The following is a 239,504-nucleotide window of genomic DNA, read 5'->3' on the forward strand; positions in this document are numbered from 1 at the left end:
TTGGGAGATATACCTAATGCTAGATGACGAGTTAGTGGGTGCAGCACACCAGCATGGCACATGTATAATGTATACATATGTAACTAACCAGCACAATGTGCACATGTACCCTAAAACTTAAGTATAATTAAAAAAAAAAAAAAAAGAAAGAAGGGCTTTATTCAGCCAGGAGCTTCGGCAAGACTCACGTCTCCAACAACCAAGCTCCCTGAGTGAGCAATTCTTGTCCCTTTTAAGGGCTCCCAACTCTAAGGGGGTCTGTGTGAGAGGGTCGTGATCAATTGAGCAAGCAGGGGGTACATGACTGCGGGCTGAATGCACTGGTAATTAGAATGGAACAGAACAGGACAGGGATTTTCACAGTGCTTTTCTATACAATGTCTGTAATCTATAGATAACATAACTGATTAGGTCAGGGGTCGATCTTTAACTACCAGGCCCAGGGTGTGGCGCTGGGCTGTCTGCTTCTGGATTTCATTTCTGCCTTTTAGTTTTTACTTCTTTCTTTGGAGGCAGAAATTGGGCATAAGACAGTATGAGGGGTGGTCTCCCTTACTGTAACTTTTGGGAGAGTGATAAAATTAGTGAGACACTAAAAGTCCCTACCCCATCCCTCTACTAGCCTCTGGCTTATGGGGAATGATCTGCTGCTCCTCCGACCATTATGCTGGGGCACAAAGGTGCTCTGCGAAGCTATTTCAGTCTCCCTTTGTAAGTCTAACATACCATATTGCCATCTCTACTATATTGTTCCTGGGCTAGCATAGGGTGAACTCTGGGGGTGAGCTCTAGCATAGGGTGAACATAGGGTGAACTCCAGATTAAATAGAAAAAATGATGGTCCTTCTGTTCTTGAATTCCCCAAAATTATGCAAAGGGAGATGTTCTACTATCCCTTAAACTTGTACCCCACCCCACCCTCAGAATCAATCCAGGAGAAAGCTGGGCACAGGTCCTTTTTCAGGTACCCAGCATCTAGGCTCTTTTCTTTTCCTCTGACTTCTCTCCTTTTCCACAAGTCTAGAGAGTCTTCAGTCTTGGGAACAGGAAAAACTGGCTTTGACCTGTCAGGCATTTTTCTAATTGTTTTGTCTCAAGGCTGAATCTTGGCTTTTAAAATTTTTAAAAATCAAAGATTTGAAAACTCTTCCAAAAGGAATGTCTAGTTCATAGTCTAGCTGCCTCAATGAGTAAAGTCACAGGGAAAAAAATAAACAAACAAAACAACCAAAAATACTGATTAATATCTCAAAATACATGAAAATAAGAAGGCATATCTGTTTTTTCTTTTTATCTAAAACTACATTTTAAATACATATAAGTAAAATACTTTGATTTTCAAAAATAAATAGTCTTCCAAGTAAAATATTTTCTGCTAGTTAAAAACATGAATTTCATCATGTATTATTGAGAAGTGCTGGATTTTATAATTCCTTTCAGCCCAAATTGCAAATATCAACTATACCCATTACATGCATGCAGATGGTTCTAACATCAGCTTGCCAGCGAGGATTTCTTAGTGTTTTCAGTTCCTATCCTTGCCTCTTCATCTCCTTCTACAATCTGCTGGTCAATCTGTTCCTCAGTGACTTCTTGTTACTCTCCAAATTTACTGCATCCTCTTTCTAAAATCTACTATCCAAAAGAATGTGTAGCTTTTCTTTTTGTAAAATTTGACCATGTCTGCATGTTATCTCCTTAAGAATTTTAGACACAATACATCTTCTGTGGAGTCCAGAGAAAACTTGAAAACAGAGACATTTGGTAATATAATTTGATGGTGGTGATATTAATTTTTAAAGCTCTTGATAATTTCAAAGATCCATATATTTGTATTGCATTTTGATCACTGTTACCTAGGTCATCAATGAGCCCCCTTGAAATACAATACAGCCATATTTATCTCTCTAGGACTTCTTCATGATACAATGGGTAACAGATAGCAACTCTTCAATCACCATTAAATGAAAGAACAATAAGATAGTTGGCTGTTTTCAAACAATAATGCATAGCGAGACTGTTCTACTCTGTCACATACCATATACTGTATGTCCACTATATTTCAAAAGTGTAAGTGTAAGTGTAGCAACAATTATGGGTAACAATGTGTTTAGAATTGGATTATTATAAGTCCATAGCAGAAAAGAGTTCCTTAACACATTTAAGGAAGAAGACAGTAAAGTACATTTTACATTTCTGAACAAAAGATAAAAACTTTAAAAAAAGTGAGCATTGAGATATAACCCTCAACATTAGGAATTGAAGTAGGAAAAGCAATAAACCAACCTGGGTTCCAGTTCTCGTTCTACAAATTACTTGCAGAGAAACTACAGGCAAGGCATTTAATATTCTAGGGGGCTGTTTTCCCTTCTATAAGCTGAAATTTTGAACTAGAATCTCTAAGGTTCTTTCATTGTACCATTCAATTATTTCCCTTGTTTAAAAACATGTCAGATAACAGAAAGAATAAAATTACAGAAATTTTAAAAAATGCAGAGTAAATCAGTCATGTAAAAAATTGTGGTAAAACCATTTTAACTTTAAAATTGCTTTTCTAGTTTCTAAATGGTAAAAGGTTTACGTTTCCAAACTGATCAATATAGAAACTTAAAAAAAATACTTTATTATGTATATAATTTCTAAATAATTGAAGCCATCTACTGTCATAAGGAGGTACTTCAGGCAAAATACTGTCAGCTTAATTTTAATTCCTTTTTAAAGTAAAAATGTTATAGCTACAACACACAATACGCAAGTGCAGGTTTATGCACATTTTTCTAAATCTTTCAGAATAGAATATTACCAGGTTTTTTTTTTTTTTTGGTTTGTTTCCATTTTGTTTTGCTAAAGTACGTAGGAATTTTTAAGGTGTATGTTAGTTTATGGAAAGGTTTCCAGACTGAAACAAAGATTGTTCTTTTGAATTATCTGCTTTTATTATGTTAATTAAAACAAAACTTTATAGAGCATCTAAGTGCCTCTCAAGCTACATAAAAAGAATACCCAGTTGATGCATTGGAATTATAAAGATAATTTACACAGTTGGTAAAGGAAACAGCCTATACTGAAAGGCAATTAAACAAGAGCTATATTACATTATATTTAAAATAGGAAATGTATGTGCAGAAAACCAAGTAATCATCATTACTCTTATATTTGTCTCCTGGAATGGATTCTCTTAAAATTCTGATAGTGCCTACTTTCCTTTCCTTTCCACCTTAAACAAGTGCTTCTTACACTTTGGTGTGTACATCATCACCTGGGGATCTTGTTAAAATGCAGATTCTTACTCAGAAAGCCTGGGGTGTGGCCTGAGATGCTGAGCTTCTAACCAGCTCCCAGGGGTTTCCCGTGTTACTAGTCTTCAGATTGAGTGGCAAGGCCCTTAACTATGGGCAGCCAGGAGTTGAAATGACAAAAGATAAGAAGTGCCAGGGTTTTCCTTTTTGTTTTGTTCTACGACCTATTCAAAACCCAGACTGAAATTCTTAGCTTATTTACTTAGCGTAATTCTTAGCTTAGTTACTTTTCCATGCTTTTACTTCCTTCTCACTGGTACCTACTCTATTCCCACAAAAGAAAAGTTCTTAAATATACATACCTGTTATTATCTAGCATGCCATAGGTAATACTATCCATGTGACCCATAGGCTAAGGGTCCTCAAAGAATGGTTCCCTACTGTGCTTGACGAGAATGTTTTCTAGAAATAGGGTCATGGTAAAAAGACTCTGAATGACTCTACTAAGGGGTAAATTGTGCCAAAACTTAAAACAGTGAATAATTCTGCAATCATTTCAATTTGGCTTTAGAATTTATTATAATAGAATTTGCAGGAGATTTATTTATTAATTACATTTTACTTAAGGTAATAAAATATATTTGTATGCCCTGACCATACACCAACTAACAGTGTTGGAGAGGAGGAGATGAAGAGAGGAGGATCTGCCTGAAAGCACGAGGAAGTATATGTAGGAGGGTAGTCTGGGATAAATTCTTTTATGAATAATACACCTGTGGAAAGTCAAGATTTCATCTGTCAAGTTCTAATGCAACCAAAATAATACAAATGGACATTGTATTATTTTCCCCCTTCTCAATGGATTATTTAAAGTGCTGTTAAGAATGTTTTGGGGGTACAAATATCTACCATATGTTGAACCCATACTATGTATCCACATCTAAACTAAGACATCTCTATGCAGTGGCTTAGTAAGTTCTCACTATGTATCTACGTGGTAGGTGCCATTATGCCAATAAGATAGGAAAATATAGCCTATCGAGGAAATTTTCTCTTTATTTTTTATTATACTTTAAGTTCTAGGGTACATGTGCACAATGTGCAGGTTTGTTACATATGTATACATGTGCCATGTTGGTGTGCTGCACCCATTAACTCATCATTTACATTAGGTATATCTCCTAATGCTATCCTTCCCCCCTCCCCCCACCCCACGACAAGCCCCAGTGTGTGATGTTCCCCTTCCTGTGTCCAAGTGTTCTCATTGTTCAATTCCCACCTATGAGTGAGAACAGGCAGTGTTTGGTTTTTTGTCCTTGTGATAGTTTGCTGAGAATGATGGTTTCCAGCTTCATCCATGTCCCTACAAAGGACATGAACTCATCCTTTTTTATGGCTGCATAGTATTCCATGGTGTATATGTGCCACATTTTCTTAATTCAGTCTATCATTGATGGACATTTGGGTTGGTTCCAAGTCTTTGCTATTGTGAATAATGCCGCAATAAACATACGTGTGCATGTGTCTTTATAGCAGCATGATTTATAGTCCTTTGGGTATATACCTAGTAAGGGGATGGCTGGGTCAAATGGTATTTCTAGTTCTAGATCCCTGAGGAATCGCCACACTGACTTCCACAATGGTTGAACTAGTTTACAGTCCCACCAACAGTGTAAAAGTGTTCCTATTTCTCCACATCCTCTCCAGCACCTGTTTTTCCTGACTTTTTAATGATCGCCATTCTAACTGGTGTGAGATGGTATCTCATTGTGGTTTTGATTTGCATATCTCTGATGGCCAGTGATGATGAGCATTTTTTCATGTGTCTTTTGGTTGCATAAATGTCTTCTTTTGAGAAGTGTCTGTTCATATCCTTCACTCACTTTTTGATGGGGTTGTTTTATTCTTGTAAGTTTGTTTGCATTCTTTGTAGATTCTGGATATTAGCCCTTTGTCAGATGAGTAGGTTGCAAAAATTTTCTCCCATTCTGTAGGTTGCCTGTTCACTCTGATAGTAGTTTCTTTTGCTGTGCAGAAGCTCTTTAGTTTAATTAGATCCCATTTGTCAATTTTGGCTTTTGTTGCTGTTGCTTTTGGTGTTTTAGACATGAAGTCCTTGCCCATGCCTATGTCCTGAATGGTATTGCCTAGGATTTCTTCTAGGGTTTTTATGGTTTTAGGTCTAACATGTAAGTCTTTAATCCATCTTGAATTAATTTTTGTATAAGGTGTAAGGAAGGGATCCAGTTTCAGCATTCTACATATGGCTAGCCAGTTTTCCCAGCACCATTTATTAAATAGGGAATCCTTTCCCCATTGCTTGTTTTTCTCAGGTTTGTCAAAGATCAGATGGTTGTAGATGTGTGGTATTATTTCTAAGGGCTCTGTTCTGTTCCATTGGTCTATATCTCTGTTTTGGTACCAGTATCATGCTGTTTTGGTTACTGTAGCCTTGTAGTATAGTTTGAAGTCAGGTAGCGTGATCCCTCCAGCTTTGTTCTTTTGGCTTAGGATTGACTTGGCAATGCAGGCTCTTTTTTGGTTCCATATGAACTTTAGTTTTTTCCAGTTCTGTGAAGAAACTCATTGGTAGCTTGTCGGGGATGGCACTGAATCTATAAATTACCTTGGGCAGTATGGCCATTTTCACGATATTGGTTCTTCCTATCCATGAGCATGGAACTTTCTTCCATTTGTTTGTGTCCTCTTTCATTTTGTTGAGCAGTGGTTTGTAGTTCTCCTTGAAGAGGTCCTTCACATCCTTTGTAAGCTGGATTCCTAAGTATTTTATTCTCTTTGAAGCAATTGTGAATGGGAGTTCACTCATGATTTGGCTGTTTGTCTGTTACTGGTGTATAAGAATGCTTGTGATTTTTGCACATTGATTTTGTATCCTGAGACTTTGCTGAAGTTGCTTATCAGCTTAAGGAGATTTGGGGCTGAGACGATGGGGTTTTCTAGATATACAATCATGTCATCTGCAAACAGGGACAATTTGACTTCCTCTTTTCCTAATTGAATACCCCTTATTTCTTCCTCCTGCCTGATTGTCCTGGCCAGAACTTCCAACACTATGTTGAATAGGAGTGGTGAGAGAGGGCATCCCTGTCTTGTACCAGTTTTCAAAGGGAATGCTTCCAGTTTTTGTCCATTCAGTATGATATTGGCTGTGGGTTTGTCATAAATAGCTCTTATTATTTTGAGATACGTCCCATCAATACCTAATTTATTGAGAGTTTTTAACATGAAGGGCTGTTGAATTTTGTTGAAGGCCTTTTCTGCATCTCTTGAGATCATGTGGTTTTTGTCTTTGGTTCTGTTTATATGCTGGATTACGTTTATTGATTTTCGTGTGTTGAACCAGCCTTGCATCCCCAGGATGAAGCCCACTTGATCATGGTGGATAAGCTTTTTGATGTGCTGCTGGATTCCGTTTGCCAGTATTTTATTGAGGATTTTGCATTGATGTTCATCAGGGATATTGGTCTAAAATTCTCTTTTTTTGTTATGTCTCTGCCAGGCTTTGGTATCAGGATGATCCTGGCCTCATAAAATGATTTAGGGAGGATTCCCTCTTTTTCTATCGATTGGAATAGTTTCAGAAGGAATGGTACCAGCTCCTCCTTGTACCTCTGCTAGAATTTGGCTGTGAATCTGTCTGGTCCTGAACTTTTTTTCGTTGGTAGGCTATTAATTATTGCCTCAATTTCAGAGCCTGTTATTGTTTTATTCAGGGATTCAACTTCTTTCTGGTTTAGTCTTGGGAGGGTGTATGTGTCAAGGAATTTATCCATTTCTTCTAGATTTTCTAGTTTATTTGCGTAGAGGTGTTTATAGTATTCTCTGATGGTAATTTGTATTTCTGTGGGATCAGTGGTGATATCCCCTTTATCATTTTTTATTGCATCTATTTGATTCTTCTCTCTTCTTTATTAGTCTTGCTAGCAGTCTATCTATTTTGTTGATCTTTTCAAAAAACCAGCTCCTGGATTCATTGATGTTTTGAAGGGTTTTTTGTGTCTCTATCTCCTTCAGTTCTGCTCTGATCTTAGTTATTTCTTGCTTTCTGCTAGCTTTTGAATGTGTTTGCTCTTGCTTCTCTAGTTCTTTTAATTGTGATGTTAGGGTGTCAATTTTAGATCTTTCCTGCTTTCTCTTGTGGCATTTAGTGCTATAAATTTCCCTCTACACACTGCTTTGAATGTGTCCCAGAGATTCTGGTATGTTGTGTCTTTGTTCTCATTGGTTTCAAAGAACATCTTTATTTCTGCCTTCATTTCATTATGTACCCAGTAGTCATTCAGGAGCAGGTTGTTCAGTTTCCATGTAGTTATGCAGTTTTGAGTGAATTTCTTAATCCTGAGTTCTAGTTTGATTGCACTGTGGTCTGAGAGACAGTTTGTTATAATTTCTGTTCTTTTACATTTGCTGAGGAGTGCTTTACTTCCAACTATGTGGTCAATTTTGGAATAAGTGTGATGTGGTGCTGAGAAGAATGTATATCCTGTTGATTTGGGGTGGAGAGTTCTGTAGATGTCTATTAGGTCCACATGGTGCAGAGCTGAGTTCAATTCCTGGATATTCTTGTTAACTTTCTGTCTCGTTGATCTGTCTATTGTTGACAGTGGGGTGTTAAAGTCTCCCATTATTATTGTGTGGGAGTCTAAGTCTCTTTGTAGGTCTCTAAGGACTTGCTTTATGAATCTGGGTGCTCCTGTATTGGGTGCATATATAATTAGGACAGTTAGCTCTTCTTGTTGAATTGATCCCTTTACCATTATGTAATGGCCTTCTTTGCCTCTTTTGATCTTTGTTGGTTTAAAGTCTGTTTTATCAGAGACTAGGATTGCAACCTCTGCTTTTTTTTGTTTTCCATTTGCTTGGTAGATCTTCCTCCATCCCTTTATTTTGAGGCTATGTGTGTCTCTGCATGTGAGATGGGTCTCCTGAATACAGCACACTGATGGGTCTTAACTCTTTATCGAATTTACCAGTCTGTGTCTTTTAATTGGAGCACTTAGCCCACTTACATTTAAGGTTAATATTGTTATGTGTGAATTTGATCCTGTCATTATGATGTTAGCTGGTTATTTTGCTTGTTAGTTGATGCAGTTTCTTCTCGAGGAAATTTTTAATTGGGAAACCTTTTGAAAAAATTTAACCCAACTGTGAGTTTTGTGAAAAGCTCCATTGTATGGTTTATCCTATATGAATAAATATATCCAATATATTTAAAACTTAAGGATAGGAAAACTTAGGGTTATTATTCATTTCATGAAAAGAATAGCCAGTGATTGGAGTTAAGTGGCTAGTATACGTAACAGGGATTTTTTGAGTTACATATATTTAATGTACATATAATTTTCCAGGTAAACACTTGCAAAAAGTTTGGCATGTCTACAATAACGCTGTTAATTTTCTATTCATTTTGATTACTTAGGAGATTGTCTTAGTCTGTTTCCTGTTGCTATAATAGAATACCTGTGGCTGAGTAATTTATAAAGGAAAGAGGTCTATTTTAGCTCATGATTCTGGAGGCTGGGAAGTCCAAGATCAGTTAACCACATCCGGCTGGCTTCTGGTAAGGGCCTCATGCTTCATCATAATATGCCAAAGAAGCAGAAGGGGAGGCAGGCAAGTGCAAGGAGACCAAACATGAGAGGTAGCCTCACTGTATATAACCACTTGGCCTCGCAGTAACTAACCAGTCCTGCAGAGTTAGAACTACTCCTTTGAGAATGGCATTAATTCCTCTTAACAACCTAATCACCTTACTTTTCCATGCTTTTACTTCCTCCTCAATACCGCCACACTGGGGACGAAGCCTCAGCATGAGTTCTGGTCAGAAGAAACCACAGCATTCTGCTCCTCACTCCCCAAACTCATGTCCTTCTTACAATGCAAAATCATCCCATCCCCAAAATCGCCAAAATCGTAACTCGTCCTGCACCAACTTAAAAGTCCAAAGCCCAGAGTCTCATCTAGGAAACTATGAAATCAAAACAAGTTATCTATTTTCCAGATACAATGGTGGGACAGGCATAGGGTATACATTCCTATTCCAAAAGGGAGAAACAGGCAAGAAGAAGGGAGTAACAGGCCCAAAGCAAGTTCAAAACCCAGCAGGTTAGACATTAAATTTTAAAGTTGGAGAATAATTTCCCTAAACTCCATGCACACTAGGGTTGGAGGTGGAGCCCTGAAGGCATCAGGCAGCCCTGCCCCTATGGCTTTGTTGGTGCAGCCCATGTGGCTGCTTTCATGGGTTGGAATCTGGTGCCTGTAACTTTCCCGGGCAGGCATTACCCCCTGCCAGTGACTCTACAATTCTGGGGTCTCAAGGGTGGCCCAGCCCCTGTGGCTCTACTAAGCATTACCCTAGTAATGGAACTCAGCAGTGGTTGCACCCCTATGACAAATCACTACCTGGGCCCCTAGGCTTTTCAATCACCCTCAGATATTTAAGTGGGGGAAGCCACACATCCATAGTTCTTGCATTCTGCACATGGAACTACCAAGGCTTACAGCTTGCACCTTCTGTAGTTTGAGCAAGCGCCACATCTGGGCCTGTTTGAATGAAGGTGTGGTGCTGCCAAGGTTTACAGTTTGTACCGTTTGGAGCAACAAGTTGAGCTGTACCTGAGGCCAGTTGAGCCACAACTGGCTGAGGAGTCCTGTTCCTGAATGCAGAGAGCAGAGAGACCCTAGCCTACCCTACCTAGGCTCAAGGCAGCAAGCCCTTGCTGCCCTGAAGATCCTAACATTCTCAGACTGTGATCGGGGGAGCAGCCTCAAAGATCTCTGAAATGCCTTCAGGGTCTTTCTCCCATTGTCCTGATGATTAGTACCAGATTCCCTTCTAGCCATATTAATCTCTTTAGCAAACAGTTTCTGGGTATTGCTGTGATGTATTCTATATTTTATTATTACTTTATTATGTATCTTAACTTCTCTACCAGAATGTAAACTAAGCTCCACAAGAAAAGAAACAGTGTTTTCATCCTTTACAGTACCAAGTACATCTTCACTTAGCAGATCACAATAAGTCATGCTGAATTAAACTGCTGTTTCTTTAGTGTCAACATCTATGTATGTGAGATGAGCAGACTGTAGTGCACCAATTTTTCATTTTAATGGTGTTTAAGAACCTTTAAAGGTTGTAGCCTGATTGATTCAGATGCAGAAACACACCAGTTGTAAAAAGGACTAAAATAAAGGGACGATTATCCTTATTTTTCAACACAGGGACAAAGTCTTAGTTTTGTTTTAAGCTTTTTATCTAAGTTTAATTCATATGATGCCTCATAGATGTTTACCAATAATAACAATAACAATTTCATGTGGGAGTCTCTCTTCTTTACTTCTCTTATCTCCAAGGTTTTTATGCTTAAAGAAAAAAATATTGATACGGAGTTGGACAACATGACTGAACAGAAGTAGCTAGTGTATGCCACTCTCATGAAGAGAAATGTAATGGGTGAGTATAAATACAGCACCTTCAATGGAAACATCCAAGTACACACATTGGAAACGCATCAAGGAAATAAGCTGACCCATGGAGAATGGAGAAAAGCAAGGCAGGATGGCTGCCCACCCAGGAGTGACATGGAGCCAGGAGCACCTCCTCGGCCCAGGGAAGTGGTGAGTGAGTGAACAACCCCTGAGACCCACACTTCTCCCATGAATCTTTGCAACTCTCAGGTCAGGAGATCCTCTCATGGATCCACCCCATCAGGGCCTTCAGTCTGACACGCTGAGCTACATGGAGTCGTGGCAGAGCAGCCACTCAGACACACACACACACAGCCCCAGCAGCCTTAGATACCCAGGCTTCCTAGCAAAAGCAGCTGCAACTCTGGCAAAGCAGGAGGTTAGACCCCTATACATGTCCCTAGGAAATGGGCTGAATCCTGGGGGCCGAGCAGTGACAGTCTGCAGGCCTTGTTTCCATGGCATCTTGCAGGGTAAGACCCACTGGCTTGGGAAACAAGCCAGCCACTGGTGGCAGCATTACACCTCCCTGAGATGGAGCTCCCAAGGGGAGAGAGAGGCCACCATCTCTGTTATTTCACAGCCTTAGCCATTGTTGCCTTTGGGCTCTAGGGAGTCCGAGTTGACTAGGGACTGCAGTGGTCCCTTGGCATAGCCCAGAAGCTATACAGAGAGGCAGTCAAACTGCTTATTCACATGGATCCCAGACCACATTTCTCTTCACTGGGCAGAATCTCCCAGCTGGGGTCTCTAGTCACCCCCACTGGTGTTTTGCAACCCAAAGCCTCTCTGCCATTGCCTCTGCAGTGGTACTACCCCTGCTATCCTCAGACTAATGAAGACCCTAAGTGATTTATCCACACCTCCAACAAGCTGCAGTCAACTGAAGGAGAGGAGGCCAGTCTGTCTCCTATGGATCTCACCCACATCCTCTGCTCATCACCAGGCAGGGAACCCCTGACTTGGGCCCACACACAGAACCCCCCTATCCTGGGCTGATTGCACTGAGCAATTGCTGACCTTCATCTCTCTGGGGGTGGTGCCTACAGGAAACAGGCAAAAGATCCTTGGTCACAACTACTATGAAGATCCCTTCCTCTGCTGCTTCCAAGTTGAGGAGGAAACATAAACCCTGAGATCACCCCAGAGCTGTGGTGGGCAGCCTGGGAGAGGGCCAAGCCATGATCTACAGCCAGTATTCAAGTAGGAGAGGAGCCCACACTTTCAGAGCATTGCGAGGGAGCACAGCTGCAACTGCAGAAATATAGGGGAGCCACACAACTGAGCAAGGGCCTACCTACCAACTGACCACTACCCCTAAGCACCACCTACTGGATCACACCCCAAAGCTTCAACACCAAAAATACCTTGCTAACATACCCACTGTGAAGCCAAAGACAAGAAGTCAACTACAAATAAAGACCATGCAAAAAGCCTTGGCCTTGTGAAAACATCTAGAAAACAGATCTACTGACTGTACTCAATCTACACAGCAGTTAAAGAAACACCCACACACAGAGGTGAGAAAGAACCAATGCAAGAACTCCAGCAACTCAAATGGTCAGTGTCCACGTCCTCCAACAAGGATTCTTAACCAGGCTGTGTTGGCTGAAATGACAGAAACAGAATTCAGAATATAGATAGGAACAAAGATTATTGAGATTCAGGAGAATGGCAAAACCCAATCCAAGGAAACTAAGAAACACAATAAAAGGATACAGGAGCTGACAGATGAAACAGCTGGTATAAAAAAGGACCTAACTGATTGATGGAACTCACCCTACAAGAATTTCACAATGCAATCACAAGTAATAACAGCAGAAAAGACCAAGCTGAGGAAAGAATCTCAGAACTTGAAGACTGGCTTTCTGAAATAAGTCAGACAAAAATAAAGAAAAAAGAATGAAAAGGAATGAACAAGACCTCCAAGAAATGTGGGACTATGAAAAGAGGCCAAATCTACAGATCATTGGCATCCCTCAAAGGGACAGGGAGAAAGCAAATGACCTGGAAAATATATTTCAGGATATCATCCATGAAAATTCCCCAACCTTGCTAGAGAAGCCAACAGTCAAATTCAGGAAATACAGAGAATCCCTGCAAGAGTCTACACAAGAAAATAATCCCCAAGACACATAATCATCAGACTTCTCAAGGTCAAAATGAAAGAGAGAACGTTAAAGGCAGCTAGAGAGAAAAGGCAAGCCACCTACAAAGGGAACCCCATCAAGCTAACAGCAGACTACTCAGCTGAAACCCCATAAGCCAGAAGAGATTGGGGGCCTATATTGAACATTCTTAAAGAAAAAAACTTCAACTAAGGATTTCATATCCAGCCAAACTAAGCTTCCTAAGCAAAGGAGAAATAAAATCCTTTTCAGATAAGCAAATGCTGAAGGAGTTCATTATCAAAAGACCCACCTTACAAGATATCTTGAAAGAAGCACTAAATATGGAAAGGAAAAACCATTACCAGCCAATACAAAAACACACTTAAGGACACAGACTACTGTGACACTATAAAGCAACCACACAAACAAGCTGGCATAATAACCAGCTAACAACACAATTACAGGATCAAATCCACACATATCAATACTAACCTTGCATGTAAATAGGCTAAATGCCCCCATTTAAAAGGCAAAGGGGCTGGGCACTGTAATCCCAGCATTTTGGGAGGCTGAGGTGGGCAGATCACTAAGGCCGGGAGTTTGAGAACAGCCGGGCCAACATAGTGAAGCCCATCTCTACTAAAAATACCGCGGCAGGAGAATGGCGTGAACCTGGGAGGTGGAGCTTGCAGTGAGCCGAGATCGCACCACTGCACTCCAGCCTGGGCGACAGAGCGAGACTCCATCTCAAAAAAAAAAAAAAAAAACAACCAACAATTAGCTGGGCATGGTGGCACATGCCTGTAATCCCAGCTACTCAGGAGCTTGAGACATGAGAATTGCTTAAAACTGGGATGTGGAGGTTTCAGTGATCCGAGATTGTACCACTGTACTCCAGCCAGCCTGAGCAACAGAGTGAGAATCTGTCTTAAAAAAAAAAGGCAAAGTGGCAAGCTGGATAAAAAAGCAAGACCTAATGATGGTATGCTCTCTTCAAGAGACCCATCTCACACACAATGACACCCACAGGCTCAAAATAAAGGGATGGAGAAAAATCACCATGCAAATGGAAATAAGAAAATAGAGGTTACAACCCTAATTTCAGACAAAACAGACTTTAAACCAACAAAGATTTAAAAAGACAAAGAAGGGCATTACATAATGGTAAAGGGTTCAATCCAACAAGAAGACCTAACTATCCTAAATATATATGCACTCAACACAGGAGCACCCAAATTCATAAGGCATGTTCTTAGAGACCTATAAAGAGACTTAGACTCCCACACAATAACAGTTGGAAACTTCAACACTCCACTGACAGTATTAGACAGATCAGTGAGGCAGAAAATTAACAAAGATATTCAGGACCTGAACTCAACATTGGACCAAATGGATCTCACAGACCTCTATAGAACTCTCCACCCCAAAACAACAGACAACATATTCTTCTCCTTGTCACATGGCACCTACTCTAAAATTGACCACAAAATCGGACATAAAATGACCCTCAGCAAATGCAAAAGAACTAAAATCATACAAAACACACTCTTGGACCATAGTGCAATAAAAATAGAAATCAAGACTAAAATAATCACTCAAAACCATGCAATTACATGGAAATTAAACCACCTCCTCCTGAATGACTTTTGGGTAAATAATGAAATTAAGGCAGAAGTCACGAAGTTCTTTGAAACTAATGAGAACAAAGATAAAAACAGAAGAATCTCTGGGACACAGCTAAGGCTGTGGTTGAGAGGGATATACATAGCACTAAATGCCTACATTAGTAAGTTAGATCTCAAATTAACAACTTAACGTCATAACTGAAAAAAATTAGAGAAGCAAGAGCAAACCAAAAACCATTCAAAAGATCAATGAATCTAGGAGTTGGTTATTTAAAAAAATTAATAAGATAGCCTGCTACTAGACTAATAAAGAAAAAAGGGAGACATTTCAAATAAACACAATTAGAAATGACAAAGGGGATGTTACCACTGACCCGACAGAAATAAAAATAAGCATCAGAGGCTGGGCGCGGTGGCTCATGCCTGTAATCCCAGCACTTTGGGAGGCCAAGGTGGGCAGATCACGAGGTCAGGAGATCGAGACCATCCTGGTTAACACAGTGAAACCCCGTTTGTACTAAAAATACAAAAAATTAGCTGGGCATTGTGGCAGGTACCTGCAGTCCCAGCTACTCGGAAGGCTGAGGCAGGAGAATGGCATGAACTCAGGAGGCGGAGCTTGCAGTGAGCCGAATCCCACTGCACCCCAGCCTGGGCAACAGAGTGAGACTCCATCTCAAAAAAATAAAAAAATAAGCATCAGAAACTACTATGAACACCTCTATGCACACAAACTAGAAAACCTTGAAGAGATGGATAAATTCCTAGACACATACGCCCTCTCAAGACTGAACCAGGAAGAAATTGATACCCTGAGCAGACCAGTAATGACCTCCAAAATTGAATCAGTAATAAAAAGGCTGCCAAGCAGCCAGGCGCAGTGGCTCATGCCTGTAATCCCAGTACTTTGGGAGGCTGAGGCGGGCAGATCATGAGGCCAAGAGATCGAGACCATCCTGGCCAACATGGTGAAACCCCGTCTCTACTAAAAAATACAAAAATTAGCTGGGTGTGGTGGCGTGCATCTGTAGTCCCAGCTACTTGGGATGCTGAGGCAGGAGAATCACCTGAACCCCGGAGGCGGCGGTTGCAGTGAGCCAAGATCGCGCCACTGCACTCCAGCCTAGGCAACAAGACCAAGACTCCGTCTCAAAAAAAAAAAGCCTATCAACCAAAAAAAGCCCAGGACCACACACAGATTCACAGACAAATTCTACCAGATGTACAAAGAAGAGCAGGTACAATTCCTACTGAAACTATTCCAAAAAAATCGAGGAAGAGGGACTCCTCCTCAACTCATTCTATGAGGCCCGTATCTTCCTGATTGCAAAACCTGGAAGAGACAACAAAAAGGAAACTTCAGGCCAATATCTTTGATGAACATTGATGCAAAAATCCTCAACAAAATACTTGCCAACCAAATCCAGCAGCACATCAAAAAGTTAATACACTATGATCAAGTAGGCTTCATCCCTGGATGCAAGGCTGTTTCAATATACGCAAATCAATAAATGTGATTCATCACATAAACAGAACTAAGGACAAAAACCACATAATTTTCTCAATAGATGAAGAAAAGGCTTTTGATAAAATTCAACATTCATTCATGTTAAAAAAAACTCTCAATAAACTAGGTACTGAAGGAATATACCTCAAAATAATAAGAGCCATCTATAATAGACCCACAACCAACATCAATGAATGGGGAGAAGCTGGAAGCATTTCCTTTGAAAACTAGTGCAAGACAAGGATGCCTTCTCTCACTACTCCTATTCAACATAGTATTGGAAGTCCTGGCCAGAGCAATCAGGCAAGAGAAAGAAATAAAGAGTATCCAAATAGGAAGAGAGAAACACAAACTATCCTTGTTTGCAGATGACCAGATCCTATATCTAGAAAACCCCATAGTCTTGGCCCAAAAGCCCCTTCAGCTGATAAACAACTTCAGCCAAGTTTCAGGATACGAAATCAATCTACAAAAATAACTAGCATTCTTATACAACAATGACAGCCAAGCCAAGGGCCAAATCAGGAACACAATCCCATTCACAATTGCTACAAAAAGAATAAAATACCTAGGAATACAGCTAACCAAGTAGGTGAAAGAGATCTACAAAGAGAATTACAAAACACTGCTCAAAGAAATCAGAAATGACACAAACAAATGGAAAAACATTCCATCCTCATGGATAAGAATAATCAACATCATTAAAATGGCCATACTGCCCAAAGTAGCATCCAATGCTACTCCTATCAAACTACAAATGACATTCTTCACAGAACTAGAAAAAACTATTTTAAAATTCATATGGAACCCAAAAAAGAGCCCAAATAGCCAAGGCAATCCTAAGCAAAAAGAGCAAAGCTGCAAGTATCACGTTACCCAACTTCAAACTGTACTAAGGGCAACAATAACCAAAACATCATGGTATTGGTACAAAAACAGACACATAGACCAATGTCTATGAATAGAGAGCCCAGAATTAAGGCTGCACACCTACAACCATCTGATCTTTGACAAAGCTGTCAAAAACAAACAATGGGGAAAGGACTCCCTCCCTATTCAATAAATCGTGCTAGGATAACTGGCAAGCTGTATGCAGAAGACTGAACTGGACCCTTCTCTTACACCATATACAAAAACCAATTCAAGATGGATTAAAGACTTAACTGTAAAATGCAAAAATATAAAAAAACCATTTGGGACATAGGAATGGGCAAAGGTTTCATGACAATGATGCCAAAAGCAATGTCAACAAAAGGAAAAACTGACAAATGGGATCTAATTAAACTTAAGAACTTCTGCACAGCAAAAGAAATTATCAGCAGAGTAAAGAAACAACCTACAGAAAGGGAAAAAATTGCAAACTATGCATCTGTACAAAGATCTAATATCCAGAATCTTAAGGAACTTAGATTTACAAGGAAAAAAAAAAACCAAAACAATCTCATTAAAATGTGGGCAAAGAACATGAACAAACATGTTTCAAAAGGAGACATACATGAGGCCAACAAGCATATATATATATAAAAAGCCCAATATCACTGATCATTAGAGAAATGCAAATCAAAACTACAATGAGATACCATCTCACACCAGTCAGAATGGCTCTTATTAAAAAGTTAAAAAATAATAGATGCTGGCAAGGTTGCAGAGAAAAGGGAACACATACACTGTTAGTGGGAGTGTAAATTAGTTCAAGTATTGTGGAAAGCAGTGTGGTGATTCCTCAAAGAGCTAAAAACAGAATCACCATTTGACTCAGCAATCCCATCGCAGGGTATATAGCCAAAGGAATAAAAATCATTCTACCATAAAGACACATGCACACTTATGCTCATCACAGCACTATTCACAATAACAAAGACATGGAATCCACCTAAATGCCCATCAATGGTAGACTGGATAAAGAAAATGTTTTACATATACAGCCATAATAAAGAACAAGACCATGTCTTTTGTGGGAACATGGATGGAGCTGGAACCTTAGTAAACTAACAAAGGAACAGAAAACCAAATACTGCATGTTCTCACTTATAAGTAGGAGCTAAATATGAGAACTCATGGACACAGAGAAGGGAACAACAGACACTGGGGCCTACCTGAGGGTGGACAGTGGGAGGAGGGAGAGGATCAGGAAAAATAACTATTCAGTACTAGGCCTAGTACCTGGGTCATGAAATAATCTGTACAACAAATCCCCATGAAATGAGTTTATCTATGTAACACTCCTGCACAGGTAACACTGAATCTAAAATAAAAGTTTTTAAAAAAAGAAAAAAAATTTTCTAAAAGTTCTTAAGTGGGCTTCAACTTCTCATGGTACCTATTAATAAATTTGATAATAAATATTGCTTAGGGTACCTATATAATACTTATCAATAAATGAATTTGAAATGTAATTCATTGGAAAAAATATAAAATATCTTTTTACTACAGTAAAAGTCAACAAAGTTTTAGAATTGACAACATTGAAAAACAAGCTAAATGAAAACAACAATCTATACTGATTAATGTTTCATTTATTGTTGCTCAAAGTTAGATAACAGTAGGTTCAAATAGCCACTGGATTCTTAAAAATCTTTAGTAAAACAAAATACATGGGAATAATATTAGTGATTAATCCATACAATAAGCAGATTCATTAAGTTAGCATTACTTTGCTTTCATAGAATATTTTTCTTCTTGTTAAGAAAATATAAAAATGAAATTTTACATTGGTTCTTGTCAAAATCCAATTAATAGCCAAATAATTATTTCTAAGTGCAACTTATTTCTAAGTGCAATCAGCCCTTAACTTAAGGGCTTATTGAAACAAAGCCACTGTAAAAGAGCTTTTCAAGAAGTTACAATATAATGGGAAAATAAATCGGCCCATACATTTTGTTGCAAAAAGTGAACAAAGCTAATCAAATACAGGAGAAAAAAATCCGAACAATTATGAACTACTTTTTAAAAATAAAAAGCATGCTTTGTGATTAGGTGTCTTTATTCTTTCTCTTATCAATATAAAAAGTATTTGTTTGTTTTAGAAAATACCATCAAATATTCCCAATAAAGACTTCATTTCATCAGCTTCATCATCAGGATGATACATACTGGGAGAAAGAAGAAAAAGTAAAAATAACTATTTTTTAACACAATTTATTTTAAAATACACAATAAATAATGTAATACTAAACACAATAAAATAAACTTGAAGATTGCTATGAAGTTAATGTATCAAATAAACTTCAGTATGCATAACTTTGTAGGAAGTCTGTTGGGGAAAATTAGACTTCATAAAATGCAAATGGTAGGAACTGTAAAGGTTATTTCTTTAAATATATTGAAAAGTTATGTCATTTAATAAAGGTGTGAATGGCCTGGTCCAAGGGAAGTGTTGTTTACAACTAATTGATCACAACCAGTTACAGATTTCTGTTTCTTCTGCATCCCCACTGCTTCACTTGACTAGTCTTAAACAAAAGCAAAACAGTGTGAACAGGTCTCAAATCTTTTGACTCTTCAAGGAGAGAGAAACTGCAACACAGTTTCCTTTTCTAAAATGGCCAGCAGTGGGGGAACCCATGAGATTTAATCTGACATTTTCATTGAACGTGTTGATTGTGAAATAACTGGTTAACTAAAATACAACTTCAACTTTTGAAAAATTAGCTGATCTCATCTGGATTTCTCAAGTGACTTTACCCTTTACAAAATTAACATACTGTATTCAAATCAGTAAAAGTAAGTTTATCAACTCAATATAATGTTTGAATAAACAGCATCAAACATACGGGTTTTCAAAAACTGAGGTATATGATGTTTGAAACATCTTAAAGAGCTTAGCTCACTGAGGTTTGAAAATTTTAATGTCTTTAATAAATGAAATGTTCAGGCTGTGATCTTTAAAATGAAAAGGAAAACGGAAGGCTGAATTTCTTTGTGAAAAGTTTTTTATTGATATAATCTTAAAGTGTCTTTAAAGAGTTCTTACCTGAAATCAACTTCCTTTTTACATTCACTGTTTCTAATAAAAAAATCCACTTTTTTATAATTTGAAGAATTTGGGTTTTTTTCAGAGAAAGTAAAGCATTGCTTCTCAATCTCTGGTGACAGATTTTGTGGTTTTCTTTCTTGAAAATGGACCTACATTTGAGATAAAAAATAACAATCATTGAAAGTTTAAGCACTCGGGCAAAATTTAAAAGAAAAACAAAGAAGTGCTTCTTCTTACAATAACTGCATTTCCGGCTTGTTGAGGTAATTTTGTCATGGAGGATGCACTGAACTTGGGCATAGCAGAATTTGATAAAGAAATATCCGACATCTCATGTGATGAAACAAAACTAAAAATTAAAATTAATTATTTGTAAAATACGGCAAACAAGAAAAACCATTTTAATTTGGATCATAATGATTTTTGGGGAATATGATCAAAGTTTATCACATTTATCACAAAAATGTAATGCATTGTTTCTAATATTCATGGAGAGCTTGGTATATTTCCTTTCCTTTAGACCAAACCATAATTTACATATCCCAAATTAGGAAAAAGTACTATTTTTAAGGGACTATAGAAATAATTATTCAACAATTTTCTTTAAAATTGAGTCTTATGCTTAATTGTCTATTACATAGAACCCTATAAACATTTTCTAAATTCCACTTGCTTAACTTTTAATCTCCTTTCTCTATTCTGGTCTCATTGTAGTTAGACATCTCTAGTTATCTTATTAGATATAACTGTATAGAAGAATTTACTCTGAACCTTCTGTATTAACTCATTCACTAAAACACATTTATTATTCACTATTATATGCCAGATATTGTACTAGAAGCTGTGTATGAAGTGATAAAGAAAACGTCAGGGAGTTACCATCAAGCAGACAATGAATAAAAACAAATATATAAATAATTATAAATCCTGAAATTATAAAAAGAAAATGAACTGGGTAATAGCATAAGAAATAATAGTGTGGAGCCATAAGCCCATTTTTAAAAGATGATCATCAATGCATCTCTGATGAGGTAACCATTTAAGTTGACACCTGAAGGCTAAAATGTAACAGCCATGTAAGGAGCAATGGGCAGTGTGGGTGGAGACAGGGAAGAATCACATATACTGATAGAATTGGATCGTTTTGTCTCTGACTAATAAATATATATACATGGCAAGGAATTAAAATAGTAAAAAGTGTATAAAAGAAAAAGCAGGCCAGGCACAGTGGCTCACACCTATAATCCCAGCATTTTGGGAGGTTGAGGTGGGAGGACAGCTTGAGTCCAGGAGTTTGAGGCCAGCTTAGTCAACATAGCAAGACCCCCATCTCTAGAAAAAAAAAATTTTTTTTAATTACCCAGGCATAGTGGTGTGTATGTACCTGTAGTCCCAGCTACTTGGGAGGCCGAGGTGGGAGGATCTCTTTAGCCCAAGAGCTTGAGGCTGCAGTAAGCCCTAATTATGCCACTGTACTCTACCTTAAATAAGTAAAAAAGCAAATCTCCTTTCCACCCCAAATCCTCAGGTCCCACAGGCCTTTTCCCCAGCAGCAACTTCTACACCAGGTTCTCAGAGGCTTCTTGTTAGAATCCATTTTTAAGCCCACACATCTTCTGTTGGTCCCTTCTAAACTCTTCCAAAAGTATTTGTTGTTTTTTAAAGGTGTGGTGCACAAAACTGTTCATATGCCTTGTTACCTTCCTCCTTATGATTTACCTACTTTTTGCTTCTCTACACCTACAGCTTTGTCTCACTTGGATGGTTATATCCGTTTATTCTATGTCACTCAAGAGTTACAACCAAAGAAACAAAGTGATAAAAAGACTCATTTTAAGCAAATGTTTTAAAAAGCTATTCAGTGATTTAAGAAATCCTAACATGGAACAAGGGTGAATGAGCTCCTGGTCACTGGAACTGTCTTGGTAGAGGTGGCATGATTACTTGCCAGTGATGTTGAATGATGATTCAAAGATCCAGTGAGAGGGAGACTAAACAATACCAAAGTCGCCCCTAGCTCTGGAATTCTATTAAAACTATGAGTCTGTGATGCTGATACTAATAATCAGTAATGGCCAAATAACAGCAAAAATTCCAAGGGATACCACAAATTTAGTATTTTTTTTTTTTTTTTTTTTTTTTTTTTTGAGACGGAGTCTCGCTCTGTGGCCCAGGTGGAAGTGCAGTGGCGCAATCTCGGCTCACTGCAAGCTCCGCCTCCCGGGTTCACGCCATTCTCCTGCCTCAGCCTCCCGAGTAGCTGGGACTACAGGCGCCCGCCATCACGCCCGGCTAATTTTTTTGTATTTTTAGTAGAGACGGGGTTTCACCGTGTTAGCCAGGATGGTCTCGATCTCCTGACCTCGTGATCCGCCCGCCTCGGCCTCCCAAAGTGCTGGGATTACAAGCGTGAGCCACCGCGAGTATTTTTTTAAAGCAGAGAAATAAATAATCCTTAAGTAGAAAATCAGACCCTGAATAAAAAGTTGTTGGTATTTCTTCTGTTTTGAAAATTTTGGCTTTGGCCATCATTTCTCTCCCTTGACTTCTAATCAAGTCCAGTATTTCCCAATGCATTTTGCATTTTTTGTAAAGATACTTCAAATTGAAGATTTATAAAATTATGTTTTCCATTCTAAATCTCTTATGTTTCCTATATCCTTAAATAACATCTACCTAGGTGCCATTTATTCTTCCCTCTTCCTCAACTATCATATCCTATCAATTGCCACACTGAATCTGCTCTATTTCTGAAATGTTTTAAAAATCCAACCCTACCTCTCTGTTCCCATCACTTCTGCTGTAGTTTAGGCCTCATTATAGTCTGTCTTTCTCATTGGCCACCATGCCTCTGGCAGTCCCACTCCCTACGATTCACTCTGCATACTGCTGCTAGGATGATTTTTTAAATCAAATTGTTTTTTCTGTGCTTAAATATTTTGGATGGTTTCTCACTGCCTACCATACAGGTAAAAACTAGAGGGCCCTAGGACACATCTGGCCTACAGATATTATTATTATTTGGAGGAGGGTGCCACAGAGTATATCACATTTTTTTGAATTAGTTGTCAAAATTTAAAAATAATAAGATATCACATAAAATTTCAGATTCCTAGCTTTTCTTGAAAAGTCAGAATATTTTATAACACTAGACTCACATTGCCTGCACAGTAACAACTGCTTGGAGCTGAGTAGTGGCTGCTCCCTTTAGATGGGACACTCTACAGTTGGCCTTGGCCCACCAAATCTTGAAGGTATTTGGGTTTGCGACCCGACTGGGTACAGGACAGGTGTCTAAGCACAGCACTCAAAGCCCTTACAATAAGACTTCAGCAACAGACTTTGTGCTGTGGCCACACATACCACACTTTACTGATCTTTGAGCACGGGATACCTTTTCAAGCCTTATCCCTTTAGAGATGCTTTCTTATACCTGGAATGCCTATCTGCCTCTGTTCTAGTTGTCAAACTCCTATTCAGTTTTCAAGTCTTGTTAAAAGTGAAGGTTCCTGGGCTCCAGTCCCAGAGACAAAAATTCGGTAGATCTAATGTGGGGCTTAAGAATGTGCATTTTTAATATGCACCTCAAAGTGATTTTGATGCAGGTGGTTTCACAACAGCACTTTGAGAAATACACCTCTAAGATTAAGAGGGTTTAGGTTGGCTAATACCTTTTAGCATCTGTGACATCTAATAACTTGATCCCCATCTCCAACTATGTGTCAAGGGGATATAAAGTTGCAAATATTACAAACCTAAGTTCTAAAACTTGCCTGTTTGACATTTCTCTTTGGAATTTGCTCTTTGACTCTTGAAGGGGTAGCTTACTTCCCCTGGTACTTGAACTCAAAGTGTTTCCAAATCCTATGTGAAGAGATAACATTTTGAAACAAAATGCCAAGAAACAGCTGAATGAAGCTTTTCACAAGTTCTACAACGTTCTCTCCAACAGATATGATCTGATTAAGGAAGGAATGAATAATTCTCAGTAACCTAATTTAATTTGCATAGAAAAATTAGGGGCACAAGGCTAAGGGAGTAAAACTCTAAAACATATAGATTAGCTTATTAGTAACTATATTAAAAGGTCTTCAAGCCACCTGTGTTGTGGTAAAATACGTATTTGGTCTTTGACTCCTGTTTCTAACTCTACTGGGTTGGAAGACACCCAGCTGGTATTCACTGTGGAACTGATTGCTTGCTTGGCGTGTGGGAAAAAACCCACACCCATTTGGTCATAGATGTCTTCTGGGCTGATCATGGTGTGAGAGTGAGGAAAAACAGTTTGTGTTTTTGCACTCACTCTCGTTATTTATGTACTTACATTTTCATTCACATAAATGATCAAGTTGAAGTTCACTCAATATTTTCAGTGGTCTGCTCATAATCATTTAAAGTGCTCTATACATGGGGGAAAATGGCACTTATTGAGACTGATTTTCCCAGTGACAAAGCTGTGCCGTCTTAGGACTAGGCTACCTCAAAGGATCAGTACACATTGCCTATTAACTTGCAGTACCCAATGACACTTAAGTTTGAGGTAGGGAACAGTAGTTGTCTGGTGATAAACAAAATTGTGCCTAATGACCCCACATCATGGAGATTCTCCTGGCCTATTCTGTGAAGGTGGTCAAATCCTGTTCTTTTCAGAAGCAGTATTAGTTCTCTAGGTAATTCTAAGGGCCCCCAAAACAATAACATTTCAACTTCTAACTGCTTCCCTTTGAAATACTCTTTTAAAAACATGAGGTGGGGTATGGTAAGTGGTATCTATAATTGTGGAAATACCAGTCTGCACTGAGAAGGCTGAGGGACTGATTTATTTCTGTCAGCCCTAATGGGAGACAGTATCTCCATTGCTATCTTGTCACATACTGGCCAAGGTTTTCAATTCTCTGTTTTAGTGAAATAGAGTAAATTTGCCTTTCACTCAAAGAGCTAATAAGCCTCATTATTTTGGGGTTGTATATGATTTAAATAGAATTTCTAGTACAGGAGAAACTAATCTTTCTTTCTTATTTACTTATTTATGTATTAACTTATTTATTTACTTCAAGCTGAAAGTCCATATTTCAACTAGAAATAAAAGTTATTTTCTTTGCAAGCAGATGAATAGTTTTAAAAATGTATTTTTTTGTTCTTCACAAATATTAGCAGACCATTTGTGATCTTAGAATGGAGAACAAAATAGTCTGTTTCATGAGAGAAAATTGAATAAACAATTTGAATTTGACTTTTACAAGAGATAGGAGCAATAGAATAGAAAGTGCTCATTTGCTACATTATCATCATGGAATAACCTTGATCTCTGTTCTTAGGGGGGAAATGTTCTTTGTAGAAGAGTCACATTTTCAGTTTTGCTAAAAATTATAATCTTAACAAACCAAATCTAACTAAACAAGCACACACAACAAAGGCAAAGAAACTTAGTTCCAGGAGCTGAAATGAAAAATATTCAAAGAATTCCTAATGAAATGATTGCATGCTAAGTATGATTTTACCTGATATTTTTGTCTTCTCAGTATCAGTTGAAAAGCTAGTAACTTCTAAGTTTTCATCATCAAAATCATCCCAAACTTCATTTCCCAATTCAAAGTTCACATTCAAAACTTCTGAAAATAGAGAATTGCTTTTATCTGCATCTGTCAAATGTTGGTTTCCAGATATATTAAGATTTCTGTTGAAGAACACTGTTTGAGAGACTTTCTCATTTGAAGTTGTAGAACAGTTACATCTAGAAAAATCTGTTATGTGTATGTATAAAAGACTATAGGTACTTTTTAAACCACAAGCATCGTAGTCTATTGATATATCAAACACATCTTTCAACTACTAAACAGAGTTCTTGAGTAATAGTTTTCAAAGGCATTGTGTCAAGCATTGTTGAATACTGTATTCAGCCAATTCTATTAACTGTATAAAGTTGCACTAAATTTAATTTTCAATACATTTTTTAGGCAATTAATTTTTCCTCTTAATTCCCATATTAGAATAACTCTACTCCAAGATTGGATTATAATAGTTTCTAAAATGGTCTTCCTCCTCCAGATCTTCTCCCTAAAGTTAATTTTCAGTATTGTTATAAAAGGTATTTGTCCAAAATAAATAATATTTATTTTTCTCCTGCTAAAAAATCCTCAGTGTTATTCATTGTTTACAGCCTGGATTTAGAGCCAAATTACATAAGTGAAAATTCCACTTCTCTCATTTATTAGTTGTATGGTCTTAGACAGTAATTCAAACTTCCTGATTCTGCAAAATAAGGCAACAACAGTACCTACCTCAAAAGATTGTTATGAGGCGCTAAATGCCTTTAGTTGTACAGTTTTACACAGTATTGTGCTAATAAATGTTTAATAGCTACCTCTACAAAAAGCGTATGCTTATGTATACACATATAAGTTTATTATAATCTTTGCTGATGTAAAGGCTATACAGCACACGTTTTACAAATAACAACATATATGGTATACTTAAATGTAAATTCCATATATCTAATTGATTCTCATTGAATGTTTTCATTAAGTTTTGCCACTGTTTTATCTGTAGTCAACCTATGGCTGCAAGTGACGAATGTAGCTCTCATGTGAATGTTGTTTGATATTTTTGTTGACTCTAACAAGTAAGATGAAAATATTAATAAAACAACAAAGACATCTGTTGGGATTTCACTCATTCACCATTGACTTAAGCAACTTCTTTCCTGAATTAGATAGTAATTTTCAAATACTAGAAGAATATTCTCTCAATTTTTTGTGTTATTCACAATGTAATGGCTACAATAACAACACACATTTGTTTAATCTACAATATTAAAATTTTATCCTTCACTTTCTTAAGTCTAAAAAATAAGCAAAACAATAAATCAAACCCAGATTGGTAGTATTTGCTGATTCCTATGGTATAAATGTTCCCACCATAACTGATTTCAAGCTATTAATGTGACATAATTGAATAAGAAGTTGGGAAAAAATGCACGACAGAACCCTATAATATAGTATTTCTACCATATGGATAAATAATCTCGAGAACACAGATAAGAGTAAAATGCAGTAGAACAATTAGGAAGTGATGAGTTTTGAGTATTTTTGCCTTTGTTTTTAACATAATTTAATTGAAAGTTTATGTAATTAAATTTTCAATAATGGCTGAAAGATTCTTGAAAATTTAATAATCATCTCTCATAAGTTAGTATAAACTTGCTCCAGCATATCACTGAGTTTCCTCCACTTTAAATATCTTCTATGAATTTCTTCACCTGTCCAAACCCTTCCTTATTCTTCAACTGTACCTATAACTACAGTTCACATTACTCTACTTTTGTATGTTGATGTGCACACACTGAGACACACAATGTATATATGTACTAAAAATGGAAGTTTGTACAGAGTGCAATGGGAATGCAGAGGAAGGAGGATCTAAACCTGCAATGGAAGTAAGACATACTCTTCTAAGGTGATACCACATGACAGACAGACTCCTGAGGTGATAACATATGAAGGAAGAGTAGTCGGAATTTCAGCTTGATAGAGCTGTAGTTGTGAAGCAGGGCAAGAGCAAAGGGAACCTATGCTATGAAGGGAGAACACCATGTAAAAGACACAGCAATATGAGAGAACAGAGAATTTGGGGAGAACTGTAAGTTTTCAGGATTTCTGGAGCACAAAGTTGGAGAAGGCAGGGTCCATTGTGTCTGCACAGGTAGTTAAGTGCTAGATCACGTTGAAGCTTATTTGCCATATTAAGGAGATTTTTTTGTTTTTTGTTTTTCTTATAGGTAAAGGATAACTATTGAAGATGTTTCAGCAGAAGGTTTACACAACCAGATATGTCTGTCAGATCACTTTGAATATTATGGATTGAAGGATAATGAGACTGAAAGCAGAGAGAAAAGTAAGTTATTGCAGTAAACAAGAGAGAATGAATGCTTAAGCTAGAGTATCAGCAGAAAGGATAGAGTGGAAATAACAAATATGAGAGATGTGCAGGAGGCAAAATAATTAAGATTTGGTGATTATTTACATGTGGGGTGAGCTATTTAGAAGGACACTTTAGCAGCTTAACAAAGTAAAGAGTTCATTCATTGAGCTAAGGCAAAAAGAAAAGGTGTAGAGTGAGGTAAGAAGAAGACAGAGTTCAGATGCTGACATGTCTGATATGTTAACTGTTAGGTGGATATGTCCAGGAAGGTGATTATACAGATGGATTTGGAGTTAGAAAGAAAGGTCTAGATGGGAGATACAGCTTTAGAAATTATCAAAACATAGTCAGTGATTAAAGACACGGGCTTGGGTGATACTGTATAGGAAAAGTTTTTGAAGTGAGAAGAATAAAAAAAAAAAAAAGAAAAAAGAATCCTTTTGCAACATCAACAGGAAGAAAAGCCCATGCAGTCTAAGAAGTAACAGGAGACCAACATAATGGTTTTACTGAAATCAAAGGAGAGATTTCCAAAAGAAAGGAAAGACCAGTAGTATCAAATACTATAGAGGTCAAAGAGATTAACAGTTGAAAACAGTTCACTGAATTCAGAACTTAGAAAGTCACTAAATGGCCTGAACAAAAACAGCTTCAAAGGACTGATACACAGAAAACCTAAATTTTAATGAATAAAGAGTAACTAGGGTATAAGGAAGCGATGAGCATACTGAGTGTCAATTGCTCTTTCAATTAATTTTTGTTTTGATGAGAAAGCAAGAGATAGAGGGTATGGGGACTCTAGAATTCTGTTTTTTGTCTGCCTGGTATGCTTTCCCTTCTTTTAGTGGGAGTACCCTCCCTTTCCTTTGAGGAAACTGCTTCTACAATTCTACTGGATCCTAGTAAGGCCGTTATTCATGGTGCCCTGCCTTCTCTGGGGCCACAGGTATACAACGACCCAATCGTCAGGTTACTGGGATTGATCAAGGGATAAACACATGACTCAAATGAGGCCAGTTAGAATGAGCTCTGGTCTGCCAAAACTAACAGGGAAGTCTACCTTTTTCCACTGAGGCGCTAAACTGGTAAGATGTAAGTTAGGGGCTACCTGCTGTGTGAGAAACCCTATTAAAAAGTAAAGCCAAGTAGCAACAGGCATAGCTAAAAGATTGAGAGAAAGCCAGAGGCATGAGTGCCTTGATTTAGCCAGAATTAAGCCAGATACTTTTCAGTTTACTTGAGACAATTGGTTCCTTTTCTTGTGCTTAAGTCATTTTGAGTAGAATTTTTATCATTTATAATAAAAAAGTCATGACCAGAAGCTGAAGAAGGAAGAGACTTCAGCATATTTATATGCTAAAGGGAAAGACACAGTGGAGAGGAAACAATGAAAATATGGGAAAGAGGAGATGGATAATGATCTTCTAAAGTCCCAGGGAAAGCAGGATTGGATAGAATTAAGATTACAGGAGGAGAGATATGCCTCGAGTGGAAGAAAAGATAAGTTTTCTTTTAAGACAAATAGATGGTTACAGATGGATGCAGAGACAGGGAAATATATAGTTGAGGGGTGGGGCAAAAAGCTGAAAGAGTTCATATACTACTGGTTCAATTTTCAGTTCTCCACTGATCACTAAAAGTCAATTTCATTTTATAGAAATGGCATTGGGCTGGGAATCAAAAGATATGGAATCTTTTTCTGGCCTTGCCATTAATTAGATATGAAATTTTTGGGCAAGTCATTTAATCTCTTGGAGTCTTGGCTTCTTTCACTATAAAATGAGAAATTGCATAAAGGTCCCTTCCAATTTAAATCTTATGATTCAACATGCTTTCTCATATAATTTGTGACATTTTTTCTTCTTCCCTTTTTGAAATTGGAATACAGAAGATAAAAACTGCCATGCTTTTTAAAAAACATTCTCAAAAGCAGTATTTGAATACATTTAAAGTATGTTTTGCCACCAAAGACTAATATGTGAAAAATATAATAAACATAATTAGTTATTACTAACAGTACCAGAAACCCTAACAGCTTTACATGCATTATCTCATTTAATCCTAAAACCCCTAAAATATAACCAGATGAGCAACTTAGACAAAGTGGTTAAGTAGATTATGAAAGGTTATACTAAATATCAGAGCTAGGACTTGGACAGATGGTTTTCAGATCCTGCGAACTTAACTACTATACCATGCAGCAACTTCTTAAAAAAAAAATGGCCCACTCAGTAAAACAGGGATAGAGTTATTATTGGGGGTTAAAGTATCTAGATGAGACTTTAATATCATAATATAAATTGGATTTGGAATAGTGAGTGGGAAAGAAAAGTAGGAAAACCATGTAAATATAACACAAAAGTAAGCAGAGGGAAGGATAGACAAGCTCTTGTATGCAGAAGGACAGGTAATAATGTAGTAATATAAGGAAGGAGTAAGTTAGAGGGCTACATGTTGAACAAAGATAAATATAAGAAGGTTGACAATTTTATACTTCCTATCCGCTTTGTAATGACATCCAGGCTTTGAATAAGTTGGATAAATGCTCTGGTTCTCCAGGTGAGATTAGGGAACTTTTCTTGATCTCATTATTGGGCCTAATAGCTGCCATGGTATCACAAGAGGTAGTGAATACTCCAGCCCTTGACTCTGTAAAATCTTAAATTATGACTAGAGGAAAAAAAAGTTACAACATGAAGAAAAAAAAATGACAGCATGAAGAAAAGAATGTCAACAGAAGCCAATGCCAAACACATGAAATGATTTTCAGAAAACCCCAAGCTTACCATTTCTACATACAGCCACTTGAAGAAATAACTCAATGGATAGGATTGTCTCATGTTTTAACAGACTGGCTATTAATAGCATTATTCAGGGAAATTATGCTCTATTAATTGCAGGAACCAGAGTAATGATGAACCAGGCAGTGTTGAATTTATATGCATTATCTCATTAATTTAATGACGGACACAGATAAAAAAGCAAATCTAGATTACAAACTAGCTATATCCCACAACCTAAGTTATTTTCTCATACTAACATAGAATTGTAAGAATCATAGGTTTAAGAATTGGAGAGATATTAAAGGTCACCCAGTTCAATACCTTCATCTTAAAGATAAGACTAAAGCCCAAAGAGATTAAATAACTTGCCCAAGGTCACATTGATATTTTGTAAAACTGGACTAGTTTTATAAACATAAAATTATTTTAAATAATTCTAATGATATATGAATGTAATCATTCAGTATGTTAATACTCTATATACCCAAGGATCCCTTATTTGCTCAGGTTTTCCTCATAGTATCTTTAAATTAAAATAGCATTATGTAGGAAAGAGATTTTTTTTTAAAAAGTACAACAAACAGAGTAAGACCATCTCAATAACAGACCCAAGAATTTGAAAATGATTCAGTAATCTAAGAGAAAAATGTTGCCAAGTTAATAATCATAACAATTTCAGATGCCGGTGTTTCAATAACACTACTCGTCAATTCAAAGTAATAATAAGCCATTTACTCTCTCAAGTAAGTATCAATGGTAATTTACCTTTGTCTTGATATTCAGATGGTTCTTGTCTAACTTTTCCATAGATTTCAGGCTGATCCCACTGCTCCATTATAGGCAATTCAGATATGTTTAAATATTCTGACCTTTATAAAGATAAAACCATGAAAATGTTAAAGAAAATATGGAAATTAATCTAAGCCTGAAAACTATTTATTCATATAAACAAAAATAATGATTTATCCATTTAACACTTCTATGATACACTGGACCCAGGCTGGGTAGCAAATAAATAGGTGTTTCATGGAAGTGACCAATACTTTCCTTTACATGCCCTTAGTTAGATAACAAAAGCCAGGATCTCTAGAAGTACTGCTGGCATCTATTCTGATGAGTCAGTTCCTGTTCTGTACTAGTTGTTAAATACATTGAATGTCATTCCTGCATATAGAATGCCCTTATCTAGCAGGGAAATTACATATATGATTGTCCTGTAGGCATCAGGATACAGGAAAAGAACAATGAGTTACCACCTAAGGCCTTCTGCTTGCTAACTAGGAATATGAACTTCAGTTTTTCCATCTATACAATGGGACGAAAAAATACCTCATTTTATGGGCCATGTTGTTGTTTAAGTCAGAAAATATAATGCACAAATGTGTAATTTTCGTATTATAAATCTGAGATATTATTAATATGGACTGAGCTTCTAAATGGAAAGGTTAGACTGTACACCAACATGATTTCCATTTTAAAGTATACTCTTGTCACTTAGTTTATATTCCCTATAAAGAGAGAACCTAAGGGAATGACAGAGGATAGGTAGTTTCCTAGGGAAGAGATGATCTAATGAATGTTATTTCATAACTGCAGAGTTCTAAATAAATTTAGGGTATCAAAGATAATGAAACCATTATGATGTTATTGCTTCACTATGGAACTAAACGATAACTGTGACTTGATGGTAGCCAGTGACTATCTTTCCCTGAATAAGTGGTTACCTGCAGGAACAGAGTTTACGATAAATATTTTACCTTAGATATTAACATTATATTTGTACCTTGATATACTAGGAAGGGAAGGTTTTGGAGTAAAACCAAACTCTTTAAGGTCCACACTTTGAGATTTATTCATCTGTATCTATTAATGAAACAAAAATAAGTTCAACTATCAGTTTCACATCAATAACTTGTAACACATGAGCCAAACAACAAAATTCCTGCTGGTACATAAAGTCCCCAAATCAATGAATTAGGAGAAACTCAGGTTAGTTCTTGACTCGAATATTTCACTCAGGCCCTTCTTAAATGTTGGCATTTTTTTTTTTTTTTTTGAGATGGAGTTTTGTTCTTTCACCCAGGCTGGAGTGCAGTGGTATAATCTCAGCTCACTGCAACCTCTGCCTCCCAGGTTTAAGCAATTCTCTGCCTCAGCCTCCTGACTAGCTGGGATTACAGGTGCCCACCACCATGCCTGGCTAATTTTTGTATTTTTAGTAGAGACAGGGGTTTCACTATGTTGGCCAGGCTGGTCTCGAACTCCTGACCTTGTGATCCACCCGCCTCGGCCTCCCAAAGTGCTGGGATTACAGGCGTGAGCCACCACATCTGGCCTAAATGTTGGCATTCTTCATGGTTCTTTACTAGGTCTCTTCTTACACTACACCTTCTCAATCAAAGATCTCATTTATTCCTGTGGCTTCAATTGTCATCTACATGTGAATGACTCTCAAATTTCTACTTCTCGCTCAGCTCTGTCTCCTGATTTTCAAACAGTTATATCCAGCTGTCTGTAGGACATCCTTAGCTAGACATCTTGCAGGCCCTCTAAATTCAGTGTTTCCCAAGTTGAACTTATCCTGTTCTCTATTTCAGCAAACTTGCTTTTCCTTCAGAATATCTACCTGAATGAGACCCCACTTTTCTCCCAGTTGCTAATGCCAGAAACCTGGGCATCATTTTTGACTGTTCCTTCTATTTTGTCTCTTATAACCAATGAAGTAGCAAGGTAGCGATTCTACCTCTGAAAAATATTTTAACCCAGTCACTTCCCTCCATTGCTATTGCCACTACCCTAAACTAGGCCATTATTTTGCTTAGATTATTGTAAAAACCACCTAATGAGTCCCTTTGTTCCTATTCTATCATCCTCTAATCCCTTTTCTACATTGCAGTCAGAGTGACTTTTACAAAATACAATTTTGATCATGTCACTGGTTAAAATCTTTCATTGGCTTCTCAGTACTTTCATGATAAAGTCTAATCCCTTAAAATAGCAAAAAGGTCTGCATGATCTAGCTCCTACTTGCCTCTTCAGCCTCATCTCTCTCTACTCCTTTACTTGTAATCAAACTCTAGACGTACTGTATTACTGAGAAAGAGTTTCTTTAAAGATCCCTCTCTCTCTCTCTTTCTTTATACCTCTGGACCTTTGTATAATCTCTATGCTTGGAATATTTAGCTATCCCTTCCTACGATCATTCTGGTGCCTGCCCCTCCATCCTTGGCTTATCCTTCAGGTCCCAATCACATCTATTAGGAATCCTTTCTTGGTCCATCAAATGTGGATTGAGTACCTTTTCTGTCTAAACTTAACTGTGTTGTACTTCTGTCACAGAATCACTCATCACACTATATTAAAAAAGCATGTTTACTTACTTGTATCTCTCACTCTACTACAAATTCTATGATTGGGAATAAGACTGTCTTAATCGTCACTGTATCTTAGCACTTTGGCATATTCTTGGTGCTCAAAGAAGATGGAAGGAAAGAAGAAAGATTTAGAAGAAAAAAGGAAAGAAGAAAGAAGGGAAGATGGATTATGAATAATGGTAATATTCTTAGTCAAGCCCACAAGTAATTCTATAGTACACTGTGGATACCTAATTGACAGACAGAACAAAGAATATTTATATACGTTTAACTACAGAACAATGGGAAAAATGTTATTAAAACTAACCTTCAGACGTTTAACTGGAGGAACAGATGAAACAGCATTCCTGTTTCTTAAATCAGATAAATATGAAGAAATTGTTGACTCTTTAATTTCTGACTTCTGTGCAACTCCAATTTTACCTATGAAAAGAAACTTCAGATTCTTTAGGTTAAACTTCAGATCTTATTCTTATAAAGTCAAATTTCTTTAAAATTTCAAATCTAGTATTTACTTTTTTCATGTTGCCCACAGAGAGAAAATTATTTGCATTATTAAGTTGCATAATATAAATATCATACATAATTAGGATGTCATTACTATCCACCAAAGACCTTTCAATTTTGAACACTTTAAATAAACTTGTTTTAAGGAACTCACAGCAGTCATGTCCACATGTATGTTTACTTTTACAAAGATGATTGCATTCTCGGTTCCCAGGTTTTTTGCTGGCAGTCGTTCCTAAATTAATATAAGAAAAACAAATCCATTTGTCACTACATTTATTATTGTTAATTTAATATAATTAATTTTTATCCAGTTTCCTTCCTTTCAGACAATACAAAAATATTGATTTTTATACTTTCTCAAGTGTTTTGTAATCCACGTAATTTTTTTTTTAATAAAGAGATAGGGTCTTGCTATCTTGCCTAGGCTGGAGTGCTATGGCTATTCACAGGCATGATAATTAGTATTACAGCCTCAATCTCCTGGGCTCAAGAGATCCTCCTGTTTCAGCCTTCCAAGTAGCTGGGACTACAGGCACTTACCACCATGCCTGGTAATTTTTAAAACATATTTTTGATAAGTTACTCCCTGCCCCACTATTACTCCCAACAAGAAACATCTAGCCACCTACAAGCTTCTCTCAACCTCCCTGGTGTGTGTGTATAATCTCCCTGGTGGGTGTGTGTGTGTGTGTGTGTGTATACTTTATATATATATAATATATATACTTTAAATATGTATAATATATATACTTTATATATAATATATATACTTTATATATATACTATATACTAATATATATAATATATACTATATATAATATATACTAATATATATAATATATACACTATATATAATATATACTAATATATATTATATATACTTTATATAATATATACTAATATATATAATATATATACTTTATATATAATATATACTAATATATATAATGTATATACTTTATATATAATATATACTAATATATAATATATATACTTTATATATAATATATACTAATATATATTATATATACTTTATATATATAATATATACTTATATATTATATATGCTTATATATAATATATACACTAATATATAATATATATACTTTATATATTATATTTTATATATACTTTATATACATTATATTATATATATATAAAATAGGGCCAAATATGGCCACATATCAGTAACTTTTTTACTAAATGAGGTAAGAATGAGGGTGGAGTTTAAAAACACTTCTGTTGCTTTGTACTCAAGCCTGAAAAACCTGTAAAGAAGTAAACATTATGGCATTTTGATGGTACTGCTGACAGAAGTTAGTAAACAAGATGTAATACATATTTAATACATATTAGAAATAAATGCTTTAGGGATCTAAGAAATTAGCTATATGAATTTACAGGAAAGAGAGATTGTTTCCATCCTGACTCCTCTAAGTTAGAATTAATATATCTAAATATATGATTTACTCTTAATTTATTATATTTTAAATCAGCTTTTTCTTGATCTTAGCTCTCACTAGTAGCACGGGGAAGGAGAGAGATGTTTGAACTGGTCCTTGAAGGACAGATGGAAATACGAACATGAGAATGAGACAAAGGGAAGATATTCCAGGTGGAGGGCAAATACCCAAAAGCAGCAAATCACCGATTGTAAGAGCTGAAATCAGCTTATTTTTGCTGCAGCATAGATTTTAAGTGAACCAGAAATGTTGGAGATAGTGGAGAGCTTGAAAACTTTACAACATTTCTTGGTACTTTACTCTTCATTTTCGGTACCATTGTTCAGTCAAGCTTTCCAAGTCATGGCACGTCTAGACAGTGATAATATACATATTGCAGCCTAGGGTAAATGGATGAGGCTGCTCAACATATGAGGCAACGGCTGGTCCTTAGAGCTGAACAGATCAATGTATTGGGTACTGATAAGGTAAAAAGAAAACACCTGGGCGGCTGGAAGCTGACAGCTAACCACAGTATTCCCAATTGAGCAAACAATTTTGAGAATATAAATACCCAGATAAGGCCACTCTGTGACCATAGTAGAAGAAGACAGAGATAAGACTACCATGTAAATGTTTCTGAAACTAGAGAAAAGAACTCTCAAGAAACATAAAAAATAATGAAACATCCCCCTCTTCTGGCTAACACAGATGACTACTATTTTTTAAATCCTCTCACTTCCAAAAAAAAAATGTACCAAAATATCCAACATCTTACTTCCTGAGAGCATCCAATCTAGAACTGATCTCTGCTTTCCCTAAACCTTCCTAAGAGTCACCCAGCACAAGCTGAAATCCTATAATAAGATTCTGAAATCCTATAATAAGATTCTGAAATCCTATAAGAAAATCCTCCTGGCTCCTTGAGATGACCCACAGTTCTGTGGCTATGGTGCTCTCCTTTGCTGCAGTATGTTAAATAAACCTAACGTTCCTCAGACCCAAGTGTGTTCCTATTAGGCACTGACTGAAAGGCTTTGACTTTAAACTTTGTAAAGTGTGTCACGACTTATTGTTTCAGGTGTTTTGTCCCAAGTCATGGTCCTGTTACCTCTCACTTAGATCAGAACTGGTTTCTTTGAATCCAGTCCTCCATGATACAATTTATTCTACACATTGTTGCTTATTTAATACTTTTAAAGTCCAATGCTGATCAGACCAATTTGCCCACTTAGAAACATGAGTTACTTCCTACTGCCAGCAAAATCAATTCCATCTTCAAGGTCCTGCATGATCCAATTCCAGCTTCCCTTCCTGGGACCCATATTAGCCCTACATCCATCAAAACACATTCAATTGCCATTCTTCAAATAGTTCCATGCCTTTTTATAACTGTAGCTTTGATACTATCTCTTGTCTTAGAAGACCCTCATTTCCTTGCCCAACAGATGCCTACCAACCTTCAAGTCTGACTCAAATGGCACCTCTGGGTTGGAGGTCTATGGTGATCACCTGATCTGATTTCCCTCTCCTTTGGGCCCCTGTGGCATTTTCTCTGTGCCTCTTGCTTACTGTATGCTGCCTTATATTGAATGTATTTACAGAAAAAACATAGTGGTGAAGTACAGGGAACACTAAAATAGAAAAAAAATGAGCTCTAATATAGGCTCTTATTTGGGAAAAAAGATTTAATATCTGTTCTGTTTACCTCACAGAGACGTAAAAATAAAATGTAATTTAAGTATGTAAAAACAATTGACAATTAAGTGATAAACAAATATATTAATGTATATATTATATCCGCTATCTCTACTATTACATCAATCCAAGATTAAACAAATAAATTTTAAACTAAAATTGTTCTGAATGCTGTGAAGGAGTGGTACATCATGCTATGTGGTAACAGGTGAAGCTGTTCTGGTCAGGAACGTTGGGCTGAGCACTGAAGAAAGAAGGGAAGTTAAGAAGGCAAAGAAGGAGGAGAAATTAGAGTTCAGGCAGAGGGGATAGCATATGCTAAAGCTCTATGACAAGGAAAAGCATGGCACATTGGGGAAACTGAAAGGTCAATATGACTGATGCTAGCAAATATGAGAAAGTATGTAAGATGAGACTATAGTGGTAGTAAAGGCAGCCTATGTTTGTAGGGGAACAGTTCCACCATGGCACCATGGCAATTGCATATCTCCATATAGGCCATGTAGGTAAGACTCAACTGTTGGCAGAATGCCCCATGATCATCCTTAAAAATGGCAAGATAGGTAGTCTTGTGAGGAGCTATCAAAGGCCATTTCACATTTGCTCCATACCTTGCAGAAGACCCTCGATCTTGCAGAAGACTTGCCATGCGGCAGTTTCTCATCTGCCTCCCTGATTCCACTAAGGTATGGAACTTTCCATTTTGCCCCTTTCAGATAAAACTGCTTAGCTGAAGCCTAGAGTTCACTTCTCAAAAACAAAGCAACCCACCACTCATGTTGTCTGTCATCTGACCCCCCTAGTTTGGTATCATCCTGTGGAATTGGGGATGTAAGCAGCTAATACCATGCTGATCTTGCTTTGCCATCTGTGTAAGTAATAAACTGTTTAAATCCATTAGGGTGTCCTTACCAGCCAAATCTACAGAAGTGAGGCAAGACCACATAGCAGCTACCACTACATTGCTGCTTAGGGACTGGTTGACCATGTGACCATATAGAACCTTCTAGGGGATGCTAATGATTTAGATTCTAAGAGCTATGGGAAGCCACTGAAATGTTTTAACCGAAGAGGGGGCACAATCAGATCTGCATTGTGAAAAACGTCACCATATAGAGTGTAATATGGAGAACAGATTTGAGATAAGACAGAAAGGATGCAAGAAAACCAGTACAAGTCTAAGCAGAAATCATGGTAACTCCAGAGTGGTGGTGGTAGTAGAGTTACAGAGAATAGACTGATTTGAGAGATATACAGAAGGTAAAAATATTTTTAATGCAGAATCAAGTGGAGTGGTTTTCTTTCTTGAGCAGCATATTGCTTCCCCTGAAGTTTTGCAGCCTTCCTTTTTGTCTAGCAATATCCATCTTGTTTCTTTAAGTTCACTCAATAGTTGAAGGGTAAAAGCAAATACATGGGAATACCTCACCCATTTATTCCCCCCTCATCAATGCCTCCTTCCTTGAACCCTCTATCTGCCTCCTAATGCAATCTAGACCTGTCCTGTAACTGTCACCTTTGAACTTCCTTTCATTAAGTTCCTGGGCTGAATCTACTACAAATGGATTCTTGGGCTTTTTCTTTCTTGTTTTACTGGTGCTCAATTTTGAGCAACTGCCTAAGAAAGGATGTATAAGAATAAAATTTTCTGAATCTTTGAATGTATTAAGGCATCTTTATATTACTTTCATACTTAGTAGTTTGGCTGGGCATAGAACATAAGGTTGAAAATCATTTTTCCCTTGGAATTTTATTTTTTATTATTACAGTTTTGGAGACAGGGTCTCGCTCTGTCACCCAGGCTGGAGTGCAGGTGTGAGACCACAGCTCACCGCAGCCTCGAACTCTTGGGCGCACGCACTCCTGCCTTCTCATTCTTCCAAGTAGCTGAGATTACAGGCACAAACCACTGTGCCTGGCTTCCCCCTGGAATTTTAAATCAATTGACTTTTAGCATCCAACATTGCTCACTAAAAGACTATTACATTTTTAAATTTTTGTGCCTCGTAAGCATTTACAATTTTGTCTTTATCCACAATGTTCTGAAATATTGCAATTAGCTTTATTTGTAGACCTTTCATTCATCCTAACTAGCATTAAGTAAGACTTTTTAATGTGAAGATTTCTGTCTCACTTCAGTTCTGAAAACGTTTCTCAAATTATTTCTTCTGATTTGTTTGTTCTTTCTTGAACACTTATAAGTTAGATACTGGGTTCTTAAATTGCCCCCCTTTTCTCTTATATTTTCTGTCTCCTTGACTTTTTGCTTTCATTGAGAAGGTATTGACTTTATGTTCGAGACCTCCGGTTTTCCTTCCAAACATAATTTTTGCTTCTCTGTGCTTGCTCTGGTTCTTTTTATTTTAAAATGGCATCCTATTCAGTTTTGTGGTTGCAATTTAATCTTTAATTTCTCGGACGTTACTAAAGTTTTATATTAGGTTTTATTACATTCCTGAATTATCCTGTTGCTCTTTCATCCATTTTCTATTTCCTTATTTTGGACTTTCACACATTCTACATTTTCCTAAAATGTCTCATCACCCTTGGTTGTCTGCCTATAAGGTTCCTATTATATCTCCATTTCACCTATGAGAAAATTAATTCTTACAGAGGTTAAGTAAGATGCTCAAGACTATGCTGTTAGTAAGTAGCAAATTTGAGATTCTAATTCAAGGTAGTCTAATTCCAGAGACTGATCTATCAACAATTCTCTCTCTAGTTGTACCAGTTGCTTTAGCTCTCCCAGAGGATTCATTTAAGTTATTTAGAGAAGGAACCTTTGTTTTGAGGTGGGAAGACTTGGAAGAAAAGCTTTGCAAGTTGCTGTTTTAAAATGAAGAATAAAGAGTTGCCTTTGGGTCTTAAATACTAAAGAACTTCTAAAAAAGATGCATGTCTAAACGCTGCCACAAGGTGGTGCACAATGACTAAGCACATTTGCTCCCAGTGGCAGCAACTAGGATCTGGGACTCTAATTAGAGAGATTCCGAGGGCTCCCAAAAATTTCAAGGCAAAGTTGGCAAGTCTTGTCAGGAATGAGGACTGTATGCAAGTTTTGTTTGTTTGTTTATAGAACACTAGCACATGGATACTACCTGACGAAATCTTTTTGCTGTATTTTTGTTACGAATGGTACTTTGAAAATAAAAGTGCTCCCTTTACCCTGCCGCCCTCCCTACCTCCTGAGAATTGTCTGAATTTATCTTATTAGCAAATATAAGCTTACAGATATTGGTAATTAGAAAGATAAGGTTCTCAGAAAAAAAATAATCTAAGCTGTACTCTTCTGAGAAAAAGTCTGGCTCTATCACCTAGGCAGGAGTGCAGTGGCACCATCACGGCTCACTGAAACTTCAGCCTCCCAGGCTCAAGTGATCCTCCCAACTCAGCCCCCTCAGTAGCTGGGACTACAGGCATGCACCACCACACCCAGCTAATTTTTGTATTTTTTGTAGAGACAGGGTTTGTAAAGACCAGCCATGTTGCCCAGGCTGGTCTCGAACCTGTAAGTTCAAGCAATCCACCCACTTCGGCCTCCCAAAGTGCTGAGACTACAGGTGTGAGTCACTGTGCCCAGCCTAAGCTGCACTCTTAAGTATACTCTAAAGATAGCAGATTCCATATTCCATCACTGTCATAATCTGAGGTGCAAATATTTTCATAGTTTTGCCACATATTGTATTAATTTACATGTTATAAAGTCTCTAGTTCCAAGCATTTAAAGTAAATTTATTAATAATATCAAATAGAAATGTATTGAAAGAAAATACTTAAAATTACTTTAACAGAGTCATTAACAGGTGGCGGGGCAAGGGTCACTTCTTTAAAAAAAGAAGTCCAGACAATAAATAAAAAATAGCAAGAATCTCTGTCACACTTAGCATAACTTTCTAATTATAAATTCAAATAATTTGGTCTGTGCAGAAGCTACTGGAGTATTTTTTTAGTATTACTTTCACTTTTGCAGTTCTCCATTTATGCTAATCATAGATTTATGCAATTCATGGTTTTACTTTTTTTAATGATGAGAGAGTCTCCTTTTCATTTTTCTGTCAAATATTTTACTATCATTTTGTTATTTATTTATGCAGAAAAGGAATACACTGAACTGGAGTCCTTGATTTTGCAACTTAATGCACATACACACCAAAGAATATAAAGAAAAGTAGACTGCCTTTTAACTAGTATTTAAATGTACACACAATGTGCCTGAGGACTGGCTTTATCCTTGTATTCATTCAACTACATTAATTATTATTATTATTATATTATTATTATTTTTTTTTTGAGATAGAGTTTTGCCTTTGTTGCCCAGGCTGGAGTGCAGTGGTGCAATCTCAACTCACTGCAACCTCCGCCCAAGGCTCAAGTGATTCACCTGCCTCAGCCTCCCGAGTAGCTCGTATTACATGGGATTACAGGTGCCTGCCACCATGCCCAGCTAATTTTTGTATTTTTAGTAGAGATGGGGTTTCACCACATTGGCCAGGCTAGTCTGGAATTCCTGACCTCAGGTGATCTGCCTGCCTTCGGCCTCCCAAATTGTTGAGATTACAGGTGTGAGCCACTGTACCTAGCTCCAAGACATTCATATTCAGAATAATACTGCAAATGAAGATAAATGTATTAATGTCAAATAGATTTTCTTCAAATTAAGCAAAGCCTGTAATTCTTATTTAGAATGCATTTAAAGGATAAGAAGTTTAAATGCCTAATCTTCATATACTGAGAGCAGGCCTGAAAATTTTTTAATTTTTGTTTTTACAACTTAAAAATATGTCTCACATTGCCATATATTAAAAATAACAAAAATGTTCTTCCTCAAATTATACAAGAATTTTATCTCTTGGAACTATAACCATATGTGAGAAACTGCAGCTAAAAGAATGTTTTCAAAAAGTTTGATATGGTTTGGCTGTGTCCTCACCCAAATCTCATCTTGATTTGCAGCTCCCATAATTTCCACATGTTGTGGGAGAGACCTGGGGGAGATAATTGAATCATGGGGGCAGTTTCCCCCATACTGTTCTTGTGGTAGTGAATAAGTCTCACAAGATTTGATGATTTTATAAGGGGTCTCTCCTTTCGGCTGGCTCTCATTCTCTCTTGTCTGCCACCATGTAAGACGTGCCTTTCACTTTCTGCCATGATTGTGAGGCCTCCCCAGCCACGTGGAACTGTGAGCCCATCGAACCTCATTTTCTTTATAAATTACCCAGTCTCAGTTATGTCTTTATCAGCAGCATGAAAACGGACTAATATAAGTTGTAGAAAGCATGAAAAGAATTTTTCATTATTTTATATTCCCTAAGGTGCATGTTTTTGTTTTTATATATAGTCCTATAATTTGATGATATACAAAATTGAAACATTTGTTCAACTTGAAAGCATATTTGGAAATAGCCATTTAGCAATTATATTCTCTGAACTAAATATCAGTTTGTATCATTTAATAACACCATTTGACAAGGGATTAGAACAACTGAAATTTGGATTGTTTTGAAAAGGCCCAAATTTGGTGTCACAGCCTTAGTAGGGTAATCTATTGCCCCTTAATTGTGTCAGTTACTAAGAAAGAGTGTATGTATGTTAGGTTTAGAGGTATAATTGTGTATCTTTATCCAGGGATATATAAATTTGCATATAAAAATTGAATTGTACAATACGGATGTGCATAAGTTCCTAAGATTTGGATGATTACATACAGTAGCCCCCTTCATCCATGATTTTGCTTTCCACAGTTTCAGTTACCCAAGGTCAACTCTGGTCCGAAAATATTACATGAAAATTTTCAGAAATAAATATTTCATAAGTTTTAAATTGTACATCATTCTGAGTAGCATGATAGAATCTCAGGCTGTCCCACTTCACTCTGTCCTGGATGTGAATCATTCCTTTGCCCAGCATATCCAGGCTGTATATGCTACCCACCCCTTAGTCACTTGGTAGGTGTCTCAATGATCAAATCGACGGTCATGGTATCACAGTACTTGTGTTCAAGTAACCCTTGTTTTACTTAGTAATGGCCCCAAAGCACAAGAGTAGCAATGCTGGCAATTTGGATGTGCCAAAGAGAAGCTGTAGTTTCCTTTAAGTGAAAAGGTGAAAGTTCTTGACTTAATAAGGAAATTATATATATAGAGTTCAGTACTACCCACAACAGAGAAATATCAGCACCCCTAGAAACTATCTTTCTGTCCTATTCTAGTCAACTTTGTCAAGAGTAATCTTTATCTTGACTTTTAACAGCACAGATTAGTATATTAGTTTTCTAGGGTGGCTATAACAAAGTACCACACACTGGATGGCTTAAAACAACAGAAATTTATTCTTTCACAGTTCTGAAGATTAAAAGTCTGAAATAAGTTGCTGGCAGAGCCATACTCCCTCTGAATTCTCTAGGAGAGGATCCTTCCTCAACTCTTCCAGTTTCTGATAGCTCTAGACATTTCTTGGCTTGTGGGAGCATAACTATAATCTCTGCCTCTGTCTTTGCATGGCTGTCTTTCCTCTGTATTGGTATTCTTATGGAGTTTTCTTGGTGTCTGTGTCTTTTTGCCTTTTCATATAAGGACACCAGTCATATTGGATTAGGATGCAGTCATATTGGATTAGGGTCCACCTTAACTTGATTATATCTGTAAACTCTATTCCAGATAAGATCACATTCACGACCGAGGAGCCAAGATGGCCGAATAGGAACATCTCCAGTCTACAGCTCCCAGTGTGAGCGACGCAGAAGACGGGTGATTTCTGCATTTCCATCTGAGGTACCGGGTTCATCTCACTAGGGAGTGCCAGACAGTGGGCACAGGTCAGTGGGTGCAGTGCACCGTGCGCCAGCCGAAGCAAGGCGAGGCGTTGCCTCACTCGGGAAGCGCAAGGGGTCAGGGAGTTCCCTTTCCTAGTCAAAGAAAGGGGTGACAGACGGCACCTGGAAAATTGGGTCACTCCCACCCGAATACTGCGCTTTTCCGACGGGCTTAAAAAACGGCGCACCACGAGATTATATCCCGCACCTGGCTCAGAGGGTCCTACGCCCACGGAGTCTCGCTGATTGCTAGCACAGCAGTCTGAGATCAAACTGCAAGGCGGCAGCGAGGCTGGGGGAGGGGTGCCCGCCACTGCCCAGGATTGCTTAGGTAAACAAAGCAGCCGGGAAGCTCGAACTGGGTGGAGCCCACCACAGCTCATGGAGGCCTGCCTGCCTCTGTAGGCTCCACCTCTGGGGGCAGCGCACAGGCAAACAAAAAGACAGCAGTAACCTCTGCAGACTTAAATGTCCCTGTCTGACAGCTTTGAAGAGAGCAGTGGTTCTCCCAGCATGCAGCTGGAGATCTGAGAAGGGGCAGACTGCCTCCTCAAGTGAGTCCCTGACCCCTGACCCCCAAGCAGCCTAACTGGGAGGCACCCCCTAGCAGGGGCAGACTGACACCTCACACGTCCGGGTACTCCAACAGACCTGCAGCTGAGGGTCCTGTCTGTTAGAAGGAAAACTAACTAACAAACAGAAAGGACATCCACACCAAAAACCCATCTGTACATCACCATCAGCAAAGACCAAAAGTAGATAAAACCACAAAGATAGGGAAAAAACAGAGCAGAAAAACTGGAAACTAAAAAGCAGAGCACCTCTCCTCCTCTAAAGGAACGCAGTTCCTCACCAGCAACAGAACAAAGCTGGACGGAGAATGACTTTGACGAGCTGAGAGAAGAAGTCTTCAGACGATCAAATTACTCCGAGCTACGGGAGGACATTCAAACCAAAGGCAAAGAAGTTGAAAACTTTGAAAAAAATTTAGAAGAATGTATAACTAGAATAACCAATACAGAGAAGTGCTTAAAGGAGCTGATGGAGCTGAAAACCAAGGCTCGAGAACTACGTGAAGAATGCAGAAGCCTCAGGAGCCGATGCGATGAATTGGAAGAAAGGGTATCAGCGATGGAAGATGAAATGAATGAAATGAAGCGAGAAGGGAAGTTTAGAGAAAAAAGAATAAAAAGAAACGAGCAAAGCCTCCAAGAAATATGGGACTATGTGAAAAGACCAAATCTACGTCTGATTGGTGTACCTTAAAGTGACGGGGAGAATGGAACCAAGTTGGAAAACACTCTGCAGGATATTATCCAGGAGAAGTTCCCCAATCTAGCAAGGCAGGCCAACATTCAGATTCAGGAAATACAGAGAACGCCACAGAGATACTCCTCAAGAAGAGCAACACCAAGACACATAATTGTCAGATTCACCAAAGTTGAAATGAAGGAAAAAATGTTAAGGGCAGCCAGAGAGAAAGGTCGGGTTACCCTCAAAGGGAAGCCCATCAGACTAACAGCAGATCTCCCGGCAGAAACTCTACAAGCCAGAAGAGAGTGGGGGCCAATATTCAACATTCTTTTTTTTTTTTTTTTTTTTTTTTTAGTATTTATTGATCATTCTTGGGTGTTTCTCGGGGAGGGGGATTTGGCAGGGTCATAGGACAATAGTGGAGGGAAGGTCAGCAGATAAACATGTGAACAAAGGTCTCTGGTTTTCCTAGGCAGAGGGCCCTGCTGCCTTCCCTAGTGTTTGTGTCCCTGGGTACTTGAGATTAGGGAGTGGTGATGACTCTTAAGGAGTATGCTGCCTTCAAGCATCTGTTTAACAAAGCACATCTTGCACCGCCCTTAATCCATTTAACCCTCAGTGGACACAGCACACGTTTGAGAGCACAGGGTTGGGGGTAAGGTTATAGATTAACAGCATCCCAAGGCAGATGAATTTTTCTTAGTACAGAATAAAATGGAGTCTCCTATGTCTACTTCTTTCTACACAGACACAGTAACAATCTGATCTCTCTTTCTTTTCCCCACATTTCCCCCTTTTCTATTCAACAAAACCGCCATCGTCATCATGGCCCTTTCTCAATGAGCTGTTGGGTACACCTCCCAGACGGGGTGGCGGCCGGGCAGAGGGGCTCCTCACTTCCCAGACGGGCCGGCCGGGCAGAGGCGCCCCCCACCTCCCGGACGGGGCGGCTGGTCAGGTGGGGGCTACCCCCCACCTCCCGGATGGGGCAGCTGGCCGGGCGGGGGCTGCCCCCCACCTCCCGGATGGGGCGGCTGCCGGGCGGAGACACTCCTCACTTCCCAGATGGGGCGGCTGCCAGGCGGAGGGGCTCCTCATTTCTCAGATGGGGCAGCCAGTCAGAGACGCTCCTCACCTCCCAGACGGGGTGGTGGCGGGGCAGAGACACTCCTCAGTTCCAAGACGGGGTCGCGGCCGGACAGAGGCGCTCTTCACATCTCAGACGGGGCGGCGGGGCAGAGGCGCTCCCCACATCCCAGACGATGGGCGGCCGGGCAGAGATGCTCCTCACTTCCTAGACGGGATGACGGCCAGGAAGAGACGCTCCTCACTTCCCAGACTGGGCGGCCGGGCAGAAGGGCTCCTCACATCCCAGACGATGGGCGGCCAGGCAGAGATGCTCCTCACTTCCTAGACAGAGTGGCACCTGGGCAGAGGCTGCAATCTCGGCACTTTGGGAAGCCAAGGCAGGCGGCTGGGAGGTGGAGGTTGTAGCGAGCCAAGAACACGCCACTGCACTCCAGCCTGGGCAACATTGAGCACTGAGTGAGCGAGACTCCGTCTGCAATCCTGGCACCTTGGGAGGCTGAGGCTGGCAGAACACTCGCAGTCAGGAGCTAGAGACCAGCCCGGCCAACACAGCGAAACCCCGTCTCTACCAAAAAATACAAAAACCAGTCAGGCGTGGCGGCGCGCGCCTGCATCCCAGGCACTCGGCAGGCTGAGGCAGGAGAATCAGGCAGGGAGGTTGCAGTGAGCCGAGATGGCGGCAGCACAGTCCAGCCTCAGCTCAGCATCAGAGGGAGACCGTGCAAAGAGGGAGAGGGAGACGAGAGGGAGAGGGAGAGGGAGAGGGTCAACATTCTTAAAGAAAATAATTTTCAGCCCAGAATTTCATATCCAGCCAAACTAAGCTTCATAAGTGAAGGAGAAATAAAATCCTTTACAGACAAGCAAATGCTGAGAGATTTTGTCACCACCAGGCCTGCCCTAAAAGAGCTCCTGAAGGAAGTGCTAAACATGGAAAGGAACAATCGGTACCAGCCGCTGCAAAATCATGCCAAAATGTAAAGACCATCGAGACTAGGAAGAAAACTGCATCAACTAACAAGCAAAATAACCAGCTAACATCATAATGACAGGATCAAATTCAAACACAACAATATTAACTTTAAATGTACATGGACTAAATGCTCCAATTAAAAGACACAGACTGGCAAATTGGATAAAGAGTCAAGACCCATCAGTGTGCTGTATTCAGGAAACCCATCTCACAGGCAGAGACACACATAGGCTTAAAATAAAAGGATGGAGGAAGATCTACCAAGCAAATGGAAAACAAAAAAAGGCAGGGGTTGCAATCCTAGTCTCTGATAAAACAGACTTTAAACCAACAAAGATCAAAAGAGACAAAGAAGGCCATTAATCAATGGTAAAGGGACCAATTCAACAAGAAGAGCTAACTATCCTAAATATATATGCACCCAACACAGGAGCACCCAGATTCATAAAGCAAGTCCTGAGTGACCTACAAAGAGACTTAGACTCCCACACATTAATAATAGGAGACTTTAACACCCCACTGTCAACATTACACAGATCAACGAGACAGAAAGTCAACAAGGATACCCAGGAATTGAACTCAGCTCTGCACCAACCGGACCTAATAGACATCTACAGAACTCTCCACCCCAAATCAACAGAATATACATTTTTTTCAGCACCACACCACACCTATTCCAAAATTGACCACATACTTGGAAGTAAAGCTCTCCTCAGCAAATGTAAAAGAACAGAAATTATAACAAACTATCTCTCAGACCACAGTGCAATCAAACTAGAACTCAGGATTAAGAATCTCATTCAGAACCGCTCAACTACATGGAAATTGAACAACCTGCTCCTAAATGACTACTGGGTACATAACGAAATGAAGGCAGAAATAAAGATGTTCTTTGAAACCAACGAGAACGAAGACACAACATACCAGAATCTCTGGGACACATTCAAAGCAGTGTGTAGAGGGAAATTTATAGCACTAAATGCCCACAATAGAAAGCAGAAAAGATCCAAAATTGACACCCTAACATCACAATTAAAAGAACTAGAAAAGCAAGAGCAAACACATTCAAAAGCTAGCAGAAGTCAAGAAATAACTAAAATCAGAGCAGAACTGAAGGAAATAGAGACACAAAACACCCTTCAAAAAATTAATGAATTCAGGAGCTGGTTTTTTGAAAGGATCAACAAAATTGATAGACCGCTAGCAAGACTAATAAAGAAGAAAAGAGAGAAGAATCAAATAGACACAATAAAAAATGATAAAGGGGATATCACCACCGATCCCACAGAAATACAAACTACCATCAGATAATACTACAAACACCTCTACGCAAATAAACTAGAAAATCTGGAAGAAATGGATACATTCCTCGACACATACACTCTCCCAAGACTAAACCAGGAAGAAGTTGAATCTCTGAATAGACCAATAACAGGAGCTGAAATTGTGGCAATAATCAATAGCTTACCAACGAAAAAGAGTCCAGGACCAGATGGATTCATAGCCGAATTCTACCAGAGGTACAAGTAGGAACTGGTACCATTCCTTCTGAAACTATTCCAATCAATAGAAAAAGAGGGAATCCTCCCTAACTCATTTTATGAGGCCAGCATCATCCTGATACCAAAGACGGGCAGAGACACAACCAAAAAAGAGAATTTTAGACCAATATCCTTGATGAACATTGATGCAAAAATCCTCAATAAAATACTGGCAAACCGAATCCAGCAGCACATCAAAAAGCTTACCCACCATGATCAAGTGGGCTTCATCCCTGGGATGCAAGGCTGGTTCAATATACGCAAATCAATAAATGTAATCCAGCATATAAACAGAACCAAGACAAAAACCACATGATTATCTCAATAGATGCAGAAAAGGTCTTTGACAAAATTCAACAACACTTCATGCTAAAAACTCTCAATAAATTAGGTATTGATGGGACGTATCTCAAAATAATAACAGCTATCTATGACAAACCCACAGCCAAAATCATACTGAATGGACAAAAACTGGAAGCATTCCCTTTGAAAACTGGCACAAGACAGGGATGCCCTCTCTCACCACTCCTATTCAACATAGTGTTGGAAGTTCTGGCCAGGGCAATTAGGCAGGAGAAGGAAATAAAGAGTATTCGATTAGGAAAAGAGGAAGTCAAATTGTCCCTGTTTGCAGATGACATGATTGTATATCTAGAAAACCCCATTGTCTCAGCCCAAAATCTCCTTAAGTTGTTAAGCAACTTCAGCAACGTCTCAGGATACAAAATCAATGTGCAAAAATCACAAGCATTCTTATACACCAATAACAGACAAACAGAGAGCCAAATCATGAGTGAACTCCCATTCACAATTGCTTCAAAGAGAATAAAATACCTAGGAATCCAACTTACAAGGGATGTGAAGGACCTCTTCAAGGAGAACTACAAACCACTGCTCAAGAAAATAAAAGAGCATACAAACAAATGGAAGAACATTCCATGCTCACGGGTAGGAAGAATCAATATCATGAAAATGGCCATACTGCCCAAGGTAATTTACAGATTCAATGCCATCCCCATCAAGCTACCAATGACTTTCTTCACAGAAATGGAAAAAACTACTTTAAAGTTCATATGGAACAAAAAAAGAGCTCGTATCACCAAGTCAATCCTAAGCCAAAAGAAGAAAGCTGGAGGCATCACACTACCTGACTTCAAACTATACTACAAGGCTACAGTAACCAAAACAGCATGGTACTGGTACCAAAACAGAGATATAGATCAATGGAACAGAATAGAGCCCTCAGAAATAACGCCACATATCTACAACTATCTGATCTTTGACAAACCCGACAAAAACAGGAAATGGGGAAAGGATTCCCTATTTAATAAATGGTGCTGGGAAAACTGGCTAGCCATATGTAGAAAGCTGAAACTGGATCCCTTCCTTACACCTTATACAAAAATTAATTCAAGATGGATTAAAGACTTGAACGTTAGACCTAAAACCATAAAAACCCTAGAAGAAAACCTAGGCATTACCATTCAGGACGTAGGCATGGGCAAGGGCTTCATGTCTAAAACACCAAAAGCAATGGCAACAAAAGCCAAAATTGACAAATGGGATCTAATTAAACTAAAGAGCTTCTGCACAGCAAGAAAACTACCATCAGAGTGAACAGGCAACCTACAGAATGGGAGAAAATTTTCGCAACCTACTCATCTGACAAAGGGCTAATATCCAGAATCTACAAAGAACTCAAACAAATTTATAAGAAAAAAACAACCCCATCAAAAAGTGGGCAAAGGACATGAACAGACACTTCTCAAAAGAAGACATTTATGCAGCCAAAAAACACATGAAAAAAGGCTCACCATCACTGGCCATCAGAGAAATGCAAATCAAAACCACAATGAGATACCATCTCACACCAGTTAGAATGGCAATCATTAAAAAGTCAGGAAACAACAGGTGCTGGAGAGGATGTGGAGAAATAGGAACACTTTTACGCTGTTGGTGGGACTGTAAACTAGTTCAACCATTGTGGAAGTCAGTGTGGCGATTCCTCAGGGATCTAGAACTAGAAATACCATTTGACCCAGCCATCCCCTTACTAGGTATATACCCAAAGGACTATAAATCATGCTGCTATAAAGACACATGCACACGTATGTTTATTGCGGCATTATTCACAATAGCAAAGACTTGGAACCAACCCAAATGTCCAACAATGATAGACTGGATTAAGAAAATGTGGCACATATACACCATGGAATACTATGCAGCCATAAAAAATGATGAGTTCATGTCCTTTGTAGGGACATGGATGAAACTGGAAATCATCATTCTCAGCAAACTATCGCAAGAACAAAAAACCAAACACCGCATATTCTCACTCATAGGTGGGAAATGAACAATGAGAACACATGGACACAGGAAGGGGAACATCACACTCTGGGGACTGTGGTGGGGTGGGGGGAGGGGGAAGGGATAGCATTGGGAGATATACCTAATGCTAGATGACGAGTTAGTGGGTGCAGTGCACCAGCATGGCACATGTATACATATGTAACTAACCTGCACATTTTGCACATGTACCCTAAAACTTAAAGTATAATAATAATAAATAAAATAAAAAATAATCAAAATAAAATAATGCCAAAGAAGGAAAAAAAAAAGATCACATTCACAGGTACCAGGGATTAGACCATCAATGTATGTTTTTGTGAAACACAATTCAAACCATGAGAGTTAGTAGTGCTTATTTTTGCAATTTATATACATGGACTCATACAGTATTACCTTTTTGTGTCTGGCTTCTTTTGCTTAACTTTATGTTAGTGATATTCATTCATATTGTTGTGTGTAGTCATAGGTAATTCAATCTCCTTGCTCTATAGCAGGGGTTGGAAACTATAGTTCATGGGCCAACCATCTATTTTTGTAAATAAAGTTTTATTGGAATACACCCATGTCTATTCATTTACATATTGTCTATGGCTGCTTTTGGGTTGCAAACACCTACAAAGACAGAGTTGCATAGATATAAAGAAGATCTATAGTCTGCAAACCAAAAACATTTACTATCTGGCCTTTTAGGAAAGTTTTCTGACCCCTGTAGAATTGTATTGGGTCAATATACCACAATTTATTTGTCCATCTAACTGCTGATGAGCTTTTGGCTGGTTTCCATTTTAGGGCTAATATGATAGTACTGCTATGAACATTCCAAAATACATCTTTTGGTGAACATATATGCACACTTTTATCTGGTATATACCTAGAAGCAGAATTGCTCTATCACATAATATGCAAGGGGAATTACTCTATCATAGAATGCATATGCTAAACTTTAATAAATACTGCTAGTTTTCGGAAGTAGTTGTATCAATCTATAATCACATTAGTGATTAAGAGTAGTAGTTGTTATATATCCTTATCAATACTTGGTATTTTCTTTTTCACTTAAGTCCTTTTGATGGTTGCACAATGATACAGCAATATCTCATTGTAGATTTTCATTCTCACTTTGTCTAATGAACTTAAATACTCTTTCATAGGTTCCTGACTTTTTGGATATCCTCTATTTTGAAGTGTCTGTTTAATTGAGTACCCATTTTTAAAATGTTTACTTATACATATAGGAGTTCTTTATATATTATGTAAAATCGTTCTTTCCAGTGTATTAATTTGTTAAGGCTGCCATAACAAAGTGGCAGATTGAGTGGCTTAAACAACTGAAATTTATTGTTTCACAATTCTAGAGGCTACAAGTCCAAGATCAAGGTGTTGGTAGGGTTGGTATCTCCTGAGGTTCCTCTCCTTGGCTTGTGAATGGCTCTCTCTCATTGTGTCTTCACATGATCTTCCCTCCATGTGTGCCTGTATCCTAATTTCCTCTTCTTATAAGAACACCAGGCATATTGGATTGGGGTTCACACTAAGGAACCCTATTTTAATTCAATTATCTTTTACAGACCCTATCTCCAAATATAGTCGCATTCTGAGGAATTCAGCATATTTATTTGGGGGTAAACACAATTCAGCCCATAACAGCCAGGTATATGTATTCCATTTTTTTCCTCACATTCTGTGAGTTGCACCCTTCACTCTTAATGGTATCTTTTTGATGAACAGAGTTCTTAATTTTAACATAGTCAAATTCATTATGTTTTTATGGTTAGAAAGTTTTGTGCCCTGTTTTTTTAAAAAAGTCAACCTATCCCAAGGTCTCGAAGACCTATTTTTTCTCCTCTAAAAGTTTTATTGTTTTTCTTTCACATTTAAATCAGTCATCTATTTGCAAATAAGTTTTGTGTACAGTGTGAGGTCAGAGTTGACATACAATTTTTTCTTTCTTTTTTTTTGAGACGGAGTCTCACTCTGTCACCCAGGCTGGAGTGCAGTGGCAATCTCGGCTCACTGCAAGCTCTGCCTCCCAGGTTCATGCCATTCACCTCCCGAGTAGCTGGGACTACAGGCACCTGCTACCATGCCCGGCTAATTTTTTGTATTTTTTAGTAGAGATGGGGTTTCACCATGTTAGCCAGGATGGACTCAATCTCCTGACCTCATGATCCGCCCACCTTGGCCTCCCAAAATGCTGGGATTGCAGGCGTGAGCCACCGCGCCCAGACTGACATACAATTTTTTCCATATGGACATCCAGTTGATCTAGCAGCATTTATTGAAAGACTGTCCGTTTTCCAACTGCATGGCACTTCACCTTTGTCAGAAATCAATGACTGTATTATTTGTAGGTGTATTTCTGGACTCTAGTCCATTCCACTGGTTAATGTGTCTATCCTTATGCCTACATCACATTCTTATTATCTACTGTTTAATAACAGGTCTTGATATCTAGTAAAGTAGGTTGCCCAATATGTTTTTCTTCAAGTTTGCCCTGACTACCCTGTCCTTTTGAATTTTCATATGAATTTTATAATTAGCTGGTTATTTCAGAAAAAAAAATGACAACAACAACAAAACCCTGCTGAAATTGGGATGACACTGAATATAAAGATTAATTTGGGGAGAACTGACATCTTTATAATATTAAACTTTTCAGTTCTTGAAACGGTATCTTAATTAAGTATGTTTTCCCTAATTTCCCTTAAACAATGATTTTTAGTTTTCATGTAGTGGTCTTGAGCATCTTTTGTTATTCTATTACAAGGTTGATATTTTATACTACTGTAAATGCTGTTTTAGAATTATAATTTTGAGGGGAGGAGCCAAGATGGCCAAATAGGAACAGCCCCAGTCTACAGCTCCCAGCGTGAGCGATGCAGAAGACAGGTGATTTCTGCATTTCTAACTGAGGTACCGGGTTCATCTCACTGGGGAATGTCAGACAGTGGGTGCAGGACAGTGGGTGCAGTGCACCAAGTGTGAGCCAAAGCAGGGCGAGGCATCGCCTCACCCGGGAAGCACAAGGGGTCAGGGAATTCCCTTTCCTAGTCAAAGAAAGGGGTGACAGACGGCACCTGGAAAATCGGGTCACTCCCACCCTAATACTGCACTTTTCTAATGGTCTTAGCAAACGGCACACCAGGAGATTATATCACGCGCCTGGCTCGGAGGGTCCTACAGCCACAGAGCCTCGCTCATTGCTAGCACAGCAGTCTGAGATCAAACTGCAAGGTGGCAGCGAGTCCGGGGGAGGGGCACCCGCCATTGCCGACGCTTGAGTAGGTAAACAAAGCAGCCGGGAAGCTTGAACTGGGTGGAGCCCACCACAGCTCAAGGAGGCCTGCCTGCCTCTGCAGACTCCACCTCTACGGGCAGGGCATAGCCAAACAAAAGGCAGCAGAAACATCTGCAGACTTAAATGTCCCTGTCTGACAGCTTTGAAGAGAGTAGTGGTTCTCCCAGCATGCAGCTGGAGATCTGAGAACAGGCAGACTGCCTCCTCAAGTGGGTCCCTTACCCCCAAGTAGGCTAACTGGGAGGCGTCCCCCAGTAGGGGCAGACTGACAACTCACACAGCCGGGTACCCCTCTGAGACAAAACTTCCAGAGGAACGATCAGGCAGCAACATTTGCTGTTCACCAATATCTGCTGTTCTGCAGCCTCCGCTGCTGATACCCAGGAAAACAGGGTCTGGAGTGGACCTCCAGCAAACTCCAACAGACCTGCAGCTGAGGGTCCTGACTGTTAGAAGGAAAACTAACAAACAGAAAGGACATCCACACCAAAACCCCATCTGTTCGTCACCATCATCAAAGACCAAAGGTAGATAAGACCACAAAGATGGGGAAAAAACAGAGCAGAAAAACTGGAAACTCTAAAATTCAGAGCGCCTCTCCTCCTCCAAAGGAACGCAGCTCCTCACCAGCAACGGAACAAAGCTGGACGGAGAATGACTTTGATGAGTTGAGAGAAGGCTTCAGATGATCCAACTACTCCAAGCTAAAGGAGGAAGTTTGAACCCATGGCAAAGAAGTTAAAAACCTTGAAAAAAAATTAGATGAACAGCTAACTAGAATAACCAATGCAGAGAAGTCCTTAAAGGACCTGATGGAGCTGAAAACCACAGCACAAGAAGTACCTGACGAATGCACAAGCCTCAGTAGCTGATCCGATGAACTGGAAGAAAGGGTATCAGGGATGGAAGATCAAATTCATGAAATGAAGCGAGAAGAGAAGTTTAGAGAAAAAAGAATAAAAAGAAACAAACAAAGCCTCCAAGAAATATGGGACTATGTGAAAAGACCAAGTCTACATCTGATTGGTGTACCTGAAAGTCACAGGGAGAATGGAACCAAGTTGGAAAACGCTCTGCAGGATATTATCCAGGAGAACTTCCCCAATCTAGCAAGGCAGGCCACATTCAAATTCAGGAAATACAAAGAATGCCACAAAGATACTCCTCAAGAAGAGCAACTCCAAGACACAAAGTTGTCAAATTCACCAAAGTTGAAATGAAGGAAAAAATGTTAAGAGCAGCCAGAGAGAAAGGTTGGGTTACCCACAAAGGGAAATCCATCAGACTAACAGCTGATCTCTTGGCAGAAACTCTACAAACCAGAAGAGAGTGGGGGCAAATATTCAACATTCTTAAAGAAAAGAATTTTCAACCCAGAATTTCATATCCAGCCAAACTAAGCTTCATAAGTGAAGGAGAAGTAAAATCCTTTACAGACAAGCAAATGCTGAGAGATTTTTGTCACCACCAGGCCTGCCCTAAAAGAGCTCCTGAAGGAAGCAATAAACATGGAAAGGAACAACTGGTACCAGCCACTGCAAAAACATGCCAAATTGTAAAGACCATCGAGGCTAGGAAGAAACTGCATCCACTAATGAGCAAAATAACCAGCTAACATCATAATGACAGGATCAAATTCACACATAACAATATTAACCTTAACTGTAAATGGGCTAAATGCTCCAATTAAAAGACACAGACTGGCAAACTGGAGAAAGAGTTAAGACCCATCAGTGTGCTGTATTCAGGAAACCCATCTCACGTGCAGAGACACATATAGGCTCAAAATAAAGGGATGGAGGAAGATCTACCAAGCAAATGGAAAACAAAAAAAGGCAGGGGTTGCAATCCTAGTCTCTGATAAAACAGACTTTAAACCAACAAAGATCAAAAGACACAAAGGCCATTATAATGGTAAAGGGATCAATTCAACAAGAAGAGCTAACTATCCTAAATATATATGCACCCAATACAGGAGCACCCAGATTCATAAAGCAAGTCCTTAGAGACCTACAAAGAGACTTAGACTCCCACACAATAATAATGGGAGACTTTCACACCCCACTGTCAACATTAGACAGATCAACAAGACAGAACGTTAAAAAGGATATCCAGGAACTGAACTCAGCTCTGCACCAACCGGACCTAATAGACATCTACAGAACTCTCCACCCCAAATCAACAGAATATACATTCTTGTCAGCACCACACCACACCTATTCCAAAATTGACCACATAGTTGGAAGTAAAGCTCTCCTCAGCAAATGTAAAAGAACAGAAATTATAACAAACTGTCTCTCAGACCACAGTGCAATCAAACTAGAACTCAGGATTAAGAAATTCACTCAAAACCGCTCAACTACATGGAAACTGAACATCCTGCTCCTGAATGACTACTGGGTACATAACGAAATGAAGGCAGAAATAAAGATGTTCTTTGAAACCAATGAGAACAAAGACACAACATACCAGAATCTCTGGGACACATTCAAAGCAGTGTGTAGAGGGAAATTTATAGCACTAAATGCCCACAAGAAAAAGCAGGAAAGATCTAAAATTGACACCCTAACATCAGAATTAAAAGAACTAGAGAAGTAAGAGCAAACACATTCAAAAGCTAGCAGAAGTCAAGAAATAACTAAGATCAGAGCAGAACTGAAGGAAATAGAGACACAAAAAACCCTTCAAAAAAATCAATGAATCCAGGAGCTGGTTTTTTGAAAGATAACAAAATTGATAGACCGCTAGCAAGACTAATAAAGAAGAAAAGAGAGAAGAATCAAATAGACACAATAAAAAATGATAAAGGGGATATCACCACCGATCCCACAGAAATACAAACTACCATCAGAGAATACTATAAACACCTCTATGCAAATAAACTAGAAAATCTAGAAGAAATGGATAAATTTCTGGACACATACACCCTCCCAAGACTAAACCAGGAAGAAGCTGAATCTCTGAATAGACCAATAACAGGCTCAGAAATTGAGGCAATAATTAATAGCTTACCAACCAAAAAAAGTCCAGGACCAGATGGATTCACAACTGAATTCTAGCAGAGGTACAAGGAGGAGCTGGTACCATTCCTTCTGAAACTATTCCAATCAATAGAAAAAGAGGGAATCCTCCCTAACTCATTTTATGAGGCCAGCATCATCCTGATACCAAAGCCTGGCAGAGACACAACAAAAAAAGAGAATTTTAGACCAATATCCCTGATGAACACCAATGCAAAAATCCTCAATAAAATATTGGCAAACTAAATCTAGCAGCACATCAAAAAGCTTATCCACCATGATCAAGTGGGCTTCATCCCTGGGATGCAAGGCTAGTTCAACATATGCAAATCAATAAACTTAATCCAGCATATAAACAGAATCAACAACAAAAACCACACGATTATCTCAATAGATGCAGAAAAGGCCTTTGACAAAATTCAACAACCCTTCATGCTAAAAACTCTCAATAAATTAGTTATTGATGGGACGTATCTCAAAGTAATAAGAGCTATCTATGACAAACCCACAGCCAATATCATACTGAATGGACAAAAACTGGAAGCATTCCCTTTGAAAACTGGCACAAGACAAGGATGCCCTCTCTCACCACTCCTATTCAACACAGTGTTGGAAGTTCTGGCCAGGGCAATCAGGCAGGAGAAGGAAATAAAGAGTATTCGATTAGGAAAAGAGGAAGTCAAATTGTCCCTGTTTGCAGATGACATGATTGTATATCTAGAAAACCCCATCATCTCAGCCCAAAATCTCTTTAAGCTGATAGGCAACCTCAGCAAAGTCTCAGGATACAAAATCAATGTGCAAAAATCACAAGCATTCTTATACACCAATAACAGACAAACAGAGCCAAATCATGAGTGAACTCCCATTCACAATTGCTTCAAAGAGAATAAAATACCTAGGAATCCAACTTACAAGGGATGTGAAGGACCTCTTCAAGGAGAACTACAAACCACTGCTCAATGAAATAAAAGAAGATACAAACAAATGGAAGAACATTCCATGCTCATGGGTAGGAAGAATCAATATCATGAAAATGGCCATACTGCCCAAGGTAATTTATAGATACAATGCCATCCCCATCAAGCTACAAATGACTTTCTTCACAGAATTGGAAAAAACTACTTTAAAGTTCACATGGAACCGAAAAAGAGCCCGCATTGCCAAGTCAATTCTATGCCAAAAGAACAAAGCTGGAGGCATCACACTACCTGACTTCAAACTATACTACAAGGCTACAGTAACCAAAACAGCATGATACTGGTACCAAAACAGAGATATAGACCAATGGAACAGAACAGAGCCCTCAGAAATAATGCCACATATCTACAACCATCTGATCTTTGACAAACCTGAGAAAAACAAGAAATGGGGAAAGGATTCCCTATTTAATAAATGGTGCTGGGAAAACTGGCTAGCCATATATAGAAAGCTGAAACTGGATCCCTTCCTTACACCTTATACAAAAATTAATTCAAGATGCATTAAAGACTTAAATGTTAGACCTAAAACCATAAAAACCCTAGAAGAAAACCTAGGCAATACCATTCAGGACATAGGCATGGGCAAGGACTTCATGTCTAAAACATTAAAAGCAATGGCAACAAAAGCCAAACTTGACAAATGGGATCTAATTAAAGAGCTTCTGTACAGCAAAAGAAACTACCATCAGAGTGAATAGGCAGCCTACAGAATGGGAGAAAATTTTTGCAATCTACTCATCTGACAAAGGGCTAATATCCAGAATCTACAATGAACTCAAACAAATTTACAAGAAAATATCAAACAACCCCATCAAAAAGTGGTTCGTGAAGGATATGAACAGACACTTCTCAAAAGAAGACATTTATGCAGCCAAAAGACACATGAGAAAATGCTCATCATGATTGGCCATCAGAGAAATGCAAATCAAAACCACAATGAGATACCATCTCACACCAGTTAGAATGGTGATCATTAAAAAGTCAGGAAACAACAGGTGCTGGAGAGGATGTGGAGAAATAGGAACACTTTTACGCTGTTGGTGGGACTGTAAACTAGTTCAACCATTGTGGAAGTCAGTGTGGCGATTCCTCAGGGATCTAGAACTAGAAATACCATTTGACCCAACAATCCCATTATTGGGTATATATCCAAAGGATTATAAAACATGCTGCTATAAAGACACATGCACACGTATGTTTATTGTGGCCCTATTCACAATAGCAAAGACTTGGAACCAACCCAAATGTCCAACAATGATAGACTGGATTAAGACAATGTGGCACATATACACCAGGGAATACTATGCAGCTATAAAAAATGATGAGTTCATGTCCTTTGTAGGGACATGGATGACGCTGGAAACCATCATTCTCAGCAAACTATCGCAAGGACAAAAAACCAAACACTGCATGTTCTTACTCATAGGTGGAATTGAACAATGAGAACACATAGACACAGGAAGTGGAACATCACACTCTGGGGCCTGTTGTGGGGTGGGGGGGAGGGGGAAGGGATAGCATTAGGAGATATACCTAATGTTAAATGATGAGTTAATGGGTGCAGCACACCAACATGGCACATGTATACATATGTAACAAACCCGCACGTTGTGCACATGTACCCTAAAAGTATAATTTAAAATTAAAATAAAATAAAATAAAATTATAATTTATCCTTTTTGCTGGTATACAGGAATACAATGGACTTTTAAATTTCTTAATTAAATTATAATTCATACCATACCATTCACATTTTTAAACTGTACAATTCAGTGGGTTTTTAGTATATTCCCAAGGTTGTGCAACAGTCATCATATAATTCCAGAACACTGTCATCACCATACATACAAAAAACCCACCATATAACTATTATTAGTCATTCCTCATTTATTCCTGCCCTCAACCCCTGACAACCACTAATCTACTTTATGTCTCTATAGATTTACCTGTTCTAGACACTTCATATAAATTGAACCATACAATATCTGGTCTTCTGTGACTAGCTTCTATCTAGCATGTTTTCAAGGCTCATCCGTGCTGTAGCATGCATCAGTAGTTTTTCTTTTTGGCTGAATAATATTCCATTGTATGGATATACCACATTTTGCTTATCTATTCATCAGTTGATAGATATTTGGGTTGTTTCCAGTTTGGGCTATTATAAATAATGCAGCTATATACATTCATGTCTAAGTTTTTGTATGAATATGTTTTCAATTCTTTTGGATATACACCTAGGAGTACAATTGCTGTATCATATGTTAATTCTATGTTAAATTTCTTGAGGAAATACCAACTGTTTTTCAAAGCAGTGCACAATTTTACATTCCCACTAGCAGTGTATGAGGGTTCCAGTTTCTCCATATCCTTATCAACACATGTTATTGTCCATCATTTTGACTAAAGCCACCCTACTGAGTGGGAAGTGGTATCTTACTGTGGTTTTGGTTTGCATTTCTGCATTGACTAACAATGTAGAGCATCTTTTCATATGTGTGTTGACCATTTGTATCACTTCTTTGGAAAATGTCTATGCAGATCCCTTGACTAGTTTTATTTTTATTTTATTTTTGAGACAAAGTCTCACTCTGTCACCCAGGTTGGAGTGCAGTGGCATGATCTTGGCTCACTGCAACCTCTACCTCCTGAGTTCAAGCAATTCTTCCACCTCACCTTCCACTCAATCCTGAGTAGGTGGGATTACAGGCGTGCACCAACACGCCTGGCTAATTTTTGTATTTTTAGTAGAGATGGGGTTTCACCATATTGGCCAGGGTGGTCTTGAACTCCTGACCTCAAGTGATCTACCCGCCTCGGCCTCCCAAAGTGTTGGGATTACAGATGTGAGCCACTGTGCCCGGCCCCTTGACTAGTTTTAATTGGGCTATTTGTCTTTTTACTGTTGAAGTGTAAGATTTCTTTATATATACTCAATACAAGTTAGTTATCAGATATATATGATTTGCAAGTATTTTCTCCCATTCCGTGGGTTGTCTTTTCACTTTCTGAATAGTGTCCTCTGAAGCACAAAAGTTTTCATCTTAAGTCCAATTCATCTATTTTTTCTTTGGTTACTTGAGCTTTATATGTCATACCTAAGAAACTGTTGCCTTGTACAAGGTAATGAATGAAGATATACACCTATGTTTTCTTTTAAGAGTTTTATAGGTTTTTGTTTGTTTGTTTGTTTTTGAGACAGAGTTTCGCTCTTGTTGCCCAGGCTGGAGTGCAATGGAGCGATCTTGGCTCACTGCAACCTCCGCCTCCTGGGTTCAAGCGATTCTCTTGCCTCACCCTCCTGAGTAGCTGGGATTACAGGGGCCCATCACCACAGCCGGCTAATTTTTTTTTTTTTTTTTGTATTTTTAGTAGAGACAGAGTTTCACTATGTTGGCCAAGCTGGTCTTGAACTCTTGACCTCAGGTGATCCACCCACCTCAGCCTCCCAAAGTGCTGGGATTACTGGTGTTAGCCACTGCACCTGGCGAGTTTTATAGTTTTAAGTTTTACCTTTAGGTCTTTGATTCATTTTGAGTTAATTTTTGTATATGGTATGAGGTAGGAGTCCAAATTCATCCTTTTGCATGTGTCTATGCAGTTGCCCAGCCCTATTACTTGAAAAATTATTTTCAAATTCTTTTACCATCAAATTGTTTTGGCATCCTTGTCAAAAATAAACTGGCAGAGAGGTAAAGGTTTATTTCTACACTCTCAGTTGTATTCCATTGATCTTTATGTCTATTATTATGACAGCACCACCTTGTCTTAATCACTGCAGCTTTGTAACAAGTTTTGAAACCAAGAATTGTGAGTCCTCTACCTTCCTTCTTTTTCTTTTCAAGGTTGGCTTAGCTATTCTGGGTCCCTTGTATTTCCACGTGAATTTTAGGATCAGCCTGTGAATTTCTGCAAAAACTACAGCTAGGATTTTGATACAGACTTTGTTGAATTTATGAATTAATATGAGAAGTGCTGCCATCTTAACAATATTGACTTTCAATCCACGAACATAAAATATTTTTCAATTTATTTAGAACTTCTTTAATTTATTTCAATGGTGTTTTGTAGTTTTCAGTGTTCACTTCTTACACTTTTTTGTTCAATTTATTCCTAAGTATTTTATTCTTTTTGATGCTATTGTACAATTGTTTTTTATATTGACTGCATTCAGTGATATTTCTAAACATATTAATTCCAACAGCATGTCTATAGAGTCTTTTGGATTTTCTCTATAAATAATCATGTTGCTTAGAAATAATGACAATTTATTTATTTCTTTTTTTTTCTTTTTTTTGAGACAAGGTCTCACTCTGTTGCCCAGGCTGGAGTGGAGTGGTGTAATCATAGCTCACTGTAACTTCGAACACCTGGACTCAAGTGATCTTCCCATTTCAGCCTCCAGAGGAGCTGGGTCTACAGGCAAGCACCACCACACCTGGCTACTTTTTTCTATTTTTGTAAAGATGGAGTTTCACACTGTTGCCCAGGCTTGTCTTGAACTCCTGGACTCAAGTGATCCTCCTACCTCGGCCTCCCAAAGTTCTGGGATTATAGGTATGAGCCACTGCACCCAGCCCCCTTTTTGCTTTTTTAAAGTATTATTATATTACTAAGACTTCCAGCACAATGTCGAATAGAAATAATAACACAGAGCATTCTTGTAACATTCTCCAACTCAATAGGAAAGTGTTTAATATTTTACTATCGAGTATGACATTTGCTATAGTTTTTGTAGATATTCTTTATATTTAAGAAGTTCCAGGCCAGGCGTGGTGGCTCACCCTGTAATCCCAGCACTTTGGGAGGCCAAGGCAGGCAGATTACCTGAGGTTGGGAGTTCAAGACCAGCCTGACCAACACGGAGAAATCCCATCTCTACTAAAAATACAAAATTAGCTGGGCGTGGTGGTGCATGCCTGTAATCCCAGCACTCGGGAGGCTGAGACAGGAGAATAGCTTGAACCTGGGAGGTGGAGATTATGGTGAGCCGAGATTGCACCATTGCACTCTAGCCTGGGCAACAAGGGTGAAACTCTGTCTCAAAAACAAAAACAAAACAAAACAAAAGAAGTTCCCTTCTATTTCTAGTTTGCTAAGAGTTTTTTTAAATCATAAATGAGTACTGAATTTTGTCAAACTTTTTTGACACCTATCAAGAGGATCAAATCATTTTCTCCTTTTTCTCTGTTAACATAGTGAATTATATTGATCTACTTTTGAATGGTAAGCCTCTCCTGCATACATGCAATAAACCATACTTAATTGTGCTTTTAAAAAATATGGCCAAATTCAGCTTGTGAATATTTCATTAAAGACTTTTGGATCTATGTTCATGAGATATGTTGCTAAATAATTTCCCTTTCTTTTTAATGTCCTTGTCAGGTTTTGACACACTGGCCTCATTAAAAAAACAAAACATTAGAAAATATTCTCTTTTTTTCTATTCTCTGGAAAAGTTTAGGTAAGTTTGATATTATTTCTTCTTAATTAAGAAAAATTAACAGTGAAGTCATCCATGCCTCAAGTTTTCTTTGTGGAAAAATTTTTACTAACAATTGCTTCAATTTCATTACTAGTATCAGACTACTCAGATTTTATTTTCTTCTGTCAGTTTTGGTAAGCTTTGCTTCTCAATAAATATTCTCATTTTAACCCAAACTATGTCAAATTTATCATTATAAAATTGTTAATGTCTTGTTTTTGTGCTTTTGAATATCTTCAGTAACTTTTTGATATACAATGTAATATCCTCTTCTTCATTCTTGATATTGTTACTTGTGTTTTCTTTCTTTCTCTTGATCAGTCTTCATTCATAGAGGGTTCTTAATTTTATTTATCTTTTCTAAGAACCAAATCTCAGCTTTGTTGATTTTTCTCTGTTGTATATTTACATCCTATGTATCGCTGATTTCTGTTTTTCTCTTGTTACATTATTATGTTTGATATGGTATACTCTTGAGATGCAAGCTTGTATTTTTTTGCTTTGCATTTTATTTCCACATATATTTTAAACTCTGTAAGTCATTTCAATTACTGTTTTACATAGTCTACTTATATTTAGTCATATAGTTATCCTTTCTACTCTTCTTCATTCCCCCCAGCATGTCCATGTTTTCATCTGTGATCATTTTCCTCTAAGGAAATCCCTTTAGTATTTATTTTATTTTATTTTTTATTTTGAGACAGGGTCTCGCTCTGTTACCCAGGCTGGAGTGCAGTAGTGTGATCTCAGCTCACTGCAGCCTCAACTTCCCAGGGTCAAATGATCCTCCCACCTCAGCCTCCCAAGTAGCTGGGACCACTGGTGCACATCACCACACTCACTAATTTTTTTTAACTTTTTGTAGAGACAGGGTTTCACCACATTGCCTAGGCTGGTCTTGAACTCCTGGGCTCAAGCGATCTGCCCATCTTGGCCTCCCAAAGTGCTGGGATTATAGGCATGAGCCACTAAGCCTGGCCTTAGTATTCATTTTAATTCAGGCTGATAAATATACTAGTAGTGATAAAGTCATTTAGTTATTTTCTTTCTCTTTCTTCCTCTTTCTTTCTCTTCTTTCTCTTCTTTCTTTTTTCACTTTCATCATGAAGGATATTTTCCACTGGGCAGAAACCTAGGTTGGTAGCATTTTGAATATGACATTCCATTGTCTTCTGTTTTCCATCATTATTGTTGAGAAGTTAGCTGTCAGTTTCACTGTTGTTATTTTGAAGGTAATGCATAAATGATGTGTCTAATTTTAACATTTTCAGCAGTTTTGCTACAATATGTCCAGGTGTGGTTTTCCCTGTATTTGCCTCTGTTTGGGGTTTACCAAAATTCTAAATCTGTTGGTTGGTGTCTTTTATTATTTTGAAATGGACTCTGCCATTGTCTCTTTGAATGTTAATTTTGTCCCATTCTCTCTCTACTCTGCTTCTGGGACTTTAATTATGCATATGTTAGACCTTTTTTTGAGTATTATATTCCTTTGTGTTCTTTCCATTCTCTTATCTCTGGGCTTCAATTTAGATATTTTCTACTGATATGTCTCAAAGCCCACAAATCCTATATTTGGTTATATTGAATCTAATGTTAAGCCTACCCAACTAGCTCTTCATTTCAGATATCGCATTTTTAATTCTAGAAAGTCCATTTAAATCTCTTTATAGATTTTAATTATCTGGTAAAACTTTCCATCTTTTCATGCATTTACCTATTTTTTCTATATTTTCTTTAAAATATTCATAATTATTTTATACTTTTTTTAAAGAGATGTGGTCTTGCTATGTGGTCCAGGCTGGAGTGCAGTGGTAAATTCACAGACATGATCATAGTGCACTACAGCCTCAAACTCCTGGGCTCAAGAAATCCTCCTGCCTTAGCCTCCTGAATATCTAGGACTACCAGTGTGTGTCACCATGTCTGGCTTGTTTCTTGACACAGTTGATTATCAGTCATATGGTCTTATCTCTTTGTGGGCCTCACAATTTTTTTATCATATGACAGACACTGTGTCTGTGGTTTCCAGATTACATTTCACCAGAAGAAGTTTCCCTTTCCCTCTGTCAGGCAAACATGGTGAGTGGCTGATCATGTAAACCCCTTTACAGGGCATGGTCTACCTAGCCTTTTTATTAAGAATTTAGTTCCTTTAGTCCTTAGTGCTTCCACAAATCTCTGATGCCCTAAAAATTATAATTTTATAAGGTATGAAGGTTTTCATAGTTGTAGCTGTGGAAGCACTGGCCTACCACAAAACTATATCCTACCCAGAAATGGAAGCTCTTTTGTGTTCTTCAAAAGGAAGAAGATGAAGGCTCATGAGCTCACAGAATAGTTCTAAATGCGTTCTTCCTGTCACTACTCACTGCAGTTACTATTTATCATAATTGCCAATACTATTCAGAGAGCATGTCTAATCATGCTGCTGCTCTCAAATTCCCCAGTGTCTGTTAACTGCTCCCCTTATGGGGTCAAAAGGGTGAAAACAGGACCAACTGAATAAGAAAGAGCTGTAAGGTAGACTGCCTATGCTGCAAGTGTTTATATATTTAGTGCTTGTTTTGTAGATTTAGTTACAGAGCCATGTAAATGTTTTACATTATTATAAAACAAAATTAATTTTTGAAAGCTAGTCCTAAAAATATAAAATAAAATGAAACAAATGAAAGTATATGTATCCAGAGTGGCATGGCCACATACAGAGGATCTATTCCAAGTGATTTTTAAACACATTAATTTTACTATTGAGATACAGTCTAAGATAGTAAGATACAGCCTAAGAACAAAAATATCTGCAAAATAATTCTCAAATTTTATGATCATATTAAGAGTGATAGTCTGATGCTGCTATTCTCAGACTGTTTATTGTGTGTGTAATGTATATAAAGGATAGAAAATTAGTGATACTCTATTATTTTTGAGCCATTGAGAACCAAGTTTCTCAGCATGATAGAAGGCATATATAGATAATTGAGTTTAAGGATAAATTCTGCATCTCTGAATTTGATAAGTATGAATTCATGATGTCTTTTAAGACAAAAAATAATCACATAATACTTACCTCCATGCATGAAAAAAATCTAAGAGACCATAATCACTCAATGGCAACGAGCTCCTCTAGGACACAGATTGTGATCTCTGAAAACTACTATCATTTAAAAAAAAAGGCTTCTTGGACAAAGGGTTTATTATGTTTGGGACTGAAGCTGGAGATATACGAGATAAGCCTAGAACAGCATATTACTCTGCATAGCAAAGAAGCTGTCAAATCTACTAGAAATACTCAAAAGGACTCAGGAGTTAATCTGGTATATCTAGATGGTATGAAGATGATAATACATCTACAATATTTATGAGACAATTTGAACCCTGACTTAATATTGGATAATATTAGTTTTTATGTGTAAAAGTAATGTAGTTTAAAAAAATCTTTACCATTTAGATAGAGATATATTGAAACATTTACAGAGGAAATAATACGATATCTAAAATTTTCTTCAAAATATGGATGGAAAAAAAAACTAGAGAGGTATAGATGAAACAGTAGCAGCCATGAATTGATCACTGTTTAAAGTGGATAATGAGTAAATGAAAATTCATCTTACACTTCTATCTACTTTTGTATATGTTTGAAAAATTCCCATAATAAAAAATAATAATTCATTTTCACTCTGATTTGCCTTAACAAATCTGTTGATTCTTGTACATCACTTGATCTCCCCTGACAATGGCTATAACAATGGCATAAGTATGGAAAAGGAAAAACGTATACTGACATGGTTTGGCTGTGTCCCCACCAAAATCTCAACTTGAATTGTATCTCCCAGAATTCCCACGTGTTGTGGAAGGGACTGAGGGGGAGGTAATTGAATCATGGAGGCTGGTCTTTCCCTTGCTATTCTCCTGATAGTGAATAAGTCTCAAGAGATCTGATGGGTTTATCAAGGGTTTCTGCTTTTGCTTCTTCCTCATTTTTCTCTTGCCGCCGCCATGTAAGAAGTGCCTTTTAACTCCCACCATGTGATTCTGAGGCCTCCCCAGCCATGTGAAACTGTTAAGTACAATTAAACCTCTTTTCCTTCCCAGTATCAGCTATGTCTTTATCAGCAGTGTGAAAACAGATTAATATAGTAAATTGGTACCAGTAGAGTGGGGACATTGCTGAAAAGATACCCAAATATGTGGAAGCGACTTTGAAACTGGGTAACAGGCAAAGGTTGGAACAGTTTGGAGAGCTCAGAGGAAGACAGGAAAATGTAGGAAAGTTTGGAACTTCCTAGAGAATTGTGGAATGGCTTTGCCCAAAATGCTGATAGCAATATGGACAATAAGGTCCAGGTTGAGGTGGTCTCAGATGAAGATGAGGAACTTGTTGGGAACTGGAGCAAAGGTGACTCTTGTTACGTTTTAGCAAAGAGACTGGTGGCATTTTGCCCCTGCCCAAGAGATTTGTGGAACTTTTAACTTGAGAGAGATGATTTAGGGCATCTGGTGGAAAAAATTTCTAAGCAGCAAAGCATTCAAGAGGTGATATGGTACTCTTAAAGGCATTCAGTTGTAAAAGGGGAACAGGGCATAAAAGTTCAGAAAATTTATCCCAGCACTTCGGGAGGCCGAGGCAGGTGGATCACCTGAGACCAGGAGTTTGAGACCAGCCTGACCAATATGGTGAAACCCTGTCTCTACTAAAAATACAAAAATTAGCCGGGCATGCTGGTGGGTGCCTGTAGTCCCAGCTACTCAGGAGGCAGAGACAGGAGAATTGCTTGAACCCAGGAGGCAGAGGTTGCAGCAAGCCGAGATCGTGCCACTGCACTCCAGCCTGGGTGACAGAGTGAGACTCCATCTCAAAAAAAAAAAAAAGTTCAGAAAATTTGCAGCCTGACTATGCAATAGAAAAGAAAAACCCATTTGCTGGGGAGAAATTCATGCTGGCTGCAGAAATTTGCATAAGTAGCAAGAAGCCTAATGTTAAACCTCAAGACCATGGGGAAAATGTCTCCAGGCCATGTCACAGATGTTTACGGCAGCCCCTTCTATCACAGGCCTGGAGGCCCAGGAGGAAAAAGTGCTTTCATGGGCTGGGCCCAGGTCCCTGTGCTGTGTGCAGCCTAGGGATTTGGTGTCCTATGTCCCAGCTGCTCCAGCCATGGCTGAAAGGGGTCAACATACAGCTCCAGCTGTGGCTTCAAGGCTTGTGGAAGCCCCAAGCCTTGGCAGCTTCCACATGGTATTGAGCCTGTGGGTACACAGAAGTCAAGAATCGAGGTTTGGGAACCTCCACCTGGATTTCAGAAGATGTATGGAAATGCCTGGATGCCCAGGCAAAAGTTTGCTGCAGGAGCAAAGCCCTCATGGAGAACCTCTGGTAAGGCAATGTAGAAGAGAAATGTGGGGTCAGAGCCCCCACACAGAGTCTCTAGTGGGGTGCTGCCTAGTGGAGCTGTGAGAAGAGGGCCACCATCCTCCAGACCCCCGAATGGTAGATCCACCGACAGCTTGAACTGTGCACTTGGAAAAGCTGCAGACACTCAACACCAACCCATGAAAGCAGCCAGTAGGGAGGCTGTGCCCTGCAAAGCCACAGGGGTGGATCTTCCCAAGACCATGGGAACTCACCTCTTGCATCCATGTGACCTAGATGTGAGACCTGGAGTCAAAGGAGATCATTTTGGAGCTTTAAAGTTTGACTGCTCCACTGGATTTCAGACATGCATGGGGCCTGTAAGCCCTTTGTTTTGGCCAATTTCTCCCATTTGGAATGACTGTATTTACCCAATATCTGTACCCCCATTATATCTAGGAAGTAACTAGCTTGCTTTTGATTTTACAGGCTCATAGGCAGAAGGGACTTGCCTTGTCTCAGATGAGACTTTGAACTGTGGACTTTTGGGTTAATGCTGAAATGAGTTAAGGCTTTGGGGGACTGTTGGGAAGGTGTGATTGGTTTTGAAATGTGAGGACATGAGATTTGGAGGGGCTAGGGGTGGAATGATATGGTTTGGCTGTGTCCCCACCAAAATCCCAACTTGAATTGTATCTCCCAGAATTCCCATGTGTTGTGGGAGGGACCCAGGGGGAGGTAACCAAATCATGGGGGCTGGTCTTTTTTGCGCTGTTCTTGTGATAGTGAGTAAGTCTCATGAGATCTGATGGGCTTATCGGGGTTTCTGCTTTTGCTTCTTCCTCATTTTTCTCTCGCCACCACCATGCAAGATGTGCCCTTCACCTCCTGCCATGATTCTGAGGCCTCCCCAGCCATGTGCAACTGTAAGTCCAATTAAACCTCTTTTTCTTCCCAGTCTCAGGTATGTCTTTATCAGCAGCATGAAAATGGACTAATACATATACCAAAAGATGAATAAAAAAATTTGTCCCCCAACCATTACCCCAATTTGACAAATACTAACTTGAAGAATCTCTACTATATACTATTAATGAAATTACTATGAAGCTTAAATATCTTATTCCAGAGTATCCTCAATCTGAGTGTTGCAGTACTATAACACTGATACTCCTTCCTAGCCATATCTTTGCTTTAATATAAAATAGGAATTAATACAGCTATTTACCTTTATTAGGTCCTGCTATTGTAGATATGTCTGAATGTTTAGAATGGGAAATCTGTGTTTCAGATTTTCTTTGCATAGTGATTTGATTTCCAAACCTCTTGGGTTCTAAGTAAAAGACTGTAAGTTTCTGCTGAATATCAAGCCCAACTGGAAAATGAAAAAAAAGTACACAAATGTTTATTTGTCATATAAATCCACATATGAGAACACTTATTTCTTTTTATCTCTCTTACATTTTTATAACTTCTAGAGCTAAGAAGTCCAGAAAGTTAAAATATGTTGAAAGGTTAAAAAATATGACAACTAAAAAATTATATATTTATCATTATAAAAATAAAAATCTTCCAACAATAACTGCAACTTAACTATCTAGGAAAATAAAATATCTATAAATGAAAAGATAAACTTTTAATTATGTCATCTGGTCCATGTTATGTTTTACATATCTAAATACATGAAACTTCCTTTGAAGTTTATTCATATTATCTAAATATATTATTTTTGCATAATACCATTTATACTGTTTTTCTGTACCAGCATAAAGGATGTAATTTTTAAATGCAATTATATTATTTATATTCATGTCTTCATTACTTCAATTAACTTACCAAATTCAGAACTTATTAGATTTATGCTAAGATCTTCAGATTTAAGAGCTCTTTTCACAGCAATCTTTTTAGCCCAACTTCCAGCTTTTAGCAAAACAGAATCCCTGAAAAATAGTATAGTTTAAATAGTGATCCAAACACTGAATGAAATACATATTAATCTTGAAGGGCTGATTGTTCTTAAGAAAGATACTCTCTAGTAGTAAACTGAAATCAATTACTGAAAACTGCTTTCCCCAACTTTTAAGGAGGGAGAATAAAGTATCAATGGAACTCTCTTGACCATGATTTTTAAAAAATTAATTAATTTTCTTTGAGACAGAATCTTACTCTGTTGCCTGGGCTGGAGTGCAGTGGTACAATCATACCTCACTGCAGCCACAAACTCCTAGGCTCAGGCAGTCTTCCTGCCTCGGTCTCCCGAGTAGCTGGGACCACAGGCACATTGGCACTATGCTCAGATTATTTATTTATTTATTTTTGTAGAAATAGGGTCTCACTTTGTTGCCCAGGCTGGTCTGAAACTCTGGGCTTTAAGTGATCCTCCTGCCTCAGCCTCTCAAAGTGCTGAGATTACAGGTGTGAGCCACTCCATCCAATCCCTAATTTTTTTAATTACAGCTGTTTCCAAGTTGCATTTACCATTTTAGTCCCAATAAGAATATATACTTTGTATCAATAACACATGAGCTTGCCCCTAAATCACTACCATTTTAAACTGGCTATACGTTATGAGAACAACTTCAATAGTATTTTTAAATTTATATAAAATGGTTTGTATCTAATAACATCACAAGCCAGCAACCATTTTTATGACTAAACTTATTTTAGTCTCATGTAGTCATAGACTTATTAGTCACAGAGAACAAAGATTTGTACAACAGCATATTCTCTATAAGTGGGTCATGGTTAGCTGCAGGAGAGCAGTTACCAGTGAAAGGGATATCCTGGTCACTGCAGTCCCTTCAGAAACCTTGCATGCGACTTTTTGGGAAGGTATCTTCCAGTATACTGGCACAATTAGGAGATTCCCATTTCAGAATCACTGCCATTCCTGAACTTACAAGTACAGTAATATGGTTGGGAGTCTAGGCTCTGGATTGGGTTCAAATCTAGACTTTGCTATTAACTAGCTATATGACCATGATTAAGGTTTGGTTAATCATAAATCAAACTCATTAAACTCTTTTTGTCTCAATTTCCTCCTCTACAGAATACGGACAGCACCTGTCTCATACAAATATTAAATAATTCAATATTTGGAACCTACTAAGTGCTAAATAATATTAGTTATAGCTGCAACTGATATCCTTAGAGATTGCTTATGACATCCTGGGAGAAAATAATAGTACCTGGAAAAATGCTGAAGTAAAAATTATAGAATGGCATGCTACAGAACTAGATATAAGGGAGGGTACCTCCTCTATACATTTGCTTTGTTTGCTTGGATCCTACAATGGAGCTATAGTAATTTGTTAGATTTTAATTTGGAAGTAGAAGGTATATTTTGAGGTCAGTAGGAGAAAGACTGCATCCAAACAGTAGTAGGGTCATGGATGACTGGAGAAAAGCAGTGAAATAAGAAAGACCTCCTAGAGGTAATCTACTCACTTGTTTCAGATCATGGTGATAGATTTTATACTTTGTTCATCTGAGTACTAAATATAACAATTTAAAACAACAGACCCAATGTTAATATCTTCTTTAATAGAAAAATAGAGAAACCATCCCATTATTGTGTCAGGAAAATGTAATTTAGTTGATCCCACAATGATCTTGTTATTTTTTTTTCAGTAGAATTTTTCTTTTACAGTATATGCTTAGAAATAAGATCAAACATCAGAAATTTCACACTTACGTAATCTTGTGCAGATAAACTACTTGATTATCTGCGTCACCTATGATTAAGGTAACATAGTGAGAATCCGATGCTGTTCTTTTAGTTTGTAGCTGTTCAAAATTTCTTAATATAACAGTCACTAATATTTCTGCCGTCGTATCACTATATCTTGTAATCTTTAAAAAAGGACAAGTATAAAAAGTGTTAAAAATAACCTTACTTCTCATACTCAGCTGAAGCCTATTTATAGGTAGCTTTATTTCTGAAAAGACAATAAAATATCTAAGAAACAGAAAATATTTACCTGTTCCACTTTAAGTTCATATTTTGGTAGATACATCACAGTTTCTTTTATCTGGGTTCCAAAGGGGGGATGTCTGTTTAAAATCTAAAAATATTTACATCATTATATTCTTACCACAACACTTGAAATTCTTTTAGTAAAATATTTTTTAGAATAAATAGCTTTAATAATGCTTATCACCCAAAAGTAAGTTGAAATACTTATAACTATGAGAAGGAAAATAACTTTTAATAGAAATAAAGGTAGGCCTCAGAATTTAGATGGAATTAGGAATAAGTGAATATAACTACCAATTCAAGTTCCCTTGCATCTGTCTCTTCTATTTTTTTAAAGGAAGTCAAACCAGCATTTACGATTGCATTTGACAATGTTATACCTGTGGAAAATTAATCAAACAACAACTTAAAAATAATGCACTTTAAATAAAACATATATTTAAATATTTAACAACTAAATTAGTAAAAAAAAAAAATTTTAAGATCCAGTCAAATAACTAACTTAAAGTTTTTGTAAAAAGTTTTCAGTTGGATTATTGGGTTTGTGACATTATTCAATTATTCATATTTATTCAGACAAATAAAATATGCATTTGCTTTATAAAAGAAAGAGAAACTCTGGTCCACATGATGGATGTTTAGTTCTACTATACGTCATCCATAGTCCAATCACCAAGAGATATGTATTTTTGTACTCATGCTTGAAAGAAAGGCAACATGATTCAAGGATCATGCTTGAATGAAGCGAGGGAATACTGCTTTATGAAGCTATGGCTCTCTGACCATTTCTGTCTTAGAAATACAGTTCTATGTTTCTGTAACTAAACCAGACTATTTTAATCTACTGCCTAAAACTTCCAATGCTTTTCCATTGTATTTAGAATGAAGTGGCAATTTCCTTACTGGAGCCAAATTTCCTTACCTATATAATCTGACTACAGCCTTTGTCTCAAATCTAATTTCCTCTAACTCTCCTCTTGCTGACTACTCTCCAGTCACACTTGCTTTCATTCTATTCCTTAAATACATCAAATTCGGTTGGGCCCAGTGGCTCACACCTGTAATCCCAGCACTTTAGGAGGCCAAGGCGGGCGGATCACCTGAGGTCGGGAGTTCGAGACCAACCTGACCAACATGGAGAAACCCCGTCTCTACTAAAAATACAAAATTAGCCGGGCATGGTGGCACATGCCTGTAATCCCAGCTACTCAGGAGGCTGAGGCAGGAGAATCGCTTGAACCCGAGAGGCGGAGGTTGCGGTGAGCCAAGATCGTGCCATTGTACTCTAGCCTGGGCAACAAAGCAAAACTCCATCTCAAAAACAAACAAACAAACAACAAAAAAAATCAAGTTCATTTTCTTCTTTGGATCTTTCCTATTTCCTTATACTTTCAGAAGGCAGAATTTACAATTCTTATATGCTTATGAATGAATTTATCCAAATCCCCAAATAGAAGACACGGAACAGTATAAAATTCCAAAATATTACTACTTTGTCTAAGGCACATATATTACATGTATTACTGGTGAAGGTATGACCCTATTTCCTTACTCATATATTTACTTGTTCTTGGGAATTTCTCTTAGTTCTTCTTAAGACTCAGCTTCTAGTATTCATAATTCCTTAATGTTCATTTCCATTTCCCCTCAAAATGTTTATTGACTTTTAACTTTTTCATTTATAGCCAACATTAAAATTAATTTGTATGCATTATTTTTTTCAAGATGCCCAATAACAACTTGGATTTGACTTTTTGTTTAGATTCTCTCACTTTTATATGATTTTTTTTTTCTGGGCAATATTTGCTTTTTTCTGTTCAGCTGTAATGAGTGTGTGTGAAAACAGGTTAGTTTCAACAATCTGGAAGGGACAGAATGCAATGGATGCCCATATTGACAATACTCTAGAAAGCCAGAAAGATTGGCTTTTTCAAGTATAATGAAATTTACTAGTAATCACTTAGCCGAATTTCAAAATTTTCTAAATGTTGTATGGAACCACCTTTCCAATTGAGAACTCTTGCCTTTGTGGGATGGATGTGGTATTTGGTTGCCAGGACTTCTGTAAGAAGGTGAGCCTTTCCATCAGGAATCTCTCCCCTTACTTTCACCAGCCAATCCCCACTTCACCCCAGCTCCCATGACTTCCTAGTCAGCCCTCTGCCACCCCACTGATTTCAAATTTCCAGATACAAAAGGTAGGTCTTCTTCATAAACAGTTGGTAATCTTTGTTCAAATAAATAACAAAACATCCCTAAAAATCCATTATTTAATTTGTTGATACCCCCAAGATGCATACAAAATTGTAAAATTAACAAGGCTGTCAGTGATGAGATAGTAACTCTCTTTTTAGAATTCTAGCTATCTAAGAAAGAATAGGGTCACAAGGTCACAGGTACCAAACAGGAAAATCCTTTGTAAATGGTACTCCCTACAGTCTCATAGCACACACTACACAAGGTCCCTATAGACAAAATAATCAGGCACAATCTTTTGTCTACAGAATCTCTATGAAAATCAGTATTAATACCCTACTGTTATTGAAAACAAAAAAAAAATTAAGACATAAAGAGGTGACATAATTTTCTGTAATGAATTAGGAATGGCTGGGACTGCTAACTCCACCTTGTAATTGAGATCAAAACAAAATATTCATCAAAAAAGTGGAAGAGAGGGCATCACATAGTTGCCTAATTACTGTAACCAAATTTCCCTCTTGGTATGAGAAAAAATTTTCAAATGACAGCATTAATTTTTATTAGGTTTCTCATGTACTCATGTATCATTCAGTTGATTTCAAATGGAATCCTTTAAGCAGGAGCAAAGGAAAATCAGATTTTCGAAAGTACAGCACTTATTTAAGCCTACAAACACATACCTTCCTTGAAGGTCTGTAATCATCACAGAATAATTTTACTAACAGTGAATACAAAATAAATTGCAGACATGGCCAAACTGCCTGCCTGTATTCAGTACCTACCAATTTTTTCCAGTTGTTTGGATACATGCAGAGAGTTTTCCCAAAGTTTACACCTAAAACATTTAGCTAAAATCAAACTATTCAATAGTACAGCAAACTTCTTTTCTTGAGCAGCTACAAAATCTGACAACCCTAAAAAAAAAGTTTCCAGTATTAAATCTAATATACCAGTTTATTGGAAAAAATATTTAAAATCCACTAATCCTGTAACATACATCTTGTAATTCGGGAGCCATGTCTGAAAATCTTTGCGGTATCTTGTGTCAAAGCAAAATCTTGTATGGGAATGCATCCTAGTTGAGCCTGAATAAGACTGGGGGAAAGAAAAAAAATTGTTACTCCCTTTTAAGGGTTATCTATCTCCCAGTATTTGATATCACTCACTGAAGTATTCCTTCTTAAAACTTTTCTCTGCCTTAATTTCTGCAATACTACATGATTATCTTGCATAATTATTATTGCAGGTCAATAATAAAAGTTCATTCCTTTTTCCCCAAATCCTCAAAGTTGTCTTTATTTATTTATTTATTTATTGCTCTTCTTTATTCACTCAATCTCTCTCTAAAAGATCTCATTTCTTCTCAGACTTTCATTATAATCTCTAGATTGATACAAATTACAGGAGACTTTCACTTAGACTGTTACTTTAACCTCAACTATCTCAAATTATTTTCATATTCTCCTCCAATACAGATCTATCTTTTGGCTCTACTATTTCTTTTCAAAGAATTAGAGAAAAATAATACAATTTGTTTAATCAACACATTTTTATTAAATGCTTATTAAGTGCCAGGCATAGTATTAGGTGCTGATAATTCTATTCAGTGTATGAAGGTCAGTAGCATATTAGCTGGTTATTCAAAACCAGCAGCTGCTGGGCTACTAAATTTGAGGTGTTAGTTGTTCAAGGGGAAAAAAGACACTAGTGCCTATGTGCCTAGTATATCCCGGGTTCTTTGCTACCTGTTTTGCCCATAAACTTACCTAATCAGGCATTGATATGCAAATCACTGATGGTTCTAACTAAAATTACTGTACTTATTATTACTCTCTTAAGGGGATCTCTTTTAAAAAACAAATTTCTTCCTAAACTCCTCAGTAGAAGGAGGTCTCTCAATAAGACCGAAACAGTCAGCTATACAAAGAAAAACGGCAGAATAGTTATATTTCATGATTTCGTTTAGCACAAGATACATGAAAATTGAAAGAAGTAATCAACTCACTTCCTGGAATGGATGTATACAGCTGAAATTTAAACTATTCACTTTTTTTGGCTATGGTATATGCTTCTGAAAATTATTTTATATCATCTATTAAGAAATAGTTACAAAGATACACAGTATACTATCAAAGAAGGAACTGATGGAAAAATGTAAATGGGGTGCTTTTAAATGCTGGGTAAATAAAACTCCTTGTTAAGCTACCTAGAGATGCACAAATGTGGAGTAAGAAATTGCTGGAGTAAAAATAAGACTTTTGAAGTAATATTTATTTATATTAAAAAGCAATACTTCTAATAATAAATAGGACACTTTTCAACATCATACTTCCCTGTCAGAAATCTTATTTCAAGAAGCAGTAATAAAACAGGGATAGGAGGAAGGACAGGGATTTAAGCTAGTAGGTACAGAACCATGGCAGGGCTCTCTGTTTCTCTGCACCAGATAAGGCAAGCAGTGATGTCCTATGATCTTACCCCTGAGCTTGTCCTCAGTAAAAACAGAAGTGCCACAGCCTCAGGTGAGGTGGCAGCTCTACCACCTCAACTAACAGGGGCAGAGTTACATGGTAGTTATGACTAACCCAGGGTTAGTAAAAGAATTAAATGAGATAAAGTATTGATTCGGTTAGAATTACGTTCATGACCAGACCATATCAGTTTACACACAAACAGTTTATTCTTGTGTGTAAAAGGGGAATCCAGAGTTGGGAAGTCCAGGGCTTCGTATGGTGGCTCCACATCATACCCTGTCAGTTCACTGAAAAATACCAGTTAAAGAAAACAGAGCTAGTGCTGAAGAGGGAAGACCTAGGAATTAAAGCTAGGAAGAATTTAAAAATAGCCTTAAATTAAAAGGGCAGAGCCAGGCACGCTGGCTCACGCCTGTAATCCCAGCACTTTGGGAGGCCGAGGCAGGTGGATCACCTTTGAGGTCAGGAGTTTGGGACAAGACTGGCCAACATGGTGAAACCCCATCTCTACTAAAAATACAAAAATTAGCCAGGTGTGATAGTGTGCTCCTGTAATCACAGCTACTCCAGAGGCTGAGGCAGGAGAATCGCTTGAGCCCGGGAGGCAGAGGTTGCAGTGAGCGGAGATCATGCCCTTGCACTTGAGCCTGGGCCACAGTGTGACACTCTGTCTCAAAATAAATAAATAAATAAATAAAAATAATAAAAAGGGAAGAAACCAGAAACTTGAAGGATAAAATCCTAAAACTAAGAGGATTAACATCTACTTGGAGAAGAACAGATTTGAAGTTCAGCAAAGTAACAGGGATATGACAAAGCCATGAAAAAGGTAACTATTAGCCATCATCACCTACCAAAAGACTATAAATTTTGGATTAAGACCCCTCCATCCCACACGTACACACATTCTCTCTTCTTGGTTATGCTTAAATAAGATGCACAAAGGCGGGAAATGATAATGGGAATCTAAATTATGATATGTATAAAAACAATTATAAAGTATAATAATTAACTTTAAAATTTGACAGCTTCAATCAAAAGAATATACTACCCAATTTAAGGCAAAGTTAATGGAAGCACTGAAAGTGCAAATAAAGTGTTCCCAAGAAAATGAATGTGGAAAAATACTTGATTTAATTTGACTCAATAATTTATGCAACACAGTATACTGGGGGAAAAAATGAGAAAATCAAGAGTTCTAGATAGCAACATAACCTTGGCGAAGTCATAACTTATCTGGGCATCACTTACATCGTTTGTAAAATGAGAGGATTGGGCTATATGATCTCTTAAGTTTACTATGATCTCTAAGGATATATGAATTTATAGAAATAAATATTTGAATATAGAAGTACAGCTAAGAAAATAAACATTAACTTCTGTGGTACAAGCTACAAATCTGCCTGATGAGTTGTAAACAACAATGAGAAGACTGTCTTATAGACGTAAAGGTATTTGGAAGATAAAATTTAATGAGATGTCAGGAAGAATCCCAAAGAAAGAATGGCCTCCTCTAGCTATGGAGGAAAAAGAAATTCTTTGGCTAATTGGTTTTATTGAGCCACATTGAAAAAGATCATTTCACCTTAAATTACATAACACTAAGACCTACATACTCAGAAAGCCAAGCACTCAGTATAGCAGAAAACAGTATCATTGCATTTGTGACTGCAAACTGCTAAAAGTCACAAGTTACAGTGTAACCTTAATTTACTCTTTCAATTACTAGTCTCTGTACAAACTCCCCATTTTTGGCAGAACAGTCATCCACTGTCACATATACACGCCTTTACTCATGATTTTGCTTTTACTCTTTGTCTCTCCCAGAATGCCACTACCATTCAGTAGACATTTATTACACAGGTTTTCATACTGTCCATTATTTTTAAATGTACTACTCTCACTCAAGCTAACTTGAAAGCTCCTGACAATGAGAAGCATAAGAAGCATGTCTTCATTCAACCGTCCACCTTGCCTCAACAGAATACACTCTGAACAAATGTTTGCTAAGAAAAAGCATTCACAAATCATCAATTTTAAAGTCTGAGAGTTGTAAGAAATTAATTTCACATCCACATTCTGACTCATTTTTATGTAATCTTTTCTGTATTAAGAAAAACAAATTAAAAATGTTTTAAAACCAAAAAAAGAAAACTTTCATAAGTATGAATCATCTTTACCAATTTACTTTCATTTCTCTTGTTTTAATTCTTCCTTCCATTGGAAATCTGTAAATAAAACCACATGGCAAAACATTTATTATTATTTATTTTAATTAAATAAAACCTCTTAAAATTATTTAAAACATATGTAATTTCTGTACCTGATAGTTATCCGATTTGGATCTTTGTTCAAAGTATTCAGTGTTTTCTTTTCATTTATCCTTAACTGTATATCTAGAAATTCCTTGCAGCCAGCTATCAATGTAACCTATAACATTTCAGTAGTTGTCCATTTAATGAAGTCTATTTTTTATTTCCTCTCATCCTTTCTCCAAATTTATTTATTTTTCATACTGCCTTAAACCATCACAGTTTTATCAATGAACATAACAGAGTTAAAAACCTGCTTTATACATTTTGCTTCTTTAAGGATTCATTCATTCACTAACAAATGCTTACAAACTCCTATTATATACCAGACACTGCATTAGACACCAGGACTATACCAATAAAACTTTAAAGATTAACAAGATAGAATTTAAAATATCTAGCCCAGTGCCTATCACATAGTAATAAATAAGTCCTCAATAAACACTGTTTTTGTTACTCCTACTCCTAATACTACTACTACTGCTATTCTACTGTTCTATAGTTTGCAAATCATTATCTCAATTGAGGATAATTTAGTCATAGAATGTTTTAGATATTAGGAAATTTGGATTCTAGAGCCTACTTCCACCAGATGACAAACAAAGCAGTCTCTGTGCTTTGGTTTCCCACATATCTAAAATGGAACTAACACTTGTTTTAATTTTCTTACACACTTGCTAAACTCAAGATCAGATGAGTTAATGTTAATAGTGGGTGTTTTCGACTCTTGATTTCTCCTTAGTTAAGAATAATGTTTACACAAAAATACAAACCTTCTATTTTTCATCAATTGTTGTTTATGTGACTCCTCAATCATAACTGGAATTCTACTGTGCAATTTTTACTACAATAATCTTACCACAGTAATCAAATTAGATATTTTAAATAAAAATGAACGGCTTAAATTTGAGAGTAAATATTTTCTTTTATGAATATTGTTTCATATTCATGTCCTGAGTAAAGGGAGAAAGGACCAATGCAGTCGCCATATACCAATGACATGCCTATGGTTCTATTCACTGCTGCAGCTGCAAAGTTGCCCCATTGTTGATATTTTAGCATAACCTGTTATTATTCCCATTTTTTCTACAATCAGTTCTTTTATCTAGGTCATCACCAATACTATTCTATTTCCATTGTTCTCACTGTTCTCACCCAAAATATTTAGGGAAGGGTTGCAAGTACGTGGCACACATGCTGCATGCAACTCACTGTCCTTCACTCATGGTAGACTTTCCTAATATATCACACCACATCATCTTGGAATCTTTCTTACATATTATTACATTGTGTAGCCACTACCAAGGTAATTAGCATTATCACCTAAGTTGTAAAGTAGTTGCCATACCTATTTTAGTTTTGTATATAAGTTTTCTTAGCTCTGATAAGAGTTAAAACAGAAAATATAATATATTCTAAGAAAGACTATTCCATATCTCATGATCAGAATTATACCAGAGGATATATCTTAGAAATGCTTTCTTTTCTGCTCATTCATTCTTAAATTATATGAGATACACAAATTAGTTGTTTCTCAAATATTATTTTATACTATACCACTATGTATTTTTTTTCTAGTGAAAATTAATTTACCAGATCTGATAAGGTTTCTTTTCCACTGATTGTATAAAATTTCTTCACTGTCTCAAATGTAATATAATACCAAGCCATCAATCTTCCTGCTTCTGTAAGAAAAGACAGAAAAATGAACGGTCCCCTCATCAGCTGAACCAACTGTTTTTTTATGTTTAACAAACATTTCCTGAGGGGAGGAGAAGCAAGATGGTAGAACAGAAGCCTAGACCATTGGTCCTCACTGCAGGAACACCAAATTTTAACAACAATCTGCACACACAAAAGCACTCTAATTGCTTTTCTGCACACAGAAAAGTACTGTCACAAGAATCAAAAATCAGGTACCAGCTTGGCCATGGCTGGGTAGAGCAACAAGGAGGCTCTTGGGGTCTCTGAGTCCAGGCCTAGGCTCTTAAGACAGCATTTCTGGACCTGCCCTGGGCCAGAGGGGGAGCCTACTGCCCTGAAGGATGCATAGTCCCAGGCCTGGCAGCATTCACTATAAGCTGACAGAAGAGCCCTTGGGCTTTAAGTGAACATCAGTGATGACTTGGCACAACCCCCTGAGGACCAGTGAAGGTCGTGGCCACAGGCAGAGACTCTTCCAATCCCTGGCTCTCAGACAGTCTCTCAGACAGTATCTCTGGACACACCCAGGACCTGGGGGAACTCACCATCCCGAAGTGAAAGGCCTTGGGAAGGCCCAGTGCTGTGCTGGCTTCAGGTCTGACCCAGCACAGTCCCAGCCCACAGGAGTGCTTACATCAGCATAGCCCCAATTCCAAGTGGCTCAGCACAGAGAGAGAGAATCTGTATTTTTGAGAGAAAGTAAGGGAAAAGAACAAGAGTCTTTGCCTGATAGTCCAGAGAATTCTTCTCCATCTTATCCATGAACACCAAGGTGGTAGGTCTACGAATCTGCAAAAACCACAGCATAATCGGGCTTATGGCCAAAGTCCCTTTGAATACCTAGAAAGCCTTCTCAAGAAGGACAGGCAAAAACAAGCCCAGACTGTGAAGACTAGAATAAATACCTAGCTGCTGAATGCTCAGACACCAAAGAACACCTCCAGGAAAACATGACCTCACCAAGTGAACTAAACAAGGCAGCAGGAATGAATCCTAGAAAAAGAGAGATATGTGACCTTTCAGACAGAGAATTCAAAATAGCTGTTTTGAAGAAACTCAAAGAAATTCAAGATAACACAGAGAAAGGATTCAGAATTCTATCAGATAAATTTAACAAAGAGATTGAAATAATTAAAAAGAATAAAGCAGAAATCCTAGAGTTGGAAAAATGCAATGACATGCCGAACAATGCATCAGAGTATCTTAACAGCAACACTGATCAAGCAGAAGAAACAGTAAGTGAGCTTGAAGACAGGATATTTGAAAATACATAGTCAGAGGAGACAAAAGAAAAAATAATTTTAAAAAAATGAAGTACACCTATAAGATCTGGAAAATAGCCTCAAAAGGGCAAATCTAAGAGTTATTGACCTTAAAGAAGCAGTACAAAAAGAGATGGCAGTAAAGTTTATTCAAAAGCATAGTATCACAGAACATCCCAAACACAGAGAAAGATATCAACATTCAAGTAAAAGAAGGTTATAGAATACCAAGCAGATTTAACCCAAAGAAGGCTACCTCACGGTATTTAATAATCAAACTCCCAAAGGTCAAGGATAAAGAAAGGATCCTAAGAGCAGCAAAAAACAAACAGCATAGAATGGAGCTCCAATGTGTCTGGCAGCAGACTTTTCAGTGGAAACCTTACAGGCCATGAGAGAGTGGCAGGACATATTTAAAGTGCTAAAGAAAAAAAAAACCCTTTTACTCTAGAATAGTATATCTGCTGAAAATATCCTTTAACAATGAAGGAGAAATAAAGAGCTTCCTAGACAAACAAAAGCTGAGGGATTTCATCAACACCAGACGTGTCCTCTAAGAAATGTTCAAGGAAGCTCTTCAATCTGAAAGAAAAGGATGTTAATAAGCAAGAAGAAAATCATTTGAAAGTACAAAACTCACTGGTTATAGTAAGCACACAGAAAAACACAGAATATTATAACACTGTAATTGTGGTGTGTAAACTTCTCTTGACTTAAATAGACTAAATGAAGCAATCAAAAATAATAGCTACAACAGCTTTTCAAGACACAGAATAATAAGATGTAAAGGGAAACAAGAAAAAGGTAAAAAGCATGGGGATGAAGTTAAAGTGTAGAGTGTCTATTAGTTTTCTTTTTACATTTTTGTTTGCTTGTTTAGGCAATCAGTGTTAGGTTATCATCAGTGTGAAATAATGGGTTACGAGACAGTATTTGCAAACCCCATGGTAACCTCAAATTGAAAGACATACAACAGATACACAAAAAATAAAAAGCAAGAAATTAAAGCATGCCACCAGAGAAAATCACCTTCACTGAACAGAAGACAGGAAGACAGAAAGAAGGAAGAGAAGACTGTAAAACAACCAGAAAACAAATAACAAAATGGCAGGAGTAAGTTCCTACTTATCAATAATAACATTGAATGTAAATGGGCTAAAGTCTCCAATAAAAATACATAGACTGAGGCTGGGCACAATGGGTCATGCCTATAATCCCAGCAATTTGCAAGGCCAAGGCAGGAGGATTGCCTGAGCTCAGCACTTTGAGACAAGCGTGAGCAACACGGCAAAACCCCATCTCTACCAAAAATACAAAAAAGTTAGCCAGGAATGGTGGCATGTGCCTGTGATCCCAGCTACTTGGGGGGCTGAGGTAGGAGGGTCACTTGAGCCTGGGACGTGGAGGTTATAGTGAGGAGCACCCAGATATATAAAGCAAATATTATTAGAGATAAAGAGAGAGATAGGCCCCAATATGATGATAGCTGGAGACTTCACCCCACTTTCAGCACTGAACAGATCATCCAGACAGAAAATCGACAAAGAAACATCAAACTTAATCTGCACTATAGACCAAATGGACCTGATAGATATTTACAAAACATTTCATCCAACAGCTGCAGAATACACATCTTTCTCATCAGCACATGGATCATTCAAGGAGAGACCATATGTTAGGTCACAAAACAGGTCTTAAAACAGTTTTAAAAATTGAAATAATATCAAGCATCTTCTGAAATAAAACTAGAAATAAATAGCAAAAGGAATTTTGGAAACTATACAAATACATGGAAATTAAACAACAGGCTCCTAAATGACCAGCGCGTCAATGAATAAATTCAGATGAAAAGTGAAAAATTTTTTGAAACAAATGATAATGGAAACACAACATACCAAAACCAATGGGATACAGCAAAAGTAGTATGAAGAGGAAAGTTTATAGCTACAAGTGCCTACATCAAAAAAGAAGAAAAATGTCAAATAAAAAACCTAATGATGCATCTTAAAGAACTAGAAAAGCAAGTGCTAACCAAACACAAAATTAGTAGAAGAAAAGAAATAATAAATGTCAGAGCAGAAATAAAATTGAAATGAAGAAAACAATACAAAAGACCAATGAAACAAAAATGTTGGTTTCTAGAAAAGGTTAACAAAATTGACAAACCTTTAGCCAGACTAAGAAGAAAAAGAAGGGCTGAGTGTCAGGCGACCCGCAGCTAAGCTGAGGGGGGAAAGTGGGCTTAGGACCGCCTGCCCAGGGCAACCCTGAATCAAGCTTTAGCCGCCGAGGCCTCGTGTCCCAAAGGCCAGTCATCCCTCCTCTGTGTTGCCATGGGTATTCAAGGCCTGGCCAAACTAATTGCTGATGTGGCCCCCAGTGCCACCCGGGAGAATGACATCAAGAGCTACTTTGGCCGTAAGGTGGCCATTGATGCCTCTATGAGCACTTATCAGTTCCTGATTGCTGTTCGCCAGGGTGGGGATGTGCTGCAGAACGAGGAGGGTGAGACCACCAGCCACCTGATAGGCATGTTCTACCGCACTATTCGCGTGATGGAGAACGGCATCAAGCCCATGTATGTCTTTGAGGGCACGCCACCACAGCACAAGTCAGGCGAGCTGGCCAAATGCAGTGAACTGCGGGGCTGAGGCAGAGAAGCAGCTACAGCAGGCTCAGGCTGCTGGGGCCGAGCAGGTGGTGGAAAAATTCACTAAGTGGCTGGTGAAGGTCACTAAGCAGCACAACGATAAGTGCAAACATCTGCTGAGCCTCATGGGCATCCCTTACCTTGATGCACCCATCGAGGCAGAGGCCAGCTGTGCTGCCCTGGTGAAGGCTGGCAAAGTCTATCCTGTGGCTACCGAGGACATGGACTGCTTCACCTTCGGCAGCCCTGTGCTAATGCAACACCTGACTGCCAGTGAAGCCAAAAAGCTGCCAATCCAGGAATTCCACCTGAGCTGGATTCTGCAGGAGCTAGAACCAGGAACAGTTTGTGGATCTGTGCATCCTGCTAGGCAGTGACTACTGTAAGAGTATCTGGAGTATTGGGCCCAAGCGGGCTGTGGATCTAATCCAGAAGCACAAGAGCATCGAGGAGATCGTGCAGCGACTTGACCCCAACAAGTACCCTTTGCCAGAAAATCGGCTCCACAAGGAGGCTTACCAGCTCTTCTTGGAACCTGAGGTGCTGGGCCCAGAGTCTGTGGAGCTGAAGTGGAGCGAGCCAAATGAAGAAGAGCTGGTCAAGTTCGTGTGTGGTGAAAAGCAGTTCTCTGAGGAGCGAATCCACAGTGGGGTCAAGAGGCTGAGTAAGAGTCATTAAGGCAGCACCCAGGGCCGCCTGGATGATTTCTTCAAGGTGACTGGCTCACTCTCTTCAGCTAAGTGCAAGGAGCCAGAATCAAAGGGATCCACTAAGAAGAAGGCAAAGACTGGGGCAGCAAGGAAGTTTAAAAGGGGAAAATAAATGTGTTTCCCCATTATACCTCCTTGACACCAGAATATTTGCCCTCTTGTACCCTTAAGAGCTACAGCTAGAGAAACCTTCACAGGGGTGGAGAGAGCATTCTAAGGTTTTTCTAGCGTGACCCTTTTCAGTAGTGCTAGTCCCTTTTTTACTTGATCTTAATGGCAAGAAGGCCACAGAGGTACTTTTCCTTTTTTAGCTCAGGAAAATATGTCAGGCTCAAACCACTTCTCAGGCAGTTTAGTGGATGGACAATAAGTCCATTGTTACATGAAAGTGATAGATAGCAACAAGTTTTGGAGAAGAGAGAGGGAGATAAAAGGGGGAGACAAAAGATGTACAAAAATGATTTCCTGGCTGGCCAACTGGTGGCCAGTGGGAGGTGATGGTGGACCTAGACTGCTTTTCTGTCTTGTTCAGCCTTGACCCACCTTGAGAGACAGCCATCAGGAAGGCGCATCTTAGCAGATGGGAGGAACTGCTGAGAGAAGATAGGCAGAGAGCTGGAGCCCCTGGAGTTGACTGTGTCTATGTCTGTGACTGATTGCTGGCTGTGTCTTGGGTGGGCAGACACTCGAACTTGCTATGTAATTTGTGTCTAGTTATTCAGAGGAGTAAGACGGTGATGTTCATCTGGCAATCAGCTGAGTTGAGACTTTGGGATAAGACACTGGTTTTCATGTGCTGTTTTTGTTTTAAAGTTATAAAGAAAAAAGTCAATAAAATTATAAAAGTAAAAAAAAAGAAGAAGAAGAAAAAGAAAATATCCAAATAAATAAAATCAGAGATGAAAAAGGAGGCATTACAACTGATACCATACAAATTCAAAGGATCATTAGTGGCTACTAGCAGCAACTACATGCCAATATATTGGAAAATCTAGAAGAAATGAACAAATTCCTAGACACATACAACCTACTAAGATTGAACCATGAAGAAACCCAAAACCTGAACAGAAAAATAATAAGTAATGAGATTGAAACCATAATAAAGTCTCCCTGTAAAGAGAAGCCTGGGACCCAATGGCTTCACTGCTGAATTCTACCAAACATTTAAAGAAGAACTACCACAAATCCTGCTCAAAAACTGTTTCAAAAAATAGAGGAGGAGGGAATACTTCCAAACTTACTCTACTAGGACGTTATTACCCTGATACCACAACCAGACAAAGACATATCAAAAAAGGGAAACTACAGGCCAATATCTTTGATGAATATTGATGCAAAACCCTCAACAAAATACTAGCAAACCAAATTCAACAACACACTAAAAAGATTATTCAACATGACCAAGTGGGGTTTATCCCAGGGATGCAAGGATAGTTCAACGTATACAAATCAACCAATGTGATACATCATATCAAGACAATGAAGAACAAAAATCACAATTGATGCTTAAAAAGCATTCGATAAAATTCAACATCCATTCATGATAAATACCCTCAAAAAGCTGGGTATAGAAGGAATAATAAAGCCATATATCATGACCCACAGCTAGTATCATACTGAATGGGGATAAACGGAAAAGCTTTCCTCTAAGATATGGAATATGACAAGGATGCCCACTTTCACCACTGTTATTCACCATAGTATTGGAAGTCCTAGCTAGAGCAATCAGATAGGAGAAATTAATAAAGGACATTCGCTTGGAAAGGAAGAAGTCAAATTATCCTTGTTTGCAGATGAAATAATCTTATATTTGGAAAAACATAAAGAATCCACAAGAAAACTGTCAGAAATAATAAATTCAGTAATGTTGCAGGATACAACATCAACATGCAAAAATCAGTAGCATTCCTATATGCCAACAGTGAAAACTCTGAAAAAGAAATAAAAAGTAATCCATTTATAATAGCCACAACTAAAATTAAATATCTAGAAAGTAATAAAAGAAGTAAAAGATCTTTGTAATTAAAACTATAAAACACTGATGAAATAAATTGAAGAGGACACCAAAAAATGAAAAAATATTCCATGAAAAACCTGAAAAAGAAATAAAAAAGTAATCCCATTTATAATAGCCACAATTAAAATTAAATATCTAGGAATTAATGAAAGAAGTGAAAGATCTTTGTAATTAAAACTATAAAACACTGGTTGGGTGCAGTGGCTCATGCCTGTAATCCCAGCATTTTGGAAGGCAAAGGCAGGCAGATCACTTCAGGTCAGGAGTTTGAGACTAGCCTGGCCAACATGGCGAAACCCTGTCTCTAGTAAAAATACAAAAATTAGCTGGGTGTGATGGCAGGCGCCTGTAATCCCAGCTACTCAGGAGGCTGAGGCAGGAGAATCACTTGAACCCGAGAGGCAGAGGTTGCAGTGAGCCAAGATCGCACCACTGCACTCTAGCCTGGGCGACAGAGGGAGACTCCATCTCAAAAACAAACAAACAAAGAAACACAAAAACTATAAAACACTGATGAAAGAAATTGAAGAGGACACCAAAAAATGAAAAAATATTCCATGTTCATGGATTGGAAAAATCAATATTATTAAAATTTCCATATTACCCAAAGTAATCTAGAGATTCAGTGCAATCCCTATCAAAATACCAATGACATTCTTCACAGAAAGGGAAAAAAAAATCCTAAAATTTATATGGAACTACAAAAGATCCAGAATAGCCAAAGCTAGTCTAAGCAAAAAGAACAAAACTGGAGGAATTACATTACCTGATTTCAAACTATACTACAGAGCTATAGTAACCAAAACAATATGGTACTGGCATAAAAACAGACACATCAATCAATGGAACAGAATAAGGAACCCAGAAAGAAATCCACACACATCCAGTGAACTCATTTTTGACAAAGGTGCCAAGAACATACATTAGGGAAGACAGTCTCTTCAATAAATGGTGCTGAGAAAACTGGATATCCACATGCAGAAAAATGAAACTAGACCCCCTATCTCTTGATATATATAAAAATCAAATCAAAATGGATTAAAGACTTAAATCTAACAACTCAAACTACAAAACTACTACAAGAAAATATTAGGGAAACTCTCCAGGTCATTGGTCTGGGCAAAAATTTCTTGAGTAATACCCTACAAGCACAGGCAACAAAAAATGGACAAATGGGAACATATCAAGTTAAGAACTTTCTACACAGCAAAGGAAACAATCAACAAAGTGAAAAGAAAACCCACAGAATGGGAGAAAATATTTGCAAACTACCCATCTGACAAAAGATTAATAATTAGAATATATAAGGAGCTCAAACAACTCTACAGGAAAAAATCTAATAATCCAGTTGAAAAATGGGCAAAAGATTTGAATCAACATTTCTCAAAAGAAGACATACAAACAGCAAACAGGCATATGAAAAGGTGCTCAACATCACTGATCATCAGAGAAATGCAAATCAAAAGTACAATGAGATATCATCTCACCGCAGTTACAATGGCTTTTATCCAAATAACAGGCAATAATAAATGCTGGTGAAGATGTGAAGAAAAGGGAACCCCTGTACACTGTGGGTGGGAATGTAAATTAGTACAACCACTATGGAGAATAGTTTGGAGGTTCCTCAAAAAACTAAAAAGAGAGCTACTATATGATCCAGCAATCCCACTGCTGGGTATATACCCAAAAGAAAGGAAATCAGTATATCAAAGAGGTATCTACACTCTCAGTGTTTATTGCAGCAGTGTTCACAATAGCCAAGATTTGGAAGCAACTTAGTGTCCATCAACAGATGAATGGATAAAGAAAATGTGGTACATATGCACAATGGAGTATTAATCAGCCACAGAAAGAATGAGATCCTATCATTTGCAACAACATGGATGGAACCCCAGGTCATTATGCTGAGTGAAATAAGACAGGCACAGAAAGACCAACATTGCATGTTCTTACTTATTTGTGGAATCTGAAAATCAAAATAATTGAACTCATGGACATAGAGAGTAGAAAGATGGTTACCAGAGGCTGGGAAGGGTAGTGGGAGGGTGGAGGGGAGTTTGGTGGGGATGGTTAATGGGTACAAAAATAAAAAAAAAACAGAAAGAATGAATAAGACCTAGTATTTGATAGCATAACAGGGTGACGATAGTCAATAATAATTTGACTGTACATTTTAAAAATAACTTAAACAGTATAATTGGACTGTCTGTAACACAAAGGATAAATACTTGAGGGGATGGATTTTCCATGATATCATTATACACATTGCATACCTGCACCAAAATATCTCATGAACTCTATAAATATATATACTTACCATTTACCGACAAAAATTTAAAAATAATTTAAAACATTTTCTTAACATGTACTTTGTGCCTGTAATGCCACCAGGCACAAAAGACATACCAAAAAATGTAGAAGACACAATCTCTAGAATTTATAGGTTGGCTAGGAAGATAACTACATGCTAAGTACCTAGACGACAAAAAATCAGCTAATGTTAGTATTTACATACAAACTTGAGTATGGAGGAAATCAAACCTAAGAGGAATGGTCAGTGTAGAGTGGCCTACTACAAATAATGGATCTTGAGAAGGGTTTTTAAAGTGACTAATATGCTTTAGTAGAGAGGAAATAATGCCATTATGACGTTGGGGAAAATCCTGTTTATCCAAAGAGTAAAGTTAAAAAGACTATCTTTAGAATACTGTAATGATGGCTGGAAAAACATATGGCTTGACAGTGATTATGAGTCCTGATCAGACTGAGTTGATTAGAATCGCTGCTCCTCCTCTTATTGGGTATGCAAGTGATCATGCACAAGTTACGTGACCAGTTTCTTAATGTAATGTGGGAATAATAAAACTACCCACACCTCAGAAGTTTGTTGTGGAGAAGATTAAGTGCAATTAAAAATGGATATATAGTACTTAGCATGGTGCCTAATATTTAATGTGTTACCTATTTTTATTATTAAAACATGACAAATGATAGAGAGGCCCTGAAAGAGCCCTCAAATGATATTAAAAGAGGTTATATTTTGGATTTGATTTATAAAATAACAGGTGACCACTTAAAATTCTTGAGCAATATTTTAATTAAACTGGAGTCTGAAAATAAGTTATTCCGGAAATAGAACAGCAGATTGGTTGTGGGTAGGAGTATGGGAGAAATGGGGGTAACTAACTGATGAAATGGAATTCACTTAAGAGGTTACTGGATTCGGCCGGGCGCATTGGCTCACACCTGTAATCCCAGCACTTTGGGAGGCCGAGGCAGGTGGATCATGAGGTCAGGAGTTCGAGACCAGCCTGGTCAAGATGGTGAAACCCTGTCTCTACTAAAAATACAAAAATTAGCTGGGCGTGGTGGCGGGCACCTGTAGTCCCAGCTACTCAGGAGGCTGAGGCAGGAGAATCGCTTGAACCCGGGAGGTGGAGGTTGCAGTGAGCCGAGATCGTGCCACTGTACTCTAGCCTGGGTGACAGAGCAAGACTCTCTGTCTCAAAAAAAAAAAAAAAGTTACTGGATTCGATAAGTTGTCTAAAAACATTCCAAAGAATTTCAAGCCTTATGAACACATAGAAAACAGCTGGGAAGAAGAAAGTAGCATCCTGCTTCTCAAGGAAAGGGCTAACATTTACGTATGTGCTAAATGTTTTGCTGAAGAAGAAAAGATTTTTGGCATTCCAACAGAGTTACAAGCACCAAGGACATGGTACAATAGATAAAACTAACAATCAGGAATAGAGAAGTAGCCAGGCTCTCAATTAGGATCCTGGTGAATATGTTCAGCCAACATGTGAATAATGGATTAGTTTATAAAAAGGAGCTTCTGAGAGAAGGGTGTGAAATATCAAGATTATAATTACCACGAGAACTAGTTAACCATTGCAGTATATTTAAAGATGGTCCTCTTACCCTAAATATTTATAAGTTAATATAAGGTCTCTTCCTGATAGAGAAAATGAAAGGTTTTAAGAAAAGACTTAATACTTGTTGGCTTATTAATAGAGATGAAGCTTTCCTAGGTAAGACAGAAAAACATAACCTAGAAAGGAAAGCATAAGGAAAATGAGTCAAAGCAGAGGGAATGAAAAGTAATTTTTAAAGATTTGCAAGTAAAGCAAGGAAATAAAGAAACAACTTGCTATTAATATAGCTACTGAATGATTAATATTCTTACAGGAAATTCAGGATATTTCAAAGATTAATATTCTAACAGGAAATTCAGGATATTTCAAAGATTAATATTCTAACAGGAAATTCAGGATATTTCATAAAATACAGTGGTAGGGAGCATGGAGGACATGAGAATGTACCTTTCAGACCTCCTACTGCAAGACGTGTCAGTGACTGATGGCCCCAGCTGCTGTGCTCTGAATCATCATCATGTTTACACCGAGATCATACTTTCATGAGATGGCCCCAGTCAATGACTGAGCATGGCAGGGATGCTAAGGTACATCTATAAGAGTTCCTATCAACTTTGCCAAATGTTCTTAGGATTGCACTGCAGGCTAAGACCCCTCTCTCCCTCCCTCTCTCCCTCTCTCCTTCCCTCCTTGTAAGCTAAGATCCTCCAAGGGCTTTCTCTCTCCCATCCTCCTTGGAGGCTAAAATCCCTCCTGCCCTCCCCTCCTCCCTCCCTTCTTGCAAGCTAAGATCCTCCAAGGGCTTTCTCTGTCCCATCCTCCTTGGAGGCTAAAATCCCTCCTACCCTCCCCTCCTCCTTCCCTTCTTGCAAGCTAAGATCCCTGCCTCCCTCCTTGCAGGCTAAGATCTATCTCTATCTCTCTCTCCCTCCCTCCCTCCCTTCCTTCCTCCCTTCCTTCCAGAGTTATGGGATTCAATTATAAGTTGTCTAAAAACATCCCTTCCTCCATCCCATCCTTCCTTCCTCTCATACTTTCTCCCTCTCTGCCCCACCATGTTCCCTCCCCCTGCATTCCTTCCTACCCTCCTCCCCTTTCCCTCCTTACCTCCATCCCTTCTTTTCCTACTTCCCTCCATCCTGTCCTTTCTTCTTTCCCTCTATCCCTATCCTTCAAAGAGGTAAGATCTGCATCCCAGTTTAGTGACTCTTCCAGACTATTGCAGTTACCACCTATCTTCAGAAGGTTAATCTTTCTTAAATTCACAGTAGAAATTAAACAACAGAAGCCGGCAAGATTGCAGATTAAAAGGAATGCTTCTACACTGTTGGTGGGAGTGTAAATAAGTTCAACCACTGCGGAAGACAGTGTGGCAATTCCTATAAGACCTAGAACCAGAAATACCATTTGACCCAGCAATCCCATTACTGGGTATATACCCAAAGGAATACAAATCATTCTTTTGTAAAGATACATGCACACGTATGTTCACTGCAGCACTATTCACAATATCAAAGACATGGAATCAACCTAAATCCCCATCAATGAAAGACTGGATAAAGAAAACGTGGTACACATACACCATGGGATACTATGCAGCCATGAAAAGGAATGAGATATGTCCTCTGCAGGAAAATGGATGGAGCTGGAAGCCGTTATCCTCAGCAAACCAACACAGGAACGGAAAACCAAGCACCGCATGTTCTCATTTATAAATGGGAGCTGAACAATGAGAACACGTGGACGCGTTGTGGGGAACAACACACGTTGGGGTCTGTTGGGGAGGGCGAGGGGAAGGAGAGCATCAGGAAGAATAGCTAATGGATGCTGGGCTTGATACACAGGTGATGGTATGATCTGTGCAGCAAACCACCATGCCACATGTTTACCTGTAACGAACCTGCACATCTGCTCATATACCAGAACAGTTGAAGCGGGAAAAAATTGGCCTTTTGAGCCCTTCTCTCAGTACACATTATCTGGCAAACAGGTAAAAACCTCAATGCAAACATACAGATGAAAATACCTAGATACTTGAGTATTATGATTACAACCTAAAAAGCAAAAACTATATGAAGCAGAATTATAGGAACATACAAACTAAAAACTGATATACAAAAAATAAACTCAAAGAGACAAAATAAAGTATTAGTAATATGAAGGAATAAGAAGTCATAAAAATGAATTAATTAGAAATACTATGTAAGAAAATTACATCTACATTAATAACAGGCTAAGAAATTACAAACCCAGCATGGTGCAGCATCTTCCACAATTTGATGGGGAAGCTCAGAGTCCCGTCTCCAGTACTGCATCCCCTTTTTTCCGGGAGGCCTCAGGTAACTTGGCTGCAGCCTCTGTCACCCTGTGACCTGCAGATACTGGGAGATCCATAGGGAGAACTCTGGAACACCAGAAAAGCCAAGAAATTACATGTACAAATAAGAAATCATGTGAGCACACAGCATGAAGATGACTGTGTGCAAAGGAAGAGAACCCTCAACAGAATCTGACCATGTCAGCACACTTAACTCAGGCTTCCATCCTTCAGGAACTGAGAAAGGAGGAGGAGAACCAAGAGGGCCAACTGGACACAGCCAGGAAGAGCATCTCCCACCAAAAGACCAGACCATCAGGAAGACCAGCACACTCGAAGCAGATCTTCAGAAGGAAGTCATTGAGGGTGGTTGGAGGGAAGACACAGACCCTAGGTAGAAGCTGGGAACACTGCAGTGGGCTTCAAAGCACCAGGACTCATTCCCAGCCCCTGGTGGCTCCTGGGGAAGGGTGAGTTAAACAGGTGAGGAGTGGCCCACTCTTGTCACGGACCTCTGGAATCTTAGCTGCAGAAGACCTCATGACCCCCACAGACATTTAAATTGGCAGAGAGAACTGCCTGGAGAAATGGCAGGGACAGGACTCCACCCTGTGTGGAGCCCAAAGGGTTTGGCACAGGAATGGCTACAGTGGAGTACAGTCAGGAATGCCAATCCCCCAAGGCCTGCCATGCTCCTCTAAGTGGTTTTGGCCTTTGTTGACTGTTGGACCTAGACAGAGCAGGGCAGTCTTGTCCATGTGATGGGGCCAGTCTTATCTGAGTGCCCCCTGACTGCCAGCCTCTTCTGGGGTCCCTCCATGGCCAAGCTCACTTGCAGTGTGGCCTCAGTTGCCCAACTGGGGCACCGCCTAGTGGCCACCACCATAGCTCCTTAGCCAGCAGATGCCACTGAACCATTAGATGGACCCTGCCGATGTGCACCCACCAACAGCCTCCTCACACTGCTTTGCCAACACACACCTGTCTGCAGCCTCCCCCAACCACTCTGCTGGCATGCACTCAACCATGGCCTCCCCACATCACTTTGCTAGCATGCACATGGTGCACGGACCTTGTCACCACGGCCGTGGCCCCACCAGTGCACCACCGGTACATGCGGATCCCACTATGCTGCTGTCTTGCCACTGCTGATACACTGCAAACATGGACCCTGCTGTGCCACCACCACTGGTGCACATACCCAGACCTCACCATGCTACTATACAGCCACTGTTGGCATTACACATGAGTGCGTAACCTTCTGCCACTGCCCCATTTAAGTGTGATTGCCAGTGAACCAGGAACACCTCTAACCCTCCAGTGCAGCAGGTACTTAACCTCGAGGGGCCAGCAAACAAAGCCATGAGCATGCAGCCCAGGAGCACTGAGCTGAGCCCAAGCCCTCTGAAATCATCCAGAAACAAAGCCAGTCAACTAAACCCAACTTATGCCACAGTAAATCTCAATGACATCAAGGAATATAAAAGAAAAAGCCCCATCTGAAGGACAGCAACTTCAAATATTAAAGGAACATCAGCCCAGACAGACGAAAAACAATTAGTCTGTCTGGGCTGATGTTCTTGCCAGAAAGCAAGAACCCTGGCAACTCAAAATACCAGAGTGTTTTCTTACTTCCAAACAACCACACAGCTCCCCAGCAATGGTTCTTAACCAGGCTGAAATGGCTGAAATGTCAGACCTAGAATTCAGAATCTGGATGGCAATGAAGATCATCAAGATTCATCAGAAAGTTGAAGTCCAATCCAAGAAATCTAAGGAACCCAGTAAAATGATTAACAGGTGAAGGACAAAATCGCCATTTTAACAAAGAACCAAACTGATCTGATAGAGCTGAAAAACTCACTGCAAGAATTTCATAATACAATTGGAAGTATTAACAGCAGAATAAACCAAGCTGAGGAAACAATCTCAGAGCTCAAAAACCAGGTTTTCAAGTCTACTCAGTCAGAGAAAAATACAGAAAAAAGAATAAAAAAGAATGAACAAAACTTCCAAGAAATATGGGATTATGTAGAGACCAAAATTTAAAACTCATTGGTAGCCCTGAAAGAGAGGGAGAGAGAGAGAGAGCAAGAAACTTGGAAAATATAATTGAGAATACAGTTCAAAACATTTCCCTGACCTTGCTAGAGGGGTCAACATTCAAATTCAGAAAATTCAGAGAGCCCCAGTGAGATACTATATAGAACAGCCATCCCCCAAGACACATAGTCATTACATTCTCCAAGATCAATGGGAAAGAAAAAATATTCAGGGCAACTAGACAGAAAGGTATATGTTACCTACAAAGGGAAACATATAAAGCTAACAGCAGATCTTTCAGCAGCTCTTTCAGCAAAAATCCTACACGCCAGAAGAGTTTGGGGGCCTATATTAAGCATTTTTTTTGACAGGGTCTTACTCTGTCACCCAGGATGGATGGCAGTGGTGCAATCTTGGCTCACTGCAACCTCCTCCTCCCAGGCTCAAGTGATCCTGCCACCTCAGCATCCTAAGTAGCCGGGACTATAGACACATGCCATCATGCTCAGCTAATTTTTAGAAAAATTTTTTGTAGAGACAAGGTGTCACTATATTGCTCAGACTGGTCTCAAACTCCTGGGCTCAAATAATCTTCCTGCCTCAGCCTCCCAAAGTGCTGGGATTACAGGCACAAGCCACTGTGCCCAGCCTTGGCATTCTTAAAGAAAAGAAACTCCAACCATAAGTTTCATATCCAGCCAAAATAAGCTTCATCAATGAAGGAGAAACAAAATCCTTTTCAGATAAGCTAAGGGAATTGTTTGCATCAGACCTGTCTTATGAGAGGTCCTTAAGACAGTACTAAACATAGAAATGAAAGACCATTACTGGCCACCACAAAGACACACTTTAGTATCTAGACCATTGACACTATAAAGCAACTACATAACATAACATAACAAGTCTACATAACAACACAATGACAAATCTACACATACCAATATCAACCTTGAATATAAACAGACTATAATACCCCACTTAAAAGGCGCAGAGTGACAAGTTGGATAAAGAAGCAAAACCCAACTGTATGTTGTCTTCAAGAGACCCATCTCATATGCAATAACACCCATAGGCTTAAAGGGATGGAGAAAAATCTACCAAGCAAATGGAAAACAAAAAAAGCAGGGGTTGCTATTCTAATTTCAGACAAGACAGACTTTACACCTTAACTATCAAAAAGGACAAAGAAGGACACTGATAATGATGAAAAAGTTCAACACAACAAAAAGATTTAACTATCCTAAATATATATGCATCTAATACTAGAGCACACAGATTCATAAAACAAGTTTTTATAGACCTACAAAGAGACTTAGATACCTACACAATGTTGGGAGGCTTCAACACCCCACTGACAGTATTAGACAGATCATCAGGGCAGAAAACAAATAAAAATGTTCAGGACCTAAACTTGACACTTGACCAAATGGACCTAACAGACATCTACAGAACACTCTATCCAACAACAACAAAATATACATTCTTGTCATCTGCACATGTAACATACTCTAAAATCAACCACACATTCAGCTATAAAGCAATTCTCAACAAATTCAAAAAAAATCATACCAGGCACATTCTTAGACCACAATGCAGTAAAAACAGAAATCAATACTAAGATCTTTCAAAGCCATACAATTACATGGAAATTAAACAACATGCTTCTGAAAGACTTTTCTGAAAATAATGAACTTAAGGCAGAAATCAAGATACTCTTTGTAACTGATGAAAACAAAGGCAGAACATAGCAGAATCTCTGATATACAGGTAAAACAATGTTCAGAGAAAAGTTTATGGCACTAAATGCTCACATCAAAAAGCTAGAAGTATCACATTAGCAACCTCACTAATATCACACCTAGAGGAACTAGAAAAGCAAGAGCAAATCAACCCCAAAGCTGGCAGAGGAATAGAAATAACCAAAATCAGAGCTGAAGTGAACAAAATTGAGAGACACAGAACCACACAAATGATCAACAAAACCAGATATTGGTTCTTTGAAAGAATAAATAAGATTGATAGACTGCTAGCTAGAATAACAAACAAAAAAACAGAAACCAGACAAATAAACACAATCAGAAATGACAAAGAAGATACGACCACCAATCTCACAGAAATACAAAAAAAAAACCCAGAAACTGTTATGAACACCTTTATACACACAAACTAGAAAACCTAGAAGAAATGGGGAGATAGACTGCTGGAAACACAACCTCCCAAGGTTGATCCAGGAAGAAACTGAAACCCTGAACAGACCAATAACAAGTTTCAAAATTGAATCAGAAATAAAAAGACTATCAACAAGAAAAAGCCCTGGACCAGACTGATTCACAGCCAAATTCTACCAAATATATAAAGAAGAGCTGGCACCAATCCTACTGAAACTATTCCAAAAATTTGAGGAGGGACTCCTCCCTAACTCATTCTATGAGGCCAGCATCATTCTGATACCAAAACTTGGCAGAGACACAATGAAAAAAAAAAAAAAAAAATTCAGGCGAATATTCCTGATGAACATAGATGCAAAAATCCTCAACAAAATACTAGCAAACCAAATCCAGAAGCACATCAAAAAGCTAATCCACCGTGAGAGAGAGAGAAAGAGAGAGAGATAGGATTCAGGACACGCTATCCCAAAATGGAGCATCTTGGCTTATTGAATATTTTAAGCTGTAGGAATTTGAGAAACAACATGTACAGGAAGAATTCTTCTGGCCTTTCCCTGAAGCAAGTAATAACACCATCATGTGAGAGGTGCCCTCCCTATACCTAAAGAATGGAGCATCTTTATCTCCATAGACACAGAGTGGAATTTGAATGAACAGGCTTTGCTAAATTTCCCCCAATTTATTACACTTAGTTCATATCCCCTTTGTCCTATCATATTTCTCCATGACTTTTCAATCTTCATCACACCTGGCATAAAAACATTCAGGTTTAACCATTTCTTTGGGTCTTCATTTCCTTATAAAGGCCCCCATGTCACATAAAACATATTAAATAAAGTTGTATGCTTTTCTCTTGTTAATACATTTTGTTATATGAGTCCCAGTTAATGAACCTAAGATGAGTAGAAGGAAAAGATATTTTTACTAACCTTACAGAAGTCTAACCACCAGATTATCAATGGTTGAATATTTAAGAATATAAAAAGCATATTAAAAGCATACCAATAAAAGTATATCTATAATAGTTATAACAGGTTTAAAGCAACCCAAAGATTCAAGCATTTCATTCCTCTGCCAAAAGTCACCAGAATCAGTGAAGACAAATTCTGTGCACCTGTGCCCAGGCACGGTGGCTCAAGCCTGTAATCCCAGCACTTTGGGAGCCCGAGGTGGGCAGATCACAAGGTCAGGAGATCGAGACCATCCTAGCTAACATGGTGAAACCCCGTCTCTACTAAAAATACAAAAAAAAAATTGGCCGGGCATGGTGGCAGGCGCCTGTAGTCCCAGCTACTCGGGAGGCTGAGGCAGGAGAATGGCATGAACCCGGGAGGCGGAGCTTGCATTGAGCTGAGATCTCGCCACTGCACTCCAGCCTGGGCAAAAGAGTGAGACTCTGTCTCAAAAAAAAAAAAAAAAAAAAAAACTATTACAAATAGGACTTGTTTAAATTTATCATGCCTATGGCTAATAATGATGATACCCTGTTGAGAACTGAGATCACAATTTAGTTTTATCACCATCTAAATTTTAGTAAAACAAAATTTTAATTTAGTCTTAAGTAAACAATTGCTAAATTTACTGACAATGATAAGAAATTACCAGTTGGTTTGAAATTAACACCTTCATCCATCTTTATTAAGTCCAGGGATGATAAATCATTCAGATTCTTCAAACATAATTCTGTTTAATTATAGAAAACACATTTTAATTTTAGTAAAATAGGGAAGTAGGGAAAAATAATTTATTATTAAATATGCTAAAGTTGTGCTATTACTGTGTAACTGTTCTAGAAGAACCATAGTCCCTACTTAAGCAGTAAGAGAAAGCTCATTTAAATAAAAAAGCTAACTAATATGCTAAAAACATTTTCTAAAAGTAACAAGAATACAAGTAATAAAAATAACATTCAGTAAGTAGAAATAACACTTAAAACTTGGAGTATTTAAATGATACACATGTATTACCTCATTTAATCTTCAAAACATCACAATAAGGTAGACACCGATATTTTCATATATAGGTTAGGAAACTAAAGAATAGAGGCTAAGTAACTTGCTCCAGGTCTAAGTAACCACTTTGCTATCTGCCCTCCATTAAGGCAATAGTTTTCTTTTTCTTTTTTCTTTAAACTTCTATCAAAGATATATTAATGTATGCACAAATTATAAGAAGTCAAATAGTTCTGCAAAGATTATTCCAAAAACCACCAGTTCTTCCCCTCCTCCCTGTTTGCCACTTTCTTGAAGCAAAAACTTAAAACTGTTTTAACTGATGCTTTTAGGTGTTTACTTTTGTTTCTCTGACAGGAAGCAATGCTAGTTCATGCTCACTATTGATGGGGATCAGAGCAATTGTAGTAATCTGCTGCTGACAGTTCCTTCTCTGCCTCATGCTATAGTCCAGGAGATATAAGATAGTTCAGAGCAGACAGTGGGAATACTGTAATAGTTCAATCCTAAATAGAGCAGCCACTCAAAAAAACACCCTTGGAGTTCTTTGGGAAATATTTTAGTTTAAGCAACACTCTTTAGACAGCTTGATAGTGTTAAGCGTTTGGTTAAGTAAAGATTTTGAAGTCTTTTCTAATTTTCTTAATTACCCACTATTAAATCAGTTCATTACCCACTCACTACTCGATAAGTCAATGAAAAATGCTTACTTTACCATAAGCTGAGCATGATTCTAAGCTCTATGTTTACAGCAGTTAACAAGATAAGGTTCTTCTCTTTAGAACTTATATTTTACAGAAGAAAGCAATTAACATACAAATAAATAATAAGGTTTCACATATACTATAAAGAAACATAAGGCTAAGAACCTATATAGAATGACTGTGTAATTTTAAATCTTTTTACTAAACCTTATCTTTATTTCCTTTCCTTTCTTTTTCTTTCTTTTTATTTTCATTTCTTTTCTTTTCTTGTTTTTTTTTTTGAGACTTGGTCTCACTCTGTTGCCCAGGCTAAAATACAGTAGCATGATCACAGCTCACTGCAGCCTCAACCTCCCAGGCCCAAGCAATCTTCCCACCTCAGTCTCCCGAGTAGCTGGAACTACAGGCATGTACCACCACAACACCAGCTCATTTTTTTTAAAAACTTTGTAAAGGTGGGATCTCCCTATGTTGTCCAGGCTGGTCTCAAACTCCTGAGCTCAAGGCAATCTGCCCACCTTGGAATCCCAAAGGTATTACAGGCATGAACCACCATGCCCAACCTATATGTATTTCTCATAAACGCTACATATTTTGATATAGAGTAAGGCTATCCTCACCCTAATTGTCAAAATAAACACATTACCTTTTCTAAAAACAAGGAAAACAACAACATCATAGAATCATTTTGTCTTCCTCTCAGTAAGATACCACAGGAAGACCTCTCTAAAAGTTAATATTTGAACAGAGACCTGAATAAAATGAAGGTGTAAAATATGCAAGGAGTGTTCCAAAAATAAGGAACAAAGTGTGCAAAGGACTTGATGTGGGAACAAGCTTGGTGTGTTTAAGGAATAGCAAGAAGGCCAATTTGGTGAGAGTAGAATAAAAGAGACAGAAAGTGATAAGAGATGTAGTTAGAGAAATAGGCAGGGAGATATCAAGCAGGATTTTGTGGGCTGTGGTGAAAGTTTGTATTTTATTCTAAGAGTGACGGGGAAGCTATTAAGAGTATACTAAGCAAGAAAGTATAATCAAGTTTAGGAAACAGCATATACTATGCTAAGGATCCTTCCTGACAGATTTAAGGCAGAGCTCCAAGGATAATAGCAGGGCTCAGAAAATGCTGACTCAAGGCATTTCGAACTCAATAAGACTAAGAGGACTTCAGAAACAAGAAAGTCACTCTGATCTTTCCCTGCCTTTCTGTGTGAAGCATGGTCATAAAGGAATTCTCTGACCTACCTTGTCTAAAAGTCTAAGACCCTCATTCCAGGGTGGAATGGTCCTGTCTCATACCCACGGAATGGTCCTATCTCATGCCCGAGAAGAAAGAATGCTACATAGAGAGGCCAAGAAGAATCTGAACAAACAGGCCTTGTTAAGTTCCTCCCAGTTTATTAACATTAGATAATACCCTTTTTGTCCAGTCATGTTTCTCAACAACTATCCATTTTTTTCATTAGAATTGCCAGAGAAATTCAGTTTTCCCTGGGTCTTTGGGTCTTAATTTCTGAAGGCTCCCATATCATACACAACTTTGATTAAATAAATTTGTTATGCTTTTCTCTTGTTAATCTGTCTTGTTACAGGAGTGTCAGCTGTGAACATTGCAATGAATGAGGAAAAGATGTTACTTTTTTTCTCTCCTACAATTCCAAAACCTTAATATTCAGTTATATTTAGCTATTCTTGTTTATAAGGCAAAACTTTGCTAACCCTATACTGACTGAAGACAAGGCAAGTATGAGCTGTGATTCTGCTAATTTAACAAGAGATAAAACATTAAAGTTATCTGAATATAGCAATATATCTCTTTGTCTAATTTCTTGAGTGTATTTGATCATTATTTTCAAAATATATGTTTAATTAAAAATTCCATTACAAAATTTATCAATACCTTGAAGATAACACAACTTATAATCTGTATTTCAACGTGAATACAGCAGCATTATGAATATATGCTATTGGTTATGACCATGTTTTAAGAACATATTTATTCTTTAAGCAAGACAATTTTACTGCTTTATCTTTATCTCTGCATTTTTATTTGCCACACATGTATATCCAAGTAGAGAATAAATTTAAATTGGCTAAATATTTTTAGAGGACCTAACATATTTTCTTTTACTAAGGAGACAGTTTCAACACAATGAAAAGGTAGCAATTTCTAATCTGAATAAATGCCTAACAATATTTTATATTTTAAAAAACAAGTAAGAAACACTAGTTGATTAACTAAATAACAAAGCTGAGGTTGGATAGGAATACATCTTTGGCACAGGTTGGGATACAAAGCCCATAATCAATCTAGGCTTATATTTTTCAATTAAAATTAAGTAGAAAAGAAAAATACATGTTGGGCATGGTCGCTCACAGCTACATTCTCAGTGTTTTGGAAGGCAGAGGTAGTAGGATAACTTGAGGCCAGGAGTTTGAGACCAGGCTGGAAAATACAGTGAGAACCCCTTTCTAAAAAAAATACAAAATTAACCAGTTGTGGTGGCTCACGCCTATAGTCCCAGCTACTCAGGAGGATCATTTGAGCTCAGGAGTTCAAGGTTACAATGAGCTATGATCACGCCACTGCATTCCATCCTGGGTGACAGAGTAAGACTGTCTCTTTTAAAAAAAAGAAAAAATACAGAGTGTGTATCTGTAGGCATATTTTCAAAGACCAGGGTGATGTTAGAAATAAAAACCAAATAAACCAAGTTAACATATTATACAAAGAAAGATATTCTGATAGAATAAATTGATTAATTCAGCAAAAAAGTATATATGCCAAGCTTTTTGTGTGAAAAAGAAATAGTTCACATTATTTTTCTGCAGACAAGTTTCCTTTTTAAAAAATGATTTACAAAAGCATATTCTTACTTTCACAATAACTGAACTTTTTCACTAAAATATATAGAATCTAATTTTTAGAATGAAATGCATCTAACCTTGTAATTTTGCTTCAATTCCATCTTTGTTCAATCCAGATGCAAAACCTGCATGTCATGAAAAAGTAAAATAGAATTTAGCTCATCTTTACAGGCTCAGTTTATACCCCAGTTAACTAGTGAAGAGCAGTCTAATGAAATCTTATATAAGAAAAAAAAATCTCAGCTGATTGAGTTCAAACAAGGCTTAAATATCCACAGAAACAATGAACAGGAATATCATATTTTAACAAGAATGGTATGGAATAAATTTCCAAATGTTTTATACATAGCAAGTATCTATCAAGTGATTAATATCTTCTAATGAACTTTCATTATAACATGAATGTTCCTAGGAAAATATGTTTGGTAATAACAACCATTTTGTGCTATTCACTAAAGCTGAAACTACACATACCCTTTAACACAATAATTTCACTCCTAGGCACATACCCACAGATATACATATACATGTGTATCAAAAGATATACATATAACAATGTTCACAGCAGCATTATTTAAAATTAATAATTTCCTTTCATCAAAAGATTTATATTCATATAAACGGAATCTTTTCAAGAATAGATAAAGCTAGCCTATGGTATGTAAGTCAGAATAGCATTGACTTCTGGGGGCAAATACTGACAGAAAAGGAGCATGAGGGAACATCTAGAAAATGTTCTATATCTTAATCTGGGCTGTGGTTACATGTGTGTATATGTGTGTATAAACACATATATAAAACTTCATTGACCTCTACACCTCATATTTGTGCAGTTTACTATAAGTGATATCTCAATACAAAAAAGTAACTACAGAAAATAAAGTAACTATGAAAAGGAAGAAATGAAAATTAAAACATGAAAAGATACCAATATTCATACATAATATTGATAAAAATACACAAGCATACACCCTGAAGGAAAGGCTGGAGAAACAAAATATGGCACTTTTGAACACTGCTGGTAGATATATGAGCTACTAAGGTACCAATTTAGCCACAGGTATCAAATTTATAAATGCATATATCCTTTGACACAGGAATTTCATTTCTAGAGATTTATCATACGGATAGATTCATACATGTAAAAAATGAAGGGTTTTTTTGCTGCATTGTTCGTAAGAGCAAACAATTAGACAAAGTATAAATGTCCATCAATTGGGGATCATTTAAATAAGTGATACATAAGTAAATGGAATATTATTTAGCTATTACAAAAAAAAGCTTCCAGCCAGGCATGGTGGCTCACAGCTATAATCACAGCACTTTGGGAGGGTGAAATCAGAGGATTGCTTGAGCCCACAAGTTCTAGACCAGCCTAGGCAGCATAGGGAAGCTCTGCCTCTACAATTTTTTTTTTCAAAAGTTAGCCAGGTGTGCTGGCATGTGCCTGTAGTACCAGCTACTCTGGTGGCTGAGGTGAGAAGATCACTTGAGCCCAGAAGGTTGAAGCTGCAGTAAGCTGTGATCACACCATTGGACTTCAGCCTGGGCAACAGAGTGACAGCCTGTCTCAAAAAAGCTTCCAAGACATACTAAGAAAAAAAGGAATGTGCAGAAGACTAAAATAATGGAGGTTTAAAAAAATATGCCACAAGGCCAGGCATGGTGGCTCACACCTGTAATACCAGCACTTTGGGAGGCCAAGGCAGGTGGATCACCTGAGATCAGGAGTTTGAGACCAGCCTGGTCAACATGGTGAAGCGCCGTCTCTGCTAAAAATAGAAAAAATTAGCCAGGTGTGGTGGTGCGTGCCTGTAGTCTGAGCTACTCAGAAGGGTAAGGCAGAGAATTGCTTGAACCTGTGAGGTGGAGATTGCAGTGAGCCAAGATTGTGCCACTGCACTCCAGTCTGGGCAATCAAGAGAGGCTATCTCAAAAAAAAAAAAAATGCCCAGAAATTCTTTGATATTCTGCCCTCTGAGAGATGAACTTAATCCCTCTCGCCTTCATGTGACCAGGACTCAGTGACTTGCTTCTAAAAAACAGAATAAAGCAGAAGTAATGATGTGTGACTTCAGAGACAAAGTTATAAAAAAGTACTGCTGCTTCTGATTTAGTCTGTCTCTGTCTCTGTCTCTCTCTCTCTTTCTCTCTCAGATCATTCATCCTGAGAAAAGTCAGCTGCCATGCTATGAGGAAAGATCCACCTGGCAAAAGACTGAGGCCTGCCAACAACTGTGAGAAACTGAGGCCTCTAACTTATAGCTCTGTGAGTGAGACAATTTACAAGTGAATCTTCAAGACCCAGGAAAGCCTTCAGATGACTGCAGCCCTAGCTGACATATGTTGCAATCTGAAGAGAGCATCTGACCCACAGCCACCTAGCTAAGACACTCCCAGATTCCTAACCCACATAAGCTGTGTGAGATAATAAATTCTGGTTGTTTCTAGATGATTTGTTTCAGGGTAATTTGTTAAAAGGAATGGAAAACTAATACAATATGCCACGATTTGTGTTTAAAAGGTGCGAAACTAAAATTACATTTTCTTATTTACTTTTATATGCAAGAATTATACAAAAAAGATATACCAATGATTACAGAACTAGGGGAAGGAAAGGCAAGAGATAGGAATTGAACAACTGTGTGGGTGGGGATATACATGGAAGAATTTTAGTTGTATATATTCCTTCACTTTATGATTTTTGAACTAAGTAAATGTATTACCTAGTTGAAATATAAGTTTTTAAGTGATATGAGTATTTATATAGATATTCTTTTAATATAGGCTTATATTAATTACTCTTTGAGATCTGAAAGTTTTGAACCTCTGTACATTAGAATGATACTTCAACAAGTCAGGCTTTAATTTGGTATTTCAACAACCCCAAGTTGAATGAATGAGTGAAAAAACCCTCTGGAAGCCACATAACCAGATGTGGGTTAGCTTTAGAAGCAAGATGAAAATTGTGGCAGCAACAGTAGTACTATATACTTTCATTTCTTATAAACTGAAAAATAAACAGTCATAAACTCAGAAAAAGTGAGTAGCTGAACACTAAGTACAGAAAAAATTCAAAACTTTTTGTAACTAACTTATTTTCAATGATTTAGACATTTCTGTTATTTTTATTGGAGCTGAATTTTTTTCTACTAGATCTATTTTTAATGGTGTTGATTTCAAACCTTGTTGAAACACTAGAAGTAAAACAGATAAAAATTTCTCAGCTTGTCTACTCTTGTCTCTAAATGTATTTGGGACTGTTGTTACCTTTTGTTTTGTTACCTATTAGTTTCTGTAATCTATCTATCCTGTAACTTATTAGTATAAATACAGGCCTAGCTGGCTTGAAAAAATTACTACTTTTCCAAGTCAAAGTAACAAACCATAATGAGATGGATTTTTCAAGGCTCTGATATAAAGCAGAGTTGATCGTATCCATTCCACAGCAATATTCACATCCGTGATGGTATGCAGTACTATCTCTGCATTTAAATGTTCAATAAGATGTCTGTGCAAACTAATGAAAAAAAACTTTGCATTATGAATATGCAGTTCAATGCCATAACTCTTACTTTTTAACTTTAATAATATAGAATATACCCATTGCTACTTTACTAATTCATGAAATATAACTTAATTTCCAAAAACATAAAAGAAAACCTTAAAAAGTCAGTTCAACTTCTAAAAGGCTTCAGATATACCTCTCTACTCTATGGCTGTAGAAGACAGGTTATTGCTTTAACAAAAGTTGAAGCGTAAATTATATCCTACTTTCTCCAAAAGAGAATACATTAAATACTTTACTAATAGGTTCCAGATTTCCTCTATTATTAAGTTAAAATAAGAAGTGAAAATGATATTTCTCCTTTATTACAAATTAGTAATTATAAATTTACATAATTTCATATATAAATTATAACATAATCATAATTACTAAGGCTTTATTACAAATTAGGGTTTGTTATAAACAAGAATACATGCTTGCCAAGAAATACCACTGAATAAAACTAGTACCTTTTAAAAAAATTATTAAATTCCCTAAAATGACACAAACTTTCTAGTTAAATAGTTGAAAACTTTACAGAAAATTGCCTTAAAAAAATCTCCAAACCAAATTTCCCTTTGATATTTTAAAAGGAAATAAAATAAGCTATATTAGCATTAGTATCTTTTTGGAACTTTTTTTTATACTACCTGCTTTCTACAGTGTCTCTACAAGCTAACATCTGAATGTACTTGTCCCTTGTGCTTAATCGAGTCATGATAACTGCAGTAGCTGTAGTGTCAAACTGGGGAGAAAACAAACAGAAATTTAGTGAAGAAGAGCACATCTTGGTAGCAGTCCTCTTCAATAACTGAAGACTTCCATTTTATATTAAACAGTCTCCTTGTCTGAAATAATACTTCAAAAAGGCCTTAAAAATGCTCTCATTTTTTTAACCTAAAATTTAATTTAAAAGCCTTCCAAGAGTATAGCTGTAAATATCACTTTGGTTTCAATGTAACATAATTTTGGCAATGTTAAAATCAAAACAAACTTTGGTAACTGTATAAAAGTTGTAAGATTTGGTATAATTTACATATAATCTGATTTACTCTATGAAATTGTAGAACTGTACAACATAATATTTACAAATGTTTTGAAAATATAATCTTCCTGATGTTCCCATAATACCTATAAAAATGACTTATTCATGTATTTGTCAGAGTAGGGTATGTTTTGAAATGTATTTGGACTTTTGTCATAATTCCTGGGAACACAATTAGCATTTAGTGCTAGGACCTAGGGATGTTTCATGTTCTGTAATGTGACAGCCCTAAGCAAGGAAAACCTGTTCCATCCAAAATGCTAAGAGTACCCCCATTCAGAATTTAAAAAAAAAAAAAAACAGTCAAAATCAAAAAGACCTTTAACAGCATACCCATTCATAAACCCATCCCCTCATCAGCCAAGACAAGCTTAGACAGAATGAAGGAAGTATGTCCCAGTTGGTGAGGCTTGTCTTACTTTTATTCCTCCACTAAAGGTAAATTTTCTCTGCTATATTACTTTTAAGCCTGATACAATTATGACATGCTAATCAAAAAATACACAATTTTTTTGTTTTTATCATGTTTTTAAGTATAAAAAGCAAAGTTATTGTCACTTACTTGAGGTCGACCAGCTCTACCAATCATCTGTAGAATATCTGTTTCACTGTACTCTTCAAACAGTCCTCCAGCATAATGCATTGTAGATTTTATAACTACTAGGTGAGCAGGCAAATTTACTCCCATAGCTAAAGTACTGGTAGTAACTGCATCAGATTAAGACATAGTAATTTTGAGCCATTTAACTTTGTTGCTTCAGGAACATTTTTTAATAAAAGACATTCTTATAAATGTAATAAAAACTCATACATAAGAAATTTAGAAAAGAAAAAAGAGCATTACAATCTAAAATAGTAACACACCTTAAATCCAAAAACCTATTAAATTCTTGTTTTTCAAATTACACCATGTTCAACAATATGATAAAGAACTAAACACTACCAAAGAATTTACTGTAGCATCTACATGCATAGGTAACCACTTAATTTTATATTCTCAGAAGAAAAGCAGAAACAAGCAGAACACTTGCGCTTTTTCCTTTTTTCCTCTTAAAAATAATTTTCCAAAATATTTTATAGTATCCACGAGAAATATGTTTTACTTACAAAGAACTGGTAAATCTCCAACAGTAAAAGCTCCCTCAACTACTTTTCTATCTGACAGCTCCATACCAGCATGATGATAAGCAGCACCATCTTTTAAGATATCTGTAATAGAAATATATCAGCTGTTACTATTAATATTTCATCAATAATTGGCACCTTTCATCTATATGTGAAAATGCTATTCAAAAATTATCTCTAAACCTACCTCTCAGTTTTGAATCTCTTACGGAATATGCATACTTCTGTAACCTATTTAAAAATACCATAAAATTATTGAGTTACTCCCAGTAACATTAGAGAACTCTGAAACAGTTTATTATTTTAAAACTTAGAGATATCAAAAAATTTTCACAATATCATTATCTGAAAACTATTTTAAGAAGTAGAAAATATCCAACTTTCATATTCAAAAGTCCCTAAACTTATGAGCTACAATATTAAAGCTCACTTTTAAACCAAGAATTTGGAAAACTCACTTTCCCCAAGAAAACAACATAATTGGTGATTAACAAGTCAGTATAAAAGTCTACTCTCATAATTTGCCTAAAAAAAATTATAAGAAGTAACCATTTCTAAAACTACTATATTACTAGTAAATAAGCAAAAAAAAAAAAAAAAAAAACATGGAAATAAACCATAGTGTTTCCAGTGCTCTGAGACATGGCATTTAAAAAAACTAGGTTAGGAGGAAGCAAGATGGTCAACTAGAGATGCCTAATGCTCATCTTCCCCACAAAAAAGAGCAAAACAATGAATAAACAACTAACTACATTTTGAACAGAATGACTAAAGGAAAGTGCCTCTCTATAAATTTGAAAGAGGTGATTATTCCACTAGTTGTGCAGACATCAATAGAGGGACACAGGAAACATGAAAAAAAAAAAAAACCAACCAAAAAACCAGGAAATACACCACCAACAAAGGAACGCAATAATTCTCCAGTAACTGATTCCAAAAAACAGAAATTTGTAAACTGTCTGAAAAGGAGTTCAAAGTAATGATCCTAAGAAAACTCACTGAGATACAAGAGAATACAGATAGACAGGTCAATGAAATCAGGAAAACAATTCATTATCTGCACAAGAAAGTTATTCAAAAAGAACCAAACAGAAATCTTGGAGCTAAAGAATTAAATGAATGAAATCAAAAATAGAGAGCTTCAACAGCAAACCAAAACAAGCAGAAGAAAGAATCTGTGAAATGAAGTTAGGTTTCTGAAATAGCCTAGTCAGAGGGAAAAAAAAGAAAGAGAAAAGAACAAAAAAGAGTGAACAAAGCCTATAGGACTTATGGGACACCATTAAGCAAACAAGTATTCATATTATGGAGGTTCCAGAAGGAGAAGAATGAGGAAAAGGCATAGAAAGTTTATTTAATAAAATAATTGCTGAAAACTTCCCAAGTCTTGGGAGAGACATGGACATCCAGTTCCATGAATCTCAAAATCACCAAACACGTTCAAACCCAAAAAGGTCCTCACTGAGGCACATTATAACCAAAATGTGGAAAGTCAAAGACAAAGAGAGAATTTTAAAAGTAGCAAGAGAAAAGTGTCAAGTGATTTATAGGGGAATCTCCATTAGACTATCAGTGTTTCTCAGCAGAAACCTTGCAGGCCAGGAGAGCATGAGATGATACATTCAAAGTCCTGAAAGAAGACAATATTGCCAGTAAACAATACTATACAAAGCAAAGCTGTTCATCAGAAATGAGGAGAAATAAAGTCTCAGCCAGATAAATAAAAGCTGAAGAAATTCACCACTAGACCTGCCTTATAAGAAATGATTAAAGCAGTTCTTCTACCAGATACAAAAGAATGATAATTAGTATCATGAAAACATATGAAAGCATAAAACACACTGGTAGAGGTAAATACACAGTCAAATTCAGAATGTGCCACCACTGTAATGGTGGTGTGCAAATCTTTCAAATCTCTATTATGAAGGTGAAAAATCAAAATAGTCAAAAATACAGCTACAATGAGTTGTTAAGGAATACTGAATATAAAAAGATGTAAACTGTGTCAACAAACATAAATTGTGGGGGGAGGGCAAAAATCTAGAGTAGTTGTATGTGACTGAAGTTCAGTTTAAAATAGTCTATTATAACTCTAAGATATTTTACGTAAGCCTTGTGGTAACTGCAAAGCAAGAAGCTACAGAAGATACAGATGAGAAAGAGAAAGGAATCAAAGCTTAGCGCTACAGAAAAACAACAAATCACAAACTTATACAACAAGAGGAAGAAAGGAACAACTGATCTACCAAGCAACCAGAAAACAATTAAAATGGCAGGAGTAAGTCCTTATCTATCAATAATAACCCTGAAGGCAAATGAATTAAATTCTCCAATCAAGACATATAGTGTCTAAATTGATAGAAGAAAAAAAAAAAACCAAGATCCAACTACATGCTGCCTACCAGAGATCCATCTTAGCTATAAGGACACCGGCTGAAAGTTAAGGGGTAAAAGAAAATATTCTACATAAATAGTAACCAAAAGAGAGCAGGGTGGCTATTCTTACATCAGTTAAAATGACTTTAAGTCAAAAACTGTTACAAGAGGCAAAGAAGGTCATAATTTAACGACAAAGGGGTCAATTCATCAAGAGCACATAAGAATTGTAAATATATAAGCACCCAACACTGAAGCATAACATATATATAAAACATTATTAAAGGACATGAAGAGAGAAATAGACAACAATACAATAATAGGAGGGGTCTTCAATATCCCACTTTCAATAATGATAGATTAACCAGACCGAAAGTTAACAAAGAAATACTGGACTTGAATTGTACTTTGAGTCAAATGGACCTAACAGACAAATATAGAACTTTGCATTCAATAGCAGCAGAATGTATACGCTTCTCTAGAGCATACGAAACATTCTACAGGACAGATCATACATTAAGCCACAAAACTAGATTTAACTATTTTTAATTAATCTAAATTCAAGACGATTGAAATCATATGTAGTATCATTTCTGACCACAACAATATGAAACTAGAAATCAATAACAGGAAAAATCTTGAAAAAAATCACAAGTATGTGGAAACTAAACAACATGCTCCTAAACAATCAATGGTCAAAGAAACCAAAAGGGAAATTAAAAAATATCTTGAGACAAGTAACAATGGAAAGACAACACACCAAAACCTATGAGATGCAGCAAAAGTGGTTCTAAGAGGAATTTTTTTTTTTTTTTTGAGACAGAGTTTCACTCTTGTTGCCTAGGCTGGAGTGCAATGGCATGATCTCGGCTCACTGCAACCTATGCCTCCCAGGTTCAAGCGATTCTCCTGCCTCAGCCTCCTGAGTAGCTGGGATTACAGGCATGTACCACCACGCCTGGCTAATTTTGTATTTTTAGTAGAGACATGGTTTCCCCATGTTGGTCAGGCTGGTCTTGAACTCAAGAGGAAATTTTATGCAATAAGTGCCTATATTAAAAAAAGAAGATACTAAATAGACAGCCTAACATTATACCTACAGGAGCTAGCAAAAGAACAAACTAAATGCAAAGTTAGCAGAAGAAAGGAAATAATAAAGATCAGAACAGAAATAAATCAAATAGAGATCCACCAAAAAAACATAGAAAATGATCAATAAAACCAAGACTTGGTTCTTTGAAAAAATAAAATAAACAAATATCTAGCTAGACTAAGGAAAAAAAAAGAAGAAACAAATAAAATAAAAAATGAAACTGGAGAAATCACCAACAGATGCCTCAGAAATCAAAGAGATCATAAGGGGCTATTATGAACAATTATATATTAATACTAACAAATTGGATAACCTACAGGAAATGGACAAACTCCTAGAAAAATACAACCTGCTAAGTTTGAATCAGGAAGAAATAGAAAGCTTAAACAGACCAATAACACATAATGAGATTGAAGTAGTAATGAAGAATCTTCCAACAAGGAAAAGCCCAGAACCAGACAGCATCACAACTGAATTCTACCAAACATTCAAAGAAGAATTACCACCAATACTTCATAAACTATTCCAAAAAATACAGCTACAGGGAATACTTCCAAACATATTTTGTGAGGCTACTATCACGTTGATACCTAGGCCACATAAAGACACTACAAGAAAACTATAGGCTAGTATCTCTGATGAATATTGATGCAAAAATCCTCAATAAAATATATGCAAACTGAATTCAACAACACATCAAAAAGGATTATACACCATGGCCAAGTGGATTTATTCCTGGCAAGCAAGGCTGGTTTAATATATGCCAATCAACCACTGTGATATATCACATTAACAGAATGAAAGATAAAAAACACAAGACCATCTCAATTGGTGCAGAAAAAGCATTTGACAGCAAGTTCAACATCCTTTCTTGATAAAATCTCTTAACACGCAGGCATATAAGGAAAACTTCTCAACTAATGTAACAAAGGCCATTTATGAAAAGCCCACAGCCAACATCATAATCAATGGGGAACAACTGAAAGCTTTTCCACCAAGATACAGTACAAGGCAGGGATGCCCACTCTCACTGCTTCTATTCAACACAGTACTGGAAGTACTACCAAGAGCAATCAGATAAGAAAAAAATAAAAGGAATTCAAATTTGAAAGGAAGAAGTAAAACTATCTTTATTTGCAGACAACATTATCTTACATGTAAAAAAACCTCAAAGATTCATTAAAAAACTGTTAGAACTAATAATTCAGTAAAGTTGCAGGATTCAAAATCCATATACAGAGATTAGTAGCATTTTTAAACAAAAATAATAATTTAACTGAAAAAGAAATCTAGAAAACAATCCCAGTTATGACAGCATAAAAAAATAAAATGCTTAGGAATAAGTTTAATTAAGGAGGTAAAAGATCTGTACACTGAAAGCTATCAAACAATGGTGACAGAAATCCAAGACAAAAATAAATGGAAAGATATCCTGTGTTGATGGATTGAAAGAATTAATATTGTTAAAATGTCCATACTACCCAAAGAAGTACAGATTCAATACAATCCCTATCAAAATTCCAATGGCATCCTTCACAGAAATAGAAGAAAAAATCATAAAATTAACTTTGGGATGCCGAGATGGGTGGATCACAAGGTCAGGAGATCAAGACTATCCTGGCTAACATGGTGAAACCCCATCTCTACTAAAAATACAAATGGTGTGAACCTGGGAGGCGGACCTTGCAGTGAGCCGAGATCGCGCCACTGCACTCCAGCCTGGGCAACAGAGCAAGACTCCATCTCAAAAAAAAAATTTTTTTTCATAAAATTAGTATGGAACCACAATAAACCCTGGATAGTGACAGCAAAACTGAGAAGGAAAAGAAAGTTGGAGCTACACACTTTCTGATTTAAAATTATACTACAAAGCTGGACTAACCAAAACAATATAGTACTTGCATAAAAACAGAAACACAGACCAATGGAACAGAACAGAGAGCCCAGAAATAAGTCCAAACATACACAGTCAACTAATTTTCCATTAGGGCACCAAAAAAAATGGGGAAACAATAGTTTCTTCTATAAATGAGGCTGGAAAAACAATTTCCATATCCAAAAGAATAAAATTGCACCCTTATACCATACACAAAAATCAACTCAAAAATTGACAAAAGATCTAAATGTAAGACCTGAAATCATAAAACTCCCAGAAGAGAACATAGGGCAAAGCACCTTGATATTGGCCTTGGCAATGCAGCACACCTGCTCTACCAAAAAAACAGTCAGACTGTTTCTTTGGGGGGGTCCCTGATCCTGTTCCACTGACTGGGTGAGACATCCCAACTGGGGTTTCCAGCCACCTCCTAAAGGTACATGCAGACTGGCAACAGGTCAGTACTCCCTGGGGATGGAGCTTCTAGAGGAAGTAGCTGGCTGTCATCTTTGCTGTTTCACAGTCTTCACTGGTGATATTTCCAGGTACGGGAGAAACTGAGGCAACTAGGGTTTGGAGCAGATCCCCAGCAAACTGCGGCAGCTCTACAGTAGAGTGGCCTGTTAAAAGCAAAACAAACAGAAAACACCACCACCAACAACAAAAAAGATCCCATAAAAACCTCATTCAAAGGTCAGCAACATCAAAGATCAAAGGTAGATAAGCCCACAAAGATGAGAAAGAGTCAACGTAAAAACACTGAAAACTGAAAAAGCCATAGTGTCTCTTCTCCTAATGACTGTAACATTTCTCCAGCTAAGAACTGGGCTGGAGGCTGAGATGGCTGAATCGACAGAAGTAGGCTACAGAAGGTGGGTAATAACAAACTTCACTGAGCTAAAGGAGCATGTTATAACCTAATGCAAAAAAAGGTAAGAACCATGGTAAAACAGTACAGGAGCTGATAGCCAGAACAGCCAGTTTAGAGAGGAACATAACTGATCTGATGGAGGTGAGAAACACAACACGAGAACTTCACAATGCAATCGCAAGTATCAATAACAGAATAGACCAAATGGAGGAAAGAATCTCTGAGCTAGAAGATTATCTTTCTGAAATAAGACAGGCAGACAAGAATACAAAAAAAAAAAAAAAGGAAGAAGAAGAATGAAAAGGAATGAACAAAACCTCCAAGAAATATGGGATTAAGTAAAGAAACCAAACTTACAACTGACTGGTACCTGAAAGAAACAGGGAGAACAAAACCACACTGGAAAACATACTTCAAGAGAACTTCCAGGAGAACTTCCCCAACCTAGCAAGACAGCCCAGCATTCAAATTCAGGAAATGCAGAGAACCCCAGGAAGATACTCCACACGAACATCAACCTGAAAAGACATAATCATCAGATTCTCCAACGTTGAAATGAAAGAGAAATGTTAAGGGCAGCCAGAGAGAAAGTCAGGTCACCTACAAAGGGAAACTCATCAAACTAACAGTGGATCTCTCAGCAGAAAACCTACAAGCCAGAAGAGACTGGGAGCCAATATTCAACATTCTTAAAGAAAAAAATTTCTGACCCAGAATTTCCTATCTGGCCAAACAAAGCTTCATAAGCAAAGGAGAAATAAGGTTCTTTTCAGAGACAGCAAATGCTGAGGGAAGTCGCCAGGCCTGCCTTGCAAGAGTTCCTGAAGGAAGCACTAAATATGGAAAGGATAAACAAGTCTGAAAAATAACCAGCTAGCATCATGATGACAGGATCAAATTCACACATAACAATACCAATCTTAAATTGTAAATGGGCTAAATGCCCCAATTAAAAGGCACAGAATGGCAAGCTGGATAAAGAGCCAAGACCCACTGGTATGCAGTCTTCAAGAGACCCATCTCAGATGCAAAGACACACAGGCTCAAAATAAAGGGATGAAGGAAAACTTACCAAGCAAATGGAAAACAGAAAAAAGCAAGGGTTGCAATCCTAGTTTCTGACAAAATAGACTTTAAACCAACAAAGATCAAAAAAGACAAAGAAGGGCATTACATAATGGTAAAGGGATCAATGCAACAAGAAGAGCTAACTATCCTAAATATATATGCACCCAATACAGGAGCACCCAGATTCATAAAGCAAGTTCTTAGAGATCTACAAAGAGACTCAGACTCCCAGACAATAATACTGGAGACTTTAACAACCCATTGACAATATTAGACAGATCACTGAGACAGAAAATTAACAAAGATATTCAGGACCTGAACTCAGCTCTGGATCAAGTGGACCTGACAGATAGCTACAGAACTCTCCACTCAAATTCAACAGAATATACATTTTTCTGATAGCTACATGGCATGTACTCTAAAACTGATCACATAATTGGAAGTAAAACACTTCTCAGCAAATGTAAAAGAATGGAAATCATAACAAACAGTCTCTCAGACCAGAGCACAATCAAATTAGAACTCAAGATTAAGAAATACACTCAAAACCACACAACTACATGAAAACTGAACAACCTGCTCCTGAATGACTCTTGGGTAAATAATGAAATTAAGGCAGAAATCAAGAAGTTCTTTGAAACTAATGAGAACAAAGAGACAATGTACCTGAATCTCTGGGACACAGTTAAAGCAGTGTTAAGAGAGAAACATATAGCACCAAATTCCCCCATCAAAAAGCTAGAAATATCCCAAGTTAACAACCTAACATCTCAACTAAAAGAACTAGAGAACCAAGAGCAAACAAACCCCAAAGCTAGCAGAAGACAAGAAATAACGAAGATCAGAGCTGAACCGAAGGAGATAGAGACATGAAAAAACCCTTCAAAAAAAAAAAATCACCAAATCCAGGAGCTAGTTTTTTGAAAAAATTAACACAATATATAGACTGCTAGCTAGACTAATAAAGAAGAAAGGAGAGAAGGATCAAATAAACACAATCAGAAATGATATGGGGGATATCACCACTGACCCCATAGAAATACAAACAACCATCAGAGAATACTGTAAAGACCTCTATGCACATAAACTAGAAAATCTAGAAGAAATGGATGAAATCCTGGACACACACTCTCTTCCAAGACTGAACCAGGAAGAAATTGAATCCCTGAGCAGACCAATAATGAGTTCTGGAATTGAGACAGTAATAACTAGCTTACCAACCAAAAAAAGCCCAGGACCAGAAAGATCCACAGCTAAATTCTACCATGGGTACAAAGAAAAGCTGTCACCATTTCTACTGAAACTATTCCAAAAGACTGAAAAGGAGGGACTCCTCCCTAACCCATTTATGAGGCCAGCATCATCCTGATACCAAAACCTGGTGGAGATACAACAAAAAAGGAAAACGTCAGGCCAATATCCTTAATGAACACTGATGCAAAAAGCTTCAATAAAATACTGGCAAACTGAATCCAGCAGCACATCAAAAAGCTTACCCACCATGATCAAGTTGGCTTCATCCCCAGGATGCAAGGTTGGTTCAATGTACACAAACCAATAAATGTGATGCATCACATAAACAGAATGAAAGACATTATTATCCCAATAGACACAGAAAAGGACTTCGATACAATTCAACACTCCTTCATGTTAAAAACTCTCAACAAACTAGGTATTGAAGGAACATACCTCAAAATAATAAGAGCTATATATGACAAACCCATAGCCAATACCATATTGAATGGGCAAAAACTGGAATCATTCCCCTTGAAAACTGGCACAAGAAAAGGATCCCTTCTCTCACCACTCCTATTCAACACAGTTTTGGAAGTTCTGGCAAGGGCAATCAGGAAAGAGAAAGAAATACAGGTATTTAAATAGGAAGAGAGGAAGTCAAATTATCTTTGTTTGCAGATGACATGATCCTATATTTAGAAAACGTCATCTTCTCAGCACAAAAGCTTCTTAAGCTATTAAGCAATTTCAGCAAAGTCTCAGGATACAAAATCAATGTGCAAAAATCTCTAGCATTCCTATACACCAACAACAGGCAGTCAGAGAGCCAAACAGTGAATGAACTCCCATTCACAATTGCTACAAAAAGAATAAAATACCTAGGAATACAGCTAACTAGGGAGGTAAAGAAACTTTTCAAGGAAAACTACAAACCACTGCTCAAAGAAATCAAAGTGGATACAAGCAAATAGAGAAACATTCCATGCTCATGGATAGGAAGAATCAATATTGTGAAAATGGCCATACTGCCCAAAGTAATTTATAGATTCAATGCTGTTCCCACTAAACTACCATTGACATTATTCACAGAATCAGAAAAAAACTATTGTAAAATTTATATGGAACCAAATAGCTGAGATGATCCTAAGCAAAAGAACAAAGCTGGAGGTATCATTCTACCCATCTTCAAACTATACTATTATAGTAACCAAAACAGCATGGGGCTGGTACAAGAACAGACACATAGACCAAAGGAAAAGAATAGAGAACCCAGAAATAAGACGACACACCTACAAACATCTGATCTTCAACAAATGTGACAAAAGCAAGCAATGGGGAAAGGACACCCTATTTAATAAATGGTGCTGGGAGAGCTGGCTAGCCATATGCAGAAAATTGAAACTGGACCCCTTCCTTACACCCTACACAAGAATTAACTCAAGATGGATTACAGACTTAAATGTAAAACCGAAAACTATAAAAACCCCAGAAGAAAATCTAGGCAATACCCTTCAAGTCATAGGCACGGGCAAAGATTTCATGAAGAAAACACCAAAAGCAATTACAACAAAAGCAAAAATTGACAAATGGCATCAAATTAAAATCAAAATAAGGAGCTTCCATTCAGCAAAAGAAATATCATGAGAGTAAATAGACAACCCACAGAATAGGAGAAAATTTCTGCAATCTATCTATCTGACAAAGGTCTCATATCCAGAGTCTACAAGGAACTTGAACAAAATTACAAGAAAAAAAACAAACAACCCCATTAAAAAGCGGGCAATGGACATGAACAGACACTTTTCAAAAGATGACACACGTGGCCAACCAATATTATGAAAAAAAGCTCAACATCACTGATCATTAGAGAAATGTAAATCAAAACCACAATGAGATACCATCTCATGTCAGTCAAAATGGCAATTACTAAAAAGTCAAAAAAAAAAAAAACAGATGCTGGCGAGGTTGCAGAGAAAAAGGAACGCTTTTACACTGTTTGTAGTGTAAATTAGTTCAACCATTGTGGAAGACGTTGTGGCAATTCCTCAAAGACCTACAACCAGAAATACCATTTGACCTAGCAATCCCATTACTGGGTATATACCCAAAGGAATATAAATTATTATTTTATAAGGATACATGAACACATATGTTCATTGCAGCATTATTCACAATAGCAAAGACATGGAATCAACCTAAATGCCCATCAGTGATAGACTGGATAAAGAAAATGTGGCACATATATACTCTGGAATACTACACAGCCGTAAAAAGGAATGATATCATGTCCTTTGCAGAGACATGGATGGAGATGGAAGCCATTATCCTCAGCAAACTAACACAGGAACAGAAAAGCAAACACCACATGTTCTCACTTATAAGTGGGAGCTGAATGATGATAACACATGGACATATGGAGGGGAACACATTGGGACCTGTTGGGGAGGTTGGGGAGGGAGAGCATTAAGAATAATAGCTAATGGATGCTGAGCTTAATACCTAGGTTATGCGATGATTTGTACAGCAATCCACCATGTCACATGTTTACCTATATAACAAACCCATACATCCTGCACATGTACCCTTAAACTTAAAAGTGGAAGGAAAAAAAAAACATAAGAATGGCCAACAGGTATATGAAAAGGTGTTGAACATCACTAATTATCAGGAAATGTAAATTAAAACCACTATATTATAGACAACAAATACAGGTGATGGTGTGGAAAAAAGGGAATCCTAGTACACTGTTGGTGGGAATGCAGATTGGTACAGCCATTATGGAAATAGTATTGAGATTTCTAAAGATATTAAAAATGGAATTACCATATTACCAAGCAACCTCTTCTCTGGGTATATACCCAAAGAAGAGATCATTACCTCATAAAGATATCTGCACTCCCATGTTCCTTGCAGATTGTTCATAGTAGTTAAGATATGGAAACAGCCTAAAGGTCTGTTGATGAACTAATGCATAAGAAAAATGTGGTATCTGTGTGTGTATATATACATATACATATACATATATATATATATATATATATATATTTTTTTTTTTTTTTTGAGACAGAGTCTTGCTCTGTCGCCCAGGCTGGAGTGTGCAGTGGCACGATCTCAGCTTACTGCAAGCTCTGCCCCCCGGGGTTCACGCCATTCTCCTGCCTCAGCCTCCAGGGTAGCTGGGACTACAGGCACCAGCCACCACGCCCGGCTAATTTTTTGTATTTTTAGTAGAGATGGGGTTTCACCATGTTAGCCAGGGTGGTCTTGATCTCCTGACCTCATGATTCGCCTGCCTCGGCCTCCCAAAGTGCTGGGACTACAGGCGTGAGCCACCGCGCCTGGTGTGTATATATATATAACATAGTATACACACACATACACACACACATGCACACACACAATGGAATATTATTCAGCCTTATAAAAGAATGAGATTCTGCGACTTGCCACAACATGGCTGGACCTGGAGTACATTGCTAAGACACTAACTGAAATAAGCCAGTCACAGAAAGAAAAATATTGTATGTTCTCACTCACATGTGAAACGTGTTTTTAAAAAGTCAACTATACAGAGATAGAGAATAAAATAGTAGTTATCAGAGGCAGGAAGGGTGGGAACGGGGGAAGAAATGGGGAGATGTAGGTCAAAGGATATACAGAAAAGCAGATACATAGTGTGAACAAATCTAGAGACCTAATGTACAACATAAAGACTATAGTTAATAAAAATTATTTTGGATTAGGGATTCTTGTTAAGTAAGTAGATTTAGCTGCTCTTGTCAAAAAAAAAACTATGTGAGATGAGAGATATATTAATTTGCATCACTACAGTAACCATTTTACTAGCTATATGAATCACATAACATCATGTTGTAAACCTCAAATATGCCATATAAAATTTATTTTTTAAAAAAGAAAACTAGGTGAAAAGACAAGAGGAAGTTAAGAAAGTGTGTTGATAATTTGAAAATGAATTCTGGGTACATTAAAAGATTTTGGAAGTTGGTAGGCTTGGTTCTTAAGTATATAAAAACATCTAGTATTTTTCTACTTCCTTGTTGCAGATATGACACTAGGATGAATTATTTTTATGATAACACTCATGACTTTTTTTAAGGATTCACAATGGAATGAAGATAAGGCAAGAGGAAAGGCATGTTACTATTAAGTACAAACTCTGCTACCCACTGTTAGGTATCTTAGAAATGTCGCTTATTTAATTATCATAGAAACATGGTGAGATGATTGATTCTCACATATACAATATTGATTAAGAAATTGAAGTTGAAAGAAGTTAAGTAATATGTCCAATAGTACACAGCTAGTAAAAGTAGCAGCACTGTAATTCAAATCTGAGTCTCTAACTCCGGTATGTTCCTGAAAAAAAAAAAAAAACAGGAATAAAAAGAGATAAAGAAAAAATAAGGGGCAAAGACTGAAGAAAGAAGAGAGGAGAGTTAAAGGAGAGAGAAACTTTCCATTAGTAACTAGGTAAGAGTGGGAAATGAGAAAAGGAATTAAGATATATGTTTGCAAAAAAATGATTATCTGAAACAAAATTAGCTAATTTGTTCACAACAGAAAAAAGGGAGAGGATAAATTGTAAATTAGTTTTAAAGGAACTTGTAGTGTATTTCAATTCCCTACTCATATAGATAAGTTCAGCTCAAAAATGTTTATTATGTATTCACCTTAGGACACCAGATATTTCTATGTGAATCATGCTGCCATTGCACAAAGAATTCCGTAAGTCTCTCAAAACTGCCTTCAGAGTTAAGTTTATGAGCAAGCAAACAAGCCTCATTACTTGATCCCCACATCTTGTTTCTGACAAAAAGTGATATGAACCAACTTGATCATCTAGTTTATTCACCCAACAAGTAGAAAGCTTCAAATTGTTTAGACCTACTTACAGCCTCTCTACCCTATACCTACACGTTTTAAAAAAATCCCAGTTTACCTTTATTCTATTACTAGTTTTATAATGAACTGGTCAATGTTTTTGAAACCCCATCTTTGTTTTAAAAACTTAGAAAATTAATAAGAGGTGGGTGGAGCCAAGATGGACAAATAGGAACAGCTCCAGTCTACACCTCCCAGCGTGAGCAATGCAGAAGACAGGTGATTTCTGCATTTCCAACTGAGGTACTGGGTTCATCTCACTGGGGAGTGTCAGATAGCGGGTGCAGTGCACCGAGCTTGAGCTGAAGCAGGGCGAGGCATCGCCTCACCCGGGAAATGCAAGGGGTCAGGGAATTCCCTTTCCTAGTCAAAGAAAGGGGTGACAGACAGCACCTGGAAAATCGGGTCACTCCCACCCTAAAACTGCACTTTCCTAATGGTCTTAGCAAACGGCACACCAGGAGATTATATCCTGCGCCTGGCTTGGAGGGTCCTACACCCACAGAGCCTCGCTCATTGCTAGCACAGCAGTCTGAGATCAAACTGCAAGGCGGCAGTGAGGCTGGGGGAGGGGCACCCGCCATTGCCGAGGCTTGAGTAGGTAAACAAAGCAGCCAGGAAGCTCGAACTGGGTGGAGCGCACCGCAGCTCAAGGAGGGCTCCCTGCCTCTGTAGACTCCACCTCTGGGGGCAGGGCATAGCCAAACAAAAGGCAGCAGAAACCTCTGCAGACTTAAATGTCCCTGTCTGACACATTGGAAGACAGTAGTGGTTCTCCCAGCACGCAGCTTGAGATCTGAGAACGGACAGACTACCTCCACAAGTGGGTCCCTGACCCCCAAGCCTAACTGAGAGGCACCGACCAGTAGGGGCGGACTGACACCTCACACAGCTGGGTACTCCTCTGAGACAAAACTTCCAGAGGAACAATCAGGCAGCAGCATTTGCGGTTCACCAATATCCGCTGTTCTGCAGCCACCGCTGCTGATACCCAGGCAAACAGGGTCTGGAGTGGACCTCCAGTAAACTCCAACAGACCTGCAGCTGAGGGTCCTGACTGTTAGAAGGAAAACTAACAAACAGAAAGGACATCCACACCAAAAACCCACCTGTACGTCACCATCATCAAAGACCAAAGGTAGATAAAACCATAAAGATGGGGAAAAAACAGAGCAGAAAAACCGGAAACTCTAAAAATCAGAGTGCCTATCCTCCTCCAAAGGAACACAGCTCCTCACCAGCAATGGAACACAGCTGGACGGAGAATGACTGACGAGTTGAGAGAGGAAGGCTTCAGAAGATCAAACTACTCCAAGCTAAAGGAGGAAGTTTGAACCCATGGCAAAGAAGTTAAAAACCTTGAAAAAAAATTAGACGAATGGCTAACTAGAATAACCAACGCAGAGAAGTCCTTAAAGGACCTGATGGAGCTGAAAACCACAGCACGAGAACTATGTGACGAATGCACAAGCCTCAGTAGCCGATGTGATCAACTGGAAGAAAGGGTATCAGGGATGGAAGATCAAATAAATGAAATGAAGTGAGAAGTTTAGAGAAAAAAGAATAAAAAGAAACAAACAAAGCCTCCAAGAAATATGGGACTATGTGAAAAGACCAAAACTACATCTCATTGGTGTACCTGAAAGTGACGGGGAGAATGGAACCAAGTTGGAAAACTCTCTGCAGGATATTATCCAGGAGAACTTCTCCAATCTAGCAAGGCAGGCCAACATTCAAATTTAGGAAATACAGAGAACGCCACAAAGATACTCCTCAAGAAGAGCAACTCCAAGACACATAATTGTCAGATTCACCAAAGTTGAAATGAAGGAAAAAATGTTAAGAGTAGCCAGAGAGAAAGGTTGGGTTACCAACAAAGGGAAACCCAACAGACTAACAGCTGATCTCTCGGCAGAAACTCTACAAACCAGAAGAGAGTGGGGGCAAATATTCAACATTCTTAAAGAAACGAATTTTCAACCCAGAATTTCATATCCAGCCAAACTAAGCTTCATAAGTGAAGGAGAAATAAAATCCTTTACAGACAAGCAAATGCTGAGAGATTTTTGTCACCACCAGCCCTGCCCTAAAAGAGCTCCTGAAGGAAGCAATAAACATGGAAAGGAACAACTGGTACCAGCCACTGCAAAAACATGCCAAATTGTAAAGACCATCAAGGCTAGGAAGAAACTGCATCCACTAACGAGCAAAATAACCAGCTAACATCATAATGACAGGATCAAATTCACACATAACAATATTAACCTTAACTGTAAATGGGCTAAATGCTCCAATTAAAAGACACAGACTGGCAAACTGGAGAAAGAGTTAAGACCCATCAGTGTGCTGTATTCAGGAAACCCATCTCACGTGCAGAGACACATATATGCTCAAAATAAAGGGATGGAGGAAGATCTACCAAGCAAATGGAAAACAAAAAAAGGCAGGGGTTGCAATCCTAGTCTCTGATAAAACAGACTTTAAGCCAACAAAGATCAAAAGAGGCAAAGAAGACTATTACATAATGGTAAACGGATCAATTCAACAAGAAGAGCTAACTATCCTAAATATATATGCACCCAATACAGGAGCACCCAGATTCATAAAGCAAGTCCTTAGAGACCTACAAAGAGACTTAGACTCCCACACAATAATAATGGGAGACTTTCACACCCCACTGTCAACATTAGACAGATCAACGAGACAGAACATTAACAAGGATATCCAGGAACTGAACTCAGCACTGCACCAACCAGACCTAATAGACATCTACAGAACTCTCCACCCCAAATAAACAGAATATACATTCTTTTCAGCACCACACCACACCTATTCCAAAATTGACCACATAGTTGGAAGTAAAGCACTCCTCAGCAAATGTAAAAGAACAGAAATTATAACAAACTGTCTCTCAGACCACAGTGCAATCACACTAGAACTCAGGATTAAGAAACTCACTCAAAACCGCTCAACTACATGGAAACTGAACAACCTGAATGACTACTGGGTACATAATGAAATGAAGGCAGAAATAAAGATGTTCTTTGAAACCAATGAGAACAAAGACACAATGTAACAATCTCTGGGACACATTCAAAACAGTGTGTAGAGGGAAATTTATAGCACTAAATGCCCACAAGAGAAAGCAGGAAAGATAAAAATTGACACCCTAACATCACAATTAAAAGAACTAGGGAAGCAAGAGCAAACACATTCAAAAGCTAGCAGAAGGCAAGAAATAACTAAGATCAGAGCAGAACTGAAGGAAATAGAGACACAAAAAACCCTTCCAAAAATCAATGAATCCAGGAACTGGTTTTTTGAGAAGATCAACAAAATTGATAAACCACTAGCAAGACTAATAAAGAAGAAAAGAGAGAAGAATCAAATAGACGCAATAAAAAATGATAAAGGGGATATAGCCACCGATCCCACAGAAATACAAACTACCATCAGAGAATACTATAAACACCTCTACGCAAATAAACTAGAAAATCTAGAAGAAATGGATAAATTCCTCAACACATACACCCTCCCAAGACTAACCCAGGAGAAGTTGAATCTCTGAATAGACCAATAACAGGCTCTAAAATTGAGGCAATAATTAATAGCTTACCAACCAAAAAAAGTCCAGGACCAGATGGATTCACAGCCGAATTCTACCAGAGGTACAAGGAGGAGTTGTTACCATTCCTTCTGAAACTATTCCAATCAATAGAAAAAGAGGGAATCCTCCCTAACGCATTTTATGAGGCCAGCATCATCCTGATACCAAAGCCTGGCAGAGACACAACAAAAAAAGAGAATTTTAGACCAATATCCCTGATGAACATCGATGCAAAAATCCTCAATAAAATACTGGCAAACCAAATCCAGCAGCACATCAAAAAGCTTGTCCACCATGATCAAGTGGGCTTCATCCCTGGGATGCAAGCCTGGTTCAACACACGAAAATCAATACACGTAATCCAGCATATAAACAGAACCAAAGACAAAAACCACATGATTATCTCAATAGATGCAGAAAAGGCCTTTGACAAAATTCAACAACCCTTCATGCTAAAAACTCTCAATAAATTAGGTATTGATTGGATGTATCTCAAAATAATAAGAGCTATCTATGACAAACCCACAGCCAATATCATACTGAATGGGCAAAAACTGGAAGCATTCCCTTTGAAAACTGGCACAAGATAGGGATGCCCTCTCTCACCACTCCTATTCAACATAGTGTTGGAAGTTCTGGCCAGGGCAATCAGGCAGGAGAAAGAAATAAAGGGTATTCAATTAGGAAAAGAGGAAGTCAAATTGTCCCTGTTTGCAGAAGACATGATTGTATATTTAGAAAACCCCATGTTCCCAGCGCAAAATCTCCTTAAGCTGATAGATAACTTCAGCAAAGTCTCAGGATACAAAATCAATGTACAAAAATCACAAGCATTCTTATACACCAATAACAGACAAACAGAGAGCCAAATCATGAGTGAACTCCCATTCACAATTGCTTCAAAGAGAATAAAATACTTAGGAATCCAACTTACAAGGGATGTGAAGGACCTCTTCAAGGAGAACTACAAACCACTGCTCAAGGAAATAAAAGAGGATACAAACAAATGGAAGAACATTCCATGCTCATGGGTAGGAAGAATCAATATCCTGAAAATGGCCATACTGCCCAAGGTAATTTATAGATTCAATGCCATCCCCATCAAGCTACAAATGACTTTCTTCACAGAATTGGAAAAAACTACTTTAAAGTTCACATGGAACCGAAAAAGAGCCCGCATTGCCAAGTCAATTCTATGCCAAAAGAACAAAGCTGGAGGCATCACACTACCTGACTTCAAACTATACTACAAGGCTACAGTAACCAAAACAGCATGATACTGGTACCAAAACAGAGATATAGACCAATGGAACAGAACAGAGCCCTCAGAAATAATGCCACATATCTACAACCATCTGATCTTTGACAAACCTGAGAAAAACAAGAAATGGGGAAAGGATTCCCTATTTAATAAATGGTGCTGGGAAAACTGGCTAGCCATATATAGAAAGCTGAAACTGGATCCCTTCCTTACACCTTATACAAAAATTAATTCAAGATGCATTAAAGACTTAAATGTTAGACCTAAAACCATAAAAACCCTAGAAGAAAACCTAGGCAATACCATTCAGGACATAGGCATGGGCAAGGACTTCATGTCTAAAACATTAAAAGCAATGGCAACAAAAGCCAAACTTGACAAATGGGATCTAATTAAAGAGCTTCTGTACAGCAAAAGAAACTACCATCAGAGTGAATAGGCAGCCTACAGAATGGGAGAAAATTTTTGCCATCTACTCATCTGACAAAGGGCTAATATCCAGAATCTACAATGAACTCAAACAAATTTACAAGAAAAAAACAAACAACCCCAACAAAAAGTGGGTGAAGGATATGAACAGACACTTCTCAAAAGAAGACATTTATGCAGCCAACAGACACATGAAAAAATGCTCATCATCACTGGCCATCAGAGAAATGAAAATCAAAACCACAATGAGATACCATCTCACACCAGTTAGAATGGTGATCATTAAAAAGTCAGGAAACAACAGGTGCTGGAGAGGATGTGGAGAAATAGGAACACTTTTACACTGTTGGTGGGACTGTAAACTAGTTCAACCATTGTGGAAGTCATTGTGGCGATTCCTCGGGGATCTACAACTAGAAATACCATTTGATCCAGCCATCCCATTACTGGGTATATACCCAAAGGATTACAAATCATGCTGCTATAAAGGCACATGTGCACGTGTGTTTATTGAGGCACTATTCACAATAGCAAAGACTTGGAACCAACCCAAATGTCCAACAATGATAGACTGGATTAAGAAAATGTGGCACATGTACACCATGGAATACTATGCAGCCATAAAAAATGATGAGTTATGTCCTTTGTAGGGACATGGATGAACCTGGAAACTATCATTCGCAGCAAACTATCGCAAGGACAAAAAACCAAACACCACATGTTCTCATTCATAGGTGGGAATTGAACAATGAGAACACATGGACACAGGAAGGGGAACATCACACACTGGGGCCTGTTGTGGGTGGGGTGAATGGGGAGGGATAGCATTAGGAGATATCCCTAATGTTAAATGATGAGTTAATGGGTGCAGCACACCAACACCACATGTATACATATGTAACAAAACTGCACGTTGTGCACATGTACCCTAAAACTTAAAGTATAATAAAAAAAAGAAAATTCATAAGAATGCTATAAAACTACATGCAGTTGGTATGAAAATTATTAATCATTTTTTGATGGTATTCTTATTAGCAATAATTTCACTTTCTCCCTTTCTTTCTACCTCTCAGACTTCATCTACTTTTTGACTGTGAGCTCTTTGTTGGTTTTTCTCATTCTGTCTTGCTCTCTACTGTTTCTTATTGCTTAATCTTGCTTTGTTGACGTGTATTATAAAAGAACTACTCTACATGCTTCACACCCTAGAGATTTTTTTTCATATGGTAGTAACTAAGAAGATCAAGTTAAATCCTTTAAATGGAAGGAAAAGTGTCAAAATAGTATCTAGAGGGTGAATAAGTGGCTATGTTTGTAATTCTTTAATAGACTATCTTTATAGTCTACCTTTTTAGTGGATTAAAAAAAAACAAAGAATGTAAAGAAGACTAAATTGGCTCCTCTAGGCTTGCTACATATCTTTGGTTGACAAGCAACCAGAGGTGGTGGCAAAGGAACAGACTGGTAATTGGAAAGCTGATCTGACCCAAAGCGGAGAGAAGTATATTCCCCCACCATACAAAATTAGGCAGAAAAAATAAGTATCTGCTCATATCCACATGTCCAATTTTAGTCTGAGGTCTACCACTAAACATATTTACTGATTTCCAGAAGTTATTAACAATAATAATAAGTTAATGTTCATTACATAGTAATCATGTGCTAGCACTCTGCTGAGACCTTCTGCTATAATTTGGATGCTGTCCATTTAAATCTCATGCTAAATTGTAATCTCCAGTATTGAAGGTGAGGCCTGGTAGGAGGTGAATGGATCATGGGGGCAGATCCTCATGGCTTGGTGCTATTCTTACAATAGTGAGTGAGTTTTTGTGACATCTAGTTGCTTAAAAGTGTATGGTACCCCCCGACCCCTACTCCTGCTCTCACCATGTGATACACCAACTCATCCTTTGCCTTCTGCCATGACTGTAAGCAGCCCAAGGCCTCACCAGAAGCCGAGCAGATGTGGTGCCATGTTTCTTGTACAGCCTGCAAAACTGTGAGCCAATTAAACCTCCCTTCTTTATAAATTACCCAGGCTCAGAAATTTCTTTATATCAATGCAAGAATGACCTAATACACCTGCTAAGATTGAGTGGTAAGCAGGATGAACATGAGTCCCCCTTTCCTCAAGAAGTTGATAATCTAATTAATAGAAAAGATATTAAAATAACTATTAAACAAAAGGATATTATAATTATAGTAAGTGCTATGAAATCAAGTACAGGTTGCTTATAAAAGTAAATACAGGGAAACTGATGGCTATGGAAAACTGATATTAAAGTTTAGACATGAAGGATAAATAGGAGTTAGGTGAAAACCATTCCAGTAAAAGCAAGCACCATGCAAGACAATGCTGTACAGAGTAACAGTTTGGTGTATTCACAGAACACAGAGGCTAATACAGCTTGACCGTGATGATTAAAGGGGGAGAATGGTCATGAAAAGTCTGGAGAATTGGCTAGGCATCACATTACATGGGCTACTGCAGGCTACACTAAGGATTTAGCATTTAATCCCCAGAACAATAAGAATCTATTAAAGGGTTTTAGGCAGGAAACTGCCATTTAGATTTGCAATCTTACACAATCTATGCTATGTAGAGAATAAAGCTGGATAAGAGAGTGTGTGTGTAGTGATTAAAGAAAAGGATACAGCCTAGGCAAGAGATTACTAGTGACTTGAATTAGGGAAGTGGCAGTGTTGATGGAGACAAAATGACATATTTGAGATATATTTAGAAGTAAGAATAAACAGGACTTCGTAATTGATTGTGGGGTATAAGGTGAAGAAGATATCAATCATAGTTTTCTGCTATGAGTAACTAAGGAGATAATGTATAATTAAGATGGGGAACACTGGAGAAGGAGCTGGTCTGAGAGCAAGAACCAAGGTTCTATTTGGTACATAGTGAGTTTGAGATAACTGTTGGTAGACATACAACTGGATTCAGTTACACAGATGGACTATAGGCCTGGAGCTCAGTAAGGAAGTCTGGGCCGAAGGCATAAATGTGGGAATTCATAGACATGCATAAATATTATCTGAACTTCATGTGAGTACTTACAAACACCTAAGAGTGTGGCATTAGAAAGAATGAACCTCAGGTATACTCACTCGAATGTCAACATTTAAGAGTTGGGTAGAAGAGGTGAAAAGGGGACTGAGAACGAACAGCCTGCAAAGGAGGAAGAAAATCAGTAGAAATGATCATGGAAGCACAGAGTCCAGAGTGTTTAAGTAAGGTGGAAGTGGCCAAATATGATAGAGAGTCCTTAAAGATTAATTCGCAAGATCAGCTTTAGTGAAAGACTATAAAAGATGCTGGATTGAAATTAGGTTAAAAAAAATAGATAGTAGTATGGATAATCTTTATCATTCAAGAAATCTGGATCACCCCTGTACGAAGATTCACTATCTCACTTAATCCTCAAAATTATCATTATCCTTATTTTATAGATGAGGACACTGAGGTTTACCCCAAGGTTATGGGACAAGCCTAATTTTCTCATGTCATCTAGATGAGCCCTAAAAGTCCTTCTACTTCCATGAAAAAATAAAATACTATACCTCTGTTTCTGTTCCACAGTCATAATAAATTTAGCATCTTTCACAAGAACAGAAGCAGCCTGTTGCACACCCTTCCTTGTTGCACAAAACTGAAAATAAATTCATAACGTTTGTATTAATCATGTTAAAAACTGAATATACTAAAAAATAAGCTATCAACAATCCATACCACAAGTGTGGGTTTCTGATCAGAGTACATTTGTATAACACTGGCAATTTTGTAGTTGAGGGTTAAATCAAACTTAAACTCAGTTTGGTTACTACTGCAGGGAAATCCAAGGACCACTTTCTGAAGTTTCACTGGTCTATGGCTCTCATCCATTTTCAGACACACAGCTGGTCTTTCACCATCTGAAAGCCATTCTGCAATCTTTGAAACACAAAAATATGTGCATTAAAATTTTCTTCTAGTAAAGTTTTATTGCTAAAAACAACCCAATTACAAAGCACTTTAAGGTCAAGCTATAAAAGTATTTAATCAAGTATGCTGTCTTTTTCAATATTACATATTCCATTAATATTATTCTGTTGATATAGTGGTCAACACTACCAATAGTAGTATTTCAAGATTATACCCACTTTTCACCATGGTAAACTTCCAATTAATTATTATTATTTTGTTTTATTTTCCTTCATAAGAATCCAAAGAAAAATTATCAATTTTGTCATAGAGGCCAAATTTCTCACTATTATTTTAACTTCTTTGCTATTTTTGAAAACTACGCCTCAAAATGGCTGACATCTCTTTTGTGTTGTCCTAAATATTAGATAAATAGCAGCAAATTAATAGTTGGTTTAGGTTGGCAAGGGTTGACAAGTTTTTAAGCAAACAACAAACACTTGAGAGATGCCAGTGCCAAAAGCAAACTTCAGACTCAAGCTAGATTCTGGAACTGTGGTAAGCAATCCTTATCTTTACATAGCCCAGTTAATAATCAGGCTCCATGCTCTGCTATGAAATTGACTGTTGTTTTGACAGGTAGAAAACATTAAAATAATCTCAAGGTTATCATGAGTAGGGATAAGATCACATAAGAATTTACAGACAGAGGGGAGCAGAAGGCCAAGAATAAAAACCTTAATTTAGGGAAAAACGGAGGAAGAAGATCTGACAAAAGAGACAGAAACAGCATTCACACAAGTAGTGTTTATCACAAAGGGGAAAAGTTTCAAGAATTAGACAGTACTAGTACATAATAATTGCTTACAAATAAGTTAAGAAAAATTTAGTATTCCAATGTGAAAAAAAGGCAAATGACATAACCTGGCAAGTTTTAAAAAAAGAACTCAAAGTAGTTGATAAATATATTTAAAATTTTACCTTAGTAGAAATCAAAGAAGTAAAAAATTTTTAAATGAGATACTACACTCAACAATAAATCCTATAAATATTTAAAAATAATAATAGCAATAATAATTCCATTATTATACTATCCAGTGTTAGGATACAGGAAAATAGCCTCTGGTAGAAGTGTAAATGAATATAACATTTATTGAAAGAAGCACTTCTTTAGAGTTTTATATATCCTTTGATTCAGTTAATTCATTCTAGAAGTTCATCCTAAGGAAATAATCATGGATGTTTCAGATACATTAATTTCACTGTTTACAATAGCAAAAATTGGAAATAACTTAATCTTCCATTGTTATAGTGTTTGATAAATAAATTACAATAAAACCACAAAAATAGTATTGAAGAATATTTAATGATATAAAAATGTTTAAAGGTGAAATGCAGGTCAAAAAAAGAGTATGTACATTATGATTCCTACATGCTTACAAAAAAAAGTATGTACATTATGCTTCCTACATGTGTAAAGATAAACGCTAGGATTTAGTTTTGTTGTTGTAATAAACTTTAAATTTTTCTATATTATTCTTGAAAAATATGAACAAAACAAGTTGTCATTTCAAGAACAAGAAAATGATTAATTGTGCCAAATTAACGATAAAGACAAAATATTCCATTGGAATAGACAATATAGTGGCTATTTGTGAAAACAATTTCTAAGAAGTAGTAGGGGAAAACCAGTATTATAGTAGGCTGAGAAGTAAGTAGGAGTGAGAAAGTAGAGTGAGACTATTATTTTTCAAGACGTTTACTTAAAAATTGAAGAAAAAATTAAGTCATATATTCATTATGGAAAGTATAATAGTGCACATGATTATTTCTTTACATGTCCATGTACCCCATTAACCATGAGATCCTCCTCAAGGACGGAGTCCATATATTTTCACTTTTGCATCTATATTTAGTGCTTACCACAATGCCAAGCATACAGAATTGAGGAGCAAGTGGTAATCATCTAAGCAATTATTTTTATTCTCCACCATACTTTGCTATACAATTAGAGTCAGCTAGTTACAACAACCATCACATATTGTTAGTGAAGTTACTATGAGGCACCTGAAACCCAGGAAACTAAGACTGTTAGATACTAGCAAACGAGATGTCCACATGTCCACAAAAAATGTTTTATTAAACCTGATTAACCAAATTTTATGGCCTTAATACTGTTATATTTATGAGATCTAGCCACAACTTTCTACAACATACTTTCCTATTAAAGGAAAGGACAAAAAAATTCACTTTTCTCTATGATCAAGATGACTAAATATTTCACAAGTCATAAAAAACCTAAGAGCTCAGTTAAAATTGTAACTCACATCCTCAGCATTTGGAATTGTTGCAGATACAGCTACAAATCGCATTGGAATAGCAGTGCTGGTATTTTTTAAAGTCTGAGAAACAGACTGTACAGTTTTCATTCTGCTAACTACAACTTCAAGAGTTGGACCACGATTTTCATCTTTTACAATATGTACCTAAGCAGGAAATCAAGAAAAAATCATTAGCTATAGAATTAAAAATACATTTAATCAATTAAAATATTCAATAATATTAACATTCTTGCTTGAGAAAATGAGCATTTTCCACTTGAAGGGATAAAACAAACATATAGTTTGGTTGCAATGTCTTTTTTCTTTCTGTCTTATTCTAATTATCCTTTTATGTTTATCTCTGAAAGCGAATGCATTCATTACCTCATCAATGAGAAACAGTCGAACCAGCTGAACCAAAGAGTTGTCTCTCCATTTCCTAGTCATGCTATCCCATTTTTCCTAGAGAGAAAAAAAAGCATACAAGTAGTTTAATGTGATAAGGAATTATAATAAATATTAAGATATCAAAAACATTTTTAACATGACGTATTACAAATAATAGGCAATTTTGGTTGATCCCTTAAGAGTATTCTGAAAAATATTTTAAAATTAAAAAATACTTAAAGAATTTTTACAGTCTTAAAGGTATTTTTAAAACTGGGCCCTCAATTGTTTTTACACTGAACCACAAAATATTCAAAGTCCAAGTTTTGTTACCTATTTTTAAATTCTACCAAGGACCTCCCTCTATAAAACATACTACTTAGGTAAAAGAAAAAAGCAATAAATATGATTACAAAGTATCCACAATAACAAACTGCCTATTCTTTGTCAATTTTTCCAATTTGGTCATTTGTCTTTTACTTACTGATTTGTAGGTATTCTGTCTGTACCTTGAATTGTAGTATTTTTTTAATGTTTGTTTGTTTGCATTGTAAATATATGTTTCTAGTTTATATTTTTTAAACTTTTTATCTCAGTAAAGAAAAATAGGTATTTTCTAACAAACTAAAGAAATCATAAAGTATAAATAATACCTACTGGAGTTGTCATAATAATATGGGCATGCTGAATCTCAAATAGATCATCCATTACTGTATCTCCAGTAAGTTCTTTACAATTCAATCCTATTGGTCCAAATTTTTCTTTCCAGTCATCAAAACGCTGACTGCACAAGGCTTTTATTGGTGCCACTGTAACAATATAAAATATTTACTTTGAACATCAGTTCAATTTTAAAATTCTTTTCACAAACTTTGGTTAATAAAGTTAGCATAAAAAATACACATCTACATACTCCTAATATTGATAAATTAAAAATGAACAATATAGGCACATTATTTACAGCAGGGGTGTCCAGTCTTTTGGCTTCCCTGGGCCACACTGGAAGAAGAACTGTATTGAGCCACACATAAAATATGCTAACACTGACGATGACTGATAAGCTAAAGAAAAAAAATTCTCATAATGTTTTACAAACATTACAAATTTGTCGTAAGTTTACAAATTTGTGCTGGGCCGCATTCAAAGCCATCCTGGGCCACATGCAGCCTGCAGGCCACAAGTTAGACAAGCTTGATTTAGAGATATCAAGGTAATAGCCAAAAAGAACTAAAAATAGAAATAGAAATGATTTCTCAGGCAAGTGTAACTAAAAGTGGAGAAAGGTAGGGCAGAAGATTATTGCTTTTCACTATAAGGCCTTTACTGATATTTGATTTTTAATCCATATACATATATTACTTTGATTAAAAAAAATTTTTTAAATACATACCTAAGAAAGGAGAGTAAAAGTTCCTATGCAAATTTCTAGAATTACAAAATATTTGATTTTATTTGTTCATTTTGCCTGTCCTTTAAAAAATAAGCATGTAAAAGTCAAATTCTCAATTCAAATATTACTTTTTATTTATAATTTTGGAAAATGTGTTTTAAATTTAATGACAAATAAGACCAGACTTTACTAGAAATATATAGAAAATCAAGTAATTCCTGAGGCCAGAAACTGAATTTATTTCTTCATTTTGCTTCAATGGTTTTTCATTATTATAATTAGTCATCACTCTTATAATAAATACTTACTGTAAACAATTTTAATATTCAACCATGGCAATGGTACTTCCATTAACAATCTTGTTATAGCTAGTTCAAACACTACAGTTTTTCCAGAACCAGTTGGAGCACAAATCACAAAATTCCTATCTGTGTAAAGAAGCTAAAAAATAAAAAGTAATCAATCATGTAACATATAGACTTTTTCACACACATTCTCAATTTGTTAAAAAAAAAGTCTTAGTAAGAATCTAAGGAATAATAGTTCAAACATTTTTCCTCTAAAGTTATAAAAATTGTAACTTTGCTCCAGAGCCTCCACTCTCGAAAAATAACACTATTAGTATTTTATCATGCTGTTTTATTTGTCAATGTAGACCTAGGAGAAAATCATTCCTGGCTGAGTGCGATGGCTTACACCTGTAATCCCAGCACTTTGGGAAGCCAAGGAAGGCAGATCACTTGAGGTCAGGAGTTCGAGACCAGCCTGGCCAACAGAGCAAAACTCTGTCTCCACTACAAATAGAAAACTTAGCCAGGAGTGGTGTCTCAAGCCTGTAATCCCAGTTACTTGGGTGGCTGAGGCAGGAAAATCGCTTGAACCTGGGAAGCAGAAGTTGCAGTGAGCTGAGATTTCACCACTGCACTCAAATACAAACAAATCCACCTATGAAAATCACATGTATTCATTTACCAAATATTTTCTGAGCTCCTAAATGTGCTAGACATGGAGTGTGGCAGTGCAGACATAAAGATCTAGTAAATCCCAGCTGTCCCAATCTAGTGATCATAACCTAGTGAAAGGTAGAAAAATAAATAAGTAAAATAAAATACTTACATCATCAAAGGCCTTGGACTGTATATAGTTGAAATATGGAAATTCTTTGAAAATACTTCTAAATTTTGCCGCTTACAATAACATTAAGGAGTCAAATATTTCAGAATTTAAAAAATTAGTTACTTTTATTTTAAAACTAAGTTACATTAATATAGATTCTGACAATATTTAATGATGAGGTTTTAACATTTGCTATCTGGCATCTTAGGAAAAGAATTATCATAAATTATTCTAGTCTCCAGTCACACTCCATATTCTGAAAAGAATTTGCAAAGTTCTTATAGGGAAATAAGAGATTATATAAGGGTTATACCTGAGTGCTAAATATGATGGAAGAGATGCAAGTACATAATGGCAAGTAAATCAGAACTACACTTCTAGTTTATCTTTTCCAGAGTAGTGCTTTTTCTTATTTACCTTGACAAGGCCACTTGATTTTTATCTCTTCTTTAATGTACAGAATTTCACTCAACTATTTCATTAAGCATTGATTGTACTTCATTAGCTGATGTGTTTCTGGTTACCTAATACCAAATCTCTTTGTTTTTGATAATTTGGTTGTGTTAAGTGGTGGGTTTAATTATAACTATCAACATACTGGCTTGACAGGAAGAACTTAAATCATCCTTCCCCTGTAAGAAAGTTCAAAAATATTAACAGATATGAAGAATAAACTGTCCCCTCTCCAAGGTGAGGGTCTATTGACAGATTGGGAGATATCTGTATTTACATGGTATTCTTCTTACAATATATCAACTACAGTCATTGAACACTATATACAGAATACATTACTAGATTTAGAAAGCTGTGGGAAGCTATAAATAAAGAAGAAAATGAGTTCCTACAATTGAGACTGTTATAATCTATTAGAAGTTATAAGATGGTTAAGAACATATCTGAGAACACAAGTACACAGTTACTTAAACAACTGGATTTTTATAAAGATATACAAGAACTGATGGATTGCTGTAGTGATCCTGTTTAAACTTACATCATATTACTTCTCTGATCAAATTCCTCCCTTTCTCTCAAAGTGTATGGCTATAAGGCTCCACATGATCGTCTCCCCACTGCCACTCCCTCCCCGCATCAGCCCCTGCCTTTATCTCTCTGACATCATGTCCTACTACTCTTTCTCCCTGACTCATCTCCTCTAGCTATACTGAACTCTGCTGTTCTTCAAAAACATCAGCTACGATCCTGCCATGAGGCCTTCCCTCTGCCTAGACTGTTATTCCTTCCATATTTCCTTGGCTCTTTTCCCTCCATTAAGTGCTTAAATCTGACCTTCTCAAGGTCTACCCTAAGTACTGTTTAATTCTACACCCTGAGCCACAAATCCCAGCAGTCCCAATTTAACCCGCTTACCCTGCTCTACTTTTTTCTTTTCCCATAATAGTCACCACTTTCTAAAAAACTCTGACTTATTTATATGTTATTATAGTTGTTGAGATCTAGCTTCCTCCCCACCCTCATCCCAAGAATGTCATCTCCTCAAAAGCAAGGATTCATTGTCTGTTTTCTTAAGTGACATATCCCAAATACTTAGAACAGTGCCTGACACATAACTCAGTTAATATAGGTTTGCAATTATTACATCAAGCAGTTAATTTATAAATCCTCATTTTACTTTCTGATGTGCAAAGTGTCATATCTGTGCCAAAACAAAAACGTAATTTTGAGTTTGAAAATCCATCAGCTTTAGAAGGAATCTCAATTTTCCTTCAAAACATGTCTCTTTCTATCAAATATTTATTTGTAACAAGCCCACGAGTGGGCCATCATGTTGGTTTTTCTCTCATTAGATAGTTCCATATCATTCACAAAATGAATCTTTGATTCAGAGTATAGAATCAGTATTTCAGCTCATAAGAAAACTCAACTGCTAACATCATTTATCATCACTATCAACACTTGAAATCAATTTTTTTCCTTACATTCAATAAACTCTCAGCAGTGTCACTGAAATAATGGGGAAATGTCTGCAGAACTGAAAATGACAAGACTACTGTGGTAGGACCAATCTGAGAAAACGTCTATTGCCCTGAGGATTCAAATGCAGTAAAATATTTAAAGAGAATAAGAAAATAAGGTGTGTCCAAGTAATCTACAAACTCTCAAATTATCACAAATAGCATTCAGTCTTCCACTTTAAAATACATACTTGGAAACAATAAGGTATAGGACAATGAGTTTTACACAAAATGAACTTTTTGGACAATAAATCAGTGGACACAAGTGTAGGCAGTAGTCCTAACTAATAAAGACCCCTAAACAACAGAATCACTTCAGCTGTGCTAATATAGCATAAAAATCCTCAAAGCTCTTTAAAAGCCAGTGTCATATTATGGAAAGGCTTTCCAGTAAGGGATAAGAAGAATCAGCCATCGTACAGATAATTAAACATCTTTAACAGCTTACTGCTAATATATTTCCTATGTTTCCATCCTATTTTGATCACCACAGAAAAGAAAATGTGGCAGCATTGAGACACTATGCTGAATAAAGTGCTAAACACTGGCTATGTTTATAGTTACTATATCAACATGTATAACTCTCTTATTGATCCCTCTCCCTCATTTTTAATCAAATCAGCCATCTGCATTGGAGGCAACTTTTCATGAGAAGTCAGGCAAGTATTTTCTAACCATACTTCAGAATTATGTCAGATGATCCTTCGAGTGCCCAGGATTAGAGTTATTGTTGCCTAGATTTCTCTAGCACAGCTATGCAATATCTGGAATTCATTTTTCATTTTGTCAACTAGACCATAACTTTTGTGGATGCTAGAGCATTGCCAAGCATTGAGTCACTAATTATATATTCCTAAAGCATAGTTTAAATGATATTTGAACTGCTTAAAAAATATTGCATGGTTTCTCCTCATTACAGAGATTGCATTTTCACTACAAAAAAGAAGTAACTATGAGAGGCGATAGATACATTAATTAGCCTGATTGTGGTAATTATTTTTGCAATGTTTACATATTAAAAAATATCATGTTGTACTCCTTAAAAAATATACCATTTTTATTTGTCAATTATACCTCAACAAAGCTGGGGGAAAAAATAAAAAATAAAAATAAAATAAAAAAACCTTTGACCTTGGTATTCATGACATTATATGATATGATTCTAAGATAACTATCTAATATTTCTTATTACTTCTTTAATCATATCTGTCACTTTAGCCAAACTGGAAAGCTTATTCTTTCCAAATGTATTTCATACTTTTTTACCTCCACCCTTGCTTATGTCTCTACTTTTGCCAGAACAATTTCCTTACTTTACCTGCCTTACTTTATCTGCCTTTCAATGTATTTGGAAATAGGCAGGTAAATAAGTCATGATGTTTGCCTTCAAAGAGTTCATAGATCATGGGGAAACAGTCACATAAACTGCTGGTGAATTAAAACAAAATAAGTGCACTATCATAGGCATACACAGGGTATTAAAGAAGCAAAAACAATGTTACCTCCAGAACACACAAACATACTCAAAATATTTACACTGGAAATGTCCAGACATGAAAATTGGATTCTAGGTATAAACTCCAAATTAGATTTTCAAAAATACTAGATCTGTAGAAATGTCCCCAATCCACACAATATCCCATTCTCATCCATTTCCCCTACCCAGTTCAACCCAATTTGGCTGCTCTTTCTCAAAGGATGAGAAATTATCTGTACCTATTTGTAAGTAAATATGCTCAGAGTTCTGCCAATAATACAAATCTGACTTCTGTACTTAATTTGCCATAAACTGATAACAAACAGGTCACAAATCGGCACCAGTCTGCAATCACACCCTGAGTAGCACTATCACACACATACATCTTTTTTTTTTTTTTTGAGATGGAGTCTCACTCTTTTGCCATGCTAGAATGCAATGGCACAATCTCAGCTCACTGCAACCTCTGCCTCCCAGGTTCAAGCGATTCTCCTCCCTCAGCCCCCTGAGTAGCTGGGATTACAGGTGCACACCACCAGGCCCAGCTAATTTTTTACATTTTTAGTAGAGACAAGGTTTCACCATGTTAGTCAGGCTGGTCTCGAACTCCTGACCTCGTGATCTGCCTGCCTCAGCCTCCCAAAGTGCTGGAATTACAGGTGTGAACCACCGCACCCGGCCACATGTACCTCTTACAACACCAAAAAGATTAATTTTTCCCTCTTTTTCTCCATCAACCAAAATAAACAAACACAATTAAACAAATGTTTTAAAATTATGATTTAATAAATACAAAGCAGCTATTGTAAATAACTTAAAGGATACGAATTTCTGTGACAGCCTTCAAGGAACCTAAACCATTTTCTGTTACCTCTGAAAAAAAAATGCTACATATTTATATAAATATCAAAAAAAAATTAATGGTCAGAAGCTAGGACCTGAAATGAATATTTTTAACCTTTCCATAAAAACTGTTTCAATAAAACTAACACAACTTTTTATTGAGAGCAAAGTTAAAAATATTTTTAGCACACAGGATAAAATATTTTAACACACAGCACAGCTTAGAAAATAATGCAATATAATAAAAAAATGCAGAAATTGCACAGAGAGATAATTTACTCAAATTTACTATATTTTTACATTTTCCCCCATGCTAAGAAATGTGGTTTAGTCTGTACTCATAAAATGAACTGAAAAAGCAAGAAATTACCTTGAATATCATGAGGTTGGAAAGCAACTGAAAAAGATGGTGCTTTGAACATGCCTTCTCCGATTTCAGAAGCAGAAAAAGCATTATTTGCTGTAAACACATTTGCAGAATACTGAAATTTTTGCTTACTATTGCTATAGTTCCTTGATTTCCCTTTGTTCATTTCTGTTTGTACAATTTTCACTGAGCCAATGTGAGAGTCCAATTCATTGTCATTAGAATAAGCACTCCCATGTATATTGTCAGATATTTTAAATAATCTGCAAACAAAAAAAAGACCCACATATTTTCTCACGTGTAACACTTGCTTGGAATATGAAAAACTAGCATAAAATTGGCCCCCTTAAAAACACTCATAGATTATGGTTTACTCAAACAAAAAAGCTAAACATTCTCCTAAAATATAACTTGCTAGTTTACCACTGAAGTATGTCTTTCTACTTTCCTAAAACTCAGATAAATCCATTTGTGGCAGTCATCCTCCAAAACAGCCCAATGATCCTTGCCTGCTCCTCACCCCTTTACAGTCTCCTACAAATTGAATCGCTGAATCAGGACTGGCCTGTCTAACTAGCAGAGTACTGCAGAAGTGTAAATGTTTGACTTACAAGGCTAGGTAATAAAAGACATTGCCCCTTCCCCATGGTCTCTTAGATCTCTCACTCTGTGGAGAGCTAGTCACAATATAAAGAAAGCACTCAAACAACCCTATGAAGAGGCCCAGGTGGAGAGGTACTGAGGTCTCCTGCCAACAACCAGCACTGACTTTTCAGTCAAGGACAGCAAGCCACCTTGAAGAGAGACCTGATAGCTCCTGTCAAGCTTTCAGATGACTGCAGCATGGCTAACATTTTGATTGTGGCCTTCTTGTGAGAGGCCCCCAATACCTTTACGCATTCTCACAAGAGAGCCTAAGCCAGAACTACTAGCTAAGTTGTTCCTAAATTCCTAGCCTGGAGAAACTGTGAGAGATAATAATGTTCATTGTTGTTTTAAACTACTACATTTTGGGATAATTTTATTATACAACAACAGATAACTAATGTTCCATTTAAAGTCAGTAAAGTGCTTAAGAGAGAGAAAAAGCCACTAAATATAGTCACAGTAAATAGTAAATTTCATAACACCTAATAGTATTTAAATTTAACTGAAGTGATTCAAGTTACTGAATTATATTAACATATTCAATTTATAGGAATAAGTTAACAGACTTGTTATGAATTAAAAGTTGTCAGCAACTGCATTTCACGCCACAGAAGCTACCAGATAAGACAGTTTTCCTAGCCAATCAAATCAGCATTGTGTATCCCCCCAAAAAGGAAAAGATATAAACTAAGTATATTAGCAGATTAAATCATCCCAAACACTATATCCAATAACCATTTCAATGTAAGAACTACTTCTCTGCAAAGTTCTAAAAACAAGGAAACACTTTATGACTGTACTGTATTATATTTGATCAAAAGACAATCTATCGAAGTAACTTGTTCACAATATCCCTAAGGGATGAAGTAACCGTTAAGGTTCCTAATAAAACATTCACATCTTATAGAATAAGTAATGGAGATGACTTATCCATTCAGGGGCTGAAGATCAAGTTTAATTAGCAATGGCCAGTGATTTCATCAGTCTTGTCTATGAAATAGAACCTCCAGCTCACGTTCCCTATTAGTGGGTGAACAATCCAACGCTTGGTGAATTCTGCTTCACAATGATAGGAAGAGCCGACATCGAAGGATCAAAAAGCGACGTCGCTATGAACGCTTGGCCGCCACAAGCCAGTTATCCCTGTGGTAACTTTTCTGACACCTCCTGCTTAAAACCCAAAAGGTCAGAAGGATCGTGAGGCCCCGCTTTCACGGTCTGTATTCGTACTGAAAATCAAGATCAAGCGAGCTTTTGCCCTTCTGCTCCACGGGAGGTTTCTGTCCTCCCTGAGCTCGCCTTAGGACACCTGCGTTACCGTTTGACAGGTGTACAGCCCCAGTCAAACTCCCCACCTGGCACTGTCCCCGGAAATGATGAGTTCATGTCCTTTGTAGGGACATGGATGAAATTGGAAACCATCATTCTCAGTAAACTATCGCAAGAACAAAAAACCAAACACCGCATATTCTCACTCATAGGTGGGAATTGAACAATGAGATCACATGGACACAGGAAGGGGAATATCACACTCTGGGGACTGTGGTGGGGTCGGGGGAGGGGGGAGGGATAGCATTGGGAGATATACCTAATGCTAGATGACACGTTAGTGGGTGCAGTGCACCAGCATGGCACATGTATACATATGTAACTAACCTGCACAATGTGCACATGTACCCTAAAACTTAGAGTATAATTAAAAAAAAAAAATTAAAAAAAAAAAAAAAAGATTTTTAAAACAAACAAACAAAAAAAAGAAATAGAACCTCCATTAAAATGCCTAAACAACAGGGTTCTGAGAGCTTCTGGAATGGTGAACACATCAAGGTGCTGACAGAGTGTCATGCTCAGAGAAGTTATGGGAACTCTGCACCCCCTCCCTCATATTTTGCCATATGTATCTCTTTCATTTGGAGTTGTACCCTTTATAATAAGCTGGTAAATGTAAGTAAAGTGTTTCCCTTAGGTCTCTGAGTCATTCTAGCAAATTATTAAACCTAAGATGGGGTCATGGGAAGCCTCAAATTTGTAGTTGGCCAGACAGAAATGTGGGTAGCCTGGGAATCTCATTTTCAGCTGGAATTCAAAGTGAGGTCAGTCTTACAGAACTGAGCCTTCAACCTGTGGGGTCTGACGCTAATTCCAGGAGTTAAGTTTCAAATTGATTTAAATTGTTAGATGCCAAGTTGGTGTCAGAGAATCAGTCGGTGTCAGTCAACACCCAGTCTTTACATTTATGGTCAGTTGATTTCCAATGACAGTGTCATGACATTCAGTAGGGAAAGAACAGTCTTTTCAACAAATGAGGCTGGAACATCTGAATATCTACATGCAAAAAGAATGAGAATGAACTCCTACTTCACACAAATATTTAAAATATGAAATAATAGATCACAAATGTAAACATAAGAGCTAAAAACTCTGAAACCCTTAGAAGAAAACTTAAGAGTAAATCTTCATGACCTTGGATTAGGCAATAGTTTCTTAGATATGACACCAAAACCATAAGCAACCAAAGTGACGCCAAATCAGTATTACATCAAAGCAAAAGCATAAGCATAAAAGAAAAATTAGATAAACTGGACTCTATCAAAATTTAAAACTTGCGCTGCGAAGAACACCATCAAAAAAGTGAAAACCCACAGAATGGGGGAAATACTTGCAAATCATACAGATGATAAGAGACTGTTATTGGGAATAAAGAACTCTTAAAACTCAACAATTAAAAGACAAATAGCCCAATTAAAATATGGACAAAGGATCTGAATAAGACATTACTCCAAAGAAGACATACGAATGGCTGATAATCACATGAAAATATTCTTAACATTATTGCTACAGACTGGATATTAATGTCCCTCCCTCCAGATTCATATGTTGAGGCCCTAATCCCCAGTGGGTTTTTTTGTTGGGTTTTTTTTTTTTTTTTTTTTTTGAGATTGAGTCTGGCTCTGTCACCCAGGCTGGAGTCTCGCTCTGTCACCCAGGCTGGAGTGCAGTGGTGTGATCTCGGCTCACTGCAAGCTCCGCCTCCCGGGTTCAAGTGATTCTCCTGCCTCAGCCTCCTGAGTAGCTAGGATTACAGGCGCATGCCACCACATCTGGCTAATTTTCGTATTTTTAGTAGAGACAGGGTTTTACCATGTTGGTCAGACTGGTCTCGAACTCCTGACCTTGTGATCTGCCCGCCTCAGCCTCCCAATGTTATGGTATTTGGAGGTGGGGCCTTTGGCAGGTAATTGGGTTTAGATGAGGTCATGAGGGTACCTCCCCATGATGGAATTAATGCCCTTATAAAAAGAGGATGAAACATGAGCTCTCTCTGTTCATACACACACCAAAGAAAAACCATGGGAGAACATAACTAGGAAGAGGGTCGTCATCAAGAACCCAACAATGCTGGCACTCTGATTTCTGACTTCCAGCCTCCAGAATCGTGTAAACAAATGTTTGTTATTTACACCACCCAATCTACAGTATTTCATTATACCAGCTCAAAATAACTAAGACAATTAGTCATTAAGAAAATGAGATACACCACAATGAGATACCTCTTCACATACCCAGTAGGATGGCTATAATAAAAAAGACAGAAAATAACAAGTACTGGACAGAATGTGGAGAAACTGGAACTCTCAAATATTGCTGATGGGACTATAAAGTGACGCAGCCACTTTGGAAAACAATTTGGCAGTTCCTCAGAAAAGTTAAATATAAAGTTACCATATGACCCAGCAATTCTACTTCTGGGTTTATATCCAAAGAATTGAAAACACACATTCACACAAAAACTTGCATGCATTTTCATAGCAATATTATTCACAATAGACAAAAAGTGAAAACAACCCAAACATCCATCAACTGATAAGTAAATAAACAAAATGTGATATATCCATTTAATGGATTATTATTTGGCCATTAAAACAAAATGAAATACTGGCCAGGCATGGTAGCTTACGCCTGTAATCCCAATACTGGGAGGCCGAGGCAGACAGATCACACAGTCAGGAGATGAAGACCATCCTGGTCAACATGGTGAAATTCCGTCTCTACTAAAAATACAAAAATTAGCCGGGTGTGGTGGCGCACGCCTGTAGTTCTAGCTACTCGGGAGGCTGAGGCAGGAGAATTGCCTGAACCTGGGAGGCAGAGGCTGTAGCGAACCAAGATCACACCACTGCACTCAAGCCTGGGTGACAGAGTAAGACTCCCAAAGAAAAAAAAAAAAAGAGAGAAAGAAAGGAAGGAAGGAAGGAAGGAGGGAGGCAGGGAGGGAAAGAATGAAAGACTGATACATAACACAACATGCATGAACCTTAAAAATATTAAGTGCAGCCATTCATGCTAAAAACTCTCAATAAACTAGGAATTCATGGGATATACCTCAAAATAATAAGAGCTATTTATGACAGACCCACAGCCAATATCATACTGAATGGGCAAAAACTGGAAGCATTCCCTTTGAAAACTGGCACAAGACAGGGATGCCCTCTCTCACCACTCCTATTCAACATAGTGTTGGAAGTTCTGGCCAGGGCAATCAGGTAGGAGAAAGAAATAATGGGTATTCAATTAGGAAAAGAGGAAGTCAAATTGTCCCTGTTTGCAGAAGACATGATTGTATATTTAGAAAACCCCATTGTCCCAGCCCAAAATCTCCTTAAGCTGATAAGCAACTTCAGCAAAGTCTCAGGATACAAAATCAACATGCAAAAATCACAAGTATTCCTGTACACCAATAACAGACAGAGAGCCAAATCATGAGTGAACTCCCATTCACAATTGCTACAAAGAGAATAAAATACCTAGGAATCCAACTTACAAGGGATGTGAAGGACCTCTTCAAGGAGAACTACAAACCACTGCTCAATGAAATAAAAGAGGACACAAACAAATGGAAGAACATTCCATGCTCATGGATAGGAAGAATCAATATTGTGAAAATGGCCATACTGCCCAAGGTAATTGATAGATTCAATGCCATCCCCATCAAGCTACCAATGACTTTCTTCACAGAATTGGAAAAAACTACTTTAAAGTCCACAGGGAACCAAAACAGAGCCCGCATTGCCAAGGCAATCCTAAGCAAAAAGAACAAAGCTGGAGGCATCACGCTACCTAACTTCAAACTATACTACAAGGCTACAGTAACCAAAACAGCATGATACTGGTACCAAAACAGAGATATAGACCAACAGAAAAGAACAGAGCCCTCAGAAATAATATCACACATCTACAACCATCTGATCTTTGACAAACCTGACAAAAACAAGAAATGGGGAAAGGATTCCCTATTTAATAAATGGTGCTGGGAAAACTGGCTAGCCATATGTAGAAAGCTGAAACTGGATTCCTTCCTTACACCTTATACGAAAATTAATTCAAGATGGATTAAAGACTTAAATGTTAGACTAAAACCATAAAAACCCTAGAAGAAAACCTAGGCAATACCACTCAGGACATAGGCATGGGCAAGGACTTCATGACTAAAACACCAAAAGCAACGGCAACAAAAGCCAAAATAAACAAATGGGATCTAATTACACTAAAGAGCTTCTGCACAGCAAAGAAACTACCATCAGAGTGAACAGGCAACCAATGGGAGAAAACTTTTGCAATCTACCCATATGACAGAGGGCTAATATCCAGAATCTACAAAGAACTTAAACAAATTTACAAGAAAAAAATCAAACAACCCCATTAAAAAGTTGGCAAAGGATATGAACAGACGATTCTCAAAAGAAGACATTTATGCAGCCAACAGACACATGAAAAAATGCTCATCATCACTGGCCATCAGAGAAATGAAAATCAAAACCACAATGAGATACCATCTCACACCAGTTAGAATGGTGATCATTAAAAAGTCAGGAAACAACAGGTGCTGGAGAGGATGTGGAGAAATAGGAACACTTTTACACTGTTGGTGGGACTGTAAACTAGTTCAACCATTGTGGAAGACAATATGGCAATTCCTCAAGGATCTAGAACTAGAAATACCATTTGACCCAGCCATCCCATTACTGGGTATATACCCAAAGGATTATAAATCATGCTACTATAAAGACACGTGCACACGTATGTTTATTGCGGCACTATTCGCAATAGCAAAGACTTGGAACCAACCAAATGTCCATCAATGATAGACTGGATTAAGAAAATGTGGCACATATACATCATGGAATACTATGCAGCCATAAAAAAGGATGAGTTCATGTCCTTTGCAGGGACATGGATGAATCTGGAAACCATCATTCTGAGCAAACTGTCGTAAGGAAAGAAAACCAAACACCACGTGTTCTCACTCATAGATGGGAATTGAACAATGAGAACACTTGCATACAGGGTGGGGAACATCACACACCGGGGCCTGTCATGGGGTTGGGGGTGGGGAAGGGATAGCATTAGAAGAAATACCTAATGTAAATGACGAGTTAATGGGTGCAGCACACCAACATGGCACATGTATACATATGTAACAAACCTGCATGTTGTGCACAGGTACTCTATAACTTGAAGTATAATTTAAAAAGAAAAGAAAAATATTCACCTCCAAAAAAAAATGTTACGTTAAGTGAAAGAAGCCAGGCACAAATAGCCATATTTTGTATAATTGCACTTATATGAAATGTTTAGAATAGATAAATCCATAGAGATGATAGAGACAGAAAGTAGATTAGTGGCCACCAGGTGCTGTGGAAAGGGAGAAATGAAGAGTAACTGTTAATTAGTAAGGAATTTATTTTGCAGGAGGTGAAAATGTTTTAAAATTAGTTAATAATGATGGTTGCAAAAGTATGCATTATAAAAACCAACGTGGGTAAATACATAAGAATGAAAAAAATAAGAAAATAAAATAATTCTACACTTTAAAAAGGTGAATTTTATGGTATGTGAATTATATCTTAATAAAGCTGTTATTACAAACATTATAGAAATCAACCTCAGCTGGACCCTTTACAGTGTCCATCAGTCCTACCATTATTCTAATTAGACTGCTTTCCCATTCTCCATAATTTATTCCATTCTTCTCATTCTTGCTCAATACTCTCACTTTCTCTCTCAAACTCCACAGATAACCACATCTCCTATGTCACAGAAAACAAAAACAATCAACTAAACTTCTTCTGAATCTTGAATCCACATACCCAACTGAATATCTGAACTATTTATAAATATCTAAAATCAACATGTCCATATCTGTACTCATCACCTTCCCCCGAACCTGTTCTTACTTTATAGTTCTTTAAATCAAAAAAGGGCACTACCAACCTTCATCATTCTGGCTCAAACCAAAAACCTAGGAGTCAGATCTCATATCCAATAATCACTTAAGTCCTGTGGGATTTTATCTCCTAAATAATTCTGGATTGTTTCCATTCCTGATACCACTGTCCTAGGTCAGGCTACCATTTTCTCCCATCTAGACTAATAAGATAACCTTTCAAGTGGACCTTCATATTTTAACTCCCTTCTATTATAATTTATCCTCCATACTGGGGCCAAAATGAACTCTTAAAGAAAAGAAAGTCTAATTTCACTCCTCTGTTCAAACCCAAGGCATTAGGAAAATGGGTCTCAAACTTTTGTGTGCATAATAATCACCTAGAAAATTTGTTAAAAATGAAGATTCCTGTGTCCCACCTGGACTGTTGTGGTACCATTTATAGTAGATAGTTATATATTACAATTATGGTTATTTTTATGTGTAGGACCAGGACTATGACACCAGGAATGGAGAAAGTAAGGAATTATTTAGGAGATAGAATTTTGCTGTTTTTCTCATTCACATTGTACCATATTTAATACTTTTATATGTACAAATATTCAACTTTATTCACAGAATATTATTTAGTTTAATTATAATAATTACCTTTTCCGGAATACTGATGTGCTCTCTCCTTTATCTTCTGCAAAATTAACTAATTTTGTATCATCAGGAACACTCTTCTCAGGTGCTATCTCAGTGCCAATGTGATTTTTATATTTCTGAGAAGCATATGTCAGCTTGCCAGCAATATGTGATAAGTCATTATTACCTACCCCTTCTAAATTTAGATCATCCTGTTCATATTTATCAGAAGGAAAGGCAAACTGGAATTTTTGTGTTAGTGAAATATAATTTGTATCTTCATTAGTTATCTTTAAATTTGATGTTAACATTTTTGGCCTCTTTTCCTGACCTACAAAAAAGGAATATCTTAATTATTACATGTTCTCCATTAAAGGAAATTTTCAAAATGATGATGAAAAACTTTAATAAAAATTCCAAGTTAAGTATGAAAGCCAAAAGCAAAGCACTAGTAATAAGCTCATCTGTAATACCATATACGGTTTTAAAATATAGGTGATTGTTACACTTATGGTATATTACATCATTAACAGACACTCAGAAATTAATGTGGAAGTATTGAATTAAATTTGAAGTTTATATGGCACTGCATTATAAAATAGATTTAATTTCTTTCTGACCCATAACAAATGATATAATTATACAATTATGAAGATTTAAAATTTATATAAATGATTTACACACAGAAATACAATGACCAATTATATAAAATGTTACCAAACACAATTCATTATTAACATATCTAATGCTTTTAAGTTTGCAATCTTGCTTCTAAAATCAAAATAAAGGAATGTTTTCATCAGAGTGACAGAAGTTTAAAGGTTTCTTTAGAGGCTTTGCAAGAATTTTTAGGGAAGTTTAGGGGGAATTTGGACGTCTTACTAGAACTTAAATTTGCTTTAGCATCTATGTATCTACATTATACACTATGCTATATATTATTTGATATAAGTATATATATAACATATATGTAAATTACAAAGCTTAATAATAAAATGAATGTGCATGAACCTATGACCCAATTTAAAAATTAAAATTTTACTAATATTACATTAGGTCACATACATTGTTTGAGTGTGCTTGTTTTTGAGCTTTTTAAAAATGGTATCACCCTATATTTAATCTTCTGCATCTAGCTTTTTTCACTCAATATTTCTGGGATCTGGTTACCAGGCGATCTTACCTTTAGGAAATGGCAAGGCAAAAACTGAACAGCAGTGATAGGAGTTTAATAGTCACAGAAAAAATATTCATAAAACAAAAATCAAAACATGTAGTAGTGTATTATGTGCATTTATGTACACGTATGTATGTGTATTATATGTATAGAGAAGAAAAATATTTTAAATTTTAAGATTTGGTGGGCACTATTTTGTTTTTGGGGGTATGTATGTATTTAGAGATGAGGAGGATCTGTTTGTTTGTTTATATATTTATTTATTTATTTAGAGATAGGGTCCCACTATGTTGCCCAGGCTGGAGTGCAGTGGCTATTCACAGACTCCCAAGTAGCTGGGACTACAGGTGTCAACTGCATCCAGCTTGGTGAGCACTCTTTTTAATAAAAGAAGGATCTGACTTTCATTTTATTTCATTAAAATAAAGAAATTTTAATTGTTTACATAACGAGTATACATATTTTGGGGGGGTATCTGATATTTTGATACATGCATATACAATGTGTAATGATCAAATCAGAGTTTTTAAAAAAATATTGCCATGAACTGTATGGGTTTGGCTTCACAACAAATATGTGATAATTTGCCTAACAGTTTATTACTTTTTTTTTTTTTTTGAGACAGAGTCTCCCTCTATTGCCCAGGATAGAGTGCAGTGGTGCAATCTCAGCTAACTGCAACCTCTGCCTCCTGGGTTCAAGCCATTCTCCTGCCTCAGCCTCCCGAGTAGCTGGGACTACAGGTGTACACCACCACGCCTAGCTAGTTTTTTTGTATTTTTAGTAGAGATGGGGTTTCATCATATTGGCCAGGCTGGGTGATCTGCCCACCTCGGCCTCCCAGACTTTCTAATTCTTCCTTTAACTCCTGAGTATCTGAAATTTCTGAAATCAATACCCAATATGAGTATACATATTTTGGGGGCATATGCATTATTTTGATACATGTATACACAACGTGTAACAATCAAATCAGGGTTTTTTAAAAAAATATTGCCATGAACTGTATGGGTTTGGCTTCAAAACAAATATGTGATAATTTACCTAACAGTTTATGACTTTCTAATTCTTCCTCTAACTCCTGAGTATCTGGAATTTCTGAAATCAATGGAGCAGGAGGGAGAAACCAATCCAATGACTTTTCATTGTCTGGATGGCTATATAAAATATAAAAATGTGAGTATATATGTTAATAAAGATATAACATGAGAAGCTATGTGTTTATTAAACATTACTCAATTGGACTCTTAAACATTCTATAAATTAACTTTCTGTCAGCACTTTGATTTATCCCTATACAGCAGTGTTCTCAACCTTTTACCCTTATATATCATAGGATTAATGATACCGCTGTGTGAGATATGCTACCTAAATAATGGCAATAACTCTATCTCCTTTTCTCCAATTCAAATGCCAGTAACAGGAATCTTAAATCTGCTCCAATATAAAAACAAAGTAGTAAATCATTCTCAAACTTTAGCATTTTAACTATTACAAGTAACAAATTACTTGACATATCTCACAACTAATCACGGGTCATCAATGTGTAAACGATACCATTACTGGTATTCCAGAGCTGGGATCCCCAACCCCTGGGCCGCAGACTGATGCTGGCCTGTTAGGAACCCGGCTGCACAGCAAGAGGTGAGCAGTGAGCAAGTGAGCATTACTGCCTGAGCTCTGACTTCTGTCAGATCAGCAACGACATTAGATTCTCACAGGAGTGCGAGCCCTATCATGAACTGTACATGAGAGGGCTCTAGGTTGCATGCTCCTTATGAGAATCTAACTAATGTCTGATGATCTGAGGTGGAACAGTTTCATCCCGAAACCATCTGTGGAAAAACTGTCCACAAATTCAGTGTCTGGTGCCAAGAAGGTTGGGGACCGTTGTTCTAGAGTATTCCTATAACATTATTACAAATTAATGTCCTAACCGAAATATTCTTAGTCCAAACCATCTACAAACTACAGAAAAATCCAAGAAATCATTTGAAACTGATGACCTCTTTATAACCTATAGTAATTGATATTTTTGCCACCCTGTTGGCATCATTAACTACCCCTCCTCATCTTTCAACTGTGATCGTGTTAACTGATACTGCTTTAATGGTTCCTTTCCCATCAAAGTTGACTTGTTCTTCATTAGGACAAAAAGATAAGTGTTAGGTGACAGGAAATAAAGTTGAGAAGAGCATCATATATTTTGTCTATACCAAGTCCCAAAGATTTTATGATCTAGTCATTTAGGATGTTACGCTCTCTAAAGTGAGAAACTCAGTCTTTTACTTTTCTGTCTCTCCGAGCACCTAGCACATAGCTACTCTGACCATATTTTCCAAGTAAAAAATCTACAACACATTATCTGGCAACGTCTAACAGACTGTTTAATAACAAGCCAGATCTTTTAAAATTTAGGACTGTGTCAGAGGGTCCCCAAGATCACCCCCAGTTCAATAATATCCTAAAATGACTCATAAGACTCAGCATGTAGTCCTACTCACGGCTACCAGGACGAAGTCCAAGGAAAACCAGGCATGAGCTTTCAAGAGTCTTCTCCCAGCAGACTCTGCGGGAGGCACTTAATTATCTGAGTAATGACTTAGGACAATACCCATGAAATGTTGCCAAAGAAGGGAAGCTCTTCAGGGACCCAATGCCCAGGTTTTTATTGGGGGCTAACATTAACATAAGCATCCCCTGTCTGGCACACACCTAAATTCCAGAATCTCAGAAAAAAAGCAGGTGTTCAACATAAACCACACTATTTGTATAAACAGTTTACACATAGTAAGCCACTGTTGTCAGTTAATGGAAGGGATCTTCCTGAAATCTAAGTTCTCAGACTCTAGCCAAAGCCGCCCTCGCAAACAGGCCTTTTCAAGAACAGCAGTTTAGGTCTGCTATATTAACTCTTTTCTACACAAGGACTATTTCAGAAAACCTAAGAAAGAGGAATAATAGCTGTACTATTCTGCCTCTTAATAAAATCAAATCTTCCTTATAATTTCCCAATTTTTTTCCAGAGGTGACATCATCATCCCAGTCACCCAGAATCCAAACCATAGTATCTTTTTTACTAACTATATCTAGATACATATTAGGTCTTACTGTATATTCCTTGTAATGCTTCTTAAATTTATCATTTCCTTTGTGTTTCCACGGTCATTATCATAATCAAGGCTCTTACTAACTTGTTTTAACTGCCCTCACTGCCTCCAGGCTTTCTCTCTATTTTACAAGTTCCTACCACATTCATTTGGAATTGTTTTCATTACATTACTCCATTCAAAATTCTTCAATGGCTTTCAAAGATTGCCAAACTTCCTAGTGGCCTTAGACCACCTTATAGTTTTAACTCTCCTACACATACCTTACAGTCCAAACTAAACTGAACTCCCTGTTGTATAACAAATAGATAATGCATTGTCTCTCCTCATCTTTTTTTTTTTTTCCCTCCTGAGACAAGAGTCTCACTCTGCCACCCAGGTTGGAGTGCAGTGGCCAGATCTCAGATCACCACAACCTCCACCTCCTGGGTTCAAGTGATTCTCATGCCTCAGCCTCCCCAGTAGCTGGGATTACAGGCATATACCACCATGTCTGGCTAATTTTTGTATTTTTAGTAGAGATGGCGTTTCACCATGTTGGCCAGGCTAGTCTCAAACTCCGGGACTCAAGTGATTCGCCCACCTCAACCTCCCAAAGTGCTGGGATTACAGGTGTGAGCCACCGTGCCTCGTCACTCCTCACCCTCATTCAAAGATATTTACTCAGCTTGCCCCTGTGCCCTGCCCCACTCCGATATCTACATGCAGAAGTTCTACTATTTTATTCATTCATTAATCCATTCAGTAATTACTTACTGAGTACTATGTGCCAGGTATTGTTCTAGGCACTAGAGCTTATATTCAAAGGCTGGCTCAAATCCTACCTTTTCCAAGAAATCTCCCTAGGTTCCCAAAGATTTTCTCCTCCCTTCTTCTTATAGAGGGAACCTATAATATGTATTATAGTCTGCCTTGAGCTGTGTGAATGTACAGATAGATAATAGAGAGAAACAGATAAGCAAATGGATAGCTTTGACAGATAGATATTTGATACTCCCTCTAGATTATACCTACAGTTTTATTTTTACGTCCATTTACATCAGCAGTACTTAGCAAAGTCCTTTACATAATTTCAATAAATAATTGTTGATTTAATTCAATGGCTTTTAACCCACAGTGAATTATATCCAAAATCCTTATTCCAGCATTCAACGCACATCACCATCTAACCTCAACTTAGAATTTCTAACTTTATGTCCCAAAGTTCCTCCTTCATGAATTGTCTATTCCAGGAAACTTCTCTACATGTTATCCCTTAAAAGTACCATGAATGTCCTATCTCCATTCTTTTTCTCTTGCTCTAACACTCTGCCTTCAAATGCCCACTTCTTCTCTTTCTATAGGAATTATCAAATCCTTCAAAGCCTCCTGAAGTCTCCCCCTACTACCCAAAAAGCCTGACCTGACTGTGTACTCCAAGACGACCTTCCTTCCAAGTCTGAAATTTCATTGCATGAACATATGCTTGTCATTTGCTTTGCACATATTTTTGACCATATTTTCAGAAAAACAACCGTATATTACAAAATTTGCATTGGCCAGACCTGATTAACACATGTTGCCCCAGTTGGATGTGCTCTTTCACTCTCAAAAGTGTCACAGTATAGATGATTATTTACATGGTCCTATTACTTATTAATGTCTTTCCATTTGTGTGTTTAATCTCTTCAACTAGATTTTAAGTACTTTGTAAGTAAAAGTCTGTTTCATCCTTTTTATAACCCTTTCAACTTTCAATCAATATTTGAATGAACAAGTAAAATAATGAGGCAATTAATACACCTCATTAAAATAGGATAATACAATACACTAAAAATACACAGAAAATTCAAAATTGAACAATGCACATGAAAATCCATAAAAGCCAGTATTTAACATACTACCTACTCTCTAGTCTTGTTTTCTTTGGTCTCACATCTTTATTCCCGCCCCTACTTCCTGCCAGCATTTAATGTGCCTATCATACTTTGCCTTTGGCATACTGTCCATTCTGTTTCCAGATGGTGACGTCATTCCTTGTCCTGAGCTACTCTTTGAGCATTATTTCCCATCTTTAGCTTGGCCAAAAATAATCTGAACAAACCAGAAATACAAATAAATGCAAGCCAAATAGGCAAGAATCTTTTTTTTTTTTTTTTCTTTTGATAGAGTTTCACTCTGTTGCTCTGGCTGGAGTGCAGTGGCGCCACCTTAGCTCACTGCAACCTCCGCCTCCGGGCTTCAAGCAATTCTCATGCCTCAGCCTCCCAAGTAGCTGGGATTAGAGGCATGCGCCACCAGGCCTGGCTAATTTTTTTGTGCTTTTAGTAGAGACAGGGTTTCACCATGTTGGCTAGGCTGGTCTTGAACTCCTGATTTCAGGTGATTCACCCGCCTCAGCCTTCCAAAGTGCTGGGATTACAGGCGTGAGCCACTGCGCCTGGCCCAAATCTATTCTATTTTTAAAATTATAACATTTAAGATGTTAAACTTCAGTTACTCCCCTATACTACTGGTAAGAGAATTCCATGTTTACCAAATATGTAACTGAAATATCGTTCTGTTGATTCCTCATTTTTATTTGTATATTTACCAGAGAGAAAGCTAAAACTCACCCAAATTCAAAAAACCCTAAAGTAATATACTATGCTATCAATCTTTAAGGGAGACTTACTTTTCAACTTCATCTGGTTTTTCAAAAAACAAATTTTCCAAAGAAAACAGGCAATCATTTGATTTCAGCATTGTTGAAAACTGGACTTTGTCATAAATCTACAAAATATGGAAAAAGTAGTTTATATTTTATTTATAAAGATGTAAAAAAATATTTCTGTATAATCACTAATTTTCCACAGTCTCCTGTAAAATATAACCACAGACTATCCTTCCAGCTTCATCGTCTGCAACTTCCTTCAAAGCACCTCAATATTCACATACATTATTCTCTGTTTTCCATTCATTCATGGATTCACACTTGCTCCCTTCTCTTCATAGTGCTCCAATGCTTGGAATGTGTTTTCTGCCATTCTCCAACTGGCAAATTCCTAACCATCCTTCAAGTTATAGGTCAAATGTCATTTCTTCTTCAAAGGCTTTTCTGAATTTGTCTTCTTCCTCAAGGCAGAATTAATCAGTCTTCTTGGGCTCTTAATACTTTGTTCACACCATTATTTTCAAGTTAGGACAGCACATTTTATTGTGAATGTGTGCACCTCTAACAATATACTATGTACATATGCAGGGATTTGCTTCAAAATAAAGGGGAGAGATGAAGGAGTATTGAAATAATATTGACAATGAGTTGATCAAAGCTAAAGCTATGTAATAGGTACATGGGGTTCATTATAATATTTTTTCATAGGTTTGAACTTTTTCAAAATAAAAAAATTACAAGTTTAACATACATATGCATATTTATTTATATGAGTTAATGCATATACTACACACGTTTACATTCTTTTTTAAAAGATAATTTTTGCACTCAGAGATATTATCTAAACATAAAGGATAAAAACATTCAGCATTGGCCACCTTTGAACATAACAAAAATCTGGGGCTGAACAAAGATGCAAATGTGATTAAAAAAAAAAACTAGTCTCTAGATACATACATTGCTCCCATTAGAATTATTTTTCCCTGCATATCCTATTTTTTTCTAAATTCTTAAACATCATAGAACATTCTATATGACAAACCATAAAATCAGACGAACAAACTGTAAAACATAAATCACATTTCTGTTTCTTCTGTTTTAGTTAATACATTGTAAATTTGTCCTCAAGATAGAAACTACAATCAAAGAAATTCTATTAATGCCATCTAGTGGAGAAATACGCATTACCAAGTCAGATTATGTCTCTCCAATTTTGAATCCTCCTTGATGTGGGGATGAGATACAAGTGGGAGTGATATGGGGAAGGGAGAATGTTTCCACATACAACACTTGACAAATGCTACTGTATGAGAACTAAACCTGTATATATACTTCAGGGCTGTTCTTACTGATATAGAATATTGTGGGGTTTTTCACTGTTTTCGTTATTGGGTTCTTCCCCCTTCCATCTGTTTAATATAATTGCCCTCTTCATTTTTCTCTATCTATTAATCAGTTACCAACAAAAACAAGTAGTAAAAATGAAACAAACTAGTGTGGTTCTATAAATGTCTAAAACAATTTGACTATACGAAAAATAGAAGCCTAGGATAATAGGGCAGGAGGTAGAGGGAGTCATTCAGAAATATGCGAAGTCTTTAACAGCTTTAAGTAAACAATTTCAGAACTTGAAAACAATTATCTGAAAAAGTATAAATGAAAATGTTAATCATGTTTTTATATTGCCCAAAAAGTAACAAATAAAATGTTCCCTTTCTAGTTTTAGGAAAACTATGTTCAAACAAAAGAAACTTTTCCTAAAATAAACCTCACCAGACCAGTTTCATATGGCTTTGCTACCTCAGAATTTAAGTCAAAAATCTTAAGGCTAACATTTATACACTTGAATACTTTCTTCCTAAAGCAACTACAAATAGACAACAAAACTACAAATTTAAAACATTTGGGAAGAAAAGCGTTGCATAAACTGACAAAAACCTCCTATACAAACAGCAAATATTTTCAAAAGAATTTTTGATTTCTAGTTCTAGCATACAAGAATATAACTTGTTTGGGTTCAGAATAAAAATATCATGTACATATTTTAGTTCTTATATACTCCTGTGAAAAAACACCCCTTATCTAAAACTGCATCCTCTCATTCCGCATTATTTTTCTTCATAGCATGAACTGATAACTAACATTATAGTATATGCTTAGTTGTTTATTATGTTTCTCCCTTTAGAGCAAGCAGGGACTTTTTGCTCATTAATGTGTTCCAATAACCCAGAATAGTGCCTGGCACACAGTAAATGGTCCATAAGAATGCATTGTGGAATAAATGCATTAGCAAGAACCAGTTTATAAAAATAGTGTCAAATAAAAATAATTTTCTGTTAATTTAGAAACTTAAAATTTGAGCCCCAATCTTCAACGTTCAGTTAAAAAATGTGAAATTTTTTTCTAGTTCAGGATTTATGTAAATAAAATCATGAAGGTTCTAAAAGATGATGAATTTGGCACTTTCATTATGTAAATCTTTTTTTAAAAAAGAAACACAGGTCCTAAAAGGGACCTTGCTACAGTTCAGTATGAGTTTGTGATGTGAGGGGATGCTATTTTAAATTAATTAAAGTTCTAGGTTTAGATTCAGATTTTTTAAGTTCCTATTATTTATTATTAAAGTTTTAGTTTCAGCACGTGGCACAAAATTAGATTGCCAAACACAATAAACAATATCATCCCAGGTAGTTTTAAGTGTCTGCTCTGCTATAATCACTGTTAAAATACTTAAGCTATTTTTGAGTCTACATAATTTGCGGTGCCGACCTTCTCTAGTTATATTAATGACAATCTCTAGTTAAATATTAATACAACTAGATACAATTAATCTTTAGTTATATTAATGACAATTCACCATTTTGTCTTCTGTAATCTTTACTTATTGTATAAAATTATTGTATACAATTATTGTATAAACTTATTGTATAAAATTGCAGGCCTATTACTTCTTACAATTTTTACTCAGAAACATACTCCTTATTTTAAAAGTACAGAAACTCAGATAAAAATTATTGATTTGCTAGAAATTTTTGTGAGTTAAGGAAGAAGTAGGGACCAACATTTACGGGAATAACCGACCGTCACAAATAACTGCAGAGAATCTGACAAAGAAGGAAAAATCAACGGGAACAAATTACTCCGAGGCTCGGCCTGGGAAAGGACCATACAATTGTCGGAGCCCCAGATCTCACCCCCTCTCCCCAGGCACCAACAGGGCTGGCTGGAAGGGTCCGGCTGGGGACCGAATCAGCACCTAAAGCAAAATAACAGCTCTGTGGATTTCCTAAGGAGAATATCCTAAATCCAAGGCAGAGGCCTTAGGGCCCCGAGAGTGGCACAAGAACGGGGCGCTGGGGCGCGTCACTCCACCCCCCGGGTCCCGTTTCCTCCCACCGCTGTGAAACCCGCGGCTCAGACAGATGGGTACGTCCCCCCCAGCGCTCGCTCAGGGGGCGCCACACACCGGAACACAAGACACAGGAACCGAACACCAATCAGCCGACTTTAGGGGCGGGCCGGACGCCCAGCCGGTCCCACCTCGCGGGGAGCTGGGCCCGCCCTGCGCCCGAGCGCGCCGCAGGCCTCACCGCTTTCTGACTGGAAATGCGGCTGAGGCGCTGGCGCGGGCCGGCGGCCTGGAGACGCCTGGTGACCAACAACTCGCCGCGCCCGTCCGCTGCCTGCCCGGCAGACGGCTCTAGAGATCGACCGCTGCCCGGACGGCTCGGCTGGGTCCCCACTTCCCCGCGGGCGTCGGGCCCCCGTCCCCACCTTCCCCGCGGGCGTCCGGGCCCCTCTCCTCACCTCCCTGCGGACAGCTCCTAGGCCAGTCGAGCGCCGATTTATCAGCCCCTCTGAGGACCGCCAAGCCTGGCTAAGCCGAGCTCCAAGCAATGGATCGCCCAAGCCCCCAACCTCTCCCTTCCTACCTTTTTTTCTCCGAAAGTTTATAACTGGTTTTGAATATATCTCTTGCAGTTTACTGTGTCTATTCTCTTTAAATACAGCTCCTAATCCTGGGTTCTAAGGGTCTACTAAATGGTACCCTTTCCCTAAGCTAACCTGCTTCTCTACCCCCACAACCACCACTCCACAAACATACCCCAACCTGCCTTTCTCATCAAAGTTAGCCAGGCCTCAGCTCTGGGACTTCCGGTCTCTTCGTACCTAAAAAGTGTTTTACCTATATTATTTATAAAATATCACAGTGGCACTCATGAGGTCGGTATTACTGGGGAACTTGATTCAGAAATAAAGTTAAATTTCAGAAATAAATATTCTAAAACACAATGATATTTAAATGTGTTTAGCCAACATGAATTTATAAAAACAGGGCAATAATGTGTTCTTAGGCTGTAAACATGAACAAACTATAAATTATCCTTTTAAGTTTCTTTAGAATTGTCCTCTGAAGATTTGGCAGGGAATGTTTTGTAGATGATAAAATAGCAACGAATCAATGATGCTTTTCTTACAGAGACATTTATCTTTCCTTTGGAAACCCCCACCTGTGACATCTAGGGCCAACCTACTGCTGTCTGACTGCCCTATTCCTGTTCTCTTTTTTCTTGCAGTTCTACTGTTCATTAGCTATATGACCTTGGAAAAGACCCAACCTTTAAGTCTTAATTCTGCATCCTCAGTGATACTCATAAGCTCTAACTCCTAGATACTGCTGCAAGGGTTAAATAAAATAATATTTGCAGTAGTCCTACCACACAGTAAATGCTCATGAATATTAATTTCTTTCACCTTCTCTGAAATGTAAAATTATTCCAGTAATTGGGTGAGCCAGTTATTTGGATACTGATAAAATAACAAGTCTTTGTCTCTTGGAGAAAATAACATTTTGACTGCATAAACTATTCTTAATAGAAAGGTTGAATTATCATTCCTCTCAAAAATACTGGAGAGGAAAGTTACTTTCCATAGACTGCATAGAGGAAAATAACGAAACAGTGCATTTGTTATAGTGAACCCCTCAATGTGTTGAAATTCATACATTGAATTCTAACCCCCGATGTGATGATATTTGAACGTGGGACTTTTGTGAGGTAATTAACTCAAAAGGGTAGAGCCTTCATGAGTAGGATTGTGCCCTTTTAAGAGGCCAGAGAGTTAGCTCGCTCTTTTCCTACCATGTGAGGATACAGGAGGACGGTATCTGCAAGCCAGGAAGGAGGCCCTCGCCAAATACCGGATCTGCCTGCACTGTGATCTTGGACTTCTCAGGCACCAAAATTGTGACAAATGTTTGTTGTTTAAGCCACCCAGCCTATGGTAATTTGTTATAGCAGCTTGAACTAAGATAGGGTTTGAGTGATAGAATTGTAGAATTCAGCAACAGGCAGGTACAGGGGAGTCTTACTGTCAAAGCACACAGTAGCAAATGGCCACCATGTTCATAAACAAAAACATTCATTCATTCACTCACTCATTTATTCAAGAATGCATGTGGAATCTATAGAGCCTTACTTTCTCTTAAAATAATGTAATAAAAATGTCAAAGCTGCAGTTTTTAAAAGGAAGCCTCAGGACAGTGATAAAGTTACTAAAAATCCCATTTTGGGGGGAGGGATTACCATGGTTTTTAGTAATGTTGCCACATTTCTCAAGAAAACATTTTAATCCTAAAGATTTAATTTTACAACCAGTGCAACAATGTCATAAGCAATCCTCCAAATTGAATAACATAACTAACATTTGAAATATAGTCTTCCCGGTCAACTTCTGGCATGACTGCATAAAGAGCTTTGCTACCTCACTTCTCAGTGAAACTGGTGAAAATTCTAGAAAAATGACTCAGACCCTCTGGAAATGATCCTAAGGGCAAACAGCAAAAGAAGAAACATCTTTTCAAGAAAGAGATACAAAAATTTGGTAAGAAAGGCAAGGCTCTGTGGTATTTTATCCAAGACTCCCAAGTTCCAGCTTAGCAAGACAGGCTCCATTCTAGACAGCTGCAGCCAAGAATACAGAGCTCTCTCTGCACCCAGCTCCCACTAGAAGGCGCGCTTTCTTTCTTTCATTGTGGTAAAACATGCGTAATATTTATAATTTTAACCATATATAAGTGTATAATTCAGGGACATTAAATACACTCATAGTGTTGTATAACCATCACTCTTATCCATACCCAAAACTTTTTCATTATCCCCAACAAGAAATTTGTGCCCATTCAGGGAGGGGAACTTCACACACTGGGGCCCGTTGGGGGGTGAGGGGCTGGGGGAAGGATAGCATTGGGAGAAATACTTAATGTAAATGACGAGTTGATGGGTGCAGCAAACCGACATGGCACATGTATATCTATGTAACAAACCTGCACGTTGTGCACATGTACCCCAAAACTTAAAGTATAAGAAAAAAAAAAAGAAATTTCTGCCCATTAAACAGGAACTCCTTCTTTTCCCCTTTCCCTAATTCCTGGTAACCTCTATTCTACTTTCTATTTCTATGAGTTTACCTATCCTAAGTACTTCATATAAGTGGGATCATACAATATTTGTTCTTCTATTTCTGGATTATTCACTTAGCATAATGTTTTCAATGTTCATCCATGTTGTAGCATGGATCAGAATTTTACTCCTTTTTAAGGCTCAATAATATTCTATTGTATTTATATACCACATTTTGTTTATCCATTTGTAATCCTGGCTAAGGGACATTTGAGTTGTTTCCACATTTCCACCTTTTGGCTATTGTGAATAATGCTTCTATGAACATTCGTGTGTAAATATCTCCGTTCAAGTCCCTGCTTTCAATTCCTTTGGATATGTACCTAGGAGTGGAATTGCTGGGACATATGGTAATGCTATTACAGCCAATGCCATGAGTTCTAGCTGATGTATCCAACATAACCAAAATTTTCTTCACTTTGTAACATCCACATCTTTTACACCCTGATTAGTCAGTAGAAATTGATATTGAAAAATTAGTCTCAGGCTGGGCAACACAGCGAGACTTCATCTCTACCAAAATTTTAAAAACTAACCAGGTGTGGTGGTGTGTGCCTGTAGTCCTAGCTGCTTGGCAGGCTGAGGCAGGAGAATGGCTTGAACCAAGGAATTCCAGGCTGCAGTGAGCTGTGATCCCACTACTGCACTCCAACCTGGGCAATAGAGCAAGATCCTGTATCTAAAAAAGCAAGAAAGAAAAAAGAAAAATTAGTGTTGATGGCTCTAGAGAAGCAGGAACCAAGAAATGTTGAGGTTTCAAGACTATTTTTCTGCAGATGACAGCCAGAAATGTGTTGTGTTTTTTATTGTCAGATTTGGACAAGAAACAGTGAAGAGATCATTTGGGAAGAATCTGAGAATTACAAAATTAATTTCTGAGAAAAAAACAGAAAAAAAGGAAATAAAGGTAGTTTGATATGATGGGATTCTCAGGAGGAAAGAAAAGTTTAGGGAGTTAGGGCCAATTCAGTAGATACTTAAATAACAAAAGGAAGACTGAATTAAGCACAAACCAAAAAAAAAAAATCTTTCTGTTCTTTCTTTCTTTTTCTTTGTTTCTCTTTTCTTTCTTTCTTTCTCTTTTCTCTCTTCCTCCCTTCCTCCCCTTCCTTCCTTCCCTCCCTCCCTCCCTTCTTTTTTCCCCTTCCTTCCTTTCTTTCCCTCTTTCTTTCTCTTTCTTTTCCTTCTTTCTTTCCTTCCTTCCTTCTTTCCTTCTTTCTTTCTTTCTTTCTTTCTTTCTTTCTTTCTTTCTTTCTTTCTTTCTTTTTCTTTCTTTCTTCAGGGTCTTGCTCTGTTGCCCAAGCTAGAGGGCAATTATGTGATGCCTCACTGTAACCTCATGGCTCACCATAACCTCAACCTCCTGGGCTCAAGCAACCCTCCTGCCTTAGCCTCCCAAGTAGCTGGGACCACACATACATACCACCACACCACACCCTGCTAATTTTTTAAAAATTATTTTTATTTTTTGTAGAGATGAGGTCTTGCTATGTTACCCAGGCTGGTCTCAAACTCGTTGCCTCAAGCAATCCGCCCACCTTGACCTCCCAAAGTGCTCAAACAGAAAAACAAGTGGCTTTGAAGAAATATATTAGTACCAGTATAAACATTACTGGTGTGAGCCACCATGCCTGGCCAGGATAATTTTTCTTTAGGAAAGATTTAGTAAGTATGTATGTAACCAAGAACATAATGACATAAATTGATTAGAAAGCAATTCCTTGAGTTCCAAATGGCTAAGGAGAGTGTTTAATGGTGTTGTATAAGATCCTATACTCTTATTTCAGGAAATCTGTTTTTTTTTTTCTTTTCAGGCAGAAATTGACTCCTCCTACCAAAATGAATTTAAAATATTTTCTGCTCTCCAAAGTCAAGAATCTTGATCCTAATAGAACTGCCAGACAGGGTGTTCCAATTAGGCCTAGAAGCAATGCACCATACAACGACAGCCAGCTAAGGTATATTACAAAGAACATAAGCTTTCCATAGAAATCAGTTGAGAAAGATTCAGCATTCAATGGCTGTTCTTTGTACTTGACTGTATAAGTAGATTCTAAAATGTGTTAACACAAACCCTGAACTAGGAAGCAAATATCCCAGTATATAAACTTGAGGACAAAGGGAAATATTCCACAACAGCATAGATTATTTCCTAAGTAAAAATTAATGCCAGTTTCTTCAGGAAGAGTATGTGGGGACTCATAACCAGTGTATGCATGTTTTATGGTTAGTTGTATTCAGGTTTGTGAGGCAAACTATACATACTTCACATTGAGTATACTAGGTTTAGTCATTCTTAGCAAATTCTTTTGCCATTATTATAAAGTCCCCGTATAAATAAGAATTAACAATTAACATATTCCTTCAGGTGGTTAGTGTCTGGAGTAGACTTTACCTGACTATTATAATTAAGATTCTGGCATCCAGAATCTTATATAAGATTGTATTAATGAAACATGCAACATATTATATCTTCAAAAAGATTATTTAAAGGAAATTTTAGAAGCCACTGACAGATATCTTTAAAAGATATTTAAATGTCAGAAATCAGAGTAGAAAACATACTTTTAAAAAAGCATTTTTGTTATGTTTTGTTTTGTTTTTTGTCTCAGGCCAAAAAGTAATTGGCAGTATCTTGCAGCCATATGATCAAAGATTGATTAATATTATATATATGTTGTCCAGAAATAAGATAGCTTCTACAGGTGATATAATTTAGTAGTTAATCAAGAGATATTGCAACGGTACAAATAACCAGTTAAGATACTGAACAAATTGATGTGTAGACAGAATAAGAAATAAGAAACACTGTGTAGAAGTAGAAATAATGCATTTGTCTGGAATCCTTTCCAGGAAATGGGGAGAGGGAAGAGATGCTATCACAACTGGCAGATGATTATTCATTTGTGATATATGTTGAGTTAGGATGCATTTAAGCATGGGTTATCTCATGTTTAAATTTGTCAAAGCATTGAGAAAGCACAGTACATACAATAGCATATATTTTAGCATCTTGAGTAAAAAGCATCTTGGAACAAAGTTGAGAGTGTTGTATACATGTCTACCCAGAGTCTGAAGCCACCACAAAAGGAAATAGACACATCAGTTTTACACAACATCTGCCACCACCAATAACCACTAGAGAAGGAAAAAGGGATAAATTTGAACATTTTCTCTAGAACTTCTGGCTGCTTTTGGCTTCAACCAGTCCTGAGAACATGAAATAGCTTTCAGGAGGGAGAGGGAGATGTTGAAGTGCAAAAGTAATAGAGCAGCTCTTTGGTAGGGAATGAGTGGTAAAGTTAGGACCCTCTCAGCCCAGTGCCCAGCACCCTAAGGGAGACACATTTGCATCCAGGGAGCAGCAGATGGAGCAAGATGCAGCAAGAGAAGCTGCAGGGACCAGCCTGTGGAGGAGAGGCGGCTTAAGCAATACTCACAGACCATTCCCTGGGCCTGGCCCCACTAAGCCTTCCAGAGTTGAGAATCCTGCCTTGGGCGAGATCTGCTAGCCTCAGAACAACATGTTGCCAGGGTAGAGGCGCTGAAGCAGGCAGCAGAACTGTCACCATGGCTGCAGGGGCAGTTCTAGAACTAGGAGCTGTGAAATCAACCAGGAATGTAAGCCTGGTTTATGAAAAGTATATGCTATTATGATGGTTCATTGAACTGATTGCTAAAACCAGGAGTTTGTCAAGCCCCTTCTCCTAGTTGTCAGCTGGGAAACCAGAGGGACTATTGAGTAGGGAGTGTCAGAGAATCTAGGATTCCAACAACTGGGACATGTTCTCAGAGTAATAATGCTTCATGGTTTTTGGTAGGAAATGAGTTACCTGCATGGTTATTTTGCTTTGTCTAACTCAGATTAGTGGCCTATGAAACATCAGTGTCACAACAAAATTTAGTAGCACTCTACGGTTTAAAAGCACTTGCTCATTTAATGGATGGGGAAAATTTCTGAGAATTCATAAAAATGGTGTTGTGTGCATGTCTGAATGAGTGGCTGAGGGTAGGTGCCTTGTATGTGTGTGTTATGGGGAGGGGAGGACAATGGCATGAAACCAAGCAGATGGAGAACATATTAGATACATATATTAGATGTATTAGAACATCATCCTTCCGCTAGTAAATAGAGTACTGTGGGTTAAAGCAAGTCCCAGTGAAAGAGTTCTGCCCAGAAACACAACTCCAAAGGTGAAGTCTGAGGATTTAAGAAGACATGGAGACCGAGTGGGAATTAAAATTTCATATGCCCAGAAAACAACAAGTAAGATAAGAGAGTAATTAATATAAAAGTAAAATGAGTTAATGTATATTGGACATCTTTCAGATACCTGTGAAGTAAAAGAGCTATCAAACTGTAAGATGTCATTGAACATTAAGAACTTTATCTTTATTCACCTATTTTATGTGTTTCTTAATTAACAGAAAATATAAAATTTGCTACCCCAGAAAAAAAATGACAGCATTAGCTCTGAAAAGGAGTCCTGCCAATTCCTGCAATTTGTGCTCAGACTGTCTATTCCATCCACACATTAGGAATGAGCAAGTAGCTCACTCAAGTAGTAGGAAGCTTCTTTTTCCAGCAGGATGCTTTGTATCACAAGTCATTTGGGGGAAGTTTTGACAAAATAAGTTATTTTGTAGGCCATAAGGTATAATACTGGGGAGTTTAAACATATTTTTTTTCTGGACAAAAGTACCATTCACATGATTTAGCTGATATTTTCCCCAAATTGGGAAGTATCCTAGACATGAATATTTGATATCTAATACAGTGATTTTGCCTGAATTCAATTCCCCTATATGTGATCTCCAGCTCTTTCTACAAACCACACTATTTCCCTTGAATAGCAGTTAACACTGATTTTTGTTGTTACTTAAAGATTACAATCAGAAGAAGTATATTTTTAAAATATCTGGCTTTGAACAAATTCCCATTTTATTTGTAATATCTACTGCTGTCCACAGTGGACTTAAAGCATAAAGATTTTTTCTTTCAACTTCACTCCCAAGTGACATCTTTCCCAACATATTCATATACACAAGTCACATTAAAATATATATAGCAAAGAATCCTCTAAACAGCTATTTCTCCCAACCTAACATCTGAGCTGCCATATGTTATGAATGTTTTGAACTCACAGAGATTTTGTAGCAAGTCACAAACCTGCATGGTCTGAAAGCACATGACTGCATCACTTCTCAGCCTTTTGGCTAAGATCAAGTGCAGTATTTGTTATTAGTTTAAAGCACATGACTGGAAAAATCTCCAACATCAGAAATTAGGGGCTAATGATACATATGCAAATAGAAAAATGGATACAAATTAAATACAAAGCTAAATGATTCTTTTCAAATCATACCGAAAAATTTTTTTTAATTTTCTATGATTACCCTAACATCTAAACCAAAAAATATTTTTAGGCCTCAGTAACTTGTGATCAGAATGTCTCAGTTGATTTGTATTTCTTCATTGAGAAAGTTTCTCAGAAGTTTCTTACCCATACTTTCATTTCTGGATACTAAAAATGAATAAAATCTTAGGTAAAATAAATAATTCCAACTCCCTCATTATTCTGAGAAATATATAGTTATTGCTTTGCTTAAGATAAAAAAAAAAAGACTGTCATTGGCAGAGCCAGCAAACTCAAATTTCTATATACCCAGTCTCCTGCTCTTTCCACAAGTCATACTCTTCCCATTGAACAAGACTTAGCAGATAACACTTGGAGTTTTGCATTTGGTTTATAAGGAATATTGACAACAAAGTGTTTTCAAAGGTGGGAAAATAGGAAAGTTAAAGAGCCTAGGACTTAAACAATATGTAAAAAAAAAAAAAAAACAAGCTGGAGGATTGAGGAAGTGTAGTATATAATATAGAGAAGAAAAGGCTAAAAAAAATTGGCTCTTTTCAAATATTTAAGGGACTCGTAGTGGAATAAATATTCTTTGTTTATGCTTTTATAGGCGTGGTTTCAGAAGGCTGAACTAGTACCATTAAATTAGGGTTGTTATTGGGTGAGAAATAGATTTCAACTATGAAAAATTATACGAAAAAGGTTTTCCTGTTTTTTTTCTTATAAAATTTATTGATGAATAATTTAAGCACAATAAACTGCATCTATTTAAAAGGCACAATTTAATGAGTTACAATAGTTATATATATCTGTGAAATCACCACCTTAACAAAAAAAAAATACAGAACATTTCTAGGAACCCCCCTCCCCCCGCCAAATTCTTCATTTCCTTTACAGTCAATTGTTCCACCTGCCCTTGGCTGCAGGCAAACACTGATCTGCTTTTTATTATTATATAGTAGTTGTATTTTATATAAACAGAATCATATATCATGTATTCTTTTGTGTCTGGTTTCTTTCATTTAGTCTAATGATTTTCAGATTTATCCCTATTGTTTTATGTATGAATAATTCATTCCTTTTGCTGAATATTATTCAATATAGTTTAGTATTATTGGAGAATACTATTCCATATATGAATATAATACACTTTTTAATCCATTCACGGGCTGACGGGCATTCGGGTTGTTTTCAGTTTGGAGTTATAGTGAATAACATTGCTATGAACATTCGTGTAAAAGTTTTTATATGGTCATATGTTTCCATTTATTTTGGGTATATACCTAGGAGTAGAATAACTAGATTATATGATAGGCAAATGTTTACCTTTTTAAGAAAGTTCCATATTGTTTTTCAAAGTAATTGTACCATTTTGCATTCCTGCCAGCTGTGTTTGAGTTCCAGTTAATTCTGCTTTGCCAACACTTGCTTTGTCAGTCTTTTCCATTTTACCCTTTCTAATGGTTGTAATGGTATCTAATGACTAAAAAAGTTGAGCATCTTTTCATGTACTCAGTATCTTTTATAAAATGTTATTGAGGTGTCTTCTTATCGTTGAGTTGAGGTCTTTATCTAAATACCAGTCAGTCCTTTGTCAAATGCATGACAGAGAGTATTTTCCCCCATACTGTGGCCTGTCTTTTCATTTTCGTAATAGTGTCTTCCAAAGAGAAAATATTTCATGTTGATGAAATCTAATTCACAAATTTTTTCTTTCATGATTAATTTTTTTGTGTCTTATTCTAAGAAATGTTTGCCTATGTCAAGTTGGTGAAGATTTGCACCTATCTTATTTTCCAGTAGTTTTGCAGTTTTAGCTTATCTTTAGGTCTGTCATACATTTCAGTTAATTTTCCATATTATGTGACATAAGAGTAGATGTTCTTTTTTTCTTTTTGTTCCTATATGGACATCCAGATTTTCCAGCAGTTTGTTGATTTCATTTTCCCATTGAATTGTTTTGGCAACTTCACTGAAAAATCAATCAGCCATGTATGTGTGGTTCTGTTTCTGGACTATAATTCCATTAATGTAAATATCTATATTTTTATCTTATTTTTATTTTTATACTTAAAGTGTATCTTCATATTTAGAGTACTTCCTTGTAGTCAGCAGGTGGTCACGTCTGCTTTTTAATCTAGTCTGATAATCTTTGTTTCTTCATTGGAGTGTTTAGTCAATTTATATTTAATGTAATTATTGATATGGTTGGGTTCAGTCTACTATTTTATTAATTTTCTACTTGTCATCTCAGTTTTCATTTCTTCATTCTCCCTTTCCTGCCCTCTTTCAGATTATTAAACATTTCTTATATTTTTATTTGAATCTCTTAGCTTTTTTTTTTTTTTTTTTTTGAGATAGAGTTTTGCTCTGTCACCCAGGCTGGAGTGCAGTGGTGTGATCTCGGCTCACTGCAACCTCCACCTCCTGGGTTCAAGAAATTCTCTGCCTCAGCCTCCCAAGCGCTTGCCACCACACCTGGCTAATTTTTGTATTTTTAGTAGAGACAGGGTTTTGCCATCTTATCCAGGCTGGTCTTGAAGTCCTGACCTCGTGATCCACCCACCTCGGCCTCCCAAAGTGCTGGGATTACAGGCTTGAGCCACCGTGCCTGGCCTCTCTTCACTTTTTAATCATACCTTTTCACAGTTTTTAAAGTAGTTGCTTTAGGTATTGCAGTATATATCCTTAAACTTTTCACGGTCTGCTTAGAGTTAATATAGTACTTTTTGTAGCAATCTAGGTCTATTTACCCCCATTCCTGCCATAATTTATGTTATAGTTGTTCTATACATTACTTCTACATAATATTTTAAACCCCTCAAGGCAATGTTCTAATTTTTGCTTTTCAAAATTATATATATTTTAAAGAAATTAATAGAAAAAGTAGTTTTCCATAGTTACCCACATATTTTGCATTTCTCATGCTTCTCATTTCTTCCTCCATACCAGAAGCAATAAATTGGTATGTACAATGTTTATGTACAATAAACTGCACCTATTTAAAAGATACAATTTAATGAATTATGATAGTTGTATATATCAGTGAAATCACTACCTTAATAAAAATACAGAACACGACTTATTTTAAGTCTTGTATATTACTAAAATATTGGGCCAAGATATGTGATTTCCTTAAATACACCAAGACTTGTATAAAATGTTCTTTCTAGTTTTATCCAAAACCAGAAAGTAAGATTATCTTCCAGTATCTTACTCTATGTACTCTAAATCACAAAGTCTCATATTCTGTAACTAACAAGGCTATACTTTCAGTGTGTTAATATGAACTTTCAAGCAAATTTTGAGGATTATTGCTTTATAAACTTACTGCAAAAAGGAACTTCTGCCTTCATTTCTTTATAGTAACTACATCGCTCCCAACTTTCAATGTGTTTGCTTATTTATCATTAATAATTCGACTTAGAAAAAGAGGGAACAGAAAATCTTAAAGATATAGACTTAGAAATCTTGGTCATTTAAAGATAAGTCAAAATTGGGGATAAAAATTCTCTGCAACTGTAATGTACAATGGTAGTTTCAAAAATCATAATTTTCAGAATTTGAGAATATTTTACAATAAATGGTGTATGCAACCGTAGTATGAACAAAGTTCAACTATATATTTCTTTACTAATAGGTGTAAAATAATTTGAGTGATTCTGTTTAACTTTCTCTATTCTTCCTGGATAGATACTGCCAAATATCCACCAACATCCATTTTTCTAATCTTTCGTATAAAGGAATTTATAACTGGGCTTATCTCACTAGGGACAGCGTTTGTGACCCCAACTTGCAGTTAAGTGGAATAACACAACTGAGTTCCTGCCAATAAAATGTGATGAAAGTGAAGTGTGTCACTTCTGATTCAGACATTCAGATACATTCTCTTTCCCACCAGTGACCCACTTTTAACCATGCAGATGGCAGCAATGCCCCAGGGATGACAGTACAATACGATGGATGAAACATGGGTCCTTAAATTATCACCATCAGAAGGGTTGTCTGCTAGCCTGGGACAATCACAGCAGACTATTACTTGGGTGGAACAAACCTTTACTTCTGATATGGTTTGGTTGTATTCTCACCCAAAATCTCATCTTGAATTATAATCCCCAAAACCCCCACTTGTCAAGGGCGGGACTAGGTGGAGGTAATTGGATCACGGGTGCAGTTTCCCTCATGCTGTTCTTATGATAGTGAGTGAGTCTCAAAAGATCCAATGGTTTTATAAGAGTCTGGCATTTCCTCTGCCTGCACTCACTCCATCCTGCCACCCTGTGAAGAAGGTGCCTGCTTCTCCTTTGCCTTCTGCCACGATTATTAAGTTTCCTGAATCCTCCTCAGCCATGTGGAACTGGGTCAATTAAGCCTCTCTCCTTTATAAATTACTCAGTCTCGGGTATTTCTTTATAGCAGTGTGAGAGCAGACTAATATACCTTCTTTTAAAAAAACTGAATTTATGTAGTCTTTGTTTCAGCAGGCTAGCCTTATCCTAACACACCTTGGGTTCAGTCTCAGCGCTTCTAGGTGGTAATAAGGACAGGGAGAATAGTCAAAGCAGCAGATTCTACAATTCCATGTCCTTTACACAGGGCACCAGAAGAATGTGCACCTGTCATTCCAAGTGTAAGATTCCTTCTAGGCAGCTATGTGAGTTGATTAGGCAGAGAGACAATGTAGATACAAGTTATTGTCTACAGCAACTTTGACCAAGGTTGACAGAAGAAATAACAGATATGCTTAATTCCCAGTAGCTCTCTTACATGAGAAGACCAAAATTAACTGTCTTAAAATAACACATTCTTCACCTCCCGACCTTATTTTCTGAGACATAAACCCCACCCTCTTGTCCCCAGTCTTCTCCCAAAGCGAAGCTAAGTGTTTAGGAACACCATTTTGAACAACTCCAAGAGGTGGCATTCACATCAGAGTCTAATTACTGTTTCCTACATGTTTTTCTTTATTATAATTATTACCATTAAGTACAGCTTCCATTGTCAGGGATGTTGGGAAGTGGGTAAAACCTGAGGTTTTCCTGTGAGAATTTAACTCTTTTGGTGAAATATGTACTATATTCTTGACTTCCTTACTCTCGAGGGCAAAAGAATGCAAAATATTTTATAGTCCTGCCTGCCTTGTCTCTCTGTTTTGTTTCCCTCTCCTTAAAGTCTCACTGACCTGTACAGTATCTCAAGAATTCACTAACTTCCCAACAGTCTGCTTCAAATATTTAACCTTGATATATTTCTTCCTCTAATACGATAGAGGCTCCATCTCAATTTTTCTTCTAATTACTATCTCCCTCACAAAAACCTCTTTCTTTGAAATCATGAAAGGCTGTTCCTTTTCCTACTTTTTTTTTAATCTCTGAATGCGACAGGATTCCTGATTAAGATGCCATTTTGTAACTCTTTCTGTTAGAATGCCCATTCCCTGGCAGTTCTTTGTTGAGCATTTCTCTAGTGACCTCATGGTCTGTCTTGGGTTCCAGATGTGTCAGAGATATCTGGAGCCTCACTAAATGTGTTTGTTCTTCTTCTGCACAGTGTTTACTACATTTCCCAGTCCCGCTGTCTTTTACAGGATCAAGAGACTAATTCTTACTGTGTGATTGGAAGGGATGTGTCATCCCAGGGCCAAGGCGGTTAACAAATAGTATGTCTTTTCCACTTTCTATTTGCTCCTTGGCTGTCCAGACAGAGGATCCAGGAGGAACTCAAGATCCTAGAAGAAAGCAGAGTCATGAGACAGAAAGAGCCTGAGTCCCTGAATCAAGTGGAAAGCCACGTGTCAAACATCTCATTAGACTGTTAAGTGCAAGAAATAAACTTTTGTTGTTTTAAGCCATTGAGATTTGGGAGCAGGGAGGTGAAGGGGAGGGGAGAACATTGTTACCACATTGTAGCTTCACCTACCCTAATACACCATGTAATTTTTCTTCAGTTATACCTGAATATCCTCTAATTGGGATGTTAGAATAAAAGTAATTGTATGAAATTAATTAAATCACACAAAAGATAAATTTTAAACACTTTTTCTGAAATGTTTAACTCTAATAATTTCTGCTACTAATTTTTCTTAATAAGTTGCTATTGAGGTTATAGCCACCAATGCCCTCTCACTAAGGAGAGAGATTTAGAGGTTTGGACGTCTTAATTCTTAAGCAAATGCTTTAATTGAGTTCTAGCACACCTACATACAGAAAAGTACAAAAATCTTAAGTATATAGCTTCATGATTTTTTACAAAGTGAACACTTTTGTATTCCCATCCCATCCCACAATCAAGAAATAAAAAATCTCCCTCCAATACAACTTCCATAAATAAATATTGCCTGTACTTGAACTTTACATAAATTGAATCATATAATATGTACTCTTATGTTACTGCCTTCCTTTGCTCAATATTATGTTCATGCTTATGATTATTTCATGTAGTAGATTTGTTGACTTTCATTGCTGTCTAGTGTTCCAATTTAAGAATAAACCAAATTTGTTTATGCATTCTTTTGTTGATAGATATTTTGGTTTTTCCTGTTTGGGAGCTATTACAAATAATGTTGCTGTGAACATTCATACACATGTTTCTTAGTGCACTTATGAATGTATCTCTGTCTGGTTTATAACTGGGAGCAGAATCTCTGGGTCATACAACATGCACATGTTCAGTTTTAGCAGATACTGCCAAGCTATTTTTCAAAATGGTTGTACCAATTTACACTTTGACTAATTGCTCCACACCCTAGCTAATTCCACTTTTTTTTTTTTAAGATAGTCTCACTCTGTCACCCAGGCTAGAGTGGAGTGGCACAATCTTGGCTCTCCGCCTCCCAGGTTCAAGCTATTCTCCTACCTCAGCCTCCAGAGTAGCTGGAACTACAGGTGCACACCACCTTGCCCAGCTAATTTTTGTATTTTTGGTAGAGGCGGGGTTTCGCCATGTTGCTCAGGATGGTCTCAACTCCTGAGCTCAGGTGATCCACCTGCCTCGGCCTCTCAAAGTGCTGGTATTACAGATGTGAGTCACCGCACCCTACCTAATTCTTGGTAGTATTCTGGAAAGTGTGAGGTAGTATCCCACTGTGGTTTTAATTTATATTTCCTCCCCGCCTTTTTTTTTTTTTTTCTGGAGTCTCCCTCTGTCACCCACACTGGAGAGCAATGGCATGATCTCGGCTCACTGCAACCTCTGCCTCCCGGGTTCAAGCAATTCTCCCACCTCAGTCTCCTGAGTAGCTGGGATTACAGGCATGTGCCACCACGCCGGGCTAACTTTTTGTATTTTTAGTAGAGATGGGGTTTCACCATGTTGGCCAAGCTGGTCTCGAACTCCTGGCTTCAGATGATCCACCCGCCTCAGCCTCCCAAACTGTTGGGATTACAGGCATGAACCACCGCGCCCGGCCTAATTTATATTTCTTTTATTGCCAAGGAGCCTGGGCACTTTTTCACATTTTATTGTCCATTTATGTAACTTTTGGGGGGCATATACCAAATGCCTGTCCCAATTTTTACCTCCTCTAAATAAGGTCCTTTGATAAATGGAAATTCTTCATTTTAGTGATGCTCAATTTATCAATATTTTCCTTTTTGATTAGCTCCTGGTTTAAGAAATCTTGGCCTATCCCAGGTCATAAAGCTATATGTTATCTTCTAGAAGTGTTACTGCTTTCATTTGCACAAGTATTGATTTTGTGTATTAATTTTCCATATGAATATTCAATTAATCTGGCACTATTTATTGAAAAGACCACCTTTTCCCTCACAAAACTACAGGGGCACCTTTGTCATATACCAAAGGTGAGTTTGTTTTTGAGCTCTAGAGTGTTCCATTGTCTGTTTTTCTATCGTTATGCCAATACCACATTGTCTAAATTACCACTTTAAAATAAGTCTTGGTATTCAGTAATAGAGGTTTTCTAACCTTATTCTTTAAGACTTCCTTTTTATATGAGTTTCCATATAAATTTGAGAATTGGTTTGTCAAATTCCACAAAAAGTCCCGCTGGGATTTTTATTGGCATTGCATTGAGTCAACAGATTGATTTGGGGAGAACTGAAATCTTACAATATTGTTATTATCAGCTGATTTCCTGTTTATTAAATTTTAAATTTTGTCTTGTTTCATAAACTGGGATGTAAAGCTCAATGTTTATTCATCTTATTTAATGCTGTATTCCAGAACTGAAGAATACTCGGCACATTGTGGGTTCTCAGTAAATATTTTTTGAAGCAGCAAATTAATATTCTACTGAGGTACCTATTTTGCACTCCTTACCCCCTTTTCTTGACCAGTCCTACTAATTCTTCAGATCTGAAATCATATGCTGTTTCCTCAGGGGATGATCCTTGACTGATCTCCCAGACAGGGTCAGGCTCCCCTGTTGCCTGTCCCTATTTTGACATCCTCCATTCTTACATTCATACTGTTGCATAATAAAACATTATACAGTAACTATATAATTATTTAGTATCAGTCTTCCATCTACAGTGTTAGCGCCCTGAGAATGAGGACCAAGTCTGTCTTAATTTCTAACTCACTTCTGCACTCCTAGTATCTAGCCTATTACTGTGTACAAGGCAGGTGTCAACAAATATTATTAAATTATTTTCTAAAAGAGGCCTAGACCCCCTCTGCTTTTTCTTAAAATTATGTTATTATATTGCCAACATTTTGCTACCCTAACATCAAAAATCTCTCTAGATGTTTTCTGCTGCTTTTATTCTCTGGCTTATTTAATGGATGTTTTCTATCAGATTTTCTAGGGTGGGAAAGGGGGTTTTTCATGTCCCCCCACCCCCAGCCCAGATTGGCTGAATCAGCAGACTCGGTTCTAAGCCGAAGTCCTAAATTACAGCTGGAGAAGCTACATTGCTAACAAGCTCTGCAAGTAACTGCTGCACTGGTGAGTTTGGCACCCACTCTTTTGGGTTACATTCATGACATTGCTGCTTTATCTCTGCACTCCATAATCTTTGTAACCCTGCTCTGGGTCCAGTTTCTCTCATCATTTTGGCCCATGCTGTGTTCTGCTTTTGCTCTCAAGGCTGCATTTTTTATTTTGGCCACCTGCCCTTTAAGGACAGGTGGAAGGCCACCCCAGCTTCCTAGTTAAGAAGCTCATTAATCTCATCTTTATCTTCCTGGTCATGCTGACCAACCCAGCTTTATGGGCCACACATTGTCACAGTTCTCTGATCCAACTTCATAGACAGTGCAAAGGAAATAGCCCAAGATTTGAAATAAGGAAAGCAGAATGCATCTGCACACAATTGTTTGCTATCTGTGTGACCTTGAAAATGTTACTTAACTTCTCTTCACTTCAGGTATAATAATAATATCTGTCCTCCTTACCTCAGAGATGTGAGGATCAAATGACATGATGTATTATGCCACAACTTTATAAACTGTAAGTGGATATATACATAGTAATTATAAATAATAACCTCAGCCATCTTACTCTTCGCATGATGGGGGGAACTATTTACACACTGACACCTTTAATAAGAAAAGACATTCTTCCTAGCACTGTCTTGTTCCTTCTTTTTAAAAAAGTTTATTTATTATACTTCAAGTTCTGGGATACATGTGCAGAACGTGCAGGTTTTTTACATAGGTATATATGTACTATGTTGGTTTGCTGCACCCATCAACCCATCATCTAGGTTTTAAGCCCCACATGCATTAGGTATTTGTCCTAATGCTCTCCCTCCCATGGCTCCCCACCCTATGACAGGTCCTGGTGTGTGATATTCCACTCCCTGTGTCTATGCGTTCTCATTGTTCAACTCCCACTTATGAATGAGAATATGTGGTGCTTGGTTTTCTATTCCTGTGTTGGTTTGCTGAGAATGATGGTTTCCAGCTTCATCCATGTCCCTGCAAAGAACACGAATTCATTCTTTTTTATGGCTGCATAGTATTCCATGGTGTATATGTGCTACATTTTCTTTACCCAGTCTAACATTGATGGGTATTTGGGTTGGTTCCAAGTCTTTGCTATTGTGAATAGTGCTGCAATAAACATACGTGTGCATGTGTCTTTATAGAACGATTTATAATCCTCTGGGTATATACCCAGTAATGGGATTGCTGGGTCAAATGATATTTCTGGTTCAAGATCCTTGAGGAATCACCATTATTTTCCACAATGGTTGAACTAATTTACATGCCCACCAACAGTGTAAAAGCATTCCTATTTCTCCACATTTTCTCCAGCATCTGTTGTTTCCTGACTTTTAACAATCACCATTCCAACTTGCCTGAGATGGTATCTAATTGTGGTTTTGATTTGCATTTCCCCAGTGATCAGTGATGATGAGCTTTTTTTCATGTTTGTGGTTTGCATAAATGTCTTCTTTTGAGAAGTTTCTCTTCATATTCTTTGCCCACTTTTTGATGGGGTTGTTTGTTTTTTTCTCATAAATTTGTTTAAGTTCTTTGTAGATCCTGGATATTAGCCCTTTATCAGATGGGTAGATTGCAAAAATTTTCTCCCATTCCTTAGGTTGCCTGTTCACTCTGGTGATAGTTTCTTTTGCCGTGCAGAAACTCTTTAGTTTAATTAGATCCCATTTGTCAATTCTGGCTTTTGTTGCCATTGCTTTTGGTGTTTTAGTCACGAAGTCTTTGCCCATGTTTATGTTCTGAATGGTATTACCTAGGTTTTCTTCTAGGGTTTTTATGGCTTTAGGTTTTACATGTAAGTCTTTAATCCATCTTGAGTTAATTTTTGTATAAGGTGTAAGGAAGGAGTCCAGTTTCAGTCTTCTGCATATGGCTAGCCAGTTTTCCCAGCACCATTTATTAAATAGGGAATCCATTCCCCATTGCTTGTTTTTGTCAGGTTTGTCAAAGATCACATGGTTTTAGATGTGTGGTGTTATTTCTGTGGCCTCTGTTCTGTTCTATTGGTCCATATATCTCTTTTGGTAACAGTACCATGCTATTTTGGTCACTGTAGCCTTGTAGTATAGTTTGAAGTCAGGTAGCTTGATGCCTCCAGCTTTGTTCTTTTTGCTCAGGATTGTCTTGGCTATACAGGCTCTTTTTTGGCTCCATATGAAATTTAAAGTAGTTTTTTTGATTCTGTGAAGAAAGCCAATGGTAGCTTGATTGGAAGAGCATTGAATCTATAAATTACTTTGGGCAGTATGGCCATTTTCACGATATTGATTCTTCCTATCCATGAGCATGGAATGTTTTTCCACTTGTTTGTGTCCTCTCTTATTTCCTTGAGCAGTGGTTTATAGTTCTCCTTGAAGAGGTCCTTCACATCCCTTGTAAGTTGTATTACTAGGTATTTTATTTTCTTTGTAGCAATTGTGAATGGGAGTTCACTGATGATTTGGCTCTCTGTTTGTCTATTATTGGTGTATAGGAATGCTTGTGATTTTTGCACATTGATTTTGCATCCTGAGACTTTGCTGAAGTTGTTTATCAGCTTAAGGGGTTTTGGGGCTGAAATGATGGGGTTTTCTAAATATACAATCATCTCATCTGCAAACAGAGACAATTTGACTTCCTCTCTTCCTATTTGAATACCTTTATTTCTTTCTCTTGCCTGATTTCCCTGGCCAGAATTTCCAATACTATGTTGAATTGGAGTTGTGAGAGAGGGCATCCTTGTCTTGTACCAGTTTTCAAAGGGAATGCTTCCAGCTTTTGCCCATTCAGTATAATATTGGCTGTGGGTTTGTCATAAATAGCTCTTATTATTTTGAGATATGTCCCATCAATACCTAGTTTACTGAGTGTTTTTAGCGTGAAGAGATGTTGAATTTTGTTGAAAACTTTTTCTGCATCTATTGAGATAATCATGCGGTTTTTGTCGTTGGTTCTGTTTATGTGATGGATTACGTTTATTGATTTGCATATGTTGAACCAGCCTTGCATCCCAGGGATGAAGCCAACTTGATTGTGGTGGATAAGCTTTTTGATGTACTGCTGTATTCAGTTTGCCAGTATTTTATTGAGGATTTTCGCATTGATGTTCATCAGGGATATTGGGCTGAAATTTTCTTTTTGTGTGTGTGTGTCTCTGCCAGGTATTGGTATCAGGATGATGCTGGCCTCATAAAATGGGTTAGGGAGGAGTCCCTCTTTTTCTATTGTTTGGAATAGTTTCAGGAGGAATGGCACCAGCTCCTCTTTGTACCTCTGGTAGAATTCGGCTGTAAATCCATCTGGTGCTGGGCTTTTTTTTGGTTGGTAGGTTATTAATTACTGCCTCAATTTCAGAACTTGTTATTGGTCTATTCAGGGATTCAACTTCTTCCTGGTTTAGCCTTGGGAGGGTGTACATGTCCAGGAATTTATCTATTTCTTCTAGATTTTCTAGTTTATTTGCATAGAGGTGTTTATAGTATTCTCTGATGGTAGTTTGTATTTCTGTGGGATCAGTGGTGATATCCCCTTTATCATTTTTTATTGCATCTATTTGATTCTTCTCTCTTTTCTTCTTTATGAGTCTGGCTAGCAATCTATCTACTTTGTTAATCTTTTCAAAAAACCAGCTCCTGGATTCATTGATTTTTTTGAAGGGTTTTTTGTGTCTCTATCTCCTTGAGTTCTGCTCTTAGTTATTTCTTGCCTTCTGCTAGCTTTTGAATGTGTTTGCTCTTGCTTCTCTCGTTCTTTTAATTGTGATGTTAGGGTGTCAATTTTAGATCTTTCTTGCTTTCTGATGTGGGTGTTTAGTGCTATAAATTTCCCTCTTAACACTGCGTTAGCTGTGTCCCAGAGATTCTGGTACATTGCATCTTTGTTCTCATTGGTTTCAAAGAACATCTTTACTTCTGCCTTCATTTCATTATTTACCCAGTAGTCATTCAGGAGCAGGTTGTTCAGTTTCCATGTAGTGCAGTTTTGAGTGAGTTTCTTAATCCTGAGTTCTAATTTGATTGCACTGTTGTCTAAGAGACTGTTCGTTATGATTTCTGTTCTTTGAACTGTTTGTCTATGAGACTGTTTGTTATGATTTCTGTTCTTTTGCATTTGCTGAGGAGTCTTTTACTTCCAATTATGTGGCCTATTTTAGAATAAGTGCTATGTGGTGCTGAGAATAATGTATATTCTGTTGATTTGGGGTTGAGAGTTATGTTTATGTGATGGATTATGTCAATTAGGTCCACTTGGTCCAGAGTTGATTTCAAGTCCTGAATATCCTTGTTAATTTTCTGTCTTGTTGATCTAATATTGACAGTGGGGTGTTAAAGTCTCCCACTATTATTGTGTGGGAGTCTAAGTCTCTTTGTAGGTCTCTAAGAACTTGCTTCATGAATCTGGGTGCTCCTGTATTGGGTGCATATATATTTAGGATAGTTAGCTCTTCTTGTTGCATTGATCCCTTTGCCATTATGTAATGCCCTTCTTTGTCTTTTTTGATCTTTGTTGGTTTAAAGTCTGTTTTATCAGAGACTAGAATTGCAACCCCTGCTTTTTTTTGCTTTCCATTTGCTTGGTAAATATTCCTCCATCCCTTTATTTTGAGCCTATGTGTGTCTTTACACATGAAATGGGTCTCCTGAATACAGCATACCAATGGGTCCTGACTCTATCCAATTTGCCAGTCTGTGTCTTTTAACTGGGGCATTTAGACCATTTACACTTAAGGTTAATATTGTTATGTGTGAATTTGATCCTGCCATCATGATGCTAGCTGGTTATTTTGCACATTAGTTGATGCAGTTTCTTCACAGTGTTATTGGCCTTTATATTTTGGTATGTTTTTGCAGTGGCTGGTACCAGTTTTTCCTTTCCATATTTAGTGCTTCCTTCAGGAGCTCTTGTAAGGCAGGCCTGGTAGTGACAAAATCCCTCAGCATTTGCTTGTCTGTAAAGGATTTTATTTCTCCTTCACCTACTTCTGTCAATTTGTTGCTTATGGAGCTTAGTTTGGCTGGATATGAAATTCTGGGTTGAAAATTCTTTTCTTTAAGAATGTTGAATATTGACCCCCCCTCTCTTCTGGCTTTCAGGGTTTCTGCAAAGAGATCCACTGTTAGTCTGATGGGCTTCCCTTTGTAGGTAACCTGACCTTTCTCTCTGGTTGCCCTTAACATTTTTTCCTTCATTTCAACCTTGAAGAATCTGATGATTATGTGTCTTGGGGTTGCTCTTCTCAAGGAGTATTTTAGTGGTGTTCTCTGTATTTCCTGAATTTGAATGTTGGCCTATCTTGCTAGGTTGGAGAAGTTCTCCTGGATAATAACCTGAAGTGTGTTTTCCAACTTCATTCCATTCTCCCTGTCACTTTCAATCGTCGGTTTGGTCTTTTCACATAGTCCCACATTTCTTGGAGGCTTTGTTCATTCTTTTCTATTCATTCTTCTCTAATCTTGTCTTCATGCTTTATTTCATTAAGTTGATCTCTAATCTCTGATATCCTTTCTTCCACTTGATTGATTCGGCTATTGATACTTCTGTATGCTTCATGAAGTTCTCATGCTGTGTTTTTCAGCTCCATCAGGTCATTTATGTTCTTCTCTAAACTGGTTATTCTAGTTAGCAATTCCTGCAGACTTTTATCAAGGTTCTTAGCTTCCATGCATTGGGTTAGAACATGTGCCTTTAGCTCAGAGGAGTTTGTTATTACCCACCTTCTGAAGCCTACTCCTGTCAATTTGTCAAACTCATTCTCCATCCAGTTTTGTGCCCTTGCTGGAGAGGAGTTGCAATCATTTGGAGGAAAAGAGGCGTTCTGGTTTTTGGAATTTTCAGTATTTTCGCACTAGTTTTTCTTCATCTTCGTGGATTTATCTATCTTTCATCTTTGATGTTGATGGCCTTTCGATGGGGTTTTGATGTCCTTTTTGTTGATGTTGATGTTGATGTTATTGCTTTCTGTTTTTTAGTTTTCCTTCTAACAGTCAGGCCCTTCTGCTGCAGGTCTGCTGGAGTTTGCTGGAGGTCCACTCCAGAACCTGTTGCCTGGGTATCACCAGTGGAGGCTGCAGAACAGCAAAGATTTCTGCCTATTCCTTCCTCTGGAAGCTTCATCCCAGAAGGGCACCTGCCTGATGCCAGCTGGAGCTCTCCCGTATGAGGTGTCTGCCGACCCCTGCTGGGAGGTATCAACCAGTCAGGAGGCATGACCGTCAGGAACCCACTTGAGGAGGCAGTCTGTCCCTTAGCAGAGCTCAAGCGTGGTGCTGGGAGATCCGCTGCTCTCTTCGGAGCCACCAGTCAGGGACGTTTAAGTCTGCTGAAGCTGTGCCCGCAGCCGCCCCCGCCCCTCACTCCCCACCCCACCACCGCCCCCACCCCTCCGCCGCCAGGTGCTCTGTCCCAGGGAGATGGGAATTTTATCTATAAGCCCCTGACTAGAGCTGCTGCCTTTCTTTCAGAGATGCCCTGCCCAGTGAGGAGGAATCTAGAGAGGCAGTCTGGACACAGCCACTTTGCCGTGCTGCAGTCAGTTCCCCCAAACTTCCCAGCAGCTTCCTTAACACTGTGAGGGGAAAACCGCTTACTCAAGCCTCAGTAATGGCGGATGCCCCGCCCCCCACCAAGTTCAATTGTCTCAGGTCAGCTTCAGACTACTGTGCTGGCAGCAAGAATTTCAAGCCGGTGGTTCTTAGCTTGCTGGGCTCTGTGGGAGTGGGACCTGCTGAGCGAGACCACTTGGCTCCCTGGCTTCAGCCTCCTTTCCAGGGGAGTGAACGGTTCTGTCTCACTGGGGTTCCCGGCACCACTGGGGTATGGAAAAAAAAAAACTGCAGCTAGCTCAGTGCCTGCCCAAACAGCTGCCCAGGGCCCTGGTGATGTAGGCACACTAGGGAATCTCCTGGTCTGCAGGTTGCAAAACTGCGGGAAAAGCATAGTATCTGGGACTGATAGCATAGTCCCTCACAGCTTCCCTTGGCTGGTGGAGGGAGGCTCCCTGCTCCTTGCACTTCTCGAGTGAGGTGACGCCCCACCCTGCTTCTGCTCACCCTCTGTGGGCTGCACCCACCGTCTAACCAGTCCTAGTGAGATGAACCGGGTACCTCAGTTGGAAATGCAGAAATCACCCACTTTCTGCATTGGTCTCACTGGGAGCTGTAGACTGGAGCTGTTCCTATTCGACCATCTTGCCAGATCTGTCTTGTTCCTTCTAAGAAATAAACCAGGCACATGTGATGGCTCATGTCTGTAATCCCAGCACTTTGGGAGGCTGAGGCTGGCAGATCACCTGAGGTTAGGAGTTTAAGACCAGCCTGGACAACATGGTGAAACCCTATCTCTACTAAAAATACAAAATTAGCTGGGTGTGGTGGTGCATGCCTGTCATTCCAGTTACTTGGGAGGCTGAGGCAGGAGAATCACCTGAGTCTGGGAGGTGGAGGTTGCAGTGAGCTGACATTGCACCACTGCACTCCAGCCTGGGCAACAGAGCAAAACTCCATCTCAAAAAAAAAAAAAAAAAAAAAAAAAAGAAGAAATAAACCAACTGGCTAATTATCGTCTATCGTCTTCTCTGACCTCAAAATATCCTTTACACTGTGTCTCTGGCTATACAATAAAATATCTTAACATTTTTTGAGCCTTTCTATTTTTCAGTACTCATCTGTGTGGGTTACACAAACTTGTCTTGATAAAAGTAATATTTCTCAAGCAATGGAAGTAGAAAGTCTCAAGTTGTTCCTTTGAAAAGCTGAAAGTATTGATCTACTATGTGACTCATAATTCCCACCTCTCTAATGAACTTTAATTATCCGTCCCCTGCAATCTATCACCCACTTCTGTTGATTCTATTCACTAACTCTCAATTCCTTTCCCTCTCCTCTGTTGCCATTGTCTTATTCAAATCTTCCTCATCCTTAATGGCTACCATTATAATTCCCTCCTAACTTGTTTAACTGCCTTAATTTGCTGTCTTCCAATTGTTCCTCTATACTGCCATTAGGAATCAACAAACTATAGCTTTTGGATGAAAGCCAGGCCATAAAATTTTTTGGAACATAGTCACACTCTTTCATTTATGTATTGTCTATGGCTGCTTTGGTGCTACTGTACTGAGTAGTTTCAACTCAGTAACTACATGGCCTGTGAAGTGGGTTGAGTGATGGCCCCAAAAAGATATGTTCACCTCCTAGTTTCTGGGACCTCAGAATGTTAACTTATTTGGAAAAAAGTCTTTTCAGATATAATTAAATTAGAATCTTGAGATGAGCTCATCCTGGATTACCCAGGTAGGCCCTAAATTTAACAACAAATGTCCTTAAAAGAAACACACAGAAGACACATACGGAGTAGAAGGCAATGTAAAGATGAAGGCAGAGATTGGAGTAATGTGGCCACAAGCCAAAGAAGCCAAGGAACGCCTGGAAGACACAAGGAACCTTGTCTTCCCTTATAGCTTCTGGAGGCAGTGCAGCCTTACCAACACCTTGATTTTGGTATCTCGGTCTCCAGAACTGTGGGAAAATAAATTTTGGTTGTTTTAAGCCACTAAAGTCATGGTCATTTTATTACATCAGGCTTGGGAACTAATACGGCACATAATTCTAAAATATTGACTACCTGGTCCTTTAAGAGAAAAGTACGCCAATCTTTGCATTAAAGTTACATTTTCTAAAATGCAAATCTAATCATTTCATTCCCTCACTTCAGAAAAAGTCAAACTTATTAGCATGACATGAGAAACTTCTTAACTGACCCCTGCCCACTTCCTCAGCTGTATACTGCCTACTTCTTCTTTCTTTCCTCCTTCTTTTAAATAAACTGGTAATTTTATAATAGTTCTACATTTACAAAAAAGTTGCAATGGTATTATAGAGGATTCCTTATATTTTGAATGCAGTTTTCCCTTATTATTAACATTTTGCATTAGTATGGTACATTTATCACAGCTAAAAAACCAATATTGACACATTATTATTAACTAAAGTCCATACTTTATCTAGATTTCCTAGTTTTTAATCTGTCTTCTTTCCTTGAATCTCATTTAAAATACCACATTACATTTAATCATTATATCTCTTTTTATCTTTCCCTTTCCCTTCCTTCTCTTCTTATTTGTTTGTTTCTCTTCTGTGCTAAACACTGGGAATATAAACAAGCATGGCTTTCCTTAAAGTTCACAGTCTAGTAGTCAGTAAAACTAAAAATGAAAAAGTTAATTAATTAATATGGTTAAGATACATGCTATGAAGGACATGAGCAGCAGACAGGCTGAAGCCGTGTTACACAGAGCCGTAATAAGGACTAACTGTATCTGACTTTTTTTTTTTTTTTTTTTTTTTTTAGACCGAGTCTCGCTCTGTCATCCAGGCTGGAGGGCAGTGGCATGATCCCGGCTCACTGCAACCTCTGCCTTCTGGGCTCAAGCAATTCTCCCGCCTGAGCCTCCCAAGTACTTGGAATTACAGGTGTGCACCACCACACCTGGCTGATTTTTGTATTTATAGTATAGACGGGGTTTCACCATGTTGGCCAGGCTGGTCTCAAACTCCTGATCTCAGATGATCTGCCTGCCTCGGCCTCTCAAAGTGCTGGGATTACAGGTGTGAGCCACCGTGCCTGGCTTCTGATTTTTTAAAATGATTATTCTTAGTGGGAGTAAAAGTGACAGCAGAAACACCTATTAAGGAAGCTATTGCAATGGTCCCCATTAGAGATGATAGTGGCTTGGAGTGAGTGGGTGAAGTGGAGATGGAATTAGAGAGAGTAGCCATATTCCAGAGATATTTCTGAGATAGAAACAAGGGGACTTGATAAATGTTGATGTGGAGAAGGAGAAACAAAGTGAAATCAATTACCAACCTCTCAGTGTAGGTCTGTCTGCCCCAGCCATACTAAACACTTGTTGCTGTCATATTTACCAAGAGAGCTAGAGTCCAAAGCTTTTAGAGTTACTGAACTCTCTGGTTAAATGCCTTTCTCTCCCCCCAGTTACCTGATTGGCAAATAATTTCTCTTCAATATTCTGTTCTCTTCACTGTTCCTCACCTGCTCTGGGAAGCCTTCCCTGACAATGCCTCAGTATTCCAACCTCCACTCTACCTCCCAGAATTAGAGAGGCTTTCCTTCCTCTGTGTTTCCACAGCAGCGTGTGCATAATTCTATGCTAGCTTGTAGCACTCATATTGTTGTACTGTTACCATTTGTTTACATATCTATTTTTTGAAGGCATGTGTCATATTTATAGTACAATCCCTGGCACAAAGAAAAGTAAATAAATGTTTAATCGATCAATTCTTTACTATAATTCACAGAAACAGAAAAAATAACATTACTTAAAATTTACATACAAGAAAGTCATTATCAAAGCCATTACTAGTAAATCTGAAATATGGTTGAGCGCGGTGACTCACGCCTGTAATCCCAACACTGGGAGGCCAAGGCAGGAGGATCACTTGAGGTCAGGAGTTCAAGACCAGCCTGGCCAACATGGTGAAACCCTGTCTCTACTAAAAATACAAAAATTAGCCAGGCATGGTGGTGGGCACCTGTAATCTCAGCTACTCAGGAGGCTGAGGCAGGAGAATCGCTTGAACCTGAGAGGTGGAGGTTGCAGTGAGCGCGATCGAGCCACTGCACTCTAGCCTGAGCAACAAGAGCAAAACTCTGTCTCAAAAAAAAAAAAAACTGAAATATAACTAATGTCATCCACAGTGTACTTGTGTACTTATTACTTCTAATCTTTTCAAGCGCATTTCTGTTTAAAACCTATGATCTTATTAAGTCTCTTTTATCATAAATTATATTTTATAGACTCTATTGAGAGACATCTAAAGTAAAGCCATATTATTTGTAAAGTTTCAACTTTCTTTTTTTTCTTTCTTTTTTTAAGAGACTGGGTCTCACTATGTTGCCCAGGCTGACCCCAAACTCCTGGGCTCAAGAGATTCTCCCGCCTCAGCCTACTGAGTAGTTTGGAGTGCAGTGGCGTGATCTCGGCTCACTGTAACCTCCACCTCCCCAGTTCAAGTGATCCTCCCACCTCAGCCTTCTGAGTAGCTGGGATTACAGGTGAGCGCCACCATGCCTGGTTAATTATTTTGTATTTTTAGCAGAGATGGGGTTTCACCAAGTTGGCCAGGCTGGTCTCGAACTCCTGACGTCAAGTGATTCGCCAGCCTCAGCCTCCCAAAATGCTGGGCTTACAGACATGAGCCACCGCACCTGGCCTCAATTCCTTTAGAACACTGTCTTTCATTTCAACAAAATTAGATTATGGTTATGTAGCTTATTTAATTAGATTGATGGCAAGAAGTTTTATAAACTGAATCAATGTGATTATGAGAGTGTTTTTCTCCTTATAAATAGAAACATTTGCCTTGTATTTATTTTCATATTACAGATATGTTCACAAGTTGGTCATATTTTTACAAATAATAGACACTACTTCCTAAGATCAAGAGCAATTTCCAACGAGTATGCCTTGTTCAACTTTTATAGGTTTCTTTCAAGAGTGTTCTCAGGAAGGAATAAAAAAAGATGTTTCTTATCTAATGCAACATTGGGTAAAATACTTAGAAAGCCTATAGCTGAGGCTATTTTTTCAACGCTTTCAGGACATCACAATCTTTAAAATGCTAGCTAATTCTCTGCAAAGGGGTGCTGTAGAAGACTTAACTCCACAGTGGGAGTCAGAAAATTATAGCATATTCCCACATCACAAAAACTCAAAGTTGGTCACTGAACTTAGGTAAACTACAAATATTTTGCTATTTAATCCTTTTGTGTATAGCACACTCTTTTTTATGTTTACTTGTTAGCTTGCGTCAATAATAGCAACTTTAACATTTAAATTCCTAGAAGACAGGATCTGATTCTATTAAACATACCCTACTTACATTTTGGATACTGATGTATGTATATATGAACATGTTTACAGTAATATTATGACAGCTTTCAAAAGTTTCTCCTGGGATGACACTTTTTCGCCCTTACATCATCAAACATAAATAAGATAGTTAGATGGGCCATATTCAATTGAAGTCTCTCTTTCAAAGAATCTTTTACTATTGAAGAATTCTGACCTCTAACCCCGCTTTATTTTTAAGAATAAAATTTGAGGCCAGGTGCGGTGGCTCACACCTGTAATCCCAGCACTTTGGGAGTCCAAGGCAGGCAGATCACCTGAGTCTGGGAGTTCGAGACCAGCCTGACCAACATGGAGAAACCCCGTCTCTACTAAAAATACAAAATTAGCCAGGCCTGGTGGCTCATGCCTATAATCCCAGCTACTCAGGAGGCTGAGGGAGGAGAATCACTTGAACCTGGGAGGCGGAGGTTGCGGTGAGCCAAGACCATGCCATTGCACTCCAGCCTGGGCAACAAGAGCAAAGCTCCGTCAAAAAAAAAAAAAAAGTATTCAACTTCCACCACTCTGAGCTAGTACTGATGTCTTTGGCTTTTTTCTCCGAGGACCATTTTGAAGATGAAACTGAGCACTGAGTATGAACACTCTGTTACTTCTGTCAGACTCAAAACCACAGTGTATATTAAGATACAAGACTTGTTGCTAGTAATAAAACTAAGAATACAATGCCTTTCTAAAAATGTGTTTATTAATTCCTGGTGGATTATAATTACTTCTTTTTTTAATTTAATTTAATTAATTTATTTATTTGAGACAGAGTTTCACTCTTGTTGCCCAGGCTGGAGTACAGTGGCAGGAACCCGGCTCACTGCAACCTCCGCCTCCCGAGTTCAAGCAATTCTCCTGCCTCAGCTTCCCGAGTAGCTGGGATTACAGGCACCCGCCACCATGCCTGGCTAATTTTTTTTGTATTTTTTTTTTAGTAGAGACGGGGTTTCACCATGTTGGCCAGGCTGGTTTCAGACTCCTGACCTCAAGTGATCCGCCTGCCTCAGCCTCCCAAAGTGCTAGGATTACAGGCGTGAGCCATTGTGCCCGGATGATAATTACTTCTTTAATATGAGAAGTATGCATGCCTTCTTTATAATATTTATATTATAATATAATTATAATATATAATTACCTTCTTTATAATGTTTATAATTATAATATAATTTTAATTTTAATCAATTAACAAAATTAAGACAGGGTCTCACTCTGTTGCCAAGGGTGGAGTGCAGTGTCACAATCATAGCTCACTGCAGCCTCAAACTCCTGGGTACAAGTGGTCTCCCTGCCTCAGCCTCCCAAGTAGCTGGGACTACAGGCACATGCCACCATGCCTGGCTAATTTTTTTAAATTTTTTTGTAGAGAAAAGGTCTTGCTTTGTTGCCTAGGCTGGTCTCAAACTCCTGGCTTTAATTAATCCTCCTGCCTCAGCCTCTCTGAAAGTGCTAGGATTACAGGCATGAGCTACCGCACCTGGCCTATAACCCAACATTGATATGAAGTTTCATCTTCATGAGGAAAAATGAGTAAACACAGTATCCATACCAAATACTGGAAAAGAAAAACATGCTAAATATTACAAATCAACTAAACGTTTCATAACAATGATGTTGATAAATTACTGTTATTATTTGGTAAAATTAAGAACTTTATGATACTACTTGTCCAGTTGATTTAATTCAAAATTAAAAGTCAGCAAAATTGGCATCTTTAATGCTGGAAAAGTTTCTTTACTTTTCTTTCTCTCTTTTTTTTTTTTGCGGGGGGTGCCTAGTCATAGTACACAATGATGCTTACTAGAAATAGAACTTCAAGGGTGAAGAGGAATAAACAGGGTCTTGTTTCCTGTGATTCTTAGCCCTTTAATCATAGTGCTCCTAGGGTAGGAGAAGAGTGGGCTAGACTAAAGCAGCTTCAGGGAACTAGCTACTTTGGAGTACTAAACCACAGTCCCCGAGCAAATTCTAACAACAGCCACAGAATCCTTTCTAAAGTCTTGCCTCACCTTTAGTGTTTTAAGCCCAATGCCTTAAGTGATATACTGGTTATTTTCTTCTCCCTAGACGATTCTTGCTTGGATGGGTTGCTTTATGTCTTAGGGTTTCAGTGTATCGTCTACTGGGCATGGCAAAAACATTTCACATTTGCCTACTGAGTTTTCCCCACACTTCTGACAAGCTGTTGGATTTATGTGAAAAGTAAGGTTTTCTCTCAGTGTGTTTTTTGTTCTACACTGGGGTTTTAAATAATTATTTTTATAAATCCTCAGCCTTTTTCTCTTACTGGAATTGGGTGGAAAACAAGAGATCTTATTATAGTTTACTTTTTGACCTAAGCAGTACAATAGAAGATCTTTTGAAATGTGTAATCTTCACGACTGAAAAGTTTATAGATTTCAGTTTTTTACAAATTAAAGTTAAGGAGACCAAGTTATATTATGGAAAAATTATGATGCGAAATAGTGTTTTCCAAGATTTGCATATAGTCGGTGCTTAACAAATTCATGTTAGTTTCTTTCAAGTCAATCAGGAGTTTCTTCCTTCATCTATGAACAAAATTATTATTAAGACAAAGTTATCCTTGAAACTCTCATACACTTGGGATAATTATGCTTAATGAGCATCTGATTTTTTTCTTACTATATTCCAAAATTGGACTTTGAAAATCCCCATTGCATTTATTATTAGGAGAATGGCTGTGGGGAGAAGCATAGGTTGTGGTTAGGAGCATGGGCTTTTGCATTACCTGGACCTGAGTTGGAGCCCGTGTTGGAGCCGAGTGCGCGGGGATGAGTCACTGAACTTCTCTGTACCTCACTTTTCTTACCTGTAACAAGGGAGAAATAATACTCACCTGAAAAGGCGTTGGTGAAGAAATGAGATGATGTACGTAGAGCCTGTCACAGTAACTTACATTATAAGGGTTCAACAAGTGAGTATTGTTATTATTCCCATTATTATCAAATATTTGATGTGTCAGGAGAAAAACAACGAATGTAAGTTTTAATATATTTATAATGGTATGTCCTTTGTGCCTATCTGTACTAAATTAGCGCTTTCTACAAGTGATATGAAGAACATGAGAAAACTGTTATTTTCTGGAGAAGATACAGAAGCATCAGATTTTATCAATATTATCAAAAATTATTTTTTATTTACATGCATATGGAACCAGGAAACTATTTGGGGGGCAGGAAGGGGATAGCAAAAACCAAAAAACCCTGGGCCTTTATGTAATTCTTTTTTCAGTCCTTCTAAGGGTTCCAGATTAAATAACATTAGTTTAATTTTTTTCTTGCTTTAAAATTTTTCCCTGTAATACATTCTCACTGTTACTGGAGGTAATAAGTTAGCCACTGGAAAGAGCCAACATGAAGGTCATATCACACTTTTTAATACTTTTTATTTTAATGATATTCTATAAGCTTGATAATTAAATGAAATGAATCAGTATAACAAGGTTAAAAAATCCTCAGAGTAAAGCAAAACACAAGTTTAAAAAAGTCTTCCTAAGACATACATATCAATAGTAAGCACTATTCCAGTTTATAATATTATCTAGAGATTTTAATACACTGACTCAACTCTTTCTTATTGTAATTCAACTTGCCTCATCCCAAGTTATCTTTTTTAGAAAAATCTTAATCCTCGTCCCTACCCATTCTTCTTATACCAGTTTGCTTCTACCTTACATCCAACATTTGCCATGTTTTCTCTGGAACTCCTTGTCTAATATCAACCTAGCACATCATTGCCCTAAAATCTCCCTTAGATTTCTTTCTTACTTAGATAGGCTGGCTTAATGCAATCCTTCCCTTTGTCTTTTCCTTACAAAATATGCAGCATATATAGTCACAAGTCACTTAACAACAAGGCTATGTTCTGAGAAATGCTTTGTTAGGTGATTTTGTCATTGTGCAAACATCACCATGTACTTACGAAAACCTAGATGACATAGTCTGCCATGTACCTAGGCTATAGTCTATTGCTCCTAGGCTACAAACCTATACAGCATATTACTGTATTTTACAGTATTTTTACTGTATTTTAGTGTATTTTACAGTATTACAGTAATATTACATATTACTGTAGTTTCAATGGTAAGTATTTTTGTTATCTAAACATATCTAAATATAGAGAAGGTGCAGTAAAAATACATACTACAAACTTGTGGGACCACAGTCGTACATGTGGTCCCTCACTGAAACCTTGTTATGTGGCACATGACTACATAAACTCCATTTTTTAAGATTTAAGATTTTTCATACAAAAGTAAGAAACTACAACAATGTAATTATTGATATAATTAGGTTTAAACCTATTATCTTGCTATTTGTTTTCTGTTTTTTTCATTTATTTGTTGTTCCCTTTTTCCTCCTTTTCTACTTTCTTTCATATTAATTGAACATTTGGTATCATTATAATGTGTTTCCTTTGTTAACTTGTTAGCTGTATCTTTTTTGTTGTGAAGGTTGCTCTAGGGTTTATAATAAGTGATATCCATCTTCAAGTGATATTTTGCCACTTCATGTATAGTGTAAGAAACTTACAATAATATATTTCCATTTCTTTTCTCATAGCCTTTGTGCTCCTTATGTCATCATTTGTTGTAATGTCAGATCTATGTTTCTCAGCTGATATCATTTTCCTTCTGCCTGAAAGACATCCTTTAGCATTTCTTGCAGTAAAGTTCTGCTGGTGATGAATTCTTTCAGATTTTTTTTCTCCCCATCTCTTTCAATATCTTTCAGCCTTTTTATGTCTGCTAAAGCACTTTTTTTCCTTTCATTTTTGAAAGGTATTTTCACTGGATATAGATTTCAGGTTGACAGAGGATTTTTTTTCTTTCAATATATTAAAGATGTTGTTTCACCATCTTCTCACTTGCATTGCTTTCAGTGACAAATCTGCTGCCATTCTAATTTTTGTTCCTTTGTACATAAAGTGATTTTTTTCTCCTCTGGCTGCTTTTATTTTTTTTTTTTCTTAATCAATAGGATTGAGCAGTTTGAATGTGATGTTCCTTTCTGCAATTTTCTTTGGGTTCATTAAGCTTCTTTGTTCTGTGGGTTTGTACTTTTCATCAAGTTTGGAATATTTTTGGCTATTACGTCTTCAGATTTTTTTTCTATTTCTCCCTTCCTCTCCTCTCTTTCAGGGACTCCAGTTAGATGTCTATTAGACTGCCTGACTGTTCCCCTGTGGCTGTTTTTTTAATTCTCCTTCTTTTGTCTCATTTTAGATTGTTTCTATTATTATCTTCAAGTTCACTAAGTTTTTCTTCTGTAACATCATATATGCTGTTACTTCTCTCCAGTATAAGTATATTTTTATCTCACATATTATTGTTTCATCTCTAAAATTAGATTTGGGTCTCTATTTTGCTTTTTGATGGTATGGAATACAACTATCACAATCATTTTAATGTCTTTGCTCATTCTAACTCTATATCAGTTATGATTCAGTTTCAGCTGATTAATTTTCTCCTCATTATGGGTCATATTTTCCTGCTTCCTGTACAGCTGGTTATTGGTTATTTTTACTGGGTTCCAGACATCATGAACTTTAACTTGTTGGGTGCTAGATATTTTTGTAATTCTATAAACATTGTTGGGCTTCATTCCAGAAGACAGTTAAGTTATTTGGAAGCTGTTTGGTGCTTTTGTATCTTGCTCTTAAGATTGTCTGGTGGAAGCAGAGCAGTGCTCAATCTAAGCCTACTTATTCCCAACTATTGAGGCAGAAGCTTTTATATACTCTACCAGTGCTGCATAAACCTTGAAGTTTTTCTGTCTGGCTGGTGAGGAATAGGCATTATTTCTGGCCCTATTACTTCTGATTTATTTGGGTCTTTCCTTGCCAAAAGTACATGTTTCCTGGCTAATGGTAAGAGTCTTTCCTTACATGGTTGTGCTTATCAGTACACAGCTGAATATTCGAGGGGATCCTCTGCAGATATCTGGAGTTCTCTCTGTGCATCTCTCTTCTCTCTGAAATTCTTTCCATTAAACTGTATCTGCTTTGGTCTCCCGGGACTCTAAGGCCTCAACTCAGGGATTCTTCAAGACTCCATCTAGTTCCCCCTTCCTGTGCCGTGGCCTAGAAACTCTCTTTGGACAGACCCCACCCCCAAGCCATAAATAGAGCACCGAGAAAATAACTTATAGAGACTTGGGTGTTCACAATACAGGGAGACTAGAATCTCATTCCCCAGGTGGACAACTTCCTAGGCAGTAGTCTTATTGACCTGTCCCACAACTACATTTCAAGGAAAAGGAAATTGGAGATGGGTAGAGAGAAGCAGTCGTTGGAAATAAGCATAGCAAGACTGCATGTTTTCATGTATCAAATACCAAGAGAGTAGGAGGACTTTAGCCATGTTTCTCATGCCCCAGCAAGTAGGCATTCTGCTGGTTGAAGTGACTCCAGCAGCAAGAGACAAGGGGGGTATGCCAATGGGGTACACCACCCCTTGAAGGTGTCAAGAAAATGGTTCCCCTGAAGAAACTCACGAGTGCTCCCACCAGAACCAGCAGTAGGAAACCTGCCACGGAGAGGGTACAAATATCTAGTCAACATTTGCCAGAGAAGCAGTAATGCATAGCAATTTTAGTAATGAGCTCAACTAGTTAAAAAGACTGGTGCCCTTTCCTTTTAATCTCTCCTCCATGCCCTCAAACTCAAGAGAGCTTGGAAAGGAAGAAGAAGGTGAGAACAGTGAACAAACAGCTCTTGTCTCCCTGTCCTTGTCCCTTGAGTTACAATTAAGCAGGGGCTGAGGAAGGAGGGAAGATGAAAATAGAGCTTATAAATGGCTAGACATTGTTTAATAACTGAAGGTAACTAGCAAGTTATGTATCTGCCTAGGATTCTATTGAGAGAGCAGTGACTGGAGAAACATAAAACTAATTCATGTTTATTCTCCAGTGAGTTCAAACTGCCAGATTAACTGGTTATCTTTCTATCACCCAACACAGAGTCTCCAGTACCTAAGACCTATTTCCTAAATTAGCCAACTAATAAACCTTAATTATTTGGAATTACAATTTTCAGTTGATATGAGTAAATAATTCAAATTTTAAAATCTTTCAAGACTAAATCTTAGACATTAGGAAGCAGCATTGATGCTCCAATACTTAGTTTGATCAAAGAAATTCAACCATATGAATCATAGTTTTGATTATAAAAGTAATTATTTTAACTTTTTGATTACTGAGCTAGTTACTCCCTTTGTGTTGTTTTTCAGTATTTGTGGTGAATTTCTCTTTTCTCTACATTAAGAAAAACAATACACTTTTTACAAAATACTGTCTGAGGCTAACCTGATATCTCTATGTGACAGTTCTTTGTTGTAACTCCCACCCTCATACAGCATCATATGTAATCCACAAGGTATTTATAATGCCCATTGTGATAGATAGGTCTCTTTACCACTAGATGGCCTGATCATCTCAAAAAATGAAGGAAAGCAATTGGTGACTCTGGCATTAATTGCCCTAGAAGTGAAGAGAACTATTTCAAGTAAGCGTATGGAACTGAAATATTTTAATCATAACAAATAAGCTTTAATTGGCTTTCCCTGATTTCTTTAGAAAGGATTATTCTCACTTCTGCTAATATATCTTAGTTAATATCTCTCCATTTTATGTTTTTCCCACATGGTATATGCTATTTATTACTATTGCCTTTTAAATTTTTCAGACTATCTTGCTATGGTAGTGATTAGGAATAAGCTGTCTAATTCCCATTACCACACATCTTTTTAAACCATATACTTGTAGCTTCATCATTAGAAAGACATTCATTGTCTTTCAAAAGTTTCATTATGGCTGGGTGTGGTGGCTTACGCCTGTAGTCCCAGCACTTTGGGAGGCCAAAGCAGGTGGATCACCTGAGGTCAGGAGTTCAAGACCAGCCTGGCCAACATGGTGAAACCCAGTCTCTACTAAAAATACAAAAAGTAGCTGGGGGTGGGGGCATGCACCTGTAATCCCAGCTACTTTGGAGGCTGAGGTAGGAGAATTGCTTGAACCCAGGAGGCAGAGGTTGCAGTGAGCCGAGATCACACCACTGAACTCCAGTCTGGGGGACAGAGTGAGACTCAATCTCAAAAAAAAAAAAAAAAAAAGTTTAATTAGGAGAAAAAAATGAAGAGGATTCATTGTTTAAAAAAAAAAAAAAAAAAAAAAAGGTGGAGGTGGGGTCTTTTCCAAGATGGCCAAATAGGAACAACTCTGGTCTGCAGCTCCTAGCGTGATCGACACAGAAGACGGGTGATTTCTGCATTTCCAACTGAGGTACCTGATTCATCTCATTGGGACTGGTTGGACAGTGGATGCAGCCCATGGACGGTGAGCCAAAGCAGGGCAGGGCATCACCTCACCCAGGAAGTACAAGGAGTTGGGGATTTCCCTTTCCTAGCCAAGGGAGGCTGTGACAGACTGTACCTGGAAAAATGGGACACTCCCACCTAAATACTGCACTTTTCCAGTGGTCTTAGCAAACAGCACACCAGGAGATTATATCCTGCACCTGGCTTGGCGGGTCCCACGCCCACGGAGCCTGGCTCACTGCTAGCGCAGCAGTCTGAGATCAACCTGCAAGGCAGCAGCCTGGTAGCAGGAGGAGCGTCTGCCATTGCTGAGGCTTGAGTAGGTAAACAAAGCAGCCAGGGAAGCTTGAACTGGACAGAGCCCACCACAGCTCAGCAAGGCCTGCTGCCTCTGTTCACTCCACCTCTGGGAGCAGGGCATAGCTGAACAAAAGGCAGCAGAAACTTCTGCAGACTTAAACATCCCTGTCTGACAGCTCTGAAGAGAGCAGTGGTTCTCCCAGCTGGTGTTTGAGCTCTGAGAATGGACAGATTGCCTCCTCAGGTGGGTCCCTGACCACCGTGTAGCCTAACTGGGAGAAACCTCCTAGTAGGGGCCGAGTGACACCTCATACAGGCGGGTGCCCCTCTGGGATGAAGCTTCCAGACGAAGGATCAGGCAGCAGTATTTGCTGTTCTGCAATATATGCTGTTCTGCAATTTTTGCTGTCCTGCAGCCTCCGCTGGTGCTACCCAGTAAACAGGGTTGCGAGTGGACCTCCAGCAAATTCCAACAGACCTGCAGCTGAGGGTCCTGACTGTTAGAAGGAAAACTAACAAACAGAAAGGATAGTACCAACATTAACAAAAACGACATCCACACCAAAACCCCATCTGTAGGTTGCCAACATCAAAGACCAAAGGTAGATAAAACCACAAAGATGGGGAGAAACCAGAGCAGAAAAGCTGAAAATTCTAAAAACTGAGCACCTCTTCTCCTCCAAAGGATTGCAGCTCCTCATCAGCAATGGAACAAAGCTGGACAGAGAATGACTTTGACGAGTTGACAGAAGTAGGCTTCAGAGGATCGGTAATAACAAACTTCTCTGAGCTAAAGGAGGATGTTTGAACCCATTGTGAGGAAGCTAAAAACCTTGAAAAAAGACTGGATGAATGGCTAACTGGAATAAACAGTGTAGAGAAGACCTGAAATGACATGACGGAGCTGAAAACCATGGCAAGAGAACTACATGACGCATGCACGAGCTTCAGTAGCTGATTCAATCAAGTGGAAGAAAGGGTATCAGTGATTGAAGATCAAATTAATGAAATAAAGCGAGAAGAGAAGTTTAGAGAAAAAAGACTAAAAAGAAATGAACAAATCCTCCAAGAAATATGGGACTATGTGAAAAGACCAAATCTATGTTTGACTGGTGTACCTGAAAGTGATGGGGAGAATGGAGCCAAGTTGGAAAACACTCTTCAGGATATTATCCAGGAGAACTTCCCCAACCTAGTTAGGCAGGCCAACATTTAAACTGAGGAAATACAGAGAACACCACAGAGATACTCCTTTAGAAGAGCAACCCCAAGACACATAATTGTCAGATTCACCAAGGATGAAATGAAGGAAAAAATGTTAAGGGCAGCCAGAGAGAAAGGTTGGGTTACTCACAAAAGGAAGCCCATCAGACTAACAGCAGATCTCTCGGCAGAAACTCTACAAGCCAGAAGAGAGTGGGGGCCAATATTCAACATTCTTAAAGAAAAAAATTTTCAACCCAGAATTTCATACACAGCCAAACTAAGCTTCATAAGTGAAGGAGAAATAAAATACTTTACAGACAAGCAAATGCTGAGAGATTTTTGTCACCACGAGGCCTGCCTTACAAGAGCTCCTGAAGGAAGCAATAAACATGAAAAGGAACAACTGGTACCAGCCACTGCAAAAACATGCCAAATTGTAAAGACCATCGATGCTAGGAAGAAACTGCATCAACTAATGGTCTAAATAACCAGCTAACATCATAATGACAGGATCAAATTCACACATAACAATATTAACCTTAAATGTAAATGGGCTAAATGCTCCAATTAAAAGACACAGACTGGCAAATTGGATAAAGAGTTAAGACCCATCAGTGTGCTGTATTCAGGAGACCCATCTCACGTACAGAGACAGATATAGGCTCAAAATAAAGGAATTCAGGAAGATCTACCAAGCAAATGGAAAGCAAAAAAAAAAAAAAAAAAAAAAAAAAGCAGGGGTTGCAATCCTAGTTTCTGATATAACAGACTTTAAACCAACAAAGATCAAAAGAGACAAAGAAAGCCATTACATAATGGTAAAGGGATCAATTCAACAAGAAGAGCTAACTATCCTAAATATATATGCACCCATACAGGAGCACCCAGATTCATAAAGCAAGTCCTTAGAGACTTACGGAGAGACTTAGACTCCCACACAATAATAGTGGGAAACTTTAACACCCCACTGTCAATATTAGACAGATCAACAAGACAGAAGGTTAACAAGGATATCCAGGAGTTGAACTCAGCTCTGCACCAAGCAAACCTAATAGACATCTACAGAATCGCAACCCCAAATCAACAGAATATACATTCTTGTCAGCACCACATCACACTTATTCCAAAATTGACCACATAGTTGGAAGTTAAGGACTCCTCAGCCAATGTAAAAGAACAGAAATTATAACAAACTGTCTCTCAGACCACAGTGCAATCAAATTAGAACTTGGGATTAAGAAACTCACTCAAAACCGCTCAACTACATGGAAACTGAACAACCTGCTCCTAAATGACTACTGGGTAAATAATGAAATGAAGGCGGAAATAAAGATGTTCTTTGAAACCAATGAGAACAAAGATGCAATGTACCAGAATCTCTGGGACACATTTAAAGCAGTGTGTAGAGGGAAATTTGTAGCACTAAATGCCCACAAGAGAAAGCAGGAAAGATCTAAAATTGACACCCTAACATCACAATTAAAAGAAGTAGAGAAGCAAGAGCAAACACATTCAAAAGCTAGCAGAAGGCAAGAAATAACTAAGATCAGAGCAGAACTGAAGGAAAGAGAGACACAAAAAACCCTTCAAAAAATCAATGAATCCAGGAGCTGGTTTTCTGAAAAGATCAACAAAATAGATAGACCACTAGCAAGACTAATAAAGAAGAAAAGAGACAAGAATCAAATAGATGCAATAAAAAATTATAAAGGGGATATCACCACCAATCCCACAGAAATACAAACTACCATCAGAGAATACTATAAACACCTCTATGCAAATAAACTAGAAAACCTAGAAGAAATGGATAAATTCCTCGACACATTCACCCTCCCAAGACTAAACCAGAAAGAAGTTGAATCTCTGAATAGACCAATAACAGGCTCTGAAATTGAGGCAATAATCAATAGCCTACCAACAAAAAAAGTCCACTACCAGATGGATTCACAGCCGAATCCCACCAGAGGTACAAAGAGGAGCTGGAACCATTCCTTCTGAAACTATTCCAATCAATAGAAAAAGAGGGAATCCTCCCTAACTCATTTCATGAGGCCAGCATCATCCTGATACCAAAGCCTGGCAGAGACACAACAAAAAAAGAGAATTTTAGACCAATATCCCTGATGAACATTGATGCAAAAATCCTCAATAAAATACTGGCAAACTGAATCCAGCAGCACATCAAAAAGCTTGTCCACCATGATCAAGTGGGCTTCATCCCTGGGATGCAAGGCTGGTTCAACATACAAAAATCAATAAATGTAATCCAACATATAAACAGAACCAAAGACAAAAACCACATGATTATCTCAATAGATGCAGAAAAGGCCTTTGACAAAATTCAACAACACTTCATGCTAAAAACTCTCAATAAATTAGGTATTGGTGGGACGTATCTCAAAATAATAAGAGCTATCTATGACAAACCCACAGCCAATATCATACTGAATGGCAAAAACTGGAAGCATTCCCTTTGAAAACTGGCAAAAGACAGTGATGCCCTCTCTCACCACTCCTATTCAACATAGTGTTGGAAGTTCTGGCCAGGGCAATCAGGCAGGAGAAAGAAATAAAGGGTATTCAATTAGGAAAAGAGGAAGTCAAATTGTTCCTGTTTGCAGACGACATGATTGTATATTTAGAAAACCCCATCGTCCCAGCCCAAAATCTCCTTAAGCTGATAAGCAACTTCAGCAAAGTCTCAGGATACAAAATCAACATGCAAAAATCACAAGCATTCCCATACACCAATAACAGACAAACAGAGAGCAAAATCCCGAGTGAACTCCCATTCACAATTGCTATAAAAAGAATAAAATACCTAGGAATCCAACTTACAAGGGATGTGAAGGCCCTCTTCAATAAGAACTACAAACCACTGCTCAATGAAATAAAGGAGGACACAAACAAATGGAAGAACATTCCATGCTCATGGATAGGAAGAATCAATATCAGGAAAATGGCCATACTGCCCAAGGTAATTTATAGATTCAATGCCAACCCCATCAAGCTACCAATGACTTTCTTCACAGAATTGGAAAAAACTACTTTAAAGTTCATACGGAACTAAAAAAGAGCCCGCATTGCCAAGACAATCCTAAGCAAAAAGAACAGAGCTGGAGGCATCACCCTACCTGACTTCAAACTGTACTACAACGCTACAGTAACCAAAACAGCATGGTAATGGTACCAAAACAGAGATATAGATCAATGGAACAGAACAGAGGCCTCAGAAATAACACCACACATCTACAACCATCTGATTTTTGACAAACCTGACAAAAACAAGAAATGGGGAAAGGATTCCCTATTTACTAAATGGTGCTGGGAAAACTGGCTAGCCATATGTAGAAAGCTGAAACTGGATCCCTTCCTTACACCTTATACAAAAATTAATTCAAGATGGATTAAAGACTTAAATGTTAGACCTAAAACCATAAAAACCCTAGAAGAAAACCTAGGTAATGCCATTCAGGACATAGGCATGGGCAAGGACTTCATGACTAAAACACCAAAAGCAATGGCAACAAAAGCCAAAATAGACAAATGGGATCTAATTAAACTAAAGAGCTCCTGCACAGCAAAAGAAACTACCATCAGAGTGAACAGGCAACTTACAGAATGGAAGAAAATTTTTGCAATCTACCCATCTGACAAAGGGCTAATATCCAGAATCTACAAAGAACTTAAACAAATTTATAAGAAAAAACAACCACATCAAAAAGTGGGCAAAGGATATGAGCAGACACTTCGCAAAAGAAGACATTTATGCAACCAACAGACACATGAAAAAATGCTCATCATCCGGCCAGGCACGGTGGCTCACGCTTGTAATCTCAGCACTTTGGGTGGCCGAGGCGGGCGGATCACGAGGTCAGGAGATCGAGACCATCCTGGCTAACATGGTGAAACCCCATCTCTACTAAAAATACAAAAAATTAGCCAGGCGTGGTGGTGGGCGCCTGTAGTCCCAGCTACTCAGGAGGCTGAGGCAGGAGAATGGTGCGAACCCGGGAGGCGGAGCTTGCAGTGAGCCGAGATCGTGCCACTGCACTCCAACCTGGGTGACAGAGCGAGACTCCATCTCAAAAAAAAAGAAAAAAAATTCTCATCATCACTGGTCATTAGAGAAATGCAAATCAAAACCACAATGAGATACCATCTCACAGCAGTTGGAATGGTGATCACTAAAAAGTCAGGAAACAACAGATGCTGGAGAGAATGTGGAGAAATAGGAACGCTTTTATACTGTTGGTGGGAGTGTAAATTAGTTCAACCATTGTGGAAGACAGTGTAGTGATTCCTCAAGGATCTAGAACTACAAATACCATTTGACTCAGCGATCCCATTACTGGGTATATACCCAAAGGATTACAAATCATGCTACTATAAAGACACATGCACACATATGTTTATTGTGGCACTATTCACAATAGCAAAGACTTGGAACCAACCCAAATGTCCATCAATGATAGAGTGGATTAAGAAAATGTGGCACATATACACCATGGAATACTATGCAGCCATAAAAAAGGATGAGTTCATGTCCTTTGCAGGGACATGGATGAAGCTGGAAACCATCATTCTGAGCTACCACAAAGACAGAAAACTAAACACCACCTGTTCTCACTATAGGTGGGAATTGAACAATGAGAATGCTTGGACACAGGGCGGGGAACATCACACACCAGGGCCTGTCATGGGGTGGGGGACTGGGGGCCAGATAGCATTAGGAGAAATACCTAATGTAAATGGCGAGTTGATGGGTGCAGCAAACCAACATGGCACGTTGTGCACATGTACCCTAGAACTTAAAGTATTTTTTTAAAATACCATTTTTAAAAAATAAAAATTCCTTGGAATTCATAAAGTATTAAAATTCTCTAACAAATACTTTTTATTTAATTTTCTTTTCCTTTATATTCATTGAACTTGCAATTATTCTGGGCCTAAGTATTAATTCTGTGGCTAATTCTGAGACCTCAGATTCCTATTCCTCTCTTAAGTACAACTTGCCTTTAGGTTATTTCTCTGCTCACTAGTACCTTGACCATGGGATGAACAAGGAAAACAAGAACTCCATTTTTTTAAAAAAAATGTTCACAATAGCAAAGACTTGGAACCAACCCAAATGTCCAACAATGATAGACTGGATTAAGAAAATGTGGCACATATACACCATGGAATACTATGCAGCCATTAAAAATGATGAGTTCATGTCCTTTGTAGGGACATGGATGAAATTGGAAACCATCATTCTCAGTAAACTATCGCAAGAACAAAAAACCAAACACCGCATATTCTCACTCATAGGTGGGAATTGAACAATGAGATCACATGGACACAGGAAGGGGAATATCACACTCTGGGGACTGTGGTGGGGTCGGGGGAGGGGGGAGGGATAGCATTGGGAGATATACCTAATGCTAGATGACACGTTAGTGGGTGCAGCGCACCAGCATGGCACATGTATACATATGTAACTAACCTGCACAATGTGCACATGTACCCTAAAACTCAGAGTATAATAAAAAAAAAAAATTAAAAAAAAAAGTTCGTGAAATATAAATGCCTGATGCCACGATAACTCATGTCCTTTATTTGGAGAGAAAGTAGATAGAAAATAATTAAATATGAGTAATTCAGGCACAGCTTTTTGTAGCAAGTCCACAGGCATCGCAGGGCTGAGCCAAGTCCTGCTTTTAAAAAGCAGATATATCAGATCTGTCCAGATCCTTGGAACTTCTCTCCATTCATATTTGTGAGCACAAGAACTTACTGACCTTTGTTGCTTTCCATGATCATTCCCTTTTGTGAACCCAGAAAGTTGGCACCACAGGTACACAGATGATGTACATCTTCCTATAAAACCTTAATTTTATTATATATTTTTCTGCTTGCATTACTTCATAAAAAGAAGATGCAAAGTTAAGTGTATCCTTGCTGCATTCACAAAATAAGGTTTAGACTTATTGAAATATTTTCAATTAATCTACCAACCACAAGTAGATAAGATGAATATAATAGCAGCTACAGTAGCAGATTATTTGTTAGGTGATATGTTTATTATTAGAGGGTAACAGATATGGATAATGTACTTAACACAATGCACTTTCACCTCCCTGGTTTTAAATTCTTGGTTCATACCCCAGTGTCTATTTCTACCCTTTGCTGATTTGGTGCCCCTTGACCATTCACCAGGCACACTGAACTTCACTTCCCTTCTATGATTTGTGACTCAGCTTATTCCTTTTGGCCCAGCAAATGCCACTGACCATCTCAGATGAAGGGTCCTGTTATGGCCACTAACAGCTCACTTCCCACCCCTCTGCCTATTTCACCAGTGGTCCCATGAAAGGAGAGAGGGAGAACACTAGCCTGCAACCCATTTCTAAATGAGTGCAATAAAACCCTCCTTTGGTCATATCATTCTTTGTCACAAAAATTCTTCCATGATCCTTTAGCCTGATCTTCAAAATCTTTCAGAGTTGGGCTCCAAACTACTTTCCCAAACTAATTTCTCACTATTTCCTTAAATGAAAGTCCTCATTCATGTACATTCTCTGAATAATTTGCACAGAATTGTACCGTGGGCCTCCTGTATACTTGACATGTGGCAGGGGGCATACATACTTATTGCAAGTATGACTAATTGGTCTAAATGCACAGGAAATGTTGGCCTGGTTAAACCTGATTTATGTAACCCTGAACAATTTTCACCATATAGCTATATGGAAGATGTGAAAAATTACACCTAACCTGTTCTGACCCTATGGCATACCCTGGTTTTGATTTTTAAACCAAAATTCTGCAAAAGTCTGGCAAGAGCATATTTCCTACTTGTTTCGTTTCCTAAAAATGGAGTGCAGAATAGAAAGGAAGAGCTTTCTCATTATCTGCATATGCTGGTTGTTTGAATTCCAAGATAAACAAAAGTTTACTGTATTTCTAAATTCATCCTTTACTAGATTCCAGTAACTTGAGCTGTGTTATGAAGCCATCTATAATTTTTTTGCCTCTAGGCTCTTTTGGCCTCTGGACAATACTGTTGCTTATCCTCTTAATTACCCTTGGCCAAGTAAAATGAGACAAGGCATGTTTTGTATACTGTAAGAACATCCACTTCAAGTTAAATTCTTTACAGTCTGGTCTCACACTATTTTGTGTCATAGATACAAATACTTTAACCTTCATTCTCGAATGTCTGCCTTTTGGAAGGTCATAATAAATTACAAATACCAAAAAAGCGATTTCAGCATAGACATTTTTTATCAGTATATGGAGATATTCTATTGTCAAACAGATGTTTTACTATTAAACAGTCTGTGCAGTTCACAACAAAAACCAAGTTTTAGTGTAGGTTTTAAAAATATTTATTAAGTGAATGAATGAATAAAAATGGAAAGTAAGAAAATTATGCATTTCTAGTCAATAACAACTGTATTAAGTAGAGTTAGACATAGGTGAATTCATTTTATAAAAAATTAAAATATCCAGTAGAGTTAACTAAATGCATTCCATTTACTTTATAACTATTCTTTTCCCTTTTCTCTTTTCTAAAAATGAAAGTTGTATTTGAAAAATTTTGGCCTCCAGAATGTACATTATCATATAAAATTTCAAATCTTACTTATTTCTTTTTTCTTTCTTTTTTTTTTTTTTTTTTTTTGAGATGGAGTCTCGCTCTGTTGCCCAGGCTGGCTCGGCTCACTGCAACCTCCACCTCCCAGGTTCAAGCGATTCTCACGCCTCAGCCTTCTGAGTAGCTGGGATTACAGGCGTGAGCCACCGTGCCCGTCCCAAATCTTACTTATTTCTGTACTGTGTTTTAAAATGCTTTTTATCACAGCATAATTATATTTGTTATTTTATTTCATTTTATAATCATCATGTATGCAAAGTGGGGTTGAGGCAGGGGAGGCATGTTGTTTCAACCTGAGTTCCTAAAATTGATGCTGTGACAATTCTTGGATGAAGCTTTCCTAGGCTAGTTTTGTCATGATAAAGGAATGTCTTATTAAAGTCTCTCAATCCTTGCCTTTTTAGAAATCATAATCAAAGTTCCTTTAAAGTTTCTCTAAATTTTAGAAAAGCATTTCTATTATGTATGAGGCTCTTTGAAGAAACCTATGATTCCAATAGCTTTTCACTTGAAATATTATTTCCAACTGTGCTAAATTTATAATAATTTCCAGCCCTTTTAATATATCTAACAGTTAACATTTATTCAGAGCCCTTACTCTATGTCAGATACTGTGTTTGGATTTTACACGAATTGTCTCACTTAATTCTCACAATAACCCTATTTGTGCCCATTATTCAAATAAAGAAACAGGAATCAAGGCAAAGCAAAGTGCTCATACAGAGAGCAAGTAGCAGGGCTAGGACTTGAAACCAGATCTGTCTGATGCCAAAGCCTCTGGTCTTCTACAAAATTACGGTGAGGTCCCACCAGTAACACAGTCCCATTTAGGGGTATTTTAGAGAGGCAAAGCATGGAGTCAGGTTGATTCCTTTGGGATACCTTCCAGGTCTCAGTACGGATTAGTATTTGCCTGCTTGCCAGAGATGAATGAAAATTGTACAAGAGGAAAACAGGTTAGTAGCTACTGCAATTCTGGGGTTATTGCACCGCAGTAGCTACCACGTCCTGGTATACGGCACCCTTGTTCTTTGGAAAGTGAGTTAAAAACAGCCATTCTTAATTATGGGTTTAGATGAAAGAGAATATGAAGCCTGGAGAGCCATTTTAAATGGTTTTGAGCATGTGGGTGTGGGGATGACTGTTTAAGGAGAATTGCCCCCTTGCCCCCAAACCCCTCCAATCCTCTTCACCCCAAGAGGAGAAAATGTCTACTGCCCTACTATTCATGGAAGCATCTGGATTTTCCTTTTTACATGGTCCTTCATGAATCAGACATCTCTGGGAATTTTTCAAAGTTAATTTGTTCCCAAAGGGAGTACAAGTGAATGGCATGCCTTCATATCCCGCTTTGCTGGTTTAAGCCAAGAATGATGTCTCTCAATAGCAGTGGGAGTTGAGTGTGTGGCTGAGTGCAGCACATGGTCCTTTAACTTTTATTAGAGTTCCATCCTGCAGACTGAGGTTGTCAGATGTCATCCTAAGTGTGTGTTTAATATTTCTGAGTTTTGAACTTTGACCTTAGTTTAATGTGGACAGGCCATATGCAGCTACTCGCTTTTAATCAATGACGACAACATTCCTCTGGTGTCAGGGTTCCAAGCCATACTCTGTAGGCATCAAATATTCCCAGAAAGAGTTCAGCATTTTCAGACTTAATTTTTTAAAGCCATCACTAATGGCTCTTGAAAAGAAAGATCAAACTAACATACTAAAGTAAAATTTCTGAGTATAAAATAACTTTTCAAAGGGTGTTTTGCAACACTCTGATCCAGTTCTTCCCCTAATGTTTGGTAGTATATATTTGCTTTATGCACACACACACACACACACACACACACACACACACACACACCCTTCTTTTAGGAGCAAGTCTTTGGTTTCTCAGCCCATTCTCATTATTCCACCCCCATTGCTATGCTGAAGTTCACCAAAGACATTTGATCCAGATACTGCTGAATACCAAGTTTTTTTTAGTTATATTGTTGTTAATCCAATGAAGTTCTTCATTCTCTTATTTATATAGAAAATTATACATAAATGCAGACCAAACATAGTGCCCCCTGCCATGGCAGGGCAGATGCTGCATAGATGCAGAGGATTTTTCCAAGGCTCCTTAAGGTCCCTAACAGGGAACACTGCTGCCAGTGACCATGTCTGCTCAGGTAGAATCTTGCTAAATTTGAGACACTTAACTCTATGCAGAGCTACAGCCATTTTATGCTTGGAATTTACATCACCATTCAGGAAGCGCCTACACACCTTTCTTTAAATAGTCTCTGGTCTTGGTTTCCATGTTAGCACACACTGCTGATTCTCCTTCTACTTTTTTGGCTATACTAAGTCTCTTATGTCAGTCTCTCATCCTCTAACCAACTAGTAAATGTTGGTATTCCTCAGAATTCTTTCCTAGGCCCTCTACTCTCTGTTCTCTTTAATATTTCCCTGAGGAAATATTATCAATTCACATGGCTTTAGTTATCTATACACTGACAAATCCCAAAGTTATCTCTCTGGTGCAGATTAAGCTTGCGAGTTAACATATCTGAATATAGAACTGCCTATAGGACATTTCAATTTGGATGTCTCAAAGGCATCCCTAAACCACTGAGTATGTCCAAAACGGATAACTATTATTCTCTTAGAGAACAATCATATGGCTCCATTACACATCGAGTTACTCAAGTCATAAAGAACTGGGGGGAGGGGAGGGTTATGACTCTTACTTTCACCTCATTCACCACATCCAATCAATCATTCAACTTCTTAGATGTGATTTATCATTGTCGTCATTTAGTAGAAAGAGTACCCTCAGCAACAGAGAGAAGTACCTGGTTCCTGGGATGGATATATCTCTATTATAGATCATTCATTGCCAAACACTGAGCTGAAGAAAGACTATCAAATCTGGAATAAACACCCACCAGTGATAGTAGTTCACTGCCAGCTGCCCCAGCAATAATGTCAGCTGCAGGTCATGTGCAGTTCTTGGCAATAACATTACCTTCACCCATTTCCCTCTCATGAACATTATGATACATGGAACTCTCCTTACCCTAATTCTTACTCAGATTTCATGTTCCTAGAAAATACTCCAGTCCTTAGGACAGTTACTAATACCAGATGTTCTGTTTTTTTCCACCAGTCTTTGTAGGTTGATTAATGTGAACCAGTAATGACAAATAGATCTGTATTGTGTTGATAAAATCCAGTTTCAAAACCCGCAAGACTGAGAGCCAGACCATGGGCTGTGGTAAATTTACCAAGATAATCTAACCTATAGAGCCTCTTGAAAGGTAGCCAACTGATTTTTGCCTGGAGTTACCCATGTGCTTTCTACTTGAAATATCTCTGAGGTCTTCTTGGGAAGATGCCTAAACCCCATGAAACAACACTATAGTTTTTTAAAAACTGCTCGATTTAGCATAAGACATGCACAGACTTCCTTTAGTGATACAGATTGTTAGCAAAAATATGCTGGAATCTGGGGTAGCAGAGGGAGTTTCTTCATTAGCCATTCAGGGTACCTGGATCTGGTATTCCTCTTGCACTGGTCAATGTAATGGCTACACAGAGAATTAAGAATGTCGTTCTTCTCATGATAGCAACCTAAATACAAATTACTTTGTTCATCTAACATTTTATCCTTCCCAAAAAAGAGGACTAACCATCATTTGAAACATGTCTTTGAGGTCAGGTTTGTGACAAGTAATCTCAGAGATGACTCAATCCAAATATAGTTGCCTCTGGAACATGTAATCCCTATCCAGTGTACTCCTCCATGACCATGACACTGAGTTGGGCTCACTGGAAGCATCCTGCTGGAGTCATTGCAGCATACACAAGAGGGGACTGGCTACTCCTTATATGTGGTAGGCATTTTAAGGCTTCAAGAACTCTTCCTATGGTCCATCTAGCAGAGGTCCAAACTGCTTTAGGAGCTGAGAAAGAGGAGCAATGAGACCAAAATAGAGGACTTCAGGGGGGAAGGACCATTTCCTGTGTGCAAGGGGAGAAGTTAGGGCTTTCCAAACAGAGCCAAGTCTTGAAGGCAAAAATGAGATTTGAGTAGACCAGTTCACAAAGGGTATAGGATTCAAATCAGGCTGCATGTAGGAATACAGTTCAAAGGAAGGGTTGATGCCAAATTGTGGAGTGCCTTGAAAGCCAGGAAGAAGAGTTTAATCTTGTCATAGTTGGAAAGAGGAAGCATCCTGGGGACAAGCTGAAGAATGGAGATCAAGAATAAGGATAACTAACCAGGTAGCTATTGTAATAACCAGGGCCTGAAGATGTGAACTAAATTGGTTGCTGTAAGAAAGAGAGACATTCTGAAAGGAGAATTGCGTGATGGAAAATAACCCAATCCATGATTATAACCAGCTATCACGCAGAAGAGATAGCGCAGGACCCAGCACAATGAATCTCTGGGTGGGGTCCATAAAGCACATTCATAAACACCCTCATTGGGTTTCATTTCATTACACAAGCCTTGACTCAACTTTCTGGAACATTTTGCTGTTATCTTTCTGAACTGCATAACTTTTTGCAGAAGGGGAAATATTTTTCAGCTTCTAGAAAACTATTGGCCCATATGGCAAGGAAATTACTCTGCCTCTTCTCTATCTTTTTATTCTTCCTATTTAATCAGTCACCAAGCCCTGCAGATCCCAAGCCATCGTTGTGTCTGCCCTCTTTTCTCCACCACTGCTGCTTCTGCTCTTATGGCTACACTTGGTTTCCTACTATAGATGTCTAGCAGCTCACTCACTCTCCAGTCTTGCCTCTCTCTGATCCATCCTTCACAGTTCTATCAGTGAACTGTAGTCTTTGCAAAACTCAAGTCTGATTATGTAAATCCCCACTTTAAAACATCCAGTGATGTCCTGCTGAATGCGTTTAGGAGGAAGTTCAATCTCTTCATCTTAACATACATGGGTCATCATGATTTGTCCCATATGTTGCAGACAGATGTATTTTGCTTGGCCACATGGTATTTTAATCATTGGGAAAATTCACATAAAAATCTGTATTCTAGGCTTCCCTTGAAAAACAAAAAAAACAATCCATCATATCTGGGTCTGTATTCACAGTGGCAACTCAGGCTGGAGGGAGGAGCAGTCACTCATGGGGACAGCATATGTGCTCTCTGGTTTGTCACAGTCTTCACTCTCCATGTTGTAATCTACCCAGCCTGCTTCGCTCATTGGCTTTATCTGTGTAGCCGCTGGAAGTATTTTTGGCCTGTGGATACCTTCATACTACTCCCTTTTACTTCTTCCCACACACCCTTAATTTATGGAACTACTTACAGCTCCTGCAACAGGTAATAGAGCTTCAAGACTGTGTGACTCTGTAAGTGTTGCTTCCTTTGTTTAGCCCATTCTGCCTTTACCCCATCCTTTACCTATCTAATACCAACTTTCTCTTCAAGGCTCAGTTCAAGGGCTGCTCATCTAACTTCTCTTAGTTCCCAGGGTAATTTATTTGCCCCTTCCCTGTGGTTTTTTACCTTTATAATCTGATTTTTGTTGCCCCATCACCCCCTATGTCTGCCTTTTCGCAGTACAGTACCTATCATATAGTGCTGTAATTAATTATTAGTGTATTTTCCATACTAGACTATAAATTCCTTCCTATTTACTCACACCTGCTGTCTGTTTACCCACGTTCGCTACTTTATTATCTTCCTTGTCTTTGAAGATTTTTATTTCCATTGCTTACCATAGCATCTGCAATAAGAGCTCAATAAATGTTAAGTGAACGTTGTTGGGAAAGTTTCTTTAAAGGCAATAGGCAAAACTAGAGAGTCTAAAGGAGAGTGTAAAGAAAGATGGAAAGAGGGTGAGAGCCAAACAATAGGTTAATAGGTGAGAAGAAGAGGATCTGGGGAAGAAAACAAAGCAGGATGAATTTGGAAGATAATTTGGAGTATGTATGGGCTTGGAGGCAAAGGGAAGAGAGAGTTTCAATTTCCAAAGAAGGAATCCTCAGAACCATCAAGCACCCAAGAGAACCCAAGAATGGAGAGGCAGCATAGTATATTGGGTGTATCGAAAAAGCTCAGACTTTAAACAAATCAAAGTCCAGCCCTCAGTTCCTCCAGTTACTAGCCATGTGATTCTAGCAAGTTACCTAACTCAAGTTACTTAACTCCTTTGAGACTCACTTTCTAATTTGTCAAATGGAACCTACTCTGGCAGAAAGGGGATAGAGACAGGAAGTCAAAAACTGAGAGACTCATATTCATTGTAAAATGCTGTGCTCCACTGGCAGCCCACTATTAGTGTGTGGCAGAGGCATACTCTCCTTCATCTCCACAGAACACCATGTAACTCTGAAATCCTCAGCACTTCCGGCCATCAATGGTGCTAGCCAATGGAACTAATAGTGATGTCCAGCAGATGCTACCTATTAGGAGTGGCAGTGGAGGACAGTGATGACATCCACCAAAGCCCAAGGGAAAGCAATACTTGTGCCCACAATCTGCAGCAATTTGTCCATGACAGACACAGTGGTACCCAGCAAAGATGGTCAGTGGTTGAACCTGTCTGTGAATGCATGTGAAGTCCCTTCTGAGAACTCCCAGAAATATCGTGCAGAAAGGAGGGAGCTTTGAAGAGCTGATATCCTGTGTTAGTAGGTAAGAGCAAGCACCAGCAAAACTCAGGTTATAATACAATGGACAATTGTGAGGATTCAAGTAATACATGTAAAAGCACCTAGCAGAACACCTGGCACTTTATTGGGACCCAGATAAGATGCTTTGTCCTGCTGTTATTATTATGAGAAAAGTCAGTTGTGTATTATCACAAAGACCATGCTGTCTAATCTGTTTTCCACTGCCTTTAACAAGCACTGTTTTACCTTTTCTTTGCCTATGTTTATCTCATTCTGTTAATGAACAGATCAACCAAAAGACAAGGCTTTTTCCTCACACCTGCTGTTTACTCACATGTTTGCTACTTTATTATCTTTCTTGGCTTTAAAGAGAAAGAACTGACTTGATTCCAGTGTTGCCAAGTGTCAGAGAGGTCCAATAAAATGATTTTGCTTCACTCAGCCAATAAAACATATCTTCTGGTCTTATTTGCAATGGAAAATATGACATCTGTTCTAATTTCCCACTCTTTTTCCCCTAGGCAGAGTCTACTCTCTCCTGAGAATGTTCCCCAAAGTGTTTGAAATACTGGCAAGAGACATTTAATGAGGGCCCAATAAGATCTTCAATTTTCTTATCTCCTCACTAGGAACTGAAGTATATTATCTAATTCACATATGTCCTGGAGGAATAATTGAGCTCCTGCATGTTTCTAATGTTTTCTAATGATAGAAACTGAAAGATAACAAGTTACAGGAATACATATCTTTTTGAAAAACAGCTCATATCATTTTATATGCTCGTCTTGATAGCATTTTGATTGCAATTTCCATTATCCTGTTTCACTGTAAATATTATTTGTAACTTTGAAATATTTATCAACTTTGCCAAGTTCCCAAGTTCCTCAAAGCAACAATTAAATTTTATTTTTGAAATGTCATAAATTATAAAAAGAAATTATTTCATAAAGCTCATGGGATCACTGAAATTTGTTTGAATAAGAGGTCTGCATAAATTTGACAGAAAGGGTCCATTTATTTTTCTATCAAAATTGACCTTTAAGTTTATTATAAAAGTAGAATGATACATTTAAAAGAGAAACTATAATGTCATGTATATGCAAAAAACTAATTTAAATTAACAAAAATTAAAAGAACTGCATTTTTTAATAATGCAGCTGAAAAACAGCATTTCCTACACGAAACTAAAGGTTTCCAATAAGGACAGCCAATGGATCCCTCTATGCTATGGTTTAAATCTTTGTGTTCCTCCAAAATTTATGTTGAAAATAAATCTCCAATGCAATAATGTTAAGAAGTGGGGCCTTTAGGAGATTATTAGGTCAACAGGGTTCTTACCTCGTGAATGAGATGAAGGCTCTTATAAGAGAGGCTTCACAGAGCATTTGCCCTTTTGCCTTTCCATTTATTCCACAATGTGAGAACACAGCATTTGTTCCCTTTTGTATTAGTCAGGGTTCTGTAGAGGGACAGAATTAAAAGGATATACAATATCCTTTATATATATAATATATATCATGAATACTATATATATCATATAAATATTATATATTTATATGATATATAATATATATAATATTATATATAATATTATATATGATATATAACATTATATAATATTATATATGATATATATTATATATATTATATATGATATATAATATATATAATATTATATATGATATTATATATCATATATAATATATAAAATATTATATATGATATATAATATATATAATATTATATATATTATATATATTATATATCATATATAATATTCTAAATATATAATATTATATGATATATAAGATTATATACATTATATATAATATATAATATTATATATGATATATAATATTATATACATTATATATAATATATAATGTATATAATATTATATATTATATATTTATATTATATACAATGTATATAATATTATATATCATATATATTTATATTATATACAATGTATATAATATTATATATCATATATAATATTATATACAATGTATATAATATATATTATATATATTTATATTATATACAATGTATATAATATATATTATATATATTTATATTATATACAATGTATATAATATATATTATATATATTTATATTATATACAATGTATACAATATTATATATTATATATTATATATTTATATTATATACAATGTATATATTATATATTATATATTTATATTATATACAATGTATATATTATATATTATATATTTATATTATATACAATGTATATATTATATATTATATATTTATATTATATACAATGTATATATTATATATTATATATTTATATTATATACAATGTATATATTATATATTATATATTTATATTATATATAATGTATGTAATATTATATATTATATATTTATATTATATATAATGTATGTAATATTATATATTATATATTTATATTATATATAATGTATGTAATATTATATATTATATATTTATATTATATATAATGTATGTAATATTATATATTATATATTTATATTATATATAATGTATGTAATATTATATATTATATATTTATATTATATATAATGTATGTAATATTATATATTATATATTTATATTATATATAATGTATGTAATATTATATATTATATATTTATATTATATATAATGTATGTAATATTATATATTATATATTTATATTATATATAATGTATGTAATATTATATATTATATATTTATATTATATATAATGTATGTAATATTATATATTATATATTTATATTATATATAATGTATATAATATTATATATTATATATTTATATTGTATATAATATTATATATTATATATTTATATTGTATATAATATATATTATATATTTATATTGTATATAATATTATATATTATATATTTATATTATATATAATGTATATAATATTACATATTATATATATTTATATATATATATATAAAGGGGAGTTGATTAAGTATTAACTCACATGATCACAAGGTATCACTACAGGCTCTCTGCAAGCTGAGGAGCAAGGAAAGCCAGTCTGAGTCCCAGAACTAAAGAACTCAAGAGTCGGATGTTCAAGGGCAGGAAGAGTCCAGCACGGGAGAAAGATGTAGGCTGGGAGGCTAGGCCAGTCTCATCTCTTCATGTTTTCCTGCCTGCTTTATACTCTAGCCATGTTGGCAGCTGATTAGATGGTGCGCACCCAGATTAAAGGGCGAGTCTCCCTTTCCCAGACCACTGATTCAAATGTTAATCTCCTTTGGCAACACCCTCACAGAAACACCCAGGATCAATACTTTGCATCTTTCAATCCAAGCAAGCTGACACTCAGTATTAACCATCAGAAGTCCATCCCTTGTCAACTGGAACCTATACACAACTCCTGAGATCATATATAATCTTCAAATAAAGGCAATAATAAGGTCATAATTATACCTAACATAATACAACTATCCTTCATGCAACCAGAAATGCACCAATCCCCAACCCAAATACTATTACATAAAGTTAACAATGCTTAAATACTGATATGAAGTCAATAAATCTTATGTCACATGATAAAGGAAATAAAATGAAGATATTTTCTTAATACAAGTATATACATGCACAAACATGTTTTAACAAAAGAAGGAGGAAATACTTATGACAGTTACAGTCCTCGTTTCTGCATCTGGTCACGTGGTCATAGCTGGTATTGATTACTGCCTTCTTCTACTACCCATTCTGAATTCCTTTTGCCTTTAGCAAACGCCTCAGCAGGTCGTGGTTTTTTTCCTGGTGGAGTGACCCAAACTTTCATTCCTGAAGGGCCTGGGCCATTTGTAGTCCTGCCTGGATTAGGCTGTTGTAGTTTCCCTTTGACCTTTATCACAGGGCATGGTAATACTAAGAGACGCCCTAATGGATCTCCTGTATTCCATGCATATTCTTCCTTACCTCTGTTGTGGAGTAGTAAACTGATTTCATCTTGATAGTCTGGGTCAATCACCCCAGCCAACACTCTAACTCCCTTCTTAGCCTGTTGACTTAAAGGTAGGAGGATCCCAAAGTGTCCAGGTGGCAATCTTAACTTCCAGTTTAACGGAATGGAAGGCAGCATTCTCCTGGTGGCAGCATTCCTCCCTCTGGAACTAAGACCTCTAGGCCAGCAGAACGTAATGTCGAGAGAACAGGAAGCAAAAATGTTGCTAGTGGATCACTAGGAGTGATGGTGAGTGGTGCTACTTCCACTTCCACCCCTTGATTCCTGAACCTGTGAATCCTGGCTATGGGAGAAAGAGTACCATATATTGGGTGCTGATTCAGAGCATACACGGCCTTCTGGAGACCTTTGCCCCAGCCCTGCAAAGTATTGTCACCTATTTGACATTGTAATTGTGACTTCAAAAGGCCATTCCACCATGCTATTAATCTGGCTGCTTCAGGATGATGGGGAACATGGTAAGACCAGTGAATTCCGTGAGCATGAGCCCACTGCCACACTTCTTTTGCCATAAAATGAGTGCCTTCGTCAGAGGCAATGCTGTGTGGAATACCATGACAGTGGATAAGGCATTCCATGAGTTCATGGATGGCAGAAGCATTGCGAGCAGAATAGGCAAACCCATGTCCAGAATAATGGGTTTGTCTGTTCCAGTGAGGACAAACCTCTGCCCTTTCCATGAAGGAAGAGGTCCAATATAATCAACCTGCCACCAGGTAGCTGGTTGATCACCCCGATGAATGGTGCCATATCGAGGGCTCAGTGTTGGTCGCTGCTGCTGGCAAATTGGGCACTCAGCAGTGGCCGTAGCCAGGTCAGCCTTGGTGAGTGGAAGTCCATGTTGCTGAGACCATGTGTAACCTCCATCCCTGCCACCATGGCCACTTTGTTCATGGGTCCATTGGGCGATGACAGGGGTTGCTGGGCAAAGAGGCTGAGTGGTGTCCACAGAATGGGTCATCCTATCCACTTGATTATTAAAATCTTCCTCTGCTGAGGTCACCCATTGGTGAGCACTCACATGGGATACAAATATCTTCACAGTTTTTGACCACTCAGAGAGGTCCATCCACATGCCTCTTCCCCAAATTTCTTTGTCACCAATTTTCCAATCATGCTTCTTTGAAGTCCCTGACCATACAGCCAAAACATTGGCTACAGCCCATGAATCAGTATATAATCACACATCTGGCCATTTCTACTTTCATGCAAAGTGCACAACCAGGTGCACTGCTCTAAATTTTGCCCACTGGGAAGATTTGGCTTCACTGCTGTCCTTCAGGGAAGTCCTAGAAAGGCGCTGTAGTACTGTAAGCTGTTCACTTTAAGATGGTGCCTACATATTGTGCAGAAACATCTGTGAACCAGGCCCTAGTCTTCTCTTCCTCTGTCAACTGATCATAGGGAACTCCCCATGAGGACATTGGTACAGCCTGGGGGAGAGCAGGCAGGGTGGCAGGAATAGAGACCATGGGCATTTGAGCCACTTCCTCATGTAACTTACTTGCGCCTTCAGGACCTGCTCAAGCCTGATCACGTATATACCACCTCCATTTGATGATGGAATGCTGCTGTGCATGACCCACTTTATGGCTGGGTGGGTCAGAAAGCACCCCGTTTATGATAGGCAGTTCAGGTCGCATGGTGACTTGATGACCCATAGTCAAACATTCAGTTTCCACCAAAGCCCAATAACAGGCCAAGAGCTATCTCTCAAAAGGAGAATAGTTGTCTGCAAAAGATGGCAGGGCCTTGCACCAAAATCCTAGGGGTTTCTGTGTGATTCACCTATGGGGGCCTGCCAAAGGCTCAAAACAGCATCCCTGACACCTCAAGCACGATTGGATCTGCTGGGTCATATGGCCCAAGTGGCAGAGCAGCTTGCACAGCAGCCTGGACCTGTTGCAGAGCCTTCTCCTGTTCTGAACCCCATTCAAAACTGGCAGCCTTTTGGGTCACTTGATAAATGGGCTGGAGTAACACACCCAAATGAGGAACGTGTTGCCTCCAAAATCCAAATAGACCCACTAGGTGTTGTGCCTCTTTCTTGGTTGTGGGAGGGGCCAAATGCAGCAGCAACTTATCCTTACCTTACAAGGAATATCTTGACAGGCCCCACACCACTGGACCCCTAGAAATTTTACTGAAGTAGAAGATCCCTGAATTTTAGTCGGATTTATTTCCCATCTTCTGGTACACAAATATTTCACCAATAAGTCCAGTGTGTTTGCTACTTCTTGCTCTTTGGATCCAATCAGCATAATGTCATTAATGTAATGGACTAGTATGATATCTCGCGGAAGCAAAAAGCAAACAAGGTCTTTCTGAATAAGATTATGACACAAAGCCTGAGCATTGATATACCTCTGAGGTAGGACAGTAAAGGTATATGGCTGGCCTTGCCAGCTGAAGACAAATTGCCTCTGGTAGGCCTCATGGACGGGAATGGAGAAAAAGCCATTTGCCAAATCAATGGCTGCATACCAGGTACCAGGAGATGTGTTAATTTGTTCAAGCAATGAAACCTCATCTGGTCCAGCAGCTGCAATTGGAGTCACCACTTGGTTAAGCTTATGATAATCCACTGTCATTCTCCAAGATCCATTTGTCTTCTGCACAGGCCAAATGGGAGAATTGAAGAGGGATTTGGTGGGAATCACCACTCCTGCGTCTTTCAAGTCCTTAATGGTGGCACTAATCTCCGCAATCCCTCCAATCATGCGATATTGTTTTTGATTTACTATTTTTCTAGGTAGAGGCAGCTCTAATGGCTTCCATTTGGCCTTTCCCACCATAATAGCCCTCACCCTCCCAGTCAGGGAGCCAGCTGCTAAGTACATCTATGCCAACTATGCATTCTGGCACTGCGGAAATGACCACAGGATGAGTCTGGGGACCCAGTGGACCCACTGTAAGTCAGACGTGAGCTAAAACTCCATTAATTACCTGACCTCCATAAGTGTCTACTTTAACTGGAGGACCACGATGATGTTTTTGGGTCCCCTGGAATCAACATCAGCTCAGAGCCAGTGTCCAGTAGTCCCCGAAATGTCTAATAATTTCCCTCTCCCCAGTGCACAGTTGCCCTGGTAAAAGGCCAGAGGTCTCCTTGGGGAAGGATGGGAGAAAGATTAACTGCATAAATTGTTGGTATAGTGGGGGGTCCTTCCTCATGGTGACCTGGCTTCACCTTCATTCAAGGGGTCCTGAGTCTGTATACTGGCTTAAGTCTGGAAATCGGTTAAGGGGCTGTGATTCTCTGCTTTTATAATTCAAATTAGTCTTTTTTTTTTTTTTTTTTTTGAGACAAAGTCTCACTCTGTCATCCAGGCTGGAGTGCAGTGGCGTGATCTTGGCTCACCATAACCTCCACCTTCTAGGTTCAAGCGATTCTCCTGCCTCAGCCTCCCAAGTAGCTAGGATTACAGGTGCCCATCCCCACACCCAGCTAATTTTTTGTATTTTTAGTAGAGACGGGGTTTCACCATGTTGTCCAAGCTGGTCTTGAACCCCTGACCTCAGGCGATCCACCGGCCTCAGCCTCCCAAAGTGCTAGGATTAGAGGCTTGAGCCACCACGCCCAGCCTCAAATTAGTCTTTTGTCCATTCAACCTAGAAGTTTTCCACTCCTATAAATTAAGTAGGAATGCAGTAGGCTTCGTATCAATTTCACTTCTAGGAACTATGATTAATTAGCCAATGCCACAGCCCTATACAATTCAGACTATTCTGATTGCTGCTTTGCCTCTGCTGTCTATTATGGTAGCTACGCCCACCTTTGATGGTTGAGTGCTGCCACTTGGCCCCTGCCCCCTCAGAATCCAATTATTCCCATTGTATTTAAATTTTGTAGTTGAGTGACTGTAGTTCCCACTGTTAGATCTGACATACAGAGAAGAGCAATGACAGGGTCCTTCAAAGATGCAGGTGTTGCCCTCACAAATCTATTTCACAAGACATTGGTCAAGTGTATATCTTCTAGACCCTCCCAGCTGGGATGAGTAGGTCTAAATTGACTAATCCACTCCACCATCCCAATTTCCCTAAGCCTTTGGATCCCTTCCTCTACATTAATCCAAGGGAGATCAGGCATTTCCAGCTCATTCACAGTGGGCCCTCTTTTAATGCATCTTTCAGCTAACCAAGCAAATGAACCATTAGAACCCTTTTTAACTCTTCGAGATGCAACATTAAATGCAGAGTCCCTACTTAGTGGGCCCAAATCAATAAATTCAGCCTGATTCAACTCTACTTTCCTTCCACCATTATCCCACCCCTAATATCCATTCCCATGCCTGTTCTCCAGATTTCTGTTTACATAAACTAGAAAACTCAAGCAGTTCTTTTTGAGTATAGCACACCTCCTCATGGGTCACACTCTCAACCTCACCCTATAGGGGCCTGCTGGGACTTTAGTCTAGTTATAGGTCTAGAAGCAAACTCGGGTGTTGAGGGTGGCTCCTGAGGAGAATCAACTTTATCTTGCCTGGCAACTGCCTCAGGGGAGGCCATCACTGCTGCCTTAGGCAGTGCAGGGTTCGTTTCCTTAGACAAAGGTGGAAAGGCTGATGGCAGCCTGGGTCAGGGAGGGGATGTTGCCACTACTGGGAATGGGGAAGCTGTTTCTTCTGGCAAAAAAGATTCATCATAGTTTACAAACTCAGTGTCCCCAGCTTCATCAGGGTCCTCCCACACATCCCCATTCCAAGTTGCAGGTGTAGGGAGACCCCCTGAAACTATTGCTATGGAATAAAAGATGAAATGCTCCTGATTATTGTAAATACAAAATTGCATGCAGGATTGTGTAATGCCAGGTTGGACTGCCAGAATGAGCCAACAGCGCGTGATGTGCTTCCCCCTGCAGAGAGCCTATGAATGGACATGCAGTCAGGGAGGTTTCACATCACCAAGATTCCTATCCTAGAAAAGCAGATGTTCATAGCTCTGGGAATGGAATTCAACCCTTGTGGAGAGCCTATAAACGGATGCATGGGGGGCACCTGTCCATATGGATAAGATAGGGCTATAAACGCCCTCATCTTGCCATGGCTCTTCTATCACTCTGTAGGGTTAAAGCATACTCCCTTCTGAGAATTTCTGGTCTAACCGGTTGTCTAGCTTCATGTCCTGTTTCTATGGATTATTTGTAACCAGCTTTTGCTGCAACTGTTACTGCTGATTAATATCTTGCTAATCATAGGTTATGGAAAGACTGTGTTTCTGTTTTAAGGCTCTGTTAGAAATTACTGATGCACACACTATATTGTAAATTCTTATCCCTGTATACTGTACTTCTGCATACAGATGTTATGTTAAAGAATTACTTCATCCCCATTGACCATCTCACCTCATAAACAAATGACCCTAAATCCCTCACTAACCTACCCCCGCCCTCACTAAACTTAATAATAAATGCTGGTATATCCAGTGCATTGTTGGCACCATGGGACCAGAAGGCGGTGACACCCCTGGACCCAGCTTTCACTATCTTGTGTGTATCTATTATTTCTCAACTTGCCGATCCACCTGGGAAGAAGGAGTGAGCCCCGTTGCATTGTGGGCTGCTGGCCAGATCCTGCAATAGCAGGGTACCATTCTTTTCCAATCAATGCCCTCACTTGGACCTGTAGACACCTGTCTACTTGGATAGTAGACACCTGATGAGGCTGTGCATGCATCTTTCAATGCAGGTCAGCCACTGACATGATAAGAGCTTGTGTCTGTTTTTTCACAATTTCAGCTCTTTCTCTACAGGAGCTAAGACTCTCATTCGGGGCAATCTTAGCAGATTTGAGGCTCAGTATCTGCCTCTGAAGCTGGGACACAGAATCCCTGAGTTTATCATTTTCGTCCATCACTTCATCCACCGAACTTAGGAGCAACCAACCAGCTTCATTATGTTCCTTGGTTCTCCACATGTGGTCAAAGGTATTATATATAGAGTCACCAAACTCCTTGCCTCTCATAAGCAGTGAATCAGGAGTGTAAAATGCACTTATTTTGCATAGCTCTCTAAACAGTTCACACCAAGACTGTGGGAGTTCAGTCAGGGTGGTGGGAAAAATTATAAAGATAGTTGTAGAAAATAGTCACAAACCTTCTTGGAAGCCCGGGGGTGGGGTTGCATAGCTTCAGTAACAGATTTGGCTGAAGGCAGCCTAATCCTCTTTACCTTTAGTTCATAGCAAAAAAGCAAACAACAAGGAAATGTGGGGAATTTATCTAAATAGCTTGTTTACTCATGTGGTCCTAAGACCAACCTTTGATCAACCATGGGTGCATAATTGCTCTCTACTCGGGGGTCAGCAATGTCAATTACCCTCTAGTGGTATTTACTCAAGACCTTTGTCATTTAATCTGTACTAAATAAATGTGAACTTCACTGGCTTATTGAGGCGATGCCCCAGACTCAGAGCAGAGCTCCTTAGCTGTACTGACAGGCAAAAATATCGGTGTCAGTGTACGTCTGTCATCCATTGCTGGGTCAGGGTCTGCAGGTCAGACCCCTCTACAAAACTATCAGTGTTCTCCATACTATTAGAAGTAGAGTCCTGGCTGGGCATGGTGGCTTATGCCTGTAATCCCAGCACTTTGGGAGGGCAAGGCAGGTGGATCACCTAAAGTCAGGGGTTCAAGATCAGCCTGGCTAACATGGTGAAACATCGTCTCTACTAAAAATACAAAAAGTAGCCGGGGTTGGTGGTGGACACCTGTAATCCCAGCTACTTGGGAGGCTGAAGCAGGAGAATTGCTTGAGGTAGAGTTGCAGTGAGCTGAGATCACGCCATTGCACTCCAGCCTAGGCGACACAGTGAGACTCTATCTCAAATAAATAAATAAATAAATAAGAGAGTCCTTAGGATTTTTGGGTCTAATCATATTAAGTAGCCAACTCCAGAAACCCCAAAACCAACGAAAGAACTCCATCCTTAATATTCTGTTCCTCTAGAACCACTCCTGGTACCAAAATCTGTATTAGTCAGGGTTCCCTAGAGGGACAGAACTAATAGGATATATATATATATGTGTATATATATATATGTATATATATATATGTATATATATATGTATATATATATGTGTATATATATGTATATATATATGTATATATATGTATATATATGTATATATGTATATATGTATATATATGTGTATATATGTATATATATGTGTATATATATGTATATATATATGTATATATATGTGTGTATATATATATATATGAAGGGGAATTTTTAAGTGCTAACTCACACAATCACAAGGTCCCACAACAATAGGTCATCTGCAAGCTGAGGAGCAAGGAAAGCCAGTCTGAGTCTCAAAACTGAAGAACTTGGAGTCTGACGTTCAAGGGCAGGAAGGGTCCAGCATGGGAGAAAGACAGAGGCTGGGAGGCTAGGCCAGTCTCATCTCTTCACATTTTTCTGCCTACTTTATATTATGGCTGCACTGGCAGCAGATTAGATGGTGCCCACCCAAATTAACGGTGGGTCTGCCTTTCCCAGCCCACTGACTCACATGCTAATCTTTGGCAGCACCCTCACAGACACACCTAGGATCAATACTTTGCATCCTTCAATTCAATCAAGTTGACACTCAGTATTAACTATCACACCTCTGAATGACACAGCAATAAAGCTCCATCTTAAGTAAATAAAGAAATAAAGCACCATCTTAGAATCAGAGAGACCAGGCCCTCATCAGACACTGAATCTATGGGTACCTTGATCTTTCCAGAGCCTCAATCTTGGACTTCCCAGCCTCCAGAACTATGATAAATACATTTCTATTGTTTATTAATAACCCAGGCCGCTATTTTATTATAGCAGCATAAACAGACTAAGACAGAAATTGTACCAAGAAGGTGGGTATTTTCTATAACAAATACCTAAAAATGTGGAAGCAGTTTTGGAATTGAGTAATGGGCAGAGGCTGGAAGAGTTTGGAGGAGCAAGCTAAAAAAATCCCAGATTGCTATGAATGGACCATTAAGGGCAATTCTAGTGGGGTTCTGCTATGGTATGAATATTTGTCCCCTCTAAAACTCATGTTGAAATTTAATCCCCAATGTGGCAGTGCTGTGAAATTTTAAGAGGTGATTGGCTGATGAGGGCTTTGCACTCATAAATAGATGATTAATGGATGAATGGATTAAAGGGTTAATAGGCTAATGGATTAATGGGTTATCATGGGAGTGGAACTGGTGGCTTTATAAGAAGAGGAAGCGAGACCTAATGTAATACACTTAGCCCTCCCACCATGTGAAGCCCTGCACTGCCTTGGGACTCTGCAGAAAATCCTCAGCAGGAAGAAGACCCTCACCAGATGGCGCCTCTCCATCTTGGACTTTTCAGACTCTATAACTGTAATAAATACATTTTTTTCTTTATAAATTACCCAGTTTCAGGCATTTTGTTATAATAAGCAGGAAATGGACTAGGATAAACACAAAAGAAAGGGAGAGCTATAGAAAGGATTTCAGTCTTCTCAGAAGTTATCTAAATGGTTGTGATCAGAATGCTGGCAGAAATATAAAGAGTAAAGGCTATTCTGATAACGTCTTAGATGGAAATGAGGACTATATCATTGAAAGTTGGAGGAAAGGCCATCCTTGTTACAAAGTGGCAAAGAACTTGATTGAATTGTGTCCATACTCTGGGGCTTTGTGGAAGACAGAATTTAAGAACGGTGAACTAAGATATCTCATGGGAGAAATATCTAAGCAAAATATTGAACGGGCTGCATAGCATCTCTTTATTCTTCTAGTAAAGAGAGAAATGATTTAAAGATGGAATTCACAATTAAAAGGGAAGTAGAAAACGTCAGGGGCCCTCGGGATCTTAGTATTCACTGCCCTGCACCTCCTCATCTCTGCTCCCCACATCAGGCACAGTGCTCCTTGGCTGTCCTAGCTGTGGTTCAAACAGGCCCAGATGTGCCTCAGATGGCCCCTCTGGAAGGTACAGGCTATAAGCTTTGGCAGAGTCCACATGGCGCTAACTCTGCAGGCACACAGAGCACTAGAGCCATGGAGGTATGCCTATCTCCACCTAGATTTCACAGGATGCATCAGAGAGCCTTGGGTGCCAGGCAGAGAACTGCATTGGGGTGGGGCTGCTGCAGAGGTCGCCTACTAGGGCAATGCCCAGTGGAGCCATGGGGTCAGGGTCACCACAGAGAACCCCACAGTACAGCAGTGTCTAGTGGAGCCATGGGAATGGGGTCACCCCTGAGACACCAAACCTGTAGACCCACCAACATGCAACTCTAGCCTGGGAGAGCCACAGGCACAAGACTCTAACCATTGAGAACTGCCATGTGAGCTGTGCCCAGTGAGGCCATGGAGGCAGAGTCCCTGGAGCCTTGGTGATCCAACCCCAGCCCAGTGTATCTGAAAGGCAGGACATGTAGTTGAAGATTATTCTAAAGCCTCAAGATTTAATGCTGTTTGCCTTGGTGGGTTTTTGAGTTATTTGAGACCTGTTGTCCATTTCTTCTTTTCTGTTGCTCCCTTTTGAAACGGGAATGTCTATCCTATGCCTGCCCTACCTTTGTATATTGGAAGCACATAACTTGTTGGATGTCACAAGTTCACAGCTGGAGGAGGAATTTGTCTCAGGATGAATTGTGCCTAGAATCTTACCCATATCTGATTTAAATAATATATAGATGAGACTTTGGACTTAGACCTTAAGATTGATGCTGGAACAAGACATTTGTGGCTATGGGATGGAATTAATGTATTTTGTATGTGAGTAGGACATGAATTTTGGTAGATCATGGGTAGAATGCTACAGTTTGGATGTGTTCCCTCCAAAATTCATGTTGAAACTTAATTCCCCTTGTGGTGATACCAAGAGGTGGAGCCTTTGGAAAGTGATTAAGTCATGAGGGCTCCACCCTCATGGATGAATTAGTGCCTTATAAAAGGGCTGGAAGAAACTAGCTTAGGCCTTTTTTTCCTTTCTCTCCCTTTTTCCATGTGAGGACTCAGACTTTATCCCCTCTAGAGGATACAGTGACAAGGAAGCAGAGAGACAGGGCCCTCAACAGACACTGAACATGCTGGCACCTTGATCTTGGACTTACAGCCTCCAAAATTATGAGGAATAAAATTTCTGATCTTTATAAATTACCCAGTTTAAGGTATTTTGTTATAGCGCACAAATGGACTAAGGCATTCTAGTAACAGGAAAGGATGAAAAGATAGGGAGTTGTTCTGGACTCTAGTTTGTTTATCCAGTTCTAGGATGCCTGGTTGACCCAGCTGCTGTTCTTGAAAATCTGATCTAACTCCTAAGAAGACAAGGAGGGCCTCAGGGGATCAGAATAGTGGACTGCAGCAGGGAATTTACTGGAAATCAACATGGCTTTAGGCCTCTTACTTTCAGCCTTCAGAATCTAATCAACTTCATCTATGGATAAAATGTACAAATTTAACCATTTTGCTGGAAACTATCTTAATGCAAGATCACATCAATGATTGAAAATGATTTTATCTAGGCAGCGTGTATTTTGATTTTACTCATGGATAACTAAGAACTCTAAAAATGTTAGAATGAAACATAGAATAGCAGATGATTTGAGATTCTCCTTCCTACTACAAATTGAATGGGCAAAAAAGGCTTATAAAACCATAATAATATATGTGAATAATGAAACAAAGTAGAAATGGCTAAATAGTATACCCTTATTTATTTATACTGAAATTATGATTTTTATATCAAAGTAGCTATTTACTTATGTAGTCCTAGAGTTAAAAACAAAGACCCTCCTCTATCTCAGGCTCTCGGGTGATTTTACTGACCTCATTGCATAAAGAGAAATCTTGATAATTAAGGCTTTCAATGTCTCCAGCCTAGTTCCAAATTGGAACATTCGAACAGGCTTATATAAACCAGAAATGGGATAACCACATACTTTACTGTCCAAGATGTGATAGGTTTTAGAGAGAAAGTGGGCACTAACCAGGTGGCACATGAGGAAAAGTGGCATAAACTAGTGCCATCCCAGGCAAACCAATGTTTATGATTCTCCACATCTAGCTAGAGATAAATTCCTTCTCCTATCTCAGCTTTTCACAGATATTTCCCAATTTCAGCCCTGTCCCACCCCCATGGCGCTAAGGTAGTATTGAGAGAGAAGTCCCTCTTTCACTTCTACCTTAGTTTTCCCCCTAATTCAAAGAGGCTGGCTTTATCTTGTCTTTAAGAGATTTCTTTATTAGTAAAATTCAGCTCCGCCTACATGTCCAACATCAATAAGTCAAATGACTATCAGAGTTACTTATATCATATCTGTCAACCAGGGACAAGATCAAAGACATTCAAAGACTAAAGACAAAAGGGATTGTAGGTTACTGCCTGATGACTCTATTTAAAATGTGGTGGGATAATGTCTATGAAGTATTAATGGATTATCTTTCTTTGACACCTTCTCATCTTTTAGCACTTCCCTTCTTTGATTGCCTCAGGGAAGGGTTGTTACAGAAGAATGCAGATTTAAAAAGAGTGTCTTCCTAGCTTTTAAGTTTCAAAACCTAGGCCCTTAAGGAAACTGAAAAGACTTAGGGCAATTTTTTTTAAAAAAAGAAGAAAAGATAGGATAAGAACGAGGTTTCAGGCCTGAAGGGTGAAAGAAGAGTCAAGGTGATGCAAGGAGAGCTTCGATGCTTGGGGTCCTTGAGAAAAGGGCATCTTGGCTTCCTCACCCCATCCTTCAGGTTGAGTTGCGACCCAAGGGAGTCTGCAGAAACCCTGGCTAGGTTTAGGAGATCCAAGAACACAGATAACGTCCTGCAGGTGGCAAGACCCTGGAGAAGAACCGACATCTTAGACGGCTTTACCCACATGTCAGGGCGGTACAGAAACCATGGAATCACTTCTATGTGTCCAAGAAGGGACAGAAATGAAGACCTGCCCCACGTATCATGGGAGCACCTGAGTGAGAAGCAGAACAATCGCTGCATTCCCAAGAGGGGGGTGCTGAACCTAAAGGAGTTTTATGAATGAGTTTGAGAGGTGACCTGAGGACAGCCTGAGTGGAACATGGCTGAGGACCCAATGAGGCAATAGTAGCCCCAGGGGATGTCAGCTTGGCCAGATGACACCAAAGACCTAATGTCCAGGCCCAACCTCAAACCCTGGCACTCCTAGAACATAGGTAAGCTCATGGGAAAATGGAAGGAAGACCCCAATTTAACTGAAATTGTGTTCCTGCCATCCAAGAGGAAGGCTCAAAACAGAATTTAAGTTGAGCTACAGAAAAAGAAGGACATTTATAGTTCTTCTACATCTGTGTTTGTGGATGAGATTTGAACCCAGTACACAGAGACAAGGACATGCAGGATGACAGAATCATAGTGCAACCTACTGAAAAAGAACAGTGGGGAAAGAATATCCACGAGAATAGCTTTGAATCCAGACTCCTCCACTCACTCAGGGAATTCAAAAAGCTCCTCTGTGCCTCCATTCTTTTAAAAGCCACCTTAATACACTTACCAAGTCCTTCCAATTCCATTTCCTTGACACCTTCCCCTTCCTTTCATCTCCACTGTGCCACTGACTTAGCGCCGGCCCTTCTCATTCCTCTTTTGCACTAGCGTATTAATAATAATAATAACAACAGGTTAACATTTATTTGGGCCTCATTATGTGGGAGATATTGTGCTGTTTATTGTATTCTATTAACTCTTTTAATTTTCACATCAATCCTAACAGGTAGGTAGTATTTTTATCTTCCTTTCACAGATGAGAAAACTGAGTCACAAAAAAAGTTAAATTGTCCATGACCATACTGCCAGAAAATGGTGAAGCCAGAAAACCTGGGCTGGGCTGTGCATCTCTGGAATTCATACTTTAAACAGCTATACTCTACTGCCTCTTTTTAGTTTCCTGACTCTTCCTGCATCCTGGGTCACTCCCTTCCACACTATTACCTAAATAATCCTTCTAAACCATAAGTCTGAACACAGCATACCTTTCATAAAATCCTTCAATGGCTCCCCATCACTTTTAGCCTAAAATTTAAACTTCTTGGAATGGTGCAGAAGAGCAGGTGTGATTCAGCTCCTGCCTACTTGTTCGGTCCTATTCCACAGGCATATTTTTCCCCCAGCAGTATAAAACTAGTGGCAGTTATTCTCCTGCCCTAAATGAATGGGTAGGACACTGCACAACACACACACACACACACACACACACACTCTCTCTCTCTTTCACCCCGATTCCCACTCATTACTTTTAAGAGTCCACTTAACGTTCATCCTGGTTTTAGAAGCAGTTTTTTTAGCACCCTATCCTAAAATATATTCTATTAAATTCTAATTAATAGCTTTCTTGTTTGATCAGGGTTTTTGGGTCTGTCTTCCTCACTACACTGTGAGCATCCTAAAGTCAGGGCTATATTTGAATACTGTTTGTTTGGGGCCTGAAACGTAGCAGGCACCTTGTAGAATTGCCAAATAAAATAATCGATCAAAATACCTTTCATGGGCTGGGTGCGGTGGCTCACGCCTGTATTCCCAGCACTTTGAGAGGCCGAGGCAGGTGGATCATGAGGTCAGGAGTTCAACACTAGCCTCTGGCCAAGATGGTGAAACCCAATCTCCACTAAAAATACAAATATTAGCCAGGTGTGGTGGCAGGTGCCTGTAATCCCAGCTACTCGGGAGGCTGAGGCAGGAGAATCACTTGAACCCAGGAGGTGGAGCTTGCAGTGAGCCAAGATAACACCACTGCACTCCAGCCTGGGTGACAGAGCCAAACTCTGTCTCAAAAAAAAAAATATTTCATATCTTTTTTGCCTGTTTCAACAATAATTTCATATTCATAAGTATAAATTGGCATCTGCTAAATGCCAGACAGTTTGATGTAGACTTTTTTTTTTTTGAAATGGAGTTTCACTCTTGTCGCCCAGGCTGGAGTGCAGTGGTGTTATCTCAGCTCACTGCAAACTCCGCCTCCTGGGTTCAAGTAATTCTCCTACCTCAGCCTCCCAAGTAGCTGGGATTATAGGCGCTTGCCACCATACCCGCCTAATTTTTGTATTTTTAGTAGAGATGGGGTTTCACCATGTTGGCCAGGCTGGTCTAGAACCCCTGACCTCAGGTGATCCACCTGCCTCAGCCTCCCAAAGTGCTGGGATTACAGATGTGAGCCACCACACCTGGCCTTTTTTTTTTTTTTTTTTTTTGAGATAGGGTCTCACTCTGTCACCCAGGTTGCAGTGCAGTGGCGCCCACAGCTTACTGAAGCCTCGACCTCCACAGGGCTCAGGTGATCCTCCCACCTCAGCCTCCCAAGTAGCTGGAACTACAGGCATGCACCACAAGGCCCAGCTAATTTTTGTAGAGATGGGGTTTCATCGTATTGCCCAGGCTTGGTCTCACGCTCCTGGGCTCAAGTGATCTGCTCACCTTAGCCTCCTAAAGTGCTGGGATTACAGGCGTGAGCCACTATGCCCAGCCTATATAGACTTTTAAATGCAGTTCTCCTAGCAATATTGTAAGATACACATTATCATTCCAGTTTTAAAGATAAAGAAAACTAAAGCTGAGAGTGCGTGAGAATAAAACAAGATAATAAATTAACTTGCAGGGTTTTTTGAAAATGAAAGATAATATAAATAAGTACAAGTACTGAATCCCTAACACAGCAATAACTAACAGGTGATCCTTACAATTATTGATCAGTGATAAGTGCCAGGGTTTATTAGTGTCTCCTAACTATATGTCAGTTCTGGTCCAGGTGCACCACAGCTGCTCATAATTTTAAACCAATGACTTGTCTTCTTTTCCTAGAAGAAGACAATTACTTCCTTTCTTCAATGTTCGTTCTAATCCTTGGTGCAATCCCTCGATTCCCACAAAATCCATGCTTCTAATTTCTGGAGGTCATTTCACAAAATGAGATATAACTCTCCTCTGGGACTTCCTGACCCCACTTTGGGGAATACATTCTTACATTTTTCCCAGCATTGTAAAAGAATTTCCTTCCTGGCCTTAAGGAACTGAATGTTGCCCATTTATTGTCATTTTTAGAGTTGATGGGTTGCAGCCTTGCCTGAGCACAGTCAAGCTAGCACAGCTATTGAGGCCTGTGAAAGACCAGATGATTCTACTCAAATGAACCAAGCAAGACTCCCTCAAACTCAATTTCATGTTCCAGCTTTTCTCAACTGTCACCTGGAAATGCTCATGCTCTCTGATGCTAATAAAGTACCATAAAATATTTGCTTCCCTCTGTGGGGTGGGGCTTCCATTGCCCAACACAAATAGGCAGTCCTTCCTAGGGTGCTGGTCCCACCTATGCCCCACCTTGACTACACACTCCCCCTCCTGGCACTTATGTGACTCCTCGGGGATTTCAGTTGTGAAGGAAGACACAGAGAGGAAAGCAGAGTGAAAAGAAAAGCCAGGAGAGGGTCTGAGACAAGTTCATACTTGCTCAGAAAAGAAGACCTAAATAATAGAGTAGGAATGGACTTTGGAGACCATCTAGTTCACTGGTGAGTAAACTTCTTTACATGTGGGCCAATTCAGGAAACATGAAAATGCTTACAGATGTGGCAGGAATGGATATTTGCAATTTAATGAACATTTTTTATGCCACATTTCCTCATACCCTACAACTGTCCTCTTTATTCTGGCAGTGGATGGAACATGAAGCATGCATTGCCTCAAAGAAAAGCTAACACAACAGGCTGAAGATCGTAATTCTCAGCTTAGGAATTTCAAAAGACTAGGCCTAGGCTTAACAATAATATTGTATCAAACTAAGCATTTTACATGCATTATCTTATTTAATCCTCACAATAATCGTATTAGATGGTGTGATAGACAGAATAATGGCCCCCAGAGATATCCATATCCTAATTCTAAAACCTGTGAATATATTACCTTATATTGCAAAAGAAGTTTTGCAGGTGTGGTTAAATCAAGGAGCTTGAGTTGGGGAAACTTGCCTGCATTATCCAAGCTAGGTCCAATGTAATCACAAGAGAAGAGCCAGAGTGAGAAAAAGAGATATGATGACTGATGATGGCCTCAGAGTGTGCACAAATGCTCGATTTCAAGATGCTCTGCTACTGGCTTTGGAGGTAGAGGAAGGAATCACAAGCCAACGAATGCAGGTGGCCTCTAGAAGCTGGAAAAGGCGAATAAACAGATCCTCCTCTAGAGGCTTCAGAAGGAACAGTCTTACCAACATTGAGGACTCTGTGACTTCCAGAACTGTAAGATAAATTTGTGTTGTTTTGAGCCACCAGTTTTGTGGTAATTTGTTAGAGCAGCAATAGAAAACTGGCTGGGCACGGTGGCTCACACCTGTAATCCCAGCACTTTGGAAGGCCAAGGATCACCTGAGGTCAGGAGTTCGAAACCAGCCTGGCCAGTGAAACCCCGCCTTTACTAAACATACAAAATTTAGCCAGGCATGACGGCACACCCCTGTAGTCCCAGCTACTTGGGAGGCTGAGGCAGGAGAATCACTTGAATCTGGGAAGAGGAGGTTGCAGTGAGCTGAGCTTGTGCTACAGCATCCAGCCTGGGTGACAGAGCCAGACTCCATCTCAAAAAACAAAAACAAAAACAAAACAAAAAAACTAATACAGGTGGGTGCTGTTATTGGCCCCATTTTACATATAATAAAACTGAGGCCCACTGTATTATGCAGCTTTGCTATTGTCATAGAACATAAGTGTGGCAGCCTGAGTGATTACTCACTACACTGTATTGCTCTGTCACATAAAGCGAGAGATTCAGAGGAATGAGTAAAAAGGTTATTCTGGGACCAGGAGGAAGAAAAGTTGGAACCGAAGAGTTCTAGATGGAAGTATAGTCTGAGAAGAGGGGCCAGGAACCCCTCTTCCAAGCCAAGAAATAGGAAAGGGAGGGAGGGAACAGGAGAAATCTAAGGCAAATAGGTTCAGAGATTTAGGAGCAAGGGGTGCCTATGGTCTCCTTTCTCAAGGAGAAACCAGGTTAGTGACCAGACCCTTTGGGGGCAGAAGAATCAGCTGTGTAGTGTCTAGACTAGTGGTCCTGAGACAGGTTTACTGAGTTTCCCTGCTCTCCAAGGTGTCAGAGGAAGCTGCATATTGTCTTTTTGTACCCCAAAGTGACATAGTTGTGGAAACAAAGAGCTATTGGACCTAAAGAGACCCTGTGGATGGGAACAAAGAATGACTCATAGGGTCTTGCCTGGGCTACTGGCCAAGGGCAGAATGGGAGGCTGCGCTTCTCGGTGGATGCCAGCATGTGTAGATGATAAGCAAAGACCAGATGTTACCACCTGCACATATGCACACAGACAGGCACATCTTGATAAGTCAGCAAATCTTGGTCCCATGAACTTAGATGCAACCTTATGGAAGAGATGGAATTATAGAAAGTGGATGGGTTTGGAGGGAAGACCTTAACAGCCAGATGTTAATAGAAAAGTCACTTGATTTGTAAACTTTTGGTTGCTAATCATTGATCAAGTTCAAACCTTTCATTTTTAAGACTGAAGAAACTGAGACCCACTGTTTTAAGTAACTTTAGAGTACAACACTGAACATTTTTTAAATTATAGGATAGGGAATTAAGTCCATGTCCTCTGATGCCACAAGACCAGTGCTTTCTATTTCCTCCCTGGCCCTGTCACTTACTTACTCAACATCTATTGAGAGACGACTGGCATCAAGTATTGGGGATTAAAAGGGGAATTCCAGCCGGGCACAGTGGCTCATGCCTGTAATCCCAGCACTTTGGGAGGCCAAAGTGGGTGGATCACCTGAAGTCAGAGTTCAAGACCAGTCTGGTCAATATGGTGAAACCCCATCTCTACTAAAAATACAAAAATTAGCCAGACATGGTAGTGCATGCCTGTAATCCCAGCTACTCGGGAGGCTGACGCAGGAGAATCACTTGAACTCAGGAGGCAGAGGTTGCAGTGAGCTGAGATAACACCACTGCCCTCCAGCCTGGACGACACAGTGAGATTCTGTCTCAAAATAATAATAGTAATAATAATAATAAAAGGAGAATTCCTTCTGGGAGCTTCCACTCCTTTATGTCAGGGGTCTCCATGACTAAATGTGATCCATTTGATCCTGAGAGCTGTTGTTACTACTGAGTAAACATGATCCACAAAGATGGGTCCCCAGCAGTACCCTCATTGTCCTTGTAACTTGCATAGCGCTTTCTTGGAGAGCATGGGTGATCCCTTAAGGCCTGACCTACCCTCCTCACAAACTGTTACCCTAAGCAAGTAGCCACTGGCTTCTTTTCACAGCTTTTCATTTATAAATAATTTTTTTCTTTTAAAAAAATTAACTGTTTACATGGTTTTAATGTAAGTTTTGGAAAATGAAGATAAGAATTTTTAAAAATTATCAGTAATCTCATCTTCTAGAAAGAACCACTATTATTAGTAATATTTTCTTCCTTGCCTTCAATATACATACACACAGAGTTCCACACAATTGGAAATCAGAAACATTATTTAAATAGTTTGTTTTAATTTTCACTTATTCTTTTGAATAGAAAAATATGATTATGTGGAACAAGATTCAAACATGCATACAATCAAAGGTAAATTTTCCTTTCTACTCTATTTTCTGCTACCCAGTACCCTTTCCAGAAGCAATCCTGTTATATCAGAGAAATAGAAAAAAACCATTGTAAAATTTATATGGAACCACAAAAGACCCAGAATAGCCAAAGCTATCCTAAGCAAAAATAACAAAACTGGAGGAATCACATTATCTGACTTCAAATTATAGTACAGAGCTATAGTAACCAAAACATCATGGTACTGGCATAAAAACAGACACATAGACCAGGCCGGTATGCAGTAGTGACATCACGGCTCACTGCAGCCTCAATCTCCCTGGCTCAAAGCCATCCTCCTGCCTCAGCCCCCCAAGTAGCTAGGATTACAGGGAAATGCCACCACGCTGGACTAGTTTTTGTATGTTTTTGTAAAGACAGTGTTTTACCGTGTTGCCCAAGCTGGTCTCAGACTCCTGGACCCAACAATCCACCTATTTCAGCCTTCCAAAATGTTGGAATTACAGGGGTGAGCCACCACACCCATTCACTCTTAAAGATTAATTATTTTGTTCCTGTGGGTGGGTCAGTTCAACATACTGATCTCACCAATATGTTACTATGCAAAGATTTTTGCAGAAAAAGATATGCTACATGGATATAAATTATTCTTTCTACCCCTAGGTAATATAATTACTTTTTTTTAATTTTAAAAGGAAAATATTTGAAGCAATTTATTTTAAATCACAACAGTTCACCTAAATGATCAGAAACAAAGTGGGATATTCTTAATATGCTGCCAAGCTGGGCTGTCAGTGGACCAGGTGGGCTGAGCCTGCAGTTTGTCTTTAACACTTGAAACAGGTTGGAAAGGGCAGAAATAGAGAAGCATTGGCATAAAGTTACCCCTCCTGTGTGGTTGACTTGAGATGTGAACATGGGCTTTCTAATTTCAAGCCAAGGCTTTTTCCCACTTCTTTCAGACATTGTGATGTAATGAAAAGAGCAAACCTCTAGGATTTGGGGAAATGGGATGGGGAGGAATATACAAGCAGATGTAAATTGTTAAGGTTCTGGTTTTTGAGCTATCTTGAGTGATAGGTTTGTGGGTGGTTGCAGTGAACCACCAGTTGCAGTAAAAACAACAAAAATAGATAATGTACAGCCTAGTGATAACGGTGTGTCTATGAATCAATTATAATTAAATTTGGTGCAATGAAGGTACAGTTTTTTAAAATTCTGGCACTGTACCTGATAGCTATATGATATTAGGCAAGACACGTAACCCTTCTGAACTGTATTTTTGTAAATACATATTTTGTAAATCTGTTTTACTCTGCCTAATAGGATTACTGGAATATTTTTCTTTAAAAGGTGTGTTTAAAAAACAAAGCACAAGCCGGGTGTGGTGGCTCATGCCTGTAATCCCAGCACTTTGGGAGGCTGAAGTGGGCGGATCACCTGAAGTCAGGAGTTCGAGACCAGGCTGGCCAACCTGGTGAGACCCCGTCTCTACTAAAAATACAAAAAAACTAGCCAGCCGTGATGGTGCACATCTGTAATCCCA

General features: G+C 38.0%; 1 protein-coding gene, 1 long non-coding RNA gene and 2 pseudogenes across 22 annotated transcripts, besides 4 other annotated features; 3 read left to right on the plus strand and 1 right to left on the minus strand.

Annotated features, from left to right (window-relative positions):
• Positions 9,508–10,008: an enhancer, noted in NCBI's record as "H3K4me1 hESC enhancer chr1:91717359-91717859 (GRCh37/hg19 assembly coordinates)". NCBI's record gives its function as "activates a minimal SCP1, AML or CMV promoter by ChIP-STARR-seq in naive H9 embryonic stem cells {active_cell/tissue: H9 hESC(naive)}" and the evidence as "EXISTENCE:reporter gene assay evidence [ECO:0000049][PMID:30033119]".
• Positions 10,826–10,998: a silencer, noted in NCBI's record as "fragment chr1:91718677-91718849 (GRCh37/hg19 assembly coordinates)". NCBI's record gives its function as "represses an EF-1alpha promoter that drives an FKBP-Casp9 reporter gene in an ReSE screen in HepG2 liver carcinoma cells and phorbol 12-myristate 13-acetate-treated (for megakaryocytic differentiation) K562 erythroleukemia cells {active_cell/tissue: HepG2 | K562(+PMA)}" and the evidence as "EXISTENCE:reporter gene assay evidence [ECO:0000049][PMID:32094911]".
• HFM1 (helicase for meiosis 1) lies at positions 18,472–165,713 on the minus strand. 21 transcript variants are annotated; one of them, XM_011540852.3, is made up of 39 exons: positions 165,694–165,713; positions 158,718–158,815; positions 153,999–154,111; positions 151,799–152,108; positions 143,281–143,540; positions 142,893–142,940; positions 138,618–138,688; positions 137,810–137,942; positions 136,769–136,920; positions 136,109–136,186; positions 135,731–135,889; positions 133,233–133,433; positions 133,064–133,152; positions 110,962–111,005; positions 110,757–110,858; positions 110,212–110,357; positions 109,255–109,349; positions 108,444–108,577; positions 105,135–105,182; positions 101,136–101,216; positions 82,381–82,472; positions 80,799–80,905; positions 80,656–80,703; positions 76,999–77,096; positions 76,784–76,915; positions 74,097–74,182; positions 73,807–73,890; positions 73,521–73,678; positions 71,663–71,766; positions 71,055–71,201; positions 34,688–34,768; positions 34,334–34,449; positions 32,436–32,515; positions 31,418–31,521; positions 25,451–25,561; positions 23,723–23,813; positions 20,187–20,298; positions 19,947–20,098; positions 18,472–19,065 (listed from the first exon to the last, which is right to left on the minus strand). In XM_011540852.3, exons 2-39 carry the CDS (start codon positions 158,786–158,788, stop codon positions 18,996–18,998), a joined length of 4,308 nt encoding a protein of 1,435 aa, XP_011539154.1. In that variant the 5' UTR covers positions 158,789–158,815; positions 165,694–165,713; the 3' UTR covers positions 18,472–18,995. The 21 variants fall into 21 exon arrangements, 20 of the variants coding, with proteins under 20 accessions (XP_011539154.1, NP_001017975.5, XP_011539153.1 ...); NM_001017975.6 differs by lacking the exon at positions 165,694–165,713 and adding an exon at positions 162,504–162,543; XM_011540851.2 differs by lacking the exon at positions 165,694–165,713 and adding an exon at positions 162,471–162,543.
• Positions 47,340–47,554: a silencer, noted in NCBI's record as "fragment chr1:91755191-91755405 (GRCh37/hg19 assembly coordinates)". NCBI's record gives its function as "represses an EF-1alpha promoter that drives an FKBP-Casp9 reporter gene in an ReSE screen in phorbol 12-myristate 13-acetate-treated (for megakaryocytic differentiation) K562 erythroleukemia cells {active_cell/tissue: K562(+PMA)}" and the evidence as "EXISTENCE:reporter gene assay evidence [ECO:0000049][PMID:32094911]".
• FEN1P1 (flap structure-specific endonuclease 1 pseudogene 1) lies at positions 85,948–87,962 on the plus strand (annotated as a pseudogene).
• Positions 162,138–162,517: a silencer, noted in NCBI's record as "silent region_1066". NCBI's record gives its function as "represses an Ori minimal core promoter by ATAC-STARR-seq in GM12878 lymphoblastoid cells {active_cell/tissue: GM12878}" and the evidence as "EXISTENCE:reporter gene assay evidence [ECO:0000049][PMID:35858748]".
• Positions 170,355–170,431, plus strand: LOC124904661 (uncharacterized; annotated as a pseudogene).
• On the plus strand, positions 213,969–215,896 carry LOC107985417 (uncharacterized). Its single transcript, XR_001737798.2, has 2 exons — positions 213,969–214,126; positions 215,124–215,896. It is a non-coding gene; the product is annotated as an uncharacterized LOC107985417 (long non-coding RNA).
• Positions 215,897–239,504: the final 23,608 nt, after the last annotated feature.

This window comes from Homo sapiens, chromosome 1 (genome assembly GCF_000001405.40).
Source record: "Homo sapiens chromosome 1, GRCh38.p14 Primary Assembly".
NCBI lineage: Eukaryota > Metazoa > Chordata > Mammalia > Primates > Hominidae > Homo > Homo sapiens.

Excerpts from the sequence above, each read along its gene's own strand:
- HFM1 (XM_011540852.3), bottom strand. The coding sequence starts at position 158,788 with ATGCTGAAATCAAATGATTGCCTGTTTTCTTTGGAAAATTTGTTTTTT. Across the intron at positions 80,704-80,798 it reads CCAAATCGGATAACTATCAG|ATTTCCAATGGAAGGAAGAA; the intron begins GTACAGAAATTA and ends TTTTATTTACAG. Across the intron at positions 74,183-76,783 it reads CAAACAACTGGAAAAAATTG|GTATAACATTGTCAAATGCA; the intron begins GTAGGTACTGAA and ends AATTTTCCACAG.